Below are 288,358 nucleotides of genomic sequence, written 5' to 3'. Positions count from 1 at the left end.
TTGCCTGGAAATCCAGACAGAGGAGACTGGTGGGCTACAGTCCATGGGGTCACAAAGAGTCGGACACAACTGAGTGACGGAGCACACGTACATAGGCTCAGCAGCTGTGGCACATAGGCTTACCTGCTCCTTGGCGTGTAGAATCTTCCCAGACCAGGGATCAACCCTGTGTCCCCTTCATTGGCAAGTGGATTCTTTTCCACTATGCCACCAGGGAAGTCCAAGTTATTTGTTTGTGGGGTTTTTTTTTATCTTGGTAGGAAAAAATGATCAGACAATGCAGTACATGCTTTGGTTCATCACCCAGATCTCCCCTTCAGCACTCATTCTCCCACCTACCAGTGTGAGCTGTGGGTGACTCACAGTAGAACCCCTGCTGGGAATTGTCCTCATCTGAACAGACCTCCCTTGCTCAAGTTTAGACTCTCTCCCTAGGGATGATAAACTTCCAGTGACCTGTCTATATGGGAATACAAAGGCACAGGTCCCACACTCAGTTGAGCACAACTCCAAAGAAAACCTCTCAGACCCAGTTTCTCAGAAGTTCCGTAGGAGCCCTCTGTTGCAACGACACTGAAGTTCACCTCCTCTCACTGCCCAATCCTACTCTGGTATTTCTCCAAGAGTACTCCTGATAGACATCTAGAGTGCAAATCTTTGTATCAGAGTCTGTATCCCAAAGAACTGCCCTAAAACAAACAAGGTATACTTGGCATATGTATCAGTTTCCTAGGGTCACCATAACAAAGTCCCAGAAACTAAGTGTGAAAAGTAACAAAAATTTACAATCTGATAGTTATGGAGTTAGCAGTCTGAGATGAAGGCATTGGCAGGGCCATGTTCCCTCTAAAAGCACTAGGGAAAGACCTGTTCCATGCCTCCCTCCTAAGCTTCCACTGATTCTTTGTGGCAGCCTAACTCCAACTTCACCTGGCATTCTCTGCATCTCTGTCACTGTGCCCAAATTTCCCCTTTTTATAAGACCACAATCATAATGGATTAGTGAAGTGAGTGAAAGTCACTCAGTCGTGTCCAACTCTTTGCAACTCCATGGAATAGTCCATGGAATTCTCCAAGGTAGAATACTGGAGTGGGTAGCCGTTCCCTTCTCCAGGGGATCTTTCCAGCCCAGGGATCTAACCCAGGTCTCTTGCATTGCAGGTGGATTTGTTACCAACTGAGCCACAAGGGAAACCTGCTAATAAGTTCATCTTAGCTTGATCATCTGCAAAGACCCTATTTCCAAACAAAAGCACGTTCACAGATACTAGGAGTTAAGATTTCAACATATTTTGGGGAAAATATAATTCAACCCATAAGAATTAACCTGTAAAACATCCTCTGTCACGTGACCCCATGGGCCATAGCCCGCCAGGTGCCTCTGTCCATGGGATTCTTTCAGCAAGAATACTGGAGTGGGTTGCCATTTCCTTCTCCAGGGGATCTTCCTGACCCAGGGATCGAACCCACATCTCTTACATCTCCTGCATTGGCCGGCATATTCTTCACCACTAGCGCCACCTGTGAAGCCCCCTTATATCAAAGGGTCTTTTAAAAACATAAAAACTCACATACTGTATGCAGTTTCATCCTCATCAGCCTGGGACTAATTGAGAGTTACGGTGCAACAACAGTGCTTCCCTGACTTGGCTCAAACAACTTTCCAAGAACTACAGCTCTTCAAGGTGTTCTCAGACTGTTCTGAGGTCCTCAGTGAGTGACTTTTTTTGTACTCTGTGGACTGTTCTGTTGTTTTGTGGGTTGTTTTTTGTTGTTGCTGTTGTTTTTGTACTCACAATAGTATCCATTACTTCTCTGAACTACTGCTTCAGCTGACCGAGACCGTGAAATCTGCCCTTGCTGATACTCAAGGCTCCTGCCACTTTTCTTCTCAAAGTGTCCCCACTGCTGGTGGATATTAAATCCACCCTTGTTTGATCAAACTACATGATCTCAACAAATGCAGCTTTATAATAAGTCTTATGTGATAGAGCAACTGCTTCCACCGTAACCTATCTTCTCTTTTTCCACTTCTTGCTCAGGAATGCCGTGACTGACCTTGGACCTTTGCTACTCTATATTATATACAAGTTAAAATCGGCTTGTCTGGACTTCCCTGATGGCTCAGTGATAAAGAATCCACCTGCCAATGCAGGAGACACAGTTTGATTCCTTGTCAGGCAAGATCCTACATGCCACGGAGCAACTAAGCCCAGGCGTCACAACTACTGAAGCCTGCACGCCCTAGAGTCCATTCTCCACAACAAGAGAAACTACTGCAATGAGAAGCCAATGCACCCCATCTAGAAAGTTGCCCCCATTCACCACAACTAGAGAAAGCCTTCGTGCAGCAATGAAGATGAAAAATAAATAAATACATACATTAAAAACAGCTTGTCAGTTACAATAAAAATGTTATATTGAGTTTTGGATTAAAATGTCATTGAATCTATTGACTTTTCCATATATTGAATCTTCGTGCCATGTGGGAAATTACCTTGATGCAGTGGTGGTGTCAACAACAAATTGGCACTTGCTGAGGGCATTTACCACCTGCCTCTGCTGGGATTGAATCCCGTGCTGCCACAGCTGTTGACCTTCAACATACCCTGAAGGGAGTTCAGGACTGATAAGAGGAATGAGGCTCTTTGAGCTCCAGCAAAACTGGCAGAACAGGTCTTTAGATAGTTATTGCCTTTTATCTGCTTATACCTAGAAAAGCATTAAGTCCCTTCATGGTGACATCAGCTCCTTGCGACTAGCAGAAAACCTTTTTTTAAGATAAGTGCTTGATTACATGAACTCCCCCTTCACCAAAATCACATATATTGACCTTCCACCCCATCTCTTTGGAACAGTTTGTCAGAGCTCTCTGATGTGCTGTCTCCCAGGTTGCAGTCCTCATTTTGTCCCAAATAAAACTTAACTCACAACTCTCATGGTGTGCTTCTTTTTTAAGTAGATAGTTATGGTACCCACAAAGGGGCCCAGAGTAGACTTCTCTTCTTTGCCTAAACTTTATGAGAAACTGGAATCTTGGTACCAGCAGAGGCCCCTTGTGCCCATCTGCCTCCTCAGAGAGTCCAGACATATTTGAGTAAGGTTCTCCTGGTTCTCGTATCTCCCATGTTGATTGATAGTCCTGAGTTTTATTTGGTGGTAGAGCAGGTACCTGTACGCTCCCAGTTGAAACATACTGGGGGAGGTGCCCCATTGAAAGATACTGGGGCATACCCACTCACTGAGTGGGGCTTGGTTGAAAGATACTGGGGAATATACACCCAGTTAGAAGATCCTGGGGGAATATCCACCCAGTTAGAAGTATCCACCCAGAAAGATACTGGGTGAAATTCAGTTGAAAAATACTGAGGAATACCTGGGGCTTGGTTGAAAGACATCAAGGTTGCTCAGTTGTAGGTGACTTGAGTGGTCTGTGCTGAGTAGTTAGGTAAGAGGCTAATCTGATGCTTTTCCTCAATTTGACTGCCTTAATAGAAAAGTGACGATATTACACAAGAGCCTTGCTTTGAAAAAAAGGGACAAGATTTCTCTCAGCCAATGGTTTTCTCAGGTGACTGAGAAATTTATGGGAATGATGAAGGCCAAGTCCTAATGCTATGTAGTGGTCCCATAGAAAAGCCCACTCATTAATTAAAACACTTGCTCACCAGGGATAGTGAATCATTCAGTGATCTGAACAAGCATAGTTGTCTTAGACTGCTGGAGGAAGAAAACAAAATACATAAGAGCTGAAACAACTCTGGAGTGATGCCTGGAGGAATGAAGTTCACAAGCAGGACAGAGGTCAACTACACAGTTTCACTAGTAAGTTTTATCCCTGACAAATTCAACTTAAAATGGGAAATGTGCTGTGCTTAGTCACAGTCGTGTCCAACTCTTTGTGACCCCATGGACTTTAGCTCGCCAGGCTCCTCTTTTCATGGGGATTCTCCAGGCAAGAATACTGATTGGGTCGTTGCGCCATCCTCAGGGGATCTGCCCAACCCAGGGATCGAACCCAGGTCTCTAGCATTGCAGGCTGATTCTTTACCATCTGAGCCACTAGGGAAGCAAAATGGAAAGTAGAGCTTCTCAAACACAGAAACAAAGAGCATCAGAAAGCAACCTCTAACTAACACCCCAGCAAGGGTTGTGTGCATATGTAACTTATACTTGCAAGAACCTACTTAATTGAGGAAATTATGCTAAAGGAGATCTCAACTTAAAATGGCAAAGTTGGGGTTCCTTTTATATTCCAAACCTGATATTTAACTGATATTTTTGCATGCAGTTTAAAAAAGCTAGCCATAAGATCAAACAGACTGAATGGAATGCTTACTTTGATTGGTATCTAGAAGTTTCAAAAATAGAAAACAACAGAGTAACCTCCTTGCAGGAAACCAACAAGAAATTGCTTGAAACTATATCAGAACACTAAAATAGGCTGCTAGCACTCTCTGCCTCTCCTTCTGCTCCACTCAAGTATCTTCTCCTATCTGAACTGCCTAGACCAAGTACTTTTTCTCTTCCAACTCTTCTGCCTTCTGCTGCTCCCCTCTCCCCAGCGAAGGGAAAAAAAATCAGAAGTGATTATAGCTCCCTTAAGGAGAAATCTATTACAAGGGCAAGTGAACTGTCTTTAGTGCTTACCTATACACCCTGGACCCAAACAGAAGTTAGAGACAGCTAAGGAATTTCCCAATCCAGGATCCATTGAGATTTGCTAAGGAATTTGAATTAACCATCTGAACCTATGAGACCAGGTTTTCAGATCTGTATCAACTAATGCAGCTGTTAGTTTCTGAAAGCAAAGCAAGAGAATGAATAGAGAAAGCAGGATAGAAATGTCTCTTAATGACTGAATCACATAGTCCAGAGGTTTGCACTGAATGCAAAGAATTAGCCCAGAAATTACTTGAACCTATCCTAGAGCATTCTCCCAAAACCATAAACTGGACAAAGATTCAATAATGCAAGCAAGGACCAGATGAGTCAATCCAGACTATTACTGGAAATTGGGAGGAAAATCACTTTTAAGCAATATTCTGGTATTGACACCTGAATCATTCTCTAACCACCAAAATGATCCTTTGCTTCAGTTCAGTTCAGTCGGTCAGTCCTGTCCAACTCTTTGCCACCCCATGAATCACAGCATGCCAGGCCTCCCTGTCCATCACCAACTCCCAGAGTTCACTCAGACAAATGTGCATCAAGTCAGTGATGCAATCCAGCCATCTCATCTTCTGTCGTCCCCTTCTCCTCCTGCCCCCAATCCCTCCCAGCATCAGGGTCTTTTCCAATGAGTCAACTCTTCGCATGAGGTGGACAAAGTATTGGAGTTTCAGCTTCAGCCTCAGTCCTTCCAATGAACACCAAGGACTGATCTCCTTTAGGATGGACTGGTTGGATCTCCTTGCAGTCCAAGGGACCTTCAAGAGTCTTCTCCAACACCACAGTTCAAAAGCATCAATTCTTCAGCGCACAGCTTTCTTCACAGTCCAACTCTCACATCCCTACATGTCCACTGGAAAAACCATAGCCTTGACTAGACGAACTTTTGTTGGCAAAGTAATATCTTTGCTTTTCAATATGCTATCTAGGTTGGTCAAAACTTTTCTTCCAAGGAGTAAGCATCTTTATATTTCATGGCTGCAGTCACCATCTGCAGTGATTTTCCTTTGCTTATCTCTACCTTTTAGAAGACTTAGATGAGGATTTGGCTGCTCTAGTCAAAAAGACAACCTAGGCTGGTTTAAGTTACACACAACTCCCTTGTTACACTGACTTCACCAATTTTTCAAAACCATTAGAAAAAAAGAAAAGGGGGTATCTATGAAAATTATAAAACTTCAATTGTACCAATTAAGTATACAGTGCCACTTGAAGGTCAACAGACCCCCATCCAGTTTAATTCCCAAACAATAGAGAAAACTTGAAGGAAAACATATCTCTTTAGAATTCATACTCTGAGGGAATAACTCCTACTATGCGAACCTGATTTCGCTCCGTTTGTCATAAGACCAGAGCTCTCTGGATCACTTATCTTATCTAGACCATCCCTAATTTCTGAAACTGAGAAAAAAAAATGGGAGTTTGTTCTAATTATATTCTAGCTGTTATTTATAATTAGTGAGTTTTATACTCTGACATATATCTCAGTATATGCCTCTATCTTTGGATAATATTGCTGAGGTCAATTTGTAAATGAACTCTAATCTCATTGGCCTAAGGAAAAGCAAGTGCTTCCAAATCAAACAATTCTAAATGCAAGAGAAATTAAGCTAAATGAATTTCAGGTTCATGTAAACAACCAGGGGATTATCCTTACTGGAAAATACATAATTGAAAGGACTCTCCAATCCAATGGAAGGATCTTTTAATCAGGAAATTACACTAAGCCAAGATGAGAAGAAGACAATATCAGAAGTAGACAGCCTACCCAAGATGCTGGACCCATGATTGTTTATAATGTTTTCTTGACTTCTTGGTCATTTGCATAAAATCAAATGTTTTCTATCATAGACACAATCCTTTGCTGGTTGTAAAACCAAATCCAATTGTTGGGTTTGTGTCTAGTACTTCTAAATTACTTTGGTGGATTTCTCCACTCCAAGACTAACTGGATGGCCCTTAGGAAACTTATTTAGAATAAAGAAAGTTCACTTCTGTTTAAGCTACCCTTGATATTACTAGGTGGGAACTGCTCACCTGGCCAATTAATAATATCTGTTCTGATCCTGGCCATAAATATGAAGTTTCCTCTGAAGTTCATCAAGCTCAATCAAAGAAATAAGCAACTTCAACCAAGGAATAATACCTCCCACAATTATGGGATAAATTTATGTGGTTGACACCAGGTTGTGATCATTGAAGTTTTAAATCCCCCCCTCTTTATCTTGAGAGCAATTAAATTGTACTAAGGATAATCAGCCTAGTAACACTAGGAAATTATTGCTGAGAGCCTTATGGACCGTACCAATATATAATTTCCCTAAAAAAAAAAAAAGATTGGTACAGAATAGACTAAGTCAGATGACCTAAGAATATACTGGGCTACACCTAATTGAAGTTCTTGGCTTAATTCTCACTTATGACTTTAGTAATACTGCCTACTATGTTATTTGTATTTGCCTGCTTTACAAGATTGTGTTTTCTTGCAATCACCAAATATGTAACTGAGCCTCCAATGAAAATAATGATGACTAGGTGACTTGAAGCAGTTGATCCAATATATAGCTCTGTATATGATCAATGACTGTAATAGTGTAATGCTAGAAATGGGAAGATGCGATAAGAGGGAATATTCTTCTGGACCATAACTAGAGGGCAGGTGTCCAGAGATCTTTGACTATTAAGACCTAGTCCAATAATAGCACATTGAGTGACTTGTCAGCAAAATCTTCTCCAGACCTAGGAATGAGCTTTCTTAGCATCATGGGACAAAATGGTCCTGAAAAGCCTCCTAAACTATGGTAGGGTTTATGACCTTGAGGGGGATCCTCTCAATGACAAATTGGTGCTTGCCAAGGGCATTTCCCATCTGTCTCTGTGGGGACTGAATCCTGTTTTACTGCAGCTGTCGACCTTCAATGAGCCCTGAGGGGAGTTCAGGGTGGATAACAGGAATGGCGCACTTTGTGACGCAGGAAAACTGGTGAGACAGGTCTTTAGATAGTTAGATATTTTCAGGAAATGATTTTATGAGCCCAATCTTTGCATCTCTTCATATCTAGAAAAGCACTAGATCCCTACATGGTGACATCAGCTCCTTGTGACGAGCAGAAAATCTTCTGTAAGATAAGTGCCCTTCACCAAAATCACATATATTGACCTTCCCCCTCTATCTCTTTGGAGCAGCTTTTCAGAGCTATCTGAGGTGCTGTCTCCTGGACAGTCCTAATTTTGCCCCAAATAAAACTTAACGTACAATTATTATGTTGTGCATCTTTTGAAGTTAACAGTGGAGTGCAAGTATCCTTCCTGGCAAGCTACCCCAGACATCACAGGATAGAAAGGATCAAGCTATAATTAAAATGTTAAAAAATCATGTGGTTTATTAAGCCACTTTGACACACAGTGAGAAACAGGAGAAACGCACTTAGAATAAGATCCAACCTGGATGGAATGGCCATAGTACCAGGCTCTATTTCTCTCTCTACCACATAAGCCTTGCTTACTGATGGTGTGGCAATAAGACACAGAGTTGAGGTTTGAGCAAAATAGCCCATTAGGTTCCTGGGCCAATGAAACATAAGTGCCTTATTGGAGAAACTCAAGTGCTAGTACACATGGTCACTGCTATAGATTTCAGTTAGCCTGTTGAACAATCTTGAGTTTTGTTTCCCTTTAATGCCAAAGAATGCTCAAACTACCCCACAATTGCACTCATCTCACACACTAGTAAAGTGATGCTCAGAATTCTCCAAGCCAGGCTTCAGCAGTATGTGGACCCTGAACTTCCAGATGTTCAAGCTGGTTTTAGAAAAGGCAGAGGAACCAGAGATCAAATTGCCAACATCCGCTGGATCATGGAAAAAGCAAGAGAGTTCCACTTGAAGATGGAACTCTCCATCCAGCCATCTCATCCTCTGTCGTCCCCTTCTCCTCCTGCCCCCAATCCTTCCCAGCATCAGGCTCTTTTCAAATGAGTCTGCTCTTCGCATCAGGTGGCCAAAGGATTGGAGTTTCAGCATCAACATCAGTCCTTCCAATGAACACCCAGGACTGATCTCCTTCAGAATGGACTGGTTGGATCTCCTTTCAGTCCAAGGGACTCTCAAGAGTCTTCTCCAACACCACAGCTCAAAAGCATCAATTCTTCAGCGCTCAGCTTTCTTCACAGTCCAACTCTCACATCCATACATGACCACAGGGAAAACCATAGCCTTGACTAGATGGACCTTTGTTGACAAAGTGATGTCTCTGCTTTTTAATATGCGGTCTAGGTTGGTCATAACTTTCCCACCAAGGAGTAAGCATCTTTTAATTTCATGGCGGCAATCACCATCTGAAGTGATTTTGGAGCCCAGAAAAATAAAGTCAGCCACTCTTTCTACTGTTTCCCCATCTATTTGCCATGAAGTGATGGGATCAGATGCCATGATCTTACTTTTCTGAATGTTGAGCTTTAAGCCAACTTTTTCACTCTCCTCTTTCACTTTCATCAAGAACCTCTTTAGTTCCTCTTCACTTTCTGCCATAAGGGTGGTGTCTTTTGCATATCTGAGGTTATTGATATTTCTCCTGTCAATCTTGATTCCAGCTTGTGCTTCCTCCAGCCCAGAGTTTCTCATGATGTACTCTGCATAGAAGTTAAATAAGCAGGGTGACAGTATACAGCCTTGATGTACTCCTTTTCCTGTTTGGAACCAGTCTGTTGTCCCATGTCCAGTTCTAACTGTTGCTTCCTGACCTGCATATAGGTTTCTCAAGAGGCAGGTCAGGTGGTCTAGTATTCCCAGCTCTTTCAGAATTTTCCACAGTTTATTGTGATCCACACAGTCAAAGGCTTTGGCATAGTCAATAAAGCAGAAATAGATGTTTTTCTGGAACTCTCTTGCTTTTTCCATGATCCAGCGGATGTTGGCAATTTGATCTCTGGTTCCTCTGCCTTTTCTAAAACCAGCTTGAGCATCTGGAAGTTCATGGTTCACGTTTTGCTGAAGGCTGGCTTGGAGAATTTTGAGCATCACTTTACTAGTGTGTGAGATGAGTGCAATTGTGTGGTAGTTTGAGCATTCTTTGGCATTGCCTTTCTTCGGGATTGGAATGAAAAATGACCTTTTCAAGTCCTGTGACCACTGCTGAGTTTTCCAAATTTGCTGGCATATTGAGTGCAGCACTTTCACAGCATCATCTTTCAGGATTTGAAATATATTTAGTGCATCCTAAATATTAACCATATTTAGTATATCATGAGTATATAGGTATTTTGTGATTCATGAGTATTAAGCAACTCTTGGTCCTTCCAACCTTTTCTATTAATATACACTTGCACTACGTATAAATAACTTCTTATCTATACTTACACATCTAAAGAGTTTTTTGAGTTCATTTCTTTACATTTGTAGTAAAATATTCTCATACAATACAATATCAAGAAGACTGTACATTCCATTTGGTTTAATTTATTTATATCTCCTTCAATAGATTTCAATAGTTTTTTCCCATCTTTAAAGTAGACTTACACAACATTTTAAATTATTTATTCCCAAGTACATTATATCTTCTGTAGATATTATAAATGGATTTTTGTTATATCTTTTTTAAATTGAAGTATAGTTGATTTACAACATTGTGCCAATCTCTACCTTAGAACAAAGTGACTCAGTTACATATCTATTACATTCTTTTTTATATCCTTTTTCAAAAGAGTTTATCCCAAGAGATAGGATATAGTTCCCTTTGCTGTACAGTAGAACCTTGCTGTTTATTCATTCTAAATGTGATAGTTTGCATCTACCAGCTCCAAACTTATAAATCTTTAATAACACCTTCACTGACATAATCTCACCCTGTTCAAGCAAAGCATAACTATTGAAAGAGCATGATCTTTAGAGTCACATAAAACCAGGTACTCTACATACCAGCTATGTGATTTGGGGTTTCTCCAACTCTTGGAAGGTTAATTTCTTCATTTGCAAAATAAGAGTAAAAACACCTAACTCACAAACTTATTGTAAATTTTGACATATTTTGTCATGTGGAGCTGTTTTGCGCATTGTAGGTTGCTTAGCGGCATCCCTAACCTTTATCCACTGATACCAGTTCAGACAGTGAAGATTTCACCTGCAGTGCAGAAGACCTGGGTTTGATTCTTAGGTCAGGAATATCCCCTGCTGAAGGGAATGGCTACCCACTCCAGCATTCTTGAATGGAAAATCTCATGGACAGAGGAGGCTGGCAGACTATATAGTCCACGGGGTCACAAAGAGTAGGACACAGCTGAGCGACTAACATTTTCACTAGCAACATATACCACCCCTTTTAAAAAATGAGAAAATGTGTGTAAATGTACATAGAACTAGTAAGTTCTCAAACATCAATAGTTAATAAGCCATTTTGGGCATTTGGACAACTGAGTTTTTATATTTTAGAAACTTAGAATTTCTTAATAAGATTTAACAAACATATTTCCAATATATATTAAATATCTGCTTTCAAACAGAAAATACAGAACAAAATTTAACATTTTATTGATGATCTGGAATCAACACTAAGAATTATTATGATTTAAATAAAGCTGGAAGACATATACATTTGAATGCCTGCGCTGTTATAGGCAATTAATGTCCATCATAAAATTTAATCCTTATAATAGCTTTTAGAAGCAGCCTAGATAGCATATTGAAAAGCAGAGACATTACTTTGTCGGAAAAGGTCCGTCTAGTCAAGGCTATGATTTTTCCAGTGGTCATGTATGGATGTGAGAGTTGGACTGTGAAGAAAGCTGAGCACCGAAGAATTGATGCTTTTGAACTGTGGTGTTGGAGAAGACTCTTGAGAGTCCCTTGGACTGCAAGGAGATCCAACCAGTTCATCCTAAAGGAGATCAGTCCTGGGTGTTCTTTGGAAGGAATGATGCTAAAGCTGAAACTCCAGTACTTTGGCCACCTCATGTGAAGAGTTGACTCATTGAAAAAGATTCCGATGCTGGGAGGGATTGGGGGCAGGAGGAGAAGGGGACGACAGAGGATGAGATGGCTGGATGGCATCACTGACTCGATGGATGTGAGTTTGAGTGAACTCTGGGAGTTGGTGATGGACAGGGAGGCCTGGCGTGCTGTGATTCATGGGGTCACAAAGAGTCGGACACGACTGGGTGACTGAACTGAACTGAACTGAACTGAACTGAGAAGCAGATAATGTTATCCCTGTCATATAAAGGACGAAGTTAAATTGCAAAGAAGTTAATTTCACTCATGTTAAATCACTGCTAAGTGATCAGCCTTGTCTGATTTCAAATTCCCTGTCCTATTTGCCACCCCAGACAGCCGTATAATAAATCTCTCAAAATGAATCATGCATGTGGGGCTATTTGTCCTTACATTAAATAGCACAGATCATTGTGCTTATTGAGTTTGTGTGCTTATTTTGCTCTGCTGTAGACTTGTGTAGCAGAAACAATTGATTCTCTAGGCTGACCTTCTCTGCATCTATTCTTCTGTATAGCCCACTGCCGGGGTCCAGCCCCCACAGGATCCAGGGGATCCTGAAGGAAAAACGGCGTCAGCGGATGATTTAGAGATAAGGAAAGAATATTGTAGATAAGAAATTAGAGGAAAGAAAGAGGCCGATATTCCTTGGTTTACATAGAAAGCCAGTAAAACTTCGAGACAAGAAGTTTGCCCTGTTCACGAAGGCCACAGGTGCCTTCCCGGTCTCCCAAGGGAGTGAAGACACAGAACGTCTTCCCATTCAGAAACCCAGGCAGATAAGTGAACGCAGGGAGCCTCTATGCTCCAAGAGATCAGCCTGAAATAGAAAGTAAGAGAGAAAAAAAAAAAAGAGAAAAAAGAAAAACACGGGGTGACCAAGCTTCTTCAAGTGAGGCCCATTGTTTTTATTTTCAAAAGGGTCTTTTATACTTTTACTTGTACATAGAGGGAAATGAAAGATGCAAAGTCATACAGAGTCAGCCCAAACATTACATCTGTTTTGTCTTTATCGAAACCAAGATTTTTCCTGCAAACCTTTCCCATAAACAATATTGTGTACATTATCTTCTGGCCTTGGAGGCCTGTGAACATTTTATGACCCTCTTTTGATAAAGGCTGTTCAACCAGAAAACTTATTTTCCCTTGAAATGTTTTTTCTTATATTTCTAATCTATGTCAGCCTCAAAAAGTATTAAACAGAGTTACATTCTCACGAAGCAAAGGTGCAGTGAGTTACAAGAAAGAACCAATTAGCTCAAAAGTCTGATGTGGTTAATTTCAAGGCTACACTTGTTTTTCTTACTTTCCAACTATGTTAACTGATGCACTTCCAGGTGCACAGTGGATAAGAGATATGGGAACTTAGCAACAAGCATTGGCCCAATAGTGAAATCCTATGCCTAGCACTACTCTAATAACTTTCAACTATTTAAAAGGCTCTATGTTTTAGGCTTTCCATGCCTCTCACAGTTGGGAGGATGTAAATAATCATATGCGTAGCTGCAAGAGTCTGGATATATCTGCCAAGCAAGCTAAAATGCTAACAGAGGGGTTTTGATTGGAAATATCTTATCATGTCCAGAAGACTTTTTAGCTATAGCCCTAAGTTGATTTTCTCCAGAGAAAGGGGGTCAGGAATAGCCCCCTGTTAATGTCAGAGGAGTTGGTGAAAGTCATGAAATAGTAAAACAGACAGATTCTGGTTTGGGGGTAGATGTTCGAGGAAGCCTAGGGAGCCCGTTGAGTTCTGAAGCCTTGCTTAACAGTTCTCTTCCACATGACTTTTGTCATGGGTGGGATCTCCCGTGGTGGCTCCCGGCAGCCCACACTCCACATTTGTTTCTTGTTAAGAGAACCCCTGATTCCTCAGGTCTAGGGCAGCCTTGAGATTTAAGGAAGACTAGACCTCTCTCCAACTCCAGAGGTCTTGATTGGTGCCAATTATTGTCATTCCATTCCCCTAGCCAACAACTGGTTTAGGCATGGGTGTGTGAAGCAATTTTGGCCAACGAGACATGACAGGAAATCTACCAGTGGATGTCCAGCAGAAGTTTCTCCTGGCTGATAATAATAGACCAATGGAAGAAAATGAGTCCTCTTCTTAAACTTGATGAGATATCATCTTATATCATCTTGTAATTATACAGGAACATGCCTCAGAGCAAGAACCAACATGAAAAAGATGGCAGTGCAAAACAAAAAAAGCCCAAGCTTTTCACGATATCATAGAAAGTAATACATTGTACATTCCAGCAAGGTACAGCCTGGTGATTAAGCTGGTGTTTCTGTTTTGTTTTGAGCATGTAATGTGCTAAACATCAGGTAATACCTTCTTTCTTATATGCCTTCTTTCTAATGGATGAAAAAAATTTGAAAAATAAATACTAAGAAGATAATAAAAATGAGAGAATCCATCACCCTTTTCTTTGTTTTTACTCTATAAAGTTATTTATGAAATATCCTAGCTCAAGATTATTCTAGACTTAAAAACGTTAGGACTGACTGCTTCACCACTATGGGAAAAACAGAGATGAGATAACATGTCAGGTGTTCATTATCATGCCAGTTTTGTAGAACACTGAAAAACCATTCTCCTGTCCTTAAAGGAGTGTGTCACACAGGAGGAAGGTAGCAAAAATGTTAATCATGCCTCTAAATCTCTCCTGCGGTTCCTCCTATGTGGTACATCAGAGCTACCACTATTATCAAATCCGGTAACCAAGCTGTCTGGCAGTCTTTAAGTGCAGGATAACTTTATCACTACTGGTCATACTATTTTTGGTTTTCTCTCTTTTCCCCCTTCTCCTGGGGACTCAAAATGTTTTTCTGTCTAAAAGTATATTAATACGAGACGTGGTGAGAGCTTGTGTTCTAGCTGTAATAGTTTGGAGTCTACGCATGGGTAACATTTAGAAGGGCCTGTCCATTTTTACATTCTATTTATTCTTGCTACCTATATCAGCATGCTATGCTATGCTAAGTCACTTCAGTCGTGTCCGACTCTGTGCGACCCCCTAGACGGCAGCCCACCAGGCTTCCCCGTCCCCGGGATTCTCCAGGCAAGAACACTGGAGTGGATTGCCATTTCCTTCTCCAGTGCACGAAAGTGAAAAGTCAAAGTGAAGTCGCCCAGTCGTGTCCGACCCTCAGCGACCCCATGGACTGCAGCCTACCAGGCTTCTCCATCCATGGGATTTTCCAGGCAAGAGTACTGGAGTGGTATATCAGCATAGATACTCAATAAATTACAGCATGAGTGAATTAATGAATGCTAGTATAAAATAAATGTAAATAAATTTTGATTAATATATTCATCCATTCTCTTTGCTGTTGAAAAGTTTATTACATAGGCATGACAAAGTAAATAATTATAACAAGTAATTATAGATATTATGCTAGAGGTATACACAGGATACTGTGAGAGAACAGAAAAGTGGCTTTTTTAAGCTGTGGATTTCAAGTCAAGGGAACAGCATGTTCAAAGGGACAGAGAATTGTACATTGTGGGTTGTGGCCATAGTGAAGAGCTAATGATGGCCTGTTCACATCTCTCCTTCCAACATTATTCCCAGAACCACTATCTTGGTTATGTCAGTCTTTGTGCTTTTTAAGTTCATGTTAGACAATTTAGCTCCAGGAGCAAAATAAGAAAGATGACAAGGTAGAAAGAAGACAGATGGGCAATGATGAGCTGTGAATGAGCTGAAATACTGACGTAATCCATGGGGTAAAGAAAATAAATGAGAGGAAAAAAAGTATGTAAAGGAGTTGGTAATTGGGGGAAAAGTAAATAGGCACTCTGAAACAAGAGTCAAAGAAAGTAATATAGATAGATTAAGAGGGAACCAATAATAGACCCGGGTTCCATCCCTGAGTCGGGAAGATCCGCTGGAGAAGGAAATGGCAACCCACTCCAGTATCCTTGTCTGAAAAATGCTATGGACAGAGGAGCATGGCAGGTTACAGTTCATGGGCTCACAAAGAGTCAGACACGACTGAGCGACTAGCACTTTCACTTTGAATAATAGCTCTAGACTTGAATTGCTATGGTATCACTATTTTCCTTACCAATAACTATGATCTTAAAAACATTAGTCTCAATGAGGTTCTCTCTTCTTTACAACTCAAAGAGCCTAATGAAAATCACCCTCTCCAATATGGATTCTGTTTCTGTAAACTAGGATTTTTCTTTCATCTTCCCACAAACGTGGCACTTTTTATTCCTACCCGTCTTCCATCTTTTATGTCATTTATCTTAGATGAGGTTCCTTTTCTTTTCTCTAACTAGTTGTTCAGCTGACATTTTGAGCCTAAACAAAGTGCCAGACATCTTGATGCTGGGGCTACAGAGATGACTCACATGTGGTCCTTACCTTCAAAGTTGGAAACAACCTAATTGCCCATAGAGACATGGTTAAAGCAATTATGGTATGCCTGACAAAACACACCACTGAACAGCCCTTAAAACCATTCTATAAACAACATTTAGTGACGTGGAGAAAGTCACAGTCTTATGGCAAATGACAAAAGCAGGTCAGGGTAATGGTAGAGAATACAGGCTATTGGCCTCATTTTCGGTTTTGTAGTCAGAACAGCCTACATTCTAGAGTTGACTCAAATACTTTCTAAACATATGACCTTGAACACAATACTAGACCTTTCTGAGCTTCAGTTTGCTTATCTATAAAATGACGATAAATAATAATACATACTTTCATAATGGCCTAGTGAGATTAAATGAGATAATATATGTAAAGTACTTAGCATTGTGCCAGCTCATAATAAGTGTTCAAGAAATGCTACCCACTATTAGTATATCATAGTTTACTAAAAAATAAAAGTATACATTAAATGTATGCATATAAAATGGAAGGAAATATTGTAAAATGTAAATATAGATATTATATCTGAATGATATGACTACAGATGATCTTTGTTTCCTTCTCTATACATTTATGTGTTTTCTATATTTTATACAATGGCAATGTTTTACCTTATAATAAGAAGAAAAGTTATTTTATGAGACTAATTCAGGACAAAAAGTTATTTTAAAGAATTATTAATGTTCTTTAAAATGTGAAATGTTTTCTCTATATTTTTAAATGAGTCTAATATTATGAATTTTTAATTAGTAAACTTAGAATTAGATTCTATTATAGCTTAAATTCTGATATTATTCTAAACAATATGCTTTCATGAGTTTTAATTCTATTTTACAACTTAAGAAATACCAGAAGTTAATGAAGAACACTGAACTTCTTAGAAAATAAAAATATTGGGCTGGCTAGAAAGTTTGTTCAAAACTGGAATGAACTTTCTGGCCAACCCAATATATCAAACATATGCTTAGATAGAAAGTCCTGCTTTAACTGAACAGTTTTAGATTTAAATTTGTTGAAATTACAGTGTGTGTGTGTGTGTGTGTGTGTGTGTGTGTGTGTGTGTGTATCACCATAGCAGCAGAAGCTGCCTTAGTAAACTAAAATAAAATGAAATCAATGTTGTAAGCACTGTACATGAAGAGTCAGGAGAAAAACATATTGCTAGCTCTTGGGCCAAGGCTATAACTACCACAGTGCCTATATGAGGAATCACATGCTAACTATTCAAAATTGAAACATGGACTCAAAGATAAAAAGATACAGCTTCAAAAAATGTGGACTACCTAAACTATCCATGAATTTGAAGACATCACACATCCTGATTTCTTGTTTTTTTCTTTTTAATTTTCAGTGTGTTGTGCAGCTTGCAGGCTCTCAGTTCCCTGACTAGCGATCAAACCTAGGCCCACAGCAGCTATACTACCGAGTCTAGACTAGTGACAGCAGTAGAGTGCTAGGAAATTCCCACGCACTTCCTGATTATATTTTTAAAGGTATAATAATTGAAACAGCATGGTATTAGCATAGAAACAGACACATAGGTCAATGGAGCAGAATGCAAATTAATGAAACTGGACCTTTATCTTACAGTATACACAAAAATTAACCCATGATGGATTAAAGACTTGAATGTAAATCCAGAACCCATAAGAAAAACCTTAGAAGAGAATATAGGGGTGAGCTCCTTGATATTGGCAAGGATTTATTTTTTATTTGACACCAAAAGCAAAGGAAACAAAAACTAAAACAAACAAGTGGGACTACATCAAGTGGGACTAAAAAGTTTCTGCATGGCAAAGAAAACCATCAACAGAATGAAAAGGCAACTTTCAGAATAGGTGAAAATATTTCAAATCATAAATCAAAGTATTGGAACTTCAGCTTCAGCATCAGTCCTTACAATGAATATTCAAGGTTGATTTTTTTAGGACTAACCAGTTTGCTCTCCTTGCAGTTCTCACTCTCAAGAATCTCCTTTAGCACCACAATTCGAAAGCATTAATTGGAAAAAAACCTGATGCTGGGAAAGACTGAAGGCAAAAGAAGAAGGGAGGGCAGAGGGTGAGATGGTTAGATAGCATCAACTCAGGTGGCATACCAGTAAAGAATTTGCCTGCCAGTGCAGGAGACACAGGAGACACAGGTTTGATCCCTGGATTGGGAAGATACCCTGGAGTAGGAAATGGCAAACCACTTCATTATTCTTGCTTGGAAAATTTCATGGACAGAGGAGGTTGGCAGGCTATAGTCCATGGGTTCGCAGGGCCAGACCCGACTGAGTGACTGAGCACACACACACACATTTCAAATCATACATCGAATAAGGGTTTAATACCCAAAATAAAAAACTCATGCATTTCGTGGATAAAAGCATAATTTTTAAAAAATAGGCAGAAGAACTAAATAGACATTTTTCCAAAGAACGCATACATATAGTCAACATATACATGAAAATGTACTCAACATCACTAATCATCAGGGAAATGCAGATCAAAACCAATGAGTTTTCACCTCACATCTGTTAGAATGACTGTCATCAAAAAGACAAGTGATAAGGGTGACGAGGATGTAGACCAAAGGGAACCCTCATATACTGTTGGTGGGAATGTCGGTTAGTATAGCCACCACAAAAAACAGCATGCAAGTTTCACCAAAAATTAAAACTAAAACTACTCATATAATTCAGCAATTCCACTTCTGTTTATATATCCAAAGGAAGTGGAAACAGGATATCAAAGCAATATTTGAACTCCTATGTTCATTGCACCATTATTCACAATAGCCAAGGAAGGGAAACAATCTTAAGTGTCGATCATTGTGTGAGTGGATAAAGAAGATGTGATATGTATATACACAATGAAATATTATTCAGCCATATTAAAGAAAGAAATCCTGCCATATGCAACAACATGGATAAAACTTGAGGTCATGACTCAGTGGTAAAGACTATGCCTGCAATGAAGGAAACCCAGGTTCAATCTCTGGGTCAGGAAGATCCCCTGGAGGAGGGTATGGCAGCCCACTCTAGTACCTTGCCTAGAGAATCCCATGGACAGAGAAGCCGGGCAGGCTGCAGTTCATAGGGTCACACAGGGTTGAACACGACTGAAGCAACTAAGCAACAGCAGCAGCCTGCTAAGTCAAATAAGCCAGACAAAGAACGACAAATACTGCTGATATTACTTATATGTAGAAACCAAGGTGGTGGAGGGTAGGGAGGGAAGGAAGGTCAAACTCATAGAAATAAAGAAAAGTGCTTTCCAGGGGTTTGGCTGGGGAGGTGGGGAAATAAGAAAAGGTTAGTAAGATAAGTAAGGTCTGAGGATCTAATATAAAATATGGTGACCGCAGCTGATAACATTCTATAATTGAAATTGCTAAGACAGTAGAACTTGAATATTCTACACAAAAAGGGAAAAGATAAGTATGTGAGGTGGTGGGTGTGTTAATTAGCTAGATAGGGGAACCCTTTTACAGTGTGTGTACATCAGATCACCACAATGTACACTTTAGGTAAAAATAAAACAACCTAAATATGAAATTTATAATTCATTGACTTTCCCTATTACTAAATGACACAGGAAACTACCTTAAAGATTTACGCTTAAAAAAAAAAGGACTACTATATGCTATTTTTTTCATAAGGGCAAATGTTACAGGAAATGATTATAAAAAATAAGAAACAGAAAGTGGTGGTGTTTTGCAATGGCTTTAATTTTTCTGCTTGCTTTCACACAGACAGAAAGACCCAGAGAGCTTCAAATACTATGTTTGTGAAGATGATTCCCAAATTTACTACTCCTGAAACATTCTCTTCTCTTTATTCAGTACCTCCCCTTGCCTGTTCTTCAGCTCTCAGCCTAAATGTCAATTTATCAAAGTTTCTTTTTCTGACCAAGACTAGGTTAATTTCCTCCAAGAGAGATTTTAATCCTTACGACTTTGAGTCTCAGTAAGAAATATATTTCATGTGATGATCAGTGCACATACAGGGAAATATTCATTCTTGAATATACGTGCCGGTCACTATAAAGTATTAGGGATACAAAGTGAATAGGATTGTTAAAAACTATTACACTTAAAAACACACACACACAGAAACTATCACCTTGACAGAGTTTACATTCTGATATTCCTGCTTCTGCTTTTGTTGTTGCTGTTGCTTAGTCACTAAGTTGTATCCTACTCTTTTGTGACCCTAGGGACTGTAGCCTGCCAGGCTTCTCTGTCCAAGGGATTCCCCAGGCAAGAATACTGGAGTGGGTTGCTATTTCCCTCTTCAGGGGATCTTCCTGACCCAGGGATTGAACCCGCATCTCCTGCACTGGCAGGTGGATCCCTTACCACTGAGCCACCGGGGAAGCTTGATGCCTTTACCTCCCTTAAAACTATTTTCAATCTAGCAGCCAGAGTAGTCCTTTTGAAACATGTCACTTGGATGTTCAAATCATCTAATCGTCAAATCATCTAATGGCTTCCCATCTTACACAGAATCAAAACCAAAGGCCCTTCAATGAACTACAAGGCCTTACATGCCCCAGACCTCAGCTGGCCCTTTTTCCTCATAATCTGCTATGTCTCCCATTCACTAACCGTTACTCACTTTGTCCTTGCTTTTCTTCAAACTCAAACAGGCCAGGCATAATCCATGGCTTTGCGATGGCTATTCCTTCTGCCTAGAATGTTCCTTCTCCAAATATCCATTTGACTTATTCCCTCAGTTCTTTACCCAAAAGACACCTTCTCATGGAAGCCTTTTTTAACTACTGTTTCTAAAATTTCAACCCATAGCCCTGACATTTAATATATTCTGCCTTGCCTTTTGTTTTTCAGTGTCATCACTTCCTAATACATTCTATGCATGTATGCTAAGTCGCTTCAGTTGTGTCCGATTTTGTGACCTAATGGACTGTAGCCCTCCAGGCTCCTTTGTTCAAGGGATTCTCCAGGCAAGAATACTGGATTGGGTTGCCATGCTCTCCTCCAGGGGATCCTTCTGACCCAGGGATCGAACCCGCATCTTTTATGTCTCCTGCATTGGCAGGCGGGTTCTTTACCACTAGTGCCATCTGGGACGCTCCAATATATTCTATACCTTACTACATTATATCTTATTATCTGTCTTTCTCCTAGAAAGCACACTCCCCCTAAACCTGGATTTTTATATTTACTCACTGACAATATAAACTGAAGCAAAAAAATTCACAAAATAATACTTAGCTTATTATTAATATGTGTGATTTATTCTGATATTTTCTGTTACTCTTTTTGTTAAAAATACTGGTCTTAAGCCCCTTAGATTGGTTTCAGGATCCACTCATGAATCATGATCCGCAGTTTACATCACAGTGCTTTCATGTGTATTCTTTTTGTGTCATGTATGTTTGTTTTCAGGTCTCTCTATCTCTCTCTCCTCCTTTATCCCTGACTACTAGTCCCCGCCACACTGAGAGTCCCATGAGAGTCAGGGCCATCTTACTCACTATTATATTTCCAGCACCTTGTTCAAGTCATGTGCAAGCAGAAAGGGAGCAGAAACTGTAAGCAGAAGTTAGCCACCAGGCAGATAATGAGCAGAAACAAAGAGGGAAGTAGAAACTATGACCCATGAGAGAGAGAAGAGCTATTATAAGCGCATACATATCTTTATACGAAACTTCTTTACACTCTTGCTTAATTAGGGTTTTTTTTTAAATAATGTTACATAAAGTGCAGGTGAATGAAACATCTTGATCAAACAGAGTAAACAATCCAAATATTTCAAAATAATAAATATCAATAGTTTCTAAATTTCAGATGTGTTGATAGATAACCAGAAGAATTACTTTAAAGCCTGGAGATGAGGAAGGCAGGAGAGTGTGTTTGCTTCAGTTGGCCCCCATGTCCTTTTACCCAACTTCCTTCTTTGCTCTGCTGTATGGCTGTGTGACACAAGAAGGGCTCCTGGCTTACCCCTTGCCCAGAAGGATAAATGCTCTTGATTGAATAAGGAAGATGCTTTTGAAGGTAAAGAGACTCTACATGAGTAATCTTTCTCTGGGTGTCCTCCCTTCTTGGAGGTTCAGGTGAAGCAAGCCTGACTCAGGGAGGTGTCTGGGTTAGTAATTCAGGCCTGCCTAAGTTTATGTTCTCTGTCTTGCTCTTTTGCATTCTAGCACATTTCATTGCTCCACACTTCATTTCATACAATTTATAAAAGCCAAGTTTCAAATTTCACCATTTATTTGGCCCAATTAAACTCATTATATTCTATGTTGGAGAAAGTGGATAAAATCCCAGATAGAAATAGTGTTCCTATGGCTGTTTTGTTTTGATTTTATACAGAAACACATTTTTTTTGGAGTGATTTCTGCTTGGAGATATATACATACAACTTTCCTTAGCAATGACAGATTTAAACGAAGCCAGCAAAGCTTCAGCTTCAGTGCCTCTCATTTGCAAGGGCCTCATCTAAGAAAGAAAACCATTTTTGTCTACACTTTTTAAGAGGGCCTCCAGAAGTGTATAATTTTCATGTCTTATCAAAATCTGGATCTGCTTATGCCTTTAAGAATGTTATTGGTGGTATAGGCTGATTGATAGTAGAGTTTTGTGTTTTAGGAACTCTGGTTGGCTCAGTAGTCCTGACTTTTATGAGTCCCAACAGCTGTGTTGCAAGTTGAGGCATTGCTGCTATGACATTTTAAAAAAAAGGAAAAAAAAAAAAAAAACACAAAAAAACCCATGCATCAATTTTTGGTTTCTTCTTAGCCACGCAAGTGGATAAATCAGGGTACATAGGAAAATATAAACAGAGATGAAAGACCAGGGCTTAGCAAATGAGTACAGGAAGAAATGTCAATAGCACAAATAAATTCTGAATAAAAAAATATACTTTATAATCTTTGTCTTGTAATTAATACAGATCTTTAGTTAACCTTGATTGGAAATGGTGAAGAAAAACTGGAGTTCTGGGTAGAGAGGTATGAGATGGAACTCGTTATTCATGTAGTTCTCAAGATCACTGTTGTAAAAGATAACATGAGAAGCATTTTAAAATATTAATAGTAAAGGTGATTATGGAGCCAGCAGAAAAGTCTTTCATACCTTCTTCCTTTTTAACTATGAGGCATAGGAAATATCCCCAAAGGATTTTGGGCCTACACAGGAGAATTGCTGGAGAGAGGGTCCCATTCTTATATGCCCTCAGAAATCAAATTGGATCACCACTCCAAATTCATTTTATAAAAATTGCTCCATAGGGTGGAAGATTAATTAGGATGAATTTATGACTTAGAATCAGAACCTACAAGGACTCTTAGGAACCTTGATCCTCTTTGTTATATAAAGATTTTCTTTAAAAGGTCATTTGCCTACAGTCACAGCACTAAGACTGAACCCCAGGGCTTGTAATTCTCAGCCCAGTGCACCTTGTAGGATATCTTACTGCCTCTTTGTTTCAGAAAATAAAAATCCATATGAATTAATCCTACATGCCTGGAACTTTTTTACTTTCCAAACTAGAAATCAATTTCTTTTACTTGAGGAAAACCAATCTCTTACTTCTTTTAGGAACATTAAAGGTGGCTGGTTGATGCATTCATCTGACATTTGATTTAGTTATCATAAAAATATAAAGAGAAATACTAATTACTACCACAATTAAATTTGCCAAAAATTCCACAAGGGAGATAAAATATTTTAAAATCTTAAGCATCTATATAACATGTTTCACTTTTTAAATGCTTACAGTTAATATGTATCATATACACTTATCTGGTCAGGCAAATGCAGGCTATCATACAGTTCTGATCATTATAAAATTATAATGTATTTTAAAAAATTATTTATTATTGTAAATCAACTATAATTCAATTATTTCTTTCCAGTCTCCTGTTTGATTTCCTTTAGTAATAACCTGTTTTCTTTTAGGATCTAGGCTGAGCACAGTTCAGTGTTTCTCAGACTTTAGTTATTCGTATTTGGGATTTCTTTCACAGTCACAAATCATGCATTTCAGTACTCAGTATTTTTATTTACATTGACTCACTTTTATTCCATACCTAGTTTACTCTCATCCTAAAATAATATCCATGATACTTAAACTTGAGGTGCTATTTATATTCTTATATGTATAAATATTTTAAAAGATATTACTATGCCTACTACCTAAAATCCTCTCATTGTAGGAAACACTGATACACTTCATGCAAAGAGGACTGAGTTTTGACCAACAAAAAAAAGGGCTCAAAATTCAGTTCTCTATGTGAAATAAGCCAGGCAGAGAAAGACAAATATCATATAATATGGCTTATATATGGAATCTGAAAAAAAGCATGCAAATAAAATTATTTACAAAACAGAAATAAACCCACTTCCATAGAAAGCAAACTTATGGTTACCAAAGGGGAAGGGGAGAGGTATAAACTAGGAAGATGATATTAACAAATATACCCTACTATGTATAAAGTAGATAACCAACAAGGACCTACTGTATAATACTGGGAACTATACTACATATTTTGAAATAACCTATAAGGAAAAGAATCTGAAAAAGAATGTACAGAACTGAATCACTCTGCTATACACTTGAAACAAATACAACATTGTAAATCAACTATAATTCAATAAATTAAAAAAATCAGTTCTGATTTTTTTTCTGTGAAAATTTCTTTACCACTCTAACCCTCTCTCCTAATTTGTAAAATGGAGGAATATACCCTTTTTGCTTCCCTTTCTGCATTTTTGTGATGCTTAAATTGCATAATGACCATAATACTTTGAACTGTGTAAAACACGTGAGAGAAGAAAAATATTATATAGGAAAATATATAATAAATATAAAATGATAATACATAGGACAATAATAGGTCAATTAATTTTATACTTAAAGTATTTAAACACAGCTACTTTTTAATCTGTAGGACTATTTTTTTACAAAAGCAAAAATTGTGGTACTAAATAGGGTTGTTATTCATCCTAGAAAAGAAAGTTAGAAAGTCTTAGTCACTTGGTCATGTCCAGTTCTTTGTGACCCCTTGGACAGTAGCCCGCCAGGCTCCTCTGTCCATGGAATTCTCCAGGCAAGAATACTGGAGTGAGTTGCCATTCCTTTCTCCAGGGGATCTTCCTGACACAGGGATTGAACCTGGGTCTTCCACATAATGAACAGATTCTTTACCATCTGAGCCACCAGGGAAGCTATTTATCCCAGCAACTAGAAATTTGAGGGAGTGGGAAAATCTTGCCTTTTTCAGGAAGAGAACCGTTCTGTTTATTGGTTTGCTTTTAGCCGCTGTAATCCTGTAGCCTCCAAAGGCCATCTGTGGCAGCAGCCCAGAAGACTTAGTGTGTCATTCTAGTAACACATATAAATTGACATGAATGATCACTGCAAGGCCAACATAAACCTTTTCTTTTTATCAGTCAGTAAAGCCTGAACCACCTTATCTGCTTCCCGAGAAATCTTTATGCAGGTCAAGAAGCAACAGTTAGAACCAGACATGGAACAACGGACTGGTTCAAAATCAGGAAAAGAGTAAGTCAAGACTGTATATTGTCTCCCTGTTTATTTAACTTATATGCAGAGTACATCAAGAGAAACGCTGGGCTGGAAGAAGCACAAGCTGGAATCAAGATTCCCAGGAGAAATATCAGATATGCAGATGACACCACCCTTATGGCAGAAAGTGAAGAAAAATTAAAGAGACTTTGATGAAAATGAAAGAAGAGAGTGAAAAAGCTGGCTTAAAACTCAACATTGAAAAAAACTAAGATCATGGCAACCAGTCTCATCATTTCATGGCAAATAGATGGGGAAACAATGGAAACAGTGACAAAATTTATTTCTTGGGCTCCAAAATCACTGCAGATGGTGACTGAAGCCATGGAATTAAAAGATGCTTGCTCCTTGAAAGAAAAGCTATAACCAACTTAGACGCATATTAAAAGAAGCAGAGACATTACTTTGTTGACAAAGGTCCATCTAGTCAAAGCTATAGTTTTTCCAGTAGTCATGTATGGATGTGAGAGTTGGACTATAAAGAAAGCTGAGTGCTGAAGAATTGATGCTTTTGAACTGTGCTTTTGGAGAAGACTCTTGAGAGTCCCCCGGACTGCAAGGAGATCCAACCAGTCCATCCTAAAGGAAATCAGTCCTGAATATTCATTGGAAGGACTGATGCTGAAGCTGAAGCTCCAATACTTTGGCCACCTGATGTGAAGAACTGACTCACTGGAAAAGACTCTGATGCTGGGAAAGAGTGAAGGCAGGAGGAGAAGGGGAAGACAGAGGATGAGATGGTTGGATGGCATCACCAATTTGATGGACATGAGTTTGAGCAAGCTCTGGGAGTTGGTGATGGACAGGGAGGCCTGGCGTGCTGCAATCCATGGAGGTCACAAAGAGTCAGATACAACTGACTGAGGGACTGAACTGACTGAAAGCCCGAACAGTGGATTCTTACACTGTCTTCCTACCAGGAGTCAGCAGAAGAACTGCTCTCAGGTTTCATTCAGGGTCATCTAAGGATGCAGTGAAAAGTGGTCTCTCAGTAGTATCTGACTCTTTGCGACCCCGTGGACTGCAGCCCGCCAGGCTCCTCTGTCCATGGGATTCTCCAGGCAAGAATACTGGAGTGGGTGGCCATTGGATGCAGTAGCCTCTAGGAATCACTGCATCTGAACATCAGAGGGATCTTTTCAGGCCACAGTCATGTTAGCTATCCTCCAGAAAATAGAATCTATCTAGGCTGGTATGTTTTACAAGGCTTCATATTTACCTCTGACCCTCCTTACCTGAGCATTAAGGTTCAAACAAATGCGTCAGGCACTGTGCTATATACTTTTGCTTGTATTAATACATTTAACATCTATCAATCCTGTCATTTGTGAGAACTCTAGTGTTATCTTGGTTCTAAGTTATGAATGTAACTTGTAGCCTAACAAATGTTATATAGCCACACTGTTATAAACAAATTATTCAGCTTCCTTGGGAAAAATTACAATTATCTGTGATAATTGGACATTTGACTGTTTTATATGTGACATTTGAACTGTTAACTTTTTAAAAATTAAAATATAGTAAAAATACTAAAATTTAACTTAGGACTACCCTGGTGGTCTAGTGGTTAAAAATCTGACTGCCAGTGCAGACGACATGGGTTTGATCTCTGATTCCAGAGGATCCCGCATACCACAGACAACTAAGCCTGTGAGCCACAGCTACTGAGCCTGTGCTCTAGAGCCTGGGAGCCCCAACTGCTGAGCCCACGTGCCACAACTACTGAAGCCCGAGCATCCTAGACCCCGTCCTTTACGACAAGAGAGGCCACCACAACGAGAAGCCCACGCATTGCAGTTTGAGAGTAGGCCCTGCTTGCCACAGCTAGAGAAACCTCAGGCAGCACTGAATAAACCGCACAGCCAAAAAGAAATAAATAAATAGAATTTTTTTAAGTAAAATAAAACAAAATTTTACTTAATGCATATGTCTGTTATCTTAATCATCACTATAAATTCTAAGTATATATAGCTATAAAATTATAAAAAACAGAATTCATACTCATAATTATTTTTTATAATATTAAATGCAGAAAAATATAGATATTTGGGTTCTCTGACAGTTTGGCTGAGAGATAATTAAGAGTTTATTATAATTGTCAGTCATTCTAATTAGCAAGAAATTAGAATATAATTCTTTACAGTTAGCTGCCCAGATAGGACCTGAACTTCTTGTAGTACCAGAAAGTAAACTAACGCTAAAAAAAAAAAATGCTCTAGTGTATCAAAGCAACACAGGAGCCAACTGAAACAACTCCCAAAGCCAAAAAGCTGAAACAATCTGAGCCACAAAATAAATAGCATGGGATTATAAACCAACATATAAAGTAAAAATCCAAGAGTATATACTAATATAACAAATAAATATGTAAGTAGATGGAAAAGAGATGAATCTCCCCTGCAAAAGAATTAAGAAATAATTTATGTAGATAAACTCTACCCTGGGGAAAGAGAGGGTAACTCTCAACTGACAGAGTTAAGGGAACTCCGTACGTGTTCTCTGTGAATAATATTGGAAGTATACTTTGAATAGTATTTGTAAGTATTCCTTTCAAAGAGTACAGTATGGGAAGGTGGGAAAAAGAGTGGGAAGGTGGGAAAAAGAGAAACACCACATCAGCCAGCTGATCAAAGTCAGCATCAACAGTGATAAATCAAGTAGACACATGTAGCCTTAACATGATACGATGGATATGATATCTTTGTCATGTGCATGCTAAGTCGCGTCTGACCCTTTGCAACACCATAGACTGTAACTGGTCAGGCGCCACTGTCCACAGGATTATCCAGACGAGAATACTGGAGAGGGTTGCCATTTCCTATTGCAGGGGATCTTCCTGGCCCAGGGATGGAACCCACGTCTTTTATGTCTCCTGCATTGGCACGTAGATTCTTTACCACTAGTGCCCCCTGGGAAGCCCTCATCTTTGTGGTCTCTTCCCCAAAAGGTATCAGTTCAGTTCAGTTCAGTCGCTCAGTCGTGTCCGACTCATTGCGACCCCATGAATTGCAGCACGCCAGGCCTCCCTGTCCATTACCAACTCCTGGAGTTCACTCAGACTCGCGTCCATCGAGTCAGTGATGCCATCCAGCCATCTCATCCTGGGTCGTCCCCTTCTCCTCCTGCCCCCAGTCCCTCCCAGCATCAGAGTCTTTTCCAATGAGTCAAATCTTCACATGAGGTGGCCAAAGTACTGGAGCTTCAGCTTTAGCATCATTCCTTCCAAAGAAATCCCAGGGCTGATCTCCTTTAGAATGGGCAGGTTGGATCTCCTTGCAGTCCAAGGGACTCTCAAGAGTCTTCTCCAACACCACAGTTCAAAAGCATCAATTCTTCGGCACTCGTCTCAGTCTAATAACAGGGTAACAATCAGACAAATCCCAACAGAGGAACATTTTTCAAATGACCTGACCAGTAGTCCACAAAATGTTCAAAGTCATCAAAAATTAGGAAACATCTGAGAAAGTGTCATAGCCAAGAGGAATCTAAGGATATAATGACTAAATGTAATGTGGTGACTTAATGGAAGCCGGGACACAAACAGGGAATTGGGTAAAACTAAGAAATCTGAGTAAACCAAGTACTTTAGTAACAATGTTGATATCAGTTCATTAATTATAGCAAGTGTAACACAATAATGTAAGATATTGAAAATAGGGGAAAACAGATAGATATATGGTAACTCTCTAAACCATCTTCTCAACTTTTCTGCAAATCTTAAACTGTCCTAAAAAAATGAAGCTTATTATTTTAAAAAATTGCCAGTTATTCTAATAAAAACATATTATTTATATATTACATTGTACTTTCTGTTTAATGGAAACAGTATTAGGAGAATGACATTTGTCATTCTTAAAAAAATTACACTATAGACAGGTTTAATTCTACTTAACCCAAGTGGAATAAGCAACAGAATTTAATTTATGGTAGACTCTGAATACTGTGTAGATTTTTTAACTTAATTAGGAAAAATTTTAAATTAAATCTGGAACTGAATGCTTGTTTCTTTCCACTTATTTTATTTAACCGAATGATCAGAAGTATAGAGAAGTTAAATACTTTTAATGAGATGTTTTATTTGGAGGAGAGATGAGGGTATATATCCCAACATAAATAGGTTTTCTCAGAATTGATCGCCAATGAAACTAAAACATCTATTTGAAGTGTTATAAAACTATATTTGAATATGAGACTTTTTACTATTGTCATTTGCTACCACCTTTTATTGGAAAAGGAAATGGCAACCCACTCCTGTATTCTTGCCTGGAGAATCCCATAGACAGAGGAACCTGGCAGACTGTGGTCCATTTGGTCTCAAAGAATCGGACACAACTGAAGTGACTTAGAACGCACGTACCACCTTTTATACTTGCATTCAAGCATTTCACAAGCACCTTATGGTACACTTATAGTAACATTTTCTAAATGAGAGAAGCGTATGAGTCAAATGACTTAATGCCAGATTCTCCATGAGTCAAAGATGGAGCTGTTTCATTGAGTCATTCATACCTGCCAGTCCTAAATTCTCAGGAGAATTATTTAAACATAAACCATCTGAAATCATAGTAAGGAAATAGAGTAAAAAACCATTTTCCTACTAGTTTTCAACAGTAGATTGTTTGAGAACCCATTTGGGGGACTCCAATATTTAAAGATACCACTAAACTGAAATACAAAAAATACTCTTCTTACCTTTGAAATTTCTTTTATACTATTATCTGTTAAATCCTATTCTAAGACCCTTTCTTTCTATTATTGTGCTTATATAGGAAGTACATTAGGCAAGTCAATAGTGATCTGTTAATTTTGTCATTACTGTCTCAGTATCCTAGATTCTGAAACAACCGCCTTATCAGTAATGCAATAAATAAAACTGTATCAGAAAACATAATTGTGAAATTTTTGAATGGCTTAAACCTGACCACAGTTTTCACTGCTCCTTCTTTGAGTGGTGAAGATTCTCATAAGAGTATACACCAAAAATAAACATCAGTATTTTGCATATGATTCTGAATTCTTATTAAAATTAGTTCTCACCTACACTGAAAAGTAGTTTGAGCCCAAGTAAGCTTGTTTTCAATCTATCATGTGCAAGCCTGCATTAGTAAGAAACTATATTTCAGGTAATCCATTTAAAGCAGTATGCTTTCTTAAATAAATATTAAGTCGAAAAATATTTGATCTGAAATACACAGGGGAAAAATACAATCAACACAGATGATCCCATAATTCTTTAACTGCTTGACATTGTCACAGGTATTTCTAATGTTGTTGAGGAAGCCTTGAGGGCAATGAGATTTGCTGTGTCAAATGAGCAGCAGATTCTAATCAAATTCCTGGTTGGCTAGTCATTGTACTTGATAATGAAAAAATAAAAACATTGTTCTTATCAGTTGGTATGTGTACTGTTAGTATAAATTTGCAGTGACATAACTAACAAAATGCTGAGACCTTATCCAAAGTGTAAGACCTTGTTGAGTCCTAGGGAAGTAGGAATAACACCAAGAAATAACCACAAACCCTCACTGGAAAGTCATCTTATCGTGGATCCATAGCATATACCCTGAGGAGAATACCTTGCCTTAAATTCTCATTATAACACCCTTCTCAGGGCCCCATGAGACCATGCACCTTCCTTCATGATCACCTCATACATAATTACCTCTAGTGGAGACTAGCACAGACCTGCGTCATCAAGAAAAATTCAATTTTACCAAATACCTGCTTAACTCAAGTTTCTGTTTAATGAACCAATTCCTGTATCCAAGCAAATGACACGTTTAGTAAGGCAGGGGATATAGTTCCACAAATTGTTTTGAATGGAAAGCCCCATTTAGAAATGCTATTTCCAAACATGGGTACATTCAACACGACTATTTTAGAATTAATTCTTCATGCTGTAACTGTTTTTACATACTGGAACTTTGACAGTCTACAAAAGAGAGGAGGACAAAGCAGTGAGGCAAACATGGAGAGACCCACAGGGCACTTTGAAAAAGGTGTAAAACTCAAATGTTGGCAGGATAAGCTAAGAGCAAGTTTACTGCTAAAAAAAAAAAAAATGCAGAAACAGGTAGAGATAAAACAGGGGCACTATGTTACTGAATTGAAGCCTAACTTCAAACTCTCCCACATGACAAGATTCACTAACAACAACAACAAAGAATTCCCTATTACACAAATCATCCACTTAACTGACAGACAAACCCAAGAAAACACACTGCTTTATTATTTTTTTAAGGCCCATGTGGAGTCCAAAACACTTTGTTGTTGTTGTTCAGTCACTAAGTTGTGTCTGACCCTTTGCGACCCCATGGACTGCAGCACACCAGGCTTCACTGTCCTTCACCATCTCCCAGAGTTTGCTCAAACTCAGATAGAAATCAGGTCTCCCACATTGTAGATGGATTCTTTACCATCTGAGCCACCAGGGGAGCCCCCTAGACACTTGGTTTTCTTTAAAACATTCTTTAAATTAACCCCAGAAATGGTGACATACTCTCAATTTCATTCATTGGGAGTTCAGTTAAACTGAATGTTTTCATTTTGAGAATTAATTTATAGGAAATGGCCAGCAGGAAGAAGCGTCTCCTTTAGAAAATAACTAAATTTGATGTTTTGAAACTGAGCTTAGTAGGTGCTTAGATTAAATGAGATGTGTCAAAGATCAGTATGAGAACATGTCTGGAAGAGAACCCAGACGAGAGCACAGTGGTTACCTCCAGGAACTGGGTGGCAGGGACGCAAGTGCAGGAGAGAGACATTGCACTATATACCCTTTTGTATCTTTTAAATTTTACATCACATGACTGTACTATCTATTTAAAGAAGGGAGTACAATATTTTAAAAGTTATTATGTTTCTCCTATAGCATGAAGCCCAATGACAACATAATCTTTTAGGAAAACCCTATTTGTAAAACAGTAAAATATATAGCAAATGCCACTCCATCCCTCAGGTTAATGAACTGTGCTATCTTAAAATCATAAAGAATGCACTCAATCAAGTGTCTTTTGGTGACAGAGAGCAGTACTCACAAAAGCCAATTAAACAATTGTATTTCATTAAGTGTCATTATACATTATTTAACATACTTTTTAGGGCAAAAAATAAATGTGATTCCAAACTAATACTTTTAGCTCCTATCGATAAAAGAGAAAGAATACAGAGGGAAAACAATGTGAAGTTTTTCTTTTCTTGCCTCAGAAGCTTTTACTGATCCCAAGGCTGACAGAAACATAAACTGAACTTTGAAAAAGGAGGATGGACAAGACCATAAATGATAGACCTGTAAGTTATTCAGTGTAGCTTATTTTAAGTCCTCTAATAAAAAATACTTTTAATTGATGATATTATTACTACTGATTGCTGCTGCTGCTGCTAAGTCGCTTCAGTTGTGTCCGACTCTGTGCGACCCCATAGACGGCAGCCCACCAGGCTCCCGCGTCCCTGAGATTATCCAGGCAAGAACACTAGAGTGGGTTGCCATTTCCTTCTCCAATGCATGAAAGTGAAAAGTGAAAGTGAAGTCGCTCAGTCGTGTCCAACTCTTTGCGACTCCATGGACTGCAGCCCACCAAGGCTCCTCTGCCCACGGGATTTTCCAGGCAAGAGTACTGGAGTGGGTTGCCATTGCCTTCTCCAATTACTACTGATTAGTATTAAAATTACTGAATCCATTCATGACAATGAAGAAAAGATCTTGGAATTATTTCTCTTTAAGGCTAGAATCATCATGACATTGGATAGAGACAGAAAAGAGCAGCAGATAGAATGGTGTACAGACGTGGCAGCACATAATAACAGCAGCATTTTCCTAGGCCCACTTCTCTGTCTCTAGCTCCATACTTATACCCTCCCTTGCTTCCCTCTCTCCTTCCCGACTTCCTTCTAACAAGACATTATTCCAGGCAGCAGGAATTCTAAGAGGTATCTCTTGGATGTGTACACAAACAATTAAAAAAAAAAATGGAGGTATGACCATACAAGGAGATGCAGATTCTGATGTATTCTAATCTGGCCACATTCTAGTGCCATGAGTCCCAGTGTTGCCACAACAACATCTTTGCAAATGAAGATAAAGTTTGGATTGAGAGCTGTGATAAGGGAAAGAGAATTTCATAAACCTACTGAAAGTATATGAATGGGTATGCTCAACTCTGCTTCCTCTTGGCAATTACAGGAAAATTTTTTTTCTGCGAAAATTTTTTGTTAATTTATTATTACAGTGGTTAAATTAAAAAATGTTTATTTAAATGATCAATGGCAGTGCTTTGAATATTTGAGAGCAACTCATAATGTAAAACTACTGTTTTGCTTTGGAATGCACTTTTCTTGTTACATTTCTTGAGCTAATGCTAAAATTAATTTTAGCCTATTGGGACAATAATGAACTTTAACCAGAGTAAACTACACAAGGGAAAATACTAATTGAAGTTTTGCCAGAGTTAGTCCATAGAGAAGGTAATCCAAATTTCAACATATATGCAAGGTATTTTAAATCCAGGGAACTAATGTCCTATTCTTTTCCTATTACTGTTTAAAAATGCTTCTCAAAACTGTTCATCAGTTCAGTTCAGTTCAGTTCAGTTGCTCAGTCGGGTCCGACTCTTTGTGACCCCATGAATTGCAGCATCCCAGGCCTCCCTGTCCATGACCAACTCCCAGAGTTCACTCAAACTCACGTCCATCGAGTCAGTGATGCCATCCAGCCATCTCATCCTCTGTCATCCCCTTCTCCTCCTGCCCCCAATCCCTCCCAGCATCAAAGTCTTTTCCAATGAGTCAACTCTTCGCATGAGGTGGCCAAAGTACTGGCCTTTCAGCTTCAGCATCAGTCCTTCCAAAGAACACTCAGGACTGATCTCCTTCAGAATGGATTGGTTGGATCTCCTTGCAGTCCAAGAGACTCTCAAGAGTCTTCTCCAACACCACAGTTCAAAAGCATCAATTCTTCAGCACTCAGCCTTCTTCACAGTCCAACTCTCACATCCATACATAACCACAGGAAAAACCATAGCCTTGACTAGATGGACCTTAGTCGGCAAAGTAATGTCTCTGCTTTTGAATATACTATCTAGGTTGGTCATAACTTTCTTCCAAAGAGTAAGCGTCTTTTAATTTCATGGCTGCAGTCATAATCTGCAATGATTTTGGAGCCTAAAAAAATAAAGTCTGACACTGTTTCCACTGTTTCCCCATCTATTTCCCATGAAGTGATGGGACCGGATGCCATGGTCTTCATTTTCTGAATGTTGAGCTTTAAGCCAACTTTTCCACTCTCCTCTTTCCCTTTCATCAAGAGGCTTTTTAGTTCCTCTTTACTTTCTGCCAGAAGGGTGGTGTCATCTGCATATCTGAGGCTATTGATATTTCTCCCAGCAATCTTGATTCCAGCTTGTGCTTCTTCCAGTCCAGCGTTTCTCATGATGTACTCTGCATAGAAGCTAAATAAGCAGGGTGACAATATACAGCCTTGATGCACTCCTTTCCCTATTTGGAACCAGTCTGTTGTTCCATATCCAGTTCTAACTGTTGCTTCCTGACCTGCATACAGATTTCTCAAGAGGCAGGTCAGGTGGTCTGGTATTCCCATCTCTCTCAGAATCTTCCACAGTTTATTATGATCCACACAGTCAAAGGCTTTGGCATAGTCAATAAAGCAGAAGTAGATGTTTTTCTGGAACTCTCTTGCTTTTTCCATGATCCAGCGGATGTTGGCAATTTGATCCCAGAGATCAAACTGTTCATACTTTTCAGCAAATGCCAGCTGGCTGTGACTTCTTTAGCTGCCTCTAACAGATTCAAATCAAAACTAGATTAGATACTGCAAGGTTTAGTGATGGTGTAAACAATCTCCCTCAGCTAAAATGACCTTAAGTAGTAAGGTAAATGGCTTCCCTGATGGCTCAGAGGTTAAAAGCGTCTCCCCGCAATGCGGGAGACCCGGGTTCGATCCCTGGGTCCGATCCCTGGGTCAGGAAGATGCCCTGGAGAAGGAAATGGCAACCCACTCCAGTATTCTTGCCTGAGAATTCCATGGACAGAGGAGCCTGGCGGGCTACAGTCTATGGGGTCGCAAAGAGTCGGACACGACTGAGCGAATTCACTTCAGTAAGGTAAAACAAAGCAAAAAATCTTAAAAGGCTGAGATGCGAGGTTTCCAGAGGAAAAGGAAACATTCATTGTACTCACAGGGGCAGTATTTATGTAAGTGCCTGCCATGGTCCAGGCATATGATTGTTGTAGAACTCTTTCTAAATGTATATCCAAATCTACAATGAGAAGTCCCATTTCTGAACACATTTAAATTTGTGGTAGTCATAGTTAAACCTAGGAATATCAGAAGGGGCTTATTTGCATTATTATTGTATTTAAAATAGCAATAACCACCATGACATTTATAAATTACAAATTACATATTTACTGTTTGTCAGAAAGTATGCTAATCTCTTTGCTTGCGTTATCTCATCTAAAACTCACAACAACTCGGTGAATAAGGTACTATTTTAAACCATTTTACATACTTGAAAATTATGTAAACCAAGGGAAACCAAGGTAACTAACACACAGTAAATGTCATGACTGACTTAAAAGCTCATACTTAACCTCTGTGCTATACTAACTTTGGAATTTTAGCAATGAGGAGAAAAGAACTGGTCTTATTTATGTCACTATGAAGTGATTCACATTGATACCTTGATGGTAACTGCTCATATAAGCTATTTCAATTTAAGCCAACTTCATCTATAATTTTACCTTTTAGGTGAACCACATTCCAGTTGGGCATACATACAGTTTTGGCTGTAAAACTAATTAACTACTATTAATAGAGTCTTTTGGAGAAGGCAATGGGACCCCACTCCAGTGTTCTTGCCTGGAGAATCCCAGGGATGCGGGAGCCTGGTGGGCTGCGGTCTATGGGGTCACACAGAGTCGGACATGAAGTGACTTAGCAGCAATAGAGTCTTTAGTAGGGTCCAGGTGCTGCTCTCAGGTAGGTGTTATTTTTGTCATCCCTACTAAAGCCCTAAGGGGTTAAGTTTACACTGCTTGTGAGCACAAGAGCTGGGATTCAAACACAGGCAGTTTGGTTCAAAGGCTCCAAGTCACTGCTCTACAGCCCTTCAACTGAAAGAGTTAATGAGCCAGTAACTATTGAATTTTGTTCTTTGAGAAGTGAGGGTTGGAGCAGAGTGCCTTAGGCGGCCCAGGAGTTTCGTCATTTTACAGCATAACATTTTCTCCTTTGCTGCTAACCCTTTTGGGAAGCTAAATTTTATGTCAGAAGTAGACATCAGAAGAGAGAGGAATGGCCATAGCTATTTAATTGGCCTGGGGACCCCCTGCATCAGCTCCCACTCAGCATCACCCACGTCCTAACAGAGAAAGCTGGTAAGGTTCATTGTTTGAGAATAAATATGAAAATCTTCAGAACACATACATTTCTCTCCTCTTCTAATCACTCCTCTTGTCTTACTGAGTCCATAACCTTAGGTAGGTTCAATACTCTATGCTTGGTCTTCTTTGAAATGTCTTATTAATGTCTGAGTGGAAAGTGCACTATTAATAATGAATATTCATTGTACTTATCTTCAGGATTAGAAATATAACTATAGATTTTAATGAGGTGGTATAAGTTATTAACATGTTTTTAGTGCTTTAAATTTTCACAATCTTATTTACAATGCACAATTTACAACATCAGTTCCATTTCTTTTGCAAAAACAGAGTAACATTTTGCAAAGTGACTTGCTTAAAGTTATGCAGCATACTGATGGTGAATATTCCTAGCCTGGATAACTCTTTAACCACAAGTTCTTATTGGCACTGATGATCTAACAGTAGCAAAAATGTAACTTGCAAGCACTTAACTTGCAGTGCTAAGCACTCTAAGTATATAATCCAGTTCTCATAACAACCCGAAGAGGAGGTTATTTTTACTCCCTTTTTACAGATGAGAAATCAGAGTCTCAGAGAAGCCAAATCATTTACCTAAGATTGCACATTCATTGAGTGGCAGAGAATCAGGATCCAAACTAGGGTCTCTCTGACTCCTGGGACTTCCCTCTAAGCCCTGGGGAATAAGAATACATGTGTAAAACAGTGGCTCCAGCTGGGAAAGAATCCACCTGCAATGCAGGAGACCTGGCTTCAATCCCTGGATTGGGAAGATCTCCTGGAGAAGGGAAAAGCTAACCACTCCAGTATTCTGGCCTGGAGAATTCCATGGGCTTCCCTGATAGTTCAGTTGGTAAAGAATCCACCTGCCAGTGCAGGAGACCCCAGTTCGATTCCTGAGTTGGGAAGATCTGCTGGAGAAGGGATAGGCTACTGACTCCAGTATTCTTGGGCTTCCCTGGTGGCCCAGCAGGTAAAGAATCCACCTGCAATGCCAGTAGACCTGGCTTCAATCTCCTGGGGAGATACCCTGGAGAAGGGAAAAGCTACCCAGTCCAGTATTTTGGCCTGGAGAATTCCATGGACAGTCCATGGGGTCACAAAGAGTTGGACATGACTGAGTGACTTTCAATTCAATTAATTCAATGTGTCAAATGTTCTCCTTACCTAAAAATTTTAAGTGAGAAGACAGGAGGAGGGATTGCACATCTGTGCCAGAACAAGGAAGTATGGTTATTAGCTTAACCCTCTAAACTTAGGGTTCAAAATAAAACAAAACAAGGCATGACATGTTCCTGTTTCTATCATTAGGCTCTACGTTGCTTATGTTTTAAATGAAAATGTACTGGGTTAAGGACATTGAATCGTGGCTCAGCTGGTTTACCAGAATACTGCTCTCCACCTACACTATTTACTAACAACAATGCTGCTGCTGCTGCTGCTGCTGCGGCTGCTGCTGCTAAGTCGCTTCAGTTGTGTCCGACTCTGTGCAACCCCAGAGATGGCAGCCCACCAGGCTCCCCCAGCCTTGGGATTCTCCAGGCAAGAACACTGGAGTGGGTTGCCATTTCCTTCTCCTAGGAATAATAAAATAATTAATAATTCTATTAATTATATAATATATTAATAAATATAACAAAATTTATTCTATAATAATACAATGTAATACTTAATAATATAATAATATGAAATAATAATTAGGAAATCATTAGTTGACAGCAGGAAACATTGGTTATAGGTTGTAAAAAGATACTACGAAAATAGGAAATGATATTAATACTGTGGGCACACATATACAGACATATGCACACACACAGACACACAGATGTGTATTTGTTATTCAGGTATAAAAATACTGACCATGTCTAAAAATGGCTTTGTGCACTCTAACTATCAGAATATGACTGCTTTTCAAATTGAATAACATCCGGCTAAAAGTAGGTTCATTTGCACAAATTGGACTTCCCCGGTGGCTCAGACGGTAAAGGGTCTGTCTACAATGCGGAAGAACTGAGTTCGATCCCTGGGTTGGGAAGATCCCCTGGAGAAGGAAGTGGCAATCCACTCCAGTACTATTGCCTGGAAAATCTCATGGACAGAGGAGCCTGGTAGGCTACAGTTCATGGGACTGCAAAGAGTCGGACACGACTGAGCGACTTCACTTTCACTTTTTTTCTTGCTTATCCAAAGCAACATTTCAAAAATTTGCAGCAATTGAGAATCCCAGGGACGGGGGAGCCTAGTGGGCTGCCGTCTGTGGGGTCACACAGAGTAGGATACGGCTGAAGCGACTTAGCAGATTGCTGTAGGAGAAGGTATATCAATAGGGCTGAACATGTTGCATAATTCTTTTTTTAATGCTAAGTCTCAGGGCAGTTAAAAAATGATTATTTATCAGGATCAATATATATTTATTGGATTGGCCAAAAAGTTTGTTTGCGTTTTTCTGTAAGATGTAACAGAAAACCCCTAAGTGAAATTTTTGGCCCATCCAATATAATAGTAAAAACATAAATTTTCAGCCAATTTATTAATCAAGAATTATGCTTTTTTAAATGAAATTAAGAGATTCTTGCTCCTTGGAAGAAAAGTTATGATCAACCTAGACAGCATATTAAAAAGCAGAGACATTATTTTGCTGACAAAGGTCCATCTAGTCAAAGCTTTGGTTTTTCCAGTAGTCATGTATGGATGTGAGAGTTGGACTATAAAGAAAGCTGAGCACTGAAGAATTGATGCTTTTGAACTGTGCTTTTGGAGAAGACTCTTGAGAGTCCCCCAGACTGCAAGGAGATCTAACCAGTCCATCCTAAAGGAAATCAGTCCTGAATATTCATTGGAAGGACTGATGCTGAAGCTGAAACCAATACTTTGGCCACCTGATGCAAAGAACTGACTCACTGGGAAAGACCCTGATGCTGGAAATGATTGAAGGCAGGAGGAGAAGGGGACAACAGAGGACGAGATGGTTGGATGGCATCACCGACTCAATGGACATGAGTTTTAGTAAGCTCCAGGAATTGGTGATGGACAGGGAAGCCTGGTGTACTGCAGTCCATGGGGTCACAAAGAGTAAGTACGACTGAGTGACTGAACTGAACTCACTGATGCTTTTTCTGGCACAAGCTGAAATAAAGATTGCTGGGGGAAATATCAATAACCTTAGATAAGCAGGTGACACCACCCTCATGGCAGAAAGCAAAGAGGAACTAAAGAACCTCTTGATGAAAATGAAAGAAGAGAGTGAAAAAGCTGGCTTAAAACTCAACATTCATAAAACTAAGACTATGGCATCTGGTCTCATCACTTCATGGCAAAATAGATGGGTAAACAATGGAAGTAGTGAAAGACTTTATTTTCTTGGGCTCCAAAATCATTGTGGATGGTGACTACAGCCAGGAAATTAAAAGATGCTTGCTCTTTGGAAGAAAAGCTATGACAAACCTTGACAGCATATTAAAAAACTAGAGACATCACTTTGCTGACAAAGGTCCATTTAGTGAAAGCTATGGTTTTTTCCAGTAGTCATGTATGGATGTGAGAGTTGAACCATAAAGAAGGCTGAGTGCTGAAGAATTGATGCTTTTGAACTGCGGTGTTGGAGAAGACTCCTTAAGAGTCCCTTGGACTGCAAGGATATTAAACCAGTCAATTCTAAAGAAATCAGTCCTGAATTTTCATTGGAAGGACTGATGCTGAAGCTGAAACCTCAATACTTTGGCCACCTGATACAAAGAGCCAACTCACTGGAAAAGACTCTGATACTGGGAAAGATTGAAGGCTTGAGGAGAAGGGTAACAGATGATGAGATGGTTGGATGGCATCACTGATTCAATGGACATGAGTTTACCAAGTTCTGGGAGATGGTGAAGGACAGGGAAGCCTGGCATGCTGCACTCTATGGGGTTGCAAAGAGTTGGACACGACTAAGAGACTGAATAACAACAACCTTTAAATTGCTTTTATTTGAGGCAGGGATCAAGGTGACCACATTTCCCATGGTAAACTCCTCATCTCTTTTTTTTGTTGTCCAGTTGCTCTAGCCAACCAAAACGCAAGTCCCTGAACTGGCCAAGCTGTTTCACTGCCTTTGCTTTAGCTGTTTACATTGCCTGGAAAGCACTCTCTTTTCCCTGCCCATCCTCACCTGCCACAGACTTATCTCCAAGATACTTTCCCCTAAGAAACTGCTCTAGATTCATTACTATTCTCCTTCCTTGTTTAAGAAGTGACCATTTCCTCCACAGGCACTTCCCTACACATTCCCCTTCTATTACAGTACTCATCTCCTTATTGCATTTACTACCTTACATGCTTCTCTACCGACTAGATTATAAACTGTGTGGAAACCTGTCATTCTATAATATCTGTGAACCCCTCCAAAGACATTTTTTTTGATGTATTATGAAGTCGAGGATTTATATGAGTGCCAGAGCATTTCCTTCAGTCTTTTATATGAGTTCTTACTTTTACAATAGCTAGTGGCACAGTTGGTAAAGAACCTGCTTACCTATGTAGGACACACAAGAGATGTGGGTTTGATCCTTGGGTCAGGAAGATCCCCTGGCAAAGGAAATGACAATCCACTCCAGTATTCTTAAGCAGGAAATCCCATAGACAGAAGAGCCTAGCAGGCTATGGTCCATGGGGTCACATAGAGTTGGACATGACTGAGCACGCACACATGCAACAGGAAAAAGAACATTAAAAATTCTTTAATTTGTTGGTCATGTTTAATTGACTTCCTTCTGAGGTCAAGAACCCTGTTTGTCCCCAGAGCACTTCAACTTCACAGAACACCCCCCAAAGCTTATCCATTATCCCTGTAAATGTTAATGCTCTTATTTAGCTGGCAAGCTCTAGTGAGCACAGTGAGTTCTGCAACCTGAGCAGATTTTCCTCTCTGTAAAGGGTTATATTCTAGGGGTGAAGCAAATTTTTTTTACCCTATTTAAAAATTTTTACCTAATAATCTTCTATTTTTGTTTTAAAATATGACCCATCAAGAAGAAAATTTCAGTCTTCATTTTCTAATGAAATTTCTAATAAATCTCTTTCAGGCCTGTATTTTACAAACAGAGGTTAGAGTGAATTTTCCTCTTCTTCAGGCAGTGGAAGAAAAGTTTCAGGATTTAAGTAGTATAACAATGATCACAAATAAGTAATAGAAAAGGTGATAGAATTTCATAGGAGGTAAGTGTATTTATGAAGATCTGTGGTGTATTTTCAGCGAGAATCAAAGATTTTACAATATGAATGAACATCAGATTTAAAGGCAGCTCCCCAAACAAGTTGCCAATGTGTCTACTAGTTTAGTTACTGTGACTATTGTTAGACAAATCACAGTGGGAAGCTGATTATAACTCACAAAAGGCCTGTTCATGTTTAAGATTCAAAGAGGTTTCCTTACCAAGGACTTAATTCATAAAGTCTTTGGTAAGGAAGATGCTATACAAAGACATTATTATTTCAGAAGAATTGGTAATCCACTTCTTGAAAAAGCCAGTGCCATCTAGGATTCTACTTAATTGTGTCTTAGTTACTGGCCTGGCAAAGTTTTGAACAGCCTATAGTCTGTCAGAAGTAGAGTTCATCTTCTGGGGATATATCATGTCCTAGCTAATGAACTGAACTTTGATAAAATCATAAATTTTCTTTTGGGAAACTTATAGCCTTTCTGAACTGAAACAGCAAGTAGAGAGAATCAGTCTAAGGGTTTAGGTCATTTTCAGAACACAACAAAAGGCCATCCACATTCTGGTTACAGGCAGAATCACAGAGAAATGTACAGTCTTTGAGGTTGGGGTTGTTGAATTGTGAGGAGCAAGAATGTACCTCTGAGATACTTCCCTGGTGGTCTAGTGGTTTAGACTTCACCTTCCAAGGCAGTTCAATCCCTGATTGGGGAGCTAAGATTCCACATGCTTCATGGCCAAATAACCAAAACATAAAACAGAAGCAATATTGTAACAAATTCAATAAAGACGTTAAAAAAATGATCCACAATAAAAAAATCTTTAAAAAAAATGGTATACCTCTGAAATTCTAAACATAACTGTCCAAGGCCTTGATTTCCTCAGGAAAAGTCAAACAAGCAGTAACTATTTGATCTAAAGGAAAACATCAAGCGGTGGAATTTCATGGGAGAACCATTAACTCCTCAATAAACAATATCAACAACAGCTTACATCCTGAGACTTGTCCTCAAAACCTCACCTTACTGGGCCCATTAATTCTAAACTATAACATCCATGTAATTCATGTTCTGATTCATATGTAATCCTAATCAACACAATGCTCCCCGCCTAGAGTTAAAAGACCTGGCTTGAACCAAAGTTCAAAATCTCAGTAAATACCCCAACTTTGCCCTTCTTTCACGGAGACACCATTTAAACATTTTTGTGGCATCGTTCTTTCTTGCTGCAGTAAACAATAAATTCAGCTTTGTGGTATCCACAGGTTGTTTAGGTAATGTGAGGGAGCCATTATTTGACAGTCTTTGGATATTAGGGATTTTGTCTCATTTATTTTTGTTTTTTTATGGTATCTGATGAAGCTTAAGAAACCTAGGAAACAAACACTTTAAAATGTTACAAATCAATGTTTGTTGAATGAATGAATGATTGCAATATTTTGAACTCTTGAATGTTAGGCAAGGTGGCAAGGGTCTTTCTGAAAGGAAAGAGTGGTGGTACCTTCTCTTTAGGGATCATTTGGATTAGGATCATCAGATCCAGAGTTTAAAAATACAGGGAGCTGGAGAACAGAGGAGTTTTATGGCAATGAAACTACTCTGTAAGATATTGAACTAGTCAACCCATGGAATTATATATTTGCCCAAGCCCATTAAATGTACAACACCAAGAGTGAATGGTAATGTAAGCTATGCTCTTGAGGTAATAATCATGTATCAATGGAGGTACATTAGTTGTAAGAAATCTAACTTTCTAGTTGGATACAATGGTAATGGGAGAGGCTTTGTATGTGTAGTGTATGAGTGAATATGGGAAATCTGTACTATTTTCCCTAATTTTACTGTGTACCTAAAATTACTCTAGAAGAAGAAAGTCTATTAAAAAGTAGAGGAAGCCCAGTTAAATTTGAATTTCAGACAAAGAATAAGTTATTTTTAGTATGTGTGAAGGTGAAGTCTCTCAGTCGTGTCCGACTCTTTGCAACACCATGGACTATAGCCCACCAGGCTCCTCAGTCCATGGAATTTTCCAGGCAAGAGTACTGGAGTGGCTTGCCATTTCCTTCTCCAGAGGATTTTCCCAACCCAGGGATCAAACCTGGGTCTCTCGCACAGCAGGCAGACACTTTACCATCTGAGCCACCAGGGAAGCTTATATCCCATATAATATTTGGAACATACCTATATAAAAAGTATTCTGAAAAGATATGATATCTGACAATCTTTTCAGGATATGTGCAGGGTATGTTTGGTTGACATGTCATGAGATGGGAGGGAGTGGTGTGTGTGAATACTGTTAGCAGAGGCCAAGAACACTTAATGTCCTGAAATTATGGGACAGTTCCATGCAACAAAACACTGTCCCATCAAAAATGCCAATAGCATTATTTGTGAAAACTGGAAGATTTGTTGGGTAGGGAATAAACTTTTCCTCTACCCTCTTCTGTGTACTAATTGGGGGCCTACAGATTAAAGTGACAAAAAGCAGATTTATTTGCATGCAGTTTTATGCATACAGTTTATTTGTATGCATAAAAGAAGCTACTAACAGAAAAAATAGCCAGCTTATTAAATGGTTAAAGTTAGAGGTTTATATACCTGACTCAGTAAGAGAAAAGAAGAGAGGAGAAAAGACTTCCATAGGAAGAATTTTAAGTTTATTTAAGAGAGGCAAATGGGTTTTAGGAGAACAAAGGAGAGATAAGCGATAAAAAGTTTGTGATAGTGTTTGTCTAAGAAGGTTCAGTTCAGTTCAGTTCAGTTCAATCGCTCAGTCGAGTCCGACTCTTTGCAACCCCATGAATCGCAGCACGCCAGGCCTCCCTGTCCATCACCAACTCCTGGAGTTCACTCAGACTCACGTCCATCGAGTCAGTGATGCCATCCAGCCATCTCATCCTCTGTCACCCCCTTCTCCTCCTGCCCCCAATCCCTCCCAGCATCAGAGTCTTTTCCAATGAGTCAACTCTTCGCATAGGTGGCCAAAGTACTGGAGCTTCAGCTTTAGCATCATTCCTTCCAAAGAAATTCCAGGGCTGATCTCCTTCAGAATGGAGTGGTTGGATCTCCTTGCAGTCCAAGGGACTCTCAAGAGTCTTCTCCAACACCACAGTTCAAACACATCAATTCTTTTGCACTCAGCCTTCTTCACAGTCCGACTCTCACATCCATACATGACCACAGGAAAAACCATAGCCTTGATCAGACGGACCTTAGTTGGCAAAGTAATATCTCTGCTTTTGAATATGCTATCTAGGTTGGTCATAACTTTCTTCCAAAGAGTAAGTGTCTTTTAATTTCATGGCTGCAATCACCATCTGCAGTGATTTTGGAGCCCCAACAAATAAAGTCTGACACTGTTTCCCCGTCTATTTCCCATGAAGTGATGGGACCAGATGCCATGATCTTCGTTTTCTGAATGTTGAGCTTTAAGCCAACTTTTTTACTCTCCTCTTACTTTCATCAAGAGGCTTTTTAGTTCCTCTTCACTTTCTGCCATACGGGTGGTGTCATCTGCATATCTTAGGTGATTGATATTTCTCCCGGCAATCTTGATTCCAGCTTGTGTTTCTTCCAGTCCAGCGTTTCTCATGATGTACTCTGCATAGAAGTTAAATAAGCAGGGTGACAATATACAGCCTTGATGCACTCCTTTTCCCACTTGGAACCAGTCTGTTGTTCCAAGTCCACTTCTAACTGTTGCTTCCTGACCTGCATACAAATTTCTCAAGAGGCAGGTTAGGTGGTCTGGTATTCCCATCTCTCTCAGAATTTTCCACAGTTTATTGTGATCCTCACAGTCAAAGGCTTTGGCATAGTCAATAATGCAGAAATAGATGTTTTCCTGGAACTCTCTTGCTTTTTTCCATGATCCAGCAGATGTTGGCAATTTGATCTCTGGTTCCTCTGCCTTTTCTAAAACCAGCTTGAACATCTGGAAGTTCATAGTTCACATATTGCTGAAGCCTAGCTTGGAGAATTTCGAGCATTACTTCGCTAGCATGTGAGATGAGTGCAATTGTGCAGTAGTTTGAGCATTCTTTGGCATTGCCTTTCTTTGGGATTGGAATGAAAACTGACCTTTTCCAGTCCTGTGGCCACTGCTGAGTTTTCCAAATTTGCTGGCATATTGAGTGCAGCACTTTCACAGCATCATCTTTCAGGATTTGAAATAGTTCAACTGTAATTCCATCACCTCCACTAGCTTTGTTCATAGTGATGCTTTCTAAGGCCCACTTGACTTCACATTCCAGGATGTCTGGCTCTAGATGAGTGATCACACCATCGTGATTATCTGAGTCATGAAGATCTTTTTTGTATAGTTCTTCTGTGTATTTTTGCCGCCTCTTCTTGCTTTTCCTCTTCAAGGTTATAAATTTCTCCAGAGAGGGGATTTATGATAGAATTACTCCTGGCTTCCTTCCTGGGAGTAAAAACTGCCAGAGGTGGGAATTTATGGCAACCTCATTTCTCCCAAATTTCTGCTTTTAATAAAGGAAGATCCAAAGCAGGTTCTTTCTACATCTGTTGAATCTCTAATGTCTTTAGCTTAAAATAATCTTTAATACCAACTCTAGGGTTCTGAGTAGACCCCCATAGACTCTTATTTGTGAATTTTTTTTCTTTTTAAATGTGTTTTGTGTACAATCTTTGGAAAGGATAGTATTAATTATAATCAGAATTTGGTAATAATTTTTCCTATTTATCCTTAGAAGGAGTCAGCTGTGATAACTGTAAAAGACAGAAATTGAAGCCTGAGTTTTGAATGTCTAAATAACTTCATTTTTTGTATACTATAGACTCCCATAATAGTGAATAGGACACTCTTTTTAATTAACTCTGTATTTCCTTCTTCAAAAATAAAAATCTAAGGATCAATGTAGTCAAATTTGTTACAGCTAAAATGTATGAGCAATTTCTTCATTTAATAATAACACTGAGAAGCCAGTGTGGTTCCTTGTCTCAGTTTGTATAATAAAAAGTTACTGTCACCTGAAAAATATTGAACAATCTAAAAGTCTAAAATTATATTTATTTGGCTGACATACTGAGGACTTAAGCCTGGAAGACGATCTCAGATAGATTTGAAGAATGGTTACAAAGAAGTAAGGATGGAGTCAGGATACATAGGAAGTTTTGAAAGCAAAGAAAAACTGGTAGTTGGAACATGAAAAGTGTACTGCTAATTAAAGAAAACCAGACATCTCAAGTTAATGAATTTCGTACTTTTCTATAAATGGGAAGATAAAAGAGTCTGGGCTTACTGAAATTGTTCCCTCCATATGCATCTTGATTAGGGCCAGTATTCTGTTTTTCTCCATCCTGAATCCCCTCACGGAGCACAGTTGGGGCAGCTGCACTGGCTGATGGCTCTGTGGTCATAATATCCTTTGTTTACTGATACGGCAGGCCCTTATCCGCAGTACAATGAATATGCTTCTGAGTTGAGAAGTTACTAGTTAGTACTACTCTTTCACAACATATGACATGGTCAGTCTGAACAAAAAATAGTTGTTTTGTTTTTTCTAAGCGTTTTACTTTTGTAAGGGTCCCAGATCTTAAAAATAGGTTACATTTTTCCAAATATCAGCATTTTTGTTCATCTTCTAGTACCATACTTAGGATCTGCCATGTTTTACTTAAAACTCATTGAGAAGTATAGAGATGCCAAATGTGACCAATGCAAAACTGAATGAAAAGAAAAATAATTATCATAATTAGGAGCAGTTATTAGAAACACTCTTGGCTCACTTATTTGAGATAGAAGCATCCAGGCTTTTGTTCCCTAGGTAAATATCCATTCCAGGAAAAGTTAGCTGTTCTACAAGAAACCTGTAGTCCTCCCAAACTGACTGGAATCCAAAACACAAAGCTTTCTTAATCAGTTTTATTTTCATAGCATATTTTCATATGCTCATGTTTCGGTTTCTGAAGTTTTGTTCACTTTTCTAGCATGCAAATTTCCTCCAGTTTTCATCCTCAGCTTTTGAGTTTTATCAGTTTAAATGAAATCTCCTCATACTGGAAGTTGCTCAAGCAGATATTGTTTGGTTGTATTATACTTTTCCCCCAGTGAATAATGTAGCAGAGCATTTGGTAGCCTACTTAAAAGCCATTGCCACTCCCCTCCTTTGTTGTCCTCCTCTCTCCCAGGCTAGAAAGCCAGTTATTCACTCACTTCTCCAGCCTCCCTTGAAGCTAGGTGTTTGCAATGTGACCCAGTTTGGGTCATGAAGATACGATAGGAAATTTGCTTGTTAACTTCCCAGGAAGATAGTCCTCCCTGGTAAAAGGAAAGTTGAAAGTGACGAGAAAGTCTCTTTCCTTCCCCATCCTTCCTGCTTTCCTGTATGTTTTCTGGTGAGGAAAAATCTGAAACTGTTATAGTTATTGTGTGTCTATCAGGAGAAATCCCCCATTTGTCTGCCGCACCATCCTGGAACCATTTTTTATTGAATGACACACTTAAGTGTCTTCATTATGTAAGCCACCACTGGTTGAATAGTCTGTTGTGTATAGCCTAAAACAGAATGTATAAATATTATTTATGTATTAAAATATTTAATATATCTGTCACATTTACATTTGTGGATTAGGAAACATATGATTATGTTCCATTTGTTCCTCCCCTGGAATGACTGCCAGAAAGTTAAAAAGATTCTGTGGAAATCTTTGGCACAGTTCAATATTTTAATGAGAAAGGAAGAGAGGAACATAGAGACAATTGCAACTGTTCTGTGTATTAAAGAAACATCATTAAAGAGATCCATAACCACGAATTGCCACGTTAATATGAATATAACTGTTAAAGCTCAATAGTTTTCTAATCCTACCCCATCTCTTATGTGCACTTCTTTTTTAAATAACTTTATTGAGATACAACTCTCATACAACAAAATTCACACTTCCTCTTTGAAAAGGATTTGCATCCTATTTTGCAGAAAAGATGAAGACACTCAAGTTGAACCTTTCTTGCCCCATCTGTATCTTTTCTAACCAAAGGTCTCTACATTCACCATTGACAAGTCCAACACTTCCACCCTGGATTCCCTATATCCTTGGTATTTTATTCTATCAAGAACCTTTACAGTCTTTCATTCCATTTACAGTCTTTCTTTCCATTTTGTAAGAAGCTAGTTCTTAGATGCCAGTTTCCAAAGGAGGCATAAGCTATCGGGTGTGATCCAAATGGGGTTAGCTAAGCAGTGTGGTCAGAAAGCAAGAGGATTGGGCAGGGTAAGACTGCTGATTAGATTGAGGCAGCTGGGCTTGGCAAGTTTAGGAGACTCATCAGGCTTTAAGGTCTCTTTTAAAGGTAGCAATCAAGGTCAGAAAAGCAAACTAATTAGACTCTTCAGGACAGTGGACCAGAGCCAGTGCTAGAAAGAACTTGTTCTCTGATTGATGCCTAGGAAACCATTGCCCTCTTAGCTACTGTAGTCTAAGAATTCTCCAGCCAGCACCTTTCCCTATCAGAGCCTTCTAGATACTAGGGAAATTTAAAAAGATTTTAAAAAGAAGTAGATGAGGAAGGAAAGACAAAAGAAAAAGGAATAAAGGCAAGAAAAAAAAAGATACTGTCTTCATCTATTCAAGAGCTCTCAGTGTTCAAGTCAAATTCAAGGCTTACCTGGAGGACTGGAGTCCCTTGTGCGTGCTAAGTCGCTTCAGTGGTGTCCAGCTCTGCACGATGCTATAGACTGTAGCCCGCCAGGGTCCTCTGTCCATGGGATTCTCCAGGCAAAAATACTGGAGTGGGTCGCCATGCCCTCCTCCAGAGGATCTTCCCGACCCGGGGATCAAAACTGAATCTCATGTCTCCTGCATTGGCAGGCAGGTTCTTTACCACTAGCACCACCTGGGAAGCCCATTTGAGTCTCTCATGGTGGACTAATTCTTTAGAACCTTGTAATTTTCTTAACAGCTTTCCTTTCAGTATCTACCTTGAGAAAAGGACACTGAATAAGTACAAAAGCAAAGACAATTTATGGATATGGCTGTCAGTTAATTCCTTTTTATCTCCTTTTTGTGCATTTAGAAGGATCTCCTAAAATTCTTGGCTTCCCTGGTGACTCAGCAGTAAAGAATCTACCTGCCAATGCAGGAGACTCGGGAGACTCAGGTTTGATCCCTGGGTCGGGAAGAATCTTTGGAGAAGGAAATGGAAACCCACTCCAGTATTCTTGTCCATGGAAATCCCATGGACAGAGGAGCCTGGCAGGCACAGTCCACAGGGTGACCAGAGTCGGATACAACTTAGCAACTAAAGCACTACCACCACCACCTAAAATCCTAAATTCAACGCTCTCTTATTGGACTTTAATTATTTTTACACTCTGAGAAGCATACTTTTTTTTTTTTTAAAGTAACATGCTTTTCAAAAACCCTGCTATGTTTCCTTGGTGCCTCTCCCATTCGCCTGACTACATTAGAGGAATTGACTCTTATTACTACTATGGGGTAGGCACTAAGCTTTAGTTATTGGTTCTTTATTGCTTGGTTTCTTCACCTTCTCGCCTTAGAAACCACCTTTCTTCCTGAGGGTCAACTCTGGATACTTTAAATGACTGTTTCTTGGTTTTGTATTACTATGTAATAATTCCTGAGCTCCAGCCCCATTTCTCTAAGTATCTTCTACTATGGATGTCCTATGATTACTTCAAATTTAAACACTGAGTCAGTCTTAGCCTTACCTACCCAAAATGGCCTGTCCTACCATATTCTCCTTATTTTTCACTACATTAGTAAAATGCCAGTTACCTAATACTGTTAATGAGCAGCCTGTCTCCATTCCTAACCTTTTATGAAATTTATCCCCTTCTTTTTCAGGATAATAACTTTCTAGGAAGAACATTAAGCAAACAAATGTACCAGGTTAGACACCATACAACATTATCAACAAGAGAAAGTTAGAAACAGGTAAAAATATCATCCTATAATTTTTTAATTTCATTTTTGAAAAACACAAACTTGAGGATGAGATTATTTTTTCAGAAATAAATACAGTTAAAGTGACTTTTCCATGTATAACAAAAAGGTATTTCTTTTACCTACCTCTACCTCTTAAGGTTTAGAAAGCAAAAAGTCCTGTTTACTAAAAATCCATCACTGGTTCAGACAGATGTGCTTTAATTGAAGCACTATTTACAACCTGGAGCCCTCTCTCTATGGATGCTTTTGATCCAGGAACTATAATTAAAAGCCTCTGAGTAAATGGCAATGTTCTTATAGAACACAGGGAAATTGTGACCATTTGAATTTCTAGCAATATCAGCAGAGAAAAGGACTTTTAAAGAAAGCTGCTTACTGAATTTCCCTCTTAACAGGGTTCTCTTTTTCTTTCTGCTGCTATATGGAAAGGAAAAATCAGCAAGTAAAATCAGAATAACATTTATCCACTCCTCAACTCTAGTTTTTACTTTCTCAGAGCTCTAGTATATGTTTTTCTGTAAACTAGTTTTCTACGTGGTGTCCATATTTTCATTTTTAAAAATCTTACCAACAGCAACTGAACCAGTTATGTGAAGTTCTGTACAAAGCACACTTTAGGAACGGTATTATTGCCTTTCTCCTATATCTATTGCTCTTCCCTCTGTTACTTGACATGCTAATATTTCACAATGATTCAAGAAAAGTGAAATTCTCATGCTGGACAGAATATAAACCACCATGTTCTTGGGCTCCAAAATCACTGTGGACAATGACTGCAACCATTAAATTAAAAGATGCTTGCTCCTTGGAATAAAAGCTATGACAAACCTAGACAGCATGTTAAAAAGCAGAGACATTACTTTGCCTGAAAAGGTCTGTATAGTCAAAGCTATGGTTTTTCCAGTAGTCATGTATGGATGCAAGAACTGGACAATAAAAACGGCTGAGCGCTGAAGAATTGATACTTTTGAACTGTGGTCCTGGAGGAGACTCTTGAGAGTCCCCTGGACTGAAAGGAGATCAAACCAGTCAATACTAAAGGAAATCAACCCTGAATATTCATTGGAAGGACTGATGCTGAAGCTGAAGCTCCAATACGTTCGCCTCCTGATGCAAAGACCCAATTCATTAGAAAAGAACCTGATGCTGGGAAAGATTGAAGTCAAGAGGAGAAGGGGATCACAGAGGGTGAGATGGCTGGATGGGATCACTGGCTCAATGGACATGAGTTTGAGCAAACTCTGGGAGATGGTGAAGGACCAGAAAGCCTGGCGTGCTGCAGTCCATGGGGTTGCAAAGATTTGGACAAGACTGAGTGACTGAACAATTAGTTATTGTGGCTTCACATAATTGGGTAGGAAAGGCATCACACAGGACTGGACCAAGGGTTCAAGAAACATTGTGATATCCTCTTACTCTTACTTAAAAATGAAATTTACTTTTCTCTCTTCATTCTCTTCTAAAACACTGAGACATCATCTATGTTCAGGGATGATGGTCCTTTCTTTCAAAAATGTAAGCATTTCCTGCTAGTTGCAGAGGATTCTGATTGACCCAGGGTCCATCACTGAGTCAATTACCATGGCCAGAAAACCTAAAATGAGGCAGTAGAGTTTAGTGGTTAAGAACAAGTACTCTGATGAAATTTTGCAGATTTACGTACTCTCCTTTTAATATACTCTCTGATACTTGCCAGGTTCATAATCGAATTTTCATGGGAACTACCACTGCCTTTTCCTCAACTCAGTTTAGGGGACTGAAGCCTAAGCATTGACCAGTGAGAGACAGTCCAGGTTGTGGTTATTTATTTCTCTTCTCATCCCTCCCTATACAGCAGCTATTTCTACTTCCCTAGGTAGAAGAGTAGAAAAATAAGGATATACTCAGTTCACTTCTCCCTACATTTGGGATTATCTATGTGGAAAATTCTGAAAGAGATGGGAATACCAGACCACCTGACCTGCCTCTTGAGAAACCTATATGCAGGTCAGAAAGCAACAGTTAGACCTGGACATGGAACAACAGACTGGTTCCAAATAGGAAAAGGAGTACGTCAAGGCTGTATATTGTCACCCTGCTTATTTAACTTCTATGCAGAGTACATCATGAGAAATGCTGGACTGGAAGAAGCACAAACTGGAATCAAGATTGCCAGGAGAAATATCAATAACCTCAGATATGCAGATGACACCACCCTTCTGGCAGAAAGTGAAGAGGAACTAAAAAGCCTCTTGATGAAAGTGAAAGAGGAGAGTGAAAAAGTTGGCTTAAAGCTCAACATTCAGAAAACGAAGATCCTGGCATCTGGTCCCCTCACTTCATGGGAAATAGATGGGGAAACAGGGGAAACAGTGGAAACAGTGTCAGACTTTTTGGGGGGGGAGCTCCAAAATCACTGCAGATGGTGCTTGCAGCCATGAAATTAAAAGACGCTTACTCTTTGGAAGAAAGTTATGACCAACCTAGAGGGCATATTCAAAAGCAGAGACATTACTTTGTCAACAAAGTTCCGTCTAATCAAGGCTATGGTTTTTCCGGTGGTCATGTATGAATGTGAAAATTGGACTGTGAAGAAAGCTGAGAGCTGAAGAATTGATGCTTTTGAACTGTGGTGTTGGAGAAGACTCTTGAGAGTCCCTTGGACTGCAAGGAGATCCAACCAGTCCATTCTAAAGGAGATCAGTCCTGGGTGTTCTTTGGAAGGAATCATGCTAAAGCTGAAACTCCAATACCTCATGCAAAGAGTTGACTCATTGGAAAAGACTTTGATGCTGGGAGGGATTGCAGGCAGGAGAAGGGCATGACAGAGGATGAGATGGTTGGATGGCATCACCCACTCAATGGACATGAGTTTGGGAACTCTGGGAGTTGGTGATGGACAGGAAGGCTTGGCGTGCTGTGATTCATGGGGTCGCAAAGAGTTGGACATGACTGAGCGACTGAACTGAACTGACTGAACTGATGGGAATTCTAATGATTTGTTCTTGGTTTTCAAGCATTGCTTCTGGGAAATACAAGTAGAGCAATAGTAAGCTTCAGCAGAACCTTCTACTTGTGCATTGGCTCTAACTGTTCCTGCTTTATCTGTTTCTTTCCTAGTGTGGTCGTTACTGACAAAATTCTGCTGGTAAAATACATACATTTTTTAATATACCATAAATATACAAATGTGTATATTATTTATAGAGTGTTACTTAGTTAGATATTGGTAGACTGTGTGTGACTCAGCTGCACTTGTCCATCTTTAAGCAGAAGTAACCTCAGTTTATGGAGAAAGAAATGGCAACCCACTCCAGTGTTCTTGCCTGGAGAATCCCAGGGATGGCAGAGCCTGGTGGGCTGCCGCCTATGGGGTCGCACAGAGTCGGACACGACTGAAGCGACTTAGCAGCAACCTCAGTTTATGTGGCATAATTAAAGGAGCCACTCAAGTGACTCTCACCTATGTTGCTTCAAGGGCATTTGTTATGTTGTCCTAGGCAGAAAAGAGGCTGGTAGTTTCTGTTGTTGGAAAATTTTGTGTTCTGCCTTACCAGTTATTCCATTAAACATATATGAAAGAAAGCAAGCACAGTCCCTGATAAGCTTTGTTTATAATCTAATTGGGTAGCCCCTCCCCACTTCCTGCACACACCTTCTCTTTTCTTTGCTTTCTGAATATAGAAGTCTTTTGTAATTATCCCTTTCCATGGTTGAGAAACATTCCCAAATTTTCTGTTCATTCATCTAGCTCTCTATCTCGTCTTACCATTTTGGCTAGGGGCAAGTGGTAAGCTTTGATTTACCAAGTCATCATTCCTCTTTTTTTTTTTAAGACTTTTTTTTTTTAAGAGACATTTTAGGTTCACCACAAAATAAAGAGGAAGAAGCAGAGATTTCCCAGAAACTCTAGCCTTTACACATGAGTAGACTCCTCATTATCAACGCTCCTAACTAGAGCAGTACATTTGTTACAACTGATGGACCTACACTGACATATCATAGTCACCAAGCTCATGGTTTGGACAGATGAATGACATGCATCCATTTTGATAGTATCATATACAGTATTTTCAACACTATTTTACAAAGCCCTGCTGCTCCACCTAGCCATCCCCCACCACCACTCTCTGGCAATGACTCATCTCTTCAGTGTCTACATAATTTTGCTTCTTTGAGAATGTCACAAAGTTGGAATCATACAGTATGTAGCCTTTCTAGGTTTACTTCTTTAACTTAATAATATGCATTTAAGTTTCCTCCATGACTCATCACGGTTTAATAGCTCATCTCTTAGTAGTACTGAATGATATTCCATAGTCTTGATGTGAAGTGAAGTGAAGTGAAGTCGCTCAGTCATGTCCGACTCTTTGCGACCCCATGGACTAAGCTCTGAGGAGCCTCTCAGTCCATGAAATTTTCCAGGTTAGAGTGCTGGAGTGGGTTGCCATTTCCTTCTCCAGGGGTTTTCCCAACCCAGGGATCGAACCCGGGTCTCCCATACTGCAGGCAGATGCTTTACCGTCTGACCCATTAACTTACTGACAGACATAGTGTTTACTTGTAATCTTGGAAAGTGTAAATAAAGCTGTGACAAACATTTGTGTGCAAGTTTTTGTGAGGAGATAGTTTTCAGGTCCTTTTGATAAACTCTGAGGGGCATGACTGCTGGATCGAATGGTACGAGTATATTTAGTGTTGTAAGAAACTGCCAAAGTATCTTCCAATGTGACTGTATCATTTTAACTCTCATGAGCAATGAATGAGTGTTCCTGTTGCTCTCCATCCTCTCTGGCATTTAGTGTCACCAATGTTCCAGATTTTGGCCATTCTAAAAGATATATAGTAATATCTCATTATTGTTTTGCATTCTTTCGTGACATATGATATGGAGCATCTTTTTATATGCTTATCTGACATCTGTATATCTTCTTTGGTGATGTGTCTGTTAAGGTCTTTGGCCCATTTTTCAATCGGGCTGTTTGTTTCCCTATTGTTGAGTTTTAAGAGATCTTTGTGTTATTTTTGGATAACAATCCTTTATCAAAAATATCTTTTGCAAATATTTTTTCCCAGTCTGTGATTTGTGGTCTTCTTATTCTCTTGGGAACGTCTTTCACAGACCAGAAGTTTTTTATTTTACTGAAATTCAGCTTATCCACTATTTCTTTCATGGATCATGCCTTTGGTATTATATCTTAGAAGTAGCCATCAAACCAAAGGTCAGGTTTCTCCTGTGCTATTTCCTAGGAGTTTTATAGTTTTGTGTTAGAAATTTTGGGTCTGGGATCCATTTTGAGTTAGACTTTGTTAAGGGTAGAAGGTCTGTGTCTACATCAAATTTTTTGCACATAGTTGTCCATTTTTTCCAGCACCATCTTTGCTCCATTATTTCCTCTGCTTCTTTGTCAAATATCAGTTGAATATAGATCAGAGCCTGTTTCTGCATTCTCTATTCTGTTCCACAGATCTATTTGTCTGTTCTTTTCCCAAAACCACACTGTCTTGTTTACTGCAGCTTTTAGTAAGTCTTGAAATCAGATAGCATTAGTCCTTCAACTTTGTTTTTCTCTTTCAGTTTTGTTCTGGCTATTCTGAGTATTTTGCCTCCCATAAAAATTTAGAGTCAAAAAAAAATTTTAGAGTCAACTTATCAATACTCATAGAATAACTTGCTGGGATTTTGAATAGAATAGTCCCTCTACTTTATTCTGTCCCAGCATCAAATGCTCTCAAGTTGCTCCTGGCTAAACAAAACTGCCTGCTGCTGTCTTCCTCATGGCTTCTTTCCCTTTCAAAATTACATCTCTTGACTTCTGCTTCCCTGCTAATGAAAACTCCAATAGGTGTTGGAAGAGCCATGACCTGATAAACATGACTTACTGCTAGTTCCAAAACATTCCTAGAAGTATTTCTTTTTCATCGAGTGAATATCTGAAACTGGCTGTGTATCAAGGAGTTTTCTAGTTGGATCTGTATATTTTGCCTTTCAACAAAAGCTGGCCTTTATAGTCTGGGTGCTGGGTCAAGGTAGGGAGGTAAGCTTTCCTTCCATCTTGAAGAAGGGGAGGATAAAACTATTCAGGGAAGATGGTTCCTTCTACCAAGGCTCACTGAAGACCCAAACTTTAAAAAGTCCTGTCTCTTCTCACCTTGTCAGCTAAGGAATAGCAGACCCTGACTGAATTCCCTCTGGGCTTCAGGGAGCTTTGGAGAACACTTAGAAGGCCTTTGTAGCCTAAGAGATCTGAGTTCAAATCTTTGGATGGCAATATGAGCTAAATCTAATATGACCTTGGGCAAGTTATTTAATTTGAGTTTGGGATTCTTCATTTGTAAAACAGAGATATTAACCCTTACAGCATCCTTGAGATTGAAATGAGATAGAATGCCTGTTATAGAATTTTCTGTGCTGAGCTTAGTTGGTCAGTCATGTCTGACTCTTCATGACCCCATGGACTGTAGCTTGCGAGGCTCCTTAGTCCATGGGGATTCTCCAGGCAAGAATACTGGAGAGGGTTGCCAGGCCTTCCTCATTACAGTATAGAATGGGTATTTAATAAACAGTAGCTTTTATACATAATTGCCCTTTAATTATTTATAGGTAGAAAACCCTCCAGTTGAGCAAGTGAGGGTGAGCCAGTTGCCAGTAGTATTTAATGGCTATCTTCAAATTTTAGAAGTATTGGAATTAATTTTTCTATAATAACAGTATTATAGATGATGGCTAGGGACCTGTAGCATTGTTCAACTATCTATTTAACCTGTAATGTTCCTGATGGTTTTTTTATAGCAAAGTTGCTGCTGGCAGCACAGGCAGGTTTCTGGGACAGTCTATTATTTTTGAGAATTTTATGATGATATAAAAATGTTTATGTGCAATTCCAGCAACAAATTCCCCCTGATTCAGTCTTTCTTATAGAATTAGGGACTTTTTTCTCTGTTTAACCTCCTTTATCTACTGGGTGCCAGCTATGGGATGGAAGCCCTTCTTGTTGGCTCCCATGGCACAGGTCCTAGGAGAAAAAGGATTTATATCGATGTGTTTAGGATTCTGGGAAAGATTGAAGGCAGGAGGAGAAGGGGACGACAGAGGATGAGATGGCAGTAGCCATCACTGACTTGGATGGCATCACTGACTTGATGGCCATGAGTCTGAGCAAGCTTTGGGAGTTGGTGATGGACAGAGAAGCTGGTGTGCTGCAGTCCACAGGGTTGCAGAGAGTTGGACACCACTGAGTGACTGAACTGAACCGAGGATGAGGGTGGCAGAGAGGAGGGGAATGAAGGGAATTTCAGTAAATAAGCTGGTGAGAGAAAGGCATGATTACTTCTCCATCTGAGCTGACTTCCTATATGCTCCTTCCCTTCTCCCATAAGAATCTCAGAGTTTAGCCTGTTTGCTTTTCTTTACACTGTCACCACTCAAGTCTGATAGAAGTCCTCCTTTCCCTTTAAGACTAGAACTGAAGAGAGCATAGACTTCTCTTTGGCCTGCCAGTCCTTGAAACCACAGTACTTTGGTTTTCTAAGAGTTTCTGCTGCTAGCAATAAGGCAAAATATGCAGAATTTTATTTAAAGAAATACTTCCTTTTTCAGAGCCATCCTTCCTCTTTTGTTTCTTAGAAATAAAGCTGGAGAAAAAAAAACTAAAGAAATTACAGGGGGGAAAAGGGATGAAAGGAACTAAAGGGAAAAAATAAATAAATAAAGGTACACAGCCTTTGAGTATTCAAAGGACAGAATGAGAAAATTCAATTACAGTTCAGGAAATAATTGGATTCAAGAATTCACCTGGACTTCTTGTTAGGAGGTGGATTTGTGGCCTCTGGGCAGAAGGGGTAAGGGCTTCCCTGGTGGCAGAAGGGGTAAGAGAAGGGAGGATGAAAGGCAGGCATATATAATTTACCTTCATGTCTTCCATTCTTCCATTTCCTTATCTAACTAATTTTGTCACAAGGTCAGAGTTACACTCAAGTTGCATAAGAAGTTAGGACTGGATTTTGGGTTCAATAGAGCTTTGTTAAGGGAGGTGAGTGACATTACTGGGTGATCTGTAAAGAGGAACAGTTTGAAAGCAAAGAGCTTGCCTGTGGACAATTTTCCAAGGTAGTTCTTTAGGGACTCTTTATACACGTATGTACGGAGAAGGCAATGGCATTCCGCTCCAGTACTGTTGCCTGGAAAATCCCATGGACGGAGGAGCCTGGTGGGCTGCAGTCCATGGGGTCGCTAAGAGTCGGACACGGCTGAGCGACTTCCCTTTCACTTTTCACTTTCATGCATTGGAGAAGGAAATGACAACCCACTCCAGTGTTCTTGCCTGGAGAATCCCAGGGACGGAGGAGCCTGGTGGGCTGCAGTCTATGGGGTCGCACAGAGTCTGACACGACTGAATCGACTTAGCAGCAGCAGCAGCATACATGTATGTAAGTCAGATCCTTCTATATTCATTCTTGGGTTCAACTATTAGTGGTATCTACTCTGTGCTATGATAAATACTGGTGACTCAGTGATACAATGTGTGTGCGTGCTGCTCCGTTGTATCCAACTCTTCTGTCACTCCATGGACTGTACCCCAGACTCCTCTGTCCATGGAATTTTCCAGGCAAGAATACTGGAGTGTGTTGCCGTTTCCTCCACCAAGGGATTTAAAGATGCTTGTGTAATCCTCAACACGAAATGTTTTACTAATTAAGCTGTTATCATTCAGTACAACAACCATTCTGCACAGCAAAAACTATTTCGGAGATCATTGAGCAGTAGAGGAACCTTCCTATACGTTAGGGATTGGCAAACTTTCTCTCTAAGAGCCCAAATAGTAAATGTTTTGCTTTGCAGGATATATGATCTCTGTTGAAACTATTCAACTCTGCAGTTGTAGTGCGAAAGCAGGCATAGACCATACCTCAGTGCCTATGCATTGCTGTGTTTCAATAACATTTTACTTATGGACATAGGAATTTCATATAATTTTATGCATCAAAAATATATTTATTCTATTAATTTTTTTCAACCATTAGAAAATGTAAAAAACATTCTCAGTTCAAGGGCTGTATAAAACCAGACAGTAGGTCTTAGTTGTAGTGAAATGAATAGATACAGTACAAGGATTTACCTGTTTCAGTTACCTGTTACTGAACCTGTTACCTGAAACAGTTCATCTGCTGTACATCAAAGATAGGGTGTTTAATGGGCAGTTTTTTTCTGAATAAGAGGCAAAGGATTAACCTCACTTTTCATTAGTTGTTGTACTATAGTCCCATAGGTTTGGATATAGGCCAAGATGGCTTCAGAACATTTATGGGATTTCAGATATCACTGAAAAATTTGATTTGGACTGAGGTTTGACACTATATGGAACACTTTAGAAAAAATATGTCAAAAGGTTAGGTTTATTTAATAATAGTAATAATAATGATACGGACTTCCCCGTGGGGGAAAGACTTAGCCTTCCAGTGCAGGGCATGAGTTTGATCCCCAGTTGGGGAACTAAGAAGCCTCATGGCCAAAATACCAAAACATCAAACAGTATTGTGTCAAAATCAATAAAGGCTTTCAAATAGTCAAAAGTTTAAAAAATATTAAGAATCAGTTCAGTTCAGCATGCCAGGCCTCCCTGTCCATCACCAACTCTCGGAGTTCACCCAAACTCATGTCCATTGACTCGGTGATGCCATTCAGCCATCTCATCCTCTGTCATCCTCTTCTCCTCCTGACATCTATTAAATTCTGCCTATGTGCTAAACACTGTGCTCATTTAATCGTCATGATAATCCTATGAAGAAGGTCTATTAATGTCCCCACTTTACAGATAAGGAAAGTAAAGCACAGAGAGATTAAGTTACTTGTCTAAATGAGTAATTAGGGCAGGAGTCAAATTCCATCTATTTCTAGGATGAAGGAATTTAATAAAAACCAACAGATGTTTATCAGGAATAAAAATGCCAAGCAAAAAATTGTCGATAAACAAGTTAAACTTGCTAATTTTACAGATGAGGAAAATGGTCTTAAAGTTAATGAGACATTTTCCATGGTCATACAGCAAATGAGAGATCAAGAGTAGATCTCGGATTTCCTAACTACTAGGTCCCTTACTTTCTTTCATTCTTTTAATCTTTATTACATACTTTTTAAAGTATGCCTTTTAAAACCAGAAGATAGGCAGAATAGAGCAAGTAAACATGTTAAACTTTGGGCTAGATACAGAATTTATATGAAACAGATAAAATTCTTGATTTAAGATCTAAAATATAAGATTAACTTAAAGGCATTTAAAATAAAATCTGAATTAATAATTAAAAAACAAAATGTTATACCTCAATAAAATAGTATTTTTTAAGACAATTTAAATTTAAAATCCCTTATTTTTATGAGGTGACTAGGATAAATAATGGAATTCATTTACATCTTTCAAATTTAAAAAAAGGAAATGGCTCTTTTGGACTTTTGTTAAAAAAATTTTTTACTATAGTTGGTTTACAATGTTGCATTAGTTTCTGCCCGATGGCAAAGTGTATCATTATATACATACACATATATCTACTTTTTAAAGATTTTTTTCTTAAACTTACTTTTTAAGTAAACTTTTAAAATTGCAAAACAAAGTATATGTATTTTGCAAAAAACTTAAGGAAAGCAAAATAATAATAATAATAAAAAAATTACCAGTACTCTTCTCATCCAGCTATTAGTGTGAAGAGTTTTTTGTTTGTTTTTACCACCAGAAAAGGGTATAAAAATAAAAATCGGTTTCAGTTCAGTTTAGTCGCTTAATCGTGTCCCACTCTTTGAGACCCCCTGGACTGCAGCATGTCAGCCTTCCCTGTCTATCACCAACTCTTGAGCTTACTCAAACTCATGTTCATGGACTCGGTGATGCCATCCAACCATCTCATCCTCTGTCGTCCCCTTCTCCTACCGCCTTCAATCTTTCCCAGCATCAGGGTCTTTTTCAATAAGTCAGTTCTTCGCATCAGGTGACCGCTTTTTTTTTTTTCTGGGACGTTCTTATTTACATTCACTCTTTTACCCTTTACTAAACACCTAGATCGTAAAGTACACTTTGCACTGGACACTGGGATACACGACAGTTTGTCTCTCTCTCTTTTTTTTTTTAACCAAAAATTATCTCCCTTATTTTTATTTTTATTTTTTTTAGTTTTTGATCTTTTTAAAATTTTTTTTTAAATTTTTTCTTATTGTTTTACTTTATTTTACTTTACAACACTGTATTGGTTTTGCCATACATTGACATGAATCCACCACGGGTGTACATGCGTTCCCAAACATGCACCCCCCTCCCACCTCCCTCCCCATAACATCTCTCTGGGTCATCCCCATGCACCAGGCACGAGGCTTACGGTACATGGGCGGAGACAAAAACAGATGTTTATCAATACAAAACTTGTGTCAAAACACAATGAGTTGAATCTCACAGTTGGGATTATGACACTAATCACTTTGGAATTCTTAGATTTTTCCGAAACACCAGCTAAACGCAGGGCTGGTGCAGTATTATTATTACCACAGCTTAAAAACGAATGTTAAGTTGATCTTTGGTGAAAACATCTCTTTTTAGCGCTTGTTAAGGGTTTATTTTCCTTTTTAGCGAAACGGAAAAGCGTCCGGCCGGAGTTAACTACAGTGCGGGTCGGAGAAGCCGCAGGGTTCCCATTCAGTAGTATTCGCGGGCCGCCCAGAGGAGCGGTGTTTGTTGGGACTTGTAGTCTCTACCAGGACTGAGGCCACCGCAAGTATGTTTATAATGTACTTCTCCCTTTTAAGCTTTCTGTTCCAACAGTCAGAATAAGCCCTAACCTAAAGCATAATTTGACAGCCCTTAACCTTATGCAAGGCTCTTTACGTTTTTACTAGGCTCCTGACGTTGAACATTCAAAGCACAGCATCCCTCACAAACCTTTAAGACATTGGTTTAATCCTCAGCAGTGGGTGGAGCCTTAGGAGGGCTTGAGCTCGGGATTGGCCCACATCTCCCTCGAAGAGGCGTTTTCCTCTTGCTGTTCTGTCAGCGGTGGTAAAAAAGTGAATCCTTTACCGCAGTATTCCTTTTCGCCCCGAGAATCTCGCGATATTTCGGCCAAAGGGACCTAGCGACGCGTAGGGAGCCGCCGAGGCCATTGGGGGTGGCGGGCACCGGGGCTTGCAAGGCCGGGTCAGGTGGGGAGGGCGAGTGTGTGCTGCTTGCGACACTTGGGCTCGGTCCGGGCCAGCCACCCAGACCTCAGGGAAGTGTTGCGGACGGCGTGGCCCTCCTGGCCGGTGAGTCGGCCGGGGGTCGCGGCCGCTGGGTCGACCCAGAGCTTCACCTGGGCCCGCGTGGACTGTGACAGGTGCGCGGACGAGCGCGGCGCTCCGCCTGCTCGCTGGCCCGCCCCCTCCGGGCCTCACAGGCCGGGGCTCGGGATGAGCTGCGGGCCGCAGCTGAGCGGCTCCGGCTTCTGGCGCCTGTCGCTGCAGAACGGCCGCCGCCCGTGAAGGAAAGAGGGAGGGAAGCGACCGCTGACCCCGGGCATGAGCCGGACACGACGTCCGTTGCTGGACTGAGGCGCAGACATGAACCTGCACCAGGTGCTGACCGGGGCCGTGAATCCCGGCGATCACTGCTTCTCGGTGGGCAGCGTCGGCGACCAGCGCTTCACGGTGAGTGAGGGAGGCTCCCTGGTCGCCCGTGCCGAGCCCGCGCCCCTGAGTCAGCCGGTCTCGGCCCAGAGCAGCGGGCGGAGGCCCAGAAAACCTCGTCGCCCTTGCGGGGGTCCCCCACGTCCCAGGGGGAGGTCCCCACTCTTTAGGGTCGGCAGACCTGGCCTTTGAGAACGGAGGCGGCAACAGCACTTGGGTCATTGAGCTACTTAATGTTTACAGAGACTACACTCGGAAGCTAGAATGTTTTGTAGGATTTTTTCAAGCTTTAATCTGACATCTTTGGGTTGGAGTGGTTTAACAATGTCGTTGCTGTGTAATGTGTGTGGGGGCTTTTTATTGCCCTAGTCCATAGGCTCTTAATTGTTAAGTTTAGGAATAGCTGGGATTAGTTTCATTTCTTCCTCTGAGTTAAGGTCAAGTTTTTGTAGTCAAAAAGAGTGGGTGTCTTAATAAAAAAAAAGTTAAAACAGTTACTAATTGTTTGCTGTCAACAATTAACGCGTAGTAAAAGTATAGTGAAAACAGTGCTTTTCATTTAGTTTTCTTTAAGTTCACTGGGAATAACTTTGGAAAGAGAAAACTATTTTTGTTAATGGTTCACTCCTGCCATCCTTGCACTCCGTATTTGAGCGTAGAAGTCCTGGGAGACTTTTATTTTAGATTGTTCGTATTAATTACCAAAAATTACATTACTGTTTTTCAGTAAAACTCCTCTTTCATTTGTGGTAGTTCCATGTTAAAGTTTAAATGGAAGTGTCGTGTTTTTCTTTTGTCTTCCCCAGATAGTGAAAGGAGGGCCCCAAACTTTTGCTTCTTACCAGAATATTGACATTTTCTTCCTTAACTGTAATTTTTAAAAGAATTTTTTGTGGTTATTATAATGATTTCAAGCTTTAGGTCAGTATTGTACATAATAGTCTATATCTAAATATAATTATAGGGCTCATGATTTTTGCTACAACTTGAATAGTTATTAAGCTATCTCTTGAGTTGTGATTGTTACTTAATTTTGATTGTTACTTAATTCTTTTTATCCACTTTTGACTATTTTTTGTCATATTTGTCAGTCAATAAATAATAAAAAGAACCCAGTAATCATTATTTAATATGGTGTAGTCATTTAGTACCTGAATTCGCTTTTAGTGCCAACCAAGTACTTTGCTTTTGAATAGTCTGTTCCTTCCCTGTAGAGTGACTCATATATGCCTTAAATTGCACTTGACACTAGGAGTTTTAGAGATTCTAATTCTAAATGTTAACCTTGCTTCAGTGCTCAAAGGAGAGAGTGAACTCTGAGGGTGGTAGAGGGCCACTGGAGTCTCCCAGCAGATGAACACTGCTATTGCTGTTCAGAAAATAAAGATCATCCTAAGGAAATTTTTCTAATGGGAGATTTTTGGATGGTAACATTTCATTCTCTGACATCTCCTAAAGTTATATGAATGCTCCTCTAATGTAAATTCTAACAACCTTGTCTGAGAAGGCATTCAGAATTTATTAATATGTAAGCAGTGTTGTGAACCTCAAAGTATATACAGTATGCTGACTTATTTATGCACCTAGATGGCCAAAGTGTTTATAAAATTTTGGTGAATGCTTTTGTTATTTTAAAGGATAGGTGAGTTAATGTGTCAAAGATAAGAAGAATGTCCTATGCCATCATGTAGCTTGCTGCTCAGGTTTACTGAATTTTAAAGTGTGTTTCCATAGACCAAGCTTTAATCACCTCCTGCCAAGCCTCTTGTAGATTTCTCTCAGATCTCAGGAATCAGTGCAGTAAATAAGGTGAAAATAAACATTTTGTTATTGTTGTTTAGTATGAAGAGATCCCAGGTCTCTCTGATTCTCATGGTAGTTTATTAACAATCATCTTTTTTCCTTTGCAGCTAATCCACCCTGACTATTTAATATTAAATTGATTCGTTATAAACTAGATCTCTTGCCCTCAGTCTTCTGGATACTATATACATCTTAAATTTAATCTATCTTGAAATTATCTTTTTTTCTAAAAAGTAGAACCTCTTGTTTACTCCTTGAATTTTGTTTTTAACCTCTTTTGATTTTGGCTTTTTTTTTTTCTTTTCATAGAAAGAGAACAAACATTAATGGTAGATGGTATGTGCAGACTAAAAATATTTCCCTAAATTCCAGTTTTACTTCACCGAGGGACATGAAATCTTCCTCTTACAGGCCCACTTGAAGAATTATTTTGTTTCTCTTGTTAAATTATACCTCCTGTAAAGACAGATTTAATGTTTGTAATTCTTCTCTTTGCATGTTTGCAGATAACTTATTTGTTCTTATTTTAAAATATTACAAGAGATGAGATCCTGTTTTCTGAATATAGCCTGACAGGATTTAAATTGAAATAAAATTGAGTGCCATTTCTCATGGATTCTAGATTTTAAAATATGACATTTCCAATATAGTTAGTATATATGAGACACTTTTTTTTGCTACTTAAACTGGCATCAAACTAGTTTGACTTTTCTGTTAATAGGAAAACTTCCAGTAGGCAGTGACCTTGTCTGTTACACTTCAAAGCACTTTATTTGCACTTTCATTATATTAGTAACCTGTTTTGCCTTGTGTATGTCTTCCAGAGTTTCATTGTGAGTGCCTAGAACAGTGAAGTACTGGTGTCACCTAATACTAGCATCATTATCTGAATTCAGTTTCCAACCTAGTCCTTACAGTTAGTTATATATCCATGGGGAAATTCTTTTACATTCTTTGAGTTTCTTTTTTTTCTTATCTGTAAAATGAGGCTAAGGAAAGCGTATTCATAGGGTTGTTACATGAAAAACTATTAAGTTCATTGCTTGGTACCTGTAAAACTCTTAAAAATGTCAGTTGTTATAAAGGCTAAACTTATAGTGCCTAAGCTGAATACTAATTAAATCGATGAATAATAGTAAAGAAATCTTACTGCTATATAATTAAAAATTGCAGTTTTAAGAAGTATTTTTAATCATTTAGATTTGTTTGAGTTCAAATAAAATACCTCAATTAGAGTTAAAAAATTTTTTTTCAGTATCAGTTATTATGCATTTTACCCTAAATATTAGATGAACAAGCAGGAGAAATTTCAGGTATATTAGCAAAAATTCTTTAATTTTTCTTTATTTACTTGTATTCTTCCTTCATTCCTTTTTCCATGTTAATTTCCTGCAGTCTTTAGAGTGAAAGTATATGAGCACCTGGCCCTAATCTGTTGACAACTTTTGTTTTTAGGAAAAAAAAAAAAATTTGTTTTTCATAGTTAAAAATAGGCATAGTCAGTTAGATCTGGTTTTCTAATATTTCTGTGCATGCTAGTGATATGTGCTTTAATATATAATAGATTATCTGTACTTAGTGTTGAAATTGTGTTTTTACTGAAATGGAAAGGGAGGTAATTTTCAAGAGACAGATTGTGTTAATATTTAGGACTTTCTGTCTCTAGTTTGTAATTTAAATACCTTGGCTATATGAGGAATAGCAAACAAACAATAGCTCCAGACTCTCTTTTGTGTTGGACAACTCAGTGTTCCCAACCAAAGGGACCCAGATTAGAAGTCAAAAGACTTATTGCAGCTATCTGGATGTTGGTAGAGAAATGGAGGCTGAATTAGCATTCTCCTTCAACTTTCTGTAATAGTAAGCATCCTTTAGTTTGAATTTTTCTTTTGTTCACTGTAGGGAAGCCTTTATAGGAAGTTCTTTTTTTGGAGAAGCATGTGAATGGAGAGAATACAGGAGGGAAAAGTTTGATAATGTATGTATCTGGAGAGAGAATGAGTTTTGTGGTACTCATAGGCCATTACGGGTACAAATTAGACTTTAAATATTTGGTTTATTTTAAAATATTGTATTTTAAGTAGTATTAAGTAAAAAAAAAAGTAAAGTCACTCAGTCGTGTCCGACTCTTTGTGACCCCATGGACTATAGCCTACCAGGCTCCTCTGTCCATGGCATTTTCCAGGCAAGAGTACTGGAGTGGGTTGCCATTTCCTTCTCCAGGGGAGCTTCCCAACCCAGGGATCGAACCCCAGTCTCCAGCATTGCAAACAGAAGCTTTACCATCTGAACCACCAGGGAAGTTGCATTCTTAATGTTGTGTTTTAATAAATGAGAATAATATTAATTACAATATGCCAAATATAAGTCATTTAACCAGGAAGTACACCCGGAAGAAATTCTTCGGGATATTTACCTGATATGGTTGGTTAAAATAAAACAGTGAAAACAGGAAATCTAACTGTTATACAGAAATCACAGGATTTCCGTATTAGAATGATGACTGTTGGAACCTTGGGTAATTTTTAAAATTTAAAATATTTGAGACGGTTGTCTGCCAAACTTAAAGTTAAAAATCATGTTTGTTGTATGCTAAATAGCATGCATATGAACTCAGTTTTTCCTTTGCACCTTGTTTAGCCTCAGTTAGTAATCGTAATATCACATGTGCCTAATAAAAGGATTTTCATTTGTCAATTTAATTTTCATTGCTTAGTAATAAGTTATTCTGATTATGGATCTTTTGACAGAAGCAGCTAGTGTATCAATTGTAATATATGCATATTACTTTTGAAACTTGGGTAGCATGGCAATTTATTTGATAAACCAGTTCTGTTCTTTTAATTATTGTTTTAATAATAGGGCAACTTGAAATGAAGTTTGTAGAGCCATTTATTTTGTTAAAAATCTATGAAACTCTGTAGATTTTGGTTTAAAGTATTATGTATAATATATTTAAAACCAGGTAGATTAGTAGACATGGATTATTTTAAAATCATACATATCTGATTTTGTTTATTTTTTCTTTATTTTGTTAATGTGTGAATTATTAATACATTAAGTTTTTTAAATTGAAGTATAGTTGATTTGCAATATTGTGTTACTTTCAGGTTTACAGCGAAGTGATCTGGATTTATATATGTGTATATATATGATTATTTTTCCATTATAGGCTATTATAAGACATTGAATATTATTCCCTGTGAAAGTGAAGTCACTCAGTTGTGTCCGACTCTTTGCGACCCCATGGGCTGTAGCCTATCAGGGTCCTCTGTCCATGGGATACTCTAGGCAAGAATACTGGAGTGGGTTGCCATTTACTTCTCCAGGGGATCGTCCCAATCCAGGGATCGAACCCGGGTCTCCCGCATTGCGGGCGGACACTTTACCATCTGAGCCACCAGGGTCTCTTTATTGCTTTTCTGTTTTATGTTTAGTAGTTCATGTCTGTTAATCCCATCCTCCTATTTATCATTTGCCCCCTTCCCTTTTCCTTTTGGTGACTCTAAGTTTGTTTTCTTCATCTGTGAGTCTGTTTCTGTTTTGTGTATAGATTGATTTGTATAATTTTTAAAATTCCACATATAAATACTATCATACAGTATTTGTCTTTTTTTCTCCGTGACTTCACTTAGTGTGGTATTCTCTAGATCCGTTCATGTCACTGCAAATGACAATATTTTATTCTTTTTATGATAAACATTCTGTTGTATATATGTACCACGTCTTCTTTATACATTTATCTGTTGATGGACACTTAGGTTGCTTCCATGTCTTGGCTGTTGTAAATAATGCTGCTATGAACTTTGGGTACAGAGCCCATTTTAAAGTTTGTTTTCCCAGTTTGGTTTGGTGTACTTACATGCTTATTAACTTGTCATGTTGTATAAACTCTAGTGATTGAATTAATTTTAATAATCTATTTAAAATATCCATAAGAAGATGCATCTATTTCAAGTGATTTTTGCATGATGCCCAGTTTGGATTATCTGTACAGGGTCACCTCTCTCTCTTTTTTTTTTCCCTAAGCCTTATTGAGATACAATTGGTGTTAACATTGTGTGAGTTTAAAGTATACAATATTATGATTTGATACACATACATATTATGAAATATTTACCACAATGAGATTAGTTAATGTGTCCTTTACCTTACATAATAACCACTTTATTTTTATGATGAAAACATTAAAGCTTTATTCTAATAACAACTTTCAACTGTACAGTATAGTATTGTTAGCCATAGTCACCCTGCTATACATTAGATTCCTGGAACTTACTCATCTTATGACTGAAAGTTTGTATCCTTTGACCAACATCTCCCATTTTACCACCCACAGCCCCTGGCAACCACCATTCAATTCTGTTAGTAAAATATTTCTATTAGTAAAAATGTTTTTAGATTCCACATATAAGTGGAATATATATGTACAGTATTTGTCTTTCTCTGACTTAGCGTAACGCCTTCAAGGTTATCACAAGTAGCAGGGTTTTATTTTTGTGTGTGTGACTGAACAATATTCTTTGGTTTTTGTGTATGTGTATAAAATATATTTTAAAAAATCCATTCATTCACTAATGGACACTAAGGCTGTTTCCATATCTTGGCTTTTATGAACAATGCTGAAATGAATATGGGAGTGCAAGTATCTCTTATAGTGACTTCATCATCTTTGGATATAGTCCTAGAAGTTGAATTGGTGGAACATAGGGTAGCTTTGCTTTTAATTTTTTCAGGACTGTTCCATACTGTTTTTGTATGCTTGTTTTTGTGTTTGTTTCTCTTGCCTGTGCTGTGTCTTCATTGCTGTGCGTGGGCTTTATCTAGTTGCAGCGAGTGGGGACTGATCTCTAGCTGCAGTGCATGTGCTTCTCACTGCAGTGGCTTCTCTTACTGTGGACATGGGCTGTGGGGTGCATGGGCTTCAGTAGCTGCAGCACGCAGTCTCAGTAGTTGTGGCATTTGCACTCTAGAGTGTGGGCTCAGTAGTTGGGGCCCACAGGCTTAGTCGCCTTGCCACATGTGGAATCATGTGGACCGGGAGCTGAACCTCTGTTCCTGCACTGGCAGGCAGATTCTTAACCACTAGACCACCACTAGATCTTCCATATTGTTTTTCACAGTGGCTATGCCAGTTTACATTCTCACCAAGAGTACACAAGGATTCCTTTTCTTCACATTTTTACCAACACTTATCTTTTATCTTTTTGATGATAGCATCCTAATGGGTGTGAGGTGATATCTCATCCAGTTTTGATCGGCATTTCCCTGATGATTAGGGATATTGAATGTCTTTTCATGTATCTATTGACCATCAGTACGTCTTCTTTGGAAAAATGTCTATTTGAGTCCCCTGCCCATTTTTAACTGGATTGTTTTGCTATTGAATTATGTGTTCTTTATATATTTTAGATAATAACTTTTTATCAGATAAGGTTTGGACATACTTTCTCCCATTTTGAAGGTTACTTTTTCATTTTGTTGATGGTTTCTTTTGCTGTGCAGAAGCTTTGCAGTTCAGTGTACTCTTATTTATTACTGCTTTTGTTGCTTGTGCTTTTGGTGTTCAATTAATCATCACTGATTGTCAAGGGGCTTTCCCCCTATGTTTTCTTCTAGGAGTTTTTTTTCCAGTTTTATTTTTCAAGTTTAGTTTTTGATTCATTTTTGAGTTTATTTGTGTGTGTAATGTAAGACACGGGTTCAGTTTCATTCTTTTGCACAGGGATGTCCAGTTTTCCCAGTGTCAACTTATTGAAGAAACTATCTTTTCTCTATTGTATATTCTTGGCACCTTTGTCAACAATTAGTTGACCATATATGTGTAGGTTATGTCTGGGCTTATGATTCTGTTCCTTAGGTCTCTGGGTCTGTTTTTATGCTGATACCATATTGTTTGGATTATTATAGTTTTGTAATATAGTTTGAAATCAGGAAATGTGATGATTCCAGCTTAGTTATTCCTTAAGATCGCTTTGGCTCTTTGGGATCTTTTGTGATTCCATGTGAATTTTAGGATTTTTTTTTTCCTCTGTGTGAAAAATGCTACTGGAATTTTGATAGAAATTACATTGAATCTATAAATGGTTTTGTGTAGTATGGACATTGTAACGATATTAACTCTTCTAATTCGAAAACAAAAGGCGTCTTTTCATTTATTTGTGTAATCTTCAGTTTCTTTAATCTATGTCTTGATAGTTTTCAGTGTCCAAGACTTTTTACCTGGTTAAAGTTATTCTAAAGTATTTTATTCTTTTTGATGCTGTTGTAGATTGGATTGTTTCCTTAATTTCTTTTTTAAATAGTCTATTGTTAGTGTACAGAAATGCAGTAATTTTTTTATGTTGGTTTTGGATTCTGCAACTTTGCTGACTTTACTAGTTATAAAAGTTTTTTGGTAGAGACTTCAGGGTTTCTATATGTAGTATCTTGTATTCTGAAAACAGGCAATATTATATCTTCCTTTCTGATTCAAAGGCATTTTATTTCTGTTTCTTGCCTAATTACTCTGGCTGGGACTTCAATATTAGGTTGAATAGAATTGGTAAAAGTGTGGGCATCCTTGTCTTGTTCCTGATCTTGGAGGAAAGCTTTTAGCTTTTTACCATTGACTGCATTAGCTGTGAGCTTGTCATATATGGCTTTTATGGAACCATCCTGCATCTCAGGGATAAATATGGTGTACGATCTTTTTAGTGTGCTATTGAAATCAGTCTTTGAGTATTTTGTTGAAGATTTTTGCATCTATATTCATCAGAGAAGTTGGCCTGTAGTTTTCCTAGTGTCCTTGTATAGCTTTGGTGTATATAAAATTTTGGTGTTAAAGTTCTTTCCTTCTCAGTCTCCAAGGCTGAAAATATATTAGTCAAATTCTGTGTTCATAAATTACTAAGTATTTTCATGCCTTCTTTCTTTCAGTGTAGATGTAGTTTTTGTTTGTAATGTAGTTAGTTCATTTGTTTACCCCCCATTCTGATAGATTTATTTATGATGTTAATAAGTTTCAGAAATCATAACTAGCATCCATTGGTAAATGAATGAAGAAAGATGTGTAGGTGTGTGTGTGTATACATGTGTATATATATTTTTTCTTTATTCATTCATCTACCAATGGATGCTGGTTATGAATTTTGAAATTATTAAATTTACTCATATATACATATGTACATGTACACACACAAATACACATATGCATTCATTTTCATCCATATATGTGCACACACAATGCCTACACACACATATACACACAATGGAATATTAATCATAAAAAAGAGTGAACTCTTGACATTTGTGACAAAATATGTGGATCTAGAGGGTATTATGCTAAGTGAAGTAAGTCAGGCAAAGACAAGTCAGCCAGCGCTTTTCTACTTATTTTCTTAATTTTTCACTTAATACTATCTCCTAGAAATCACTCCAAGTCAGTTCATAGGTTTCTTCCTCATTCTTTTTATAGCTGTGTAATACTCCATTTACCTATGTACTATAGTTTATTCAACCAGTATTCTGTGCACAGCAGGATTTTTAAGAAGATACTTACATAATCTTGAAAATGATTGAGAAACAGAACAAAATGCAAATATAGTTTGAATCTTTAATGCATTTTATATCAATAACCTCAGATATGCAGATGACACCACCTTTATGGCAGAAAGTGAAGAGGAACTAAAAAACCTCTTGATGAAAGAGGAGAGTGAAAAAGTTGGCTTAAAGCTCAACATTCACAAAACAAAGATCATGGCATCCGGTCCCATCACTTCATGGGAAATAGATGGGGAAACAGTGTTAGACTCTTTTTTGGGGGGCTCCAAAATCACTGCAGATTGTGACTGCAGCCATGAAATTAAAAGATGCTTACTCCGTGGAAGAAAAGTTATGACCAACCTAGATAGCGTATTGAAAAGCAGAGACATTACTTTGCCGACTAAGGTCCGTCTAGTCCAGGCTATGGTTTTTCCAGTGGTCATGTATGGATGTGAGAGTTGGACTGTGAAGCAAGCTGAGCGCCGAAGAATTGATGCTTTTGAACTGTGGTGTTGGAGAAGACTCTTGAGAGTCCCTTGGACTGCAAGGAGATCCAACCAGTCCATTCTGAAGGAGATCAGCCCTGGGATTTCTTTGGAGGGAATGATGCTGAAGCTGAAACGCCAGTACTTTGTCCACCTCATGCGAAGAGTTGACTCATTGGAAAAGACTCTGATGCTGGGAGGGATTGGGGGCAGGAAGAGAAGGGGACGACCGAGGATGAGATGGCTGGATGGCATCACGGACTCGATGGACGTGAGTTTGTGATGTGAACTCTGGGAGTTGGTGATGGACAGGGAGGCCTGGCGTGCTGCGATTCGTGGGGTTGCAAAGAGTCGGACATGACTGAGCGACTGAACTGAACTGATGTTTAATTAATTACATTATCAAAAAACTATAAAAATTAAAATTCTATAGTCAAGAAAATCAGGAGGTTTGTTTTTTTTTTTTTGTATTATAAAGCCCCAAGGACTATCCATACTCCAACTCATGAAGTATGGACTACAATTGGTTATATTCTTTTTTTGTTGTTTTTGTTTTTTCCATTTACCAGTTTATTGCCATCCACTAATTGTAACTCTGAAAGAAGAAAGGGCAGACTGAATGAGAGAGATATTCTAGATGAAGATCAATAACATTTGTTTGACTTAAAAATTTACCAGAATTGGGCTTCCCTGATGGCTCAAATGGTAAAGTGTCTGCCTGTAATGCGGGAGTCCTAGGTTCTATCCCTGGGTCGGGAAGATCCCCTGGAGAAGGAAATGGCAACTCACTGTAGTACTCTTGCCTGGAAAATTCCGTGGATGGAGGAGCCTGGTAGGCTACAGCCCATGGGGTCACAAAGAGTCGGACACGACTGAGCAGCTTCACTGGTTACCAAAATTAGGAATAGATAGCTTTGCATCCTCTAATACTATCACTAAGGACAAATTAACTGACAGGCTGTTATAATATAATACAGTCGCAGGAAAAAAGCAAGGGTAATCCAGGACTGGATAAGTCTTTGAATGATCACAGTTTATATGTATTATGAGTTGGCATCTTTTTGTTGGGTAGGTGTCTATTTCTGAGATAACTTTGCATTTATCAAGTCTGAAAATGTTCAATACTCATATTAAACATTAATTAAGCAATAATTTTGTGAGATACTTCAGGATTAATTGTAGACTTGATTCAGGAAAATTTAATCATGATTGACAGAAATAGGTGCAACACAATATCTAAAATTAGATAGATAATTGCAGTACACGAAAAGAAGGCAGAGGTTATGAACACATTAAAATGTGTGTATGTATATGTGTGTGTGTATATATATAAATAAATGTATATATATATCCTGGCTAATGGAAATTGAAACAGATTTGTGTTGTGAGAAGGAAATCTAAATTGTAAACACTCTGCATTTAGTATAATATTTCGGTAAACAGTGACAGTATTTTATCAAAATTTAAAATTCAGGAGAAAATCAGTTTCTAAAATATTAAGGTATTTTAGAGGATCATTAATGAAAAGTTTTCTTAAATTGCTTTTTGGAATTTATTCTTGAGGATAATTTATCTTGTGACAAGCCTTGTGATCCTGTTGTGGGTATTTACACAGAGGTGAGCAGACCATCATGAGGTTTTTCGTTTGTTTTCTGAGCCAGTTTTTTCCACTAGTGACACTAGTAGAACCGCACTTGATTTCTCCCAGTTCTTTTAGGAAGATCCCAGGCAAGCATGCTTAACTAAGGAAGTTCCTGTGCTACCACTGAAGGAGCACTAGATCTGAAGTCAAAATCAAGCCCACTCTGCCACTCTAGAAGCTGTCAGCCAGTTTAGGCCTAATTTTTTTTGATAATGTGAGCAGATTTATTTGTATGTTCTTTCAAATCCCTTTTGTAATATTTTTTGTAGCTTATACAGAACCATTTTGGCCTTTGTAGGATTTATGGTCATAAAGTATATATATTAAGTATAATATTTTTTGCATTAAGTAAATTGTATGTATATGTGCAAAAGAGATGAGAAAGTAAGGAATTACTGAGATTTTCAGAACTTACCAGGATGGAAAACAGTTTGTGATGGATATTTTATTTTCAGAGTTATGCTTCATATAACAGCATAGGATGACAGTCATGTGCTCTTAAATGGAAGATACTTCTGTGATCTAAGATCAGAGAACAAGATAAACTTGAACCCTACCTTTTTGCCGTGGACTTTAACTTGTAGTGATGGAAATGGATAACATGCAAGATATTTACAAATTGTGGTATATGCTATGAAGAAAAAAACCAGAAAGTCATTAGAGGAGAGGGAGCAAGAATATGAGTATATTGAGGAACTGAGACCTGAATGTTGAAAAGAAGTTAGACAAAGACCAGGCAGGTAGAAGCAAGGTAAACCACCCTGAGGTGGGAAAAGATTGATATGTCCAAGGAACAGAAAACAGAGTAATATAGGGGCAGGAGCCATTTGAAGGGATGAAAGAGTAGCTTGAGATGGATTTGGGAAATTAGGGTAATCATTTAGGGCATTGACATTGGTAAAAAGTTGAGGTTTTGTTCCAAGTCCAATGAGGCAACTATTGAAGAGACTTAATCAGGAAAAATTACTTGGTGTAATAAACACTTTTAAAAGATCACTTTTGTCTTTGTGTGGAAAGGAGTTGTAGAGGGAAGCAAGAATGGAAGTGATCAGAGTATAAGCAATCATGCAGGAGAGAGATGATGGTAGTTTAGATAAGTGCAGTAGCATTCAATCAAGATGGAAGAAGTGAAAGGAATTGGTATATATTTTGCAGATAGGACTGACTGATGGATCTGTATACGGGAGGTAAGAGAAATATTCTCAAATAATAAAGATTTTTAAAAAATATTTAAAATTAGTCTGTTAAAACGTAATATTTAATACCAGTGTTTTATATGATAAAATATTTTGTTGACAATTTTATCATTTTTATTTTATTTTATTCTTTTTTGTTTTGTTTTTAGGCTTACGCATCTGGATGTGACATTGTTATACTGGGAAGTGATTTTGAAAGACTGCAAATAATCCCAGGAGCTAAACATGGAAATATTCAAGTAGGATGTGTAGATTGTTCAATGCAACAAGGCAAGGTTTGTAATCTTGTGGTAATATGAGATTTGTTTTGAGTATGGTTTTTGTGAGTATAGTCTCTGAAGTATCATTTCTTGTTGAATTAGAGACTTACTGTGTTTCCAAGACAGTGTAGCTATAGATTTCTTGGTCTCTCTAGCTGTGCCCTAGAGAACAAAATTCCTGACTTAAATGTATCTTAGAGACTGTCAGAAATTTATTCTTGTATAATCTTGAAATATAGCATAATTTTCTCCGTGAGTTGACAGATACAATGTTTATTGCCTGTAGAATAGATGTAAAGCTTACTTATTTCAAAATTTATTCGATTGAAGGAAAGGAATAACAATAAACTTCAGTCTAGAAATAAACTCCTGAAAAGAAATTATTGTTAGAATCCTACTTTGTCTTTAAACAGGTAGTTATCTCCTTGTAACTTGGGGATAAACTTTGTTAAAAAAATCAACATAAATGCTACAATTTTTTAGGTAATTTATTCCAAGTCTATACAAAAGTGAAAAATTCAGTCAACTTCTATTTACATATGAAAAGGAAAAAAAATTGCCTTGAAAGTGAAATAGCAACAAAAACAAAAGAAATGGGTTATGATTTCACATCAGGTTAAATATGGTTTCTGTATAGTACCAGAGTTGGGAGAGTAATAACTTACAAACAGTATAGTATAGAGCTTAATATAGCACCATACAGGCATAGATGACCAAGCCTAGATACAGTTGTAGCTAGACTAGGCTGAACTTTGCAAATGTAATTTTTTTTTGCTAGATACTTAAAGTATATTGTTTGACTCTGTGATACTGTTAGACCATTTTGTGTGAGAAATCAAAATGGTCCCAACCTATTTTTAATCTAATCATTCCTAGTAAACTTGCCATTCTGAAAAGTTACGTTTGCAGACCTAGCTTAAAGATATTCATGGTAAAGTCATTTGAACTCTTGTAGTCTTCGCTTGTTTTTTTGACTACTGTTTTTTGTTTCGTTATTCATCTATCCCTTCCTTTCGGCAGAGTTGCAGGTGTCTTATCTGTCTTTCTTTTGTTCATGTCTTTCATTCTCCCTGTATTACAAAAATGATTTTTATTATGGAATGCCCAAAATCCTTGAAACTTTTTTCCTTTCTCTTCATTTTTGCTTTATCTCCTAGCTCTGTAGTTCTGTAATCTTGATTATATGAAAACTCACTTCTACCATCTAGATTCACATGAGGCTGGTTAATGTTGGAAATCTAATTTTAGTAATTTCCAATATGAATTATCTTTTTGGGATAAGCTATACTATGGGCTTCCCTGGTGGCTAAGATGGTAAAGAATCTGCCTAAAATGCAGGAGACCTGGGTTCAATCCCTGGATCAGGAAGATCCGCTGTAGAAGGGGATGGCCACCTACTCCAGCGTTCTTGCCTGGAGAATTCCATGGACAGAGGAGCTTGGTGGGTTACTATATTACATGAAATCCAGGTTAGAATGAAGAGGTCATTTGGTTTTATAATCATTCTGATAAAGGGTACATTTCATTTGTTTTACAGACAGTGTCAGTATAATCAAATGATTCCTTAAGATATCAAGATGAAAATTTATAGGTTTTGGTATTTGGGACTTGTGTTTAACTTTTAGAAGGAAGTGCTTTTTGTTACCATAGGCATCAATATTTTATCATTACTGTTTTTATCTCTGTAGTACTACCAGATTAGTTTTCCTAAGAAAATTTGTCTGCATTTGACTTGTCTGTCTGCATTTGACTTATTATTCATTTGCTTTAAACTGTTCTTAGTTTCCCATTACTCTAGAAAAGTTTAGGTTGTTCACCTTGGTTTGAGACTTTCTTTAACCCACTCACACCTACCTTTTTGGCCTCATGTTCATTATTCTCTTTCTGGCTGGGCTGATGGTCAGTCACCTCCCAACATACTTCTTTTAATATTTACACTTGTATTCATACTGTGCCCTATTTCTGAAATTGAACACTCACTGCAGTTTGAAATCCTAGCCACACATAAAGGCACAAACTAAACACTCCTCGATGAACTCAGTGTAGATTTCTGTATTCTCAGAACTCCTCAGAACACTTAAAAATATCTACTCCCATATGTATGTTATATCCTCATTTCTTACTCTTCTTTACTAGGTTATATTTCTTATCTTTATTCCTGATCATTCATTCTATCTATATATCTGATTTCTGATGTTTTAATATTCTTCATTTGTGACTCACTCAGGCTGCAGTTGTTAGCTGCTTCATAAAACAGAGCCAGCAAGTTTTATTTTTCATTGATTAAGGGGTAAATTTTAAAGATACTCAAGTAGAATATTGAAAAGTATACTTCTTAAAGAGTTCACGAAGGAATAGATCTAAGTTTTATCTCCAGTGAGTTAAATATACAGTGACAGAATTGTGAACTTTTGAGGAGAGGTAACCTAAAAACTGATTTTTAAGTCATCAAATTCTATAAGGAATGCATCAATACATTTTCTTATGTGAGGAAGGGAATTAACATTTAGTGTTCTTTACCAGATGCTTTACAGATATTTTGGCCCTCAGTTCTACTAGGAAGATAATGTAATACATATTGTAAATGTAGATAGGGAAACTGAGGTTCAAAGAGATTACATAGTAACAACATATTTATAAGTTTTCTTTGTTTTTTCTTTTTAAAAGATTGCAGCATCCTATGGAAATGTTATTTCTGTTTTTGAACCAGTTAACCTACCGAAGCAAAAGAAAAATCTGGTCAGTAATTTCTTTTTCTATTAGAAATGGAAATATGTATTAAAAGATAACATTTTTAAGAGTACAAAATTAGAGTGATTGTCACATAAATCAGTATGAATTGTGCACTGTAAATACAGACAACATGCTGAATGCCACTTCCTTCTTTAAAATGTGTAAATGTTTCATTGAAGTAGAATTAAACTAAATTGTGCTTACTGAATTATCTTGAAATGCTTTTTTTCCCCGTCTGTCACTTTTTTTTCTTTTATTATTTGAAGAGTCAACAACTTGAAATTTGTCAGTTACTTTATTAATAGTGGCAGACTTCATTGTCCAGTCATATGTGGCACTGGTTTTTTGTTTCTGTGATCTTCTTTCGTATAGCTTTTTTCTTTGTATATTTTGTTCTTAAAGTGACATATTTCTATTCAAAATCTTAACATACCCCTTGGACTTAATTTCTTGCCCTTATTAAATCATGGAATAATTGTTAGTGAGTCAGTGAATGTTTTTTCTTTCTAAGGAATCTATATTCAGGAATAGTTCTGAAAGTTTCTTAAAACAATAGTTTATAAATATTGAGGTTATATAGTAAATTTTTTTTTGTGTTTTGATACCCTTAAATATAGCAGACCAGGGTATTTTACTCATCTCTACTGAAGGTTAAACTACTGATTTTAAGTGAAAGAGGATCAGCATAGTGTGGTCTAAAGACCATTGTCGTAGGAGTCATAGAAATGGTTTACTTATCTGCTGCTCTGTAGCTGTTTGATATTAAGCAAGTCGGCCTTAAGAGGTTCTTTGCTCAATACCAAAATTGTTTAACATCTATTTATTCTTGATTTCAAAGACTGGAAATGTGTTAAATGTGAAAAATTAAACAGTGTGTTAATAATAGATTTATCTTATATATCTTTTAACAGTTTTCATTCATTTTCACTTAGCTTATTAATATCTTACAAATTTCCTCTTAGTTGGGTGGATGTTATTTTTTTTTTATAAATAAGGCAGCAGAGGTTCAAAAATACGTGACTTGAGCAGTGAAACAGCAGTTGAGCCATAGCTCTAAGAGTGAAACTAGTTGTCTTGATCCCTAGGTGTGAGCATTCTTTTTCCTTACCTTGTGTTAATGAAAAACATTTTCTCTAGGTTAATTGATGTCCATTTAAAACTTTCATGGAAGGAGAGTCCACACTTCTCTCATTTCTGTTTGTGTTTATATTATTATCTATGAATCCAGGGTTAGAGGTTCTCATACCCTTAGGAATTAGTAGTTGATAGTACTAAAAACATATTTTATAGGTGGCTGTTCCTTCTAAAACACTGTATTTCAAATACTAGTCAATAAATATTTGTTGAATGAAATAACTGACTTTAAAAAATCAGTTTGTTATGTTAAAATGCCTTTATTAATAAAAGTAGAATTGAGAATTTCAGTTATAACTCTTGTACTAGTTATAATTGTTTAATATAATAGTCTGAAAAATTCAATAAGAAGAGGCTGGTTTATTGGTAGCAGCAATGAGTTTGCAGAGAGGGCAGGGAAAAAAAGCGGGATGAATAAAGGGAAAACTGGATCAAATGGAAAAATTATTAACTTGGAAGATGCTCAGAATCTTTAATTCTAAGATATAGTATCAGAGAATCTTTAGAGCCTCATAAAAGTATTGTTTTGTTTGTACATTCTGGAATATTCTGTTAAGATAGTAGTTCTTCACAAGAGGTGCACATCAGAATCACTAGTTGATAGTGTGTCCAGGTCCTGCTCTGGGGAATTGTAAATCTGTACCTGTGGGATAGTGCCTACGTACTCGTTCATCTAGTTGTAGAGGAAGTCTTCTGATGATTGAGAGCCATTTCTGCAAAATGTGCTTAGTTGCTCAGTTGTGTCTGACTCTTTGCTACCCCATGGACTATAGCCTGCCAGGCTTCTCTATCCATGGCGATTCTCCAGGCAAGAATACTGGAGTGGGTTGCCATGCCCTCCTCCAGGAAATCTTCCCAACCCAGGGATTGAATCCAGGTCTCCTGCTTCACAGGTGAATTCTTTACTGTCTGAGCCACCAGGGAAGCCCACATAGTGTTTCATGAAAGCATATTCAGCAGGTCACCTGTATCAAAATCACTTGGAGATGTTGTTTTAAAGTACAGATTCCTGTGCCCAGTCTTGGACCTTTTGAATCTGAACATTTGGGCATGGGTCTTGAGTCTGAGTTTTTAGTAAACATTTCACATTATTTTCATTCCAAAGTATGGGAACCACTACACTCAGAGAGTGTTTATGGGTCTCAGTCTATTAGAAGTTAGAGAAGTCAACTTAGTAGGCCACAAGCTGACTTTAAAAGAAAATGAAAAAGAATAGAAATGTTAGAGTTCATCACATGTATTAAGAGTAAACTTAGATTGCATTTATGTGTATGCATATATGTGTTCTGGGTTACAGTGCCATGTGTATTTCTTACTGATTTGCATGTTAAAAAAGTTTGAAAAATACTGCTTTAAGGGATGAAAAGCCTTTATATTTATATAAGAGCAGTGTTAACATCTCTTATTCTGAATCTTCACACTTACCATATGCCCTCAGGTGAAGGCGAAACACTAAAAGAGGAGGGATCTTCAAGTAGCAGAGACACAGACATATTTAAAATTAAACCTTTGTAGCTATAATAATAATAATAAAGTAATAATAGTAACTTTAAAAGTTTGAGGTTAATACGTATATTGTCCTAGTTGGCAGATACTTATTGATTGTCTAAATATAGTAAAGACAGACTTTTGGACCTTCCAGGAATGGATATGCTCTCATTGATCTCCATCACATACTCTTTATTTTTCTTGACTAGCCTGAACATTTTATTCTCTTCAAATATGACTCAGTGCTCAATTATAGCTCAAAAAAAACGAGTGCATGTATTATTGAAAATAATTAGTGTCAGTGTATACATTTGACAGAGAAGATGCCAATAATAGACTAAATGACCTTTTTTTCAAATTTTAGGAATTATATAGTCAGTGGCAGAAAAGTGGCCAATTTTTTCTGGACTCCATAGCACACAATATAACTTGGGATCCTGCAGGTAAGAAAAGAAGGATTAACTGAAATAATACTTGTCTAGACTGTTGCTTGTTTTTACTTTCATGTATTTCGGTTCTGCATTGTGTGAAATGATAGAGAACAAAAAAGTAAGTAAAACAAGTTGTGTAATTTTAGAGCTTATACTGAAATGAGGAAAATATGCACCATAATAGTGTCCAGCTATTGTAGGAATGTGTTGTTTTGGGAAGCAGACACTAATTGTCTCTGGAGAATCAAAGTTTCATTGAAGGGGAGCCTTTTAACGTGAGAGTAGATGGACTTTGATAGTGAGGGTGGGGATAGGTTGAAAGGGAAAGTGTTAGTCACTTTTGTGTCCAGATTCTTGGTGACCCCATAGTCTGTAGCCCGCCAAGCTCCTCTGTCCATGGAATTCCCCAGGCAAGAATACCAAAGTGGGTAGCCATTCCCTTCTTCAGGGGATCTTTCCGATCCAGTCAAAACCCTGGTCTCCTGCATTGCAGGCAGATTCATTACCATCTGAGCCACCAGGGAGCGGGGATGGGTTGAGGATGGAAAAAATAAGTGAATTCCAAGAAGAGATAATGTGTATATATATCACTTTTTTGTGACCCCATGGTCTGTAGCCCGCCAAGCTCCTCTGTCCATGGAATTCCCCAGACAAGAATAACAAAGTGGGTAGCCATTCCCTTCTTCAGGGGATCTTTCCAACCCAGTCAAAACCCTGGTCTCTTATATTGCAGACAGACTGTTTACCATCTGAGCCACCAGGGAGTGGGGATAGGTTGAGGATGGAAAAAACAAGTGAATTCTAAGAAGAAATAATGTGTATATGTATCACTTATTTATTTCTGCATTAAAAAACAGTCTTAAAGCAATTTTTACCAGTTTATCAGAGTGAACAAAGGAACAGAGAAAGAAAGCATAGGATATGTTCTGCTACTGGTTAGTACTTAACTGAGACTGGAGTGAGCTTGGTGAAGAGAGAAGAATACAGCAGATGGAAAGCCTTTACAGTCATATAAATAATTAAATAACTTAATTCTTTTAAATTGTATAAAATGTATAGGTTTTTGAATGTGGCTAGTGGCAAACTAAGATTTATGATTTTGCCAGATTTTTCTGGTAGCAGTGTCTTAGAATGATCAGAGACAAGAGGAACAGGAAGGTAAATATTGTATTTTAATTACCTTTGAAAAGTGCATTCACAGTAGTCTCAATGAGAAATAACTTGTTTCAGTGCCTTTATCATTGTAGGTGCTCAGTTCATATTGAGTGACTGATGAAAGGAATACACAGATATGAGATGTAGTTACGTATAGTAGATAAAATGGCTGAGAAAAAAATGTTAATTTAGAATACAAAGTTCAGAACCTTGTGAAATTGTTTTAGAAGATAAAGAGATTACTTCAGATTTTAAAAATTCACAATGTTTTAAAATATTTTCTCTCATGAGCTTGATGCTTGTTGCTAGCTGGCATCTTGCATGTGTATTTTATGCATACAGTGAGAAGAGTAAAAATTTAACCTGGATTCAAATTTGGCATTTAGTAAGGCACTTTGTATTTAACTCTACTATGTATAAGGTTACTCATGTCCAGTTTATGCCTATTGTTCTCATATAATTATTAATAGTGTTATCTTTTATTTTCACATGTGTTCCTGTTTGGATGATAAATTATATGGTTATTATGTGATAGCACTACAATTTATTGTAATTATTTATTTATTTTGTTAGACAAGGTCTTAGATTCTATTTTATTCTGTAATTTATCTGGGGCCCATCATATATTAAACTGTCAATAAATGTTTATATATATGACTAGAAGTTTTGTGATCATGAGCAGATTACTTAACATATCAAGAATGGTTAATTTTGAATGTACTTGATGCTTTCTGTAAAAAGGTATTTTAGTACTTACTATAAAAAATATTGTTAGCAAGTGAACTGGATACTTGAAATCTCTTATGAATAACTATAATAAAAACATTTTTTATTTGAAGTGAGTGTTCTTTAGTAATGACTTAGTAGTTGCTTGGAATGTCTGTACCTGTGGTCTGTAAGTACTAATGCTTCAGAAGGTAGCATTGATATTATTATGGATATTGATAGTATTTTAGTTCCTTTGAAATCATCATTACAGAGTTCTATTAGAAGATAACTACTTATTTTTAACATATCTGCTAGTGACTTGCCAATAGTTCATGATGGTTATCTTTTAAATCATGATTTAGTTAAAATTCACAGCAAATTTTATTATTTTTCTTTTTACAATCAAAAGTTTAAAATTTAGAGGTTTGGTTCAGAAATGGGTTATTATTGTTATATATATTTGGGAACTCTTGTTTTTTCAAATGAACTTTGTAACTATTTATAAACAGATTTAGAATATATTAAGTGAAATATTAGTATTTTAGTTTTGATGAATATACCTTATTAGTATATGCCAGGCATTGGATATAAAGAATATTTTTCAAGTGATGTTAGTAAACTGACTGTATTACCTTTGTATTGCCACCAGACCCACCATTGCATCTTGCTTAAATCCTAAGATTTACTATTTTAGGCTTAATGCTTTTTTTCCCCCTCCTGTGATAGCCATACCTCTGCCCTTTCTGTTCAAATCAATGTATTATACTATACCCTACCTACTTTTGTTTCATTCTGTAACTAAGGTGAATTATTTTGTATTCTATATTAATTTCTTAATTTGGGGGCATACCTTAATTTCACCCTTAGTTTATGTTAAATAAAACTTATCAAAATTGAATTCACAGATACTGAGAAGTCAGAGGTAGTGGGTGGAGAAGGGTGGGGTTGGGGAGAATAGATGAAATAGGTGAAGGTCATGAGTTATGAAATAAATCCTGGTATGTAATGCATGACATGGCAACTATGCTTAATTCTGTACTGTGTATTTGAACCGTTGCAGAGAAAGAGTAAATCTTAAAAGTTCTCATCACAAGAAAAAAATATTGTAACCATATGTGTTGAAGAATGTTAACTAGACTTACTGTGGTAGTCATTTCACACTATATACAAATATTCAATCATTGTGTTATAAACTGAAAGTAATATAATGGTACATTTCAATTATATCAGCAAAAAAAGAACAGGTATGTTTGTTGGTAAGCTCAACAGTGGAATAATAACCATATTTAAATGGAATGTCTTGTTAGTACTGTCTGGGCTGTTTTTATCCATCTATGAGACTTTCTCATTGGAAAAGACTCTGATGCTGGGAGAAATTGGGGGCAGGAGGAGAAGGGGATGAGAGAGGATGAGATGGCTGGATGGCATCACTGACTCCATGGACGTGAGTCTGAGTGAACTCTGGGACTTGGTGATGGACAGGGAGGCCTGGTGTGCTGCAATTCATGGGGTCACAAAGAGTTGGACACCACTGAGCGACTGAACTGCTGATGAGACTTTCCACCTAATTGCTACTACTTATTGAGCTTCTGCTAAGTGCCTAGCCTGTGCCAGATAGATTATATATATAATAGCTAATTCTTAAACAACTCTACACAAATTTCTAATTTTATAGGTGAGAAAACTGAGTCTCAGAGGTTGCCCAACTTGACCAAATTCACATGGCTAATTAAGTAACTTACTTGGCATTTAGAAATAGGGATTTCCTATCTAAAGTCACTGTTTTGCCACAGACTCACTTTTTAAATAAAGTGATCTTTCCAGAGAGATACAAATCCATAGTCTTCAATTGCCAAGATGAATGCCTTATTTATTGTCAGCTTTTTGGCCAAAGTTTGTACTTTTTAATTTTCTTTGTTTGACAAAATAATCTTCTAACCAGTTATCCAAGTCATATAGTTGGGATCTATCCTTGAAACCTCTTGTACCTTTCTATTTTTTATGTGGTGTCAAGCCTTGAAAACTCTGTTTTTTTGAAAAGGCTTTCAAATCCATGCTTATGACTTTAATATTTGATTCAGATCCTCATGATTTCCCATCTATGTGTATTATAGTCATTTAACCAGGTTTCCTAGAATCTTATGTTTTTCCTAATCTTGTCTCTCTCTAGAATTATAGAGAATATTTACCCTTCTTTGTGTACTGAGGTTTTTGAAAGTATGGTGAAAATTCTGAGTTATCTCTAGAAAAATGCTCATAGTATACCTATAACTTTTGCATGTATGTTATTGGAGGAGGTTTATATGCCTCTTCACATCTATCTATTGACACCCCTCTCCCGGCTGAGACCCCTTGTTGTAGAATACAGATCCACTCTGCAAACTCTCCCTCCATATAAAATCTTCTAACTTCCAGCTGCTTGTAACAAACTAAACTCCTTACAGACCTCAAAAATGCTTCACAATATGATGGCTTCACCCCGCCCCCACCCAACCTTACTTCTTTTCTTAGGTATACTATCTGCTTTATCCCTTAACCATAAGGAGATTATGAAGCATTCTCTGGAATATATTGAACTCATATGTTTCCATGCTTCTGTTCATAATATTTCTCTACTGGAATGTGAACCCAGCATAAAAAAGGACAGTGTCTCATTTGTCATTGTATTACCGGTGCCTAGCACAGTGCCTGTTACAAAGATGATGCTCATCAAATGTTTGTTGAAGGAGAGATTACAAGATCTGTTCCCCTTTCTGTCTAGGCTTCTTCAACAAAGTTAAAATATGGCTTTACTCCCTCATAACCCAAATCTCTTTTTATTTGACTTTTTAAAAAAGTTGTGTTCTTTACATTATTATATGAAACTCTTGAGCATGTAACTTAAGTCACTAATTAAATACCTAAATAATTATTGGTGGATAATACATATTTTTTCAGGTAATCGTCTTTTAACTGGTTCCAGCTGTTTGCAACTCTGGTCCAGTGCTAACTTGGAGAAGCCAGCTGAAGATGAAAATCCAGATAAAACAGATCTTAACTTTGGGAATTGGAGATGCATTTGGCAATGCAAGTAAGCAATTAGTTAGGGGGTTAAATGAATAAATCTATTTTGTATGGTCTTATGATATTATAAATGCATTTTCATTTGTATAAAAGCATACTAACATAAAAAGTATTTTTTTTAATAATTGTGATATCTTTTCTTATATATAGAACGGTCCCCATTTCCCATGCTCTGCAGATCCTTTTTTTTTGAAGTTGTTGAATAAAACGCCTAGGAAGAAGCAGAAATGTGTAAGGCCCATAAGAGCATTCTAAATTATACAAAAGGAAGACAAAGATACCTTTCATACTTTTGACTGAATTTTCCCATTGTGAAGAAGATATTTTTCCCAAATTAATCTATATGTTGAATATCACTCTTATCACAATCTCATTAGAATTTCTACTTGTGAGTGGAGTTCAAAATATTAAAAGGACACGTATGGCAAGAAAAGGAAAATTCTAAAAGAAGAAAAGAATGAAGACATACAGTATAGTAAAACTAATTCTAAAGCTACAACAGATCAAGCCGTTTGTTGTTGATACAAGAATGGATAAATTAGGGTCCAGGGTTAAACCCAAGTACTCAGAGTTTCAGTATGTAAGGTGGCATTTTACATCAATAAGGCAACTTGCTAGCTCTGTGGAGGAGAAAGCAAAGTTAGAATCCCCTTCATACTTCGCACCAAAACAAATTTAAAAGGAAGAAAAAACCATATATATACAACAACAAAAATTTAGATGAAAATACCAGTAAATTCTCATATTTTAATACTACCATATCTGGTATGATAGCAACTAGCCACATCTCACTTGAGCACTTGAAATATGGCTAGACTGAATTGAGATGTCCTAAAAGTATAATATACACACTGGATTTCAAAAGTTTTAAGCAAAAGAGTGTGAAAGTCTTACTAAGTTTTAGTTGATTACATACTGAAATGATAATGTTTTTGATATATTGGATTAAGTAAAATATATAATTAATTTCACCTGTTTCTTTTTACCTTTTTAAAATGTCACTATTGGGAAATTAAAAATTGCATATTGGGCTATTAGTTGTCATTTGTGTGCTATCACTATTAGATGAGAAGTGCTATTTTAGAGTTGTGGAAATTTTTCTAAGTATGGCACCACAGCTAAAAACTGAAAAGAAAGAAAAGGAAAAAAATTAATAGTTTTGGGTATCAATAAAAATCTTTTGTGAAACAAAAAGATTGTAAGAAAAAAAACCGGAAACTCGATGGGAAATATATGCAATTTGGGGTTAATGCCATTTTTAAAAGGAGATTTTAGAAATTAATTTGAAGGTAGATATTTCAGAAGTAAATAAAAACGGACAATGATAAAAATGTTTCAAGAAAAATTTTTTTGAAGTATTATATGTAAATAATGAGCAGCATATTGAGTTGACAGACCTCACACAAAAATCATGAAATGCAAAATATCCATAAAGAAAAGAATGAATAATATCTATTACTAGTGAGTGAGTAGAGAAAAGATATTCTAACTAATATATACTGTTAATAAGAGCATAAAATTAGTATCATACTTTATGGAAGAATGAATCAGTAGGCTTAATTTTTCTTATGTTCTTTAGATAGCAAGTCCAAATTTCTTTCATTCATTCCAACGAATATTTGTTGAGTGCTTATCATATTCCAGGCAGTGGTAAGAGTGCTTAGAATATAGGATGGCTGGAGATAAACAATATACCAGTAAATCAGTATGACAGGATGTAAGGTAGGCCATTCTTCCTGAGTCAGTTTTATGTGAAGCAGTTGTTTAGTTGCTAAGTTGTTTCCATCTCTTCTTGAGACCCATGAACTGTAGCCCACTAGGCTGCTCTGTCTATGGTATTTCCAAGCCAAGAATACTGGAATGGGTTGTTATTTCCTTCTCCAGGGGATTTTCCCAGCCCAGTATCTTCTCCTGAATTGGCAGGGGGATTATGATCACTGAGCCACCTATCAGATACCAGAGTCAGAGTAAGGCAGATTTCCTATATATAGAATTTACAAAGGAGATTTCAAAGGAGCTAGTTCTATGTTCTTTTGCACCCCATAGTCAGTTCATGGGTATTAAAAAGGGTTTAAATATAGAGAGGAAATAGGATTTTGCAAAAAAGATAATTCCTTAGAAAGAGCTGTGGCTTTGCTTTTGAGTCTTTCATACAAGATTGCAGAGAGAGAAGAGCAAAGAAGTGCTGTACTGTAGTCACTCCAAATCTGGTAAGGGGCTTCTTGGATTGAACTGAGAATTTGAAATGTATTTCATACATTAGAAAAGGGAGAAAAATCTTAAGTTAAAAAACAGTTATACAGAGTCCTGGTAACTCAGACTAGACATTTATTTGAAGTGGTTTATTATTTAAGTAAACAATTAAGCCTTGGACTGGAAACTATGCAAGTTTTATTCTAGGATCAACTGAAGATTGATCCTTAGGAGAAATGGAGTAGCCATCATAGTGAACAGAAGAATCTGAAATGCAGTACTTGGATGCAATCTCAAAAACAACAGAATGATCTCTGTTCATTTACAAGGCAAACCATTCAGTATCACGGTAATCCAAGTATATGCCCCAAGCAGTAACGTTGAAGAAGCTGAAGTTGAATAGTTCTATGAAGACCTACAAGACCTTTTAGAACTAACACCCAAAAAAGATGTCCTTTTCATTATAGGGGACAGGAATGCAAAAGCAGGAAGTAAAGAAACACCTGGAGTACCGGGAAAATTTGGCCTTGGAGTACAGAATGAAGCAAGGCAAAGTCTAATACAGTTTTGCCAAGAGAACGCACTGGTCATAGCAGACACCCTCTTCCAACAACACCAGAGAAGACTCTACACATGGACCGTTCCAGATGGCTAACACTGAAGTCAGATTGATTATATTCTTTGCAGCCAAAGATGGAGAAGCTTTATACAGTCAATAAAAACAAGACTGGGAGCTCACTGTGGCTCAGATCATGAACTCCTTATTGCCAAATTTAGACTTAAATTGAAGAAAGTAGGGAAAACCACTAAACCATTCAAGTATGACCTAAATCAAATCCATTATGATTATACAGTGGAAGTGAGAAATAGATTTAAGGGACTAGAGCTGATAGACAGTGTCTGAAAAACTATGGAATGAGGTTCGTGACATTGTACAGGAGACAGGGATCAAGACCATCCCCAAGAAAAAGAAATGCAAAAAAGCAAAATGGCTGTCTGATGAGGCCTTACAAATAGCTGTGAAAGGAAGAAAAGCAAAAGGCAAAGGAGAAAAGGAAAGATACAACCATTTGAATGCAGAGTTCCAAAGAACAGCAAGGAGAGATAAGAAAGCCTTCCTCAGTGATCAATGCAAAGAAATAGAGGAAAACAACAGAATGGGAAAGACTAGAGATCTCTTCAAGAAAATTAGAGATACCAAGGGAACATTTCATGCAAAGATGGGCTCAATAAAGGACAGAAATGGTATGGCCTAACAGAAGCAGAAGATGTTAGTAAGAGGTGGCAAGAATACACAGAAGAACTATACGAAAAAGATCTTCATGACCCAAATAATCACGATGGTGTGATCACTCACCTAGAGCCAGACATCCTGGAATGTGAAGTCAAGTGGGCCTTAGAAAGCATCACTATGAACAAAGCTAGTGGAGGTGATGGAATTCCAGTTGAGCTATTTCAAATCTTGAAAGATGAGGCTGTGAAAGTGCTGCACTCAATAAGCCAGCAAATTTGGAAAACTCAGCAGTGGCCACAGGACTGGAAAAGATCAGTTTTCATTCCAATCCCAAAGAAAGACAATGCCAAAGAATGCTCAAACTACTGCACAATTGCACTGATCTCACACGTTAGTGAAGTAATGCTCAAAATTCTCCAAGCCAGGCTTCAGCAATATGTGAACCGTGAACTTCCAGATGTTCAAGCTGGTTTCAGAAAAGGCAGAGGAACCAGAGATCAAATTGCCAACATCCACTGGATCATGGAAAAAGCAAGAGAGTTCCAGAAAAACATCTATTTCTGCATTATTGATTATGCCAAAGCCTTTGACTGTGTGGATCACAATAAACTGTGGAAAATTCTGAAACAGATGGGAATACCAGACCACCTGACCTGCCTCTTGAGAAACCTATATGCAGGTCAGGAAGCAACAGTTAGAACTGGACATGGAACAACAGACTGGTTCCAAATAGGAAAAGGAGTACGTCAAGGCTGTATATTGTCACCCTGCTTATTTAACTTATATGCAGAGTACATCATGAGAAACGCTGGGCTGGAAGAAGTACAAGCTGGAATCAAGATTTCTGGGAGAAATATCAATAACCTCAGATACTCAGATGACACCACCTTTATGGCAGAAGGTGAAGAGGAACTAAAGAGCCTCTTGATGAAAGTGAAAGAGGAGAGTGAAAAAGTTGGCTTAAAGCTCAACATTCAGAAAACGAAGACCATGGCATCCGGTCCCATCACTTCATGGCAAATACATGGGGAAACAATGTCAGACTTTATTTTGGGGGGCTCCAAAATCACTTCAGATGGTGATTGCAGCCATGAAATTAAAAGACGCTTACTCCTTGGAAAGAAAGTTATGACCAACCTAGACAGCATATTAAAATGAAGAGACATTACTTTGTCAACAGAGGTCTGTCTAGTCAAGGCTATGGTTTTTCCATTAGTCATGTATGGATGTGAGAGTTGGACTATAAAGAAAGCTGAGTGCAGAAGAATTGATGCGTTTGAACTGTGGTGTTGGAGAAGACTCTGGAGAGTCCCTTGGACTGTAAGGAGATCCAACCAGTCCATCCTAAATGAGATCAGTCCTGGGTGTTCATTGGAAGGACTGATGTTGAAGCTGAAACTCCAATAGTTTGGCCACCTGATGGGAAGAGCTGACTTATTTGAAAAGACCCTGCTGCTGGGAAAGATTGAGGGCAGGAGGAGAAGGGGACGACAGAGGATGAGATGGTTGGATGGCATCACCGACTCAATAGACATGAGTTTGGGTGAACTCTGGGAGTTGGTGATGGACAGGGAGGCCTGGCGTGCTGCAGTTCATAGGGTTGCAAAGAGTCAGACATGACTGAGCGACTGAACTGAACAACTGAAGATTACACTTACTGGAATACATTTAAAAGTTGAGCTTGATTATAGTTCATTTGTGGTGCATTTTAAAAATCTACTTATATCTGTTAGATGGAGACTAATAGGTACAATAAAGAATAAGTAGGATAGGAGAAGAGGAGTAGAGGTGACGTTGAGTATAGTTATGAAGGTATTAAGTTATGTGTGCATATCTTTTGGAGGAGGGAACTAGTGCAAGACCCTTAGGTAAAACTGTGTGTCACCTTGTGGCTGGAGGAAAGTAATATAGTGAGGAGTGATGGGGAAATGATTAGAGTCAGGAGGCAGCTTATAGGTTATTGTGAGGCTTTTGCATTTTAATTTTGAGTGAGTTGGGAAGCTGTTGAGGGTTTTGAGCAGAGTGTGAAATCTGATTCCCTTTTAAAAGAATTCCTTTAGATACTGCTTTAAGAAAAGACTGTAGGGGCAACACAGTCACAATCATGAAGACCAGGCATTGTTTTTTAACTTTTTATTTTGTATTGGGGTATAGCTGATTAACAAACAATGTTATGATAGTTTCAGGTGAACAGTGAAGGGACTCAGCCATACAAATACATGTATCCATTGTCCCCGCTCCCATCCAGGCTGCCACACAACATTGAGTGAAGTTCCATGTGCCATATAGTAGGTTCTTGTTGGTTATCCATTTTAAATATAGCAGTGTAAGACCAAGCACTTTTAATTATTTGTTTTAAAGATATCTTTAACTAGATACATAAAAATGTGTGTTCAAAAATGTTCACTGTACCACTTAATGTTCAGTTCAGTTCAGTCACTCAGTTGTTTCCAACTCTTTGTGACCTCATGAATTGCAGAACGCCAGGCCTCCCTGTCCATCACCAACTCCCGGAGTTCACCCAAACCGATGCCCGCTGAATCGATGATGCCATCCAGCCATCTTATCCTCTGTCATCCCCTTCTCCTCCTGCCTTCAATTTTTCCCAGCCTCAGGGTCTTTTCAAATGAGTGAGCTCTTCGCATTAGGTGGCCAAACTATTGGAGTTTCAAAGTATCGGAACTTAATGTTCATGACGTATTTTAAAATAAATATTACAGAGCAAATTGTAAATACGCAGTTTCCGTCTTCTTCCCCACAATCTCCCACAGAAAGCAGATGGAGAGGCAAAGTGGAAAGAGATCCGGAAGTCAGTGTATCAATGTGTTACTAGTGATTTTGCGTGAAAATGGGTGTTGTGGTTTGGTGAAGCTGTAGATGATTTTCTTTTCTTCTTTTCACCCATTTATATCATTATTTTCTGTTATGTATTTATAATAATTAAAATCAGGGTAAAAAAGTTTTTTTTATTTGAAATTGAACTGTGGCGGAATTCCTCTTTGGCTTGCTTTACAAATAAGTTTGGTGTGACTATCTAAGCATGAACTTGGGTAACGTAAAGGAAAGCAATGATAGTGAGAAATGTCTTGAGATCAGTATTTCCTGAAAGGCAAAAGGGAAGGTGATGAGGGAAGTGAGCTGAAACTCCTTGAAGAAGGAAAGACAAGTATGCACCAAGTATGTTGGTAAAATTGGAAGACCGAATCCATAATGGTTGGGAGTCTCATGAACACACACATACATAATCTTCAACTGTGCAAATGCTGCCTTAAGGCAGAATTCATTATAAAATACTGATTTATTGTTCTTGTAAATGTATGTTGGAATGTAAGTATCCATAATTCCAAAAATTAGATTTCCATGTTAAAAAATGAAACCTTGCTTTCTCATATTCTAAAGGAATGAGACCTGTGACTCTTCTGTCTTAAGCTTTAAAGAATGACAAGTCTTTCCTTATATGATTCTTATTCATAGATACTTTTACATTGAAAATTTTTATATTTAATATTAACTTTCCTATTTCTAATTTATAATATGAGATATACTTAAGACTGAGTGTCAAATTTATGTTATCATATTTTGTATTTGAGGCAGGTTACTGAATATAGTTTAGAGAAGTAATGTTGCATTCTCTCATTTAATTTTCCTTGAAAATTATGCCTTGTCTATTTAATTTACAGAACTGCTTCCCAAGTTCATTTAATGAAATTTTCACCAGATGGAGAATTTTTTGCCACTGCTGGGAAGGTAATTTGTGAAAATACTATTATCAAGTTGTGTTTATGGTGTATTTTGAAATATCAAAAAAATTTAACTTGCTTCATTATTTAAGTTGCAAACATTTTCTGTTAAATATGTTAAATAGCAAAAATTGGCTAAATATTATTATGTTAAGGGGCAATATGATATAATTGAAACAGCTTAAATCAAAGGTAGATCTGGGTATAAATATGCCATTTACCAACTTTTTGGTCTTGAGCAAGTAGTTAATCACTTTGAGTCTTGGTTTTCTCATGTATAAACTAAGGATGATAATATCTACCTCATAGGTCTTGGATCATTGGGTTAGTTAAGACAGCGTATGTAAAGTGGCACAGTGTCTTGGATATAGTATACTGTCAGTAATAAACTATAACTGTTATTTATGTTATCTTCTAGCTGACAGCTGTATTAGACTGTATTTATAGTAAAAGAATTTACAACTTTCTAGAAGGACATTTGTAACTTTTCTTTGTTATTACCTATTGATTTCAGAATAGTGAATTCCCTTAAATTTTAATTATTTTAAATCATTGGTTTACAGAGCACTTTACATAAAACTAATAGTCTGAAGTTATTGTTCCCATGACTCAAATCTGCAGACTAAGAATATGAGATGTCTTAAATTCTTGGTGAGGTATTTTCTCCTAAAAATTTTTTAGGAGAAAACTAGGGCTGTTTAATCTGATTAACTTTAGTCAGCATCAGGAATGTAATTAGTAGCTTAAGAGCAGAACCTGATACATGCTAATCTCTCATTCTTGCTTTCCTTCCCAGATTAGGAGATGCAATTTTGATTGTGCTTAGAATATTTTATATAGTGGTAGTTGCTAACTGGTTATTATCATTTTCTTTGAACATTCATATGACAATCTATAAAAAATGTTGTTTTATAAAATTAGCAGTATTTTGAAGTCTACTAATGGTAATGCTTTCTTATTTAATATTTGGCTAAGTGAGAAAATGAACCCTTCATCTTTAGGTCTTTCCTGAATGACTTTATTTTCCTTATCAAATAGTAGCTACCATTTTCCTTGAACCAACCTTGGCAAAATACACACGTTCACGTACCTTAATTCTCAAAGGACAGTTAAGGAATGCTGGTTAGAAAAGTATCAGAATCAGAGATTTTCTTAATTTTTCCATGCCCAACCCCTCCTCACATCCCTACGTTCCTTTAATTGCGAAGAAAAATCTTACCTTTGGTATTTGATTTAACCTTTAATTCTGATCTGGATGTTTTTCTGTTTCTGTTTTTCCACCCTCTTAGGATGACTGTCTTTTAAAGGTATGGTATAATGTAGAAAACTGGCGGACATCCGTTACCTCTCCAGATAAAAATTCAGAAAAACAATCTGAAGGAGAAACTGACTTTTCTTTTGTATATCTGGCCCATCCTCGAGCTGTAAATGGATTTTCCTGGCGTAAAACAAGCAAATATATGCCTAGGTCAGTGGATTAGTCATTTTTCCCATGTATTAAGAGAACGTCATCTTTGTGACTTTGACCGCTTTTCTCATTTTGAGAATCCATTGCTATAGGGTTATTGCCCATGAAGATTCAAGTAGTACTAGATAGCTCCTGGACTGCAAGCCTCTGGCTATGAGTAAACTATATATGATACTTAAGAGGAGAGCCATGTGAAAGGATAATTTACCTCTAGTTCAGATATCTTAGAGTGACAAGAGTGGTGCATCTTTTTCTTTCAATTCTTTCATCTTTAGTCATTCTCTAAATTTCTATTTGCATCAACTTTTTCACATTTCACTCTCTTTATCCTGTCCCTTTCTATGTGTATCCACTGGTTTTTTTTTTTTTTGTAACTAAAAAAAACAAGCTTTATTGAGAGTGTATACCATGAGACTTCAGATATTTCTTTAATTGCCTGTAGCATCTTTCAGGAAAAGTACATGGGCCAATAGATTATGATGTCCTAAACTAGGTATTAATTTAACCTACACATGCATGCACAAATAAACCTGTTAGTACTTCATTTGTTTCCTATAGTCTTTGTCAGACTTGATATTCCATTGACTTTTTGCATGTACTTAGTAAGTTACAGAGGTATTGTATTACTTGATTGTAGGTAGAAATCCCTTTTTGTTCCACATGGCCATCTTCAGTTTGGCCACACTATGGATCGATACAGTTTTTCCCTTATCTTTTTGTCATCTGAGAATGTCTTAAGCTGATCCATTATAGCGTACTTAGATCATCTGTTAACTTTAGTTTTGCTCTTCTGAGCCAGCAGAGTAAGCCTAGGTTTTTTTAAAAAAATTATTTCATATTAAACATTCTTTTTAGAGCAGTTTAAAGTTTATAGCAATGTTGAGGGGAGGCATAGAGATTTTTCATACAACCCTTTTCCCCACATATGCACAACCACCTGCTTTATCAACATCCTCCACCAGAGTGGTACATTTGTTACAGTTGATGCTTACATCAACACATAATTATCACCTAAAGTCCATAATTTACATTGTGATTCACTCTTGGTGGTGTACATTCTGTGGATTTGAACACAAATCCTCATATAATGTATATATAACAGCATACATACATCATTGTTATACCTAGATCTTCTGAATAATTTTGTAGTGTGATAGTTACCGTTCTTCTTACCTCTCTCCTCCAGTCTAACAAAGCATTGAACTAGGACCCTCTAGGTACACGGATGGTTCTTCTGTTAGAAGTACGTTTCACAGTTTTTGAACTAAAGGAAAGTGGTGTGGACAATCTGTATTGTTAGCAGAAGCGCCCTCAGTCCACCATCACTTTGAGAACTATTACTTTAGTACTTCTGAGACCATTGCCCACACGTATAAATATGTGTCTAGAATAGAATGAGCTATGACATGTGTGTGCTCAGTTGTGTCTGACTCTTTGCGACTCCATGGACTGTAGCCCTCTAGGCTCTTCTATCTATAGGATTTTCCAGGCAAGAATACTGGAGTGAGTTGCCATTTCTTTCTCCAGGACATCTTCCCAACCCTGGGATTGAACCCGTGTCTCCTTTCACTTCTCACTTTCATGCATTGGAGAAGGAACTGGCAACCTACTCCAGTGTTCTTGCCTGGAGAATCCCAAGGATGGGGGAGCCTGGTGGGCTGCCATCCATGGGGTCACACAGAGTCGGACATGACTGAAGCGACTTAGCAGCAGCAGCAGCTCCTGCACTGCAAGTGTATTCTTTACCACTGAGCCACTGGGGAAGCCCCGAGCTATGACATGCATAAAGGAAAAATAGCTGTCTCCACAAACTGTTAACCTTTTAGAACTATCAGAAGTTTACATTATTCTGAAGGTTGAGTTCTGATGATATCCCAGGTATTTTCACATGCAGCTAATTAGAGCACCAGAATACTAAAAAAGAGAATTGTGAAATATTGTATATTTCTAGAGAGGACAGTCACATCTGCTTCTGATACAGTTCACTCACTTTTGGCAAAAGTGATCATGGTGGAAGATACCATCAGAGGCAGATACCTTAAACTGGGGCATTAAGAATACTTGATGACAGCAAAAAAACATATTAATTTTTCCCCCTACTTATTTTATCTCTTTTATCAACTAAATTCTACAGCATAAAAAACTGGTATAGAACGAGACTTTTCTGTTAGTTGTGGTGTCTTGGCAAGGTTTCCAGAATTTCACTTTCGGATCTATTAAAAAACCAACTAATCTCCTTTAGTTGTTTTAGTTTTCATGTTTGTTTCACCAGCTGCCTGCAGATTTATAGCAGGAATGCTGACCCTTTCTCATGAGGGTGAAAGAGATCCCGTCAAAGAGCATTGTCCTTCCTGATACGGCATCTTAAAATTAAGATGTTCAACCAAATGATGAAGCTTCACACAAAGTGTCGAGAGGAAGAATGGGGACGTGCTTGTAATGAGCATATACAGGCACTTCCCTGTTAATTAAAAATGATGAATGTAGGACAGATTGGGAGGTTTGGTTATTTCCCCCACAAAACCTTCAGAGGTTGGTTTTACATAACTAGTTTTAGAACCATCTTAGCCTGTTGTTGCCTCAAGATAGGATAACTGTTGCAGACACTTACCCATCATACTGTTGCCCTATATAAGGTCATTCATCTATATATATCAATTTTGGGTTGAGGGGGAGGGCTGTACCTGAATATGATGTGCTTATTGAAGAGAGAATAAGATACCTTGATGAAGAAATGAGAAAGGGAGATATGGCCTGAGCAATGCCTCAGATACATCAGGATATTTCTTCTGTGCTGAGCTTATATTACCAGCCAGCTGTTCACACTATTTGTAAAGGTTTGGTGTTCTGAAGAACATTATCTGCGGTCGAAACCGTGTCCATGCTTCTGAGTTGTGCACCTTTCTAGCTTGCTTTGTTGGTCTTGTCTAAGTTCATATGCCTCTCCTGATTGCTGTCTGTTCAACTCTTTAGTCTCCTATCTTCTGCTCTTTCTTTGTAAGCCTCCCATTCTGCCATTTACTGATGGGGCACTATGAACCTTGCACTTTCCATATTGCCTTTTTGTATTTTCTTCTGTTTCTGTTACATTTGATATTATTGCCACTGCCTGTGTGTATGTAAATGTACTAAAGAGAAACAGGGAACGAGAGCAGGGAAAGGTCAGAGGGAGACAGAGAAAAAAGGGGAAGAAAATTGAAGGAAAAAGAGGACGGAGAGGCATAAGGATGGGAAAAGGAAGGAGAAACAGAGGGTTTGGAAAGGTAAGGAGAGGCCCTAGGAGGAGGGTACCAATGAGAGGTAGGAGAGGTGGAAAGGGAGGCTAAGAAGCAGAGAATTGTAGAAGGAGGTAGAGGCAGGGAAGCCCAGAGAGTGGATGGAAAGGGAAAAGAAGTAGGGGAGTAGTCATAGAAGGAGAGGGGCAGGGAGGGAGGTATAAGGGCAGGGGAGGAATCTGGAGAGAGCTACCAAGATAGAATGTGCTGTTCTCCCTGGTCTTGCCCTTTGCTTTTTTTTTTAATCAGGTATGTTTTAAAAAGTGACTACTATAGAATATTTTAATTTTTTTTCTTTAACTTACCAAGTTACTTGATAGAAACCTTCTACTGGTTTTTCTTTTTTAATCAGTTAGATATGTTTGAATAAGTGTCTATTACAGGATATTGCAACTTTAGAAAAACGTTTGCTAACAAGATTGTCAGTCAATAGAAAGGTAGTCTTTAATAATAGAATTCCAGCTTTTGAGCTCTTGATGCATATGGGATTTATTAACATATGTAATTGTTTTGTTATTATTTTGTGGGGTGGCAAGACAGTAAATGCACTGAAAGTCAAAAATGAATAAGGAAGGAGATGGCTAATACTTAATTGAATTTTTCTGTTTTTGCACTTGACTGCTTTTGGTATATGTTAGGCAAAGACACAGTAAGTGTGCTAGTTACTATAGCTTGTTAGTGACAAGTATGCATATACCTTTACAGGAAGTAAAAATGAAGCATTGTGAAATAATTTAAATAAATATCCACTGAATATATCAGAAAATCTGAATAGAAGATGTCAGGTTTTTTCCTTGTTATTAACTGAGGGAGTATGATATGATCTCAGTTTTTGTTCTTTAGATATAAGAATCTTGAATTACTGAAACAGGAACTAGTGAGTTATAGGCAGAAAATAAATGGATTAGCAAGCGTTTGCAGTGATGAAATCAAATACCCAACTCAGTTTTAATGGTTGTGACTATGTTGCATAAATGTATATTGACTTTTTTCATTGATACCTTAGTTGTGTACATTTAAATAATTATGGAAACATTGTGGAATATGATACTGTGGGAAATTTATGTTTTTGCTTCTAAAATCCTTTTATTCCTTAGGGCTTCTGTATGTAATGTACTGTTGACTTGCTGCAAAGATAACATATGTCGTCTTTGGGTAGAGACATTTTTACCAAATGATTGTTTGCTCTATGGAAGTGACTGCAACCATTGGACTGAACCAATTAATTTAACAAATAACATCAAGAGAAACGTTTCCAGTAAAGAACGAGTTCAAAATGCTTCAGATGTGAGTGTTTTTGTTAGATGTTTTTCCTATATGTTTTAATATCTTTTGTACAAGGCCTTTTTGTAACATTCATCTTAATATTCAAAATCATGGATAGTTATGAAAAAATATATGTCTTAGGAAATCAATTCTCAGAAAATTTTTAGGATTTTTTTTTGTCTAGCATGAAACTGCCTATAATTACAAAGTTAACCTTAGGTTAACTGATGATATCAAAAGGATGATCATATATAACTTAGCTGAAATAACATAAAGTCAATTAAGATCTGAGAATGCAAAAATTTGACTGTAAAAATAATTTATTATTTTTCTTTCTTTAGGGCTTAGGGTGTTTGTCCTGTCATTACAGGAATGATTAGTTTATCAGATTGTGTTCTACATTTGTTATCGTTCAAACCTCCAAGAACTTGAATTACTATAGTATGGCAAAACTAAAGTCAGTTTTTGATGTTGGGGCTGATTAAACATAGACTAGTAACATGGATTCTTGAAAATAAGAAAGTGACCTAAAAATGATTTATCTTTGAATGTTTTATATGATTATGGAAATACTGTTTCTCAAATTTAGATTGTATTGCTAGTGGCATAGAATATAATTACATGTGTATTGTATAGAGACTCAACCACTGAGACTCAACCAGTGGTTATATATAATAATAGTTGAAAGAAGTGCTTGACTAGGAATCACTTTTAGGTGATGTTGTGTTCTGTATAAAGTATTGGATCATATGAAAGATGAGAATAGCAATATTTGCTTTGTCTACCTCATGGATCAAGTGAGGTGATTGCAGTGAAAGTGCTTTGTAAACTATGAAATACCATCCTAATGAATGGTGGTAATATTATTCAGTGCTTTGTGGTCATAGGAAGTAACCTGTGGATACAAAGAGAACCGTATAAATAGGGATATCATTTTCCACAGATGCATGGTAAACTTTTTTTAAATTAAGAAAATATTAAATCAAAATTTAACATATTGTGTGATGGTTTGAAGAAAAGTCGGGCAGTTAAAAGTTCCAAGCTTATTTCATGTTTCATGTTTGTTGTACAAAAATACTGTAAGGTACTTGTACATATAGGCTTATCTGAAATAGGAGCATCTGACAATCATTATATAACTTACATGCTTATAACAAAATAGCCATTAGTTTCACTTTGTTTTGCATTGTTTCACATTGTTTTTATTCTTATAGGTAAATCTGAAATTTTTTCGTAGAGGTCGGAGATCGCTTGCACTTGTAGCACATACTGGATACCTGCCACACCAGCAAGACCCTCATCACGTTCACAGGAACACTCCACTGCATGCCAATGCACTTTGCCACTTTCATATAGCAGCCAGCATCAACCCAGCCACAGGTAATAAAGCGCTGTTCAGAAAATGTTTTCCAGATCAAGTCGATTGATTTTTATGACCAGTAAGTTATACTGTACGTATTGAGTAAGTAAAAAATTGTAGGTGATTTTCTTAGCTAACTTTTCATTATAGCCAGCTCACTGATGATAGAAAAAGTTTTTGTTTACTTGTTTGCTTCTTAAGGCTGTGATTTGGTCTGTAATTTTAGATTGTGATAAGTCATTGAGATGTTCTGTATTACTTTATTCAGAAGTTGAGATTTGAACTAATACTTAACAAAGAAATTAACACCTCAGAATTATAATTACTGTATAGTTGTTCATATGAAACTGGCATGTTTTGTACTTAATCTTTGGAGCCATTTCAGAAATAGAGCAGAAAGTAGAATTATAACTGAAGAATTAAGAAACCTTGTTTTGTGGTCAAATATGTACTTTGAGATAGATTGAAAGATCTAGAATACTTGGATTTATCTGTGAATTTGAAGACTGAAGTGTTTATCATTATAGTAAATATTTTATGTTAGTTTAAAAACCAGGTGGTCATAGTTGGGCATTTAAGGTAGAACCTTAAAATATTGCTGGGAAAAAGTTAAAAATAATATTTGCACATAATAAACACCATCTATATAGGAAATACAAAGTTAACCTCCCTTCACATCTATTCCACCACCCTAGTCTTCCTCCTCAGAAGGTAACCACTCTAATGAATTTTTGTGTATTTTGAGATATTCTTTTGTTTGTTTATTTTGCTGCACCAGGTCTTCATTGCAGCATGAAAACACTTAGTTTTGGCATGCAGGATCTAGTTCCCTGACCAGGGATTGAATCCAGGCCCTCTGTATTGAAAGGGCAGAGTCTTAGCCACTGGACCACCAGGGAAGTCCTGAGATATTCTTAAACATAAATTAAGCACAACCTATTTACATATAACATACTGGATTTGCAGTATTGCGTTCTTCAAGAAACATAGAATGAATATGGTCCATTAGTTACTTGAATCAAAGTGAGAAGTTCATAGAATGAATAAGTCCATTAATTACTTGAATCAAAGTGAGAAGTGCTTTGATAAGTTAAAAGTGCAGAGATACCTGTGGTAGGAATAAAGTGTATTTGCCTATTTTTTTTTCAGTTTTATTTGGTTAATAACAGTCCCAGCACTAAAAGAATCCATGAGCAAAGAAAATGTAAATGGGAGAATATTGAATGATTTTTATTGAAAATTATATTATTACCTTATCAAAAAAGATATATTGTCAGTGCTTATAGTATCCAGAGGAAGCTCTGAGGTCAGTGGAATAATTTTGAAAGTCTTTGTGAGTAAAAGACAGTATTTTGAGACTAAAGAAAGCTTGAATTCTCACTTTAATAGAAAAGGCTGAGGTGTTATGGAAAAAGAAACTCTAAGTTACAATGTAACATCTTCTTGACTACCTTACAATAAGGAAAACTCTTAAAACCTTTCTTCAAATTGTAGGTCCCCAAGAAAAGTTCATACATTTAGGGAAAATCAAATAAAAATAATAACTTTAGGAGCGATATTAGATTCTGTGGAGACTTTCCTTAAATTAGGTCTGTTAGAATGACCTTTCTGTAAGGCCCAGTGCAGATTTGGCTTCACTTATTTGTTCATCAATAGAATAGATACAGGAGAGAAGTTCATAATAGTATGTTCTCTTAGTTCTAGCACTTATACCCTCTCCATGATTATTTCTCATAAGAAATGATTTTACCAGATTTTTTGAGTGAGGTCAGAAGGCAAAGGAAATGTGATTACTTTTCAATCAGAATGCTTCTGCTAAGTCAGCTTAAGCCCCTCCTTTTTTGTGTACTTAACTGCTAGGCCTGTGATCTACTTCAGGATTACTTAATTTCTTCTGGGTTGATTTTATAAAGTTGAAAATCAGAAAATCCTACCCATGAAGTTTCTTGGGGACAGTTTAAATCTCTGACACTATTGTGCATCCACCTAGCAACAGTGCAATTGGTAGTTCAGCCCCTCAAGGCTTTTATTGTGTGTTCAGTGCCATATAGGAACTGGAGATACAATAATGATCACAACATTATTGATCATTGCTCATATGAAGCATATAACCAGGTAGGAGATAGATAAATACTAATTGAACAATTATACTAATGAATATATAAACAGAGCTCTTGAATTAGATAATATCCATCAACTCTTAGAACCACTTCCAGTAGAAGGGAAAAGATAGTGGGGAAAAGATTCATTTATCCTTTCCTTTATCCCCTATAATACTGTTTCTCTTGGTGTCCAGCAATAGACCGTGTTTGAACAAATAATTCAAATTATTTATATTTCCTATTTTTTAAAACCAGCAGATTTGTTCTGGAGAAAATTATTAACCTTCCCTGAATCTATTCCAGGCTGTACTGTTCAGCAGACACCAGCATGATTTAGATTTGGACTTTAATAATAATAGACAAATCTTTCTTTACCTCTATTACGTAAGGATTGTCATTTTTTACTTTGAATTTGTACTTCAATATACTTCACTTAGCAATGATTTCAAAAGTAATACCAAGGGACCAGATATTGTTTTGTTTTTTAGCTGAGTTGACTTGTCTTGAATGATTTTCTTGAATATAAGAAGGGAACCTCAGTTTCATACTATCTGATTTCAATCTTGATGCTAATAAATAACCAGTATCTATTGTAGTATCTTATCTTAGGATTAGATAGGTAGGTCATGAAAAATGTTAATATGTCAGTCTCTTAAGTAAAAGAAAGTTGTTGCTGTTGAGGTAAACATATCACTGGTTCCTTTGACAACTTGATCATGACATTTTTAATGGTAGATCAAGTTAAAATATGTTTCTAGTGAGTTTCTGTATAAATTATGAACACTATTCTGTTTACACGTCTACAAATTATAGATAGGTTTCTTAATGAGAACATTTTATAATTGTAGAAAAATACATATATATGTATACATAAGTAAGTTATGGTATGTGACTTAGAATGTGTACTTTTCTGTCCTTTACAATAAGTATATTAAATACACCATTTAATTCTGTTTTTTCATTAGTAATAATTGTGGGAACCATTATATTGTGAGTCTTACAGATTAAATAAAATGTGTTTTATATGCTAGCATGATAGAAATTATAATTTTGATTTTTTTTTTCTTGTTCTTTGTAGACATTCCACTTCTTCCTTCTATTACCTCTCTGAGTCTAAGTGAAAATGAAGAGAAGAGTGGACCTTTTGTGGTACACTGGCTAAACAATAAAGAGTTGCATTTTTCTTTGTCCATGGAAGTCTTTTTACAACAACTTAGAAAAAGTTTTGAGCAACCATCTTCTGAGACCAGTGTAGAAGATTCTAATCAGGCAGATGTAAAATCTGATGAAGGTAAAGCTTTACGAAGGATAAAAACTATGACGTTTTGTTTAAGATAGCGAAGATTTTTATATTAGGGTAGCATCAGCTACTATTAGGAATAACCTTCAGATTTCATCGGCATAATACACATTTGGACTAGCTCATATAATAATCCAGTATAGACGGTTTTGTTCCAAGTGTCTTACTTCCTGATGGTAATGTAGGGATTTAGAGTTCTCCATACTTATGCTTCTGTGGGCCACTAGGGTCTTGCTGCTCAGAGGACTATCTGCAGACTGGTAGCATTGGCACTATTAGGAATGCACAATCTCATGCTCCACCTGGAGCTGCTAAACAAGAATCTGCAATTTAGTGAAATTCCCAAATGAGTTGTATGTATATTTAAGTTTGAGAAGCAGTACACTTAGGGCTTAAGCTCTACATTCAGTTTCTATTCATTCAGCCTCAGTCAAGTAGAGAGAAATCAAGTGTTTTTTAAATTACAAGTTTACATGTTCCCCTTAAAAAAAATTTAACAGTACCATCATGTATAAAGTTTCCATACTGTTAAATTTGATGAGCATTCTTCCAGATTTTGTTTTTTTCTATGCTCATGCAAGTATATGTAAAGGTAGTTTCTTTTTAATTGTATTATGGGATTTCATTTTTAAATGAACATCATGTTCTGTAGCTTGCTTAAATTCAGTGTTTGACACTTTTCTTGCTCATTATTTTTAACAGGTCCTGAATCAGGAGACTCAAGAGAAAACTTAAGCGTTTTCTTTGTTGATAGACATTTAAATTGATTTCAGTTGTTTCTCAGTATATACTGATAATGGTAAAATCACACGTCTCTTTATCTTTGTGTGAAGTTTTCTCTAAGGTGGATCCCTAGATGGGGAATTAGCATATTGCGTGAGCATTTTAAAATTTCAGTAACTTTTGCCAAATTGCTCCCCCCCCAGTACTGTTTTCCAAGTTTATGCTCCCTTTAAGTAAGTAAGTGTTAGTCGCTCAGTTGTGTCTGACTCTTTGTGCCCCCTTTACCTATTTTCCAGTCAGTATTAGTCCTTCTACTGATAATCCAGTGACTCAGCCCTTTGGGTCTTCTGATTACTGAGTTAACTCCAGTGGCCTTATATTCCTGGAGCAAAATTATTTTTAAAGGGAACCCCATTTCCTATTTATATGAAAACATGTGTTTCATTTTGAATGCATTTGTAAAGATAGATTAAGAATGCATTTCTTAATTTATAGTAGTAGCTTGATTGTATTTATATGGTTCATGAACTCTTTTGCTTATAGAGATCGATGACAGCGTTGATGATCTGAAAATAAATCATGAAAAGAAGGAATTGGGTGGTGATAAACTGGTACCAAATTCAAGTTTTGTATCATTACCATCATCTGCCATTGATCATCAGATTGAAGTACTTCTGTCTGAATGGAGTAAAAATGCAGACATGCTATTCAGTATTCATCCCATGGATGGTTCTTTGCTGGTTTGGCATGTGGATTGGCTGGACGAATACCAGCCTGGTATGTTTCGTCAAGTACAGGTATTATTTTTATGATCTCTGGAGAGCAGCTTTTTGTTAAATGTGGGTACTGTTTTGTAAAACCTCTTTATATAGTTTCATGTCTTCTAATGCTCACGTTCTTAATTCCAGGTGTCCTTTGTTTCCAGAATTCCTGTAGCTTTCCCCACAGGTGATGCAAACTCTCTCTGTAAAAGCATAGTGATGTATGCCTGTACCAAGAATGTTGACTTGGCTATTCAGCAAGGGAAACAAAAACCTTCCAGCCTGACACGTTCCACGTCAATGCTTATCTCTTCTGGTCACAGTAAATCAACTAATAGTTTAAAATTAAGTATTTTTACCCCTAATGTTATGATGATTTCAAAGCACGCTGATGGCTCCCTGAATCAATGGCTTGTCAGTTTTGCCGAAGAATCTGCTTTTTCTACAGTTCTCAGTATTTCCCACAAATCCAGATACTGTGGTCATCGCTTTCATCTTAATGATTTAGCTTGTCACTCAGTATTACCGTTATTGCTGACAACGTCACACCATAATGCATTAAGGACACCAGATATTGATAACCAAAAGCAACCTGATGACACTGTGAATATTGAAGAATGTCCTTTGGCACAACAGAATGAAAGCACTATTGACATGGCCTTTCAGGATCCCAATGCAGTTTACAGTGAGCTTATTCTTTGGAGAGTTGATCCAGTTGGGCCATTGTCTTTCTCTGGAGGTGTTTCTGAGCTTGCCCGGATTAATTCTCTTCACGTTTCTGCATTTTCCAATGTGGCATGGCTGCCCACTCTTATTCCCAGTTATTGTCTAGGTAAGCATTCTGATTTTTACTTAAGAACTTCAGATTTTCTGACATTATTGCTTAAAAGTTAAATTTTAAATATTTTTAAAATACATCTAGGTGCATATTGCAACTCTCCTAGTGCGTGCTTTGTAGCAAGTGATGGGCAATATCTGAGATTATATGAAGCAGTTATTGATGCCAAGAAGCTATTATATGAGCTTTCCAATCCTGAAATTTCTGTAAGTAAATGACTTTTGAAACTAACAATAAAATATGATGTTTAAATAGTTAATTTATACTTACTGAGCAATTTCTAGGATTGTCATATAAAATTTATAATGTATTTTTAGTAATTTTTTGAACATTTACATTATAGTCTTAGTGATAGTCTTATAGTGATCCCAATCCCTTAAAAAGAAACCATGTCTTTGATTCATTCCAAAAGTAGAATCTAATGTCCAACAATATGTAGTACTTCCTTTTGTTGTTCAGCCGCAAGTCATGTCTGACTCCTTTGTAACCTCATGGGCTGTGGCCTACCAGGCTCCTCAGTGTGTGGGATTTCTAGGCAGGAATACTGGAGTGGGTTGCCATTTCCCTCTCCAGGGAATCTTCCCAACCCAGGGATCGAACCCATGTCTCTTGCATTGGCAGGCAGATTCTTTATCACTGAGACACCAGGGAAGTCTCATAGTATTTCCTGGCTCAGAGATACATGGGGACTTCTGGCAGTATATTGCTGAATCATGTTGGTTCATCTGTAGGTTATTTATGAACAGGGGAAGCTGAAATAATGAGTGGCATTTTAATCTTAATCAAGAGAAAAAAGCTTTCAGTTTGGTTATCAGTGGTCTGCCCCTATCTTTTTTTTTGTTTTCCCCTAAGTTATTTTACAGAAGACAAAGTTTTTTTTTTAAAGCATACAGTGTTATAGTAGCAACATATTTCTTGAGGGTCTTCTCTTTTTCAGAAATTGTTTTTAAGTGCTGGAAATTTAGATGTGAATAAAACAGACAAAAATCTCAGCTTACATTCAGTGAAAGAATATAGAAAAAAGGTCAAAATATATTAATAAATACTTTGGAGAGAAAGTGTTGCAGAAGTAGTAGGGAGTGCCAAGTAAAGTGCTGGTCAGGGAAAGCCTCACAGAAGTGGTACAGTTTGAGCAAAGACCTGAAGGAGATGAAGGAGCTACCTGTGTGGGTATTTAGTGAGAAAAGTATTTCAGCAAAGCAAGTGTAAAGATCCTCAGACCAGAGCATGTTTGGTAGGTAAGGCTCATCAAGGAGCCTGTTGTGGCTGGTGTAGGATAAATGAGGTGGAAAGTAATAAAAAATAAAGTTAAAAAGTTAGCCTGGCCTTTGCAGTAAAAGACCTCATAGGCCATTGTAGTTACTTTGAATTTTACTCTGAATGACATAGAAACTGGTGTAAAGAATGACAGTGATATGATCTGACTTAGGCTTTAAAATATCACTCTGTTTGCTATATAGATTAGACATGGGAAGCAGAAGTGTTATCAGAGAGACCAATTCAGGAAGCTATTACAGTAGTTTAAGAAAGAGTGAAAGGGGGTTAGAATGGTAGCAAGTGGTGTGGTGATAAAGAGGATAAGAATTGGTCAAATCTGAATGTGTTTTGAACATTGACTATAAGGATTGGACTGGGTATGGGGTTTGTGTGAGAAAAAGAGGATAACTCCCAAGGTTTGCCTTGAGATGTGAAGAATGTGTAAATAGGTTTTGAGGTGCAGGGAGGATTCAAGAGCCTAACTTTGGACATGTTAATTTTGAAATGCCTGTTTGATATCCAAGAGATCTAGTAGGCTAGTGTCTGGAGTTTAGAGGGAGGCCTTGTCTGAAGATAGAAAATAAGTACCTGTTAGAATATAAAGTTGTGATGCTGAATGAGATCTCTGAGGGAGAGGCTATAGTTGGAAAGTAGAAATGATAGGAAGATTGAACCCTGGGGCATTCCATTGTTAAAAGTGGGGTGAGTGTGGTGTATAAAGGAAGCCAAAATGAAGAAATTTCTAGGAGGAAGAAATAACAGATTCATATGCTGATAGATCAGGCATGATGAAGATTGAATTTAACCTTGACAAGAGCAGTCAGGAGATGATGTGGCTCAAGAAATCACTATTTATAAATAGTATACTAATTTGTTTATTTAGATTTGTTTGTCAAAGTTAATGCTAAAAAGCTTTGATTCTTGGAACATTTCTGTGAGATTGAAGTCAGTCTTTCATAGTTAAAAATATAAAATACTTTTTCTCCTTAACGATTACCAAACATTGCTTTTGTTTTTCTCTGCACCAACTGAGCTATATAACTCTGTTCATTCCTGTGTAATTGCCTGGTAAAATCCCAGAATGTTTATAATAAAAGAGACTTGTGAACTTATTTAGTCTCACCTAAACTTATTTATTGTCTGTTATGCCTCAAATTTTACATCATTTTTTATTGTTTTTTAAATTTAATTGTTTAATAAAGGAAATATCCATTTTTTCAAAAACAGAAATATGTTGGTGAAGTGTTTAACATCGTAAGTCAACAGTCAACAGCCAGGCCAGGATGCATTATCGCATTAGATCCCATTACCAAACTTGTAAGTATTATTTTTCTGGCCACTTAGCATTAATAAATAATATGTGTGTCAACTTATGTTGGTATTTATTTACATTCAGCAAGGCAGAAAAACCCAACTACTTCATGTTTTTCAAGAAGACTTCATTTTGAATAATCTTGAGAAGAAAAGACTGGGAAAAGACAGAATGTTATCTGATGCAGGTAAAGAATTTTTTATGTAATGAGCTATAAAATGTACAGTATGTTAAGCAGTTAATAAAGATAAATTGATACAGTGTTTCATGTCTGAGTTTAAATTTTTCCTATGTACATTTGTGATAATATTTGTCATAAATACCAGTATCTTTTTATTCTTAACAAGGCAATAATAATGAAAAAATTAAAGGAGTTTGTCAGTTATGGTTTTTTAAAATACTATAATTAATTAATCTGTATTTAGCCATGCTACCTGGCATGCAGGATATTAGTTCCTCAACTAGGGATCAAACCCAGGCCCTTGGCAGTTAGAGTACAGAGTCCTAACCACAGGATTGCCAGGGAACTCACATCAATTATGTTTTTAAAAAAAGTATCATAGACATGTTCTTTATCATTAATGTGTGAGTGCTCTTTGCATGGGAGGGGTCCTGCCCTAATAATTTGAATGATATTGGCACCTGACCCTTTAAAAATCTACAATTTAAAGCATTAGCTACAAACTTAAAGTTATATAGGCGGTTTTAATTAATACTTTTTTTTACAATTAAGCAGTTTTAAAAATGATATTAAATTCATCCTCCCAGTATTAGCTGTTATTTTAAATAAAGAAAATCAGGAAAATAAAGCTAAAATATCTTGGTTATTAGTTTTGATTACAGAGCCAAACCAAACTCAAAAATAACTTTACTTACCAAGGAACTGTACAGTGTGTACCTATTGCTCTAAAAGTCGATTATCAAGACTCAAATAATAATAATAACTGCATTCTGTATTTGTTTCAGGTTATTTTTATTTTCTTGTACATCATTTCTTTACCCTTTTTCCATTTTTTCCTCCTTTAAGAAGTACCTTTTTGAATTCTACACCTTTATGTTGAATGTCTAATTTCTTACCACTGCTCTCTTAGTCTTCTATCATTTTCCCTGAGAATTTTGAACTTTGCAAAAATGCTTGTAGTGCTTTTGTAACCTTTAAATACAATGATGGAAAGATGCTGAAAATGAGAAATATGGATGTAAAGGGTTATTTATATCAACAGAATGTTCTTTATTTTTCATTTTTCATATTAAGATGTTAATAGCTGTCTATGTTAATAGTGAAATATATCATTAATACCAACAGGCAGCTCACCTAATGGATTTTCTGAAAAATTCTACCTAATTGTAATAGAGTGCACCCAAGACAACCGTTCATTGTTACACATGTGGAATTTGCATTTAAAGTCCATTCCTGTCTCATTGGGTGAGGTTTTTTTTTTTTCTATTAGTAGACTTAGATTAACAAAGTATGTATAGATAGATTGGTGGATATTTTTTAAGCTATTTTTATTGACAGGATAATTGTAGTTTATTCTGTTAATTAAGGAAAAAAATTTCTCAGTTTTCTTGTTATAAAGAAACATAGGAATATGTTTACATTTTTATCTTTTATAAGGCAGTTTTGGATTATAAAATTTAGCAATTTTAATGTTTATAGGGGTTCCCTCCCAGTGTTTTGGTTCTTTTTTTATGTTTTATAGATGAAAAAGTAGATACAAAAATATCTGAAGCAACTTGGCAGCCAGAAGAACTTTATTCTTCTTCTCCAGAGAAGATCCTATCCCCCTTTTCGCAAAAGTATCAGGCTTGCAGAGCAAATCTCCAGAGTACCAGCAAGTTGACTCTGTCTTCAGAAATGGTTTATAGCCAAGAGTTGCATTTGCCAGAAGGAGTTGAGATAATAAGTGTTAAGCCATCAGCAGGTGTGTAAACTTTGTAAAAAGAGACTGATACATTTGGCAGTGCATGAAGGCTTACTGTGTATTTAAAAATAGGTGCAACTCCCATTTTTTAAATTCACACAGGAGCAGAAATGGAAAGAATACCTTTCAATATCCTAAATTAAAAATTTAAGTTTCTCATTATGATTACTCTGACATTTGTCAGCCAGAACTGTCTTAAATATTGATTTCCAAGACAAGTTTTTATTATCCTTTTGTAAAGACGAAGTGAAAGTTTCCAGGGCAGACTTAATGGAGTTGCACCTATTTGCCAACTGATAATATTGGTAATGGTGGCCAGGAGCTCTGTGCTGTGAAGGACTCTTAAGTGTGTAGTTCCTGATAAATATTTATCATCCTCATCCTTAGGGCAGTGGTCCTCAAAATGTGGTCCCCAGACCAGCAGCATCAGCAACTTGTTTGGGAAGTTGTAAGAAGTAAAAATTCTTGGGTCATACCCTAGACTTACTGAATCATAAACTCTGGTGTGGGACCCAGCAGTCTTACTTTGACAAACCTTCCAGGTCATTCCAGTGTACAGAATTTCAAGGTATCAAGGGTATCATGAAAACTAAGACAAAAATCCATCTTTTTAATCACCTAGTTCTTTCATTTTCATAGTCACAGTGTGGATTTTTGGTCTTCTTTACTTACCACTTTTGACTAGTTACTTCGAATGCTCTTCAGGTTGCCATGTAATCAAGCACTTAATCTTTTGTAATTGGTGAAGTTAGCAGGAGTATTACAGTGTCGTGAAATTTTTTTAAACATTCTGAGATTTTTTTTTTTATATTTTAATAAAAGAGGAATCAGTGCAAGGAAAGTTAAAGTTTGGAAAAAAATGACTTTTGTATTGATGAAATTTTAAGAGCTGTTATCCTCAGCCATTGGAGAAGGCAATGGCAACTCCAGTAATCTTTCCTGGAAAATGCCATGGACGGAGGAGCCTGGTAGGCTGCAGTCCGTGGGGTTTCTCGGAGTTGGACATGACTGAACGACTTCACTTTCACTTTTCACTTTCATGCATTGGAGAAGGAAATGGCAACCCACTCCAGTGTTCTTGCCTGGAGAATCCCAGGGATGGGGGAGCCTGGTGGGCTGCTGTCTGTGGGGTCGCACAGAGTCTGAAATGACTGAAGTGACTTAGCAGTAGCAGCAGCATCCTTAGCCAAAAAAGTATACTCTTCACTACTCAATTCTAAAAAATTTTTATAGCAAATATAAGAGAAACTGAAGATGTTTCTAAAAATAATCTTTGGTGCAAGTTGAGTTTACAATAAAAAAGTCCTAGGGCAGGAGAAGAAATTTCTTTTGTTTGACAAAAGCAGTAGCATATGATAAAAGCTTTTTTTCCTAGTCTTAACAATTTTTTTTTAAACTGAGACTTTTGGGAAGGGATGGCTTCCCTGGTAGCTCAGCGGTAAAGAATCCACCTGCAGTGCAGGAAATGCAGGTTAGATCCCTGGGTTGGGAAGATCTCCTGGAGAAGGAAACAGCATTCCAGGATTCTTGCCTAGGAAATCCAGTGGACAGAGGAGCCTGGTAGGCTACAATCCATGGGGTTGCAAGAGTCAGACACACTTAGCAGTGACTAAATAACCACTAAACTCTTTTATTATTTGTTTAGCTCAGAGAAACTACTGAACAATGTTAATTGTGTCCTTTTGTAGTACTGCTAAGTCCTTGAGGACTTAAAAAAAACTTACTAACAATATGTTGAAATATGCTTTTAAAATATGATAGATGTTCCATGTAGCATCTATATTGTGGTTAGTAATTTATATTTAATAGTTTAGGATAGGGCTTGACAAACTATGGGTCACCTACTTGTTTCATAAATAAGTTTGGAACATAGCCACACCTATTTGTCTACGTTTGTGTATGGCTGCTTTTGTTCTACAATGGCAGAGTTGAGTAGTTACAACAGAGACTCTGTGGCTAGCAGAGCCTAATTATTACTCTTTGGCCTTTTAAGAAAAGTTTGCCAATGCCTGATTTAGGAAATTGAGTATTTAATTACATTAAACCCAAGGAAACATATGTCCCATCTGAGAATGTTCTCAGCATCATTTCCTTGAAATACAGCTTCAATCATGGAAGGCCCTTTTAGTACTTAAATAATTGTAAGCCATTCACACAGCTATATTTAAAAATATTATAGAGAAGTAGCCAGTGAATATTGATGAATTTTTTAAATGTATTGATATCTTTAAAATTAGATTTATAATAATACATAATGCTAGCAAAGAGATGTGAACAGAATGCTGGATTGAAAACCAGGACTAGGATTTAGATTTTCTAATTCTGCCTTAATCTGGCTATTTTGTTTAGGCATAAGATACACATTTAGTCAGAGAGTCCTTAGCTGTAAATTATCTGAGTTCTTTTTTGGCTCAAGGTTTTGATAATAATGTCATTTTTATATACCATTTTGATGTCATTAAAAGCTGATCTTGTTGATCTTGTTGATCTCTTACTGATCTTATTGATCCTTAAGCTAAATATTGGCTGTCATGTTGTTAATGCTAGTTCATGCAAAAGACTAAAACCTTTAGTACAAGAAGACAGACATATTTACCAAATTTGACATTTTATTAATGGATTATTTTGACATCATTTGACATTTTGTTAATGGGTTATTTTTATTTTAGGACATCTGAGTTCTTCTTCCATATATCCCATATGCAGTGCACCTTATTTATTGGCAACTTCATGCTCAGATGAGAAAGTAAGATTCTGGAGATGTAGAGTAATGGCTGGAGAATCTGCCACATCAAAGAATGGAGAAACAGATCTTACGTACATTTGGGAAGAATGGCCATTACTTATTGAAGATGGACTACAGAGCAATAGCAGTATAACTGTACCTGGTAGGCCTATAGAAGTCAGCTGTGCACACACAAATCGTTTAGCAGTAGCATATAAGCAGCCTATGTCTAATAGTAGATCTTCTCAGGACTTTGTGATGCATGTAAGTATTTTTGAATGTGAGTCTACAGGAGGTTCATGTTGGGTCCTTGAGCAAACAATTCATTTAGATGAGTTAAATACAGTGTTGGATTCTGGCATTAGTATTGATAGCAATTTAGTGGCCTATAATAAACAAGAGATCTATTTATCTAGTAAAGAAAGTGTCACATCAAACACAAAGCATTTAGTTCACTTAGATTGGATGTCTAGAGAAGATGGTTCTCATATTCTGACTGTAGGAATTGGATCAAAACTTTTTATGTATGGACCCCTGTCTGGCAAAGTACAAGAACAGGCTGGTAAGGAAAGCCTGGCGTTTCCTCTCTGGGAAAGTACTAAAGTTGTGCCTCTTTCTCAGTTTGTACTGTTACGAAGTGTGGACTTGGTTTCTTCTGTAGAAGGCTCTCCACCTTTTCCTGTTTCTTTATCTTGGGTCCGAGATGGCATCCTGGTGGTAGGAATGGATTGTGAAATGCATGTGTATTCCCAGTGGCAGCCATCTTCTAAACAAGAGCCTGTTACAACAGATTCATATAATGGGAGCACTCCATCTATAACGAGTTTAATAAAACAGAGTAACTCCTCAAGTTCTGGATTACATCCTCCAAAGAAAGCTCTGACTCGATCCATGACTAGTCTTGCACAGAAGATCTGTGGGAAGAAAACTGCGTTTGATCCTTCTGTGGATATGGAAGATTCGGGTCTTTTTGAAGCAGCTCATGTTCTTTCCCCAACTCTACCTCAGTACCATCCTTTGCAACTTTTGGAACTCATGGATCTTGGCAAAGTTCGGAGAGCAAAGGCCATCTTGTCACATCTTGTCAAGTGCATTGCCGGGGAAGTCGTGGCTCTGAATGAAGCTGAATCTAATCATGAGCGCCGCCTTAGGTCTCTCACCATCAGTGCTAGTGGAAGTACTACTAGAGACCCCCAGGCATTCAACAAAAGTGAAAATACAGACTACACAGAAATCGATTCCGTCCCTCCACTTCCTTTATATGCCTTACTTGCAGCAGATGATGATAGCTATTACTCATCCTTAGAGAGATCTAGTAATCAGAGTACCTTAAATAACTCAAACCAGTTGTCAAAAGAAAATTATGATGAGCTTTTTCAGATGCCAGTTTTAGTGACTGATCGTCATGTGTTAGAGACAGATGAAGAAAATACAGAGCCTGTGGTTATTGACCTTTCACAGTACAGTCCAACTTACTTTGGTCCTGAGCATGCTCAGGTTCTTTCTGGCCACTTACTTCATTCTAGTTTACCAGGACTCAGCCGGATGGAGCAGATGTCTTTGATGGCTTTAGCAGATACAATTGCAACTACCAGCACTGATATTGGAGAAAGCAGAGACCGAAGCCAAGGTAAAACTAAGTTGGGTACAGGATTAGGGGGAAAACTGATGATACTATTTTTACTTATTTTTTCACAGAAAATCATCTTAAATAATTTTTGTAAAAATGATAGCCATAAAGGTTTGTTATGTCATCATTGTTGCCTTCACAACAGTTTTAACTTGAATATATGTTTTTATCCCATAAGTTACAGTACTCTGAGAAAGTGCACAGCGGTTCATTATGCCAATTCATCTTTACCTGTCTACTTAATAACAAAAATCCAGTCCATTTTACCTGTCTACTTAATAACAAAAATCCAATCTGATCCATTACTTTTAAGTTTAGTGAAAGTTAACATTCTTAATAAATATCTTAGATACCCCCAAATAAAAAGTGTTTTTTTTCTCACATCATGGCAATTCACTATAAATTTGGGTTAACAGTGAGGTTTTTAAAAATTACCATTAATGTATACTCCTTCCTAGAATAACAAACAAACCTACTAAAATTAGTTCTTTCCCTCACTCAACATTTTTTATTTTTAATCTCCTGAGTTATGAATAAAATTTATAAAATTCCCATCAGATTTCAAGTAAGATACGAAATTAACAGCCTAGCCTTAAGTACCAGATATAGGTCAGTAGGATGCACCCTTTGCACTTTGCTTGAAAGGAGAATGTGGGGTAATTTTAAGAAAAAATAACAATAATAAAAATTACAACTTTAAGAAAAGTTGGTTGTGAATTACAATATTAAATATTACTAGTAGATATTATTTCTTGATCTGACTATATTACAACTGTTTGTTTTTCTTCATGTAAAAATCAGGTCCCACTACCATGTAGCCATTTCTTCTAGTGTTGACAGTTACTGGATGGGGCATATGACTTGGATCAATATGGAAAATATTGTACCACGTACCACAGAGGTTAAACTTTTTTAAAATTCCTTCAGATTTTAATTTAAATATTCATGTCAGAGGAGATTATATTATTTAAAAAAATCAGAGATCCTGAGTCAATTTGTTCTCTTTATTAGTTTTTAAATTATTAAACTATATAGCTTTTCCTATAATGTATAATTGTATAGAAAAAAAGAAAGATAGTGTTTAGATTGACAGCTTTTGTCAGTTTCACAATGTTTTACCCTGAGTTTGGTGCTGTGACATGCCCTGCTTGACAGAATTATTACCACTTACTTGTGTTTTGCTCTTGAAATGGGTTTTTATAGGTAAAAATACTTTTTTTTCTGTTTTATAGGTGGAGAAACTCTTGATGAATGTGGCTTAAAATTTCTTCTGGCTGTTCGACTTCATACTTTTCTTACAACTTCTCTTCCAGCTTATCGAGCTCAACTGCTTCGCCAAGGTGATTTGGTAGTAATCTAGTAAAAGGAAGTAAGCCAAGTGGAAGAGAGGTTTAAGAACATTTAAGTTTTGTTTGCCTGGATATGATCATGACAAGTTTGATATATTCTGAATTTCCTTAATTTGTGTTAAAAACATTGGCTTTCACCTCATCTTCTTTGCTTTAAAATTCTGAAATTTATTTCGTAGATAGAGTTAGTGAAGAAGTGGATTTTGGACAATTGAATATTACTTCAAATGCATTATACATTATAGGCCAATTAGTATTATTTCATTCTCTTCAATTTATTTAAATATTCTTTATTCTCTTTGATTGACATCCATCTAAATTCATTTTCCCCCCAAATTTGAGTATAACTTGAATAGAGAAATAATATATACTCAATTTTAATTGTTTTACAAAGAAAGAGTACAGAACATAGAAAATAAAAATCTTTCCACTCCCAAAACTGCTATTAACATTAATATATATTTCAGATACTAGTTTAATAACATTTCAAATACTTTTATATTATTAGTCAGGACTCCAAAGTAACAGAAATACTTTACTTAAATCTAAGGTAACTTAAACAAAACAAGGTATTTATTGACTAAGTACCCCAAGGTTTAAGAAATAGAGCCAGCTTCTCAGATTGTTGGATCTAAAAGTTTAAACAGTGGTGTTGGAACTCTACAGCTTAACCTTTTCTCATTGGTCTCTGTCTCTTTTCTCTCTGCTTCCTCCTCCCTTTCATTTTGCATTTAGTCTTAGAAAAGAGAAGCTAAAATTCTAAGTCAGATATTTATTTATTTATGAAAAATTATTAAACTTGGTTGAGAGATACGAGGGAATCTAAAAATAATTTAGAACAACAGTCCATTCACAGTATAAATGTTTATTTCTTCTTTATTTACAGTTTCTTTATTGCCAAAGACTTGAGTCTTGTGGGCAATTCAGATTCCTTGTCATTGTATATTACATTAAAAATTTGAGTTCATATGTTTGTATAAGTCAAAGCCAAATCTTATAATTAATCATTTACTTCATTCATTAATGCTAAACAAAATGTAATTTGAAGAGACAAAATAGAAACTGAATGATTAACACCACCTGTGTGAGCCAATAGATCAAGAGACTTGCTGATGTAAATAATACTTTATAAATATAAAAGTATCTTATTAATATGGTGATATGGGGTAATAAAAGTTATTATGTGCTAGGTACTATCCCAAATGCTTCAACTATATTATTTCTTTTATTTATTTATTTTTTTTACAATTTTATTTTATATATATTTTTTTATTTTACTTTACAATACTGTATTGGTTTTGCCATACATCAACATGAATCTGCCATGGGTGTACACGTGTTCCCAATCCTGAACTCCCCTCCCACCTACCTCCCCATACCATCTCTCTGAGTCATCCCAGTGCACCAGCCCCAAGCATGCTGTATCCTGCATCAAACCTAGACTGGCGATTTGTTTCTTATATGATATTATACATGTTTCAATACCATTCTCCCAAATCATCCCACCCTCTCCCTCTCCCACAGAGTCCAAAAGACTGTTCTATACATCTGTGTCTCTTTTGCTGTCTTGCATACAGGGTCATCATTACCATCTTTCTAAATTCCATATATATGTGTTAGTATACTGTATTGGTGTTTTTCTTTCTGGCTTACTTCACTCTGTATAATCGGCTCCAGTTTCATCCACCTCATTAGAATTGATTCAAGTGTATTCTTTTTAATGGCTGAGTAATACTCCATTGTGTGTATGTACCACAGCTTTCTTATCCATTCATCTGCTGATGGACATCTAGGTTGCTTCCATGTCCTGGCTATTATAAACAGTGCTGCGATGAACACTGGGGTACATGTATCTCTTTCATTTCTGGTTTCCTCAGTGTGTATGCCCAGCAGTAGGATTGCTGGGTCATAAGGCAGTTCTATTTGCAATTTTTTAAGGAATCTCCACACTGTTCTCCATAGTGGCTGTACTAGTTTGCATTCCCACCAACAGTGGTGGAGGGTTCCCTTTTCTCCACACCTTCTCCAGCATTTATTGCTTGTAGACTTTTGGATCGCAGCCATTCTGACTGGTGTGAAATGGTACCTCATTGTGGTTTTGATTTGCATTTCTCTAATAATGAGTGATGTTGAGCATCTTTTCATGTGTTTGTTAGCCATCCGTATGTCTTCTTTGGAGAAATGTCTATTTAGTTCTTTGGCCCATTTTTTGATTGGGTCGTTTGTTTTTCTGGAATTGAGCTTCATGAGTTGCTTGTATATTTTTGAGATTAGTTGTTTGTCAGTTGCTTCATTTGCCATTATTTTCTCCCATTCTGAAGGCTGTCTTTTCACCTTGCTTATAGTTTCCTTTGTGGTGCAGAAGCTTTTAACTTTAATTAGATCCCATTTGTTTATTTTTGCTTTTATTTCCAGAATTCTGGGAGGTGGATCATAGAGTATCCTGCTGTGATTTATGTTGGAGAGTGTTTTGCCTATGTTCTCCTCATGGAGTTTTATAGTTTCTGGTCTTACATTTAGATCTTTAATCCATTTTGAGTTTATTTTTGTGTATGGTGTTAGAAAGTGATCTAGTTTCATTCTTTTACAAGTGGTTGACCAGTTTTCCCAGCACCACTTGTTAAAGAGATTGTCTTTACTCCATTATATATTTTGCCTCCTTTATCGAAGATAAGGTGTCCATAGGTGTGTGGATTTATCTCTGGGCTTTCTATTTTGTTCCATTCATCTATATTTCTGTCTTTGTGCCAGTACCATACTGTCTTGATGACTGTGGCTTGGTAGTAGAGCCTGAAGAGGCAGGTTGATTCCTCCACTTCCATTCTTCTTTCTCAAGATTGCTTTGGCTATTCGAGGTTTTTTGTATTTCCATACAAATCTTGAAATTATTTGTTCTAGCTCTGTGAAAAATACCGCTGGTAGCTTGATAGGGATTGCATTGAATCTGTAGATTGCTTTGGGTGTATACTTATTTTCACTATATTGATGCTTCTAATCCATGAACATGGTATATTTCTCCATCTATTAGTGTCCTTTTTGATTTCTTTCACCATTGTTTTATACTTTTCTATATATAGGTCTTTAGTTTCTTTAGGTAGATATATTCCTAAGTATTTTATTATTTTTGTTGCAATGGTGAATGGAATTGTTTCCGTAATTTCTTTTTCTACTTTCTCATTATTAGTGTATAGGAATGCAAGGGATTTTTGTGTGTTGATTTTATATCCTGCAACTTTACTATATTCATTGATTAGCTCTAGTAATTTTCTGGTGGAGTCTTTAGGGTTTTCTATGTAGAGGATCATGTCATCTGCAAACTTTAATCCTCACAAGAATGTAATGAGGTAGGTACCACAGTTATTCACATCTTGTAAATAAGGAAATTGAGGAATCAAGAGACTAAGTAACTTACCCATCGTTATATAGTTAGTTAGGATGGAGCTGGAATTTAATTTATGCATTTTTGACTCCAAAGTTTTTGAAGTCTTAAGTTCTATTCACCATCTGTACTGTCTCTATGCTTTTTTAATTCCATAGAATTAAATCCACACAACACATATTGACGAAAGGAGACCAAACATACTAGAGAATAGAAAGACTCAGCACAGTGGCATTTGTCCATAAGCATTTTTTATCTTTTTTTAAAAAAATATATTTTAATTATAGACACTATGTACTCATTGTAGAAAATATTGATGTGATCAAGTTATTTGGAGGAGCAAGATAAAAAACCAACACATATTCCCTCTAACCTCAAACATTTAATAATTATAACTCTGTAAGTCTTACGTATAAACTTTTAGGCATTTCTGTTGCAAACATGAGCATTCGTTTCTGATCATAATTATACAGTCATATTTCTTATAAACATTATTTCTGATATTTCTTCAGGACTCTCTACTAGTCATTTTGCCTGGGCATTTCATTCAGTAGCAGAAGAAGAACTACTGAACATGTTGCCAGCGATGCAGAAAGACGATCCTACGTGGTCTGAACTTAGAGCTATGGGTGTGGGGTGGTGGGTCCGGAATACCCGCATCTTACGCAAGTGCATAGAAAAGGTGAGTGTTTTATTTTGGTGTAGAAATAATATGTATTGGATGTTTATTGAAATGGTATTCCATATTTACTCTCCTGGTACTCTTTAAGCAGTAAAATCCTTTTAAGTAGTCTTTATATTTCAGGATAGCATGTTAATATAATTTTTAAAAATTTATATTCTAATTCTTAAATTGCTGGTTGATATATTTATTTAGTAGTATACATCTGTCTTTTACAAATAGTATATATGCACATTTAGGAAAATAAAGCAGTACTCAAGAGCTTGTCATGGAAAGCTTAGTCCTATTTCCACCTCTTTGTGACCTTGATTACTTTTGTAATTATAAATAAATAAGTTTACATATACATATGCATGTGTTCATTCACATATTTTTTTAATTTATTGAACATTTAAGTAGAGAATGTATGACAGTTTATATATAAAGGAAATTATTTGTTTACTTAAAACTATTTCTGTGAAATTTTGACCAATACTTTATTATTATTATTCGTTTTTTTGACCAATACTTTCTAATTACAGGTAGCCAAAGCAGCCTTTTATAAAAAGAATGATCCTTTAGATGCTGCCATTTTTTACCTAGCAATGAAAAAGAAAGCAGTGATTTGGGGATTATATAGGTAGGTGAGAAAACTGCTTCAAAATGAAAAACTTTCCATAAAAAGTATGAAGTAAAGATTTATTATGCTTGTTAGTGTGGTTCATGTAGATTGTTAGTTATTTTTGTATTTAGCAGACTTCATGTGAAAGAAGCCCAGGTGTCTACCAGAGTGAAAGAATGTTGATGAGGTCACATTCAGTTTTTTTTAGGTTTATCAGTCCAGAAAAACATCTTTTTGCTTATTTTAATAACGTCTTATGATGCTCTGTTAGGACAAAGAACTAAACTGGAAACTTCTATCTAGAACGGGGAAGAAGATGAATTGGTGGAGCTTTGAAAATGCATCTACCCTCTGCCCTGTCAGGAGGAGCTTTTGGACCAGACTTAACCTTCCAAACCACTCTTTTCCTAAGGGCCCTGACCCCATTCTTGAGCTGGGATCATTTAGAATTTTTCTCATTCACTTGTCCTCAGCTAGGCTTGGTGAATGTGATGGCCATAAATAGTTCACTCTTCATTTGGGCTTCAGTCTAGGTGTATCCGTATGAACAGCAACCTTTGGTGAAAATCGTGATGTCAGTCAGTTTTTTCAGAGACTAGATTTTAGTCTCTTAAAAGTTTTACTTGAGGACAGATTCCTTGGTGATGATGATTTTTATCATCAAAGTCATCCTCAGGTGGGCAGTTGGGAGTATGTACAGGCGATTGATTAAATGGTAAAGTAACATAGAATTTAATATAAATTATATATTTTGTATAGATTTAAAAATGATTTCTCAAACTGCTGCTAATGCAGTTTTCTTTGTAATTTAAAAGAATTTTTTTTCAGTAATCGCTGAAATTTATGTGAAAAAGTAAATGTTTACCATAAATGTTCTTTTTGCTCAGAAAAGAAACGTGTACTAATTTATGAACTGGTAATTGTTTCTTTTTGAGTTTTAACCTCTAAGTGGCTAACTTCATAAAGTTGGTTCTGATGTAGAAACTTTACGTTCCAAAATTTTCTTACTTTATTTTTCTTTGTAGATCCCAAAAAGACTCCAAGATGACACAGTTTTTTGGAAACAATTTTGAGGATGAGAGATGGCGTAAAGCAGCTTTAAAGAATGCTTTTTCTTTGTTAGGAAAACAACGATTTGAACATTCAGCAGCATTTTTTCTTTTAGCTGGTTGCCTCAGAGATGCAATTGAGGTATGAGTGATTTTTAAAAAAAAAATATCATTGTCATCCTTTTAAGCTCTTTATGGTTTAAATTTTTTTTTTTTAATTTCAACTTAAGTATAATGGAACTAACACAAGGCTTAATGCATAAAGTAACTGGTAATACTTAAAAGTGACTTTAAAATTTTGTCATTTAGCTTGAATGATATTTATACAGAATTAAAATTAACCCGGTTGTGTTGGCTGATATAGGGAGTTGATCTGCCTCCTAAGAATATTTATGAACAGGTTAAAAAAATAAAAAATTTGTCCTATCATTTTAAACGTGTGCGTGCACTGAGCTGCTTAAGTCATGTGTGAATGTATGGACTGTAGCCCACCAGTCTTCTCTGTCCATGGGTTTCTTCAGGCAAGAATACTGGAGTGGGTTGCCGTGCCCTTCTCCAGGATATCTTTCCCACCCAGGGATCAAGCCTCAGTCTCCTGCATTGCAGGCGGATTCTTTACTTCTGAGCTACTGGGGAAGCCTCATCACTTTAAATATATTTGGACCTATATTTGGCTCTGTATTAGTTGATCAACCTTCGCAAATAACCTTATAGAAAGTTATAAATATTTAAAATATAACATTTCTATCTCAAATTGTCCTTTTGCTCAGAGTTTCATACAAATGATTCAAAACAGCTTTTTTGATTTGGAAACTATTAGTCTACTGAGGTGGATGGGAAAGAGTGAAATCTCAAGGATAAAATAAAATATGTCATTTAAATTGATGTTATTAAGAATTATTCAGTCTTTTTCTGTTAGACTAAGTCTTTTTGCAAATGTATACTTAGTACTACCTAAACCACCACCACCACCACTTAGTACTACCAGTTAAATTAACATAAGTGTTGTCAAGTGGATTTGCTGAAGTAAGCAGCATGTTTTACTTATTATCCTTGTTTACTAATTTCAGATATTATTAAAGCTTATGTTCATGTAGTTATTAATGAGTCAGTTTGAGTCTTTTACCTTAAAACAAAAGATACCCTTATTTATAAACAATATTTCTTCTTTTTGAAGGTATGTCTTGAGAAACTGAATGACATTCAGTTGGCTCTTGTAATAGCAAGACTCTATGAGTCTGAATTTGATACATCTGCAACATATAAATCTATTTTACGTAAAAAAATTCTGGGAATTGATTCTCCTGTCAGTGAACTCAACTTGTTGAATATAAATATGCATTACGATCCTTTCCTTCGAAGTATGGCATATTGGATTTTAGAAGATTATAGTAGTGCTCTGGAAACATTAATAAAGCAACCTATCACAAAGGATGATGGTAAGCTACACTTCTAAGATCTTACTTATTAAGAGTTTACCAGGTTCAGAACACACTGTTGGATGCTAAGGATAATGCAAAGCAAATTGAAGACATAAATGGTCCAAGACTTTATGGTTTAGTTGGGGACACAGAGTTATGTATACAGTTTATTACCTGCCTCTTGCCCTCCCAGAAAGTTAAATCCTTTGAAAGCCAAGGGCTTTGAATTTTCTGTTTTTATGAAATCAGTGTATTGAACATAGATGTTATCAACATTGAATATAAATGTTTTGAAGAAATTAGTGATATACAGTGAAAGAAAAGTGGTTGGATTTGGACTATAATTTTAATGTTGACTAGATAGGACTGAATTGGATATGGAATCTGAAGGGAATGAAAGTCAAGTTTAACTCCTGGGTTTTTAGTTTAAGCACTGGGTAAATGATAGTGGGAGGGATAGGAGCACATCTTAGGGAGTGTTGCTCTAGATAGAAAAGGCTTCTCAGATAAAGTAACCTTTGACATCAAATCCAATTGAAATGAGTGAGTAATCAGCCAATGCAGATATCTGAGTAAAGAGTAATTTTTAGGCCAAGGGCACAGTAAATAAAAAGGCCTTGAGGCATGATTATGTACATGTAAGTGGAAATATAATGTAGACCTTTGGATATAGTGTTCTAGATTCACAGGTTGGAGTTGGGACTAGAACTAGAGATGTGCAGGTTATCACATAGAGGTAGTATTTAAAGCCATGGGGCTGTAGGTGTTCAGCCAGGGAATGTAGATAAAGAAGAAGTCAAGTACTGAACTCTTGGACACTCAGCATTTCAAAGCAGAGAAGGTGAGGAAGATCTAGCAAAGCAGACTGAGAAGTTGTATGCAGGAAAGGAGGGGAAAAAGAACTATGTTTTAAAATACCTCAGATTGTTACTTGAAGAGATGTGAAATCAGCAAACCTTTGTTTTCCTACTGTGTTAGAACACTTTCATTACAAATGTGTTCTTGTCTATTCAATGCTATGTATTAGTGTGGTCTTCTAAATTTTTCTCATAAGACCAGGTAGATACTGGTATCATGATAGAGAAAAGGGGCCACACGCACAACTCTTGAAGAATTTTTCTTGGCTCATGAAATGAATTTTCTTTCAGATCAAGTCATGATGTCAGCCTGCAATCCTGCAGTTTTTAATTTTTACAATTACCTAAGAACACATCCTCTTTTGCTGAGACGTCATTTTGGATCATCTGATGCATTTTCCACACACATGAGTTTAACGGGAAAAAGTGGACTAGCAGGAACAATTAATTTAAGTGAAAGAAGATTATTTTTTACTACTGCCAGTGCTCATTTAAAAGCTGGCTGCCCTATGCTGGCTTTGGAGGTGTTATCAAAGATGCCAAAAGTCATCAAGAAAACAAAACCTTTTTGTAGAATATCTAGCTTTTTGGATACTAGTAAAGACTGTTCTCCTTCTTCTCCATTAAAATTGGATGCAAGGGAAGATAAGTCTTCAGCGATTGATTGGTCACAATCACTAATGAATGGTTTTGGATCTTCTTCAGAGGGTTCCTCAGAGAAGCAATCAAACTCCACTCTTTCTTTTGACTGGAGCCAACCAAGTATTGTATTTCAGGATGACTCTTTAGAATTAAAATGGGACAGTGATAACGATGAAGAAAATGAGGATGTCCCACTTTCAATGAAAGAACTAAAACCTTTAGAGGGAAAAATTGGGAAAAAAGTGGATGAAACAAGTTCTAATTACACAGAATCTCTCAGTGCATTAGATGAAAATGACATTTTAAATCCATCAGAAGATGTAATTGCAGTTCAGTTAAAATTTAGAGCTTGTTTAAAGATTCTCACAGTAGAGCTTCGTACTTTATCTACTGGCTGTGAAATAGATGGTGGAAAACTGCGATATCAGCTATACCACTGGCTTGAAAAAGAGGTGATAGCCCTTCAGAGAACTTGTGACTATTGTTCCGATCCTGAGGAAGTACAGTCTGCATTTGGCAAAAATGGAGATGCAATTGAACTAAATGAGGATGCTGAAGATTTGCTTCAGCAAACAAAAGTGAAACAACTGAGAGAAAATTTTCAGGAAAAAAGACAATGGCTTTTGAAATATCAGTCTCTCTTGAGGATGTTTCTTAGTTACTGCATACTTCATGGATCCCATGGTGGGGGTCTTGCATCTGTGAGAATGGAATTGATTTTGCTTTTACAAGAATCTCAGCAGGTATGTAGCTTATATGATAACCAGTCAAAATAGTACTTTTATGAAAAACAGTTTTTGAGATTGCTTTTTTTAGCTTTTAAATATTTAAATTGTTGATTGTCTTAATTATGGTTACTTTAAGGAATGCTACTTTTTTGTGGCACTTCATATTGTGAATTTCTAGAGTTGTGAATGTATTGAGGCTTCAGGACAGTTTCATGTCAGACCCTAAGGTCTGCTTAGTTCATATTAAATGGTCTTACATGAAGGCTTTGCGAGGTGATAATGAAAGAGTATTATCCCATCGTTATTCATTATAATCGGTGGAAGGTTGACCACCTCAGGTCCCTTCAAACTCTGTAAAAGTTTCAGTTTTGCTTTTAATTTTGAATCATTCTGAAGTTTTTCAAAGAGACCCCAGACTTACTTAAGTAATGGATTATAACTATAAATAGTTGATTAACCTTTTTTCCCTTTGTTTTTAGGAAACAGCAGAACCAATATTTCCTAGCCCTCTTTCAGAACAGACCTCAGTACCTCTCCTCTTTGCTCGTACAGCCAGTGCCAAAACAGTTGTTGCCAATCCATTGTTGCACCTTAGTAATCTAACACATGATATTCTACATGCCATAATTAACTTTGATTCACCACCCCATCCTGATATCCAGAGCAATAAAGTAAGTATGTTTGGTTTCAAACATTTAATTAACCTATATACTGTCATAAAGCTAAAGGTAAGTGTTAAGGCTTTTTATAAATGAGTTAAACATCATCCTATGCTTAGTGATTGTTACGTAGCCAAGTTTGTATTGATTTTGATCAAAGAAAACTTGACTGTAGGTAAGGCTCATTTTACCTGTATTATTTACCCAAAGGGTACTTCATTTTTTAACTTCATTTTATCTTATTTAACCATTTCATTTAGGTAAGAATAATAGTATGTATGTGTGCTTTTATGAGTAATTCTTTAGTGTACACTTAGCCAAAAAAAAAAAGCTGGTTGTTTTTTAGAGACAGAAACAATATTGTGTTAAAGAACTAGTATGTAAGTATCTCTTTTTTTTTTTCTTTCTCATAGTCAGTCATCTGATTCTGTCCTACCTCACAAGCTGTGATATCATTCTGTTTCCATTTTCTTCTTGTTTAATGGTAGCCTCTCTTACAGTTTTACCCTCCTGGATAACCTAATCCTTATAAATTAATTTTGCCACTTTATATCTTGTACTACCCAGTAGAATAAATGCCCACATTGCATATTATAGAATTAGAAATTTAATTTTCCTCAGATTATGCTAATTTTAAGCAAATTTCATTCCATATTTAACTTTAATAATAAACACATCCCTGATATATCAGCTTCTGCTGCTTAAAAACCACCCTGAAACATTAGCATTAATAGCTAAAAATAGCTATGCTTTATTTTGCCCAGGATTCTGTGGGTTGGCTCATCAGTTCTTCTAGTCTGGGCTGGCTGGATTGATGGCTGGATACCTCATTTGTCTTTGGTCAGCAAGCATGTTGGCTGGACTCTGGATGACCTAAGATGGCCTCATTTACTTTCTGGTGGTTGGTGGGCCATCTGCAAGACTGTCAGGAGATGTTAGGATGGCCGGAGACTCAGAGATGTGTCTCAGCCGCCAGTAGGCATGCTTAGAGTATTAGGCTGTGTTCTCTAAAGAAATAGAATCAAAAGGGGGTGGAGGGTGTGTTTATAGAAAGAGGCTTATTTTAAGCAATTGACTCACTTCATTATGGAGGCTGAGAAGTCTCAAGATCTTCTGTCGGCATGCTGGAGAACCAGGAGAATAGATCATGTAGTTCCAGTCTGAGTCCAAAGGCCTGAGAGCCAGGGTAACTGACAGTCTAAGTTCCAGTCCAAATACCAGCAAGCCTGAGATGCAAGAAGAGCCGTTGTTTCAATTCTTGTCTGAAAGTAGAAGGCCAGCAGTGTCCCAGCTCAGTGCAGCCAAGCAGAAGTTCCCTCATACTCAGCCTTTTTGTTCTATTCAGGTATGTCAATTGATTGGGTAAGGCCCACTCACAGACTACTAATTCAAATGTTAATCTCATCCAAAATCACCCTAACAGACAAATGTAGAATAACATTTTTTTTATTTTTTTTAAAAAATTTTACTTTATTTTACTTTACAATACCGTATTGGTTTTGCCATACATCAACATGAATCCACCACGGGTGTACATGAGTTCCCAGTCTGAACCCCCCTCCCACCTCCCTCCACATACCATCTCTCTGGGTCGTCCCAGTGCACCAGCCCCAAGCATCCTGTATCCTGCATTGAACCTAGACTGGCAATTCGTTTCTTACATGGTATTATACATGTTTAACATTTGACCTAGTGTCTACACACCCCTTGGCCCAGGCAGATGGACACATAAAGTTAACCATTTCACCTGCGTTATTTCATATAGTGGTTTCAGGGGTTTAAAGAGCCAGAGTAGAATTTGCAAGGCTTTTAGAGAACTAGGTTCAGAAATAACACATCACTTTTGCTGTGTCCTCTTGCAAAAACCAAGTCACAAGTAAGCCCAAACTCATTAAGTGGAGAGACAGACTCTGCCTTTTGGTTAGAGAAGCTAGAAAATATTATTTTTGCAAGTCTGCCATTTGAGAAACCTATATGCAGGTCAGGAAGCAACAGTTAGAACTGGACATGGAACAACAGACTGGTTCCAAATAGGAAAAGGACTACGTCAAGGCTATATATTGTCACCCTGCTTATTTAACTTATATGCAGAGTACATCATGAGAAACGCTGGGCTGGAAGCACAAGCTGGAATCAAGATTTCCGGGTGAAATATCAATAACTTCAGATATGCAGATGACACCACCCTTATGCCAGAAAGTGAAGAGGAGCTAAAAAGCCTCTTGATGAAAGTGAAAGAGGAGAGTGAAAAAGTTGGGTTAGAGCTCAACATTCAGAAAATGAAGATCATGGCATCTGGTCCCATCACTTCATGGGAAATAGATGGGGAAACAGTGGAAACAGTGTCAGACTTTATTTTTTGGGGCTCCAAAATCACTGCAGATGGTGGTTGCAGCCATGAAATTAAAAGACGCTTACTCCTTGGAAGGAAAGTTATGACCAACCTAGATAGCATATTCAAAAGCAGAGACATTACATTGCTAACAAAGGTCCATCTAGTCAAGGCTATGGATTTTCCTGTGGTCATGTATGGATGTGAGAGTTGGACTGTGAAGAAAGCTGAGCCCCGAAGAATTGATGCTTTTGAACTGTGGTATTAGAGAAGACTCTTGAGAGTCCCTTAGACTGCAAGGAGATCCAGCCAGTCCATTCTGAAGGAGATCAGCCCTGGGTGTTCTTTGGAGGGAATGATGCTGAAGCTGAAACTCCAGTACTTTGGCCACCTCATGCGAAGAGTTGACTCATTGTAAAAGACTGATGCTGGGAGGGATTGGGAGCAGGAGGAAAAGGGGACGACAGAGGATGAGATGGCTGGATGGCATCACCAACTCGATGGACGTGAGTCTGAGTAAACTCCGGGAGTTGGTGATGGACAGGGAGGCCTGGCGTGCTGTGATTCATGGGGTTCAAAGAGTCGGACACGACGGAGCGGTGAACTGAACTGAACTGAACTCATATGTGGTCTTTGTTGTCTTTGTTTATTTGATGCTCTCCTTGGCTTTAATTCATGTCACATGTCTATTGATAATTGAAGGAAAAATAGCAGTTAGATTTTAGTCTGCACAAGAGAGTATCATACTTGATGATTAGATCAAGAGCCTGTTTTTTTGAATAGTCTATTTGCCCTTAAAATAGAAATTAGGTAGCAGTTGTGTATTTTATAATTACTGCCAGAGGCTTCAGGTTTTATTTGTGTGTGTGTGTGTGTATTTGTAGCGAGATGTCTCCAGACAGAAATGAGTATTAAGGAAAAAGAGGAAATATTTATTAGGGCAGAATAGTTTTTTCATCTTTTTAAAAAATGCTAATTATATTAGGCCTTGAAAAAAGTTCGGTTTTTAAAAGTTATAAATTAATTTTGTGGGGTTTTTTTTCCCGCAGGTATATGTAATGCATACTTTAGCAGCCTCACTTTCTGCTTGTATTTATCAGTGCCTTTGTGGTGGTCATAATTACAGGTAAATATCTTCTTGTGAAATTTTAGAATGTTTGTAGTAACTGCTGAAGTTTGCTCTTGCTTTAGGAATATGTATACAGCATACAAGGTATGCTCTTGCTTTAGGAATATGTATACAGCAGTCCAATTTAGCTAATGCAAAAAGCATATGGAGAAATGTTGAGTCATTTTTTTTCATCTTTGAAGTTTTAGCATTTGTCTTTATGGCAAATGCATCTCAAGTTAAACTCTTTACAATTAACTTATTTAACTGCCTTTTATTGATCACTGCCTAATGCTATACATTGTGATATCACTGGAATAAGATCTCCTTCCTTAAAGTCATGCTAGTTAGAGACAAACATATAAACTTATAAATGATATGTAGTATGACATCATACTTAAATGATTTGTCCTCTATCATCAATCATGATAGACATGATAAACAGTAAAAGGCTCAGGGAACACAGAGGAGGGAGTGACTGGCTTGGAACTGAGAAAAATTTTACACTCCCCTTGATGTTTATGATTTTCTTCTTTATGTCCTAAGGTTTCACTGTAATTTTTCTAGGCTTTTGAAACATGTTGGACACTGTGGGGTTATATCTTTCTTCGCAGTTCTCTTATTCTATTTCTTCAAGTATTTTATCTTCTCTCTTCTCTTTCCTTTTATGAGACAGATATTAGAACTTGTGGATCTCTTTTTTCTTTTAGGTTTCCTCTTAAATGATCTATTTATTTCTTTTATTTTTGCTTCATTTCATAAGAAATCCTAGCTTCATTTTCCAGACACTAATTCATTCTTCCATGTTTTTCATTAAACTTCTGCTACTGGTGTGTATACCTGATATAGCCTACCCTGACGTAGGGTAGACTAGCCATTAAATATCAAATTGAACCTAAACTGACTTTGTTTTCAACTTTGTTATTGATATATATAAATTATATACCTTTGTGATATATAAGCTTCCTATTTGTGGTCAATAATAGTTTTCTCATTTGTAAGTATTTTATGACTTTCAGTAAGTATATGTAAAAACTATCATATCTGTTTTAATTTAGAAAATTTAAAGGACACTTTGTTTTATTAGAGTACTAGAGTATACAGTATAGTACTTAGATGTAAAGCAGTATAACTAATACTCAAAAGCTTGTATTTAAATTACTCTAAATGTTAGATCTCAAACATAGAAATATTAAATGTGAAATTCATTTTAGGTCATTCTTTGTTATTATTGTTTCATTGCAATTGGAGGTCACTATAGATAGTTATTATTTAAATTTTTTTTCTCTCAGTTCATTTCAAACAAATCAGTTTACTGGAATGGTGTATCAGACAGTACTGCTTCCCCATCGACATTCCTTAAAAACAGGAAGCTTAGATGAAGCCATAACTCCCAATACATCACCAGCTCAATGGCCAGGTATAAAAAGTTATATATATATATGTATATATATATACACACAAGTTTTTTCTTAGCTTTATTGAACTTAATCAGATGAGGAAAAAGTAGGTCTGGTTTGGTTTTGCTGTGTGATAATCATTGTTAAGTATTGTTAGAATTGATTCCAATTCATTATTCATCATTTACTACAAATTATCCAGTTATATAACATTAGTTTTTCCTTTATCATAGTACTAAAATAACTCAAATGTTTTGTCATATCATGTTTTATACTTTTGCTTTTGTTGTAATAGAAAAACATTGTTATTTCCAATGTCTGTGTAAATTGAACAGATAGCTCAACACTTACGCATTAACTGCAGTAACCTCTAGTGGTCTATGAAACTGTGGAAGAAAATATTTTTATCCTGATGCTATAACATTTTTTCAAAAATTAGGAATTTAGTTAATTTTTTATTTATTAAATTTACTGTCAGTGGTAGCTAATGGTAGCTATATTTGTTCTTTCTCCTAGGAATAACTTCTCTAGTTCAACTTTTGAATTCTTCTGGGGAGGAAGCCCAGTCAGGACTTACGATCTTGCTTTGTGAGATTCTCACAGCAGTGTATCTTAGTCTGTTCATCCATGGCTTGGCAACACATTCTAGTAACGAATTATTTCGGATTGTGGCCCACCCTCTAAATGAAAAAATGTGGTCTGCTGTATTTGGTGGAGGTGCGCGTGTTCCCAGCAAAGAGCAAGCACACTCAAAAGCTTTACCTGGTTAGTTTTTAATCTGTTTTACTTTATTTTTGAAGGCTACCACTTTATTTATCTGAATGATAACTTTGTTAAATGTAATTACATTTTAATTTATTCACAGGAAAGTATGTTACAGACCATTTTCTTAGAGCATGAATAAATAGTTTTATGGAAAACATACAGTATGAAGTTTCTGGTGTAATTATTAAACTTTAAGATACTGGTACACCAGTGATTAGAACTATCTAATGTAATTTAAAATCTTTTACTATTGAAATTTTCATTTGTTTTGAAAAATACTGTAACATTGGTTTTTGTTCTATCCCAAATACAGATTCTCTCTTCTTTTTTTGGCAGGAAGGTACTTTGCTATGCCTAGCCCCCACCAGGTAGTGGTATTCTCCATGGAGTGTGTGGGCTTTTCCAAAGCTCTTTCAACCATCAGTTCTCATAGCCCTCCCAGTCTTGCAGGCAAGATACTAGCTTTAGAAATAGGCTTTTACAGTTCAGCTTGCTTTGTGTTGTTTTGGAAGGGTTGGGATACAGTGGGCCGATTTTATTTTGTTTGGCACTTAGAAAATTGAAAATTTTCCATTAATCAAGTCATATTTTTGATTTAAAACAATGATTAGCATTTTAGAAAACCATCCCTGCTTCTTTTATTCTGCTCTAGTTCTTCATTTCGATGTTTTCTATTCCTTATACTTTAATGTATTTTTAAATGGGTAAAAATAAAGAAATGTCAGTGCTAATCGTGGTAAATCAGACTATGGCTTGAAGTGACTGGAAAAACATTTCAAATAAGGCTGCTTTATGTTTGCGTATCATGATTCTGGCCATTAGAGATTTTGGATTTCTAAGTGTTCATAATACCATGTAAAGTAAATATTTTAAACAATTCTATTATCTTTTCTAAACTTGGTAGTGTTAAAACTATATATATTTATTTAAAGATTGAAAGCTTTTTGACCTGAAAAAAATCATGATGTTTTCTGCCTTTGTTTTCTTTTTGTGATTTATTAGCCCATATGTGATAATTTTGGCTTTCAAATTTTAAATGATATTTTAATTTCTATAATGTTTCCTTTGAAATTTTTAAAGAGTAATTTCCAGTGCTTAATTTTTTATATGGATGAAAATAGAAAAGACTAACATGAAATTCACATTGGAATATATACTTGACTTCAGATATTTAAATTCTTTTAAAGAACTTTCAAAGTCTAAGAGGGAGTACAGTTTATAGGCTTACTGAAAGTGAAAACTGTGATCTTGTTAATGTAAAATGTTATAAAGGGTATAAATTCTTGAAATAGAATGTCCACACACTTATGAAAAATTAAAAATACATTCTTACTAACCAGTCAGCAAGTCTCAATTTTAACAATTCTAGAACATTTCTGAGCACAGATACATAAACAGCTTTACTTGAAGTCCAGGTTGTTCTTTGTTTAACCACTCAGATTTAGCTGTTTTTAGTTGTAAATACCATGTAATAAACTCTTATCTCACCACTTATCAAATCCTAAATAATCAAAGTGAAAAAAATTATCTGTGTCTGTATATTTAACCTCTTGGATTGGGACATGGTGTCCAAATAATACAGGATACTTAAAACATGGTTTACTCAGTGGTGAGGCTGGGTATAGCCGCATATAAATTTTGTGTTGCTCATCTGTCGATAAGAACCCAGCAACTATTCTGAATACAATCCATCATGGATGTAACTGAAAGAGCATTTACAGAAAACATGCATGATATGATTAATCAGTGTGCTAACTAGAAGAAAAAGAGTACACTCATTTAATGATGAAGCCAAGGCATGCTGTTTCTAAAGCTGATTTAGTTTGTAAAGGAGCTAGTAGAAAAAAATAGAAAAACAGAAAAAAGGGAAGAAGTGAAGATAGTAAATAGCAAAGGCAGCAGTAGTAATTAGAAGTAGCAGTCCCTGTGAGGCAGATAAACTGACAGTTGGAGAGACAAAATCTGAGAACAGAAAATTGGCAAAGGGACAAGCGGCAGTGACTTTCAGTGTAAGGCAAAGTTCTGAAATCTCAGTTTTTGTAGGCATTATTATGTTGTTCTGAAAGCACACCAACTAAAGCAGCACAGCAGCTTGATAAATTTTCAGTTGTAAGTAAGTAGCCTTGCGTGTTTCAGTTACTATTAAATGTAATCATGATGTCCCAGGAGTGTAGTTGCATTAGATAATATTCAGTATATATTGTTGACCAAGGAAATAAAAAGATGTGTTAAAAAAGTTGATCTGAATTCAGTGAAAAATAATGTATATATATATATTTTTTTAGTGTTTAAGTATAGCAAAATGAAAACGGATAAGTCTAGAACATTTCATTTTCCTGACAACCTATTCAGCTATTCAATATCAATGTATTGTATATTGAAGATGAAATACTTTCCTTATAACTCCTGAAAATCTTTTAAAAAGTTTTTTCATCACTTAGTACTGTGAAGTTTTTAAAAGTCACTGTTTTCCTTGTTCTGGTATAAATTCTGATTCTAGAATACTTTATAAAAATGGTCTTATGAACTAAATTATTTTTCTCTCTACAAGTCTATTATATAGTTAATGTACTGTTAATGATATAAAATTTAAATATGACTTAAGCATTGTAATATGAGAAAATGGTAGATGATTTTTATTAGACTAGCTTGGCAGGTCAGAATTCTTAACAAAAATGTTATTGTACATAAATCAGTATTTTTCATCAAACTTAATTTACTTTGTGATTTCCACATATGTTAATATGGGATTTGCTTTTCTCTAATTAATTAAAACTAGTCTGAGTGTATGTTCATGGAGTTATTTTGTTATTATGGTAAACTTTTAAAGTAGATAGTTGAGCAGTATCAATTTTTGAAAAATTACTTTTTTTTTCTGTTAACAGTTAGAAATCCATACTTTTGCTTTTTATTGCATTTATAAAGCAAAGCAAAATATTTTAAGAATTTCTGTTATGTTTCATAATACTTGCAGATGAAAGAATTATCATTAATTCCCATGCATAATTTAGTTTTTGTTAACCCACTTTCTAGCTTCTTGATGCCCCTTGTAATTCACAAGGTCTCTTATATCCAAATTTCTTTTCATTTCTCCCTAATGCTGATTTTTCTTTTATTACTATTAAAGTAGCCATTTACTACCTTAATAATGGAACAGTACAGTCAGTTTGTATCCACAGAGTGGCATGCACATGGCTTGATATTTTATTATTAGCTTTTTTCAAAAACAAATGGTGAAGCACCCAACAGCAGTATATATAGTCTCTATTGCAGTGCCCCTGAGCTTCAAGACTACTTGAATCCAACATGATTTAAGCCATAAAATTGTCTTAGGTCTTGCTGCAGTTTGAGGGAAAAGTGGGTGCATCTACTCTAATGACAAGCTTCAAGTCATTTCTTGTTTCCTAGGAGATACCACTAAGTCTTTTTACTTGTAGCATTTCATTCAGTACTGTGAACCTGTTTGCCATTTCCCCCCTGTTCTCCTTGTTCATCAGAAGTGTTTGATAAGTTTTTTCCTTCTGAAGTTGAATCTGTAATTATAAACATTTCCCCATAGTGTAGTTAATTTCATTTTCATGTCATGTGCCTGGGTTCACACACTATACTTTGAAATGTTTTTCTCCGTTTTAAAAAACTGAAAACAAAACAAAACTTTGCTTTAAAAACTCTACTTATTTTTATGACATAGCAAACTTGGTAAAACTATGAATTTAGCCTCGGTTTTATTTTTCCCTAAACATCTATGTTCACATCATATGCCTTCTTATAATCTAAAAACAAAATAAGCAGAATAGTAATATTGGAGTCAAATGACATTTACCTTGGAACACAGCATTAATTTTTGACAGATTAAAAATACCTTGAAATTCTAAATTTTTTACTCAGAATTTGGTAAAACCATTAAGTTTTAGAATGTATATAAATGTATGCAACAGATATATTAGAAACATGTTTGTTGATTATCAGTTGTTTATAAGATCAGAGAAAAAAATTACACATTGATATGATGGTTCTTTTTAAAGTCATTTGAAAGATTATGTAATAATCATACCACTTTTTAGCAGTCTCTTAGTATACTAATTTTATGTGCGTTGTTTTATTTTTTTCTGAAACAACTAAATTATTCTATTAGAGTCAGCTTGGCTGTAACGATATAATGCATGAGCATGCTATTTATGCAAGCTGAGTAGCTTCAAGTAATAAAGCAAAATTGTATTACAGCACAAATACTTGTATTCCTTGGAAGGTGAGTAACTTCTGGCTGAAATCGTTGAAGAAGAGTATTAGTTTGCCTCAATATGGAGTTGTTTCCCTATCTATTGGATCATGCCTATGTCCAGGAGATAGGCATTTTCTACTGGTGATTTGCATCTTGTGACTTAGTCTTGATTAAAGATTTGTATAACTTGTTTTTCTTTGCTTATGCCCTTAATATTCTAAGGTAAAATAATAAGGGAATATTGACTCTAAAGTGTTTAGAAGTTAAAATAATAAAAACTGCATTTTCTTCCTCTTCTTTGTATTCCATTGACTAGAAAATTCTATCTCTAATCATTTCTAAAAGTCTGAATCAGTTTAGTAAGTAGTGGTGGTGTTTGAACTTTTTAATATTTTCAATGAAAAATTAGTAGTAGTTTTTTAGGGGATAAAAGGCCAAGTGATTGCTGAAGAATCTTAAAATCATTGTCTTTAATTAATATTGACATCTCATGATACGGTTTTCCCTACCCCGACCCATGAAATTCTTAAAAAAAAAAAAAAAAAGATGCAGATACTTTTCTGTCATAGTCTTAGCTAAATTATGGACTCACTTATAGGAAGATATTACATCCTCTTCTGTATACAATTTACATATACAATAAATAAATGAACATTCAGAGAGTAAGGGTCAAGATGAGATAAAAACAAAGATGGCTATACAAGATGATTTTTGTCTCACTTCCTCCAGTTACCTTACTATCATAGTAATCTCAGTTTTGTGTATGTACTTATTTGTACTTAACCTTAAGTCTTATGTAAAAATAGATGAAATCAGTACAATGAAAATTGTGCTTATTTTAGTAATACTTTGTTTTGTTCTTATTAGTTTCTTCACTAGTGGAAGAAGGAGAGAAACAGAACAAACGTTTTAGGCCATCAAAAATGTCTTGCAGAGAATCTGCCTCAGTGACCTCTTCCTCACCACCAATAAGCCAGGAGACACTGATAGTTAAAGAGAAGTTCATTCCACCTGAGCTCAGTATCTGGGACTATTTCATTGCCAAGGTAATACAAGTGTTATCCAAATGATGATTTGTATTGTTAAACAGAAATGAAAATGTTTAAGTGTAATTGTTGGTGTTTCCAAATATTTTCCCACACAGGTGTAGAAAATGTTCATTTTATCAGGATAAATTATCGCAGAATATATCCTAAAATATTTTGGGCATATTTCAACTGTTTTTTAAGACAATTCTTGTATAAGTTAAGATTTTTACATTTTAAACAATGCAACATTCTTAGGAAGATGAAAAGATAAATTGGCTGCCACATTAATGCTAATGTGTATGTGTATGGTAGTTGCTCAGGCTTGTCTGACTCTTTTGCAACCCCATAGACTGTAGCCAACTAGGTTCTTCTGTCCATGGGACTCTCCAAGTAAGAATACTGGAGTGGTTTACCTTTCCCTTCTCCAAATGGTAACGTACTTGGTAGTGATTAAGGAATCAAGACTGCCAGAAGTCAAAGTGCCATCCAAACTCTAATTCCTTTTCTGTACTGTAGTCCTACATTGTCCTGATGTACTCAGATTTCAGTTTTTAGTTAAATAACATCAATCCCTCAACAATACTGTTCAAGTTTAAAGTTACCACAATTTATTCAATATGAGTAATTGCATAAAGTACAGACTTTCCTGCTAGCTCTTAGTCCACAAATCACTATATAAACAATAGATGCAACGCTTGATCAGTGACCAATCACAACAGTTCTTTCAAAGTCTGTTAGTGATTGGTCATTTAGTACCTTTTATTCAGTATTCATTTCATACACAGAAAAGCATGTAGTTAGTTGTCTTGCCTCCCTACCTCCCATAATAAATACAAGTGACGTTTTCAAAACTGGCTAATCAGAACAGGAAATTAGCTGACAAAGTCAAGTGCAACTGGAAATGAAAAGTGAGTACTGGAAATAAAATTCAAATCAAATATAAATAAAGTTTTAGAAAAAATAGCTAACTCTGGGATTTAACATTGCTGTCATTTGAGAGACTGTAGATATGCACCTAAGGAAAATTAGTGAGGACCAGCTTATCAACATAAATGAGGAAAGTTTGACAAAGGATGGAGATGACCTAGAGATACTGAAATTGGAAAAAAGAAACCAAAAAACTTTCACATTAAAAGAACTCTGGGTAATATTTCACAACATAGAAAGTACAATAAAAAGTTGGATATTGATACAAAGAAAGGAATTGACAATTTGCTAACAATTAGAAAAGATACTTGCTTTGTATTCTGGGTTTTATAAAATTAGAAGGCCAGCACTATTCAAAGTTTTCTCGATAAATTTTTTACAAAGAAATAAAATAAAACACTTTATAAATTCTCACTGATTCTAATTTGCAGTTCGGTTCAGTTGTTCAGTCGTGTCCAACTCTTTGCAACCCCATGAACCACAGCATGCCAGGCCTCCCTGTCCATCACCAACTCCCTGAGTTTACCCAAACTCATGTCCTTCGAGTCAGTGATGCCATCCAGCCATCTCATCCTCTGTCATCCCCTTCCCTCCTGCCCCCAATCCCTCCCAGCATCAGGGTCTTTTCCAGTGAGTCAACTCTTCAAATGAGGTGGCCAAAGTATTGGAGTTTCAGCTTCAGCATCAGTCTTTCCAAAGAGCACCCAGGACTGATCTTGTTTAGGATGGACTGGTTGGACCTCCTTGCAGTCCAAGGGACTCTCAAGAGTCTTCTCCAACACCACAGTTCAAAAGCATCAATTCTTCGGCGCTCAGCTTTCTTCACAGTCCAACTCACATCCATACATGACCACTGGAAAAACCAGTATACTAAATATTATTTTTACTGTTTTCTTTTTCCTATACATTTATAATTGACTGTAAGAGTTTTTTAGTGTTTTGATGAATTTGTTAATAGTCACAGAACACTTGTAGTTTTTTCATTGATTGTTAAGATTTGCTTTGCATGGTTTCAACTTGTATCTGTAGTTTTACATTCTTGTCCTACCATGCCTAGCAAGAGCTTCTAGTATATATCCTCTTCTTCTGTGGACAGCCAAATTCTTCACATTCTGAACTTCTAGATTTTTTCCTTACTACCTTGCATTAATTGACTCCTCACTATTTCCTAATGACACCAATCCCTGAGTCCTGTTAGGCAATAGATTTTGTTTTTCTCATATCCAACATGCTTTGGGATAAAGAAGTGCATTTATATCACCTTGTTTCACATTGCCTTTTGCAGTCATTGATTCATTCAGCAAATGTTTATTATATGCTTTATTTATATTGGAGTATGTTTCATCTTTGAAGCATAGTTCCTTTTGCTGGCTATATGATTCTTGATTATCAAGGCCTTCTTTAGTTGTCTTGTTTCTGGATGTGGTTAAATTTCTGGCTGGTCTGCCTTTGTTCAACTGTGTAACACAGGCTAGTTGAGATGTGAAAGTATTAGTCCACTCAGTCCCATCCAACTCTTTGTGACCCCATGGACTATAACCCAGCAGGCTCCTCTATCCACGGAATTCTGCAGACGAGAATAACAGATGCAACTGGAGTGGGTTGCCATTCTCTTCTCCAGGGGATCTTCCCCACCCAGGGATCAAACCCAGGTCTCCTTCATTACAGGCAGATCCTTTCCTGTCTGAGATGTTGGCCTTCCCTAATTGTTTGCTGCTGAAGACTCTTGTTTTTGACAATGCTGCTGGGCATGGAGTTATTTTTTTTTAATTTATTGAAGTATAGTTGATTCACAATATTGTGTTAATTCCTGTTTTATAGCAAGGTTATCCAGTTATATTACATTCTTCTTCATGTTTCTCATTACGGTTCATCACAGAATATTAAATATATCAATAGTTCCCTGTGCTATATGGTAGAACTTTATTGTTTACCCATTCTCTATAATAGTTTCCATCCACTAATCCTACAAGTCCCATTCCCCACCCCAGGTCTATTTGCTATGTCTGTGAGTCTGTCTGTGTTTCACGGATAAGTTCATGTATGTCATATTTTAGATTTCACCCATGAGTAATATCATATGGTATCTGTCTTTCTGTCTTTGTCTGTCTCTTTTTGACTTCACTTCTTATGATAATCTCTAGGTCCATCTTCAGCATTATTTCATTCTTTTTTATGACTGAGAATTCCATGCTATATATACACACACATGCACAGCACATCATTCTTTCTTTCATCTATTGATAGACACTACTTAGATTGTTTCCATGTCCTGGCTGTTGTAAATGGTGCTGCAGTGAACATTGGGGTACATGTATCCTTCCAAATCGTGCTTGTCTCTGGTTTTCAGTTCAATTCAGATCAGTCACTCAGTCGTGTCTGACTCTTTGCGACCCCATGAATCACAGCATGCCAGGCCTCCCTGTCCATCACCATCTCTCAGAGTTCACTCAGACTCACGTCCATCAAGTCTGTGATGCCATCCAGCCATCTCATCTTCGGTCATCCCCTTCGCCTCCTGCCCCCAATCCCTCCCAGCATCAGAATAAGTCAGCTCTTTGGATGAGGTGTCCAGAGTACTGGAGCTTCAGCTTTAGCATCATTCCTTCCAAAGAAATCCCAGGGTTGATCTCCTTCAGAATGAACTGGGTGGATCTCCTTGCAGTCCAAGGGACTCTCAAGAGTCTTCTCCAACACCACAGTTCAAAAGCATCAATTCTTCGGCGCTCAGCCTTCTTCACAGTCCAACTCTCACATCCATACATAACCACAGGAAAAACCATAGCCTTGACTAGACGGACCTTAGTTGGCAAAGTAATGTCTCTGCTTTTGAATATACTATCTAGGCTGGTCATAACTTTTCTTCCAAGGAGGAAGCGTCTTTTAATTTCATGATTGCAATCACCATCTGCAGTGATTTTGGAGCCCCAACAAATAAAGTCTGACACTGTTTCTACTGTTTCCCCATCTATTTCCCATAAAGTGATGGGACCAGATGCCATGATCTTCATTTTCTGAAGGTTGAGCTTTAAGCCAACTTTTCGTTCTCCTCTTTCACTTTCATCAAGAGGCTTTTTAGTTCCTCTTCACTTTCTGCCATAAGGCTGGTGTCATCTGCATATCTGAGGTTATTGATATTTCTCCTGGAAGTCTTGATTCCAGCTTGTGTTTCTTCCAGTGCAGCGTTTCTCATGATGTACTGTGCATATAAGTTAAATAAGCAGGGTGACAATATACAGCCTTGACGTACTCCTTTTCCTATTTGGAACCAGTCTGTTGTTCCATGTCCAGTTCTAACTTGCTTCCTGACCTGCATACAGATTTCTCAAGAGGCAGGCCAGGTGGTCTGGTATTCCCATCTCTTTCAGAATTTTCCACAGTTTATTGTGATCCACACAGTCAAAGGCTTTGGCATAGTCAGTAAAGCAGAAATAGATGTTTTTCTGGAACTCTCTTGCTTTTTCGATGATCCAGCAGATGTTGGCAATTTGATCTCAGGTTCCTCTGCCTTTTCTGAAACCAGCTTGAACATCAGGGAGTTCATGGTTCACGTATTGCTGAAGCCTGGCTTGGAGAATTTTGAGCATTACTTCACTAGTGTGTGAAATGAGTGCAATTGTGCGGTAGTTTGAGCATTCTTTGGCATTGCCTTTCTTTGGGATTGGAATGAAAACTGACCTATTTCAGTCCTGTGGCCACTGCTGAGTTTTCCAAATTTGCTGGCATATTGAGTGCAGCACTTTCACAGCATCATCTTTCAGGATTTGAAAGAGCTCAACTGGAATTCTATCACCTCTACTAGCTTTGTTCGTAGTGATGCTTCCTAAGGCCCACTTGACTTCACATTCCAAGATGTCTGGCTCTAGGTTAGTGATCACACTATCGTGATTATCTGGGTCGTGAAGATCTTTTTTGTATAGTTCTTCTCTGTATTCTTGCCACCTCTTCTTAATACCTTCTGCTTCTATTAGGTCCAGACCATTTCTGTCCTTTATCGAGCCCATCTTTGCATGAAATGTTCCCTTGGTATCTCTCATTTTCTTGAAGAGATCTCTGGTCTTTCCCATTCTGTTGTTTTCCTCTATTTCATTGCATTGATTGCTGAAGAAGGCTTTCTTATCTCTTCTTGCTATTCTTTGGAACTCTGCATTCAGATGCTTATATCTTTCCTTTTCTCCTTTGCTTTTCGCCTCTCTTCTTTTCACAGCTATTTGTAAGGGCTCCCCAGACAGCCATTTTGCTTATTTGCATTTCTTTTCCATGGGGATGGTCTTGATCCCTGTCTCCTGTAAAATGTCACGAACCTCATTCCATAGTTCATCAGGCACTCTATCAATCAGATCTAGACCCTTAAATCTATTTCTCACTTCCACTGTATAATCATAAGGGATTTGATTTAGGTCATACCTGAATGGTCTAGCGGTTTTCCCTACTTTCTTCAATTTAAGTCTGAATTTGGCAATAAGGAGTTCATCTGAGCCACAGTCGGCTCCTGGTTTTGTTTTTGTTGACTGTATAGAGCTTCTCCATCTTTGGCTGCAACTAATATAATCAGTCTGATTTCAGTGTTGACCATCTGGTGATGTCCACGTGTAGAGTCTTCTCTTGTGTTGTTGGAAGAGGGTGTTTGCTATGACCAGTGCATTTTCTTGGCAAAATTCTATTAGTCTTTTCCCTGCTTCATTTCATATCCCAACACCAAATTTGCCTGTTACTCCAGGTGTTTCTTGACTTGCTACTTTTGCATTCCAGTCCCCTATAATGGAAAGGACATCTTTTTTGGGTGTTATTTCTAAAAGATCTTGTAGGTCTTCATAAAACCGTTCAACTTCAGTTTCTTCAGAGTTACTGGTTGGGGCATAGACTTGGATAACTGTGATATTGAATGGTTTGCCTTGGAGACAAACAGAGATCATCCTGTTGTTTTTGAGATTGCATCCAAATACTGCGTTTCAGACTATTTTGTTGACCATGATGGCTACTCCATTTCTTCTGAGGGATTCCTGCCCGCAATAGTAGATATAATAGTCATCTGAGTTAAATTCACCCATTCCAGTCCATTTTAGTTCGCTGATTCCTAGAATGTCGACGTTCACTCTTGCCATCTCTTGTTTGACCACTTCCAATTTGCCTTGATTCATGGACCTGACATCCAGGTTCCTATGCAATATTGGTTTTTACAGCATCGGATCTTGCTTCTATCACCAGTCACATCCACAGGTGGGTACTGTTTTTGCTTTGGCTCCATCCCTTCATTTTTTCTGGAGTTATTTCTCCACTGATCTCCAGTAGCATATTGGGTTCCTAATGACCTGGGGGGTTTCTCTTTTGGTATCCTATCATTTGCCTTTTCATACTGTTCATGGGGTTCTCAAAGCAAGAATACTGAAGTGGCTTGCCATTCCCTTCTCCAGTGGACCACATTCTGTCAGGCCTCTCCACCATGACCCACCCGTCTTGGGTTGCCCCGCAGGCATGGCTTGGTTTCATTGAGTTAGACAAGGCTGTGGTCCCAGTGTGATTAGATTGACTAGTTTTTTGTGAGTATGGTTTCAGTGTGTCTGCCCTCTGATGCCCTCTTGCAACACCTACCATCTTACTTGGGTTTCTCTTACCTTGGGCATGGGGTTTCTCTTCACGGCTGCTCCAGCAAAGCACAGTCACTGCTCCTTACCTTGGACGAAGGGTATCTCCTTACCACCGCTGTTCTGACCTTCAACGTGAGATAGCTCCTCTAGGCCCTCCTGTGCCTGGTTTTATGGGCATGGAATTCTCATTAAAGAGAGCCCTCTCTGTCCAGGCAGCCGAGTTCTTTGTCTTCACAGACTGATAGAACAAATGAGTCACAGAGGGCAGAGGTCGGGCTAGAAATAGCCCCTGGCCAAAATGCTAGATGCTCACTTTTACCAGAGATTGAGTAGTTGTTGCTGTTGTTGTTTCTCCTGGTCACACAACATGCGGGATCCTAGTTCCCTGAGCCAGGGATCGAGCCTGCACCCCTGGTAGTGGAAGTGCTGAATCTTAACCACTGGAACACCACGGGAGTCCCTCACAAGTTTTTCTTGAATAAATATTTCTCTGTGTGTTTGATCAGTTTCCAGTATCTTTAAATGATTGTTTTGACAACTTTGTTGGGTTTCCCTGGTGGCTCAGATGGTAAAGAACCCACCTGCAGTGCTGGAGACCTGGGGTTGATCACGGGTTGGGAAGATTCCCTGGAGAAGGGAAAGGCAACCCACTCCAGTATTCTTGCCTGGAGAATCCTCATGTACAGAGGAGCCTGGTGGGGTACAGTTCATGGGGTCTCAAAGCGTCAGACATGACCGAGCGACTAAGCATAGTGCAGCACATTTCTGCTTTCTGGGCAGAGGACTACCAAGCTATTCGCTCAGCCCTTCCAGAAGGTCTACTCCTCCTGCTGTGTTCCTTTATTCAGCTTCCTTGAATCCAATATTTTGTTTTCTTCTCAAATTTCCCACATCTCTTCTTTCATCCTCACTCAACTGATGGTGTCATAAGTCATTTTAAAAAAAGAATCAAACAAAATTCTTCCATCACTCTGTCATGAATCTCCCATCTTATTCTCCCCTCTAATTTACTATTGAGGAAACATCTTTCCTATCAAAGGCTTTAGTGCTAGTCTGAATCCTGTCCTTGCTTTTCTTCTCTAGCCTTCTGTCTTCTCTACTGTCTTTTCCCAACAGAACAAAATAGTGCTCTGCTGTCTCACATCCCACATACTGCTTTGACCCCCCAGGTTTTTCCAGCTGTTATTCCATTTTTCTGCTTCTTATTCTCATTCAGCTTTTCAAAAGTGTATACATATTATCTCTCTTATTACCATAGGTCCCCTTCACTTGTAGTCATTGTATGACTTCTGACACAACTGCCCCCTGAAACTGCTATTACTAAGATTCAAGTGGCACCCATTCTGTTATCAAATATAATGGAAACTTCTTTATCATCATCTCACTTGACCTCTTAGCAGCAGGTTCAACCATGTGACCATTTCCTCCATTTTGAATTGCTTTTATTTCGTTCTCTTGATACCAGTCTCTTCTAGTTTACTTCCTAACTTTGTTCGTTATTCCTTTGAAATGTTCTTTCTTTATCCTTCCTTTTCTACCTGACCTGTGAATCTTGGTCTTTAAGATTTGGGTTTTTTTTTTCCTTCGGTAATGCCCCTGTCACAACTAGAGTCTTCCCATCTTAGTAATTGGCATCTTCATCCATGTAGTTGCTCAAGCAGAAACCCAGAAATTGTCTTTTCCTTCTCTTTCCCTTGCTCTCCAAGTTGATCAGTAAATCTATCAATGCATTCCCCCAGGTATACTGTGAATGTGTTATTTATCTCCATCTCCATGACTGACACCTGTATCCAGACTGCCAGCTCTTGCCTTAGTTTCTGATGTCTCCTGTTTCTACTTTTCACATTTGACTCTTCTCTAAAAAGGCTGTGGTCATAGTGATACTCCTAAAAGCATAAATATCAATATCTTTACTCTACTTAAAATTCATTGGTGGCATTCCATTACACTCTTTACTGTGGTGTTCAAAAACCCTACCTTATCTGTCACATGCTATTCTCTTCTGTTTTTTTGCCAACACTATCCTCTTGCTTTAGTAGCCTTCAGCCAAATTCTTTTTTCTCATGCCAAACTCTTTTCCTTTATTAAAGCCTTTTTACATACTATTTCTACTGCATAAAATGCTTTTCTTCGCTCTCGTTATATAGCTTATTCCTTCTTGTCCTTTTAAGTCTCACTTAAATTACACTTTTCAAAGAGGCCTTTCATGGTTAGCTTATCTCAACTCTTATTTTTTTCTTGTTTTTTTCTTTATAACACAGCTAAATTCAATTTATATTTAATTTTCTAGTATTTGCCTATTTTTCCCCACTAAACTATGTTATGTGAGAGCAGTGACTGCTTATATGTCTTAAATTTTCTTACATTGAGTATACTTTTGATACGTAGTGGATACTGAATAAATTTTTTGTTGATATGATGACTAAATAAGGGAACCAACTAAAGTGGTATTGAAGGCATAGACTGTCAAAAAAGAAGCAGCCAATTACTTGCTACTTTACTTTCTTATAATGAAGTACTCAAAAATGGGATAAATTGCTGATATTAGGCTATTTAATTGCATGTATTAAGTCATATAGTTGGACAATAAATTCTGTAACTTTTTTCTTTTAGCCATTTCTACCTGCTTCCCAAAGTAGAGCTGAATATGATTCAGAGGAGAGTCTGGAAAGTGATGATGATGATGATGATGTTTTAGCTTCAGATTTCCATCTCCAGGAACATTCTAACTCAAATTCGTATAGGTATGGAATATTTAATTTTAAGCTTCTTTAAAAAATTTTGTTTTTTAATTTTGAAAATAATGCATGTGAAATTAGTTGCTTGGTGAATTACAACCTAGATCTGAATTGTTAAGTTCCCTTCCATAACAATAATTCCAGTTAGTTTTTGATTGTGTACTTTATGACAGTTTAGACTAATAAAAACCAGTACTCTAAGGAATAAATTTTTCACTTGAAAAAGAAAGAAGCCAAAATGTCTCTGTTTAATCTTTTTTAAAAAAAGCAAATCTTCAAGCATATCTCTTCCAGCTGAGTCTTCCTCTATGCTGTTTACAGATACTCATTCTTATGAGTTTCTGGTTTATCCTTCTGTTTTCAAAAATAAGCTTGTGTGTGTGTGTCTCTGTGTATATAAAATCTTATTTCTGCTGCTTTCTTACACAGAAGGTAGTAGATACCATATTATATGTAATGTTTATAGCTTGCTTTTTATTTATTAATACATGCTAAAATTCACTTCATATTAACATTTAGAGATCCTTTTTTGTTATTTTTTATGGCTACCCTAAAATATTCCATGATTTAAAGCTAGTTATTCAGTCATTACTCTCCTGATGGATAATTTGGTTGTTTATACTCTTTTGCTATTGCAGATAATGCTGACATGAGTAAACTGCCTGTGTATATTGTTTTGTTTTTGTGGAGGTATATCTTCAGGGTAGATTCCTAGTAGTGAGTTATTGGGACAAAGAGTAGCGTAGTCTTCTCAATCCCTAAGTAAATTTTTAACAAATGTGTTGCTTTATTTATAGTTGGTCATTGATGCGTTTGGCAATGGTACAGCTGGTGCTCAGCAATTTGAAGACTTTCTATCCTTTTGCAGGTCATGATCTTGCAGGTAATACATAGCTTAACATGAGCTAATATTGCCATTGCTTTTGATTTACTGTTTTGTATTTTTTTTCAAATAGTGGATAAAAAGTTTAGTAATTTTCTGCTGGTAGAAGATTGGGTTCTTTTAACCAAAGCAACTGTCTATAAATGAGTCTGTCATATTGTTAGTTGCTGTTAGAAAGACAGGATCCAAGAAAGCAGGGAATGTGCAGCTGATGTGATTAACTGCACCAAGACTATGTTTATAGCTCTAGTCAAAGAGTTGGGTATTTCCTAGTTGTAGACACACAGGAGACTAACAAAGCAAAAATGTAGTAATTATTAACTCCAGTGGATGAAAAGCTTGTATAGGAACGAAAGGGGCATGGCAGTATACCAAGTAATTTAGCTGTGATTTTTATATGTATGTGGTAGATGCTAAAATACTAATTTAACCAAAAATTATTATGGACTATATTGGATTGATGGAGAGAAGGGAAGTTTATTCTCATATTCCATAGTAGTAAATCAGTAGATCACTTCTAAACTTGAAAAAACTCGAGAATTTGCAGTAAGCCTACTATTTAGATTTTTGAAGGTAAAAAGCAAGAATAGCTAAAGATTGAAAGTAGGATCAGGATTTAGGAATATGGAAATGTAAAATATGAAGTGTTGAGTTTTGTAGTAAGTATTATTTCACGTTCTTTTTTTACCTTGTGTATTGTTTTAATACTCAAAAGAAGTCTAAGTTATATGCTGTGCAGAAATTGGGCTGATACAAGGGTTTAAGGCAACTGATTTTCCATCCAGACATATTTTTATGATATTCACGTACATTTTTTTCATATGAAATTAAAGTCAGATGCAGTAATTCCTATAGCAGTTATTTAAATCACAAGTTGCAAATGTTATTTCAAGTTCTAGTAGTAAAGGTATGATGTAATTTTGACCTAGATTGCCCTTTTTCTGTTATTCTAGGCCACTAATTATGTTGAAATGCCATAGAGATTTACAGCATCCTTCTTTTCAGTCCTCTGGACTTCTCTGCTCACCTCTCTTTCACGTCTCCTCTGCCAAAATGTGTATATCTTATTTCAGTCGTTTTTAAGATTGAATATAGCATTTTATTGCAGAAGATAATAGTGGGTCAATTTTCTCTGTTTAGAGCTTCCAGTTAGTTCACCACTTTGTCATGCTGTTCTAAAAACTCTTCAGTGCTGGGAACAAGTTCTTCTCCGACGACTTGAAATCCACGGGGGACCACCTCAAAACTTCATTGCAAGTCATACCTCTGAAGAGAGTGTTTCTGCAGGTCCTGCAATTCTCCGCCACAAAGCTTTGCTGGAACCTACCAACACTCCTTTCAAGTAGGTTTTCATATGGATACTATTCTGAGTTTTACTAAGTCAGAATATTAGTGGTATTTCATGAAGAAAATGTTTTAGTACTTCTTACATTTAATTTGCTGTTCTGGGCTCATATCTGTGTCTTTGTGTGATGCATATTGTAGTCTGGATTTTCGCAGACATTTCTGACAAAGGTTTATATAGTAAATATTTTAGGCTTTGCTGGCCCTACAGTCCTTGTTGGAGCTGTTCAGCCCTGCCATTGGAGAGTGAAAGCAACCATAAACGATAAGTGAATGGGCATAGCTGTGATCCAGTGAATTTTTATATAGGAGTATAATTGATTAACAATGATCTGTTAGTTATAGATGTAATTCACTTATACCGATACAAGTATCCATTCTTTGTAAAATTGTTTTCTCATTTAGGTTATTACAGAATATTGAGCCAAGTTCCCTGTGCTATACAGTGGGTCCTTGTTGCTTATCTATTCTAAATATAATAGAGTCAATAAACTTTATTTTTGAATATGAAAGGTAGGCTGGATTTGAACTGTTGGCCAGTGTTTCCTAACACCTACTTGGGAGCAGAGCTATTTGGAACAGTTTTTTAGCAAACTGTTTTACTGTACATGAAGAAATAAAGCATTTGTACCAAAAGATAAATCAGTTCAGTGCTTGCTTCCTTAAGAAAATTACTACAGAAAATGTTAACTGAATAAACAGTGTACTTCATGGCTCAGTGACATAGTTGATTTCCATTCTTTCACAGGCTCTTCCCTCATTGCTCATCAGTAACAGAGTTCATAGGCTAGTACATGTTCACAGACAACACTTTGAGTGGCTTTGTTTCTGGATCTCTTCTAGGAAGCATACCTCTTTTGTTAGAGCTTACATTCTTAGGTTAAAGGTCAGCAAACTGCAAACCATGGGGCCAAATCCACACGTCCTTCTGTGTTGTCAATAAAGGTTTATGGTTTGTATTTACACCCTTTCATTTTAGTATTACCTGTGGATGCTTTCCCACTTCAGTGGTGAAGTTACGTGGTTGTAGGAGAGAACATATGGCCCACAAAGCCTTAAATATTTACTGTCTCTTCTTCTAAGAAAACTATTACTGATTACTACCCTAGATGATGTGGTCTGATTCTAGATAACTTATTTTTATAATCATTCATATAGCACCAAGGGAATGTAATCAGGTTAATCAGAAGTCTCTGAAGTGTATAGTGAAATATATTGCCTCTTTGTAGATCTAAACACCATCTGGCACTGTCTGTGAAGAGACTTTGGCAGTACTTGGTGAAGCAGGAAGAAATTCAAGAAACCTTTATCAGAAATATATTCACAAAGAAAAGGTGTCTAAATGAGGTCTGTATAAATTAAAACTTGTTTGCCATTTTGTTATTAATGCCTTGTATTTTTAACTATAAAGAGTTGTATTTTACAGACTTTTATAAAAGTTCATTTTTTATGTCATAAACATGTATGTTAATTCATAGAGAGAGTTGGTATTTTCCTAACTAGTTTAAAGTAACTAATTCAGATGTAGTTGGGACTTTTTTCCCAAAAAGATACTGTTTAACTTAGAATTCTGTATCTTGTTTCCTGATTTTGAGTTGTCATGACTACCTTTTGAGACAAAGGGGAAATTTCCCATCCTTTTCATGTGATAAAGTTTTTCTTAGAAGTTTCATTGAAACTAGGTTTTTATACTGAAAACATATCAAATATTTACATTTTCTTTTTATTGTATTGATTATACTTAGTACAATTTTATAATCTCAGTTTATAATTATACTGTAATTGGTTGATTGTACCTTAATGTTATCATAATACAGATTATTTTTCTCATTTAGTTCAGTGCTACTCATAAGTCCAGTTTGATATGGGGGACTTGTACTGGAATATAAATTAACATATTGCTTCTTTCTTTTAAATAATTTTGCTATTAAGAAGTATTGTATAAATTAAGCAGTGGGTTTAGTGATGTAGTCAATTCCTTATTTTCCCATATATCGGTAACAGAGAGTTCAAGACTGGTGGCTGGTTGTGGATCATCACACTTTGAGAAGCTCTGAACTAATCTGAAAGCAGGCTTTTCAGTTTTTTAAGTGGGAGGAAAAAAGGAAGACATTTCAGTTGGAATGATAAGGAAATAGAATGGCTTCTTAAAGACAAGTTAACAAAAAGCAAGATGACATCTAACCTTATTGGAAAAGGAAAATTAATTACGTTTTGTCTGTCAGTTTAAGAACCAATTTGTTAGAGGCAACTGCATGTGTTATTATTTACTGTTTGCCTGATTATGTAAATATATTTGAATTAGCCAAGTCAGGAAACAAAATACATAGTATTCTTGCTAACTTAGAAGACTTTTGATACGTATCTAGTCAAACAATAGATACAATTAAATAGAGTGCAAGTTAACGTATTTCTTTTTAACCTTTGGTGAGACATATCTTAAATATTTTATATATATATATATTACTTTAAAACAGTTGAAGAAAACCTTTGGATAAATAAAATAGAAAATGTGCTATATAAGAGTGTCAGAGTAATTAGAATGTGACTGGTGAGGTAATGTTTCTTATTTTAAAGGTACCTTTGACTAAAATAATATGTTGCAAATTAAAGCCTTCTCACAATGATGTACAAAGCACTGCTGCATTCTGAATAAAAAGCATGTTTTACTATGCTTGTTATTACTAGTTTAATTTCTTTGATGCACCTTGTAATATGAACATGCAAATTGAGCATAGTAATTTCAAGTACAAAATTATTTTTTAAAAGCCATTGCTGTATTTGATAAATATAGTTGTGAAAATAACATTTCTTCACTGCTGATATATTTAGTACATTTGGGAAATGAAATCATTCTCAAAACAAACAAAACAAAAAACTAGTTTGCTACTAGATTGTCTAGTTGAATCAGGAAATAGAATCATTAAGGGAATAGAGCATAACTAACCAAGAATGAATAAGGAATGGTAATGGAAAAATGAGTATAGATGTACCTGTTAAACTCATCTGCTGTTTTATTCTTAGTTTTATTAGGAGTTTCATAGTATCTTAAGAAAATTTTAGTTATTTTTGTATTGTAATTATTTTAATAAAAATCATGAATATGGATGCTAGACTATAGAAGATTTTAGTTATCATTTAGCTAAATATTTTCTGATTTTAGTTTTTTTATCTCCAAAATAAATATAATACACTTTTCAGTATTTGACTAGCAGATTTAACTTATTTAAAACCCAGCATGATTAATGGCAGTTATGAGAAATTTATTGTTACTGCTTTGTTGTCTTATTCTAAACAGTGATAGTGACATTTTCATGAAGGAAATATGAAAAAAAAATTTTTTACCTAGTAAAACATAGATTAAATGGAATTAAATAAAATATTAACTTTATAGAGTTGGTACAAAATTATTTAATCTTTACTGGAAAGTTGACTGGCTTTTTGTGGTATTTTCAAAATTACCTTCCATCTCTCTGTTTTTTAAAATGATGATTTTTTTAATATAAATTTATTTATTTTAATTGGAGGCTGATTACTTAATAGTTGAGCCCAAGTCTCTGTGACTTTTCAGATGGTTAGAAAATAGATACATAACAGGCCCTGTATTTACAGTAGATGTTGGAGAGTAATTTGAGAGTGCTGCTGTTGCTTTATTCCTATACGTGTTTGGAATCTAATTTTCTTCATTTGACATTAAAGTTCTGGTGTATCCTCAGATCTTTTCTTTTCCTATATAATATAGTTTGCTGGCACATGTATTTTTAAAATAGAAGTCCTTCACTGTTTGTACTTATTTAAAAGTAAAATACAAATGTAGATGGTTGCAAATAGACTATATCCTAATCAGTCCCAACCCCCAAAAATGCTTGACAGCTGTCATCTTAATCCACAGTTTCTTTTTTTGTTTTGTTTCATTTTCTAAGAACTAAAGGTCGTGAACCATCTCCTTCTTTAACAAGTGCTAATATCCTCTTTTAAAAAGAATATGTTGCTGCAAGCATTTTATTGACTATTTCTGGCTAAGTCAAGAGAAGGAGTTAGAAATCTTGAAATCAAAGTTTCTAATCAGGAGATTTTCCTTGAGGAATGAGATATCATAATGGAGACAAGACTTAATAATGTGTAAGAGAACAGTTTGACTTTAATTTTCATTTGGTGATACTCTGGCACTAGTAGCTCTGAAATTTGTAGTGTAAAGTACTCTGGACTTAATCTTGCTTAATGTCAACATTTCAAATGAGTGAAGTGAGTAAAAATTTCTTAGGAAATAGAATAAAATTTATAGTGATTGTTAATGAGTTCTGAGGGATTAAGTTTTCTCCAACCCCCAATCATGCCTCTCCACACATACTTTGTTTAAAATATATGAAATTTAAAAAAATAGTTCAGTATTGTTTTCTAGTAAATTTGGTTAAAAATAAAAAGAAATATCCCCAGTATTTTACATGTTACATCTCATCTTTACTCTTTGTCATATGGTTATTCTTTCTTGATGAAGTCATTAGAGGACAACTGTGAAACCATCAAAAATTCTATGATGGAGGAGCCAAACATCAATAAGGTACAAAATATCATTCAACTGAAATTAGAAATTGCATTCTTTAATGGGAAAAACAAAGTATTTGCATTTTAGTTCTGGACTGGACTTTGTTTCCAATGCAATTAAATTGCTGCATTACTTTTTAAAGTAATTAATTACCTCAAATTACTTTTTTTTAAACAAGTTAAATATTGTAATCATTAAAAAATGTTTCAGTTTTGTTTTTAAGAGAATGCAATTTTAAACGGAGTTGAATGTATCCTGTTTTGGCTACAAATTTTTATGAGTAACTAAAACTAAAGTTCTTAATAAAACATAATTATAGTAGGTATTATAGAATTATAGTAGTATTGTTCTGTTTCTGCAAGTATCACTTTTGAAGTTAAAATTCTCTTCTGTGATTGTAATTACTTAAAATATATCAAATAATATTATGTAGCTTTTATTTTGGCTCAGATGGTAAAGAATCCGACTGCAATGCAGGAGACCCAGGTTCAATCCCTCGGCTGGAAAGATCCCCTGGAGTAGGGAATGGCAATATTCCACTCCAGTATTCTTGCCTGCAGAATTCCATGGACAGAGGAGCCTGGCGGGCTGCAGTCCATGGGGTCACAAAGAATTGAACATGCTGAGTAACTGACATACACACAGCATTTATTTTACTAGTACCAGTAGCATATAGCCCATTGCCTTATGCATAGTAAGTACTCAAAGTACTTGAGAACAAGAGCAGAAAGGATGAGAATTTGTACAATCGTAAAACAACTCCCAGGTGTTTTTAATGATTACCAGGCAAAGAATATTGTTAACTGTGTGTTTGATAGAATTCACCAGAGAAATTATCTGGGCCTGGAGTTTTAAAATCTCCAGTTTCTATTTTTTAACAGATACAGGATAGTTCAAGCTATCTGTTTCTTCTTGAGTGAACTTTCTTAGTCCATACCTTTTAAAAAATTTTCTCCTTCACTTCAGTTGTCAAATTTATTGGTTAAAGTTATTAATATTTTTCCTTATCTTTTTAATACACAGTAGAATCTATGGTGATATTATCTCATTTCTCTGCTATAATCTTGAAAACAAAATTATTTCTTAATATTTATATTCCCTAATTCTTTGAGTATTGATGTCATTTTATATTCATCTAGTTGCTTCCCATTTCCTTCTGTTATGCCTTTGATATTTTTTAGAGCTCATCTTCATGTTTGTTTTATTAAATCATTAGGGTAGTGCTGAAGTACTCTGGGCATACAGGAATACTTCATTATATTGCAGGTCATAGTAACTGAAAACCACTAATGAGACCTTTCCATAGATCTGTTGTGTGACACTGAGCACATTCCACTCTTGAAGCCTCATTTACTAAGGTTTCAACTTGTAAAATGAGAGTTGATAGTTTTAAACATGCTGCTGCTTTAATTGAAATAACAGTAGAGTCCTGGATTTAGTCTGTTAGAACTTTTCCCTTCTTCTCCAATTCCTAAAGAAAGCCTTGTGGAACCTAAATACTATTCAGATCAGTTTCTGCATAAAATTTCTTTAAAAAAAATTGTGATAAAATATGTGTATAAAATTTATCATTTTAATTGTTTTCAGTATACAGTTCAGTGACATTAAGTACATTAATACAGTAGTACAACCATCATGACATCCATTCCCAGAACTTCTTCATTTTCCTAAAATGAAGCTCTTTACCTATTAAACAGTGCTCCAGCCCCAGGCAGTTACCTTTCAGTCTATGAATTTTACTACCCTCAGTACCCATTATACTTGGAATCATACAGTATTTGTCCTTTTGTGACTGGCTTATTTCATTTAGTGTAACATCTTCAAGGTTCATCCATGTCATAGCATGTATCAGAATTATGTTTTTTTCAAGGTTAATAATATCCTATTGTGTATATATAATGTATTCTGTTCATCTATTCATCTGTTAATGAGCATTTGGGTTATATCCCATCTTTTGGCTATTCTGGGTAGTACTGCTGTGAACATTGGTATGCAAATATCTCTTCCAGTCTCTGCTTTCATTTCTTTGTGTGTATACTGAGAAGTGGAATTGCTGGATCATATGGTAATTCTTTTGTTAGTTTTTTTATCTGCATAATCTCATAAAATCTCTTTTAGCATTAATATTTGGATTTCCCCCTCATATATCCAGCCCAATCACATTTTATAAGCATGACTTGAAACCTTATATTAAGAAGATTTTTAAGACCATATTCATTGTGATTTTTTTACTCTGATTTTATGTTGCATGACTTTTAATGTTTATAGCACATGTGAGTTCCATATTTTTATTTGCCAGTACCATGTCCCTGGTAGCTTGGACGGTAAAGCGTCTGCCTACAATGTGGGAGACCTTGGTTCAATCCCTGGGTCATGAAGATCCCCTGGAGAAGGAAATGGCAACCCACTCCAGTATTCATGCCTGGAAAATCCCACGGACCAAGGAGCCTGTTGGGCTTCAGTCCATGGGGTCACAAAGAGTCGAACACAACTGAGCGACTTCTCTTCACTTCACATCATGTCCGCACTTCCTTCCTTTCTTTCTCAGCTTAGATTCCATGAGCCCTTACCATCTGAGCCACCAGGGAAGCCCTCTCATTGTGATCAAGCCCTTGCAAACCTCCTAACCTTTTTGCCCTCTTCTCTCTACACTGTACTTGCCTTCAGAATTCCCAAACCTGTTTAAACCTAGCTCTCTACCAACTCTGTGTCTGCACCCAAGTAGCCGCACATGGATAAAGTAAAAGCACAAACCATGGGGACTTGCCTTATTTAAAATTCATAGTCACAAATCTCAAATTAAACTATCCCACCATCATAATTTTTTCTTCATTTTCTTTTCATTCTCCCTACTTTTTCCCTTTTATCTCAGCTTTCGATATTTCTTTACTACTTTCCATGGATGACTTCATTTTGCTATCAAAATAAGTACAATCAGCAGAGATTGAGCTCACCGTATTGTCCCATCACCAGATCTCACTTCTGTTCTGTATGCAGATATTTTGTTCTGCCTTCTCTCAAAATAGATGATCTGACACTGTTTTATCCAAAGCCAAATCTTCCACTTGTGCACTGATCCTGTCTGCTCTTATCTCCCCAAGAACTTTGCTTCGGTATTTATTCCTCATCTCACTCCCATGATAAATTTTTACCTAAGTTATTCTCAACATAAGTAAATATATTTTCTTGTCTTTAATATGAAAACCAAAAAAAAATCTATCTTTGAGTCTATCACCTTATTTCTCTAAGCCTTTATCTAGGAAAATTCATTTATAGAGTTGCCTATAAAGTCATTCAAGAATGAAACTTAAAGAGTAATATTGCAGATACCATGTAGGAACTACCTAGTTTCAGAAATAAAACACTGTCAACTCAATTGAATGCCCCTGTGAACACTCCCCAATGGACTTCCTTCCCTATTCACCAAATGTCACGTGTTCCTCTAACCTAGTTGCTGCTGCTGCTTGCTGCTGCTGCTAAGTCGCATCAGTCGTGTCTGACTGTGCAACCCCATAGACGGAAGCCCACCAGTCTACTCTGTCCCTGGGATTCTCCAGGCAAGAACACTGGAGTGGGTTGCCATTTCCTTCTCCAATGCATGAAAGTGAAAAGTGAAAGTGAAGTCGCTCAGTCGTGTCTGACTCTTAGCGACCCCATGGACTGTAGCCTACCAGGCTCCTCCGTCCATGGGATTTCCCAGGCAAGAATACTGGAGTGGGGTGCCATTGCCTTCTCCATCTAACCTAGTTAGGTATTATCTTTAGTCTGCTCCATTGTGATTGTCCTAGTGTGTGACTACACTGATTGCAGTAGTCAATTTTCTGTCTTTATAAAATTCAACTTTTTAGTATCCTTTGATAGTGTTAATCTCAGCTACTTTTTTGAAACTCTTGGTTCGAGAATGTTTCCTGTTCTGTCAGTTTATTCACTGTCAGTATTTCTCTTTCCCAGTGCTATTTCCTAGTCCTGAAATTAACCAATCTTTCTTTCATACCATTGAAATGTGGAATACTCTAGGACTTACTTCTCTAACCTTTTCTCTTCCTATCTTTACTTTCTCTATGGTTTATCTGATAGCTTAAATATCATCCATTGGCTGATAATCTTAATTATTCCTAATATTTAGGAATAATGAGTAGGAATAATTAGGAATTGCTGATAATAATTATTAGTAATTATGATAATAATAATTATCGGTAATTCCTAATTATTCCTACTCACTTCATGAATTCCAGACCTGCATATATAACCTAATAGTTACCTCCCCCTGAATGTCAAAACACAGAATTTTCTGTCTTCCCCTAATTCCAGCCTAAACCCACTCTTTCCTTCACTTTCATCCAGTATCCTTTATTGAGACAGATCTGTAATACTCATACTTCAGTTTCAGCCCATTGACAAAATTTATCTTATTTCTAACCACTTAATCACTACCACTATTCTACTACCCTAATCAAAACCACCGCTACTTCTCACTTTAGCTATTGTAGTAGCCTCTTAACTCATTTCCTGGCAGCCAGTCTCTCACCCTTTGTGTTTTGCCCTACAACATCCAGAATTACCAAAACCTTCCAGTATTTTTCTAACTTTAAAAATGAAATCTGGATTCTTTTATTATGGCTTTTAAGGCTCTGTACAAACAAAACCTGCTATTTCTCCAAACTCATTTCCTACAGCTTGTTGTTGTTCTTAAAATTAAATATGCATAAACTCTTAATGCTAAACACCATTTCTCCTGTTCCACTCCACCCCCTTTAGTTGATTCTCATGCAGGTCATCTTGGGACCACACCATTGAGAAACAGTGTTTTGGTAAATCTAGATAATGAGAGGACAGGAATGTATTTCCTTACCAAAGAAGTTTTTTTGAACTTCTTGCTTTTCTCTCCATGACAATGAAGTTTGAAGACTGTTCTGCAGGTGACACTACCCACCCCCCCATTCATTACCAGCAAATAGCATATTGCTCTATTCCATGGAAATACTATTTGTCTTTATATCTAATTTCTTTAAAAATCCAATAGTAAATTCTTAGTGTGCTTTAGATACCAGGCAAATAGGTGGTTAATTTGGAATTTTAGTCATGGGATTACAAAATTTGACTTAGACATTGTTACAGACGATGAGCCTCAGACAGGTAAGACTTTATTTAGAAAAGAAGTTGACCTTCAGATCAACCAAAATGTTTGTATGAGCAGTGAATTTTTAAAATATTTGTTAGCAAGTTGCATTTAAGATTATATTTGATATTTTTCATCCAGTGACTGTGAGTTTTGATTGCATATGGTTATTTTGGTTTAATCATAAGTCTCTTTCAACTTTGTAAATGAACTATCATCTTAGTTGCCATTTTTAAAAATACTGCTAACCCTACTCAGTTCTGTGGTCAAACAGTGGATGGGGATTGGTGATATTTTATTTAAATTTTCCAGGAAGTAAATTTGTTTTCTAATTTCAAATTAATAACTTCTGTATTTCATGATGAGTTCTAAAACATTTTATCATAATTCATTTTAACGATTGAAGGTTAGGGAGAATAAAATAAAATGAATCATAATGCATTGAGTAATATCTCTAACTCTTAACAGTTGCCTCTTCATTTTACCTCTGATTATTTTAGTAAATTTTAATTTTATACAGTACTCTCTTCTAAGTTGAAAGATATATTTGCCTTCTGTGGTATAAGCAAAAGGTCAAATACGTTTCCCTTATCTAACGTATATTGAATTATGGCCTATTCAGCTATTAGAATGGTTACTGACTTGGGTAAAATATTATGCTTTTCAGGATTTCAGGTTTATTTTATAACTAGAAAGTTATTTTATACGGACTCTGTAAAATATATTCAGCTGGCTGTGTCCTGCTTGTTCTTCTGTAGATCATGAACTAAGAATGGTTTTTATATTTTTGAAAGGTTTTTTAAAAGAATATGCAGCATGACTCTATTGGTCTGCAAAACCTAAAATATTTATCTTCTGGCTTTTCTATATTTTTAAAATATTATCAAAAGATTATAAACTCAAGAAGTGTGGTAAATTTATTTTACTTTAATAATTAGGATGCCTTAAATTATCTTATTGCACCTTAAGAATATAAGCAGTTAATGGAGTTATCAATTATGTTTTTATATGTGAAAAAGCAAATTTGTAAAGATGTCATTTCCTCTTACCAAATTTTGTTTCAGAAATAATTAGCATGTAAATTAGTACCTTTGGATTTGAATTATCTAAAAAGCATCTTAATTTATGCAAGTATTAAATGAAAGACCATCGTATTTCTTTTTCCTATTACTAACATTGCTGTATGTTTGTACCTTTCTTCCCTCCATGTAGATAGAAGCAGATTTGGGATATCCTGGAGGTAAAGCAAGAATTATTCATAAGGAATCTGATATCATTACTGCCTTTGCTGTTAACAAAGTAAGTACATCGACTTTTTTCTTTAATTAAGTATTCATAGTTGGAGAATGTCTCCTATTCTGTCAGTTTATTTACTAGTATTGTTTCCCTTTCTCAAAGCTATTTTTCTACTCCCTAAATTGCAATCTGAGTAAATTCTTTATTATATAAGATGATTATATTGCTTGATAATTTATTTGACTTTGGATATATAGCAGATAAAAATACTTTATTACTAAACAGAGGGAAGTCTCAAGTATTTATATATGCAGTTGTCTTGAGAATTATTGTATTTTATTTTTATTTTTTGGCCATGCAGCAGGGCATGTGGTATCTTAGTTCCCTGTTTAGGGATTGAATTCACACCCCCTGCAGTGGAAGGATGGCGTCTTAACCACTGGACCACCAGGGACATCCCCTGCCTTTACAGTTTATACAACACATCCAATTAATCCAAAGAAAATGTTTTCTGTCTTTCTTATATGAATATGTTGAATGTGATTCTTAGATCAAAATTAAGCTTAAATGTGACTCACAAAAAGTCTTCCTCTTTAACTTTTAGCTATAATAGCTGCCCAACTAGAGTGTTTGCTTTGTATCCCTTACCCTTCTACTCAGCATCCTCCATAGAGGTGTCTATAAGCTACTTACAGAAGAGGTAGCCTTAGGTACAGTGGTCCATGGTTGAAATTTGTCTTAGCACTTTCTCCTTCTTTCTTGCCTAACCGCCTTACTAAAAAATGTATAAAAACTTCTAGTTACTCATTTCCTTTTACTACCAATAACCTAAAGGAGATATATATCTAGATATGTGTGTGTATATATATCAGTTAAGTTCAGCCACTCAGTCATGTCTGACTCTTTGCGACCCCATGGATTCCAGCACTCCAGGCCTCCCTGTCCATCACCAAGTCCCAGAGTTTACTCAAACTCAGGTCCATTGAGTCAGTGATGCCATCTAATCATCTCATCCTCTGTTGTTCCCTTCTCCTCCTGCCTTTGAAATATATATATATATATATATATACACACACACACACTTTTTAATGTATTCATAACTTTAAAATATTTAGATCATATCCTATGGCATTACCCATTCAATAACCATTCACCAACTGGTTCTTCATTGTCCTATGCTTGTCTGTCTTGTCTTTGATTTCATCTAGATAGTGCCTTTGTCATTCTTTCCTCATCTTTTCCTAGGTTCCTTGTCTCATTTCCTCATAGACACTCCTGATTAATGACTAGTTCTGTTCATAGCAGGCAAGTTTGGAATTAGCCCTTAGCCAGGCAGTTCTCATGATGTGCTAATATATAATATGATATATACATGTGAAATACAAATTCAAAATTATCTATACACAACTAGTACCTTCCTTCTCCTGAAGAAAATAAGATTTTAATATTTTGTGTTATAAAACAAACTAGCTTTTTTCTCTTATTTGAATTTATATAACTAGTTGAACAGTCATCCTCATGATAATAGTACAGTCGTCTGTTGACTTTTTAAGAGTGTACTTGTTTAATTTTTATTTCTCCAGTTATTTTGTTAAATTTTTACATCTTTGCTAAATTTGTAGGTAAATAATATCTTTTGCTTTAAATTGCAGTAATTAAAAATGCTGATAACATTGAACTTTTCCTCATTTGTGTAGTTGTGGATTATCTGTCAAGCACTGTGAAGGATCTGAGATACTCCCCTGCATTCAATCTAACAAGTTAGCTTTTACAATTTAATGGATACTGTTAGAAGACACAAGGTTCCAGGACCAGAGACAAAGTATAGTTTATTACTAACAGCAAAAACAAAAGCTAGAACATTAGCATTTTTGCTCTGGTTCCCTAAGGTGCAATTCCTAGTGACAGCAAGAGGGCTAGATGATACCTAAACAAAGTGTGTTGCATTACAGGCGGAGAACAGTGAGTTCAGGGAACCCAAATCTTTTCTAATGGACAGTAAGCATATCTGCCTTTTGATCTGGAGGGATAGACTATAGCTATATAGGAGGCATCCTGATAATAATACTGTGAAACGAAGGCAGTCATTGACTAATTCACAAGACACACAGAAGTAGAGAGTCACATGGAGAATTACCTTCCAGCAGTGTAGTTAATTTCCTTTTTTCCACATATCTCTGGAGTCTCAGTTTTTTCAGTCTCAGTTTGTATTAGAATTTTGCATAATTGAAATATTAGTCCTGTTTTCTCTTTGCTATCAATAATCTTCCTTTTTTCCTTTAAAGATACACATTTTAAATTTGTAGATGTTGAAAGTTTTCTATCATTTAATCTGACCAACTTTTCACTGATGATTTTTTTCTGAAATACTTACTTCATCACCTTTTCTTGGTGAGTGAAGTGAGTGAAGTCGCTCAGTCATGTCTGACTCTTTGCGACCCCGTGGACTGTGGCTCACCAGGCTCCTCCGTCCGTGCGATTCTCTAGGCAAGAATACTGGAGTGGATTGCCATTTCCTTCTCCAGGGGATTTTCCCGACCCAGGGATCAAATTCAGGTCTCCCGCATTGCAGGCAGACGCTTCAACCTCTGAGCCACCAGGGAAGCCCTAAAAAACTGAAAGTCACTCAGTCGTGTCCGACTCTTTGCGATCCCATGGACTATACAGCCCACAGAATTGTCCAGGCCGAAATACTGGAGTGGGTAGCTTTTCCCTTCTCCAGGGGGTCTTCCCATCCAGGGACTGAACTCACGTCTCCCACACTGCAGGCGGATTCTTTACTAACTGAGACACGAGACCCCTTCCCAAATTCTGTTTGTCTTGCCTAAGATTGAAAGGCTTTAGGAGAAAGAAATACCATCTTATTTGAATAATTCACCGTTATTTCTTCAGTTTGAAGTTCTTATCTCCCTTACCTTTGTTTACCTTCCAGGGCTCTTATATTTTTCAATATCTCACTTCACATTTCTGAACTGTGCAAATTTTAGGGAGATAGTACCATTCTAGTAGACTAGAGAGAGAGTGCTACTGGCAGAAGAAATGAAGTGGCACTTGCATTTCCATTTGTAGCTGCCTTCTGTTGAGCACTGTGAAATTCTCAAAATATAAACTCATCTCCAAGTTCATCCTGATGGTTATCTCAAAGTTTAATTATTAAAATATTTATTTGTGAAAATAATATTTATTCTGTACCTAAAGTTATCATTTCTAGAGGCTGTTTTGTAGTCTCCATTTTCAAAAGTAGCCCATATATACACTATGCTTTCTTTATTTAAAAATTATTATATGATTTATTTTTCAGGCGAATAGAAACTGCATAGCAATTGCTTCGAGCCATGATGTTCAAGAACTAGATGTTTCTGGAATTCTGGCTACACAGATCTATACTTGGGTAGATGATGATGTAGAAGTGGAAACCAAAGGGTACCCTTTTACTTTGTTTTTAAATGGTGATATTGTAGTATGAATGATGATAGCCACAGAACTGTACCTTTCAAGTTATTTTTTTAAAGGAATATTCCTAGATTGTAAGCAAAATGGAAGTTGATATGCTAAAGAATAAAGAAGTGGGATGGCTTGAACTTTAAAAAAGTGGGTTGAGGGTTGGAAGGGAATAAGAGAAGGGATCTGAAATTGTTCATGCATGGAATTATTGGCTGTGAGTTAGGAGTTGAGCTGAAGAAAATTAATTTTAAAGAGAAATGCAAAGTCATATGTTACAGCTTTCAAGTATAACAAGAAATGAAGACCTGATGAGTTGATTTATTCTGGCTGACATTCCTTTGTAGATCAGAAGATTTCTTGGTTATACATGCTCGTGATGATTTAACAGCTGTGCAAGGTACAACCCCATATACACATAGCAATCCTGGTACTCCAATTAACATGCCATGGCTTGGTAGTACACAGACTGGCAGAGGAGCATCTGTGGTATGTAAAGTTAAAAATGTTTGTGTATAAATGTCTGCTTTTTCCCTCTAAATTAATAAGATAAAGGATGTAAATGTTTTTTAAAAATTTAATTTTTTTAGTAAGTCATACTTTTTGGAAATTCTGATTTTTTTATTTGAAGAATAATAGGTTTTCATTTGATAACAAAAATTATTTTAAATAAATGAAAATACAAAGAGATGTATTTTAAGTAATAATTATTTGAAACTTACTGTTCCAAATTAGGCCTCAGCAAACCACATGCTGTGGGTCAGATCCTGCCTACCACCTGTTTTTGTGTCAACATGCTAAGAATTTATATTTTTAAGCCATTAAAAAAAATCAAAATAAGTATGGTATTTTGTGATACATGAAAATTATATGAAATTTAGATTTTATTGTGTATAAATAAAGTTTTATTAGAACATGGCCACACATTTTTTTAGTATTTTGTTTATGGATGCTTTCACATTACAATGGTAAAATTGAGATTCTGAGACAGAGACTATATGCCCATAAAGCACCAAACATTTATTTATCTAATTCTTTTCAAAAAAGATTTGCCAAATCCTAGCCTAGATAATATTTTTAAATGGTTATCAACTAACAACTCTTAGTTGATGCTGAGACAAATATATTTTTCTTTTCATGAAAAAATAAAAATGATAAAAATAAAATAAAAATAAAAATTTTTTTTAAATTTAAGCAAAATATAATATGCAGATGAACTGAAAAAGTATGATGATGTAGAAGTGGAAACCAAAGGGTACCCTTTTACTTTGTTTTTAAATGGTGATATTGTAGTATGAATGATGATATCCACAGAACTGTACTCTGATTACCTAGGATATAATCCATAGCTGTATCTACATGAGTATAGAAATCGATACGCAGAACCAAGGAAACCCAGCACCAGCAATTTTTCAATGACTTGCTAGGTGGTAGGTGTTTTTTTCCCCCCTCAGTTTCTTAAGTCCTGTAGAATTCTGTCTTTGCACCTCCTGCCAATTTTTTGACTAATTAGTGAAGATAATTCTTTAAATAAAGCTTGATTATCTTTAATAATACCTGATAATATTTTATACTTAATGCAGTTCCTTTACCAATCATATAACCTTATTATTGTTTGAGATATCTGTTGTAGCTGTTACATTACTCCACTTAACCATTCTTTAGATGAAGCTTGAGATCGAGAAAGGTCAAAGAATTTAACTCAGGTCACTGTCTCCAATTTGTAGTAGAGCTTCTGTTAAAGCCCTCCATTCCTCTTCACTCATTGATTTCATGGAGGACTGTTTTAAGTATTGAATTGAAGAATATGAAAAACAGTCTAGTGATTATTCAAAAGAAAAGACTAAGTCATTAATAGCTAATTTTTCCCATTAGACAGATACATTAAAATTCACTTGTAAAACTTAACAATGTTATCTTTTAAAGGAGAACTTGGAATATACAAAACATATTAAAAGAAATAATAAGCATTTTTTCCAGCTCTATTTTCAGAGAATATAATACAATTCTTCCTGAAACAGTTTTCTTTCTGGTCTCTGCTTCTACAACTGCTCCCTCTGTCTGTTACACAGCAGGCAGAGTTTCTCTTTTCTAAAACATCACTCAGGTTATCACTCCCATGCCTAAAACTAAGATTTCCCAGTACTGCTTTAAAACAAGTCCTTCACATGGCTTCTAAGGCCCTGTGTGACTTAAACTCAGCCAGCCTCTGCAGTAGCATCTCCCTTTTTTCCCCACTGGATTCTCTTTGCTCTCTAGTTGCAGTGATCTTCTTTCTACCGCTTGAACACATCAGACTTAGAGCCTCTGCCTTGGTTTCTACTCAGAATACTTGCTGTTTACCATTCAGATCTCAACTCAGATTCCCAGAGATTTCTCTTGTTTCCCTAGCAAAGGTATCTGCTCCTGCCTCCTCTACTCCCAGTTATTCTGTTTTCTCATTTGATAGTCATATTACCCCATTTTATCATCTCTATAGCTTTTATCAGTTTATAAATTATCTATTATTATTTGGTTGTATTTTTTTATACCCTTCTGAATGTAAGCCCTTTGAGAGTTTATTATGTGTCTACTTTATACACACTGGTGATCTCTAAGTAGAATGTGCTTAACATTTAGTCGATGCTCATAAAATATTTGCTTATTCTCCAGAGCATTTTTATGTGGAAATTTACCTTTGTCATTCCTCTTAGGACTGAATTTTCTTCCTATTTAAATGTTAGAACATCTTTTTAGTTGGTGTCATTGTGGTTTGTAAACATAAGTATTGGGATTACCCCACTCCAGCCTCAGGAAAAAGACACCAGTATAATAAGGTGGTTCCTTTTATATAGATCTACTAAAATAATCAGTGATTTCTTTTCCCTTGTACTAGTCTGCATATGCTTTCAGAAACTTAACTCTTTGTATTTTTTATTCATGATTTTCCTTTCTTTGATACTCTTATTAGGAAAAAAAGTAGTTAAAAGAAAAATCAAGAATCCTCAGGCTGTTTTTTTTAATTGAGACTAGAGGTTTAAAAATGATGTTTACTGAACAGAAATAACATTCACCAGGCTTTCAGTTTTTGTGGGTAGGGAATTTGATCAGATATTTTCTAGTCCTATTATTTTATTAAATTATGCATACTAATGAAAAGGAATACTAGTTAGGACCAATTTCTGCTCTTTTAGAGTATAGCTGTATCAAACATGTCTTTTAGTGTTTCTGTTCCTCCCTGATTCTGCTGACCTAGTTCCGTCCTTCCCTATTACATCCCCACTTTACTTATGGCTTTGGCGTAATTAAACAATTTAAAATCCAAAAGAACAATAACAACAAAAAAATGTGCATGAGACTGGTGATACACACTTAGGATAATCTATAACTTTAGTTATAGTCTATAAGTAGGATATATCCTGTAAATTAAAATTATTCCTTTAGTTTCAAGTACTTAGTTTACTCTTGTTTGACAGGCTACTTAAACCATTCAAAGCATAATTTTAAAATGGATAAATAAATAGTTCCAAACTATCAGTTAAAAATTTATACAGTTTTCTGTTTACCTCTTTTTTTTTTTTCACATGCTTCTGCCTGTCTTTTTAACCTTATCCTATTCAGGATTATTCCAATAAATTTAATGGGATCAGAAAAGAATTGGCAAGAAAGGAGGTAAGACTAAATTCTTGAGGTGAATTTGTTCTTAGATCCTAGGCAATGATGCAGAAAATGTATGTACACTTAAAATGTTAGCTGAGCTGTTAAAAATTTTATTTCTGTTATCATATTTAGTATTTTTAGCACCCATTATGATAGTTATGGAATCACACAAAAATAAATGTTACTTGAATTTCCTGTCACAATATAAAATTTTAATGCTACTTTTTATTAAAAGTGTAAATGAATGATTTTTCTTTGTTAACAGATGATTAAGAAAGCCATTAATAATGTCAGAAGAATGACTTCTCATCCAACTCTTCCTTACTGTAAGTTGATAATAAGCCATTATTGTAAAGAATTTAAAGGAAAATTCTAGTATCAATCAAAAGTAGTCAACTTTTATTTTGTTGTTGTTGAGAATGTTTGCTAGCAAGTAAAATCACCTCAAAATTGAGTAAAAATAGAGAAAGTAATTTTCCTGAATTAATAAAGACTAACCTAATGTGTAAATTTTTAGCATTTTGCTGCATATTTCTTAGCACATTTTATTTTTGAGCATTTCTATACTCTTCATAGTGTTAAATTATAGCTGACAATTACTGTTTTAATAATTGGATCACTCTCATCTTTTATTATATAGACCAGAACCATATTTTGATCATTTAGAGGCTCATCATAATCAGTTTTTTTTTTTTTTAATATATGTCAGTTTATCTTTTATCAGACACACTAATAGTAAGTATAGTGGTTATACAGTCTAAGGCAGGATATATTTATTTTCAGTTAATCTTCCTAGGAATCTCAAAAGTTTTTCTTCCTTTAACAAAGAACTTAATTAATGGGGAATTATTGGAAGTATTGAAGCAGAAATAATAATAGAGACAACTTTAAAATTAACTGTTGGGTTGGAATCAGTATTCATATTGGCATGTGAGTATTTCAAGTTTTTTTTAATAAGATTTTTAAGTTGTGCCCTTCATCAAGTTGTCCTACCACACAGTAACAAAAATAGTAAAAATAGTGCATGTTAATTAAAAGATACTCATGTCCCTCCAATTTAATAACCTATAAAAAATTATACCACCTTTTTTATGAGAAATATTCTGATAAAATAGAAGTGACAAAACCAAAGTTCTTTTTACTTAATGATCACAAGTGCTGTAAGCATGTGTTATCAAAGTTGTATACCAATGTCTAATAAAAGTGTTCAAGAGAGCCATGTACTTAAGATGAATAGGTAGCTTCTATTACTTACGCTAGAGATATAAAATAATACTGAAAACTTTAGTCGATTTTTCACTATGTTGAATTTATTCAATACTAGAAGTATATGTTTTCTATCCACAAGTCTAATGTAAAACGTGAACTAAAAACAATCATGAGATGGTTTAGAGAGAAAGGAGTCAAAGGTGTTTTATATATAAAGTGTAGATAATATGAATCCCACAGCAAGAAAATTTGGCATTGCTTAAAACCTATCCTTACTCTTTGCAGTAGGGTTTAGAAGTTTCCTGAAATATTGAAGGGATTTCATTATTTCTCAGCCCTAAAGCATGTGTGATGACAATTGACTAGTTTATAAATATGCTCTGCCTCAAGCCCATAGATTTAAATAAAATAATTCCTGGATTCAAAGAAAATTAATGGGCTTATTTTCGTAGTTCTTAGGTAATATCATGTAACTTCTGTCTTGGGATAAGTACTTTCTCCATTCAGAGAACTACTGTAGCTGACAGTAAGAGAGTTGAAAAATTAAATGCTAATTAGTCACTGAAATTTTTTTACAGTATATTGTTTCATAGCATGAATAAGTCTAACAGATAGTAATTTAGTTTAAGTGTGGGCTCCTTTCATGAACTGCAGTTTAAAAATGAGTTATTTATTTATTTTTAAAAATGTTTTGTATTTTTTTTTTTTGTCATGCTGTGTCTTTGTTGCTGCTTGAGCTTTTTCCATTGGAGTGTATGGCTTCTAATTGCAGTGGTTTCTCTTGTTGTGGAGCACAGGCTCTAGGGAGCATGGACTTCAGTGGTTTTGATGCATGGGCTCAGTAGTTGTGGCTCCCCAGCTCTAGAGCAGAGGCTCGGTAGTTGTGGTGCACGGGCTAAGGTACTCTGTGGCGTGTGGGGTCTTCCCGAACCAGGGATTGAACTCGTGTCTCCTGCATTAGCAGGTGAATTCTTTGCCATTGAACCACCAGGGAAGCCCTGAAATAGGTTTTTAAAAAAATTTGACTGAATTGCTGATACTTCAAAACAGTTCCTTTCTTCCTTGGAACAGATTTTTAAAAGATCTTAGTCATTATAAACCAATACTTTTGGACTTAAGGAAAATTTTATAGAAGTTAATCTGATGAGTTGAAATAGAAAGGTAAATCTTAAAAAGAAAGTTCCATTAAAAAAAAATAATGATTTTGTTAAAATTTTTAAGCTTGCATTTAACTCTTTCCACACCTATATAGCATAACACTCTCCGGTTACTAATGAGGGATATTTACTCAGACAACTTGTTTATAGGAACCTTTTGGTTTTTTTTTAACTTTATAAAGTTTTAAGAGAGTATTTCATTTTCATGTAAGCTACTAATAGGGATTTTTCCAAATAAATGAAAACCATGAATAATAGAAAAATTTGAATGATTTTTGTTAATGCATCTAGTCCAATTTATGTTTGTGATTAAGCTAGACAAAACTATAGAGGGGAGGGGAATACAGTTTACATCCCTTGTTGTTGTTCAATCACTAAGTCATGTCCGACTCTGCAGTCACATGAACTGCAGCACACCAGGTTTCCCTGTCCTTCACTGTTTCCTAGAGTTTGTTCAAACTCGTGTCCATCGAGTCAGTGATGCCACCCAACTGACTTATCCTGTCGCCCCCACCCCCTTCTCCTGCCTTCATTCTTTCCCAGCATCAAGGTCTTTTCCAGTGAGTCAGCTCTTCACATCAGGTGGCCCTACTACTAACATTGCTAGTCACAAGAAATTGTACCCACTCTTGCATCCCAGCCCAGTGTTAAAACATAACCAAAACAGTTGAAGTTCCTTTATTTTAAGTACTTGGAAAGGAAGGAAGGAAAGTTAATTCATATATGACTAGAAATGTGCTAGATGCTTTACGTACATTAATATAATTTTTCACTACCTCTGTGCCGTATTCTTAATGTCAGTTTAGCCCTGTATGTTAGGTATATTTCTGAATGATTTATATAAATTATTTCATTTACTTCTCAGAACTGTACAGTGACTTATTACTTCTTATTACTTATTACTTCTTTGCTTTATCATTTACTAATTGTATGTTACTAGGAATCTTACATAATCCCCTTGCTCTATTTTCTTCTTGTAAAAGGTATATGAAAGTGAAAGTGTTAGTCGCTCAGTTGAGTCCGACTCTTTGTGACCCCATGGACTGTAGCCCTCCACGCTCCTCATTAATGATATATTATATATCATTATAGTAGTGACTTATATACCTTTTTGGCTTCCCTGGTGGCGCAGATGGTAAAGAATCTGCCTGTAATGCAGGAGACCCAGGTTCAATTCCTGGATCAGAAAGTTCCCCTGGTGAAGGAAATGGCAACCCACTCCAGTATTCTCACCTGGAGAATCCCCAGGGACAGAGGAGCGTGGAGGGCTACAGTCCATGGGGTCACAAAGAGTCGGACTCAACTGAGCGACTAACACTTTCACTTTCATATACCTTTTACAAGAAGAAAATAGAGCAAGGGGATTATGTAAGATTCCTAGTAACATACAATTAGTAAATGATAAAGCAAAGAAGTAATAATATTTAGTTTATTCATATTCCTTAGTGAAATGGATACTGTATTTGAGTATTAGATCAATCATAATAAAATTATTAGAAATGATTGATTTTTTAACATGACTTTCAAGACCTCCAATCGTTTTGTCAGAGAAAAATGCAGATATTTAAACATTATTAGTATGACTGATAAGAATTGACTGTTAGTAATCCCAAGATCATCTTTTTAATACAGTTAATTTGAAATATTGTGTTTGTCTCAGGTTTACAACAGTGATTCAGTACTTTTATACATTGCAAAATGATCACCATGATAAGTCCAGTTACCATCTGTCACCATACAAAGTTAAATAATCCTAAGACTCTAACTCTTTATCATAAACATTATCTATTAAAGGTTATTAAAACATAATTGAGATAATTTCAAAAGAAAATAAAGTTTATAGAGATCTGATTCAATTGCTTCTGTTTTGTGTGAGGATATGTTCTCAGATGAAAGCCTTATGCAATTATCTGTTTTTAAGATTGAGAGTATTCAAGTGAAGTTTCATACAAAAGTGAATTCATCTAAATTGACTATGACTCATTTCTTAGGTATTTCTTCCATATTTTCACATTGGATCAAAAAATAAATTTGCCAAAGATTCTTGAAATAAATTTGTAGGTTTTTTTCCCTCTTATAATGCAGATCTGACAGGAGCTCAAGATGGAAGTGTCAGAATGTTCGAATGGGGCCATTCTCAACAAATAACCTGTTTCCGCTCTGGTGGCAATTCAAGAGTTACAAGAATGAGATTTAACTATCAAGGAAATAAGGTAATATTTAAAAGTGTAAATAGGGGTAATGGTTTGATTTTGTTAAAGGTTTATGAATATTTCTTACTTGGGCTTCTGAAAAACAGTTCACTGATCTACTGGTGAAGTATTAATCCATCTATATGAATTCTTTTCAAAGAAATTCCTTTCAAAATTTAAATTCACTTGGTTCTTGCTGTAAAGACATTATATACATGTCCATCAAAATTCTTTTATGTGATGCTTAAGGACCAAATGATTATAGGACCATCTTCTAAATACTTCTGCTTTCTTTATCCTCTGGAACCTACTCAAAATATGGTCAGGTACCAAGTAGTAGGCAACATCTGAGAGCCTGTTAGAAATGCAGATTATTGACTCCAGAGCTATCATATCACTATCTGTTTTTTAGCCAGATGCTCCTGTGATTCGTACAAAACATTAAAGTTTGAGGAACACCTGCTCTAGAACAGGATGTTGGCAAACTATGGCCTAGACCACCTATTTTGTAAATAAAGTTATATTTGAACACAGCTAACCAGTTCATTATTTGTTTTCCATGATTATTTTCTCAGTTCAGCAACAGAGTTCAGGGGAACAAAGACTTTATACCTGGCAAGCCATATTTATTCTATGGGCCTTTTAATAAAATTTGCCAGCCTGGCTCTTACTGTCTTCACTTCCTGTAATCTTCCTTCCTAAAACTGTCTCTCTCTGCCCCTCCTGTCTTACTAGCACTTCAAACAGCTACTAAAGAGGAAATCAGCCTTCTTTTTGTCTTTATGAGCATGCTGCACTAAAAACATTCACATGGGCCCTTGCTGATAGTACATCTTGCCTTTCATTTTCTGTCAGCCTCCAAACCTTCCACCATCCTTACATGTTACTTGTATCATGGTGTGCTACAACCTTTTTGCCAACAACATTTATTAGATGGCTCTTAGCATTTCACTAAAGTCAACAATTTTTTCATGTATTTATGAAACAGAATTGAGAGCATATAATTTCTTAATAGTAATTAGCAACATTCTTTGCTCCTTAATGGGAAATTAAAGGAGTTTAATCAAGAAACCTTTTAATCTAAAAACATGAGCATATAAGAATATCATTTATATACTCATGTTTTTCCATTGTGTCAATGTTATATTGTTATTAACTAATCTCTCTAATGCATCCTTCATATTGCCAACAAAGTTATGTAACAAATAGCATAGGGAGTTCCCTAGCTGTCCAGTGGTTAGGACTCTGTGCTTAAACTGCTAGGGCCCGAGTTCGATCCCTGGTCGGGGAACTAAGATCCCACAAGCCTCGCAACATGGCCAAAAAAGATAAAAAAGGAAAAAAAAACAACATTATATATATACACTGTAGATGAAATCATGTTGTCCTTTTCAAGAACCCACAGTCTCCTCGTTATATCTAAAAGTCCATACTCTGAAGTGTGGCATTCAAGTCCTTCTACACTCAGAGGTACTTTATTTTATTTTATTTTATTTATTTTTTTTGGCATGATATATTTATTTATTATTTATTTTTTTATTTACTTTATTTTACTTTACAATACTGTATTGGTTTTGCCATACATTGACATGAATCCACCCTGGTGTACATGTGTTCCCAAACATGAACCCCCCTCCCACCTCCCTCCCCATACCATCTCTCTGGGTCATCCCCGTGCACCAGCCCCAAGCATGCTGTATCCTGCATCGGACATAGACTGGTGATTCGATTCTTACATGATAGTATACATGTTTCAATGCCATTCTCCCAAATCATCCCACCCTCTCCCTCTCCCTCTGAGTCCAAAAGTCCGCTATACACATCTGTGTCTTTTTTGCTGTCTTGCATACAGGGTCATCATTGCCATCTTTTAAATTCCATATATATGTGTTAGTATACTGTATTGGTGTTTTTCTTTCTGGCTTACTTCACTCTGTATAATCGGCTCCAGTTTCATCCATCTCATCAGAACTGATTCAAATGTATTCTTTTTAACAGCTGAGTAATACTCCACTGTGTATATGTACCACAGCTTTCTTATCCATTCATCTGCTGATGGACATCTAGGTTGTTTCCATGTCCTGGCTATTATAAACAGTGCTGCGATGAACATTGGGGTACATGTGTCTCTTTCAATTCTGGTTTCCTCGGTGTGTATGCCCAGCAGTAGGATTGCTGGGTCATAAGGCAGTTCGATTTGCAATTTTTTAAGGAATCTCCACACTGTTTTCCATAGTGGCTGTACTAGTTTGCATTCCCACCAACAGTGTAGGAGGGTTCCCTTTTCTCCACACCCTCTCCAGCATTTATTGCTTGCAGATTTTTGGATCGCAGACATTCTGACTGGTGTGAAGTGGTACCTCATTGTGGTTTTGATTTGCATTTCTCTAATAATGAGTGATGTTGAGCATCTTTTCATGTGTTTGTTAGCCATCCGTACGTCTTCTTTGGAGAAATGTCTATTTAGTTCTTTGGCCCATTTTTTGATTGGGTCGTTTGTTTTTCTGGAATTGAGCTTCATGAGTTGCTTGTATATTTTTGAGATTAGTTGTTTGTCAGTTGCTTCATTTGCTATTATTTTCTCCCATTCCGAAGGCTGTCTTTTCACCTTGCGTATATTTTCCTTTGTTGTGCAGAAGCTTTTAATTTTAATTAGATCCCATTTGTTTATTTTTGTTTTTATTTCCAGAATTCTGGGAGGTGGATCATAGAGGATCCTGCTGTGATTTATGTTGGAGAGTGTTTTGCCTATGTTCTCCTCTAGGAGTTTTATAGTTTCTGGTCTTACATTTAGATCTTTAATCCATTTTGAGTTTATTTTTGTGTGCGGTGTAGAAAGTAATCTAGTTTCATTCTTTTACAAGTGGTTGACCAGTTTTCCCAGCACCACTTGTTAAAGAGATTGTCTTTACTCCATTGTATATTCTTGCCTCCTTTCTCAAAGATAAGGTGTCCATATGTGTGTGGATTTATCTTTGGGCTTTCTGTTTTGTTCCATTCATCTATATTTCTGTCTTTGTGCCAGTACCATACTGTCTTGATGACTGTGGCTTTGTAGTAGAGCTTGAAGTCAGGCAAGTTGATTCCTCCAGTTCCATTCTTCTTTCTCAAGATTGCTTTGGCTATTCGAGGTTTTTTGTATTTCCATACAAATCTTGAAATTATTTGTTCTAGTTCTGTGAAAAATATCACTGGTAGCTTGATAGGGATTGCATTGAATTTGTAAATTGCTTTGGATAGTATACTCATTTTCACTATATTGATTCTTCTGATCCATGAACATGGTATATTTCTCCATCTATTAGTGTCCTCTTTGATTTCTTTCATCAGTGTTTTATAATTTTCTATATATAGGTCTTTAGTTTCTTTAGGTAGATATATTCCTAAGTATTTTATTCTTTTTGTTGCAATGGTGAATGGAATTGTTTCCGTAATTTCTTTTTCTACTTTCTCATTATTAGTGTATAGGAATGCAAGGGATTTTTGTGTGTTGATTTTATATCCTGCAACTTTACTATATTCATTGATTAGCTCTAGTAATTTTCTGGTGGAGTCTTTAGGGTTTTCTATGTAGAGGATCATTTCATCTGCAAACAGTGAGAGTTTTACTTCTTCTTTTCCAATTTGGATTCCTTTTATTTCTTTTTCTTCTCTGATTGCTGTGGCCAAAACTTCCAGAACTATGTTGAATAGTAGTGGTGAAAGTGGGCACCTTTGTCTTGTTCCTGACAGTTATTTTATATATTTAACATTCTGACTGACCCGGATTCAATCCCTGGGTGGGGAAGATCCCTTGGAGAAGGAAATGGCTACCTACTCCAGTATTCTTGCCAAAAGAATTTCATGGGGTTGTAAAGAGTGGGACACACCTGAGTGACTAACACAACAATACTCTCCTATATAGGCTTTTTTAAGGCACAACAAACTCTTCGTTATTATCTGCCTAGGTATCTTTAACAGGCAGTCAGCTTACTGTTAATTCACCTTTGCCATGATGGTACCCAAAAGCACAACACCCTAGCATGCTATCTCCCTTAATAGGGAAGGCTGCTGGAGTAAATGGAACAGGTAACTCACGCTACTGCACAATAATGCTGATCATTTTGTCAGAAGTCACTGGACATTGCAGAAAAACCAGGAGATAAAAGGGAGCATTTAGCAGGGAAAAAATGACCTGTGAGGAATGATTCCTCAGATTCAGGAAGATCTTACACTGTAAAACAAGAACAGGATTCTACGAACCAAAGGCAGTAGAATAATAAAGAAGTTTTATAAATTAAAAACATGCAATTCCCCAAAATTAGGAGAGTAGAGGAACTACTGATTACAAGGACCGAATAGCAGAATGTAAGTATTTGAAAATCAAATTTGTGACTGGGAAGTACAAATCAGGAATTTATCCCATCATGAAAAAACCCAAGAAGTAAATTGAGACAAAGATCCAGGAAAATGCATAGAAGACCTTTAAAAGATATAGCAGAAGAATAAAAAGAAAAGTGATTTAAAGAGGAAACGTTGTATTAAAAGGAATAATAAAATAGAAATTTCCCCATAGCAAAAAAATGGATTTTTAGAAAAAGAAGGGCCTACCAAATACTAGACCAGAAGTAATGAGAAGAAGGAGTAGGGGTAAAGATGTTTACCTACAACCTCTCCACCTTCCTATCTAAAATAATGACATTTGCCTCCTTAAAAATAGAGGTTGTTGCTGCTGTTGCTGATAAGTTGCTTCAGTCGTGTCCGACTCTGTGCGACCCCATAGACGGCAGCCCACCAGGCTCCCCCGTCCCTGGGATTCTGCAGGCAAGAACACTGGAATGGGTTGCCATTTTCTTCTCCAGTGTATGAAAGTGAAGTCGCTTAAGTTGTGTCCGACTCCTAGCGACCCTGTGGACTGCAGCCTACCAGGCTCCTCTGTCCATGGGATTTTCCAGGCAAGGGTACTGGAGTGGTGTGCCATTGCCTTCTCTGAAAATAGAGGTTACGAATAGACAATAGAACAGTATTCACAGAATTCTGATGGATAAGGAATGGGGCCAATGTCTGTCCAAACTCATGCAAAATTAATGGCAAAATAGACACATTTTTAAGTATGCAGAGAATTAGCACATTCCATATACACTTTCTGAAAAATGTACCTAAACTTACTCCATAAAACAGAATAAACCACAGAAAGGATAAGCCCTGGAAAAATAGCTGTAAAAAATATAGTAAACAATGGGTTAATATTCCTACTGTTAGCCCTGTCAGTCAATTTTGTAAAAAGATGATGAAAACAACAAAGAATGTGAACAGTTGACCAGAAAACAAACAGAACCCTATTCATGATCAATAACCCTCACTAATAACTGAAGAAATGAACATTAAAATGAGTCTTTTCTGTTAATTGACAAATAGTAAAATTTTGTAGTATGCAGTGTTAACTAATGTGTAAGGGAAAATGGGTGTGTAAATTGATATTGCCACTTAGGATTTAATTTTGGCTTCACCTACCAATTTTAAATGATGCCCTTTGACAATTTTTTTTTCTTTTTGGATATCTGTCCTATATAAATACTCAGAGGTATATATGCAAGAACGTTCAAAGCAGCATTTTTATTATAGGAAAAAATGCAAATTCTATAGAGAAAAGCTTTTAAAAAAATTACAATACAACTATACAGTGCAATACTACACAGCACAAGAAAGAGGTAAATTTGTATGTTCCAATGTGGAAAAATGGCTATAATAAGTAAAAAATATAATTGTAGAACTGTATATTATTATCTTAATTTCATTAAAAAAATCTTCTATGTACGAGTGTTTGAATATTTGCAGAATAAATCTGAATGAAAACACATTGGATTATTAATGATTGTTATATCCGTAGATGGGAGAAGGCAGGAGTCGAAATTAGACATTTAAGATCTGTATCTTATACTCCCTTACTGGATTATTTTATCGTCTTTCCAATCAAAATGCTCTGAGTTTCCATCAAGGATTCTTTTAGTATAATAAATTTTGTTTCATTTTACTTTCTACTGTTGTTCACCACATTTTCCTTATTATATATCTCTGGGAATCTTTTTCAAAATGAACCGTGTTTTATCTTATATATACTAAAATTTTGTCACATGGCTTAATGTGTAAATCCAGTATCCCATTTTTGGAGTACCTACAGAGAATATACAGACTAGGCTATTGGTTAGTATAATAAATTGGGGGTCTGATGTTGGTTTACTTTTCTCTGCCCTGGAATTTTTTAAAGCAGTAGCTAAATGTTTATCTGGACTAGATCCATGCATAGGTAAAATGAGAAGTCAAACAATTTATGACTCAGATGTTTAAGATTTACAATACGAGATTTACAGTGAGGGTAAAGGTAAATATGTACCTTTTATTTGTACTAAATGCTAAATTTTTTTCTCTTAAGTTTGGAATAGTTGACGCTGATGGATATTTAAGTTTGTATCAAACAAACTGGAAATGTTGTCCAGTTACTGGAAGTATGCCTAAGCCATACCTGGTAAGCCAAGATTTCCTACCTTTAAATTTGTTTAATTTTTATTTTAAAGAAATCAAGAATATATACTTAAGTATCAAAGCCAAAATGTAAAATCTATCTAGTGCTATGTATTCAGTCATACTACTGTAAGTTTCTGTCTGTATTATGTTAAAATTACTCTGTGAGGTATAAAAATCTCTAGTCTCCAGTAACTTGGAAAATAAACCTGTAAAGTGCCTGGTTCTGATGGCAAGGGGAAATCAGATATATGGTTACTAGAGGCAGGGGAAATTAGATGGAGGCAGTTCAAAAGGTACAAACTTGGAGTTATAAGCCAGTACTAGGGATGTAGTGTACAACATGATTAACATAGTCAATATGTTATATATGAAAGTTGCTAAGTGAGTAAATTCTGAGTTCTCATCAAAGGAAAAATATTTTTTATTTTCCTTTTATATCTATGTGAGGTGGTGATACTGCTAGACTTATTGTGGTAATCATTTCATGATGTATGTGAGACAGAACATTATGCTGTACTCCTTAAACTTACACAGTGCTGCATGTTAATCATTTCTCAAAACTGAAAGAAAAAAGAAAAGTAAAAAAACTCACCAGAAAACATAAATAAATAATAAGAGTAGTGGATCAGTCACTTGATAAAGACCAAAGAAGTAAAATTTATTTAAAATGTAATAATTAGTCAAGGGATATATTTTTAAAAAAGAAAAGAAGCCTGTATAGAACCAACGTGGTACCTCTGGAGACCCATGCAACCATAGGTTAGTCAAGTACCTTTCTAGCCTTACTAAACTGCAGCTGGCTGTGATGCCTAAAAAGGATGATAAACAGACTAGTGCATCTAGTTGTTTTTCTGCAGTAAATTTATACCTTATGAACAAAGCAGAAAAGATATCCTATAGCTGGTGCTATTTTCTTGTCCATCTCTTAAAAAAAATTGATAACATCTTTATTCAGGACCACAAAAACTTAGTGAACCTTCCATAACTTCATAGAACTGTGAATTTATATCTGATAGATTCTTCAGTGAAGCCCTTTGTAGGACTAAGCAATATCTATCAAGAAAAAAATTAAGAATGTGGGTTGATTCTGGTAGTTCACTCTAGGTTAAATGCTAGAAGAAAGTACTAATCTAAGTGAAAGCAAGCAAGGGAGTGTTGGTGAGGGTACTTTGAAACTATTTATTTTTTCCTCATATTTTCATTCAGCCAGCAGATTAAATGTACAAGTGGCCTTTGAACAGCACAGGGATTAGGGGCACTGGACACCCTCCCCCCTCAAGTTGAAAATCTAAATATAACTTTGCAGGCAGCCCTCCATATCCATGGTCCTGCATCAATAGATTCAACCAACCTTGGATCATGTAGTACTCTAGAATGTATTTATTGAAAAAAAAAAAAATTCTGTGTATAAGTGGACCCATGTAGTTTAAACCTGTATAGTTCAAACCATGTTGTTCAACAGTGAACTGTACAAGTTTATGTTCCTAAGGGGACTACCTTTTTATTTTTTTGACTTCCAAAAAGACAAATTAGTTTAAAAATAAATAGTATTTGCTTTTGGAGATTAAAGTAAATTTTGTTTTAAAGACATATCATCTAGCCCAATTGCAGTGGTGTTTGGGGGCAATGGGGAGTGACTGAAAGGAAAATTTTTTCATGGGATGATTTTGACATGTTTTAAAAATTCATTTTTTATTAAATGTCTAAACAGAAATAACTTGGTAATGTTTATGATTGACTAAAAATCTCTCCTAATAGTTTGTTATTATTTGATGGAATATTGAGAAACATTGTCAATTTTCTAATTTGTTGACTGTTAGTATTATGTTTTTATTTAACATATTTAAAAAATATTTAAAAGTATATTTCTGAAAATAAACAATTCAGTCTGAGATCATCTGAAATTCTAGTTTTTGTCTTCTAAGACAAACATTTTCACAAGTTTTCTAAGAAAAATATTTGAACTTAACCTCTTTTTGTTTCCCCTTGAACTTTTGGTTGAACAAAAGCAGAGGGCCTTGTAAAGGCTCATAATGTATGCATCTTCTTTAAGTAGCTCAGGAAAAGTATATGTATGCATGTGTGTTTGTGTGTGAGAGAGGGGAGGCGGGGGGAGAAGAGAGAGAGAAGTGGCAAATTTACAAATATGCCAAAATGGGGAACCTTGGTGAACTGGGGTGAGGGGTATATGAGAGTTCTCTGTATTACTCTTATAACGTTTCTGAAGTTTATAGGGGAAAGAACACAGGGATTAAGTGAGCCACAAATTACATGATCACTTTTTGATTAATGCATCTACCTGCTTATAAAGTTGTTTGTGATAACAATAACGTTTGTTGTTTATAACCATTCCAGACTTGGCAGTGTCATAACAAAACAGCCAATGATTTTGTCTTCGTTAGCTCTTCCTCTCTAATAGCTACAGCTGGTCTTTCAACTGACAATAGGTAAGAGATTATAACTGAAATTGAAATTTGTAGTGTATGTAGCTAAGCTTTATTTTTAAATTGCTTAATGTCCTTATATCTCAATAATGTTTTCACACCTTTAAATATTTTTATTACAGAGACTTGTTTCTTAGAGCACTTTTGTGTTTGAATTGTAAAGCTAAGGAAATTCTGGTGACATTAAAAACAAAATCCATTCCTTCTGGATTTTTGGTATTCTATTAATGACGTTAACATTTCAGTGTAGGAGAAAAGAATTTGATTTTGCTAAGAGTTTTTCTCCATGTTATTTTCTATGTGTTAAGAAAGCTTGAACCAAAAAAAAAAAAAGTATTCTTTATTGGCCCCACTGTTTAGTTAAACCCTTGCCATAGCCTATGAGACCAATATTATCAGTTTCGTAATCAGAACACAAGAAATTCCAAAAGACATGTTAGTTGTGTATGGCACCCTGTCCCCATCTCCCCGAAACACTTAAATGTGTGGAAAAAAAATCTCGTTTCTCCATGTCCATGCACACTTTTGACTTCCCTCATACAGCTGAGTTTGAGATTAAGGCCTTTTGAAGTTGCTGAGCTTTTTATATTTGTCTGAGGCGCCTCTTTGCACTCAAAGTGGGAATTTTAGGAATATGGAGTTTTCAACCCATCTTTCATAGAAATTCTTATATATATTTATGCCTCCTTTGTAACTCACAGAATGGAGTAGAAGCTGTTCCCTTTCATAGTAGGAATAAGTTTTCTTTTTGCTCAAGATTCCTTGTGTCCTGTTCTTTATTTCAGTCAAACTATTTAGATTAGAAAACCAGTGAATACAAAAAATAGTTTCTATATTCAGATTTCATGTAGTATTCCTTGTAATTACATGTTAATCTGAAGTTTTTCATTTTGGAAGCTATTAGTTTTTAAAATTTTTGTCTAAAAATTAATCATACATAAGTATATTGGTTACTTGTATTTGGTGCCTTATAAATTTAAGAACTTTCTGTGTGAGTGAGATTCAGATGAGCTAGAATGAGACATACTGTTTTTTTAATTGAAGTATACTTGATTTACAATATTATGTTAGAGGTATATAGCATCATTATTCAGTATTTTTGCAGATTATACTCTATAGATTTTTATAAGATAATTATTATAATTCCCTATTCTATATACAGTGTATCCTTGTTTCTTGTCTATTTTATAATATATATGGTAGTTTGTATCTTTTTTTTTTTAAAGTTTGTATCTATTAATTCCATATTCCCAATTTGTCACTCCCTCATCTTCTCCTCTTTGGTAACAAGTTTGTTTTCTATATCTGTGAGTCTGTTTCTGTTTTGTATATATAGTCATTTATATTATTTTTTAGATTGCATGTTGTGATATCATATAGTATTTGTCTTTTTCTGTCTAACTTACTTCACTGAGCACAATAGTCTCTAGGTCCATCCACATTGCTGCAAATGGCAGTATTTCATTCTTTCTTATGGCTGAGTAATATTGTGTGTGTGTCTCACATCTTCTTAATCCAGTGTTCTGTTGATGGGCACTTGGGTTGCTTCCATGTCTTGGCTATTATAAAGTGCTGCTGTGAAAGTTGGGCTGCATATATCTTTTCAAAAGAGTATTTTCATTTTTTCAAGATATATATCCATGAGTGAAATTGGTGGATCATATGGTAGTTCTGTTTTTAATTTTTTGAGGAACCTACATACTGTTTTCCATAGTGGATATACCAATGTACATTTTCACCAACAGAGTACAAGGGTTCCCTTTCCTCCTCATCCTCCAACTAATATTTTTTAGATTTATGTACTTTTGGACTATGCTGGGTCTTTGTTACTGTGCACAGGCTTTCTCTAGTTGCAGTGGGCAGGGTCTGCTCCCTAGTTGCAGTGCGTGAGCTTCTCTTTGCTGTGGTTTCCTTTGTGGCAGAAATGGTCTCTAGGTGTGTGGGGTAAGTAGTTGTGGCACACAGGCTTAGTTGGCCCAGAGCATGTGGGATCCTTCTGGACCAGGAGTCAAACCTAAGTTGTCTGCATTGGTGGGCAGATTCCTAACCACTAGACCACCAAGGAATCCCCTCTCTAAATTTTTTTTATTGGAGACTTTTTGATAGCCCCTCTAACAGGTGTGAGGTGATTGCTCATTGTTGTTTTGATCTGCATTAGCGATATTGAGCATCTTTTCATATGCCTCTTAGGCATCTATATGTCTTCTTTGGGAAATTATCTATTGAGTTACTCTGTCCATTTTTTTTTTTTTTAACAGGTTGAATCAGAAACCAGTTAAGATACCCGGCTGTGATTGATGTTGGGGTTTTTTTGTTTGTTTTGGTGGCTTTGTGTTTTGGTTTTGTTTGTTTGTTGGCTGTACTGTGCTGCATGCAGGATCTCAATTCTCAACCAGAGATTGAACTTGTGCCCCCTGCATTGGGAGCGCAGAATCTTAGACACTCAGCCACCAGGGAAGTCCTGTTCCACTTTTTTTTTTTTTTTTTAATATTGAGCTATATGAACTGTGTGTCTGTTCTAGGTGTTAACTCCTTGCCAGTTACATCATTTGCTTTTTCTCCCATTCAGTAGATTATCTTTTCATTTTGTTGATGATTTCCTTTGCTCTGTAAAAGCTTTATGTTTAATTAGATCCCATTGGTTTATTTCTTTTTTGCCTAAGGAGACTGATCCAAGAAAATATAGCTGTGGTTTATGTAAAAGAGTATACTGCCAGTGTTCTCTTCTAGAAGTTTTATGATTTTCCATTCTTCCATTTAGGACTTTAAACAATCTTGAGTTTGTTTTTGTATATTGTAAAAAGGAATGTTTCAATCTCATTATTTTACACGTTGCTGTCCAGTTTTTCCGCCACCACTTGTTGAAAAGACTGTCTTTCCTCCATTGTATATTCTTGACTTCTCTGTCATAGATTAATTGACCATAAGTCTTGGGTGTATTTCTGGGGTCTCTATTCTGTTCCATTGACCTATGTGTCAGTTTTTGTGTCAGTACCACACTGGTTTATTTTTTGTTTTTGTTTTTTACATTAAGAACTTCAGTTTATTTAAAAAAGAAAACACATCTTAACATGAAGGAAAAGACAAGCCATATAATGGGAAAAGATATTTGCAAACATAATTTTATTGTTTCACAGTCTCTATGGAACAGGAATTTGAGAATGGCCTAGCTGAGTGACTTTTCCTTAAAGCTGCAGTGAAGATGTCAGTGGGGCTGTAATGATCTGAAAACTTGACTGGAGCTGGCAAATCTTCTTCCAAGATGGCTTATTCACGGGGCTATTGGCAAGCCTTGTCAGGAGACCTCAGTTTCTCGCCACTTGAGTCTCTCTAAAGGGCTGCTTGAGTGACCTTATGACGTAGCAGCTGGCTTTCCTACAGAGCAAGTGATTTCCAAGCCACTCTCCATATTCCCTGAGGTCTTTGACTCCTGGATGAGTCTTCTATATCTTGATGCCTCTTTCAGTAGAGGGATTTAAATTATGTGAATTTAATTATACATGCTTGTGGACCAAAGGGTGGGGATCCTGCTAGCGTTGGAGGGTCTCCTGTGAGGTGTAGGTCAACAGTGGCTTGCAACAGTGAGTTAGGAACTCAGTATCACACTGTTTTGATGACTGTAGCTTTGTAATATAGTCTGAAGTCAGGGTGTATGATTCCTCCAGCTCTAGTCTAATATCTAAAAATTACTTTGACAACTCAGGGTCTTGTGTAGTTATTTTATTTTAGTTCTGTGGAAAATGTCATGAGTATTTTGATAGGGATTGCATTAAATCTGTAGATTGGTTTGAGTAGTGTGGTCATTTTAACAATATTAATTCTTCCAATTTAAAAGCACAGGCTATCTTACCATTTCTTTGTAGCATCTTCAGTTTCCTTCATCAGTGGTATATAGTTTTCAGAGTATAGGTCTTTCACCTCCTTGGTTATGTTTATTCCTAAATATTTATTCTTATTGATGTGATTTTAAGTAGGGTTGTGTTTTACCTTCTTCTGATATTTCATTAGTAGTATATAAAAGTATAGCACATTTTTTGTATATAATCTTATATCCTGCAACTTTGCTGAATTTATTTATTAGTTCTAAATTTGGAGGGGTGAAGATTTTAGGGTTTTCTATATCATCTGCAAATAGTGACAGTTTTCCCTTTTCCCTTCCAGTTTGGATACCTTTTATTTCTTTTTCTTGTTTGCTATAGCTAGGATTTCTAGTAACATGTTAAATAAAATTGGAGAGAGTGAACATCCTTGTCATGTTTCTGAATTTAGTGGCAGGCTTCCAGCTTTTCACTGTTGAGTATGATGTTGATTGTGGATTTGTCTTAAGTGGCCTTTAATTATGTTAAGAACTGTTTCCTCTTTACACACAGTTTTATCATGAATGGACAACTCAATGGAGAATTTCTGTGTCTTTTGAGATGATCATCTGATATTTATCTTTCTTTTTATTTATGTGATGTATTATATTTTTTGATTTGCAAATGTCTAACCATCCTTGTGACCTTAGTATTAATTCAGCTTGATCATGGTGTATGATCTTTTTTATGTATTTGGTTTGTTAAGATATTTTGTCGAGGATTTTTATATCTGTAGTTATCAAAGATATTGGCCTGTAATTTTCTTTTTTTATAGTGTCTTTGTCTGGTTTTGGTATCAAGATAATCGAGGTAATGATGGCCTTGTAGAATCAATTTGGGAGTGTTCCCTCCTCTTCAGTTTTTTGGAATAGTTTAAGAAGGATAAGTATTAGTTCTTCATATATTTAGTAGAATTCCCATGTCTGGTCCTAGACACTCAGTTACCTGGAAGTTGCTTTTGTTTTGTTTCCCCTTCCAGATTGATTTTCACTTCTAGTGATCAGTCTGTTTAAATTTTCTGTTTCTTCTTGATTCATTCTTGGCAGGCTGTCTATTTCTAGAAACTGGTCCATTTCTTCTAGGTTGTCCAGTCTGTGGGCATAGAACTGTTCATAGTATTATGATTCTTTGTATCTCTGTGATATCAGTTGTTATTTCTCCTCTTTCATTTCTTGTATTGTTTATTTGGGTCCTCTGTCATCTTCTTGATGATCCTGAATAAGTTTGTTGATTTTGTTTTCTTTTCAGAAAATCAGCCCTTGTTTTCATTGATTGTTTCTATTGGATTTTTCTTTTTTAATCTCTGTTTTATTTCCTCTCTAATCTTGGTTAAAGTTCCTTCCTTCTACTGACTTTGGGCTTTGTTTGTTCTTCTTTTTCTAAAAGAAAAAGTAGATGGTAGCTTGGGTTGTTTATTTGAGAATGCCTGTATTGCTGTGAACTTCCCTCTTAGAATTGCTTTCTGCATTCCATAGATTTTGGGAAATTGTGTTTCCATTTTCATTTGTCTCAAGGTCTTTTCTGACTTAAACCTTTTGATTTCATTATTGACCCATTGCATTTTTAGTAGCATGTTGTTTGGTCTGCATGTTTGTTTGTTTTTCCTGTTTTTCTCTCTGTAGTTTATTTGTAGCTTCATACCTTTGTGATTAGGGGAAAAAATATGCTTGATACAATTTCTATTTTCTTAAATTTGTTGGCACTTGTTTTGTGACCTAGCTTGTGACGTATTTTAGAGAACATTCCATGTGTGCCTGAAAAGGATGTGCATTCTGCTGTTTTAGAATATAATATTCTATACATACCATTTAAGCTCAACTGATCCATTGTCATTTAATACCACTATTGCCTTATAGACTTTCTCTCTGGATTATTTGTTCATTGATGTCAGTGGGGTGTTAAAATCCCATACTGCTACTGTATGATTATCAATTTCTTCCCTATGTATTCTTTATTATTGTTTGCTTTATATAGGTGCTTCTGTACTGGGTGTGTATATGTTAACATGTATAGTATTCCTTTTGTATTGATCCCTTTATCATTATATAATGTGAAACTTTTATTCTGTTTTCAACTTTTTATGTCACTTAAGAAGTAATCTTTCCTTTTTTCAGAAACATATGTTTGTGGGACACTCTTGTAGCACCTGCCAATAGTTTAGTCCATGGTAAGTTTTGAAAGCATTTTATAAAAGTGATTTTTAAATGGATTTTTTTAAATGACATGTTTAATAGTTTGTGAGATTTATTTTGCTCATGGTAGCAAAGTATGAAAGCAGAAAAGTTTAATATGTGTAATTAACTCTTCACTTTAATGAAGGACAGTGGAACATAGATAATATAAAAATTGTTCATTGTGAATATCAGTTACAGTATTATATCCTCTCACACCACTGTTACTCAACTTCATACTTGAAGTTACAACTAAAGCAATAAGACAAAAAAAGGAAATTAAAGATATACTTATTGGAAGGGATGAAATAAAACTGTGTTTATTCACATATTATATGATGTTGTAGAAAACTCCAAAGAGTATAGGGGGAAAAAAAAAACTGCTGGAACTAATGTACAGATATAGCAAAGTCAAAGCTTTGATTCTAGATCAGTATACTAAAATCAGTTGCTTTCCTTTACACCAACAAATGAACATTTGGAAGTTGAAATTAAAAAAAAAAAAATCACCATTTAAAATAGCACCCAAAATAATGTAATTCTGAAGCATAAATCTGTATAGCATCTGTTGGGAAAAGCTACCAAAAAAGGTAAAAAAGATAAAAGACCTAAATAAATGGAGAGATAGTCTGTGTTCACAAACTGTAAAACTTGGTATTGTTAAGATGTTACTTCCTCCCAACTTTATAGATTCAGTGCAATTCTAATTAAACCCCCAGCAGTCTGTTTTGTACATGTCAACAAACTGGTTCTAAAGTTTATGTAGAGGGGCCACAGACCTAGAATACTTGCAAACCTGGAGTATTCATATTGCCTGATTTCAGGAATCACTGTAAAGCTACAGTAATCAAGCCACTGTGGTATTGGCTTAAGAATAGACACATTAGGAAGCATAGAAATAGACCTGCACATAGTTGGTAGACTCATCATTAATAATGGTATAAAGGTAATTTAATGGAAGCACATAGTCTTTTCAACAAAGAGTGCTATAACATTTGGGTCCTTTTGTGTGGAATAATGAATATAGGTACAAATCTTACCCCTTTCACAAAAATTTGCTGAAAATGAATCATAGATCTACATGTAAAAACAAAACTGTAAAACTTCTGGACGGAAATATAGGAGAAAATCTAGGTGACCTTGGGTTTGGTGATGAGATTTAGATAAAACAAAAACACAATCCAGTAAAGAAATGATATATTCCAGACTTTTAAAGTTATCCTTTTGTTCACTATCTGAAGAGCAAATAGCCATATAAAAGATGCTCAGTATCTGTAGTCGTCAGGGAAGGGCACGCTAAATGTACCATAATTTATCATACTATCCTATACACTGGAATAGCCAGAATTAAAGATTCTAGAACACCAAGTGTTGATGAGGGTATGAAAAAACTGGAACCTTCATGATTTGCTGATAGAAGTATGAAATAGTACAACTTCTTTGGAAAACTGTTCAGCAATTTCTTAATAAAATTACACTTGCACCTAACATGACCTAGCAGTATATATTTTTACACAAAAAATGAAAACACATGTCCACAATTAAACTGGTATAGGAATGTTATTAGCAGCTTTGTTTATAATAGCAAAAAACTGGAAATAACACAAATGTCCAACAGGATAACATGGTATATTTATGTAATAGAATACTGTTCAGAACTAAAATGCATGCCCCACTGATAGATAGAACAACATAGGTTAACACCTAAAGTGCATGTTGAAAGGAAAAAGAAGCAGGAACAAAAGAGTATGTCCTACAAAACTCCATTTATATGAAGTTCAAGAACTGGCGAAACTAATTGGATAGAAATCAGAATTGTGATTGCTTTTGAGGGCAAAGGAAAAGCCTGAGGGTGCTTTTTGGAATGATGAACACATTCTTTGTTTTGATCTGAATAATGCTTACACAAAGGTATCCATTTGTCAAAACTTATGAACGGTGTACACTTAGAATTTGTCCATTTTACTCTATGCAAGTTTATATCTCAAAGTGCTGGAAAAGTTAAAAAAAAACCTTATGATTAGTTTTATCTAGATTCTTACAATACTAATAACATTTTGTTGAGTACTTAGTATTTGCCAGGTAATGTATATGCTTTGAATATATTCCCTAGTTTCATCCTCATACATAACTGTTAGGCAGATGGTGTTATCATCTCTTTTACAAATGATGAAACTGAGACTTAGGTTAAATAATTCGCCTAAGGTATACATTTAAATCCAGACAAAATCCAGGATTTTGGGAATACACTGATATTGGTTTTTAGTTTCCTTATTTAGTAGTTCTGTCATCTATGTCGTTTCTGGGTTAGTTTCAGTTGATGGATTTTCTTGTCCTTATGTGTGCTTCTTTGCATGCCTGGTCATTTTTTATTAGATATAGTGTAAATTTTACACATTTTAGGTATTATTTTTGTATTGTTTAAATATTTTTTGAGGTTTTCTCCAGGACTGAGTTACTTGGAAACAGATTTGTTGAGGGTGGAGATGGGAATCATGTTAAACAGAATCAAAGCCACGTTTGGTACAGGGCAAATTTTGCACGCACATGTGTACACACACACCCCATTGAGTCAGTACCCTTCTCAGTACTCTGTATAATGCCTTCTGAATTAAAAGATTTTTTTCCCTACTCTGGCTGGTAAAAACAGGAACACAAATCAACCTGGATTCCCCTTTCTTATGCTATGGCCAGAAAATCCTAAGCAGTAAGCTGAGTCAGTTGTGTGGCTCACCTAGTTCGTTTCTCATTTCTCAGAGATCATTCTTCTTCAGTGCTTAGTTTCCAGTGTCTCATTCCATTGTTTCTTATGTATCACTTGATATTTTCATTGATTTAGGCAGGAGAGTAAATCGAGTCTAGTATTCCACCTTGGCCAAAAGCCAGGAGTATGTTTCTTATGCTGTTATATAGTTTTAATTTTTATTTAATTTTCAGCTTTTGCATGTCATGATAGTGGAGCCACTGTTTTGGCATATGCTCCAAAACATCAGCTACTAATATCAGGTGGCAGAAAAGGTTATACATGTGTCTTTGACCTTCGGCAACGACAACAGAGGCAACTCTTCCAGAGCCATGATTCTCCTGTTAAAGCCATTGCTATTGATCCTACTGAAGAGTACTTTGTTACAGGATCTGCCGAAGGCAACATAAAGGTAATTATAGTAATGCCACAATATCTGCAATGTGAAAGGAAATTTTTGGAAACCTTGGTTCTTTAATCATATTGAAGACACTTGTCTCTTTAAATGATAGAAATATTGACTCCTTTGTAGTCCACAAGATTAATTGCTATTTAATCCTTTAGTGAATAAAATAAAATAATATTTAACTTGAAAATTGCCCATTTTCCTGTTGTTTTCAAATGTGCTTAACTAATGGATGCAAATGAACTGGATTTTCTGTGGATATGGATATGAACATATTTCAGACGTTAGTCTTGACTCCATGTTCAGAGTTACTGAATACAGTTTCAGGTACTGCGAAATATACTGACATTTTCCCTTATCCCAGATTTCTCCCCATTTTGTCATTCATAGTATCAGCATCCAACCACTTAGTGACTGATTCAAGAATGCTGATGTACCTGGATAAGCCCTGCTTATAACAGTCTTTCTGAAACTCCACTGTTTCAAACTTAGAAGTTTGAATGTTAAGCAGCTTGTTAAAAATGTTAAGCACCTTGTTAAAAGTGAATCCCACTCTAGAAATACTGTTGCTAGATTGTACCCCCATAACAAGTTGGTAAGTCCAAGGCTCAGAAGTGTGCACTTTTATAACATAGATACAGTGGTTCTGATGAAGGATTCCCTGTCTGCACTTTAAAGGCTCTGTAGGGGTAAGACTAGTCAACAGATTATTCTAATGGTCAGTAACTCACTGGGGGAGTCTAGTTTCTTAGAATCCATTAATTTAAATGCTAGTGAGACTACTTAGTACAAATAAGTTGGACTACTTTACTTTGTTAGGACTTCCATACTGTTTTTATAATTCTCAGCCAGAAAAAAATTAACTAGAATTTCAAAAAGGTGTTTCTTAAAATCAAATATATATACCAGTTTTCATACAAAATTCTTTGTTTGTTTGAAGCTAGTTTCTTATTTGAACTTTCCTCAGTTTAGAATAAGTTGTGCTAGATGTTAGATTAGTTCTTTAGTATGTACTTTCATTCTGAGTTTGATTATTTAATCAAGTTAAAAGATTTCATAATATACCAGGTTGTATTCAGGAGTTACAATTTTAACACTCATGTCTAGAGTAGTGTGAATTAATGAATTTCTCTGGGAAAAGAAAGAAAAATTTTTTTTAAATGAGATGTCAAAACATCAGAAAATTGTAATAATTTATCTTGCCACTGGAATATAGTTTTGCCTGATCTGAAGGCCTCTGGGTGTTTGGCACTTTCCTCTTTCCAGTGGTTCTGATTCCCTGGTGGATACTGTGCATTATGGAGAAAAAATTATCCTATTTATATAGGTACACAGCAGAATCTTTGCTGAGAGAGAAAATTTAAGTTTCTGTTGCATTGCATACCTAACCTTCTTGTATCTAACTTTTCTCATTTCTAATGAAGGGTTTAAAATACTTACCTGTTTTACTGGATTAACTTTTGAAGAATGTAATAATATCAGTGAGATTTAGAAAATTGCAACACTGTATACAAGAATCAAAATGTTGTAACTGTAGGCCTACACAGATTTTTCTCCATTTTTGTTTTAGAAATTCCTTATTTGTACACAAAGACAGGCCTAAATCTTTTGCTTGGATTTTTTTTTGTTGTTTTTTTTTTGGCTTGGATTTTTAAGGTATTTGTCAATCCCAATTTTTATTTTGTCCTTGATATAATTTCAGATTTGGAGTCTCTCTACCTTTAGTCTTCTTCACACCTTTATCAATGAACATGCTCGGCAATCCATTTTCAGAAATATTGGAACCGGAGTGATGCAAATTGAGACGGGGCCTGCAAATCACATTTTTTCATGTGGAGCTGATGGAACAATGAAAATGAGAATACTACCGGATCAGTTTAGCCCATTAAATGAAGTGTTGAAAAATGATGTGAAATTTATGCTGTAACATTTTAACAATAAGATGTATAATTTATTACCTATTCCTTGAAGTGGCCAACACATATAATGTACGGTGATCATTCTCTATACCACAAATAAGCTAATGCTTTTCTTGTTTTCATATTTATTTTATGGAGCTTTGCCCTTGATGCACTGATGCCTTAAAAATTAACAAGGTCATTCAGAATTAGACTACATTGCCTAAAGTAAAATGTGTAAGTAATGCTGTAATAATACGTATTTATAGTATGTTATAGTGAGTATATCATAGTGTTAAAGGAATTTTGTTTTGTTGATAAGTTCTTCTGCAGACATCTCTGCATGAATTTGTTTCACACTAAAAATACCCCTTTTTTTTGCACCTTTACAGGTGCAACCTATAAAGGCAGTTGCACCTCAGTCATCACTTAATTCACCACATTCTCACTTCCTTTTTCAGACTTTCGCATCTCAGACTCCTCTGTTAATTAATGATAGAATTATATTTGGGCAAGAGTCAAAAAATAATATCTCCATTAACACTGTCATTGGGACTTTAGTGGTAAATGAGTCAAGTGGCTCCTTATGTAAAGTTTTCATCAGTTTTCCCTCTGGAGCCCAAGTTGTATGTGTGTGGTGTGTGTATGTATATAATATATCTTACACATCTTATGTGAACTGTGTGTGTGTATAAGAGAAAACTGCAAGTCTTTTCATTTGTTTTTGTGCCATAACAGCACCGCCACCAGAATAACAACTTTTTTGCAACTGGTTTTTTTTTATCTTTTTTTTTTAAATTTTGAATTCTCACAATCTTCAAATAAATTTCAGGAAAATTCCAAGATTATTAAGATTGCATTGAGTTAGATTAGACATAGCAGGCAATAATGTTTCTGTGGTGGCATATATGAGACACTTAAGCTTATAAATTTGTCAAAGGATTTTTGGGCACCGTACATTTTACTTCAACTTTATTTTACTTCTTATTTTTAGGTGCTTTTAGTCTCAAAGTAATGAAAAACTTACAGCAGTGTTTTTAGAAACAAATGTGAAAAGTCAAATTACATAGATAGTATTTACAAATGTAAAATACCTGCCAGATCTACCATTAATAGATAATAAACTAAACCTTATATTTTATTATTTTTTTGCCAAAATATATTATTTTATTATAAAAGTATGACCAAAATATTAAAAATGCACAATGCTTTTAACTTAAATGTGCTAACCCTATTTCTGTCTGTTTTGTGCTATACCTTTTCTGATTCAGAATTATAGAAAACTTGATAATACTTAATTTTAACCAAGGAGACTGGAGGCAAATGGGACTAAGTGTTTAAGCAACAACTATATACTACTTAGCTTAAATATATTTTGTTAATAGGAACATTAATAGAACATTTTTATGTAACAAAATATGGACAACTATTATCTTGGAAATTAAAGAGTCAAATGAAGCAAAGAAATGAAGGGCTGGTAAAATGAATTTTGTAATATCCTCAGGATACTTTTAAAAGTATATTGTTAAAAGATTTTGTAAATTCATACTTTTAAATGTGTTAAGCAAGTTGCGATGAAGACACTGTTATTGTGTAGAGAGTTTATGTGCACATAATAACCTGTACCTATAAATTGTGCAATACGATATGTGACTATTTGCCATGGAGAAATCTGTGACAGCATTGCAAACGATACTATTGTTTGATGTAGTTAATCTTAAATTACTCAGTAATTTCTTCATGAATCAAGATTCAAAAGGCTTTAAATTTAAACACTTTCAGTGAGATAGAAAATTTATTATTATGCTTATTAGGAAAAAGACATGGTGGATGAAGAATTAAGCATTTTAATTAAGGGTTTATATGAATAATAAATTATGTAAGCCCATATGTATTTACATCCAGAGTCATAATATTTTAAATAAACAATCATGCAGTGACTTTTTTTTTAAGCATGCTATTGTTTTAAGTAATAGTTATGCCACTTTAGTTGATTTAAGTATATGTGACATTTTAAATAGGAGAATTTCTGTATTTGTATTTGGTTAATGTAGGAAGAATTACGTAATTTTCCCAGATTCCCTGTTGTTCCTTTTCTATAGTCTTTTTAACTTAATGAGTAAGCATTATGCAAAAAAGGTGAGAATAAAATGGTAAAGGTAGTTGGAATGTATGCTTAAGTAAAAAATGATGTACATGTATATAAAATTTTATCCACACTAATGGTGTGGATACAAATTACATTGTTTAAATTGTGTGTTTTCTGAGAATGAGGCTTTGTAAGGGTAGAAGAATTAACCACACTGTGAGCCTCATTTTCTAAAATGTAGGGTTGTGTTGTTTTTTTTTTTAATGTAGAATCATGGGACAGTCAATTCTATCATCCTTTCTGGCTCTCTTTGTCTTGCCCCAATTCATTCATTTCTCCTTAAAAAATTTTTTTTTATAAAACCACTGCAGAATTTCTCCAACTGGTCTCAATGATCAGAACTTAAAGAAAATCCTTATACAACATTAGAGTGGCGATGATCTTTTCATAACAGTGTTGACAACCCAGAAGGATATATTTTACTAAACAAAAAGTTTAAATGTTATATTGCAAGACACTACAATCCAAAGAACAGGTAGACAAGAAATATATGTATAGTATATAGGGAAAATTTAATGCTCCTAATACAAAGAGAATTTTAAAATGATAAATAATGGGAAAATAACCACACCAAGCACAAATATGTTCATCCTCACTAAGAGCGCAAAGAATGTTAAAAAAAAAACAACAACAATGTGATACCACTGTTCATCCATCAAATTAGAATAAAGTCAAAACAGTGGCTTCAGTTCGGTGAAGATGCAAGGAAGTGAGCACAGTGAAACATTGCTGGCAGAACTAAACTGTTACAAAGTCATGTAGATACATATATAAGACTGAAAAACATACTTTCACTGAGCAATCTTTTGGGAAATTATCCTTTACAATAAAAATACCTATGCATAAAAATATATGTATACAGATGTTTATTGAGACAAATCTCAATGTTAATTCATGGGTAAATTGTGGCATAAATTTTGGTAATCCATACAACAGAATATTCTCTCTTTTCAAAAAATTGTTAGAATTGTATCAGTTCATCTGAAAAAAGTTGGTAAGAAAAAAATTTCAAAGTAAAAAGTGTTATATCCTATGTTTCAGATTTTTTTAGTCTTTAGTTTTAGTTTGCATTATAGGAACATAGAAATATATATGGAAGAATACATGTGAAGCAAGACTCTAACATGGAAGGAAGAAGGAGATAATACTTTTCTAAATGTCTTTAAACCCTGCTTGGTAACACGATAGCAGAAATAGTCATGTATGTGTTGGTGAAGAAAAGCTGTGTTTTCCTACCAGATAGGACTTTGATAACTGATTTGTTGAGTGAAGTGGTGTTGTTTTAGGAATATTCTTCTTGGAATTGTTGAAAGATACTTTTGGTGTTTGATGTTACTTTAGTAGAAAGGTTACAATGTTGTCCTTCAGAGTACTTGAAAAAAGTTGAATATAGATGACTTAAATGTACCTGTCAGCCTTAAAAATCTGTATGGCTTTTGCTATTTTCAAAGCTAAATGTTTGGAGTTTTTCATGACTTTTTTTTCCCTTCTGCTTGCTTGGTTGTTGCCTGAACATCTGTGGTCTGTAATTCAGGGAGCTAATGCAGAGTTGGAGTATAACATTATTTCACAAGGCTCCTTAGAACAAGAAAAGTTTCTTAATATTCTCTCACTGCAAATATGATGAGTGAAACAGTTTGGTGTTACAGCTCGTTTCTTTCCACAGTGGGAATGCCTTAACGTGTGTCATGCTAAGTCACTTCGGTCATATCTAACTCTTTGTGACCCTTGTGTGTGTGTGTGTGTCACTCAGTTGTGTCTGACTCTTTGTGACCCCATGGACTGTAGCCCACCATGCTCCTCTGTCCATGGAATTCTCCAGGCAAGAATACTGGAGTGGGTTACCATTTCCTTCATTTGAGATCCTAACTCCTGTACAACTGATTGCTTGGTATATAGGTATGACGTTTGTAACAGAATCTAAGCAGTACAGTGATATCAGCCCAGGATATGTGTTTTTAAAGTTTTAAAATCTATATTCCTCCCATATGCAAAACACACATCACCCTGCCAATAAACTCCGCAGTGTTTTTATCGTGTTACTGCATCAGGGTTAGGCTTTTGAACCCCCAAGATCTCATCTAAATGAGGTTCAGGTGTATATGTGGCTCCTTACATGAGTTTCCTTAAGTATAGTACTTCTCAGTTTAAAGACCCATGAAGTAATGAGGCAAGTTATGGGCCTCCTGTCTGTGAAACATACAATGGTGAGACAGAGAGAGTAGCTGTCTCCCATTCTAAAAGATGAGAAGTAACATTCATATGATGGTCTCTGGTCCAGAAGGATTCTGGAAGTTAGGTGGGTACCTGTCACCAATTTTTTAAGTAATCCTGTCCCCTGCAAGTATTTCTCCAGAGCTCTTGGCTCCACCTTTTGGGCTGTTTTTTTTTTCTCCCTACCTCTAAGTTATTCTTGCCACCTCTTCTTAATATCTTCTGCTTCTGTTAGGTCCATACCATTTCTGTCCTTTATTGTGCTCATCTTTGCATGAAATGTTCCCTTGGTATCTCTAATTTTCTTGAAGAGATCACTGGTCTTTTCCCATTCTATTGTTTTCCTCTATTTCTTTGCACTGATTGCTGAGGAAGGCTTTCTTATCTCTCCTTGCTATTCTTTGGAGCTCTGCATTCAAATTGTATATCTTTCCTTTTCTCCATTGCCTTTTGCTTCTCTTCTTTTCTCAGCTATTTGTAACGCCTCATCAGACAACCATTTTGCCTTTTTGCATTTCTTTTTCTTGCGGATGATCTTGATCACTGCCTCCTGTACAATGTCACAAACCTCCCTTTATAGTTCTTCAGGCACTTTATCAGATCTAATCCCTTGAATCTGCTTGTCACTTTCACTATAATTGTAAGGGATTTGATTTAGGTCATACCTAATTGTTCTAGTGGTTTTCCTTTCTTCAATTTAAGTCTGAATTTAGCAATAGGGAGTTCATGATGTGAGCCACAGTCAGCTCTTGGTCTTGTTTTTGCTGACTGTATAGAGCTTCTCCATCTTTGGCTGCAAAGAATATAATCTGATTTCAGTACTGACCATCTGGTGCTGTCCATGTGGTGTTGGAAGAGGGTGTTTGCTATGACCAGTGCATTTTCTTGGCAAAACTCTATTAGCATTTGCCCTACTTCATTCTGTACTCCAAGGCCAAATATGCCTGTTACTCCAGGTATCTTGACTTCCTATTTTTGCATTCTAGTTCCCTATAATGAAAAGGACCTTTTTTGGGTGTTCTAGAAGGTCCTGTAGGTCTTCATAGAATGTTCAACTTCAGCTTCTTCAGCATTACTGGTTAGGGCATAGACTTGGAGTACTGTGATATTGAATGGTTTGCCTTAGAAATGAACAGAGATCATTCTGTCATTTTTGAGATTGCATCCAAGTACCACATTTTTCGACTCTTGTTGACTATGATGGCTACTCCATTTCTTTTAAGGGATTCCTTCCCATAGTAGTAGATATAATGGTCATCTGAGTTAAATTCACCCATTCCAGTCCATTTTAATTCACTCATTCCTAAAATGTCGATGTTCACTCCTGCCATCTCCTGTTTGGCCACTTCCAATTTGCCTTGATTCATGGACCTAACATTTCAGGTTCCTATGCAATATTGCTCTTTACAGCATTGAACTTTACTTCCATCATGCGTCACATCCACAGCTGGGTGCTATTTTTGCTTTGTCTCTTCATTCTTTCTGGAGTTATTTCGCCACTCTTCTCCAGTTGCATATTGGGCACCTACCGACCTGGGGTTCATCTTTTTGCCTTTTTATACTGCTTATGGGGTTCTCAAGGCAAGAATACTGAAGTGGGTTGCCATTCCCTTCTCCAGTGAACCACATTTTGTCAGAATTCTACATCGTGACCTGTACGTCTTGGGTGGCTCTACAAGACATGGCTCATAGTTTCATTGAGCTAGATAAGGCTGTGGTCCATGTGGTCAGTTTGGTTAGTTTTCTGTGATGGTGGTTTTCATTCTGTCTGCCCTCTGATGGAGAAGCATAAGAGGCTTGTGGAAGCTTCTTGACAGGAGAGACTGACCGAGGGGGAAACTGGGTCTTGTTTTGATGGGCGGAGCCATGTTCAGTAAATCTTTAATCCAATTTTCTGTTTATTGGTGGGGCTGTGTTCCCTCCTGTTGCTTGACCTGAGGCTAAACTATGGTGAAGGTAATGAAGGTAATGGTCGCCTCCTTCAAAAGATCCCATGCACACACTCTGCCCTCAGTGCCTCTGATGCTGAAGCAGGCCACCACCGACCCACGCCTCCCCTGGATACTCCTGGACACTCACAGGCAAGTCTGGGTCAGTCACCTGTGAGGGTCACTGCTCCTTTCTCCTGGGTCCTGGTACTCACAGGGTTTTGTTTGTGCCCTCCAAGAGTCTGTTTCCCCAGTCCTCTGTTAAGTTCGGTGGTTGTATGGTGGGGTTAATGGCGACCTCCTCCAAGAGGGCTTATGCCATACCCGAGTCTGCACCCAGAGCCCCTGTGGCAGGCCACTGCTGATGCGTACCTCCTCAGGAGACACTCAGACACAGTTCTGGATCAGTCTCTGTGAGCTGGGTATGCCTTTCATGCCCTTTCCAGGGTTGAGCAGCTCAGGCGACTAGGTGCTTGGCAAGCACATGCTCCCAGGTGGGCCCTGCATATTAATCACATCCCTGGTCCTGGCTGCTTGGCTTCCATCTCAGGTGTGCTGTATGTCTCCTCTGGAGAGCTGATCTCAGGCTGTGACTCTTCTGGTGAAATCAGCCATACATGATCTCAGGGTGATGTGGTTAGAAGCTGGGAGCCTGCTCACAGTCTGGTGGAAGATGCCTTCTCTGGGACTGAGACTGTAGCAGCGTGGCTGCAGGCCGGCTCACTAAGCGCAGGCGGCTGCAGGCTGGCTCACTAGGCGCAGGCGGCTGTGGGCCAGCTCATTAAGCGTGGCCGAGAGGAGATACCCCATGTCCGAGGTCAGGGGCAGCGGCCTAGAGTGACAGGCTGCGACGGCGCAGGAATGGCCGAGAAGAGCTACCCTGTGTCTGAGGTCAGGGGCGGCCGGGAGGAGACACCCTGTGTCCGAGGTCAGGGCGGCGGCCAGGAGGAGCTACCCCACGTCTGAGGCCAGTGGTGGCCGGGAGGAGACACCCCGCGTCCGAGATCAGGGGCGGCCAGGAGAAGCCACCTCGCACCCGAGGCCAGGGGCGGTGACGAGGAGCCACCCCGAGCCTGAGGCCAGGGCCAGCTGCTGGGAGGAACAACCTGAGGAGTGGTGGCTGCGCAGGCACAGGAGGGCCTAGAGGAGCCATCCCACGTTGAAGGTCAGGAATGGCGGCGGTAAGGAGATACCCCTCATCCAAGGTAAGGAACAGTGGCTGTGCTTTGTTGGAGCAGCCATGAAGAGATAACCCACGCCAAGGTAAGAGAAACCCAACTAAGATGGTAAGTGTTGCAAGAGGGCATCAGAGGGCAGACACACTGAAACCATACTCACAGAAAACTAGTCAATCTAATCACACTAGGACCACAGCCTTGTCTAACTCAATGAAACCAAGCCATGCCTGCGGGGCAACCCAAGATGGGTGGGTCATGGTGGAGAGGCCTGACAGAATGTGGTCCACTGGAGAAGGGAATGGCAAAACACTTCAGTATTCTTGCCTTGAGAACCCAATGAACAGTATGAAAAGGCAAAATGATAGGATACCAAAAGAAGAACTCCCCAGGTCAGTAGGTGCCCAATATGCTACTGGAGATCAGTGGAGAAATTACTCCAGAAAGAATGAAGGGATGAAGCCAAAGCAAAAACAATACCCAGTTGTGGATGTGACTGGTGATAGAAGCAAGATCTGATGCTGTAAAAACCAATATTGCATAGGAACCTGGAATATCAGGTCCATGAATCAAGGCAAATTGGAAGTGGTCAAACGAGATGGCAAGAGTGAACGTCAACATTCTAGGAATCAGCGAACTAAAATGGACTGGAATGGGTGAATTAAACTCAGATGACCATTACATCTACTACTGCAGGCAGGAATCCCTCAGAAGAAATGGAGTAGCCATCATGGTCAACAAAAGAGTCCGAAATGCAGTATTTGGATGCAATCTCAAAAACGACAGGATGATCTCTGTTTGTCTCCAAGGCAAACCATTCAATATCACAGTTATCCAAGTCTATGCCCCAACCAGTAACTCTGAAGAAACTGAAGTTGAACGGTTTTATGAAGACCTACAAGATCTTTTAGAAATAACACCCAAAAAAGATGTCCTTTTCATTATAGGGGACTGGAATGCAAAAGTAGGAAGTCAAGAAACACCTGGAGTAACAGGCAAATTTGGCCTTGGAATGCGGAATGAAGCAGGGCAAAGACTAATAGAGCTTTGCCAAGAAAATGCACTGGTCATAGCAAACACCCTCTTCCAACAACACAAGAGAAGACTCTACACATGGACCTCACCAGATGGTCAACACCGAAATCAGATTGATTATATTCTTTGCAGCCAAAGATGGAGAAGCTCTATACAGTCAACAAAAACAAGACCGGGAGCTGACTGTGGCTCAGATCATGAACTCCTTATTGCCAAATTCAGACTTAAATTGAAGAAAGTAGGGAAAACCGCTAGACCATTCAGGTATGACCTAAATCAAACCCCTTACGATTATACAGTGGAAGTGAGAAATAGATTTAAGGGTCTAGATCTGATAGATAGAGTGTCTGATGAACTATGGAATGAGATTCATGACATTGTACAGGAGACAGGAAAAGAAATGCAAAAAAGCAAAATGGCTGTCTGGGGAGGCCTTACAAATAGCTGTGAAAAGAAGAGGGCGAAAAGCAAAGGAGAAAAGGAAAGATATAAACATCTGAATGCAGAGTTCCAAAGAATAGCAAGAAGAGATAAGAAAGCCTTCTTCAGCGATCAATGCAAAGAAATAGAGAAAAACAACAGAATGGGAAAGACTAGAGATCTCTTCAAGAAAATGAGAGATACCAAGGGAACATTTCATGCAAAGATGGGCTTGATAAAGGACAGAAATGGTCTGGACCTAACAGAAGCAGAAGATATTAAGAAGAGGTGGCAAGAATACACGGAAGAACTGTACAAAAAAGAGCTTCACGACCCAGATGATCATAATGATGTGATCACTCATCTAGAGCCAGACATCTTGGAATGTGAAGTCAAGTGGCCCTTAGAAAGCATCACTATGAACAAAGCTAGTGGAGGAGATGGAATTCCAGTTGAGCTATTTCAAATCCTGAAAGATGATGCTGTGAAAGTGCTTCACTCAATATGCCAGCAAGTTTGGAAAACTCAGCAGTGGCCACATGACTGGAAAAGGTCAGTTTTCATTCCAATCCCAAAGAAAGGCAATGCAAAAGAATGCTCAAACTACCACACAATTGCAATCATCTCACATGCTGGTAAAGTAATGCTCAAAGTTCTCCAAGCCAGACTTCAACAATACATGAACTGTGAACTCCCTGATGTTCAAGCTGGTTTTAGAAAAGGCAGAGGAACCAGAGATCAAATTGCCAACATCCACTGGATCATGGAAAAAGCAAGAGAGTTCCAGAAAAACATCTATTTCTGCTTTATTGACTATGCCAAAGCCTTTGACTGTGTGCATCACAATAAACTGTGGAAAATTCTGAAAGAGATGGGAATACCAGACCACCTGACCTGCCTCTTGAGAAATCTGTATGCAGGTCAGGAAGCAACAGTTAGAACTGGACATGGAACAACAGACTGGTTCCAAATAGGAAAAGGAGTACGTCAAGGCTGTATATTGTCACCCTGCTTATTTAACTTCTATGCAGAGTACATCATGAGAAACGCTGGACTGGAAGAAACACAATCTGGAATCAAGATTGCCGGGAGAAATATCAATAACCTCAGATATGCAGATGACACCACCGTTATGGCAGAAAGTGAAGAAGAACTAAAAAGACTCTTGAAAGTGAAAGAGGAGAGTGAAAAAGTTGGCTTAAAGCTCAACATTCAGAAAATGAAGATCATGGCATCTGGTCCCATCACTTCATGGGAAATAGATGGGGAAACAGTAGAAACAGTGTCAGACTTTATTTTTGGGGGCTTCATAATCACTGCAGATGGTGATTGCAACCATGAAATTAAAAGACACTTACTCCTTGGAAGAAAAGTTATGACCAACCTAGATAGCATATTCAAAAGCAGAGACATTACTTTGCCAACTAAGGTCCGTCTAGTCAAGGCTATGGTTTTCCCTGTGGTCATGTATGGATGTGAGAGTGAAGAAAGCTGAGCCCCAAAGAATTGATGCGTTTGAACTGTGGTGTTGGAGAAGACTCTTGAGGGTCCCTTGGTCTGCAAGGAGATCCAACCAGTCCATTCTGAAGGAGATCAACCCTGGGATTTCTTTGGAAGGAATGATGCTAAAGCTGAAGCTCCAGTACTTTGGCCACCTCATGAGAAGAGTTGACTCGTTGGAAAAGACTCTGATGCTGGGAGGGATCGGGGGCAGGAGGAGAAGGGGACGACCGAGGATGAGATGGCTGGATGGCATCACGGACTCAGGACGTGAGTCTGAGTGAACTCTGGGAGATGGTGATGGACAGGGAGGCCTGGCGTGCTGAGATTCATGGGTTGCAAAGAGTCGGACACAACTGAGCAACTGAACTGAACTGAACTGAACTGAACTCACCTTCTGGCTCTGGCTGTTGCAAGCCTGCCTCTCTGCCTCTGGGCAGGGAGGGGCTGGTATGGAGCCAGCTGGTTCTCCTTTGGTATCCACTCAATCCTTTGTTCTGTGAGCAGGCCAGCTGTGCCTTTCGTGGTTAGAGCCTTTCTTGAGAAAGTTCTCTTTTCCGCAGTTTCGGTTAGGTGTGTTTCTGTGGTTTTGTTTTGTCTTATCTCTCCCGGTTATGTTGCCCTCTGAGAATCCAAAACTCCCCATAGACCTACCTGTGAGAGGTTTTCCTACTGTGTAGAAACTTCTCCTTCACGACACCTCCCCAGCACAGGTCTCTGTCCCTAACTCTTTAATCTCTCTCTTTGTGTTTTCAATTTTGTCCTACATCCTTTTGAAGAGAATGCGGTGCCTTTCTGGGTGCCTGGTATCCTCCGCCAGTATTCAGAAGTTGTTTTGTGGAAGTTGCTCAGCATTCAAATGATCTTTTGATGAATTTGTGGGGGAGAAAGTGGTCTCCCCATCCTATTCCTTCACCCTCTTGAAGCAGCAAGCAAGAATACACAGAACTATACAAAAAAGATCATGACCCAGATAACCACGATGGTGTGATCACACACCTGGAGCCAGACATCCTGGAATGCAAAGTCAAGTGGGCGTTAGAAAATATCACTCTAAACAAAGCTAGTGAAGGTGATGGAATTCCAGTGGAGCTATTTCAGATCTTAAAGATGATGCTTTTAGAGTGTTGCACGCAATGTGCCAGCAAATTTGGAAAACTTGGCATTGGCCACAGGACTGGAAAAGGTCAGTTTTCATTCCAATACCAAAGAAAGGTAATGCCAAAGAATGTTCAAATATTGCACAATTGTACTCATCTCACATGCTAGCAAAGTAATGCTTAGAGTTCTCCAAGCCAGTCTTCAACAGTATGTGAACCATGAACTTCCAGATGTTCAAGCTGGATTTAGAAAAGGCAGAGAAACCAGAGATCAAATTGCCAATATCCTCTGGGTCATCAAAAAAGCAAGAGAGTTCCAGAAAAACATCTGCTTTATTGACTATGCCAAAACCTTTGACTGTGTGACTCACAATAAACTGTGGAAAATTCTGAAAGAGATGGGAATACCAGACGACCTGACCTGCCTCCTGAGAAATTGCTGGTCAAGAAGCAACAGTTAGAATGGGACATGCAACAACAGACTGATTTCAAATTGGGAAAGGAGTACATCAAGGCTGTATATTATCACCCTGCTTATTTAACTTCTATGCAGAGTACATCATGCAAAATGCTGGGCTGGATGAAGCACAAGCTGGAATCAAAATTTCTGGGAGAAATATCAATAACCTCAGAAATACAGATGACACCACCCTTATGGCAGAATGTAAAGAAGAACTGAAGAGCTTCTTGGTGAAAGAGAAGAGTAAAAACTTGGCTTAAAGCTCAACATTCAGAAAACTAAGATCATGGCATCCGGTCCCATCACTTCATGGCAAATAGATGGGGAAACAGTGGAAACAGTGAGAGACTTTATTTTGGGGGGCTCCAAAATCACTGCAGATGGTGACTGCAGCCATAAATTTCAAAGATGCTTGCTCCTTGGAAGAAAAGCTATGACAAACATAGTCAGCATATTAAAAAGCAGAGACATTACTTTCCCAAGAAAGGTCTGGCTGGTCAAAGCTTTGTTTTTTCCAGTAGTCATGTATGGATGTGAGAGTTGGACTATTAAGAAAGCTGAGCACCAAAGAATTGATGCTTTTGAACTGTGGTGTTGCAGAAGACTCTGGAGGGTCCCTTGGACTGCAAGGAGATCCAACCAATCCATCCTAAAGGAGATCAGTCCTGAATATTCATTGGAAGAATTGATGCTGAAGCTGAAAATCCAATACTTTGGCCACCTCATGCAAAGAACCGACTCATTGGAAAAGATCCTGATGCTGGGAAAGATTGAGGGCGGGAGGAGAAGGGACGACAGAGGATGAGATGGTTGGATGGCATCACTGACCTGATGGACATGACTTTGAATAGGCTCCAAGAGTTAGTGATGGACAGGAAGCCTGGCGTGCTGTAGTCCATGGGGTCACAAAGAGTCAGACACGACTGAACTGAACTGAATTCATTCTTTTTCTAAAACAGTGACCCATGTTTTTAACTGTTGTTTTCTCACCCTGTTTTCCTGGCTAGAAAAGTTTGAGCATGCAAAGACCTCTTTACATTTTGTACTGTTCCTGTCCTTTATGGTTCAGTCTAGTAAAATTGGTTTTAAAAACATTGTGGGTTCCTTGTTTTTATATTATAATTATATTAAATTATAATCCATTCATTGGATAAAAGCCACATCCATATTTTATTTCTGATACAGGCTCTACCTTGGGCCCCCTGTGAGACCTCTGTGTTAAACTGTTCTGTTTCTAGTAGGTGTGATATCAATCAGTTGTCCTAACCTACCCAATCTGTACCTTGACTTCTATTAGGAAAAATGTTCTCTACCATACTCATACTGTTACTCTAAGGATGGGAATACCAGACCACCTAACCTGCCTCTTGAGAAATCTGTATGCAGGTCAGGAAGCAACAGTTAGAACTGGACATGGAACAACAGACTGGTTCCAAATAGGAAAAGGAGTACGTCAAGGCTGTATATTGTCACCCTGCTTATTTAACTTCTATGCAGGGTACATCATGAGAAACACTGGACTGGAAGAAACACAAGCTGGAATCAAGATTGCTGGGAGAAATATCAATAACCTCAGATATGCAGATGACACCACCCTTATGGCAGAAAGTGAAGAGAAACTAAAAAGCCTCTTGATGAAAGTGAAAGAGGAGAGCGAAAAAGTTGGCTTAAAGCTCAACATTCAGAAAACGAAGATCATGGCATCTGGTCCCATCACTTCATGGGAAACAGATGGGGAAACAGTAGAAACAGTGTCAGACTTTATTTTGGGGGGCTCCAAAATCACTGCAGATGGTGATTGCAGCCATGAAATTAAAAGACACTTACTCCTTGGAAGAAAAGTTATGACCAACCTAGATAGTATATTCAAAAGCAGAGACATTACTTTACCGACTAAGGTCCACCTAGTCAAGGCTATGGTTTTCCCTGTGGTCATGTATGGATGTGAGAGTTGGACTGTGAAGAAGGCTGAGTGCCGAAGAATTGATGCGTTTGAACTGTGATGTTGGAGAAAACTCTTGAGGGTCCCTTGGTCTGCAAGGGGATCCAACCAGTCTCTTCTGAAGGAGATCAACCCTGGGATTTCTTTGGAAGGACTGATACTAAAGCTGAAGCTCCAGTACTTTGGCCACCTCATGAGAAGAGTTGACTCATTGGAAAAGACTCTGATGCTGGGAGAGATTGGGGGCAGGAGGCGAAGAGGATGACCGAGGATGAGATGGCTGGATGGCATCACGGACTCAATGGGCATGAATCTGAGTGAACTCCGGGAGTTGGTGATGGACAGGGAGGCCTGGTGTGCTGCAATTCATGGGGTCGCAGAGTCGGACATGACTGAGCGACTGAACTGAACTGATCTGAACTGAAGGATATGTTATGATAAAGCTCTGAAAAGAAATAGAACTGGAAAGAGTTGAAGGAGTAGACAATCAGATAATGATCTTGAAGGATGGTGAAGTTATAGCCATGTTTTGAATCTGGCATGTTACTAATACACGCCAATGAAACTGTAGTTAAAGCATAGTGGCCACATAGGTATTTTTGTGGGCTATGTTTGAGGTATATAGCCCATAGGTATGAAGCCTTGCTTCAGTGCTTTTAGCCTGTAGAAAATATTATATGCATATCTTCTCTCTCCACGATGCCTGGAGTGCCCTTCTCTCTCCCTGATCAGCTTGAGTTCATCCTTTTCGACTTGGTTAGATGGAATCTCTGTGAAATCTCCATTCCTCCAAGGAATGTGAATCATCTCTGCTCTACTCACAATGCATGCATTTTTATTGCATATTTCACAGGGCCATGTAGTTATTTCCTTTTCACTCTGAAAGAGGAGGCTGGTACTGAGTAAGTGGAGTAGAGGCTTGAGGCAAATGAAGAGTACAAGAGAAAGCTGGGTCAAAAGATTTTTTAAGACTCTACTACTGTGTGATATTAGTTACTATATCTTCAACTGGGCAGAAGTAAAAATAGAAGGTATGTACAGAGGTATTTCTGGCATGCAGCTCTAGTTACAGCTATCTCTACTTTATGTGATTTATATGGTTTGGGGTCTTTTCTTGGGGGTAGGTGATCTGAGAGGATTCAGTTATTCCAGATACAGCTGTAATTATTTCAAAATATAATTAGCCATTGAATGATGGAGTAGTTATTAGGAGCTTCCTAGATACTGTTTTTTTGTTTGTTTGTTTTGTTTTGTTTTTATAAATCCAAGTGGAAATATGCAAGTACTAGTTTGAAAAAGAAATGATCCAAGTGCCTTTTGGCCCAAGTAAGATAGACCAATATGCTACTGGAGATCAGTGGAGAAATAACTCCAGAAAGAATGAAGGGATGGAGCCAAAGCAAAAACAATACTCAGTTGTGGATCGACAGAGGATGAGATGGCTGGATGGCATCAATGACTCAATGGACATGAGTCTGAGTGAACTCTGGGAGTTGGTGATGGACACGGAGGCCTGGCGTGCTGCGATTCATGGGGTCGCAAAGAGTTGGACATGACTGAGCGACTGAACTGAACTGAAGATAGAAAAGGTCAATATCTTGTTAATTTCTAAATATCATCACACTATGAAGCAAGGTGGAGTCCTATGCCTTTATTCAAGAGAAGCAAGACTGGTTGTTCTTTGCTAACAGTGACACACATTTCCTGGAATTGTAGAGATTCCTTCCCAGGTCCCTTAAAGGAAGCACTGAGGCACCAGCCACTCTGCATTGTTTCTACTGTCAGGTCTCGATGGCCCTAGTAAAGAGGTGAGAGAAGGTGGTAGGATCCATGGTGCTATTTAAATTTTATTATTTTAGCATTAAAAAAAATATTTTGTGGGGAAAGTATAGAAATTGAGAGGTTGAAGATAAAAGAATGGATATTCAACAGAATACAGCCTCTGTAAATAGAAGGGAGGACTCCTCAGGGAACCTGAAAGCTGATGAATGGGTTTGCTCTGATCCACCGGGATCAGAGGAAAGGAAGTCAAGGTGATTGTGGATGAAAATGGCATCTTTGTTAGCTGGGCTAAGTAGAGAAAATGATCTGTATATTTTCTTTGAAATAGGTAAAATTGTGTATCAGGTGTAGGAAGGATTAGGGGTGTGAAAGATGTCTTGAGGAAAGGGATAAAGATCGAACTCCCTTCTTTCTATCAGTGATGCAAGCCTGCTTGAGGATTTAACAGATCAGAGATTATGAATCTACAGAGCATCAGGTTTCACATCTTTTGGTTCTTAAGTAGCACATACAAATATGTGGATTGGATAGAAAGATGTGCCAAGTAAGAGAAGGAAAGGACGATGGAATAAAGCAATGAGAGGCATTAGCAGTGAGTTGACTGAGGTGCTGGGTCTTCAGGTTAGGCTGGTAGGAAGCGAAGTCAATAGAAATGCAGGTCTGCACGAGGTAAAGAAAGCATGTGAAGACCAAGGATGAGAGGCCATAGTAGAGGTGTGGAATGATAAAGAGAAAGATTAAAGAATCTTTATGTATAAATAGAAGTATCCCTGGAGAGTGCTGCTTCAGGGCACAGCTTGAGGCAAGGGAGACTGAACTGAAGCAATGGTGCAAGTTACTGGGTTGAGGTTATAGATACCATGACATCCTGGCTGACCCCGGAATCATGCAGATGGGGCTCCTCCTATCCCACACAGTAGAAGAAGCCAAGTTTTACTGACGCTCTGTGCTCTGTCCAAAGTCATCCAGCTTACACAGAAGACTAGGCAGTAACAAGGATCACCGCCCATGGACTTTTGGGGACTGTTTCTAATGATTTTAAGGAGTAGGGAAGGCCTGCAAGTGTGTAAACCTTTTTAATCCTAAAAAGACCTGCGTTTGTCCTTTCCTCCACTGGGTGGCATCACCAAAGACAGCCTGCCAATCCAGAAACCCAGTAAATCGACCTAGATTACTCTCCTTCCTTCAGCCCCCACATCCCATCAATCTCCAGGGCCTTATAAGTGTTGAACCCATCTTTCCATCCACTTAATTTAAGCATTCAGCGTCTATAATTATTTCCTATTCCTGCCAAAACAAATTAACACCAATTTAGGAGTTTAAAACAACATACATCTATTACTTTACAGTTTTACATTTCTGGTCAGAAGTCCAGTAGTGGTGGGGGAGGAGGGTCTCACCAGGATAAACTCAGTGTCAATCGAGCTGAATTCCTTTCCAGAGGCTCTAAGGGAGGATCCATTTCCCTATGGTGTTAGAGTGAAATTCCCATTTTTTTTTGTTGTTGTTGGCTGAGGTCCATTCCCAGCTTTTGGAGGCCACCCGCATTCCTTGGCTCCTAACCCAGGTCAAGTTCTTTTCATACTTTGAATCTCTGACTCATTCATCCTCTTCATGGGAATCATATAATTAGATTAGATCCACCCAAATAATCCAAGATAATCTCCCCATCTCATTCTCTTTGGCCTTAATCACACCTGCCAAGTCCCTTTTGCCATGTAAGGTAACATATTCACAGGTTCTGGGGATTCGGGTGGGGACATCTTTCCTGAAATTCGTATTCTGCCTCCTGCTGCATCCTAGGGCTTCCCTGGTGGCTCAGGCGGTAAAGAATCTGCCTGCAATGCAGGAGACTTGGGTTCAATCTCTGGGTCAGGAAGATCCCCTGGAGGAGGGCATGGCAACCCACTCCAGTATTCTTGCCCAGAGAATACCCATGGACAGAGGAGCCTGGTGGGCTACAGCCCATGGGGTCACAAAGAGTTAGACACGACTGAGCTGTATCACGACTGAGCGACTTCACTTTCACACATTGGAGAAGGAAATGGCAGCCCACTCCAGTGTTCTTGCTTGGAGAATCCCAGGGACGGGGGAGCCTGGTGGGCTGCCGTCTATGGGGTCGCACAGAGTCGGACACGACTGAAGCGACTTAGCAGTAGCAGCAGTAGAGCTGTATCCTAATATCCATCCTTGCAATTACTTCATAAGCAAATTTCCCAGCTCTGATGTTTTCTATGCTGTTTTCAGAGAAACCTTTCTAGAACATTTGATATGTCTCCCATGCTCAAATTAATGTTCTTCAACTCCTACAGGAAGAAAACACTTAGATTTGGTCTTTTTCTATTGTTCCACGTCTTCACCAACCCTTCTTAATGCTTGAAAAATGTTTACCGTGTCCTTCCTTAGAAGAAGAAAGCTCCCATTCCTTCTTATAAATTGAGCTCAGACATTACCTCCTTCATAAAAATCTTCCTGACTCTCCCCTCCCCACAGGACAGTGTCCTAAACATCTCTGAACCTTCTGAATATTCCTATTGTGGTCATTAAACCCAAATGTGTTTACTTTCCTGTGTCCCAACCATACTCTGCCACTCACTAAATGTGAAATGTTGGTAGATTATTTTATTTTTCTATGCCTCCCTTTCTCTTTGTAAAACTAAGGTAGCTATGTTGTTCAGTACTCAGTCGTGTCCAACTCTTTCTGATCCCATGGACTGTAGCACACTAGCCTTCCCTGTCCTTCACTATTTTCCCGAATTTGCTCAAACTCATGTTCAATTAATTGATAATACCATCCAATCATCTCATCCTCTGTCACACCCTTCTCCTCCTGCCCTCAACCTTTTCCAGCATCATAGTCTTTTCCAATGAGTCGGCTCTTCACATCAGGTGGCCAAAGGATTGGAGCGTCAGCTTCAGCATCAGTCCTCCCAATGAGTATTCAGGGTTGATTTCTTAGGATCGACTGGTTTGATCTCCTTGCTGGCCAAAGGACTCTCAAAAGTCTTCTCCAGCACCACAGTTTGAAAGCATCAATTCGTCAGCACTCAGCATTTTTTATGGTTCAACTCTCACATCCATACATGACTACTGGAAAAACCATAACTTTGACTATATGGACCTTTGTTGGCAAAATGATGTCTCTCCTTCTTAATATGCTGTCTAGGTTTGTCATAGCTTTTCTTCCGAAGAGCAAACGTCTTGTAATTTCATGGCTGCAGTCACCATTTGCAGTGGTTTTAAAGCGCAAGAAAATAAAGCGTGTCACTGTTTCCATTTTTTCCCCATCTATTTGCTATGAAGTGATGAGACCGGAAGCCATGATCTCAGTTTTTTGAAACTAAGGTAGCTATAGGATCTATAAGTTGTTATGAGGATTATAACAGTGACCAGCACATACGAAGTTTTGCTAGTATTAGTAATATTTCCAGCCCTCTGCACAGAACCATCATATAGTAGGTGCTTAATGAAGGATGGATTCGTCACACTCCCAAGAAGGTCCGGCAACATTTGCCCTTGAGAATGACTACCTCGGGTTCAGGGCCCAGATTCTGCCCCATTCCGGTAAATAGCCACTCTTAGACTCGGTGGGTACGGGCAGTCATTGAAGTCCGCAGAGGTGGCTTAGACCACACTGACTTGCTGGGATCCAATGACCCTTTAACTCTCAAAGTTAACTCTTGCATCCCTCGCGAATGGAAACTTGGGAATCACTTATGCATCAGCTATCGCCAGGTAGACTTGAGGTCAGTAAAGGCTGAAAAGAAAAAGAAAAAAAGGGCAGGCGGGATTTAGGGGCTTATACGGAAAATGATGTCGACGACGAAGATAATGGCAACAGATAATAGATAATACATGCGTGCTTTCTAGGTGCCTGGCATGAGCTCACTTAAGAGACTCTATAGACTTGAGGCTGGTATCTCACTTTCATAGCTGAAAAAACCGAGAGACCCAAAAAGTAACTTCTTCCCTGCGTATCTCCCCAGCAGGTCCTGGCTCCTTGAGTCCAAAGGTCTTGCCTTGCAGCTCAAGTCCAGCTCCTGAGCCGCTGTCCAGCCCTCCTCCGCATTTCCCCGAGCCCTGGCCACTCCTGACCGGCAGTGCCAGGCCTCTGAATCCCGGGTTCTTCTCGCCCCGGGTCCTTAACTCCTCCGCGCACGCTCCGCCCCCGGCCTCCGGCTCCTCCTCCTCGGTCGGCTCCGCCCCCAGTCTCCTAAATCCTCCTCCCGCCCCGCCCCTGGCTCTTTAGCTCTTCCTCCTGTCCCCGCCCCCGGCTCCTTTTCTCCCGCCCCTGGCTCCTTTTCTCCCGCCGTCTCTGGCCCGCGCTCTGCTGGTGAGTCCGCGGCAGCCCGCGATCGTTCAAGGGTCTAGGCAGCTCCGCGCCGTAACCTCGCCCAGCTCGCCTCTTAGCGTCCCCGCGCCACCGGGGCCCTCTTCAGAGTAAGTGCCTCCCGGGCGCGCCGGTCCCGCATACATCCTCACAGAACTTCCCCGGCCTCTGGGCTGCGGGCTGCTCCTGGGGGCACGCTTTCAGCTCACAGAGAGTTTCTGAAGTAAATGTGTGTGGGTGTGAGTGCGTGCGTCTGAGCGTGTGTGTGTGTGTGTGTGTGTGCAGGCGCGCACAGCTCCGGAAACTCCCCAGAGTTTTACCCAGTTCCTGTGTCGCCGAGATAATCTGAGACCTCCAGCTGGGAGCCCTTACCGACTCTAGCTGATGACCCCTTAACTTCCACCCTCCTGCCCTGAGCCGCTTACTGTTCCTTCTGCAGATGGGGGCCCCGCTACGTGTCACGCCCTCCTGGTCACAGCTCCTGCTGTCGAAAGGACCGCCCCGGTTATCAGAATGTCCCAGATTGCAGACCGAGATGCTGGCCTGAGATTGTAATCCACCCTGCATTGTAAAATGGGCAGCGACTAGAGTTTTGCCTTGAGACCGTTCGGTGGAGACTTCCTTTGAGGAAGAAAGTGTGTGTGTGTGTGTGTGTGTGTGTGTGTGTGTGTGTGTGCGTGTGCGTGTGTGCGCGCGCGCCAGTTCGTGTCTTTGCGCGCTCAGCACCTGATGCAAGAACACTTGGGCGCCTTCAGAACCTGGGCGGCTGGTAGGCAAGTTCAAGACCAGGTTGACCAACAGGGTGTAGGGGCCAAAAGATCTTCATTGATTCAGTAACACCGTTTTGCTAAAGTCAACTGACTTCCTAAAACATAGCACTGGGTAGGAGGAGCAGTACCCTGAGAGAAGCAAGGAAGGAGGAAGATAGTTGGGTGCTCAATGTTGAAACAACGGAAATCCTTTAGCTACTTAAGACTGATAATTCGACCCTTCTGTACATAATTTTTATTGAGGAGGTCAATACTATTTCAATACAGGGTGTATTTCTGCCCTAAAAAACATATTTAATTGATAGCAGGACAGTACTCTAATCCACCTGTAAAATGATTCTCTGGTTGCTGAGGTCCCATACAATTATAACTGTCTCTGAATTCTTCTGTATCTCGGTTTATTCTTGTCATGTTCTTGCTGTGAAGTAGAGATGCCCATAATGGTTTCCCACTTTCTTGATAAGACTTCATTTATGAGATGCTGGCAGGAAAATGGCATATAGAGTAGAAATTATTCATTGAGGCTTAAGGAAAACAAAACTATATAGCTAAAGGAAATAACCAGAACAGAGCAGACTTGAAGTTGCCATTGTGCCCTGGCATATGAAACTTAGAGCTGATAAATCACTTTAAGTGCTGCTTATCACAGCAGATATTTTTATCCTGGTTTGAATCCTGTGTTTCATAAAAGTAGTTCCACGGTGTTTTAACTAAGGAAACATTATGCTTTGAAATGTAAACATATGATTCCATCGGTCTTTAAGGAAAGAAATAATTATCACACTTAATTAAACACCTGGAGAGATTTATTGCCACCTTCTAATTAGATCTGTGATGGGGAGTTAAGTCAGCAAGTTATGGTGACACAGCTGGCTTTTTTGTAGATTTTTTTGCGAGTACCAGTCCGCCCCATATGTACTACTTGGCTCTGCCACTTCTTGGCTTGGCTTTTGAGTTTATACCTGTAATTTGAATAAATAAAGTATAGGAAAATGGACTACCATCTTCCTCCCTGTAAAATATGGATACCTTAGACATTGAATGTTTGGTATTAAGGTCTTTGCATTAACAGAAATAAGCCTTCTAAGCCATTATATCCATCTAGATTAGCTGCTAATTTAAGAATGATCAATAAAATATTGAATATAAGAAGGTCCCCCCCCAAATGTAGTAATTCTACACAGATGGTCCCTTACATTTTTTTTCTTTAAGGAGACTTTAATCTTAGTACCTTTTATTCTGTTTAAATCTAGTGAGAAAAGGGGTGGCATGAGCTAGAAAATCTACTTATCTTTGTCGTCTCTCAGTTTTCTGTTTCTACTATGTTACTGGATATAGTCTTCCTCTGTGTAGTGAGTGTTGTGGACAGGCTTTTCTGGGAGCCCTACGGAATGGCAGAAGCTGAGGTTGTGTACTCACACTGCAGGGGCCAGGAACAGAGCATTTTAGGAGACCTGTTCTCTGCAATTCTTTATTCTGTTGAAATTGGAGGAAAGGGTGTGTGGAGAGAAATGATTGCATCTAAACAGTACCCATTAGGAAATCTTATGTTGGGGGAGGAGCAGTTTCTGGGTGGTTTATGACTTAGGGAACTTCGAATAGCAGATCCTTGAAGCTGAGACTGCCTTAGTGTGAGGCACTTGAGAGACCTCATAGTTGGTTGATTAATTTAATCCTCGTCTGCTTGGATCAGCCCCTTGGAATGAACACATTTCCTTCTTGGAGATTTCATTTGTCCTCAATCAGAATTTAGCTTTGCTTCCACATCTTGCAGAAGAGTCCATTCTCTACCCCCTCTGTTTTTGCATGGTACAAATTGAGGGGGTTCAGCATGGGGTGATCTCTTGGAGGCAGGGGAGGGTGGGTGATAAACAGATAAAGGCCACCTGTTTTCTCATGGAGGTGGAAGGAGCATTAGCGCATGCCCAGTACCATGGACACTGACACAGGGGCCAACCTGGATAAATCGGGAAAGCCTCCCTCAGTTTGGTATTCCCAGAATCGGCTCCACTGCAGAGCGTAAGAGAAGGCACTATATGGTGCCAGATAAACTTTTATCACCTCAGCTTGCCTCAGGCTGCCCACATCCTGCCTTTAATACCAAATGCACGCGGTAAGAACTCAGCAAACACCAAAAAGGAGCTTTTAACACCTCAACCTTCATGTCTCCCTGTGAGAAACAGTTTGCTTCCTGCTCCCTGCCCCCTCTAGTTTTGATAACTTTGGCCTAGGGGTCTGAGCCAATTGCAGTTTCTAGACTTCTGCCCATCAGTGGGTCTTCCCAATAGCTAAAAATGGATGAGTCATTAAGGGTAAGAAGAAAAAGAATCAGTGAACCTTGCTGCAAAATGTAAATGAGGTTAAGCAGTACCAGTGAATGTCAATTTGAATTCTGCATTTTGGCCTTAAGAGGAGGAAATGAGCTGCCAGTGTGGGTAGATGATTCTAGAATGAGAGGCCAGCGGTACCTTAGGGACCATCTGGCCCAAGAGTCTTAGATAGTAGCATTGGCCCTTATACAAGTTGAGAGGTGCATCCCCTCCATCCAGCTTGCCAGGGCTCCATTCATTAAGGCAGCAGGTATTATTGAGCTCCTACTCTGTGAATGGCACTGTGCAACTCTCTCATGTTCCCACCAAGGCCTGGGATCCAAGATGGCTGGTGACATGCACAAAAACATTTGAACAGGTCCCTGAAGGTAAATTGATAGTTCAAAGATGAGTTCGCAATTCTTCTGAGTTTCACAAAGGAAAGTAAAGGCACTTCCTTAGCACAGTAGATGAACCATTTTCAAAATATTTTTTATTTTTCAATAATAAGAAGCTGAAATAAACATCTTTCTTCTGATGTCTATTTCAAATGACCAGAGGCATAATTGAAATAAACCTGAGCCATGAAATTAAAAGATGCTTACTCCTTGGAAGGAAAGTTATGACCAACCTAGATAACATATTCAAAAGCAGAGACATTACTTTGCCAACAAAGGTCCATTTAGTCAAGGCTATGGTTTTTTCCAGTGGTCATGTATGGATATGAGAGTTGGACTGTGAAGAAAGCTGAGCCCCGAAGAATTGATGCATTTGAACTGTGGTGTTGGAGAAGACTCTTGAGAGTCCCTTGGACTGCAAGGGGATCTAACCAATCCATTCTAAAGGAGATCAGCCCTGGGTGTTCTTTGGAAGGAATGATGCTAAAGCTGAAACTCCAGTACTTTCGCCACCTCATGTGAAGATTTGACTCATTGGAAAAGACTCTGATGCTGGGAGGGATTGGGGGCAGGAGGAGAAGGGGACGACAGAGGATGAGATGGCTGGATGGCATCACCAGCTCGATGGACGTGAGTTTGAGTGAACTCCGGGAGTTGGTGATGGACAGGGAGGCCCGGTGTGCTGCGCTTAATGGGGTTGGAAAGAGTCAGACATGACTGAGCGACTGAACTGAGTCCATAGGCTTTGTTTTCTTGGTCTTGCATGTGAAGCATGGAAATTACCTGAGAAACTTGTTTTAAAGTGTCACATGCTCCACAATAATCAAACAACATCCACTCATCCTTTCGGAGAGCAGTTGCTTTTCCTCTGGAAACAAGTGTTTATGGTTCGGAACCAAGGTAGCAAAGATTCAGTGTGTGTGTGTGTGTGTGTGTGTGTGTGTGTGTGTGTGTACTCAGTCATATCCAACTCTTTGCAATCCGGTGGACTGTAGCACTCAAAGCTCCTCTGTCCCTGGGATTTCCCAGGCAAGGATACTGGAGTGGGTTGCTGTTTCCTTCTCCAGGGGATCTTCCCGACCCAGGGATCGAACCCTTGTCTACCTGCATCTCCTGCATTGCAGATGGATTCTTTACTGCTGAGCCACCAGAGCCAGCTGCAAAGCTGGATGGACATCACTAAGTTTGTTTTCCCAGGATTGTGTATATATATATATATATGTGTGTGTGTGTGTGTGTGTGTGTGTGTACATATATATATATATATATATATATATATGTATTTTTTTTTTTTGGCCGCCCGCAAGGCTTGTGGGATCTTAATTGCCTGCTGCTGCTGCTGCTAAGTCACTTCAGTTGTGTCCGACTCTGTGCGACCCTATAGACGGCAGCCCACCAGGCTCCCCCGTCCCTGGGATTCTCCAGGCAAGAACATTGGAGTGGGTTGCCATTTCCTTCTCCAATGCATGAATGAAAAGTGAAAGTGAAGTCGCTCAGTCGTGTTCGACTCTTAGCGACCCCATGGACTGCAGCCCACCAGGCTCCTCCGTCCATAGGATTTTCCAGGCAAGAGTACTGGAGTGGGGTGCCAATGCCTGATCAGGGATCAAACCCGAGCCCTCAGCAGTCAAAGTGCAGAGTCCTAACCACTGGACTACAAAGGAATTTCTGTATTGTGCTTTTTCACATAGGATAAGATGGGTGATTGATCTCTTTCTGGTCAAACGTGAAGATATTTCACTCGAGGTGACTGAGGGGTAGGCATGCAGCCATCGTCCCCACCAAAAAGAAAAAAAAAATGGGTGAGAGATCACTGGAATGGGCCTTCCCTGGAGCAACCCAAGCTAACTTATAAACACACTGGGGTTTGTTTCTTTAGTAACAGAGAATGGAATTAAATCCAAATTTCCACTTGTTATCATTTCCTTAAACATTGGGAATTAAGATGATTTCTAGTTTAGTCAAAAAGTGGTTGGTTCACAGGACACTGATGAAATCAGCTGTTCATATCTCGGCTACTACTGGCTGTGTAACCTGGGATAAGCTACTTAAGCTTTGAGCCTGTTGCTTTATCTAAAAAGTGGGGATATATATTTCTATTACCAAATTGTTGTGTTAGTTAAGCAGGATATTCCTCTCTTTATATCCAGTGTGCCAAAGCAAGTGGTCAACTTTGTTGGACTGGCCAAATTACTCTAATTTCAAGATGATGGTGTTTATACATAGTGGAGCAGAGAGGAAGAGTGGTGACTTGTACCACATATGCTTTTAACATGAACTTTCCTTTTTTGCCTCGGATGATGCCAGAGAAGCCCAGAGAAGAACAGGCATGTAGCGCAGCTTCATTGATTCCTGGGCTTCCCAGGAGGCACAGTGGTAGAGAATCCACATGCTAATGCAGGAGATATAAGAGACTTAGGTTCGATCCCTGAGTGGGGAAGATACCCTGGAGTAGGAAATGGCAACCCATTCCTGTATTCTTGCCTGGAACGTCCCATGGACTAAGGAGCCTGGCGGGCTACAGTCCATAGAGGCACAAAGAGTCAGACACAACTGAGTGTGCACGCACACACACAGTGATTCCCAGCTGCAGGACCATGTGATTATATAGGCAAATCTTGCTGCTGCTGCTGAAGAGAAATGAACCAGAGCAGGGCACCTGGGTTTTATGTGTCTGGGCAGGAGAAGAGCCATGGTATCCAGTAACCCTTGCTATACATGAGGGAAATTTTTAAAAGATTTGTTACAGTTCATTTGTGACCATGCGTTGCCGTTTCACCTGTGGGGGCTCTTATTTGAAACAGGTAATGGATGAAACCAGATTTTCCAAGCCAGATAGGAAGTGATGTCTCTGCTGCCCTTGGTGTCTCAAAGTTGCCTCGGCTGTCCTCAGGGAAAGTTGTGAGAGTTCTCAGCTGTAGAAGGCAGGGACACTACCTCCAGGGCTGTCCCCTGGAGCTAACTCTTCCGGGAACACAGCACTCCGCAGGGCACACAGGACACCGTGAGCATTTGAAAGGAGCCACCTGGCCAATACCCTGTTTAAGCCTGATTCTTATTCCTTTAAGCCAAATTCACCTAGTTCAAGCCTTCTCCACTCATGAGTATTATTTTATTTCAGTAAATGAGTTCCCTGGGACTTCCCTGGGGGTTCAGTGGTTAAGACTCTGTACTTCCAATGAAGGGGGCATAGGTTTGATCCCTGGTCAGGGAACTGGATCCCATATGTTGTGTGATACAGCCAAAAAAAAAAAAAAAAGCGTTCCTTAAAACATGACTTATAAATGGCATCATCAACTCAATGGACACGAGTCTGAGCAAACTCTGGGAAACAGGGAAGGACAGGGAAGCCTGGCGTGCTGCAGTCCATGGGGTCGCAAAGACCTAGACACGACTGAGTGGCTGAACAACAGCAAAGAACATGACTGTCAACCAAAGTGAAAAAGACAGAGGTTGTGTGTATGCTTGTGGAGCCCTCACTGTCTTCATCTTTTCCCATCTCTGGCTTCCTCAGTTGTGTGTAGGCTCTCTCACACACACACATAGATGGGAACAAGGGAATTCTATAGAAGTGTAACAAGGGAATTCTATAGAAATGCTACCTTCCTCTGAGAAAAAGCGCCAGTACAGTGTTGGCCAGAGGTTGCAAAGTTCAGAGCAAGCTTTGGTGACTCAGACCTTTAAGAAATAAATCTAATACCTGATTCCATCCCTCTGTGATCAGGAAAAACTCCTTTTCCCCTCCCTCTTCTCCTCTCTTTAAAAAGATGAAGTCGTTTTCTGGGAAATGGCTAGTGTTTGATTCAATACTATCCCCGCCCTGGAAGGGTAGAGCAGTCTAGACTCAGTGATGGAAATCTGTCTGCCTTAGTGCAGAGATAAGCCCTGGGTGACTCACCGAATATACCTGGGACAGGTGGTGAACTCAGACCTCTCCTGGCATTCAGCAATGGCCCCTGTGTAGCTGTTTTCCTCATTTGCTTTTTATGGCCTGGAACACATGAAGGTTCTTGAAAAAGCAGCTGCTCTTCTTGTTAAGGTGAGAGACTCTGTGTCGATAAGGAACTTCCTGGGTCCCTGCCTGTGTGCCGTGAGTGGGCTGATTTGAGGATGCGACTATCTAAGCAGCCACAGAGGTGATCTCTCAAATGAAACTTTGAATTTGTCCAACATGTTGCTCTATTTTAGGGCTTATCTGGAGCCATAGCTCCCAACATGACTGCAAATTAGAATCATCTAGGAAGCCTGATCCAAAAGGTGCAGATTCCTGGGCCTTACCTACTATATTATCACAAAGTGGGGCCTAGGAATCTGCATTCTTAACAAACCTCACAGCTCTCCCACCCCATCCCCAGGGACTGATACCCAGCCAATTGAAACCCCTAGCCTGGTGGGCTGCCATCTATGCGGTCGCACAGAGTCGGACACGACTGAAGTGACTTAGCAGCAGCAGCCTGGGAGAACAGTTTTAATGTCTTGGTCTCTAAAGAGAATTCATTCAGCAGGTATCTGTAGGTGTTCTGTGTTTTTTGGCAGTGGAAAGTGCAAATCTCTTGAAAGTAATAGAGTAGTTTTAGAGTTTAGAGATGATTGACAGGAGCATGCTCCCCATGAATACCTGTGTACCCATCCTAAGAAATAACGAAGTTTATACAAGTAGATCCTCACTGGGTTGAAAAATGTTGACTATCAGCTGGGTCAGGAACAAAGAATAACAACCAAAACCACTTGTGGTGTCCTGAAGATAGATTCAGGAATTGAAAGCCATGAAGCAGGAACACCAGGGAGTCTGCTCTGTGCACATTTGTTCACAATCTCGATTTCGAATCACTGGCAGTGCTGACCTCATCCTTTAGTGTACTGCTGACTTGATACCTTGTGTCTCTTTGATCACTGACATGGGTAAATGGGACCTGTTGGGAGGAGCCCCAGCCTCAAGACTCTTGAGTTGCCAAGTGGCCTGTTTTCTCTTCCCTGAGTCTACTTCTCTGTCCAGAGGTCCTGGCACTTCCAGGACTCTATTCTGTTCTGAAGGTGCCCTTCTCATGTTGTAATTGCTGAGCAGTAGAAAATGGAGAACAATTTTCTTTGTAATCGTCTTGCTTGCTCTAACTTCCTCCTCCTTCTCCCCTCCTCCACTTCCTCTTCCTTTTCTTCTTCCTCCTCATCCTTTTTGCTTTATTTTGCATTTTGAGTTGTGTCAGTACTTGAGACTTTCTTCCCTATTTCTAAATTCTGGTCAGTTTTTAATTTATCATTCTAATAGCAGCCTTGAAAACTGAATAATAATGGTCTGCTACTGATGATCGTTGTTTATTTGCTCAGTCGTATCTGACACTTTGTGACCTCCGTGGACTATAGCCGGCCAGGCTCCTCTGCCCATGGGCTTTTCCAGGCAAGAATACTGGAGTGGCTTACCATTTCCTTCTCCAGGGGATCTTCCCAACCCAGGGATCAAACCCACATCTCCTGCACTGGTAGGCAGATTCGTTACCACTGAGCCACCAGGGAAGCCCACTACTAATGAGACGTAATACTAATTTTCATAGAACCACAATTTTTTCCTTTAGGTTTAAATATCTGACTTGGGACACAGTTTGGGAAAAGGGACAGATGGAGGAGGTTGGGCAGTGACTTGCAGAGACAGACCGCAGGGCAGAGAGTGAATCACCCTTGTCTTCCTGGTGCATACCTGGGCTCTGAGTTCCTTATAAACATGTTCACCTGAAAGTTTACCCTTCGATCAGTCTTTTGTAAGTTCTGTTCCCTTTTGTGGTTGCCCTAGTATTTGTATATTCATGATAATAAATAGTATACTAGATCCCTGTAACAGTTTGCTGGGGCTATCATAACAATATACCGCAGACTGGGTGCGACTTAGCAGCAGCAGCAGCAGGGTGGCTTAATAGGAATTTATTTCTCACAGTTCCGGAGGCTGGAAAACCAAGATCAAGTTGTTGACAGGTATGATTTCTCCTGAGGCTTCTCTCCTAGGTTTGAAGGTGATCACCTTCTTGTTTCTTTACATGGTCTTTCCTCAGTGTGCATGCAGCTGTGGGCTGTTTCTCTTTATAAGGACAGCATTCATATTGGATTAGAGTCCTACTCTTTTGACCTCATTTAACTTTTATTACTTTTTAAAAGGCCCTCTCTCACCCTGGGCTTCACTGTATGAATTTGGAGGGGAGGGGGCAGAAGTCTTATCTATAGCAATCTCTTTTGTAAAGGTTATTACAGAGAGTTCCCTGGCAGTCTAGTGATTAGGACAGGGCACTTTCACTGTAGTGGCCTGGGTTCAACCCTTGACTAAGGAACTAAGGTCCTGAAAGTTGTACAGAATGGCTCCCCAAAAAGGGAGGGGGTGTTACAAATAATATCCTTTGTATTATTATATGGTTTATGTCTACATATAAGTCATACAGCATGGTCAAAAAAAAAAGGGGGAGGGAGGTATTCCAATAATAGCCTTTTTGTTATTATCACATGGTTTATATCTACAGATATAATCCTCAGAAATCATGGTTATTAGTTTTCTCTTTAAACAATGATCGTTTGAAGAAATTAAAACATGGGGAAAAGTTTTTTATATTTATCTGCTTATTTGAGGCTCTTCATTCTTTAGTATAGATCCATTTTCATCATGTATTTTTCAATCCTTCAGCCTTGAGGAACTTCCTTTAATATTGCTGCAGTCCAGAGCTGCTGGCAACTCTCAGGCTTCTTTGTAAATGTGCCCCTCATGTTTGTGTGTCCAAGTCTCCTCTTCTTTTAAGTACAGCAGTCAGATTGCATTAGGGCCACCAGAGAAGCCTCAGTGCACTTGAATCAAACTTTTTAAAGGCCGTATCTCCAAGTATAGTTCCATTTTGAGGTAGTGGGGGTGAGAAATTCAATATATGAGAGTGTAAATCTCTCCAGTTTTAGTGGAACCACGATTTTTTCCCTCTGACCAGGGGTCCACAAGTATGGATGATCTGAGTCTTGCTTCAGCCTTCCTCTCTAGGCAGCCATCCCCCAGGTTTGCTGCCCTTGAGTCCAGCACATCGGGGGTTTTCCAGCCTCACAATTTGGGAAAAGGGGCAGATAGAGGAGGCTGAGACAGAGACAGACCACAGGGGGCACAATTTATCCCATACCAATTAGGATGGACTGGGGGTGGGGCACAATTCAGCCCGTAATTAGAATGCTTTAGGCTGCAGGTAAGAGAGTGCCCAGCTAACAGTGGTTTGAGCAGTAAAGACATTCGATTATCTGATGTGACAGGTACCAACCCAGAGTTGACTCAGTGCCTCAAGCAGTATCATCAGGAACCAGGTTCCATCCTTCCTTCTCTTCTCCCGTTCTTAGTATGTTATGTTTTTTTAAACTGCAGACTTGTGACCTCCTAGACAGAAAATAGCTTCTTCTGTGATGGATATCACAAGTGTCTCTAAACTCATTCAAAGGCGGGAGGAGCTGGTGGATATGGGGAAAGGGATGGGCACAGAGAGGGCGGCAATAAATCTGTTCTCCTGTAGTGTCTGTCTTTTTTCTTTCTACTTAGTTATTTCTTTCTATTTGGGGGCCAGGCTGGGCCATGCTGCATAGCATGTGGGATCCTCCCTGTGTGTGTGGTTTTTTTGCGTGTATGTGCTCAATTGTGTACAACTCTTGGCAGCCCTATGGACTGTAGCCTTCCAGGCTCATCCATCTATGGGATTTTTCAGGCAAGAATACTGCAGTAGGTTGTCATGTCTTCCTCCAGGGGATCTTCCTGACCTGGGGATCGAACCCATGTCTTCTGTGTCTCCTGCATTGCAGGTGGATTCTTTACCACTTAAGCCTTCCTGACCAGGGATCAAACCCGAAGTGCCTGCATTGGAAGTGTGGAGTTTTAACCACTGGACCACAAGGGAAGTCCCCATCTCTTTGCATCAGAGGATAAATCTTTCCTGAAGGCCTCCTCAAGCCTCACTGGCCAGAACTGAGTCACAGCTGCCAGGGAAACTGTGAAAGTAAGTAGTGGATAGTAAGGGGAACATTTCTACTGTGGGAGTTGGCAGTACTAATGGGAACAAGGGAGAGAGGCATGATTGTTGGGCAGACAAATAATATCTGCTCCAGCCCTAGGCTCCCAAGCTCTAGAAACTCTCTAGCTAAGCCATCACTATTACTGATAATAATAATCCATGGTTTTATTAGAATTAAAATTATCCACCCAGGATGAGTAGTTGGGAAAAAAAAACAAAGCAGAGATATGGAAGGTATTAATCACACATATATACTTAAGCACTGTTAGTAATGACTTTTTAATGTTGTGGGTTTATAAAAATAGCACCACTTACTTTGGAGACAGTAGGCTGCATTGAAACCCAGCAGATGTTCATCAGATAGAGAGTTCTGTATGTTTATAGAAGTGTTTACAACCCCAATCCAACAACGGTACTTTTTGAGTACTTACAATGGGGTGGGCACTGTGCTAAATGCTTTATACACATTGTTAAATTCATCTTCCTGACAGATCTATGAGAAAGGTATTGTTGTTAATCTGCACTGAGGCTCTGGGAGGTTAAATGACCTGCCACAGATGCATGGCTGAGTAGGGAGCCACACCCTCAGCTTCATCCCATCCTCGTGCTCTGAACGGCTGTAGGATATTACCCTTCAATAAAACTGCTCTAGCCTCCTCCAGCCAGAGTCTACGTCACAGTTTATGGCCCATTTTATTCTTCACATTTTAAGATTGAGATAGAATTGACATTGTGGTGTTTTCAGTACTAGAAAGATGAACCTTGAGAGTGTGCTCGACTGATACTGACTCACCTAGTGACCTTCAACAAGCCACCTCCGTCTCCTCAGCGAGGTGCAAGTGAAGACTAAGTCTGCGGGCCATGTCCAGGCATTTAGGGTCTGTCATTCACACACCCTTGCCATTGCAGAGGATACTGAAGTCCTATGTTTATTTCAGATGTAATTCACCAATGTATTTCAGAGGAAGGATGTGGAAGTTCAAGATCAATGGTGCTGCACTTCCCAAGTAGAAAATAACATTTATCTCCTTTTTTGTATTGGGAAGAAGTTGGACAATTTTCATAACCCAGAGGAATGTGTGTTTCATTATTGGCTTTTACAGAAGAGTGCCAGTCTGAGATGGGAAATTTGTGCTCAGGTTGTAGAATCATAGTGTGAGGCAAATTCAGTAAAATCTGGGAAAACTCTTTTTAAATTAATTTTTTTGTTTCTTTTTGGCTGTGCTGAGTCTTTTGTTGCTTTCGAAGGCTTTCTCTAGTTGCAGCGCCTGTAGGCTACTCTTTGTTGCTGTACACAGGCTTCTCACTGCCGTGACTTCTCTTCTTGACGAGCCTGGGCTCCGAGGCATGCAGAATCTTCCCAGACTAGAGATTGAACTTGTGTCCTCTGCATTGGCAGGTGGATTCTTATCCACTGTGTCATCAGGAAAGTCCTAGGAAAACTTCTTGATGGTCATTGTGCAGAGACTGCACCTTGCAGAACACTTGGCAGCTGGGAGTTGGTCTTAGCAGATGCAGGGCTAAGTATGCTTCTTGTTTGGTGACTCTGATCCAGGCATGCAATGCAACTGCTGCTCCAGGTCCTGTCTGCAGAGTTCAGTGCAGACCTGGGGAGCCTGTGTCTTTTCTCTTAGTCCTGAACTCACTTGCCAAAGCTGTAATAATATCTTGTGTGTGGCAGTTCACTCAAACTTTAGGATGTTTAATGTTTGGGGAAAATTTTTTTCTCATTTGTTTTTTTTTAATTTGCATCTAGGGCTGAGTAGGGGAGTAAGAGATGTAAGGTTCTTGTCTAATTCTGGGAACTCAAAGCTGCCTTATGTTGGTATGCTGAATGCTACAAGTTTGAGTCAAGTGATTAATCTTATGTCTGTGAGAAATCAACACCCAACAGTTATTTGCAATTCCAGTTAGGCATCCAAGAGGTCGTTTTGAATTGAGAGCACCTTTGAGATATTTTGGAGTACACTATTTGCCTTATGCTTTAAAATATGATTTGAAGTGTTACAAGGCAGGTTTTCATTATAACAGTATAGATGAAATCAGGGACTTCCCTGGTGGCCCAGTGGTTAAGACTGTGAGCTTCCACTATAGGAGGCACAGGTTGGATCCCTTGTCTAGGAATTAAACCTCCCACATGTTATGTGGCAGGACTTAAAAAAAAAAAAGAACAAAAAGAAATCATTTAATGTCACCATGAGCAATTCATTGAGACAGAAGGCCTTCATAAGACACTGGCTCCAGGCTGACTGGCTGCTTCTCTGTTATCTTGCTGGGTTTTCTACCAGTTGGCTCTTACTGTGCTGACAAGTCTAGATTTTCTTTTTCTTTTTTAACTTAAAAGTTAACTTAACTTTTTTTTGCTTTCTCTTTAAATGAAGTATAGTTGATTTATAATATTAATACAACATAGTGATTCAATATTTTTGTAGATTATATTCCATTTAAAGTTAGTATAAAATATTTGTTATATTCCCTGTGCTATATTTATTCACAATAATATATATTATTTACTATATTATATTATATTATTTATTATTATATATAATATATTATATTATTATATTATTTACTATATTATGTTTTTACTATATTATATTACTATTTACTAATATATATGAGTTTGTACTTCTTAATACCCTTCCCTTCATCTTTCCCATTCCCTCTTCCTTCTCCTCAGTGGTAACTGCAGTCACTAGTTTGTTCTCTCTATGTATCTGTGAGTTTGTTTCTGCTTTGTTATACTCATTCATTTGTGTTATTAGATTCCATGTATAAGCAATAAATGCAATATTTATCTTTCTTTGTCTGACTTGTCTTACTAAGCATAATACTCAGTTCCATCCATGTTGTTAAAATGGTAAAAAAAAATTTTTTATGACTGAGTAATATTCTATGTGTATTTAATACACACCAGTTCTTCATCCACTGGTCTGTCCATGAGCACTGAGGTTGCTTCCATGTCCATGGGATTCTCCAGGCAAGAATACTGGAATGGGTTGCCACTCCCTCCTCCAGGGGATCTTTCAGCTCCAGGGATGGAACCCAGGTCTCTCTTTCCTGCACTGGCAGACCGTTCTCACTGATGCCACTCGGGAAGCCCTGCATCACATGGTAGCTCTATTTTTAGATTTTTGAGGAAACCCCATGCTAGTGTCCATAGTGGCTGCACCAACTTGCATTCCCTTAACAGGGCATAAGGGTTTCCTTTTCCTCCACATTCTTGCCAGGATTTGGTATTTGTGGTCTTTTTGGTGATGACCATTCTGACAGGTGTGAGGTGATATCTCATTGTGGTTTTGACTTGTATTTCTCTGATGAGTAGCGACATTGAGCATCTTTTCACGTGCCTGTCGGCCATCTGTATGTCTTCTCTGGGTAAATGTCTATTCAGGTCGTCTGCCCATTAAGTTATATGAGCAGTTTGCTTATTTTGGATACTAACCTGTTATATAGGTCACATCATTTGCAAATACTTTCTCTCATTCAGTAGGCTGTCTTTTAGTTTTGTAGATGGTTTCCTTTATGTTAAACCTTCTAAGTTTAATTAGACCCCGCTTGTTTATTTTTTTTTTTATTTTGTTTCCTTTGCCATAGGAAATAGATCCAAAAAAATATTGCTACAATTTATGTCAAAGACTACCTATGTTTCCTTCTAGGAGTTTTATGGTTTCCACTCTTAGGTTTATATCTTTAATCTATTTTGAGTTTTTTTTTTATATGATATGGGGGAAATGTTAGATTTTCTTAATACTTTTAAAACCTTTTTATTGTAAAATAAAACACAAATAACAAAAAAAGAACACTCATGTAACAAATTAACACCTTAATAAATTATTATAAGATACTCATACATCTGTCACTCAGATTAAGAGATAGAACTTTGCCAACTTCCCCAAAAGTGCCTTTAAATACCCTCCCTAATCACATTTGCCTTCATCCCTCCAAAAGTAAATGCCATCCTAACCTTTACAGTAATCACTTCCTTGCATCTCTTTATGGTTTTATCACCCAAGTGAGCAGCCTGATACACTGCAGTTTAGTCTTAGCTATTTTTTAAAATGTGTGTCCTTTAAGTCTCTTATTTATCTTTGTTTGTGCTGGTCTTCTCTCTTGTTGCAGTGAGCAGGGGCTGCTCTCTAGTTGTGGTGCACTGGCTTCTCGTTGCTGCGGATTCTCTTGTTCCAGAGCACAGGTTCTAGGGTGTGTGGCCTTCAGGGGTTCTGGCTCTCAGGCTCTAGAGCACAAGCTCAGTAGTTCACCAAGGCATGTGGGGTCTTCCTAGACCAGGGGTCAAACGCAGGTCCGCTGCATTGGCAGGCGGGCTCTTAACCACTGTGCCACAGAGAAGTCTCTTTTAATCTATAGATTTCTTTAACATCCTCCCTCACTTAAAAGAATTGTTTTTGTTGTTGAAGGATCTGGACCATTTGACGTGTAGAGATTTTTTGTTTTTGTTTAGCATTTATTTTTCTTTATTTGACTGCACCAAGTCTTAGTTTTGTGGCACATGGGATCTTCAATCTTTGTTGCGGCATGCAGGATCTTTAGTTGAGGCATATGAACTCTTACCTGTGGCATGTGGGATCTAGTTCCCTGAACAGGTATTGAGCCCAAGCACCTCCCCCCCCCCCCACATTGGAAGTGTGGAGTCTTAGCCACTGGACCAAAGGGATGTCCTTCCCACAGTCTTATTAACAAGCGCCCTCCTGGCACACTTCAGGTTATGCCTTTGCCCTCTATTTCCTGTGTCTGGATCCAGAGGATTGATCAGATTCAGGTTTGATTCTCTTGCTCAGATTGGAGGTGCTGTTGGATTCTTTCACTGGAAGGCACACAACATCTGATTTTTTAACTCTTCTTTTGCCTTCAGAAGCGTTGATCCTTAATGTCTTGACCTATTAATTCTCTGGAGATTGCAAAATAGTGATATTCTCATTCTACCATGTTGCTTTACTTTATCAGCTGGAATAACTTTATAAAGATAGATATCCCTTCAATCTGTTATTTGATTACACAGTATGCAGCTTACATAGGGGGAAAAAAACAGGATAAATGCTCAATTTTTTCCTTTGACTTATTCGGTTCTTGAGAATTAATTGGTTTCCTGTCATTCTCAGGAGGTGACCAATTAGGGTATTTTTTAAAATTACCATGATCATGGGATTAAAAATACTTAATAAGGCTCAAATTGTCCCATCTTTGACTAGTGGGAACTTCTTCAACTTGGCTTCTGAGTCCTTCTGACATGAACTTAGCTTCCATAATATCTAGTGTTAAGGTGATCCAGGGTTGTCTTGTACATTTTTTGCCTAGACTTGGAATCAACTGTTTTTTCAAGAGTCTCTGGTTTCTTTTAATGAGAATGGTATTTTAGGACCATAACCCAGTCACTAGGGATGTTCACTCACTGGAATGGTCATTGTTTACAGGCTCTTTCATTGGCCAGAGCTGAGAAAATACATATGCATTTACATACAAACATATATACACATATAAAGATGAAATACTTTGTGAGTTCATGTTGATATTTCCAGTTCAAAGTCAAGACTATGGGGTTTTGTTTAATCTTTTCTATGTTGCAGTTGTATTTGCTTCCTTTGATACTTACAATCTTTGCTTTTTAGTCCCAAGGGAGATAGAATATCTTTTAATTACCCATTTATTATCCTGTATTACACATATATCCACCTCTAAATAATCAGCTATGATTAATGAAAACAGTAAAAGCAATTTATTTGGCATGTCCTTACTCATTCTTCCCCAATTTTGTAAATGGTTGTACTATATGTACACTGTCAGGTAATATAGCTATTATATACTAAAATAGATCCCTTTCAGTGCTCATTCAGTCATATGTCTACAGATAACTATATATGTCATGCTTATCATCAATCCTCATATCACTACCTCTACAAATTTTGATTGAAGCTGTTTCTCTAGGGGATTCCTTAGGTAAGGCTCATGGGAATAGTATTCTATAATTTCTTTTTTGCTCCTAATTTCTTGATGAAATCATGGCGTTTATATTAAAGGTCAGTATTGCTGGGGTATAATCTACTTGGCTCACATTTTCTTTCCTTGAGAATCTTAAATATGTTACTCCACTTTCTTCAGACAAAGTATCATTGTCAAAAGTCTGATGATGATAATTTAATTAGCCTCTATAGGTTGCTTTTGAGAGCATCTACTGCACATCTTTCCCATTCAATCTGCTATCTGTCTAGCCTTCCAACACAGTGCTTAGTGAGCTAGTATGTTACCAAGTCCAAGTTTATGATTTGGTCAACCCTGGTGCCAAACAATCTCTCCCTCTCGTTAACCTAAAATGATGAGCCACTTGCTCCCAGTAACTATGGCTTTTTATTTTTGTAACCTCAGCTGTACCTTGTAATGGATAAAGAGCATTAAATATATCCTTTTTCAAGAAATGAATGAATTGGAAAAGTGTGTTTTTTCCCCTTTCCTTTAGCCTATTCAGAACTGCCCTGCCCCTTTGGCTCTTTTCCTCCAATCAGGTGCGCCCTTGCCTCAGACTCAGCTCCCCATGGAAGCCCTTCTCTGAGCAGGAATGTGGGCGCTGCACCTGTGGAACCTTGTCCCTGACCTCACTGCATCGAGTTGTTACACCATGTTCTCATGATACTGCTTTCTCAAGATGAGCATTAGGAACACCTGGCTCACCGAGTGTTGGCCCCACACCAGACGCCACCATGGTCCCCACACCTGCGTACGTGCCCTCCCCACGGCCAGTACTTTATTTCTCACTGTGAGTGTTATGGCCCGGGCCCCTGCATTTCTGAGGGTGCCTGACCTTTCCTTTCCTGGCTGACCTTTTTCCTCTTCCCTTTTTGATCACCAGAACCAATGGCAGGACATTATAATGGGAGCCCTTGCCCAGACATGATCCCTGATTTTCTTATACACGAACATACTCTTTAGTTTTTGAAATGGGAATGCCAAGTGGTCAGCGTTGATACCACATTGGCCAAAGCCCCTGCTGCTTGCTTCTTTATTACCTGGGTCAGCCACACATTCTGTTTATCAGTTGAGTTTGTGGCCTTTGACCTCTGTTACCTTGTAATTCTCTGAGCGCTGTCATATGGGTATGGCCTTGCCCGATTTGAGGCTTGACCTGCACTATGGTCCAGAGATTTCCCTGCCCTGGCTCTCCTTGTCAGGTCCTGGCCTGTGGTTGTGCTTTTTTTTTTTTTTTTCCTTTCTTTCTTCTGGAGAACCTCTGGGATCTCCTACATTGCAGGCAGATTCTTTACCAACTGAGCTATGAGGGAAGTCCTAGAGAATCTCAGGTCCATGTAATTTTAAAAAGAAAAAAAAAGAGCATTGTGGTATATGGCTTTTAAAAACATTCACCTGCATTTTTTTTTTTCTTGTGATGAGAGCTTTGAAGATTTATGTTCTCGGAAACTTCCAAATATATACTACAATGTGCTCAACTGCTCAGTTGTGTCCAACTCTTTTCGACCCTTTGGACTAGAGCCCACCAGGCTTCTCTGTCCATGGGATTCTTCAGGCAAGAATACTGGAGTAGGCTGTCGTTTCCTCCTCCAGGGGATCTTTCCAACCCAGGGATCAAAACTGAGTTTATTTACAGGGGAAAAATGGAGAAACAGACATTGAGAATAGATTTATGGACATGAGGAGATGGGAGGGGAGGGTGAGCTATATGGAAAGAACAACATGGAAACTTACATTACCATATGTAAAATAGATAGCCAATGGGAATTTGCTGTATGGTTCAGGAAACTAAAACGGGGGCACTGTATCAACCTGGAGGGATGGGATGGGGAGGGAGTTGGGAGGGAGTTTCAAAAGGGAGAGGGTATATGTATAGCTATGGCTGATCCATGTTGAGGTTTAACAGAAAACAGCAAACTTCTTTAAAGCAATTATCCTTCAATAAAAAAATAATTAATTTGAAAAAATCAAGTCTTCTTCATTGTAGGCAGATTCTTTACTGCTGAGCCATTGAGGAAGACCACATACTACAATATTATTGACTATAATCACCATGTTGTACATTACATCCCCATGACTTGTTTATTTTATAACTGGGCATTTGTACCTCTTGACCCCCAGCCCCTTTATCCATTTTGTCCACCCCCCGCAACCCTCCTCAGCCTGGCTACCCCATTCCATTCTCTATATCTACGAGTTTAGTTTTATTCTGTTTGTTCACTTGTTTTGTTTGTTACATTCCACATATAAGTGAAATCATATAGTATTTGTCTTTCTTTGACCTGTTTCACTGAGCATAATGCCCTCAGGATCCATCATGTTGTCATAAACAGCAAGAGTTCATTCTCTTATGACTGAGTATATTCCATTATAAGGCTTCTCTGGTGGTTCAGGGGTCAAGAATCCACCTGCCAGTGTAGGAGACACTGGTTTGATCCCTGAGTCCAAAAGATCCCCTGGAGAAGGAAGTGGCAACCCACTCCAGTATTCTTGCCTGAGAAATCCCATGGACAGAGGAGCCTGGTGAGTTACAGTCCGTGAGATCACAAAAGAGTAGGATATTACTTAGCAACTAAACAACAAATATTCCATTATATATATATATTATATATATATATATTATATATATATATATTTTCTTTATCCATTTGACTGTCAGTGGATGTGGTTGTTTCCATATGTTGGTTATTGTAGATGATGTTGCAGTGAACACAGTGGTGCATATGTCTTTCTGAATTAGTGTTTTCACTTTCTTCAGATAAATACCCAGAGAGGAATGGCTGGGTCATATGGTGGTTCTGTATTTATTTGAGGAACTGCCATGCTGTTTTCCACAGTGGCTGCACCAACCCAGATCTAGTGTTTTAAGTCTCACTTGAGACAGACCTTGCAATGAGTCTATTGCTCCAAGGAATCTCCATAGGCAAATATGAACTTGTATAAAAATGTAGCTATTTTTTATTCCTCTTTTGTTAATTTAGCAGAAATCCTGCAGAAGGCTTTTTCTTCTTTTTCTATGCCCAGCTGCCTGTGTTTTTGTCTTTGGCCTCTGGTGGGCTCCTGGTAAACCAGCTGTGGTGGTAGACCCTCATTATTCATCAAGCACTTACTATGTGCTTTGTACCAGGCTCAATAAACGTTGAGCCTCTACCAAATCCTCAGTTCTATTGTTATTATTTCCTTCTTAAAGATGAGGAAACTGAGACCATGAGAGTTTAAATTTTTACCCAAGGCCAAAACCAAAGCTGATATTCACATCCTTTGGTTCTTAACCATATTGCTGTACTTCCTCATGAAGAAATACAGGCTCAGCAAGGACCTTCTATATCGCACAGGTAACTATATTCAAATATCTTATAATAGCATATAATGGAAAAGAATCTGAAAAAAAGAATATATATATATATATATATATATATATATATATATATATATATGTATAGGTGAGTCAATTTGCTGTAACCTGAAATGGTGTAAATCACCTATAGGTCAGTTTAAAAAAAAAAAAATGAAAGAAACACAGGCATTACCGAGGAAGCTTGTAGCTCTTGCCCAAGGTTGGTAACCTTGCTGGGCTCCAGGGGTTGGAGGGTGGAGCTGACGGCTCTATGATGTTTAGTTCTTGAACAGACTTCTGTCAGAGCTATTCAACACCCTTGATTTAGACTGTGCAGCATGAATGGGAAAGGGAGTGGGGAGTAACAGAAATATGGCTCCAGAGTCTCACAGCATGGGGTAGTCCCAGGTTTGAAAATCCATTATGAGGCCTGCAGACAACCTGAGTGCTGCTTGTCTTACTGATAACAGGTCAGTGGTGTTAGCAGCACTTGCTTGTTAACAAAAGGGGTGGGAGAAGGAAGGTGACACTTCAATGTGTCAGTATTAACACTTGGTAGACATTCTAGTAATGAATTTGGTGGAGAAAGGGTTTTAAATTATCTAAAATAAGATTTGTCTGTGTTATCTCTACATATGTTCTCATAATTTTTTTAAGCATGATTGTTTCTGTCCAGGGAAATATTGTAGACACATTTTTCTTATGTGATATTTTTGAAATGGTTTAGCAGAGAATGCAGATATTTTTGGCACCCCACTCCAGCACTCTTGCCTGGAAAATCCCATGGACAGAAGAGCCTGGTGGGCTGCAGTCCATGGGGTCGCTAAGTTCTATTGTAAGAGTCGGACACGACTGAGCGACTTCACTTTTCACTTTCATGCATTGGAGAAGGAAATGGCAACCCACTCCAGTGTTCTTGCCTGGAGAATCCCAGGGACGGGGGAGCCTGGTGGGCTGCCGTCTATGGGGTCGCACAGAGTCAGACACGACTGAAGTGACTTAGCAGCAGCAGCAGCAGATATTTTTGGGCTTCTCAGGTGGTGCTAGTGATAAAGAACCTGCCTACCAGTGCAGGTAGATGTGAGAGACACGGGTTCGATCCCTGGGTTGGGAAGATTCCCCTGGAGGAGGGCATAGCAACCCACTCCAATGTTCTCGCCTGGAGAATCCCATGGACAGAGGAGCCTGACAGGCTACTATCCATAGGATCACAAAGAGTCAGACACGACTGAAGCAACTTAGCACACAAATGTTTTTTGGTACTGTATAATGGAGAAAGCTCTAGATAGGTGTGTGGAAGGTGGGCTGTGTGGTGACCTGCTAGGTGAGTTTGCTGAGAGAGTCATTCCTCTGGGTCATAATCACCACATCTGAGAAATGTAAGGTATAGACTGGATAATCTCTAATCCCTTCAGCTCTGAAATTCTGTGATTCTGATTGTTGATTGTTGTCATCTGAATTTTTCATTGCCATTTTAATCAGGGAAACCAAGCCACTGGTAGAGCAGGAAGGTAGAGGCCTGGATTTCTCCGGAGGGAATGCCACCCTGCCTCAGCGTGGAAGGAGGAATTCCATACCAGAGGCTCAGGGTGGAAAGCTAGAACTCTGGCCCTGAGTCTTTCCTATAGGCTCCAGCACTAAAATGAGATACTCCTGTGAGTAAATTTATTTTTAGGTTATCTTTGTGTTCCCCTTCATTGCTAAGACACGTGACTGCAAACTATATGAATATCTGAGGAAATTTGCTAAATTATGTCTTATACCAGAGAGCCCATCTGTGACTATCCAAGAAACTGATACAAGTGATCACAAGTGAATTTAGTTTGAGACTAAAAGAGTTTATTGCAGTGTTGTATTTAAGAATAAACAAAATGAAAACTTTAAACAACTTAAATATGTACAAACAGCTTATATACATTACAGTACTTCCATGACATGAAACATTATGCAACTTTAGAACAAGGTTGGTCTGTGTGTACTGATGTGGAAAGATCTCTAGGACAGATTAAATAGAAAAGCAAAATAATGATCTCATTATGTTTTAAAAAAGGCATATTATGTGTTTATGAGTGCATAAGCTTTTTCAAAGAATGAACAATACACTATTAATAGTGGAATTTGGATTTGAAGGAGAAAAAGGAGTTTAACTTCATTTTATACCTTCTATTCTTAAATTTCATAATAAAAATACATTTGGGAAAGGAGAGAATTTAGATTTCAGTTGAGTTTTTGAGGCAGTCTAATATTTCCTTTAGTGTTAGTTGCTCAGTCCTGTCTGACTCTTTGCAACCCCGTGAACTGTAGCCTGTCAGGCTCCCCTGTCCATGGGATTCTCCAGGCAAGAATACTGGAGTGGGTAGCCATTTCCTTCTCCAGGGGATCTTCCAGACCCAATGATTGAACCTAGGTCTTCCGTACTGCAGGCAGACTCTTTACCATCTGAGCCACCAGGGAAGCCCAGTACTTTCTTAGAAAAATCTTTATGAACAAAGCATACTGAGCAAAGCAAGGTGTTGTCAGTAAACACTAATCTCCCAGTATTAGATAACCCCCTATCTCCGCAGCCTTTACTGTCCTCTTCTTAACACACAGCTCTCAGATCACACATCCTCTAACCCCAGATTGTCCGTGGCTCCCATTGTCTGTCTTAAACAAGTCTTGGAAGTGCATTATTGTGGACCAGCAGCTCATGGGCCTGCTGGTTCATCATCCATGCATTCGGCAGTATTTGTCGAGGACCTGCTGGGGACAGGATACAATGCTAGTTCCAGGATGTGTAGGTGATGGGTGTGCTTTTCAGAAACTGTATATGACTTCTTGGAGCCTCAATCTTCTCACTTGTAAAACAAATTGTTGGGATTAAATAGAAAAGCAAACGCGAGACTCCTTGCCCAGGCCCCAAAGGACAATATTTGCTTGCTTGCCTCACCCTTCTCTCTGTATTGAAGGCCAAGTCTGATCCCCACTAGTCTTCTGCCTGTTTCCTTTGGTTCCCATTCCTATACTGTGCATTGTTCTAGCACACAACCCACTATTCCTGCTTTGCTTTTTGCTGGTTATATCCCCCTTGCTTGCATGCCCATCACTTCTCTTTCCTGGGCAAAGACTATCCTTCAGGATCTGGTTCATATGTTGCCTCCTTTGTGCAACTTTTTCTGGTCCTGTTCTTTAACAGGAAAAGAGTCCAAGAGTAATGTCTTCCTCTTAAGAATTTGAACAGCTCATTCTGGTCTCCCTATCTTTATGTTGTTTATATTATCACTTATGACACCGCACCTTAATTGGCAGCTGTCTGCCCCCTACTAAATATCTTTCCTGAGAGCAGTAACTAAGTTTTGTTCATGTCTAGAAGTCATCTGTGTCTCCATGTTCTCAGGAAATATGAATAACTTCATTTTTATGATTACCCAAATATCATTTTTACTTTTCTTTAAAAGATTGGTGGTGATTTAGTCGCTAAGTCATGTCCGACTTTTACAACACCGTGGACTGTAGCCTGCCATGCTCCTCTGTCCACAGGATTCTCCAGGCAAGAATACTGAAGTAGGTTGCCATTTCCTTCTCCAGGTGATCTTCCCAACCCAGAAATAAACCCCTGGTCTCCTGCACTGCAGGCAGATTCTGTATCGACTGAGCTATAAGGGAAGCCCATTTAAAGATTTAGTATGAAACTAAAAATGAGGACATGTTCTTGAAATCCACTACCAACAGACAGAGTTTCTTTCCCCCTTCCAGGATTAATCTTGGAAATTGTGGAGTTGCTATTGCTGAAGAATATTCAGGAAAGGAGAGACCTCTGTCTAGGGTGGTCCAGACAGTCACTGCCTTTGAGTAACTGGCTCATAAGATCTTGTCTGATGAGGTCAGATCTTATCCTGATAATTTTAAAAAGCAAACAAACTATACCCACTATAAGACAACTCCTAGCAGAAATAAAGGAGACTAGAAAGAAGAAAAACTTAGGTTTCAGATGTTTGTGAGAAAATGTTTCATTTTTCATATTTCTTTCCATCCTTATCCTTAGTTACGCAGTATACCTGTGACCATAGCATATACACAGTTTAATATTCTGCTTTTCTCTTAACATGATTTCCTACACAGTTTGCTACGTTTTTATGGGCATTTTGACTCTGTTTTCTCAGTGAAAGGATTGGAGTTCAATTGATCCCTTTCTTGAGTAAGAAATGGAGACACTAAAGCAAAGATGTAGCCTGAGGAAATGTCAACATTGTGAATTTTTAAAAGATGTGATCTTATTCTGATACTGCTGAGATATACTGGAGCACAAACATTATCAAATAATTTTATTAAATCTTGCAGCTCAGTAAATGAGATTAAGACCATGAGCCACTTTAAAATGTTTTATTAAATGGAAATAAAGCATCTTTAAGAGATTAGACAGACTTTTGCCCAAGCAATGGCTCTTTATTCACAAAACCTTGTGGGGAACAGCTGGAAGGCAGCCTTTTCTTATTAGCAGGTTTGTGTAACTAGCTTCAAGTTGTTTGCTAATGAAGTCCAGGTCTCCCACAACTAATAGAACGGAATTATTTTACATAGAAGAATCAAACCCTAGCCTCCTTTTTCAGAAGAAATTAATTTGACTGGTGCCTGTAGGCAATGAGGTGTGTTTAACATGTGGAAATCATTAGGCTAAATACCAGAATCTCTTTGAGGTCTGTGGATATAGTCTCTGAAGAGAGAGAGAGAGAGGCATTTAAAACCAAACTGTACAGAATTCTAACAAGCACTATATACTTATTCTTGGAACTAATCCTCTGTCTTTGGCCCCAGGCTAACTTGACTAGATTTTTACTCCCTTTGTTGATTTCAAGCCACATTTACTCCTTTCTACAATGAGAACCAACTGCCCTTTAATGTGATTTTGTAGCTTTCCTATAGGGAGGTTCTTAATTATTTTGCTATTTCTATCATCTGTCAGAATCATTCATATAAATGTCAGTTCAAGGTAAGTTTACCCTCTGGGCCAGCTCTCCTGTTAGGGATTGGTATATTTTATTATTTCAGATGGTCCCTGATTTACGATGGCTCTACTTAAGATTTTTTGACTCTATGATGATGAGAAGGCCATGTGCATTCTGTAGAAACTGTGGTTTGATTTTTGAATTCTGATCTTTTTCTGGGTTAGTGACAGTTGGTGCATACTCTTTTGTGATGCTGGGCAGTGAAGCCCCAGTCAGCCATGTGATCACGATGGTAAACTACCCATACACTTAGAACCATGCTGTATTCACATAACCATTCTGGTTTTCACCTTAAGTACAGTATTCCATGGGCTTCCCAGGTGGCACTAGTGGTAAAGAACCTGCCTGTCAATGCAGGAGATGCTGGAAACAGGGGTTTGATTTCTGGATCAGAAAGATCCCCTGGAGGAGGGCATGGCAACCCACTCCAGTATTCTTGCCAGGAGAATTCCCATGGACAGAGAAGCCTGGTGGGCTACAGTCAATAGGGTCTCAAAGAGTCAGACAGGACTGAAGCAACTAATCATGCATGCACGCACAATATTCCGTGAATTATGTGAGATATCTAACAATTATACAAAAGTCTTTATGTTAGATGATTTTATCCAACTAATGTAGGAGTTCTATACACACTTAAGGCAGGCTAGGCTAAGCAATGATGTTCTGTACATTGGTGTATTAAATGCATTTTCAGCTTATGATGGATTTATCAGGACGCCCATTGTAAGTCAAGGAAAATCTGTATCCTTGCTTTACTCTGCTTATTCTGCATGGGTGCCAAGTCACTTGAGTTGTATCTGACTCTTTGCGATGCTATGGACCGTAGCCCGCCAGGCTACTCTGCCCATGGGGGTTCTCCAGGCAAGAATACTGCAGTGGGTTGCTGTGCCTTCCTCCAGGGGGTCTTCCCAACCCAGGGACTGAACCCGCATCTCTTATGTCTCCTGCATTGGCAGGCAGGTTCTTTACTACTGGTACCACCTGGAAAGCCCCTACCCTCATAATTTAGCACGGGAATGATGATTGGATTTGTTTCCCAAAGGAGTGACTGCATCTTTGTGTGGTTTTCTATGGGTTGATCTATAAAAGGACCTACAAAAGATTGCTCCTGTGTTTTTTTTTCTACTTTCATTTATGGCCTAAATAGAGGTATTCAGTCCTGTTAGTCACCTAGATGAGCTACAGTGAGTCCCAAGAAGACCTGCAACAACTCTTTTAGACCATAAGTTAGTCCAAATTCCAGTGACAACTTGCACTGGGCAAGGTCTCTAAAATATTAGAGGATTCAGAAGAAATGTTCTCAATGAGAGACCTATGAAATACCTTTGGTTCTGGGGATTCTACCAGATTTAGACTGCTTAGGAATGGCTGACCAACAGCAAACCCTGTAAGCAGTTACTGTTTATTATTTTCAGTCTCCTCCCCCAAACCCCACTCCTATCCCATGCCTGACTCCTGCTTTGTCCCACTGTTTGTGTATCACCTGTGACATTATGAAGCTGCTCTTGCCCTGGGATAAGGTAGGAATGTCAAGGTGAGAGACGAGTCCTGAGGTAGAGATGAGGCAAGGTCTCCCTGTATTCCTGGCATCCTGGCAGTATTTCCTGGCAAGAGGAGACTGGCTATCTCAAGAGGCCAGGATCTCGTGTAGTGTTGGAGGTGCTCCAGGGAAGGAGATGGCATGTAAAGCTGATGGATTTTCAGTGGCTGAGATTGTGGGAAAAGGTGTGGAAGGACAAAACATCAGGAGCCTAGAGGGGATGGAACAGCATTAGGTATCTGTGTGTTCAAGGAACATGCAGCTGGAGCAAAACCTGGCAAGGCGAAAGGGGCGGGGCCTGTGAGGTCTTGAAGATGAAGCTGGGAAGTGTGGAATTTTCTTTGATTCCTAGTGATAAGAACCAGGAGAATTTTTGAGCAGGCAAATAGCATAATCATTGTCACAGTTCAGCTTTCGTCTGTGTGTGAGCTTTAGGGTTTTGGTGCCCTTATTTCCCTTTTCTTCCTTGGTATTATCCAAGTTGTCAACTCTGTAATTTCTAAAATTCTTTATCACTTCTCCCCTTGCCCCTTAATCACATACTTCCTTGTACTGTTTACCTTTTCATGCTTTTGTCTTATCACAAGTAGATTATAAGGGTCATAAGGGCCATATCTTTATCTACTTCTATTTCCCCTGCTGTGCCTAGTACACTGGATGCCCAATAAATATTTGCTGATTGGATAATAGCAGCCAATTACTGTATGTAAGTACAGCCACAGCTTCCTTCCTGTGGGGCATAATTTACAGCTAAACATTTTTCAAGAGAGAGAGCAATCATAGTGGATTTGATTTATGTACGTTAAAAAAAAAAAAAGAAATATTCAGAATCAGTTTTGTGATCTTGGTGTTTGCAAACGTATTATTAGGAAACTTAGGATAATGCTTTTATTTTTAAAATCCCATGAATTATTTTCATCTTCAAACAGAGCGCTTATTTTCCTAAATTAGGCAAACGGAGTAATAACCAGCCACAGAGTGAAGTCAGGGCTGTTTGACTCTTTGAATAGTGAAAGGTAGCCTTTTTTCATGCACATGTAAAGACACTGATGGAATGAAACTCTTGTTTGGGATTTGGGGCAGCGTTTTATCTCCTTCTCCGTTTCCTAATTTGAATGAAATTTTCATTGTCCCTGTAATTTCATTTACCAAATGTTTCATCACAGTCTCATGATTGTTGGAGACTTCTGCTTTCAAGCTATCAAAAACAATTTGCTTTCTTCTCTTGAAAATCCCCCTAAACAATTGAAAAGGGCAAAAGATCAGGATATTTTCTGCATACCCTGTTCTTATAAACCTGCTGCTGCTGCTAAGTCACTTCAGTCATGTCTGACTCTGTGCGACCCCATAGATGGCAGCCCACCAGGCTCCCCCATCCCTGGGATTCTCCAGGCAAGAACACTGGAGTGGGTTGCCATTTCCTTCTCCAATGCATGAAAGTGAAAAGTGAAAAGTGAAATTGAAGTTGCTTAGTCGTGTCTGAGTCTTCACGATCCCATGGACTGCAGCCCACCAGGCTCCTCCATCCATGGGATTTTCCAGGCAAGAGTACCGGAGTGGGGTGCCATTGCCTTCTCTGTCTTATAAACCTAGGAGATGTCTATAACCCCAAACCACACATAACTTGAAGAAAGAAAGCAGATGAAGTGATGGCAAATGAGTTTGCAGAGAGAGATGGTCAAGAATAAAATGCTTGTGGCAGAGTAAGGAGAGAGGACCAGAAGTCACTGATGTACTCACAGAATCCCAAGAAGGCTCAGTAATAAGTTCCCAGTTCCCCAGGGGTGAGACAGAAGGCCTTAGGATGTTTGCGGGGAGGATGTGAGAGTTGAAAAGAGGTATAAGGGCATCCTACATAGACTAAGGAGAGAAGTTCTTCAACAGCAGCTCTGGAACAGAGAGAATGACCAATCCAGAATGGGGCAGAGCGAAGAGGGCTCCATGAGGGAGGTGGGTGAACAATGAAACTGACTAAAAAAGAAGGAAATGGAAGTCCGGGTTTAAATCCTGTTTCTATCACCAGTGAGGTATGAATAAAGCAAATCAGTTAATGCCTCTGGTCTTCAGATTCCTCTTTTGTTAAATAAAAGGTTAGAACATGTGATGTTCAAGGTCCATTCAAACTCTGGATATTTTGACATGATGTTGGGTAGAAAGCAATAAAACCCCAGTAGTTCCACTTCTGCCAAAGAGAAACAAAAAGATATTCACACAAATACATCTAAGAAAATATTGTAGAAGCATTATACATAAGAGCCCCAAACTAGAAACAGCCTAAATATCCATCAGTTGGTAAATGTTTAAAAAAATGTGACATATTTATACGATGGAATACTATTTAGCAATTAAAAAGAAGGTACTAAATATGCTACAACATGGATGAACCTTGAAAATATTATGCTAAGTACAAGAAACCAGATATAAAAGACTGTATTGTAAGATTGCCTTTATATGCAATGTCCAGAAAAAGCAAGTGTTTAAAGATAGAAAATAGATGCATGGTTGTCTGAAGCTGAAGTGAGAATGGGGATTAAGGGCAAACAGGCACTTGTGGGATGATGAAATTTTCCAAAACTGGCTTGTGGTGATGGTTGTAGAACTTCCTAAATCTACCAAAACTCATTGCATTGTACAATTATCATTATAAATTATACCCCAATGAAGCTGTAAAAAAAGAAAAGATAACCAACCAACAAAGGGTAAGGGATGGAGAGGTGTAAGTGGCTCAAGGTTGGCAACATGCTGATTATTGTTGAGGGTGAGTGATGGATAGTGAGGGCTTGTTATATTTTTCTTTCTACTTCTGTGTATGTTTGAAATTTTACATAGTTAAAAAGCCTAAGGATATAAGAATAAGGGGAAAAGGCAACCACAAGCCTATTCTGTGGGTGTCAGGTAACACTTGTGATATGTATTTTACATGTGAAAGCAGGGAATGTTATAGACATGCTTAGGATATAATTTAAACCCCATTGACAGCCAATCTGTAGTATATCAAGTCTCCATTTTTCCTTTTTTAACTTAAAAAAACTGAGAATTATTGATGTACTAGATGCACAGTATTATGTAAGTTACAGGTGTACTTATATAGTGACTCACAATTTTTAAAGGTTCTAGTTCACTTAAGACTATTATTATATTTTGGGGCTATATTCCTATCAAGTCATTTGTAATAGCTCTTCCCTTCACCTCAGCAGGCCGTTGAGAAAAGCATGGTGACCACATCATCAGAAAGGGGGTTTCATTTTTACAGCATGTTCTGTTTAAGTAAGCGTTACACATTTTAGAGAGGATAAAGTTGAAATAGGCTTTCCAGCTTCACAGGGAACCCTCCATCTTCGAAAAGTAGACCGTCTAAAACCATGTCATTTGTAATAGTTATCAGTAGCTAGATTTTTTTTGTACTTGAAGCTTAGAAGCAATATCCCATTGCAGAGGCTGTCTGTTGTCAGACGTGGGTATAAGGATGAGTATTATTTTTCTTGTTTACTGTGCGCTTGTGCGTGTATGTGTGCTTAGTCGCTTCACTCACGTCCAGCTCTGTGACCCTATGGACTGTAGCCTGCCAGACCCCGCTGTCCATGAGATTCTCCAGGCAAGAATACTGGAGTGGGTTGTCCTTTCCTTCTCTGGGGGATCTGCCTAACCCATGGATCAAACCCATGTCTCCTGTGTCTCCTGCATTGCAGGCAGATTCCTTACCCACTGAGCCACCTGGGAAGCCCACTGTATACTTGTACAGGGATCTGTTTTTAAACATAATATCAACATTCTGAAGATCGCTTTTTTGTTCTTATTTTATGATGAGAAAAGTTAAGGCCAAGGAAGCTGAATAACTTGCCTGAGATCAAGCAGCTGGTTAATGTTCAGGCTGGGACCACCTGAGACTCTATAGATTGTGCTCTCATTGGTTTTATTCTCGTGGTTGTATTGGAACATAGTTTATGTCAGAGGCCTTTCTTCCACAAACCTCAGGCTAACTTGTGTGGTGCACTCCCTTAGTGGAGTGGACGTGAGGTGGATGAGAAAGAGGACGAGGCATTCTTCTGGGGTGAGGCTATATATCCTCAGGGTACATGTTGATCCCTGTCATGGCAGGGACCATCCTGGTGGCAGGTTTTAGGCTGCCTCATGCTAAAAATGTCACAAATGATTCCCGAGCTTTGATTTGAAAGTGATGGAGACACTTGTCTGAAAGTCAGATCCCTGTATAACCATGATTATTATTTCTCACTTGTCTCTTGGCTTCCAGTCCATTCTTGAACCTGCCACCCAATTGTGTTACTTCCATGTGTAAAAAAACCATCACTTAATAAACCTCATTGGCTATGGAGTAAAGTCTGAAATCTATAGTGTTCAGAGCTCCTCATATTTTGCTTCACCCTGTCTTTCTACTTTCCCTCCCCTTCCCATCGGATACCCTATGCCCATGACATCTGGTATATTCCACAGTTTGTACTCCTTTGTGTATTGTTTCGTTCCTACAGACTATCCTTCCCTGATTCCCCCTTCTGTACTCGGCCAGCTCCTATTCAGCCTTCAAAGCCCCAGTGAAGCATCATCTCCTATGGGAAGCCTTCTCTGATTTTTCTCTCATCAGCAATAAGCTCTTCCTTCTCTGGATCTTCATGATACTTTCTACACACCTCAATTACATGTGATTTTTGTAGTTCTGTATGTGCCTCAGCTCCTTCAGGCTGGAGACCTGGTAGCCCCATCTTTGTGTCTTACCACCCACTTCTATGTCTGGCATTTACTAGGCCCTCAGGGAATGTTGGTAGAACTAATTTTCCCACAGAAATCTGATTTACACATTTTAAAGACTTTTACCCAATGTCTTTATGTGGAAAAGAAATGGGAACTGGCCTGGAAGTATCAAGATAAGATACTTAAAATGGATCAGAAACACAGTCCTATTGCTTAAGGTAAAATATATTCCAAGTATCAACCAGGATGCTAATATTCCCACCATGCCCTCTTCCCCCTTCCAGGGTCTCATCTAACTGTTTTTGTGGGGGAAGGTGTAGTCAAATGAGAGTCCAGGTACTGGACAGGGGTGAGAAAGATGTGCCTAGGAATTTTCCAGTTTATCATAAGAAAGAAGACACCACTTAGATGAAATAATTTGTAAGGTCCCATCAAGCTCTGAAATATTTTTCATTGTTTTACTCTCCATCTTTTAGCAAACAAGGGAAAGGAAATTTTGGTTCATCACTCACTAGATATTTTGAATCATAGGACCATATGTGGTGACCTATTTGGGGTCAGACTTGCTAGGTCTTTGAACTTGACCTTCAAACCATCTGTTTGAACCATGCGTATGTTCAGATCATTTGATTCTAAGCTGTAGCTTGTGTGACTGCTTACTAGTATTTTATGGATAAGAAGATTCGTGTGCTTTCATGGTGAGAATCCCAATAGATTTATATTTCAAGGGAGATAGGCTAGAAACATGGAATTTTTTATGAGAGAAAATAATTTCTAGAAACTTGAACAGTTTTTTTCCCTCCTCTGCTTCTAGTATGTTTCCTGGTAGTCACTGGGTAAGTGTTACAAGCAAAAATTCACCTTTCTTTGGGAAGGATGAGCTGAAAATGATCTCTGTTTCCCTTGGAAAACTGGTTTGCAGAACTGTCAGATTACTCATCCATATTGAGTGGGAGAGCCATCTGGTTTTCCATGGTGCGTCCCCCTCCTTTTTCCCATCATCGTTTAGTGGACATTTTATGAGCTCACGTGGAGGGTGTTGCTCTCCTGACCGTCATCTTTTCATCTGGGTTAGCTGGCTCAGTGCATTAATTTCCATTCTTAATTAACACTTTAGGCATATGAGCTAAGATGGTTCACCTACAAAAACAAATGAAAATGCCAAACTGCAAAGCAAAGCAGGTTTCCTGTCATGTGCTGGGGAGAAAATAGCTCTGAACTTTCTCTCTGCCCTTCTTTTGCATCACCCTTGAAGGAGAGAGACTTCCTAGTTGGATTTCCCACTTCTCGTTTCATATTTGATATTGTACATTATTATACTTTGAGCCATTAAAACTATGATTTCTGCCTTCATTCATTTGATTTTTATTATGTTTTAGAACGTTGCATGGGGAGATCTACCTGTCATGCCTGCCATATCCTACTCTGCTTCTCTTCTCTGAAAAAGACAGTTTCTGTGCCCTAGAGCCCTGCAAAGCAGAAACCACAAAAACGGGGAAAAGTGGGGAACTGGGGCCTGGTTTTTGGGTGAACTCCTTTAGGGGAACAGCTCTACAGCCAGAGTAAACAGTCCACTTTGGTAGAGATAACTACTTGGTTTTCCATTACCCATGCCAGTGAGGTCATAAAGAGTATGGTTACTTTAATGAGCGTCGTGTTTTGTTTAAATTGTGTATTGCTTGTTAGAAAATGCTCAGAGTTCAGAATGCTCAGTTAATGTTTTGCTGCTGATGACAAGTTACGCAGAAAGCACTTGGCCCCCTTCCTCCTCCCTCTGCCCTCTCTTGCCATGCACAGAGTGAGGAAGGCTGTGGGGTGGGCTTGGGTAGATGGATCTGTTCTCTGGAGGGCCAGCACCACTATGTATCCTGACTCGAATCTCACAGCCCTCAAAGATAGGAGACAGGGCTTTCTCTCCCATTATCCTGTGGGTGCAAGAGAGTGAAGTAAATCCAAGAAGATGTATGTGTTGTGTTAGTGGCTCAGTCTTGTCTGACTCTGCAACCCCATGGACTGTAGCCTGCCAGGCTTCTCTGTCCATGGGATTCTTCAGGCAAGAATACTGGAGTGGGTTTCCATTTCCTTCTCCAGGGGATCTTCCCGATCCAGGGGTCAAACCCAGGTCTCCTGCATTGCAGGCAGATTCTTTACCATTGAGACACAAAGGCAGAAGGCTCGGTGAATGCTTGCTTCAGAGGAAAAAAAATACTGAGAGGAAAAACAAGTTGAATTCAGTAGAAGGTCCGCGCAGGAACCAGAATAACCATGGGCAGAACAGGAAGCAATGGGAGGGAAGGGTGAGCCTGTTCCAGCCCTGGCACAGGCATTCCTGAGAGGATCACCCTGCCCGTAAGTTCTAGCCCTTCACATTGTGTAAGTGAACCCAGTGGTGAGAAGTAAACAGAAAATAAGTTTCTATCACTGTGTGTAATAGTTTCCCACCATTGTTTGGGGGTGAAATATTTCACCTAAGTAAATTTACTGGGTAAGTGGTTTCCACCTGTCAACATTTCAACCAGCGGGAATGGAAATATTCTCCACCTTTCTGCCCTCTGTCTTCTGAGTATAAACTGAGGAGAGACTGCCCTCCATGTTTCTGCCTCCTGCAGGCTCTTTCTCAGACATGAATCCCATCCTGTCTCACCCAAGCTTCAAATGCTAGAAATTGGCCCCCCTGCTTTCAGGATCAAGTTCAGACTCCTTCACTTAAATATGAAAGGCCTCATTAACTGGTTCTGGTCCAACTCTCAAGTCTCATTTCCTTCCCCCTTTCCAGAGGCATTCTGTACTTCAGCCATTCTGAACTATTTCTTACACTTATGTACGTTATGCGTGCCTAGTCACTCAGTCATGTCTGACTCTTTGCATCCCCATGGACTGTAGCCCGCCAGGCTCCTCTGTCCGTGGGATTTCTCAGGTAAGAATACTGGAGTGGGTTGCCATTCCCTTCTCCAGGGGATCTTCCTGACCCAGGGATTGAACCCAGGTCTTCTGCACTGCAGGTAGATTCCTGTCTGAGCCACTAGGGAAGCCCTTCTTCCAGTTAGTTGAATTTAAGCTTTCACATATATTGTTCTTTCTGCGTGGAGTGCCCACTTGCCTCATTGATCTGCATTCCTGATGTGAGATGTTCCTAGGTGTATCCTCCTCTTCTCAGCCCCTGACTCCCCCACATAAATAGGACGATGCCCTTCTGGATTCCCCCAGGGTGTCTTATCACAGAATTCTCTACTGTACTGTAACTGTGGGTCTACTGGCCTGCCTCCCCAACGATGGTGATTACAGCATTTAGTGCTGCTGCTGCTGCTGCTAAGTCACTTCAGTCGTGTCCGACTCTGTGCGACCCCATAGATGGCAGCCCACCAGGCTCCCCCATCCCAGGGATTCTCCAGGCAAGAACACTGGAGTGGGTTGCCATTTCCTTCTCCAATGCATGAAAGTGAAAAGTGAAAGTGAACTCGCTCAGTCGTGTCCGACTCTAGTGACCCCATGGACTGCAGCCTACCAGGCTCCTCCATCCATGGGATTTGAGCAGTTACTAAATATTAGGTGCTTTTCTAAGATTTTAATGTGTATTAACTTGTTTCGTCTTTATAGCAACATTTTTCAATAGATGCTATTATTTTCTCTACTTTAAGAAGGAGTAAATTGAGTCACAGGACACTGTACAACTCACCCACGGTCTTGCTGCTACTGTTGATAGAAATAGGATCTTTTTAGAAGGCTTTTTAGACATTTTATTTTAAACTGTTTTAGTTACAACATTTTTTAAAAATTAATTTATTTTTTATTTTTTGCTATGCTGGGTCTTTGTTGCTGCATGGGGGCTTTCTCTATTTGCATCTAGCGGGTGCTACTGTCTAGTCATGATTCATAGGCTGCTCATTGTGGTGGCTTCTCTTGATGCAGAGCACAGGCTTTAGAGCAGGGGCTCAGTAGTTGTGGCACAGGGGCCTAGTTGCTCCATGGCAGGCGGAATCTTCCTGGACCAGGGATTGAACCCATGTCCCCTGCATTGCAAGGAAGAGTCTTAACCACTGGACTACCAGGGAAGCCCTGAGGTAGGATTTGATCCCAAGCACATTGGCTCCACAGCCTGAATCACTATACCCCCTGCCTGTCTGTAGCGACTGCACCCCTCATTAGGGAATGCAGTGGGCACGCTGTGTTTAAGGTAATAAAGGAATGAGTGAATGCAGTTATGCATTGAGCTTACAGAGGCCAGTTGGTCTAAAACGAAGATCTACCAGATTGTCATTTACACATCTTCTGTTTAGCTTGACTGCCTCCTCTTTGTTGGTTGTCAGTTTTTGATGTGATCCCTGCTAATCTTACCTTCAGTCAGTTCAGTCACTCAGCCATGTCTGACGCTTTGCAACCCCATGGACTGCAGCACGCCAGGCCTCCCTGTCCATCACCGACTCCCAGAGTTTACTCAAACTCATGTCCATTGAGTCAGTGATGCCATCCAACTATCTTATCCTCTGTCATTCCCTTCTCCTCTGGCCTTCAATCTTTCCAAGCATCAGGGTCTTTTCAAATGAGTCAGCTCTTTGCATCAGGTGACCAAAGTATTGGAGTTTCAGCTTCAACATCAATCCTTCCAATGAATATTCAGGACTGATTTCCTTTAGGATGGACTGGATGGATCTCCTTGCAGTCCAAAGGACTCTCAAGAGTCTTCTCCCACACCACAGTTCAAAACCATCAATTCTTCTGCACTCAGCTTTCTTTATAGTCCAACTCTCACATCCATACATGACCACTGGAAAAACCATTGCCTTGACTAGATGGACCTTTGTTGGCAAAGTAATGTCTCTGCTTTTTAATATGGTATCTAGGTTGGTCATAACTTTTCTTCCAAGGAGTAAGCGTCTTTTATTTCATGGCTGCAGTCACCCTCTGCAGTGATTTTGGAGCCCCCAAAAATAAAGTTTGTCACTGTTTCCACTGTTTCCCTATCTACTTGTCATGAAGTGATGGGACCAGACGCCATGATCTTCGTTTTCTGAATGTTGAGCTTTAAGCCAACTTTTTCGCTCTCCTCTTTCACTTTCATCAAGAGGCTTTTTAGTTCCTCTTCACTTTCTGCCATAAGGGTGGTATCATCTGCATATCTGAGGTTATTGATATTTTTCCCAGTAATCTTGATTCTAGCTTGTGCTTCATCCAGTCCAGCGTTTCTCATGATGTACTCTGCATAGAAGTTAAATAACCAGGGTGACAATATACAGCCTTGACATACTCCTTTTCCTATTTGGAACCAGTCTGTTGTTCCATGTCCAGTTCTAACTGTTGCTTCCTGACCTGCATACAGATTTCTCAAGAGGCAGGTCAGGTGGCCTGTTATTTCCATCTCTTTCAGAATTTTGCAGTTTGTTGTGATTCACACAGTCAAAGACTTTGGCATAGTCACTCAAGCAGAAATAGATGTTTTTTTGGAACTCTCTTGCTTTTTCCATGATCCAGTGGATGTTGGCAATTTGATCTCTGGTTCCTCTGCCTTTTCTAAAACCAGCTTGAACATCTGGAAGTTCACAGTTCACGTATTGTTGAAGTCTGGCTTGGAGAATTTTGAGCATTTCTTTACTAGCGTGTGAGATGAGTGCAGTTGTGTGGCAGTTTGAACCTTGTTTGGCATTGCCTTTCTTAGAGATTGGAATGAAAACTGACCTTTCCAGTTCTTATTGTCTTATTGACCTTTTCCATTCTTATTGTTTTCCTGAATAGAACTGTATAGAACTGGCTAGGGAAAAAGCTTGTGAGGAAAGGCTAGAATGATGACTGGTGCAGAAGACAGTGATGGCCTTTTGTAAACTTGTGGCCCTCCCTGACCCACAGGGAAACCCTTCATGGTGCAACCAAAGTCCCCAGAGCCTGAACTTCGGAATCCTTATCATTATCTGAGTACAGTGTGTAGTCAACACAGTTACCATCTTATTGGCGATGTTGTGAAATCAAAGACCCTGATTACAGGAACTCATTTTTCTGAGATGAAACTAACTTAACTATCCCTGTTTTCTTGTAATTTCCTTTCAATAAACTGATAGTATCCTTTTAGAAATTATTTTAAATGATCTTCTCTACCAATCTTGTAGCACACGTTTCCCTTTTGGGTGTTTCCACAAGCAAGACAACACATCTCTGTTTAATATAAATTGATTTAAGTGATACCTTTTCCTAACTTCTAACCCGGTGTTGGAAACTGTGCTGCACCAGAACAAAGAAGTCTGGAAGGAATGGGGAGGCGAATATTATCATTGAAAGAGTACATATTATTAAATCATTTATAAGTAAGTCAATGTAATGTGCCTTCCATCATGATATAAAGAGAAAAATAATGCCACGTTGCTTAAAGGGAGGGGGCAGTAAACGTAAATCTTTACATTCCAAACTGTCACAACAGAGATGGAGGCATTTGAAGTGTAAGTTCTGGCGCTGTGGGCCACTCAGGTACGGGCTCCCCCTGTGAGCAGAATTCAAGTAAGCTGATTTGCAAAAGAAAATGGAAGGTCTGAGGAAATATAGAGTATTTAAAATATTTTCTTGATCACCATTTTAGGAGTTCCTCCCCTCAAAAGTGAACTTAGTTTTCAAGTGGCCATTTTCTTAATTGATTAAATTGGGTAGGGGGAGAGTATACTTTGTAATCAGGGAATGAAATTTCTGAATGTTTGCTTCGCTTTATAACAAGTGTTAGAATATTAAGATCTTAATCTCAAAAGATTTAGGTCCTTCTTCTCAGAATGTTATTATCAATTCTTGTTTTTATGTTTTATTTTGCTTTTATTTATTTATTTTTTTCATTTCCCCTTTTTCTTTTCAGTTCTAATCTTGAAAGTCGTTTGGAATAAATTTTTTTAAACTGTGAAACTTCTAATCTATTCTTTATGTGTTGTAAAGGATACCCACCTTATGTGAAAATATTCAGGTCATGGTAGCTCAGGCCTCTGCTGGACTGCTATTGGGTATTTCTTTGCCTTAGACCCGGGTAGGCCAGAGAATTATTGCCTTCCCCCCCAGTCCCCGCCACCTTTAGTAATCCCAAGGATGGAGGACCTTAAGGTGAGAATCACTGCCGGGTTTCACCTTCTGAAGATCCCGCAGGGACCTAGCATACCTGTGCTCAGGACCGGTGCTGGTCCTTCTGGTTGCCATCCTCCCCTGATGTTGGCTGTGGCCAGACTCGGCCTCCCACCCGTGCACCCGCTGCTTTCTCCCTCAGAAACCACTTTCTCTGCTTCGTTGCTCTATCTTCCCAGAGGGCAAGACTTCCTCTGAGTTCCCAACCCTTTCCCCACCCCGACCCCCGCCCTCCCTGCCCCCACCAGTCTTCCAGCATGAAGCCCAAGCTAGAGATTTTGGCAGTACTTGCCTCAGTGATCAGAAAGGAAGAAACACTGCTATGTGCTCAGGATTTCTTAGTGAACTTCTCTCTTCTTCGATCCTTGCTTTTCATTTCTTGTAAAATAAAAAATCTCCTGGGGGTGGTTTCCCCAAAAGGAATAACCTGTCGCAATGATTGTCCAAGCCACTACTTTTTAGGAACCTGCAACTACTTATAGGTTGTTTGTTTTGTTTTTATTTGGAAATAATATGTGTTCCAGGAAACACCTCAAACCTTCAGAAAAAATGTAGGATAAAGTAAAATAAAACAAAGAAAACATCTTTTGCTTCCCTTGTGTTATAATTAGAAGTAATTTTCTAGAAAATTGTTATGCATGTTCAAGCATGTGTATTAATATGTACAGAAATAGTATTGTACCGCTCTATTTCATGGATTCTAAGATGCCATTGCTTGTACACCAATTTCTCAGATGTTAAGACATGAAGAAATGTGCATTTTACAGTCAATAAGATATAGAATATTACTCTTAAAACTGAGACCTTTCTTTTTTCACACATATTCAATATCTTGAGCATCAGTCCATATCAGCATTTTTTAATGACATGGTATTCTTCATTCCCAATCTATATTCAAATACACCTGTGCATACGTGTGCTTGTGTGCTGAGTTGTGTCCGACTCTTTGCGACCCTATGGGCTGCAGCCTGTCAGGCTCTTCTGTCCATGGGATCCTCTAGGCAAGAATAATGGAGTGGGTTGCCATTTCTTCCTCCAGGGGATCTCCCTGACCCAGGGATTGAGCCTGCGTCTCCTGCATTGTAGGCAGATTCTTTACCACTAAGCCACCTGGGAAGCCCATTCAAATACATATTCCATATTTCAAATCCACAGCTGTATCATGATTTAAGAATTTTCTTATTGTTGAACATTCATGGTTTTGTAGGTTTTCTATATCAGTTCTTATGGAAACATAGATTCTTTATTTTTATTTTTTTAATTAAATGAAAGAGTCTTTAAATTCTATAGTGTTTTATAGTTCTCAAAAGTTTCACACACATGATTTCATATAATCCCATAATAACTATCCCTCCACCTTTATATTGCCCATCCCCTCTCCTCTCCCAACTGGTAACCACTAGTTCTCTATATCTGTGGCTCTGCTTCTTTTTTGTTTTATACACTAGTTTGTTGTATCTCTTAGATTCCACATATAAATGGTATTATGCAGTGGAATATAGGTTTTTATATTCCTATTAATGCTACAGTAAACCTCCTTGTTTATATGTCACTGTATTCAAGCAGTTGTAAGTTTCTCAGAGTAAATTGTTGGGTTGAAAGGTATGCACCTTCATTATACTTTTTTTTTAGTGCAACTTTTATAAAAATTCTTTTAATAGATTCTGTGTTTTCAGTGTGAGGAAGGAGTCAAACACCCTGAGGCATAGCTTCTGCTAGTGATCCCCTGTCACGAAAACTTGGAAAGAGGGATAGACACATCTAATTAAGCATCTATATTTATCCGTTCATGGGCTTCCCTAGTGGCTCAGATGGTAAAGAATCAGGCTACAATGCAGGAGACCCAGGTTCGATCCCTGGGTCCCTGGAGAAGGGAATGGCTACCCTCTCCAGTATTCTCGCCTGGGAAATCCCATGAACAGAGGAGCCTGGCAGACCATAATCCATGCAGTCACAAAGAGTCAAACACAGACTGAGCAACTAACACTTTCACTTTCACTGTAGCCTTTCATTCTGAGGTGCCTGTTTTTTCATTTTGAACAATTCTAATTGGAGATATGTTATAAAGTTGTAGTCCTTCCCCTATAACTCCTGCTATTAAATTGTATTTCTTAACAATCACTTGTGAAGAAGGCAATGGCACTCCACTCCAGTACTCTCGCCTGGAAAATCCCATGGACGGAGGAGCCTGGTGGGCTGAAGTCCATGGGGTCGCTAAGAGTTGAACACGACTGAGCAACTTCACTTTCACTTTTCACTTTCATGCATTGGAGAAGGAAATGGCAGCCCACTCCAGTGTTCTTGCCTGGAGAATCACAGGGATGGGGAAGCCTGGTGGGCTGCCGTCTATGGGGTCGCACAGAGTCGGACATGACTGAAGCAACTTAGCAGCAGCAGCAACAATCAATTGAATCAAAATATGATGTATTTTAGTGTGTGTGTGTGTGTGTGTGTGTGTGTCTGTATACATATGTAGATGCACTTCAAGACTTACTTGGAAATGATTCTTATTCTAATTTAATGATGAAAATTTAGTCATTATTTTCCCACTGAAGCAGTCTTGCCACTAACCAGAGTTTTACAGCCACACTGTGTTTATCTAGCATCAGCTACTCCTCTCCTTTAGAGTCTGCACATGTAATTTAAAAACATTCATTTACTGAAGAGTACCTTCTCAAGGAAAAATCAAATCACAAACAGCACCTTGAGAAATGCTAATACCATTTCACTTAGAGTTAAAGCATTTAGAAGTTGATTCCAGCCTCCTTAACTTACAGAGGAGGAAACTCATGACTTAACACATGGTATCTTGGGCATCTTGCCCAACTGATAATTGACAGTAAAAGGAATATTATTAAGTGAATATGGCAGAGCTTGAAGGCATACTTGAGTCATGAAATGACAGCTTTGGTGCAGATGACAGCCTTCCCTCCTGTCCTGCTGACGTACTCACAAATATTCTACCTGCAAACATTTTTCAGGGTAATCTGCTTCATTTCTTAGGAGCTTGGCATTGGCGAGCCTGGCCCCTCACACTTGTTTCTCGCTTTCTGCTTAATTCATATAAATCTCCTGTATTTTTCTGTGTAGCACTCTTCCTCTACTTTAATTTTTTTAGTTTCCCAGATGGTGTGCAGTATATCATACAGGCTGCCCTCTCCTGACTTTTGGTGCCAGGAGGCTTCCAGTACATCAGAAGTGGCGTTGTGAGTAGGTCTTAAACATTTGGCACTTAATAAATGTTGTTGATTGTCTTAGCTTTTTTTTGGTCTCTCTTAAGACCGTTCCAGTAGTGCACTGGCAGGGTATCTGAGCCAGTGTATTCCTCTGTGCCCCTTAGAAGTTGACTTATTTTCTTTCCAGTGATTGATCATTTGCCTAGTCATTTACCTAGTCAAAAGCAGTCTTGCACATGTATAATAAAATTGTTAAAACTACTTTCTTGTTATTTGTCACCCAGTATGGAAGGAGACAGTTATTTACATTTTCAGTTGCTTTTTGTGAAACAAAGATCAAAGACCTCTTCTGCAGTTTCCTCTTCTACTTAAACCACAACTTCCTTCCTCTGTATTAAAAGCCTTGGTAACATGCATTAGTATTAGACTTTCTCACCCTGAGTGGCAGATAATAATTTTGTTGGACCAAGATTACATGTGGCCACTTCATCTGTGGGTGCCTCTGTATTTCTGAATGGAAGTCATTGCAACATATTTAGAGGTCTATGAAGAAGTATATTTTGTTTTTATTTCTTTCAGGGAGAAAGACTTTATGGGGGTGTCTCACTAATTTTCAGTGTTTTTCTGGTTATGGACCCTTCTGAGCATCTGATAAAAGCTTGAGGTGGGTGAGGCTTGGTAGCTCAGGACAGCCATGGTTCATTTCAGAACTTCTCTGAAAGTGATTCCCTTTCAATTGTTGTTTAAGTAATATGTTAACAAGATGACTCCTCAGGATAACGAAAAGATAACAGTAGAGGAATTATGGTCAGAGCAAGGGTGGGTAGTTCTACACATGACTGAAGCATCAGTGTTCAGACTGTCGGAGGAGGAAAGGAGATCAAGGGGGCATTTGGTGACCCTCCCACAAAAGGCAAGCACCCCACTATCAGGACATTTTGATGCCCCCAGAGCCCACTCAGGGGCTCCTGGGGGTCTGCAGGCCTCAGGTTGGGAAGTTCTGCTCTCAGGCTTGATGGGAATTACTTTCTTAGATCCAAGAAACCTGGAGTGGGGGTGCGGCCATTATCTGAATTTCAGCTCATTCTTCCCAGGTGTGAGGCCCTGCCAGTCAAGTTGCTTCACTTCTTTTAAGTCACTGTTTTCCCACTGAAAGTGGGAAGAAATTAAACCAGGCACACAGGATGGTGGGAGGCCTAACAGGGATGCCATGACTAAAGCACCTGCCACGTTCAGCTGGTGGCTCTTCTTTTCTCTTTCTCCATCCATCTTTGGTTTCTTTTGTGGGGAGTTTTCTTCCTTAAGGAGATAGATTTCACAGAGTAACAGAAATCACTAGCTGTACTGAGGCTGCTCTCAGAGCTCCAATGCCTTTGCAGAGGTTGGGAAATGGATGTCACTCTTCAACTTCCCACCCCACTTCCCCCTCCTCCCCCCAGGACCCCGCCACCAAAGACACCCCTGGGGGCGCTGCGCCAAGACCAAAAAGGCAGTGGGGCCATCCTCAGAGGACCCCGAGGGGAGGAGGGAGGGAGCACAGTGCTCACTGACCAAAATGAAGCCTCCCTCTAGGACAGTAACAACCATGGGAGACACTGATGGGGAAGGGAAGGCAGGACAGCGCCCCCCGAGGACTCCAGGACAGCTCTCCACAGTGGAGGGAAGGAAGGTCCCAGAAAGCTTGGAGAAGGTAGAGAGACAAACCTGGTCTGGGCCAAAGACTGGTCTTAAACCTGATGACTGCTCCGAGAGCAGGGCTTTGTCTTTCCCTTCCTTCTTGTCCTTCCCCTCTTCTTCAAGACCAAAAAACCCTATACCCCCAAATCTTAAATATTCCTAGCTTTGTTTGGTGTTCATGTTAAAGGGGAATTAAAGGAGGAGAAGGGGGTGACAGCAGATGGAATAGTTGGATGGCATTACCGACTCAATGGACCTGAGTTTGAGCACTCCAGGAGACAGTGAAGGATAGGGAAGGATAGAGTGTGCTGCAGTCCGTGGTGTTGCAAAGAATTAGACATGACTTAGCCACTGAACAAAGGAGGAAATGGCAGCATGGATCTTGAAAGATTAAATGAGTATGACCCTAATGCATGAACACTTTTATATCAATGTGAGGAGGAAATAAGGTGATTAGAACAATGGAGTCAAATTAGTAAGGAATGCGGATGAAAGGACCTTGTGAGTGTTCATTCAAGAAGGAGGAATGAAGTTCAGGTTTGTGGAGTTTGAGTGTTCATCAGAGGAATAAAAATATCTGTTTGGAGGAGGAAATAGCAACCCACTCCAGTATGCTTGCCTGGAAAATCCCATGGACAGAGGAACCTGGTGGGCTACAGATCCTGGTGTGATCCGAGCGCAAACAAACAACAAAAATAACCTACAGACTTGTGGTCCTTTTGAGGTTCAGCAGAATGCTACATCAATTGTTTCTCCAGGACAATTGCGAAGTATGGAACTGGCTTCCTCCTTGCAAAGTATTGATTGATTCTTCATCCGTCATATCCTTGAACCACTTCTTCCCTCTTTGAATTCTCTTTCTTCTACATCCTTTGTATTTCTTTCTTCCTTTTTGGACTCTTTTTGTTGTGCTTTTGCAAAATAGATTTAGCCTCATAGTATGGACTGTTGAACATAGCACGGATGATAACCTTATAACTCGAAATTGGTGTAAACTGATTTCTAATCTAGAACATTTTCAGTGGGAACCCAGGCATTAGGTTTATCAAGGGGGGAATCGAAGTCCTAGATCTGTGTGCTTTGGGATGTTCAGTTCCGTTCAGTTCAGTCGCTCAGTCGTGTCCGACTCTTTGTGACCCCATGAATCGCAGCACGCCAGGCCTCCCTGTCCATCACCAACTCCCAGAGTTCACCCAAACTCATGTGCATCGAGTTGGTGATGCCATCCAGCCATTTCATCCTCTGTTGTCCCCTTCTCCTCCTGTCCCTAATCCTTCCCAGCATCAGGGTCTTTTCCAGTGAGTCAACTCTTCGAATGAGGTGGCCAGAGTATTGGAGTTTCAGACTCAGCATCAGTCCTTCCAATGAACACCCAGGACTGGTCTCCTTTAGGATGGACTGGTTGGATCTCCTTGCAGTCCAAGGGACTCTCAAGAGTCTTCTCCAACACCACAGTTCAAAAGCATCAATTCTTCGGCGTTCAGCTTTCTTCACAGTCCAACTCTCACATCCATACATGACCACTGGAAAAACCTTAGCCTTGACTAAACGGACCTTTGTTGGCAAAGTAACGTGCTATCTAGGTTGGTCATAACTTTTCTTCCAAGGAGTAAGCGTCTTTTAATTTCATGGCTGCAGTCACCATCTGCAGTGATTTTGGAGCTCCCCAAATAAAGTCTGACACTGTTTCCACTGTTTCCCCATCTATTTCCCATGAAGTTTTGGGATGTTACTTACCTGATAGAGTTTGATAAGACCCAGGGTTGGAGGGCAAGTGGGCAAACATGGGAATTTTTCAAATACTATTTATACATTTCTCAAATACTATTTATAAGATTGCCAATTACAACTTTCTGGAGAACAGTCTGATGATATGTATCAAAATTTGAAATATGTATACCTTTTGACCCTGCCATCCCACTCCTAGAAATTCATTTTTTTTCCCTAGGAATCCATTCTTAGGTAACAGATAGACACATGCAGAAATATGTTAGGCTCAAATGTATTCTTATGATGTCCACTGCAATATTATATGTAACAGAAAAGAATTGGAAGCAGCCTAAATGATGATTAACCAAACCTAGTTTAACTAAAGGGCTTTCCTGGTAGCTCAGGTGGTAAAGTATCTGCCTGCAATGCAGGAGACCCGGGTTTGATCCCTGGGTTGGGAAGATCCTCTGGACAAAGAAATGACAACCCACTCCAGTATTCTTGCCTGGAGAATCCCATGGACAGAGGAGCCTGGTGAGTTAGATTAGTTATGAAACTTCTACTTGGTCAACTAGTGTTGAGCCATGACAGGAAGAAAAAAGACCTATATATTCACTTTGAAAAATACTCATAATATATTACTGAATTCCAAACTAATGTGTATGATATGTTTTAGGTAAGAGTAAAGGCATTGAGGCAAGGAGTAGACATGCTTGTTTGGCATTTAAAATTTGGAAAGAGGGAGGTGGGTGAAACCCTTGAAGGTGGTCAAAGGAACAAACTTCCAATTATAAGATGAATAAATTCTGGGGATGTGAAGTACACATCATGGTGACTATAGTTAACAATACTGTATTGTGTGTCTGAAGGTTGCTAAGAGACTAGATTTAAGAAGTTCCCACCATTAAAAAAAAATGTGACTGTGTGAGGTGATGAATGCGTTAAATAACCTTATTGTGGTAATCATCTTGTAATCTGCGCATTTTTGACATCAGTATGTTGTACATCTTAATGTAGTACAATGTATATATCAATTATATATCAATAAAACTGAGGGAAAATTTTAGAAGGAAAAAACAAATGTTATCAGCGATTCTAACTGGGGAAAGATAGGGAAGAATGGTATGGTTTGCCACAGCAGCTCGAGCTAGAGTTTGTATTTTTTGTTGTTTGTTTGTTTTGTTTTTTAAGTTATTTGTTATTTGAGCCAGGCTTTGAAAACAGGGATCTGGATTCATATATCATGGCCCTGCTCTTTCCTAGAGTTGTGACTTTGACATTGTACTTAACCTCTCTTCCTCTGGGCCATGGAACTCATCATGGCTCTGACCTCATTTTGTGAGGATTAAAAATCAGATTAAAAAAAAATACTCAGTTCAACACTTGGCGCATAATATATAGTAAGTGTTCAGCCTACTGTAATTTTTATAAAGAAAATTACGGAAAGCTATTTTGTGGGAAGTGGTAGTTTGTTTTAGAAGCTTAAGTAATATTCTCAGGAACTAGAATGTAACCGCCAAAGGGGACAGATTTGTTAACAGGGTAGAGTAAGAACTTGTCAGCTTTGTGAAATTCAAATGTGAAAGAATATCAAAGGGCAGAGGGAACCTAAAGGCAAATGGGGTAAAGTTCTGTAAACACTAAATAGGATACAAATCTTTAAAGAGAAGTTAAAGTTAATTGGAACAATCTGTACTTGGAAAAAAAAGAAAACTATTCAATAAAAACCAGGATAAATACTTGTTTTGATTATTACTATAATCTTTGGCTTCAATATTAAAAGGGGTTAAATACGTTGAAAGGATATTATATAAGGTAAAAAATGGTTGACAGTACTCAGAAATTTTCCATAACAATTGGATAAGAAGTGAGAGCTTTGTATTCATCATTTTTATCATTGATAATTAGTTCAAGGCTGAGAATTTAGATTTGACTTTAAAGTTATTTAAAAGCTCCAAAGAAAATTATTTTCCACTTATTTTAAAGGTCCACTTAAAAAAAAAATTAGCCACAGTCTCAAAGAGTTTTCATGAAAACTCTTTGAGACCATTGGGAGTCTCAGAACGCTCAGGTTTTAAATTGTACAAGGCTTGGAGCGAATGTCATCTGGATTAAGGTGAGGTTGGAAGGCAAACAGAGAGCAGGGAGATCATCATGGGCAGACCTGCCAGGGTGCTGAGGCTTCCTGAGGGATCTCATAGTAGGCACAGGTTTTACCATTTTGTTTTATTCCTTAGGTGTCCTACAATAGGGGAGGGTACATTTGCTGAAGTTTAACATACTGTAGAATATGATAGCTGCCTTATTAACCTGTGGTTGATTAATAGAATTCTCAGCACCTTTAATAACTTCATTAAAGTACAGACAGTGTATGCTATTTTTCTTTTTTGCTTTTTTCCCAGTCTAACTGAGATATGATTGGTATCTAAGACTGTGTAAATTTAAGGTGTTCAGTGCACTGATTTTATATATGTATGCATTGCAAAATGATTGCCATGATAAGCTTAGATAATGCATTCATCATGTCACATAGTTATAATTTTTTTCCCCTGTGGTGAAAACTTTTAACATCCAATACAGTGTTGTTAAATTTAGCCACCATGCTGTATATTACATCACCATGACTCATTCGTCTTGTCACTGGAGATTTATACCCTTCGACTACCTGCACCTATTCCCTTCTCCACACCCTCCCCACCAGTCTGCTCTTTGTTTCTGAGTTTAGGGGTTTTTTTTGGATTCTGTGCATAAGTGATGTCATGCAGTATTTATCTTTGTCTGTCTGACTTATTTCATTAGCTTAATGCCCTTGAGTTTCTTTCACACTGCTTCAAATGGCAGGATTTTCTTTTTTACGTTTGAATCATTTTGTTCACCCATTCATCCACTTAGATTTTGACAATAGTAGATAATGCTGCAAACGTGGAGGTGTAGAGAGCTCTTCAAGATAATTTCATTTCCTTTGGGTATAGCTCAGAAGTGCATCATATAGTAGTCCTATTTTTAATTTTTTGAGAAACCGTCCTACTGTTTTCTGTAGTGGCTGCACCAGTTTATAGCCTGACCAACGGTGCACAAGGCTTCCCTTTTCTCCATATTCTGTCAGCAATATCTTGTCTTTTTGATGACAACCATTCTGATAGGTGAGAGGTAAATCTCTCATTGTGGTTTTGATTTGCATTTTCCTGATGATTAGTGATATTGAGCGTTTTTTTGTGTACCTGTTGGCCATCTAAATATCTTCTTTAGAAAAATGTTTATTCAATTCCTTTGCCCATTTAAAACTCAGATTATTGTTTTTATTAAGTTGCAGGGTTTATGTATGTATATATGTTTGTATGTGAATCAAACTTAACAGATATATGGTTTGGAAATAGCAGATATTTTCTTCCATTCCATATGTTATCTTTTAATTTCATTGATCATTTCTTTTGGTGTACAGAAGTTTTAAATTTGACATCGTCCCACTTGTTTATTTTTGCTTTTTCGCTTGTGCTGTTGGTGTCATATCCATGAGATCATTTCTAAGGCCAATGTTAAGGAGATTTTATTTTATGGTTTTTTTTTTTCCTAGGAGTTTAAAGTTTTAAATCTTACATTTAATCCATTTTGTGAGTGGTGTCAGAGAGCAGTCTAGTTTATTCTTTTGCGTGTGATTATTCAATTTCCAGCACCATTTATTGGAGACACTGTCAAATTTAAAAGCTTTGTCATTGAATCTTTTTGGCGTCCTTGTCAAACATTAGTTGACTGTATGCATGAATTCATTTCTGGGCTCTCTGTTCTGTTCCATTGATCTATGTGTCTGTTTTTATGCCAGTACCATACTGTTTTGATTACTATAATTTTGTAACATATTTCAAAACCAGGAAGTGTGATGCCTCCAGCTTTGTTTTCTTCCTCAGCATTGCTTTGGCAATTTGATGTGTGTGAGTGAGTGAGTGAGTGTGTGTGTGTGTGTGTGTGTGTATGTGTATTCCATATGAATTTTAGGATTGATTTTTCCTATTTCTGTAAAAAAAAAAGCCACTGAAATCTTTATAGTGATTGCATTGAATCTATAGATGGCTTTGGGTAATATGGACATTTTAACAGTTTTAATTCTTCCATTCTCTTAGTACAGATATCTCACCATTTATTTGTGTCTTTAGTTTGTTTCATCAATGACTTATAGTTTTCAGTGTAGAGTTCTCTCATTTCTTCAGTTAAGTTTATTTTTTGATGCTATACTAAATATTTTCTTGAATTCTGTTTTGTGTAGTTCATTGTTAGTGTTTAGAAATGCAAGTGATTTTTGTATATTGACTGTGTATCCTGCAACTTTACTAAGTTTATTAGTTCTAACAGTCTTTCAGTGGAATCTTTAGGATTTTCTATATAAAGATCATGTTATCTACAAACAGAGACATGTATGCTTCTTTTAAATTCTGAGTTTGTATTTTATGAAGCAGCCTTAAGATGGAATGGTTTCACTTGGTACAAATAAATAGAACATGATCCTTGTGCTTAAGAGGTTTATACTCTGGGAAGACAGAAGCTAAAGCATGTGAAACATTTTCATACATCTAGCTTAGTTTGTAAACTAAGTGCTAACTTGTATAACATTGGTTGATTAATTTTTCAACAAATATGAGAGTGCTTAGTATGTGCTAGGTATTTGTATATCAGGTTGGGGTTAAAGTCAAGAACAAAATTTTGTTTTCTACACTGTAGAATGTGTTGTTGAGTTGCTAAGTTGTGTCCAACTCTTTGTGACTCCATGGACTATAGCCCACTAGGCTCCTCTGTCTATGGGATTTCCCAGGCAAGAATACTGGAGAGGGTTGCCATTTCCTTTCCCAAAGAATTCTTCCCAACCCAGGGATCAAACCTGTGTCTCCTGCATTGGCAGGAGATCCTTTACCACTGAGCCACCAGGGGAGCCCACACTGTAGAATAATTATCATTAATATTATCCTAGAATAATAAAAATTACTCCATACTGTTGAATAATTTGGTCAAGTGCAATTAGCAGATACTTTAGTGGAGGCAGTGTAGCCTAGTGATTAAGAATGGCTTATGTCTGTTTTGTTCACCCATCAATCTCTAGCAAGTGGGACAGGAACTGTTTCATAGTAACCATTCAGTAATAGCTGTGGACTGAATTAATGCTCATAGCAATAATCCATGCCCTTTGGGAATTTACAAACTAGTGGTAAAAGCAGTTTTTCCTAGGAGATACATCCTGTAGGATTTTTCTTTTTTCTTTCTCTCTCTCATGAACACAAGCAGGTTTCTCTGATGACTATTAGGTTGAAGCAAGTAACCTAACTCTGTTCTGCAGGACTTCTCATGTTCATTCCTCAAGAGCGTGCTGGCTGTGGCACATAGCATCTGCTAAATTCATTTGAACATTAGCGTGTATGGTCCTGGCATCTTTGGGAGATGTGGCTTATGTGCATGCTCAGTCACTCAGTGGTGTCTGACTCTTTGTGACCCTATAGACTGTAGCCTGCCAGGCTCCTCTGTCCGTGGGGTTTTCCAGGCAAGCATACTGGAAGGGACTGCCACTTCCTCCTGCAGGGGATCTTCCCATCACAGGGATCAGATGCATCTCTGCATCTCCTGCATTGCAGGTGGATTCTTTACTGCTGAGCCATCAAGGATGCGCCTGGGAGAGGTGGATTTGGCCATAAAAGTCCTAGGAGGTTTAGAGAAGGAACAATGCCAGGAGTACAGGGAACTTAGCTCTTATACTCTCTGGTCTGTCTCTACACCCAAAACAGTGCTTGAAGCTGCTTAATAAATTTTGAGGGAGGAAGGAGAGTATGCCACATCCAAAGATGGGAGTGTCTCAGTAAGGTAGTTTTGCCTTAGACTTCTATCCTGATATCTGTCTATGAACAGATGAATACAATACAGGATTCGAAGTGAGGGAAATGGGTCTTGATTCAAACATGGAGAATGGGACTCTCAGTACCAGGTCACAAAGGTTGGTATCACAGAGAGTGTTTTGGGGAGGTGCTGGAAGTTGGTCCGACTTAGAGTTTTTAGTTTTTAATTTTAGTTTTTGAAATATTTGTTTGTTTGGCTGCTCTAGGTCTTAGCTGTAGCATGTGAGATACAGTTCCCTAACCGAGGATCAAACCCTGGCCCCCTGCATGGGGAGCACCAGTCCTAGCCACCAGACCACCAGGGAAGTCCCTAGAGTTTTGAGATTTTGTACTGAGAAATAGTGAGGAGAATTCTGGATGGTAGAAGCATTCAGAGGTGTGCTGAAGAGTTGGGGGTATCTCAAGGAGGGAACTCTTACACATTTTTTAGCAGAAGAGAGAAAACTTGAAAGTTGCATTGAAAGATCTGACATCTGTGTGCAAGATGGATTGCAGTTATGTGAGCTGGTGTAAGCCAGTTCAGAGGCACTTGCAAATCCAAGAGGGAGACGTGAGAGAATCTTAGCACGAACAATAGACTTTTAGGGAGAGACTTGAAAGAAGAATCAGTGAGCATGCTGAGTGTGAGGAGTCAAAGCTGAACTCCAGGGTTAATTCAAGGCAAGTTCAAAGAGATGTACAATGTCCTGTGATTTTGTTGATGCAGTCTGGGATGAAACTGGATATCACACATCTTCTGTATCTGGGAAATTTTCTCCTATCCTAGGATTTCTAACCCAAATCAATGAGAACTTGAAACATTAATAACTGGTGGAGTTTAAGTCCAAGTTCAAGAACCATGGAGGGCAGGATTATGTGGCGGTTAAGACCAGGGGCTTTGATGCCCCAGAGAAATGTATCCAAGTCCTGGCTTGGCCTTGGATAAGTTTCTTAAACTGCATAAGCCTCAATAAATTTTTCTACCAAATGAAGACAGTACTAGCATCTCCTTTATAGTCCTGTCAGGAGTCAGTGAGATAATGTGTATACAGCTCTTAGCAAAGTACTGTACACATCATAGATACTCAATACAAATTGCTGGTTAGTGTCCTTGCTGAACTGGCAGAAGAATCACTTTAATGTTTGTGTGCATGTGTCTACTTGCTGTTTTTCCAACTTAAAGAACAGCAGTCAGTCTGTCAGCCCAGCTGATAGGTTGGCACATGGTTGACCGGAAAGCCACAGCCAGAGACCAGGCAGTTAGGGAAACAGTGCCTTCTGGGGGAGTGCCATGCCATTCTCTGCAAAAGTTGGAACTAAGCCTAGAGTTGAACATACTGAGGCTGGCAGAGGATGCAGAGGTATAAGTGAGGAAGAGAAGACTTGAGGTTGTTTGTGGCCATGAAGCTTTTGTGCAGGGCTCCAACTTTGCTGTCAGCTCCAGGTAGGTCCCTGGTAATGTCATCTATTACAAGCATGATCCGACCAGAAAGGGCTTGATTTCAGTTCCCATGTGGGTTCTCTAAGTGTCTTTCCAGCCCACAGATTGTTTGCTTGTGTATTGTTTTTAATGAACTCTGCATTTCTCCAAGGCCAGTTTAGTGGTGCTCATTAAAGAGATGGCAACTCCAGAGTGTCTTCATTGTAGAGCTGGTGTTTTCACCCTGTGAGGACTTAGTTCTGTTTTTCCTGTCTGTGAAGCTTGGTTTCTAAATCACCCCATCTGTGTTTGAAGATACAGCATTAAGATTCAAGCAAGTCTTTTTGCTCTTGTTCCTGTCCAATCAAAATGGAAAAGAAGTTGTCAGATCAGGACTACAGTCAACCTTTTTCCATTTCCTCTACTGGTTTACTATAATTGTATAGATTCTAATACCAACATAAAAAAATACTCTAATTTGGAGGAAGCTTCCCTGGTGGCTCAGCGGGCAAAGAGTTTGCCTGTAGCGTGGGAGACCTAGGTTCGATCCCTGGGTTGGGAAGATCCCCTGGAGAAGGAAATGGTAACCCACTCCAGTATTCTTGCCTGGAAAACCCCCTGGGTGGAGAAGCCTGGCAGGCTGCAGTCCATGGGGTCGCAAAGAGTCGGACACGACTGAGCAACTTCACAATAGTGCATCACAATGCATTTTTGTGTTGCCTTAAATCTGTTCAATGACTTCCTTGATATCATTGATAACTCTAGGGCAGATATCCTCACACTTGGCTGCATAATTTAGAATCTCCTGGCTTTCAAAACTTCAGATGCTCACCACTCAGCCCAAATGAATTAAATCAAAATCTCACGTGGGGATGGGGGTGGGGGCAGGTGGGTAGGACTTGGAATCAGTATTTTTCAAAAGTCCTCAGATCCTTCCAATGTGTAGCCAAGAACCAGTGCTCTAGAACGGTGTCTCTCAACCAGGAAGAGTTTTGTGCCCACTTCCCTGCTTCCCAAGGATCATTAGCAATGTCTGGATACACTTTTGATTGCCACAACTAGGGGAGGGATCTGCTTCTTGGTATCTACTGGGTAAAAACCAGAGATGCAGCTAAACAACCTGCAATTCACAGACAGCTCTACTGTAACAAAAAATCATCACGCAGAAAATGTCAATAGTAGTGAGGTTGGAAAACAGCGCTCTGGAATAATCAGGCTTAAGAAATGAGATATGTCAGAGCAGTGGGTAAGGCCATTGTGATGAAAGCCTAGCATGAAGAAGTTTACATTTCTGGCCTCCCAGCAAGATGAGGGGAAGGGAGTGGCTTAGCAAATGCCTCTACTGTGCCTGCCGTACAGGGGTCTGATGGTGTGTTCCTGGCCTGTCCTTGTAGCTGGAACATCACCTGAGTCTGATTTTTTGGACAGGCTGTCTTCTTGTGGTTCTCTAAGTTTATTGCGTTTGAATGACTTGGAAGAAAACTGAAGTTAGGAAAATTAAACCTATGTAAATTAGCCAAAATAAATAATTTTTAAGTAGGCTTTTGAATTGATTGTTTTTTATATATAAAGTTTTCTAAAATCAGAGAGGGAATCATTTGAAAGTGATTATACATGGGCTATAAGAAATATGATTTTATGTGCTGTAGACCTTTATTTTCTCTTCTTTCCTTTTGATTGGATATGAGGAAGGTAGGAAAGGCACTTTTAATTTTAGTGCAGGTATCATTTGCTCTAATGCTGAGACACTCAGAAATACTTTTCTAGCAGTTTCTTTCATCTATATTTATTATATTGTATAATTAATTTAATGAACTTTATCTCCCTCTGCACATACCCAGTTTTCTAGAGCATAACACAAATAAAAGATATTTGCCATAAATAAGTTGAATTTTCCTGGGTACACTTGTCAAATTTAATTGAGGTGATGAAATTCAATATTAAATATAAACATAATATACTGAATATACTCAAAACTGTGTTTCTAAAAACCTATGAAAATGATAGTTAAAGCTCTTGAAGTAGCTCTGAATTCATTGATCCTTTATGCAAGTGGTTGACTACCGGTTTTTAAAAATTTTTGTCTCTTTGCAGAGATTTCAAGAGATTTTAAGTAGTACCTTTAGTGTTCTACATCAGCCTTTTGTACTAAAGTTAAATTCACGTTTATGAATCTGGAGTTATGTCTATAATAGTTTTTCAGTTTTTCTCTTCTTTGGGATTGAGGGGCCCTTTAACTCCACGTAATGCAATCTATTCATTTACTAAACATTTCAGGGCCTATTAGACATTAATAAACAAAATAACTTTAAAATTGTTTCAAAAATAAAATAAAATAAAATTGTTTCAGTCTAGTTTATTGCAATTTGAGGCATTATGCCAATCCTCTTGTGAGCTGGGTCCGTTTTACACCTAGTGGTTGGAATGTTTTAAATTAAGACTAGAAGAATACAACTCATGTAATATTTGGCATGAATACTCCAAATGTCTTTGTTGAAATCCCATATCCTGTTTCTTCACTGAGTTTCAGCAATAACTCCATAATCCAAGGAATACTTTAATTTTAATCTAAACATTTTTTTTGTAGCTATGGTTTTAAATTAATTTATAATTGTAGTTTTTAAAAAGTACTCTTTGGATAGCTAAACACTTATGTTTTTCTTCTGACTTTGGAGTTTTATTGAATGAAGTCTGTAAAATTTAATCCAAATTTATAGTATAGAACTTACTAAAAACTGGACTGCTATGAGAATCATGACAAGGCACTTAATGACAGTTGTATTTAATAGTAAATGGACCGTATTCTGCTGAGAGTCAGAGTGTGCATATGTGGTGGATGTGTGTGTTGAGGGGAGGATTGGGGGACAGGATGCGTTGGAGAATTAAATTAGTGCTTAAGGATTGAATGGATCAAGCCAAACGTAGAAGGAGAAATCACTGAGAGCCATTCTGGTTTCTTGGAAACCAGGGCTATTGTGGGTAATTCGTATATCTATGGGTGTAACTTTTACTGCAATATGTTTGCCTACAACTTCATCATATTAAAGAACAGCTGGGTTGATTGGTAGCCCCTGTCTAGATATTTCCTAAAATGGAGACCTGTTTGTCAATACATATAAAAAGAATTGATTTGGTTTGGGAGGATGGGAATAAGAGAGTGGAGCAAGAATTAGTCGTTTCCCAATGTTTGAAAGACATAGAAGAGGAATTAGACATGTTCTTTGTGTCCTGAACATATGGAACCAGAACCAGTGGATTGACATACAGGAAAATAGCTTCTGGCTAAGTTCAGGGAGTGTCCAAAAAATGTCATGAACCATGGAATTGTGAGGTATAAGATGGTTAAGTGAAGAGGTATAGAAAGTCCCTTTCAATGGAGGTTGTGAGGAAGACCACAGATGGGAAGGGAAACAGGGGATTTCAGCTGTGGATTAGTAGTGGACTTTGGATAGGATGATCTTTAAGTCCCATTCCTGTCTAGCCATTCTGTGATTTTTAGGACATATTACCTCCCGTGAGTAATGGAAAATGAAGACACCTGGCATTTGAAGGGGAATTTCAGATTCAGGGTCCTATTATTAATGGCTTTTTCTCTCTACCTCATGCAAGTCTTCCTGCAACTAACCCCCTCTTGTACAACATCCTTTTCTTTCTCCATGTGGGAACAATCCTCAGCAGTATCAGAATATGCCTTTTTGTCACTCATCTTAAAAAGCAGATGAAAGCAAATGATGCAGAGAAGAATGCACTTGTACCAAAAATGTTAGCACATTGAGACTCAGAAAAACAAATGGAATGAAACTTCCTCAATCTGAAGTAACCTTCTAACTCTTACCCTACTTCTCTGCTCTGGGTTCCAGTGGAACTTTCCCATGGAAGTATCTCCGCACGTGATCTCCCCTTCTTACTGCCCTCTTCACTGTTCCCCTCCTCCCAAACTGCTTCTGTTAAGGTCAGCAGAGACCTCTTTTTTTTTGGCAGAGAGTAGATCACACCACATGGATTATGGGATCTTAGTTCCCCCAACCAGGGATGTATCCCACATTCCCTGAATTGGAAATGCAAAGTCTTAACCACTGGACTACTAAGGAAGTTCCAGAAACCTCTGTTTTAATGAACCCTGTGGCCCCTTCTCCATCCCCTCCACCCTCAGGCTCAGCAGATTCAGCATCCTTCATCCCTCCCTCTTCCCAGAACACTTTCTAGACTTGGCTTCCAGGGCATCACAACCACCTTTTCTCCTGCCTCTTTAACTCCTTCCAAGGGCCTTTGCTGTCCTCACACTCTCTGGGCAGTGCTTCTTTACCTGACGTGGGTAGAAAAATGAAGGAGGGGCCAGGTCTCACACAAGTCTGATTAACTTAGAATCTCTGGGGAAGACTCATGGGCATCATTTAAAAAAAAATTAATTTTGTTGAAATACAGTTGATTTTACAAATGTTGTGTTAGTTTCAGCAAAGTGATTCAGTTTGGATTCGGAATCACTGCATGTTTGGAAAAGAAATGAACAGGACTGGCTGGTGGACTAGCTGTGGAATGATGAGGGGTCAAGATGCCACCTAAGCTTTTAGCCAGAAAGCTCAGTATACAAATATGCTGACAGAGAAGGACAAAGCCAGTGGAGGAGAAGGTTTGGGTTAGAAGAATGGCTGTGGAATCAAGCCATTTTTTGGGTTCTTTTCCATTATACGTTATTATAAGATATTGAATATAGTTCCCTGTGCTATTCAGTAGGTCCTTGTTAGTTATTTCTTTTATATATGTTGTTGTGCAGTTGCTCAGCCATGTCTAACACTTTGTGACCCCATGGGCTGCAGCCCCCCAGGCTTCCCTGTCCTTCACCATCTCCTAGAGCTTGCTCAAACTCTTGTCCGTTGAATCAGTGATGCCATCCAACCATCTCATCCTCTGTCATACCCTTCTCATGCCCTCAATCTTTCCCAGCATCAGGGTCTTTTCCAGTGAATCGGCTCTTCGCATTACATGGCCAGAGTATTGGAGCTTCAACTTCAGCATCAGTCCTTCCAATGAATATTGAGGGTTGATTTCCTTTACAATTGACTGGTTTGATCTCCTTGCTGTCCAAAGGACTCTTAAAAAGTTCGCCAGCACCACGGTTCAAAGGCATCAATTCTTTGGCATTCAGCCTTATTTATTGTCCAGCTCTCTTATCTGTACCTAACTACTGGAAAAATCATATCTTTGACTCTGTGGACCTTTGCTGGCAAAGAAATGTCTCTACTTTTTAATACGCTGTCTTGGTTTGTCATAGCTTTTCTTCCAAGGAGCAAGCGTCTTTTAATTTTGTGGCTGCAGTCATCATCCACAGTGATTTTGGAGCCCAAGAAAATAAAGTCCATCACTGTTTCCATTGTTTCCCCATCTATTTGCCATGAAGTGATGGGACTGGATGCCATGATGTTTGTTTTTTGAATGTTGAGTTTTAAGCCAGCTTTTTCACTCTTCTCTTTCACCTTCATCAAGAGGCTCTTTAATTCCTCGTCAATTTCTGCCATAAGGGTAGTGCCATCTGCGTATCTGAGGTTATTGATATTTCTCCTGGCAATCTTGACTCCAGCTTGTGCTTCTTCCAGCCTGTCATTTTGCATGATGTACTCTGCATGTATGTTAAATAAGCAGGGTGACAATATTCAGCCTTGACATACTCCTTTCCCAATTTGGAACCAGTCTGTTGTTCCTTGTCCGGTTCTAACTGTTGCTTCTTGATTTGCATGCAGGTTTTGCAGGAGGCAGGTAAGGTGGTCTGGTAGTCCCATCTCTTCAAGAATTTCCCAGTTTGCTGTGATCTACACAGTCAAAGGCTTTAACATAGTCCATGAAGCAGAAATAGATGTTTTTCTAGAACTCTCTTGCTTTTTTGATGATCCAGCAGATGTTGGCCATTTGATCTCTGGTTCCTCTGCCATTTCTAAACATCTGGAAGTTCTCAGTTCACATACTGTTGAAGTATAGCTTGAAGGATTTTGAGCATTACTTTGCTAACATGTGAAATAAGTGCAATTGTGTGGTAGTTTGAATATTCTTTGGCATTGCCCTTCTTTGGGATTTGGGGATGCAGAGTATATAGTAGTGGGTATATTTTAATTCTAAACTCCTGATTTATCCCTGCCCCTCCTTTCCCCTTTGATAACCATAAGTTTGTTCTCATAAGTCTGTGAGTCTATTCCTGTTTTATAAGTTAATTTGTATCATTTTTAAAGTTCCACATATAAGTGATATCATATGAAATTTGTCTTTTCTATGTCTGACTTCACTTAGCATGATAAACTCTAAGTCCGTCCACATCGATTTAAATGGTATTATTTCATTCTTTTTAATGGCTGAGTAATATTCCATTGTATATGTGTGCCACATTGTCTTTATAGGAATAGATGTCTTGATTCCATGGCCACTCATCTAACCCAAACCTTCTCCTCCCTGGTTTTATGCTTCTCTGTCAGCATATTTGTATACCGAGCTTTCAGGCTAAAAGCTTAGGTGGCATCTTAACCCCTCATCATTCCACAGCTAGTCCACCAGCCAGTCCTGTTCGTTTCTCTTCCAACATGCAGATCTCACCTCTCTCCCCTTCCCCTGCCGCCACCGTTTCTCATCTTGATGGCCTCAGTGGCCTCCAATGTCTCCTGTGCTCTTGCCGCACTCCTCGCCCCCGTCTACTTCTCAGGTCATCTGAGTATTCTCAGAAAACCCAGCAGACTGTGTCACTGCCTTGCTCTAAACCCTCCTGTGCCTTCCCATCACAATCAGTGAAGTCCACCCTCGTTGCCCTGAGCTGTGGGGCTCCCTGACCTGGCCCCTGGCCCAACTCTCCCGTGTCATCTCTTACCATCCTCACTCCTCCTCTCCTGTTGGCCCACATTCCCTTGCTGCTTCCTCAGACTTTCTGAACTTGATTCTGCCTCAGAGCCCTTGTACCCACCCTTCCCTCTGCCTGGAAGGCCCTCCCCTTAGCCTGTTCCTTATCTCTTTCCCCTACTCTTCTCAGTTTTCTGCTCAGGCACCACCCCATCCAGAATGCTCCTCTCTCCCAGTCATTCTTCCCCTTGATTCTGGTTTGTTTTTCCCTCCCACAGGGAAGGAAAAACATTTATCTCTGCTTGAAATCCTGTTTTTCTGCCTAGGGTTTTGTCACCGCTCCATGCCCAGCACTGTAGGCAGTGCCTGTACATAGTAGATGGCCAGTAAATACTTTGGACGAAACAACAGAATGCCACCTGTGTAACTTCATGTTTTGTGACTTCTGTGGCCTTTGGCCCCTTTTCCAGCCCCTGATCAGATCCCATTCGCTTATGTCCAGGATCTCCAGCCCTGTTTATCTCAGAACCTTCTTTCTTCTGCCTCGTCCTGTTTTAGCCCCTGCCTGCTCACAGCCAACTCCAGAAATACCAAGGGTGGGGAAGAAGTGGAGCAGCATCTGGCATTTTGATGGTGGGTGCACAGCCACCGTTCACTTCCTTCTTGACTGCTCAGTGCAAATCCCTACTGCTCTTGTTTTCTTCTTCTTTTTTAATTGGAGGATAATTGCTTCACAATGTTGTGGTGGTCTCTGCCATACATCAACATGAATCATTCATGATTATATATACACAGTGAAGTAAGTCAGAAAGAGAAAAGCAAATATCACATATTAATGCATATATATGGAATTTAGAAAATTAATACTGATGAACCTATTTACAGAGAAGAAATGGAATTGCAGGCATAGAGAATGGTCTGATGGACCCGCTGCTCCTATTTTCTGTACGCAGTCCCCTCCTTGACAATCCACCCTCCTGATTTCTTTCTTTTCTGCCTCTCTCGCTTCTCAGTCTCCACTGCAGGCTCCTTCCTCTTCTTTGTCTGTCCCTTAAATGTCAGTATTTCTTAGGGCTTTGTCTGGGTCCTCTGCTGTCCTCTCTTTTTTTTTGGCCATGCCATGCAGCATGTGAGACCTTAGTTTCCCAGCCAGGGATTGAACCCATGCCCCCAGCAGTGGAAGCGTGGGGTTTTGACCAGTGGACCACCAGGGAAGTCCCTCTGTGCCCTGCTTATTCCACTCTTTCCCTTGATGACCCCATCCATTCCTGGGATATCAGAATCTCTACCTGGTAATGACCGTCAAAGGTATATTTCAAGCCTAGCCTAGACTTGTCTGTCCAGTTGTAAAGTGTTTATCAATACTTAGACACCTCACAGGCAACTCAAATGTGATAGGAAGTCAGCTGAACTTACCTTCTCTTTGCATTTTCCCTTAGTAGTGATCGAAGTGACTATCTGGAAGCCTGGAAGGCATCCTCCTCTACGTCAGTCAATTGCCAATATTACCAGTTCTCCCACTCAATAGCTGTAGAATCTGTACACTGCCTGTCCCAGCCTACTGCCACCAACTGAGACCAGGGCACCACTATCATCTCTTCCCCAGATTCCTTCAAGGACACTTGACATGCCACATGCCCCCGCCTCCGCACCAGTCTGACTTCCTATGCTCTTATTGGTCTTTACAAAATAGCCACCTGATTGTGCTGCTGCTGCTAAGTCACTTCAGTCGTGTCCAACTCTATGTGACCCCGTAGATGGCAGCCCACCAGGCTCCGCCGTCCCTGGGATTCTCCAGGCAAGAACACTGGAGTGGGTTGCCATTTCCTTCTCCAATGCATGAAAGTGAAAAGTGAAAGTGAAGTCACTCAGTCGTGTCCGACTCTTCGCAACCCCATGGACTGTAGCCTACCAGGCTCCTCTGTCCATGGGATTTTCCAGGCGAGAGTACTGGAGTGGGGTGCCAGTGCATCCCCTGCTTAATGCCTAATTACAGTTTTGAGAAAGTCTAAATTTTTATGTAGGTCTTATAAGATCCTTAATAACCTGTTCTCAAACTGACTGTGGCTGTTAGAATATCTTGGAAGTAATTGTCTCCTTTCCTCCCTCCCATCCTTCCGCCCATCCCCTCTCCCAGTCCTTCATTTACCTCCTCTGGCCCCTTTGTTTATTATTCATTCTGAGGGCTACTGGGGGCACAGGAAGGCCTCAATACATATGTGTTGAATGAATGTGGGAAGACAGAGGCCCTGGATAGTAACTGTCAGTGTCCTCAATCTCTGATTTAATTTGTCTTAAAATTTTTAAGGTTTCCAGAGTCAAAAAAAAAAATCTACTTTCATGTACAATCCCATGTATTTAGTTCCCTCAGCTCTGTGGCTTCCAGGGGTTATTAAAAACAGAACTAAAAGAAGTATGTGGGATTCTGCTAGTAAATCATTTTCAACGTATGCTCTTTGAGTGGCCGTTAAGTGCTGAGCTTAGAGCTAAACAGGACAGGGAACCAAACCACCCCTGTGACCCAGGGGCCAGCAGGGAGGCACGCTGGCTGAATGGGCCTCTGCGGTGAACGTTTTTCACCTTGGGCATTCATAAACTGGCATCAAAATACCTGAGACTTGTTGGGACTTGTCTGAATCGTTTATTACATTTTCAAACCTGTTTGGGAAGAAAGCCTACACACCACAGCGTGTTTGGGGGCTTGCACAGTAAATCTTATTTAAAAGAAAGAGACAAAAACGTAGTCATGTTTAACCTGTAATAATATAAGTGAGAGTGTTTGACTCAGTTGTAATGAATCTAAAGAAGAATGGGAAAGGCTTTTCCCTTAGAAGGTCCAGGTTGGCATTTCAGACTTCAGCCCCAGGGCTGGGAGCTCCTTGGGCGAGGTTTCCAGGTCTTCATCCTGTCAGAGCACCTATCTCCAACTTCTTCGTTGTGAGGACCCGAGGGGCCTGACAGTCAGTACTGAGTCAGAGGGATCAGCGAGAAAGGAATGACACACTTCCTGCCTGAAGTTCTAGGGAGTTTTGTTTTGTTGTTTTTTGTTTCTGTTTTGCTCTGAAGATTCCCTGAAAAGACAGAAGACTGCCCTGGCCATCTCTTGATCAGCAGCCTTTGTTATTTATAGGAAATCTACTCTGCTATACCTTCTTGTTACTAACAGGTTTGGGTGTTTTTGTTTAATAATTTTATTTATTTATGGCTGTGCTGGGTCTTCATTGCTGCGCTGACGTTTCTGTAGTTGCGGTGTGCGGGCTTCTCGTTGCAGTGACTTCTCTTGCTGTGGAGCACAGGGGGTGCACAGGCTTCGTTAGTTGTGGCATGCAGGCTCAGCAGTTGAGGCTTCTGGACTCTGGAGCTGAGGCTCAGCAGTTGAGGCTTCTGGATTCTGGAGCTGAGGCTCAGCAGTTGAGGTGCATGGGCTTAGTCACTCCACGACCTGTGGGATCTCCCTGGATCAGGGATTGAACCTGTGTCTCCTGAACTGGCAGGTGGATTCTTTACCACTGAGCCACCAGGGATGCCCCCCTAACAGGTTTTTGAAAACCTTTTCCCCCTTATAACAAAAGCATCACATGGTAGTGTAGTATATTTATCAATTAGAATTTGACAAAAAAGTGAAAAACAATAACAAAAAAGCTACTCTTTAACTTCAGCACTCAGAAAAAAATATTTTGTGACTATAACTCTGGGCTGGTTTCTGTATGCCTATAGTTTTCTCTATAAAAACTGCATAGTAGTTCATATGATTTCTTTTATATATTGCTTTGTAGCCTTTGTGAATAGTTCGCATGTTATTAATTACACTTTAAAATCATTTTTAAAGACTGTATTATGTGCCATTATATAGCTATGCCATAATTCACTTCACCAATCTCCCATGTGGATAAGTGAACTGTTTTTAATCTTTACCACTGTCATAACACCACACAACTGCCTTGCTTTTAGCAGCTGTCCGCACTTGTCTCTGTTTCACTGGATGCGTTCCTGGAAGTGGTTCAAAGGACATGTGGAGTTTGAAGGTTTTGATCTTTATTGCCACTTTGCCTTCCAGACATTTGTCCTGCTTTCCATTCCCACCACGTAACAGAAACTTCTGACCGTGCTGTGTGTGGCCTCACCTCTGTGGGCCTTTCCCCGACTCCCGGCAACTTGTTGCTTGTGCATCCAGCACTGGTGCCACCCTGGCCCCCTCTCCTCTCTCTGGCATGGGCCCAGCTTGTCCTGTCTCAGGCTGGAGTGCCTGTCTTCTTGCTGCTTTTCCTGTTGTTCTTCTGGCGCTTGGCCTCCAAGGCCACCTCTGCCAGCGCAGTCTCCATCAGAACTCCCTGTTCATTCCCATCCCGGCACCTCTTGAAATCTGCCCTTTAGTTATTCACGTCTTTACTTCACTGCCACATCTTCCTCCCACTGAATGTCAGTTCTTGTGTTTGATTTCCCACAATGAGCCCGGCACCTAAGTTGGTACCTGACGTTCAGTAGGTTCTGGATAAATGCGAGTTGATTTTCTTGAATGAATGAAGCAATCTCCTTGTCACCTAGAAATGTGCAGTGTCATGGGACGATGAGACATGTATAACAGTGCCTCTCCCTTTGAGCAAAATGGGCTAAAGGTTGTAAGGAAGCTTCCAAGTCGCATAGGGAGACAGAGGAAGAGGAGCTGGCTTCAGGCATCGTGATGGGCTTCCTGGTGGCTCAGTGGTAACAAATCCACCTGCAGCAGAGGAGATGCAGGTTCAATCCCTGGGTTGGGAAGATCCTCTGGAGAAGGAGATGGCAACCCATTCCACTATTCTTGCCTGGGAAATCCCGTGGACAGAGGAGCCTCGCAGGCTACAGTCAGTGGGGTCACAAAGAGTTAGACCCGACTTACAGGCATCATAATGGCCTTGTGTGAACTGAGCCTTGGGAGACTGGCAGTATTTTGTAGTTGATGATGGTGGAATGGACCCCAGAGGCCAAGGAAAGTGGGTGAACAGGGGCCCAGAACTAGAACAGTGCTAGGCCTGCTGGGGGCAGGGCTAGGGAGCATCTTGAATCCTTTGCTGACAGTGTGGACTCTGATCCATGAGCCAGCTGGGAAGTGCTGCACGTTCTTCATCGGGGAATGATGGTAAAGTGAAGGTTTTCAACTCAATTCTAGGCACAGATGATGATGTGGTTTGAGAAGATGTGCCATGAGGGCAAGTAAGTAAAGGAGCAGGAAGCTGAGGCCTGAGATAGGATGGGGCTTTGGAGTTGAATGAAGGAAGGCAGAGGCACTGTGCAAGGGTGGGGAGACATGAGAGCTTGGTGGCTGGAAGGCGGGGAGGGAGATCCCAGATGGCACTGAGGCTTCAGGTCTGATGGCTGGTGGGAAGATGAGAGATGCAGTGCAGCAGAAAAGCTCTTTGGGGATGAGTCATATGGATTCGGTTCTAGCCCATCTTTTTACTGTATCAGGGGGCATTTTCTGGATGAAACTAGCCCACGTGCCCTCCTTTGTCCTGAAAAACTTTGGCTGATGAGAGGCTAGAGGTGGGGAGACAGAAATGTAGCACAGGATAGGAAATTCTGGGCTCCTGTGGCCACCTCCTTGTCTGGAAGAATAGGACCACTTAGTGGGACGGGAATACAGGGCTCTCACATCTCTCCAGGGGTGAGAGGTGTGTGCCCGGCGATGTCCGCTTTTCAGTCACCATGTGGCCAGAGCTTGTTTGATGTCAGCCTGCCATTCAGTCACTTTGTTCAGTTGTGAGACTGAGGAGGATGGGGCAGAAGACAAGTGATGATTGCCGTCTGCCTGAGTGTGGGGCTCTGGGTACCAATGGGATAAGGCCCCGAACAGGGTGATCATCCTTCCCCTGCAAATGGTCAAAACTGGTGTGTGTATGTGTTTCCTGGGGGCCAAAAATCAAGGAGAAACCTTACTCAAGACAGGGTGTAATTCCTGATGGCTCGCTAAACTGAAACATTTCTGAAAGTTGGGTTTTTGCTTTTAATATAGGTTTCAAAATAGCCACGTGGGTAAAACTACACAATGACAAAGCTCACTGTCGTCTAAAGGGGGATAGAAAGTAGAACTGCTTTCATGGTCTTCTCTGGAAAGCTGTCTTTTTAAGAAAACATCTTCTGCCACCTTGACTGCACAGGTTTTAACAAAATCCAAATGAGAATGAGAGAAGCACAGATGGAAAGACAGCAGAACTTGGTGAATGAGAGACCGTCCAAAACAAGAGAGGAATCAGCGATGACTGGGGGATGATGGGATCCATAGAGGTTAAAACAGAGAGGAAAATGATCAAGTTTGGTGACAGGAGGTTAGGAATTCAACTTGGGAAATACCGTGTGTTGCATATTCACAAGAAATTCTAGAAATTTATAGAGAAATTTACTCTACCATTGGAGAGTTTTTCTTGGCAAAGTTAGAGTTTAATTAGTGGAGTATTTTATTATGAGGGCTCATGTTCAGTTTCACATGAAGGTGTGCAATGCAAGAATGCTATAAAATGTCAAGACTCTGTTTATACTCAGCTCAGCAGAAAATAAACCACGTTCAAGTGCCAGCATATTTATTGCAACAGGCACTCAGTGTTTCTGTGCTTCCTAAAGGCTGATTTAATGTTTTCGTTGGTGGTGTGAGTGTGAAGAGAGGTTTGAGCGTCCTAGGACAACAGACATAAATGCTCATTCTAGAGTGCTACGATCTGGCTGTTGACATCACTGTACTACAGCTAGCAGTGAGTTGTTTATTCATTTGTTTGCCTGCTTCTGAGTAACATTTTATAAAACCTATACTGGAAACTCAGAAATACTATGTGATAGAAAAATGTGCCTTCCCACACTTCTTTTTTATGCAGCCCCTTGTGGGGAGGCTGTGAAGGGCAATCAGTGTGAGGATGGACTTGAGAAATCTGCCCCCCAACCCTCCTGCCCTGCGGCCGGCGCTGGCCCCCAGCAGCTCCAGTTCACATCGGTGAACTCACTGCTCTGCCTGTCCTTAAAAGGTGGGCTGCCAAGTGTTCTCTTTATTTTCCAGATAGTCCCCTGTGTGTGCTCTCTGGTGAACCATATCACCCTTTCGTGATATGATACGACAAGGAAAAAGCCAACCAATTTGGAATAAGAGATCCCGTGTACCCATGCTGGCCTTGCCCTGAGCAAGTATGTTACATTTATGGAGCTTGGTTTCCTTGGCTACAACCCAGGAATCATGGTGCCCACCTCCCAGGGTTTCAGGGAGAGTGAGTGAACACAGGGAAATCACACATGCTGCTCAGCATCTGGTAGGGTTTCTCTGCTCTCCTCCAGGCATGAAACACGTGCTCCTGTTGGCACAAGCCTTTTCAAGTAAGAGGTGACCATTCGCTGTCTGTGATAGCATTCAGAAAGTGCTTCTGGAGCACTTTACCAGACCCAGGCCCTGGAATAATCCCCCCCTCAGCCTGCCTTCTTCCCTCGCCAATGACTCCTTCCTCCCGGAAGAGCTGAGGGACAAAGGGAATCAAGTTGAGTCAAAGAGGAGGCCCTGTTTGTGGCACTGGTTTTAGGGAGGCCATTGAGAGGGCTGCGATGGCAGGAAGAAGACTGAAAAGGGGGGTCTAGATAGGATTGACAGGAAGAGGGAAGGGTTGAATGGAAAGAAGATAGCAGTACTCTTGTCACCAGACCATGCCCTAGGGACTAGGGAGAAAATTGGAAATGCCAAAGCATGAAGGTCAAGGTGTTTCGCAGACATTTCCAGTTCTGTCCTGGAGACTATAGCATCTGTTGAAATAAACAAATGGTGCACATTTTCATGCAGCCATAAATCGCATTATCCTTGTGGTGATTTTGTCGAATGCACTGCTGATAAGGATGTGGGTAGCCATAGAGGAAGTGTCTTTCTTGGGGTGTGTAATAAGCAGTCAATGAAACTAGGCCAGAGAGAGCGCCTGTGTTTGGAGATGGTTCTGGGTCTCATGGCTTCTCTCTCTGTCCTGCCCCAGCTTGCAGGGCCTCATCCAATAATCTGCTTAACCTCTTAAAAATTGTGCTTGTCACCTGGTTTCTCTGGGCGTGGGGACAGTGAAATGATTGAAGTGATAGTGCCTTGCTGTGAGATGCCCAGATAACGTGGAGAGCATGCACACTCAAGAGGAGAACCTGGTGTTCTGAAAGCCACTGTCATGTGGTTGCAGATAGATGGAGGAGAAATACAAGATAAGACACACCCAGACTTCCCTAATGAAACAGCTTATGTACTGTCACTGCGAAGCTCCGGGGTGCGTCCATCACCAGCAATACCACTCACTCTCTCGGGGTGGGGCCTGGGGGTGTTGGGGTGCTGAGCAGAACCTTGCTTCAGCTGCAGAGCTAAGCTCACCAGAAAGAGATAGAGAACCACGGCTGCATCTGAGCACCAGTTGCCTTTGTAAGGGATTGGACAGATTCCTCCACCGCCAAGCTGTCGCGCTGTTTCTAGGGCTAGAAGTCGCAGCTGCTTCCTCTTTTCCTGTCGCAGAGCACAGATGATGCTCCGGCGTTGGGTATCTGTCACAACTGTTGATCCTTAAATCTGTCGAGAATGTCCTGATTTCCTAGTTACAAGTCCTAGGGAAGCATAGGAGAGTTGCCTTCATATCTCCAAAGGCAACTGAAATGGGTTAGATACTGTTCAGTTCAGTTCAGTTCAGTTGCTCAGTCGTGTCTGACTCTTTGTGACCCCATGAATCGCAGCACACCAGGCCTCCATGTCCATCACCAACTCCCAGAGTTCACTCAGAATCACGTCCATCGAGTCAGTGATGCCATCCAGCCATCTCATCCTCTGTCGTCCCCATCTCCTCCTGCCCCCAAACCCTCCCAGCATCAGAGTCTTTTCCAATGAGTCAACTCTTCGCATGAGGTGGCCAAAGTACTGGAGTTTCAGCTTTAGCATCATTCCCTCCGAAGAAATCCCAGGGCTGATCTCCTTCAGAATGGACTGGTTGGATCTCCTTGCAGTCCAAGGGACTCTCAAGAGTCTTCTCTAACACCACAGTTCAAAAGCATCAATTTTTCGGCACTCAGCCTTCTTCACAGTCCAACTCTCACATCCATACATGACCACTGGTAAAACCACAGCCTTGGCTAGATGGACCTTTGTTGGCAAAGTAATATCTCTGCTTTTGAATATGCTATCTAGGTTGGTCATAACTTCTCTTCCAAGGAGCAAGGATCTTTTAATTTCATGGCTGCAATCACCATCTGCAGTGATTTTGGAACCCAAAAAAATGAAGTCTGACACTGTTTCCACTGTTTCCCCATCTATTTCCCATGAAGTGATGGGACCGGATGCCATGATCTTCGTTTTCTGAATGTTGAGCTTTAAGCCAACTTTTTCACTCTCCTCTTTCACTTTCATCAAGAGGCTTTTTAGTTCCTCTTCAAGTTCTGCCATAAAGGTGGTGTCATCTGCATATCTGAGGTTATTGATATTTCTCTCGGCAATCTTGATTCCAGCTTGTGCTTCTTCCAGCCCAGTGTTTCTCATGATGTACTCTGCATAGAAATTAAATAAGCAGGGTGACAATATACAGCCTTGACATACTCTTTTTCCTATCTGGAACCAGTCTGTTGTTCCGTGTCCAGTTCTAACCGTTGCTTCCTGACCTGCATACAGGTATCTCAAGAGGCAGGTCAGGTGGTCTGGTATTCCCATCTCTTTCAGAATTTTCCACAGTTTATTGTGATCCACACAGTCAAAGGCTTTGAGGACTGCTCTACGAGCTCCCTGTCTTTAGCTTCTATCTATAATTTTTCTTTCTTACCAAAATTGTTCAGAAGGTGAAGTAACTTGCAAGTCTACAAAACGAGGAAGTGGCTTGGCTGAAAATGGAACCTGACCTAGCAGACTGCAAAGCATTTGTCCATTGCATTCCACTCGGTATGGTTTCTGCTGTGGGCTCAAAGCAGAGTGTTATTGCTGCAGAAAATAAGAATAAAGTCAAGAAACTTACCATGGAGTTGAAGATAAGATAGATCACCATAGATCACATAAGGACAGCTATGAAAAGATCCCAGAAAGGAAGCTCAGGTGAGGTACTGTGGGGATTAAAGGAAGAGGCTGAGATCCTAACACCCATTTGGGATCTTTAGGAAAAGGATTCACAGAGGAAGTGCATGTGAAGTGGGTCTTGTGGAACTGGCCAAACCATGCCTGGGGGGATGGATGAAGGAAGGACTTGTGGGTGATGATAACTGTCAAATGCCCAGGTTAATAAATAAGCTTCTAAACAGACTATTAGAACGTACATGTGCCTGTATCTCTATGTATGTACCTGTGCCTATTGCATGGGCATGGATGCAGGCATACATACATTCTTCATAAAGACCTTATATTTTCTTCAAAAGCAAAAGGCTAACGATTTTAAGTAGCAAAGTTGTCCGAACTCTGTTCTCTAGCTCTCTTGAGAACCAGAACACCTTTAAGCAACACATACTATTAATAGACATTCATGTTTCTACAGGCCAGGAAGAAATGAGTTTTTTTAAATTTTTTCCGGGCATCTATGATTAGGGCTGCTCCCTTTTTTTTTTTTTTTTTTTTGAAGTATCTGCTCCTCTTTTCTTGCATGTGGAAACATTAGACTTCCTGTTTCTGCTTGATTTTGAAACTGTCTCCTGTCCTCCTATCACAGGTGATCCCTGTGTCCCCGTGCAGTCATAGTTTATGGGTAGCGAGTGCAGGCAGCACCCAGTCCGTCCCTGCTGTGGACATTAAGACCTCTCTGGATTCACAACAAAAAGCTACACAATGCATTCCGCTACAGGTGACGAAACCCGGCTTCCAGAATAACAAGCAGGACAACTTTTAAGTGACTGTTGTTGACCAGCGTCTTCCGTGCATTGGTTTGGTATGCTTGTGGTTGGTTTTTTGAAAGGATGGGACAAATTCTTTGAATTATTCTCAGGGAAGACTGACTCCCTGAAGGCAGTACAGATGCTGTGGAAAAGACATCGGCAGGGTGGCTATGTGTGTTCCTCTGGTCTGTGTGACTGCTGAGACTCTGGGAAGCTGTTCTTCTGATTGATACGGGGGAAAATGCCGAAACTAGGTGAGTTAAAACTGCCCAGACTAATTTGGTTGTAACACCTTTGTTGGAATCGATGACTAAGCACCATGGTGTTGCTGTCTACAGGGAAATAACCTTTGGTCACAGCTTTCAAGTGGTTGTGTTCAGAAAAATCACTGCTTTTCTTTTGCAAGAACTCTGAGTGTGGAGGAGCGTTAGGAGGCTGAGGGCTGTTTGAGGACTGTTGGTAGAAAAGTTGGCTTCTGGAGTTTGCGTGTAGACCGTTTTCATTTCTAAGTGGATGAAGGATTGAAATGCTTCAGAAATGGGGCTCTGAACTGATGGAGAACTTTGCACATGAAATTTCTCCTCACAATTTCTGTGTGTTCGCTAACTCTCAGACGTCCCTGGATCCCAGTGATCTGATAGCATCAGGAACACCTCATAGAGACCTGCAAACCCAACGGTGTTTATTTGTGTTCTCCCATTATGTAGGGGTTTGTCAGAATATTGACACTGCCATTTCCTCTAACAGCCAATATGCAATTTGAACTCACAAACAAGGACTTTTGTACTTTAAAATACACCTTAGGCTTGTTTTTAGCCTTACTTAATACTTCCACAAGTAGATTTCATTTTATTTTGCAGGTAGATTGGAAAAGTTTTCAAGGATTGAAATACAGAAAGCATTTCAAAATGGCTTTAAAAGTTATATTGGTATTTACACACTCTTGTTCAAGTCTATACATCATATTTTGTTGAGGTTTATCTGAAGTTTTTTGGCTCAGAAGACTTCCTGGACCTTAAATTGAATACTAGGTAGGAATTCAAACTTGGAAGACATAGATGAATGTTAACATATCTAGTGTCTTGACCCATGAATTGAACCTCTGGCAGCCATGCTATTCCATAGAGCCATGACTACTCCTGTTATATGGAGTGTGGTCACCTGCAGATCATATATGTAAAATGTACATTTGCCTTCCAGATGCCCAGAGCTGTGCATGTGATTCTCTGTCAACTATATATGTATATACACACATTCTATCCAATATATAAAAATAGTTATGCGACTGCCTATATCACAGTGCATATATACAGTTGGAATCAGAGCCAGGCTTGGTTGGTAAAGTTTTGTGGGAGAAGTGAGGTTTTTTTTTTGGAGCCTGAGGCTGGGCTACGTAATGCATTAATACTTTGGCAGAAAGAAGCAGACGTAACAATTCCAAGGCTGGAGTTAAATGCACTCATGATTAAGCATGAACCATTTAGGAGCAGATTGTAAATTACCGGTTGAAAATAACCAAGCTAAAAGTGAAGAGGCGGCAAGGAGATAAGTGTGGAAGAGAACAGGAGGGGTGTGTGGGAGCTTCTTTAGCCAGTGTGGCTGGCAAATGTCAGTTTTGGATACCAGCACGCCAGACTATGCTGCCATCTAGTGGAACTGGCTGAAATCACTGCCTCTCCTCACTGCCTGTAAAAAGCAATGTGGTATCTTGACCACAGAGAAACTCACTTTTCTTCCCCCGGGGGATTTTAGGTGAAGAATTTGAGAAAGGAGATGGATACCACTATGCTCCCTCAAACGGTATTAATTTTGACTCTAGAAAATGGAGCTGAGTACCAATATAAAGATTTTCCCATAGACAATTTTAAAAGCTGTGATCTCTTTTTAAGATTAATTTTCACAGCAGTAAAGTTGCTTTACAATGTTGTGTTAGTTTCTGGTGTGCAGCAAAGTGAATCAGCCATACATATACATATTCCCTCATTTTTGGATCTCCTTCCCATTTAGGTCGCCACAGATCACTGAGTAGAGTTCCTTGTACTGCACAGTAGGTTCTCGTTAGTTATCTGTTTAAAACGTGATGCGGCGGAGGCGGTGGTCTTGCTGAGAGTGGTGTGCATGGCCCTTCAGCTCAGAGCATGACATGCAGGAAGCAGCCCTTGAGAGGGTCTACAGCTGAGTGAAAGCGCACCCATGCAGCTCTGGGCTGCCTTGTTTCATGTGCAGGGGCGACAGAGGAGAGCCCTCCGATTGTAGACACCACAGCCCACAGACCTCAGAGCTGGCACAGAGCTGTTCTCCTCCTCCCCTCCCTTCCAGCCATCTGTTCAGAAAAACTTAACTAAATTTATTTTCTGCATCAGGGACCCTTCCAGTTACCAGGCATACACCAGTGGACAAAGCAGAGAGAAATCCCTGCCCTTGGAGAACAGACATTCTCCCAGGAGAGACAGACAGTAAGATAAATAAGTTAAATACATAGTAGGTGGTGGAATACTATTAAATGCTAAGGAAGAAAAAAAAATTAAGCTGAATAGGAGGATAAAGATTGGGTGTGTGTGTAGGATTTGCAATTGTGTGTCATCACAGAGAATGTGATATTTGACTCGCTTGAAAGTTGTGAGGAAGGCTTATGGGTGAATATCCTGGGGAAGAACATCCTAGCCAGAAAGGCAAGCATATATAGAGGTCCTAATGGGCAGTGGGCACAGTATTCCAGAAACAGCTAGAGTGCTGATAAGGAAAAGGACAGGAGATAAAACAGAGAGATGGTGAAAGGCCAGATTCAGTGGCATGTTGTGGACAATTAGGGGCTTCCCAGGTGGTGCAGGTGGTAAAGAGCCTGCCTACCAAAGCAGGAGATCCTGGTTGGGTCCCTGGGTCAGGAAGATCCTCTGGAGGAGGGCATGGCAACCCACTCCAGTATTCTTGCCTGGAAAATCCCATGGACAGAGGAGCCTGGAGGGCTTCAGTCCACAGGGTCACAAAGAGTTGGAGATGACTGAACCAACTTAGCACTCAGCACTCTGTGGACAATTATAATGAATTTTACTTTCACTAGGCATAAGATGAGAAGCTGCTTGATTTAGTCTAATATTTTCATTTTACAGATGAAATTTAGGACAAAGAAATCAAATCAGGTATCCGTGGCTATCCGGCATCATACTGCCAAAGCTGGGATGGGAACCTGTTTCCTAACACCCCTGCCTGCCGAGGACAGGTGCACAAGCACATACAGGCCCAGACTTCCAAGTGCAGTGGTCTGCGAGGAAGCCAAGTGCTGTTGGCTCCTTGGGCAAGTGTTTGGTTGTTCTCACAGCATGAACTACCTACCTATAGAGGACCCACAGCAAACACAAGAAAGGATCAGGCCTCTTAACTCAGAAGAGTCCTCTGCTAAAAATGCCTGAGTGTAGAGAGAAATCCTTCAGATTTTCCCAGTGGTTAAACTCAAGAATCTACAATCTTGTAAAGCTTCTCTGTGTTCATTTCTAAGTAATTGGATAGAGTTAAGAGATGATTTCTGTATTTCCAAGTGTTTGATCCCAGTTCTCAGTATCACTGCTCACCATAAAAGTTAGTAAGATTGAATATTATATTACTTAAAATGAATTTGAAAATAGGATTACCTGCTGAAGAGAGAGCGAGCGGTTATCATCAAACATAGTCTGACTTGAACTAATTTTGCCTAGCATTCTTGCTTTGCTATGAGCTAATGCAAGCCCTTCCTCTCCCTCTTCTTCCGTCTCCTTCAGATCTCGTGACAGTTATCCTCCGGATGCAGGCCAAGCCCTCTAATAGCGCTTTCTGATGAAGGTTGGGCCGGTGCTAAGTCTAGAGGGGAATGGCCTTGTACTGTTGTCTGCATCACCACACGTGGCCTGTGTCTTGTGCCCGGAACGTGAGGTCTTGCATAAGGTTGTGCCATCTTGTGGAGGCACTAATTCATCACTAACTCTGTCCCCCTTCTTTCATTTCTTTTCTTCATTTCTTATAGCACCATCTTATCCTGCATTTATGTTTGTTTGCATAGTGCTTTCTCTTTCACGTTGTCTCTTTTTGCCAAACATGGTATTTCATAACTTGTGTATGTTGTCTGTCAATGAGCATGCTCCTCATTCACCGCCTAGAATTTTATACCCGTTATGGTTCTTCTTGTGCAAAAAAGGAACCCTAGTTTAGACTGGCTCATAACAAAGTGGATTTTTTATTAGCTACATACTGGAATAAGATTTGATTTAGCAGTCCTGAGATGTCTAGAACCCACTATTTTTTTTCCCAATCTGCCTCCTGTGGTTGGGTCTCATCCTCAGCTGACTTCTTTCATGCTGGTTAAATGTCCTCAGCAATCCTAACTGCGTGCCTGCAATCCACTGTCCAGAAGCAGAGAGAACTGGCTTTTGGAAACTCTATCAGAGTGACCTTTCCCAGAAGCCCCCAGCATATGTGTGATGTCTCACTGACCCAAACTCAGCCAGGTGCCCAATCTTAAACCAGTTTATCGACTAAGAAATGTGCTGTGTTGACTGGCTTTAGGCTTGGGTTGCCTAAACCAGTCTTTTTGTGATTAGGGGGATGGGATCATTAGACTGGGTGGAAATGGTCAGGGCTGAACCTGAGAGCTGGGGGCTGGGGTCAGTTTCTCCCTCAAACAGCGTGCTGCTCCACAAGGATGGAGGGATGGAAGTCATGGCGAGTCGGCCACGGTGTCTCCTACACGGGCTTCCTTTCACTGTGTTTTTTTTTTCCTGTTGCTTCTTATTTGGTGACTGGCTGTGGTCTAATACAGCAAATGGAGCCCTGCGTATTGGCTTGCCGACCTCTTCCCCCACCCAATGACAAATGAGATAGATGCTCTCAGGGAGAACAAGGACGCAGACTCCGTGAACCATAATAGCACTGCAGGTCAGAGAGGGACAGTCTCACCCCCAGACTTGGCCTGGTAAACGCTGAACAATGAAAATAGGAACAGAGAAAATTAATTACAGGCAGCCCTTCAACCTATAGTAATTATAGGCTCCCACAGG

General features: G+C 38.3%; 1 protein-coding gene across 5 annotated transcripts; it reads left to right on the top strand.

Annotated features, from left to right (window-relative positions):
- The first annotated feature begins 63,661 nt into the window (after positions 1-63,661).
- Positions 63,662-195,690, top strand: DMXL1 (Dmx like 1). Of its 5 annotated transcripts, XM_068980118.1 has the most exons (44): positions 63,662-63,748; positions 76,527-76,652; positions 79,305-79,376; positions 82,357-82,435; positions 87,224-87,356; positions 94,457-94,523; positions 95,806-95,984; positions 100,357-100,546; positions 101,740-101,905; positions 105,066-105,278; positions 106,554-106,807; positions 106,919-107,603; positions 107,694-107,815; positions 110,094-110,183; positions 110,263-110,365; positions 111,485-111,604; positions 111,882-112,103; positions 114,773-116,458; positions 117,691-117,798; positions 121,699-121,868; positions 122,390-122,487; positions 123,495-123,660; positions 124,696-124,957; positions 126,088-127,181; positions 127,646-127,837; positions 131,207-131,283; positions 132,558-132,685; positions 133,182-133,430; positions 138,520-138,698; positions 147,809-147,939; positions 148,731-148,816; positions 149,957-150,158; positions 151,390-151,507; positions 154,659-154,721; positions 161,038-161,124; positions 164,363-164,484; positions 164,850-164,991; positions 168,407-168,467; positions 172,593-172,720; positions 179,112-179,204; positions 181,559-181,650; positions 187,619-187,671; positions 190,613-190,830; positions 192,527-195,690. In XM_068980118.1, the coding sequence occupies exons 1-44, from the start codon at positions 63,662-63,664 to the stop codon at positions 192,749-192,751; spliced, it is 9,138 nt and encodes a 3,045-aa protein (XP_068836219.1). In that variant the 3' UTR covers positions 192,752-195,690. The 5 variants fall into 5 exon arrangements, with proteins under 5 accessions (XP_068836219.1, XP_068836220.1, XP_068836222.1 ...); XM_068980119.1 differs by lacking the exon at positions 154,659-154,721; XM_068980121.1 differs by lacking the exons at positions 106,919-107,603; positions 154,659-154,721 and having other exon boundaries at positions 106,554-106,787.
- Positions 195,691-288,358: the final 92,668 nt, after the last annotated feature.

The sequence above is a fragment of the Capricornis sumatraensis genome, chromosome 9 (genome assembly GCF_032405125.1).
Source record: "Capricornis sumatraensis isolate serow.1 chromosome 9, serow.2, whole genome shotgun sequence".
NCBI classification, from domain to species: domain Eukaryota; kingdom Metazoa; phylum Chordata; class Mammalia; order Artiodactyla; family Bovidae; genus Capricornis; species Capricornis sumatraensis.
Note: the sequence above shows the minus strand (reverse complement) of the source record. Positions and strands in the feature narration are given on the sequence as shown.

Coding starts and splice junctions, on each gene's coding strand:
- DMXL1 (XM_068980118.1), top strand. CDS start 63,662: ATGAACCTGCACCAGGTGCTGACCGGGGCCGTGAATCCCGGCGATCAC. Junction 121,869..122,389: donor TACGCAAGTGCATAGAAAAG/GTGAGTGTTTTA, acceptor TTCTAATTACAG/GTAGCCAAAGCAGCCTTTTA. Junction 132,686..133,181: donor ATCACCAGCTCAATGGCCAG/GTATAAAAAGTT, acceptor TCTTTCTCCTAG/GAATAACTTCTCTAGTTCAA.